General features: G+C 49.3%; 16 protein-coding genes across 39 annotated transcripts; 7 read left to right on the forward strand and 9 right to left on the reverse strand.

Moving 5' to 3' along the window:
* Nucleotides 1-2,852: 2,852 nt before the first annotated feature.
* RNF168 (ring finger protein 168) lies at nucleotides 2,853-14,464 on the forward strand. 2 transcript variants are annotated; one of them, XM_065673757.1, is made up of 7 exons: nucleotides 2,853-3,384; nucleotides 4,347-4,690; nucleotides 5,536-5,612; nucleotides 9,608-9,784; nucleotides 10,504-10,628; nucleotides 10,934-11,015; nucleotides 11,723-14,464. In XM_065673757.1, the coding sequence occupies exons 2-7, from the start codon at nucleotides 4,390-4,392 to the stop codon at nucleotides 12,785-12,787; spliced, it is 1,827 nt and encodes a 608-aa protein (XP_065529829.1). In that variant the 5' UTR covers nucleotides 2,853-3,384; nucleotides 4,347-4,389; the 3' UTR covers nucleotides 12,788-14,464. The 2 variants fall into 2 exon arrangements, with proteins under 2 accessions (XP_065529829.1, XP_065529830.1); XM_065673758.1 differs by having other exon boundaries at nucleotides 2,853-3,177.
* Nucleotides 14,465-16,179: 1,715 nt separating this feature from the next.
* Nucleotides 16,180-43,701, forward strand: UBXN7 (UBX domain protein 7). Its single transcript, XM_065673761.1, has 11 exons — nucleotides 16,180-16,338; nucleotides 19,622-19,769; nucleotides 21,031-21,098; nucleotides 23,880-23,945; nucleotides 25,690-25,802; nucleotides 30,998-31,144; nucleotides 31,538-31,628; nucleotides 32,730-32,857; nucleotides 33,277-33,670; nucleotides 34,469-34,548; nucleotides 38,375-43,701. Exons 1-11 carry the CDS (start codon nucleotides 16,266-16,268, stop codon nucleotides 38,534-38,536), a joined length of 1,470 nt encoding a protein of 489 aa, XP_065529833.1. The 5' UTR covers nucleotides 16,180-16,265; the 3' UTR covers nucleotides 38,537-43,701.
* Nucleotides 43,702-43,791: 90 nt separating this feature from the next.
* TM4SF19 (transmembrane 4 L six family member 19) lies at nucleotides 43,792-52,232 on the forward strand. Of its 8 annotated transcripts, none has more exons than XM_065673766.1 (6): nucleotides 47,449-48,542; nucleotides 48,918-49,101; nucleotides 49,211-49,288; nucleotides 49,748-49,932; nucleotides 50,871-50,988; nucleotides 51,635-52,232. In XM_065673766.1, the coding sequence occupies exons 1-6, from the start codon at nucleotides 48,193-48,195 to the stop codon at nucleotides 51,710-51,712; spliced, it is 993 nt and encodes a 330-aa protein (XP_065529838.1). In that variant the 5' UTR covers nucleotides 47,449-48,192; the 3' UTR covers nucleotides 51,713-52,232. The 8 variants fall into 8 exon arrangements, with proteins under 8 accessions (XP_065529843.1, XP_065529842.1, XP_065529840.1 ...); XM_065673765.1 differs by having other exon boundaries at nucleotides 47,451-48,542; nucleotides 50,871-51,095; nucleotides 51,635-51,718; XM_065673771.1 differs by lacking the exon at nucleotides 47,449-48,542 and adding an exon at nucleotides 43,792-44,337 and having other exon boundaries at nucleotides 49,191-49,288; nucleotides 50,871-52,232.
* NEU4 (neuraminidase 4) lies at nucleotides 51,804-55,465 on the reverse strand. 2 transcript variants are annotated; one of them, XM_065673759.1, is made up of 4 exons: nucleotides 54,988-55,465; nucleotides 54,172-54,377; nucleotides 53,759-54,014; nucleotides 51,804-53,413 (listed from the first exon to the last, which is right to left on the reverse strand). In XM_065673759.1, the coding sequence occupies exons 2-4, from the start codon at nucleotides 54,370-54,372 to the stop codon at nucleotides 52,362-52,364; spliced, it is 1,509 nt and encodes a 502-aa protein (XP_065529831.1). In that variant the 5' UTR covers nucleotides 54,373-54,377; nucleotides 54,988-55,465; the 3' UTR covers nucleotides 51,804-52,361. The 2 variants fall into 2 exon arrangements, with proteins under 2 accessions (XP_065529831.1, XP_065529832.1); XM_065673760.1 differs by having other exon boundaries at nucleotides 53,759-53,892; nucleotides 54,172-55,465.
* A 1,882-nt stretch (nucleotides 55,466-57,347) lies between these two features.
* On the reverse strand, nucleotides 57,348-62,927 carry GAL3ST2 (galactose-3-O-sulfotransferase 2). 2 transcript variants are annotated; one of them, XM_065673763.1, is made up of 4 exons: nucleotides 62,808-62,927; nucleotides 59,319-59,378; nucleotides 58,612-58,891; nucleotides 57,348-58,520 (listed from the first exon to the last, which is right to left on the reverse strand). In XM_065673763.1, exons 1-4 carry the CDS (start codon nucleotides 62,831-62,833, stop codon nucleotides 57,660-57,662), a joined length of 1,227 nt encoding a protein of 408 aa, XP_065529835.1. In that variant the 5' UTR covers nucleotides 62,834-62,927; the 3' UTR covers nucleotides 57,348-57,659. The 2 variants fall into 2 exon arrangements, with proteins under 2 accessions (XP_065529835.1, XP_065529834.1); XM_065673762.1 differs by having other exon boundaries at nucleotides 59,319-59,405.
* Nucleotides 62,928-67,892: 4,965 nt separating this feature from the next.
* On the reverse strand, nucleotides 67,893-76,650 carry D2HGDH (D-2-hydroxyglutarate dehydrogenase). 3 transcript variants are annotated; one of them, XM_065673772.1, is made up of 9 exons: nucleotides 76,196-76,650; nucleotides 75,606-75,663; nucleotides 74,029-74,168; nucleotides 73,591-73,784; nucleotides 72,335-72,503; nucleotides 71,617-71,760; nucleotides 71,066-71,208; nucleotides 70,081-70,246; nucleotides 67,893-68,352 (listed from the first exon to the last, which is right to left on the reverse strand). In XM_065673772.1, the coding sequence occupies exons 1-9, from the start codon at nucleotides 76,578-76,580 to the stop codon at nucleotides 68,093-68,095; spliced, it is 1,659 nt and encodes a 552-aa protein (XP_065529844.1). In that variant the 5' UTR covers nucleotides 76,581-76,650; the 3' UTR covers nucleotides 67,893-68,092. The 3 variants fall into 3 exon arrangements, with proteins under 3 accessions (XP_065529844.1, XP_065529845.1, XP_065529846.1); XM_065673773.1 differs by lacking the exon at nucleotides 72,335-72,503 and having other exon boundaries at nucleotides 71,617-71,714; nucleotides 73,586-73,784; XM_065673774.1 differs by lacking the exons at nucleotides 74,029-74,168; nucleotides 76,196-76,650 and having other exon boundaries at nucleotides 75,606-75,662.
* Nucleotides 76,651-77,026: 376 nt separating this feature from the next.
* Nucleotides 77,027-87,374, reverse strand: ING5 (inhibitor of growth family member 5). 6 transcript variants are annotated; one of them, XM_065673781.1, is made up of 9 exons: nucleotides 87,228-87,374; nucleotides 86,164-86,253; nucleotides 85,320-85,486; nucleotides 83,512-83,623; nucleotides 82,222-82,315; nucleotides 81,045-81,180; nucleotides 80,829-80,890; nucleotides 80,252-80,290; nucleotides 77,027-80,145 (listed from the first exon to the last, which is right to left on the reverse strand). In XM_065673781.1, the coding sequence occupies exons 1-9, from the start codon at nucleotides 87,262-87,264 to the stop codon at nucleotides 80,133-80,135; spliced, it is 750 nt and encodes a 249-aa protein (XP_065529853.1). In that variant the 5' UTR covers nucleotides 87,265-87,374; the 3' UTR covers nucleotides 77,027-80,132. The 6 variants fall into 6 exon arrangements, with proteins under 6 accessions (XP_065529853.1, XP_065529856.1, XP_065529859.1 ...); XM_065673784.1 differs by having other exon boundaries at nucleotides 86,182-86,253; nucleotides 87,228-87,372; XM_065673787.1 differs by lacking the exon at nucleotides 87,228-87,374 and adding an exon at nucleotides 86,994-87,175 and having other exon boundaries at nucleotides 86,182-86,253.
* Nucleotides 87,375-87,554: 180 nt separating this feature from the next.
* On the forward strand, nucleotides 87,555-92,307 carry DTYMK (deoxythymidylate kinase). Of its 2 annotated transcripts, XM_065673789.1 has the most exons (6): nucleotides 87,555-87,704; nucleotides 87,967-88,075; nucleotides 89,328-89,418; nucleotides 90,417-90,614; nucleotides 91,708-91,830; nucleotides 91,880-92,307. In XM_065673789.1, the coding sequence occupies exons 1-5, from the start codon at nucleotides 87,575-87,577 to the stop codon at nucleotides 91,816-91,818; spliced, it is 639 nt and encodes a 212-aa protein (XP_065529861.1). In that variant the 5' UTR covers nucleotides 87,555-87,574; the 3' UTR covers nucleotides 91,819-91,830; nucleotides 91,880-92,307. The 2 variants fall into 2 exon arrangements, with proteins under 2 accessions (XP_065529861.1, XP_065529860.1); XM_065673788.1 differs by having other exon boundaries at nucleotides 91,708-92,307.
* A 688-nt stretch (nucleotides 92,308-92,995) lies between these two features.
* ATG4B (autophagy related 4B cysteine peptidase) lies at nucleotides 92,996-113,872 on the reverse strand. 2 transcript variants are annotated; one of them, XM_065673779.1, is made up of 13 exons: nucleotides 113,735-113,871; nucleotides 108,671-108,769; nucleotides 108,069-108,140; nucleotides 105,864-105,962; nucleotides 104,918-105,019; nucleotides 104,025-104,097; nucleotides 102,907-102,986; nucleotides 99,547-99,743; nucleotides 98,457-98,535; nucleotides 97,566-97,711; nucleotides 96,925-96,981; nucleotides 96,553-96,646; nucleotides 92,996-94,762 (listed from the first exon to the last, which is right to left on the reverse strand). In XM_065673779.1, exons 1-13 carry the CDS (start codon nucleotides 113,742-113,744, stop codon nucleotides 94,689-94,691), a joined length of 1,182 nt encoding a protein of 393 aa, XP_065529851.1. In that variant the 5' UTR covers nucleotides 113,745-113,871; the 3' UTR covers nucleotides 92,996-94,688. The 2 variants fall into 2 exon arrangements, with proteins under 2 accessions (XP_065529851.1, XP_065529852.1); XM_065673780.1 differs by lacking the exon at nucleotides 108,671-108,769 and having other exon boundaries at nucleotides 113,735-113,872.
* Nucleotides 113,873-113,947: 75 nt separating this feature from the next.
* Nucleotides 113,948-131,916, forward strand: THAP4 (THAP domain containing 4). Of its 4 annotated transcripts, none has more exons than XM_065673777.1 (6): nucleotides 113,948-114,118; nucleotides 115,499-116,655; nucleotides 126,700-126,859; nucleotides 129,582-129,691; nucleotides 131,014-131,117; nucleotides 131,274-131,798. In XM_065673777.1, the coding sequence occupies exons 1-6, from the start codon at nucleotides 113,979-113,981 to the stop codon at nucleotides 131,325-131,327; spliced, it is 1,725 nt and encodes a 574-aa protein (XP_065529849.1). In that variant the 5' UTR covers nucleotides 113,948-113,978; the 3' UTR covers nucleotides 131,328-131,798. The 4 variants fall into 4 exon arrangements, with proteins under 4 accessions (XP_065529849.1, XP_065529847.1, XP_065529848.1 ...); XM_065673775.1 differs by having other exon boundaries at nucleotides 113,952-114,118; nucleotides 131,710-131,916; XM_065673776.1 differs by lacking the exon at nucleotides 113,948-114,118 and adding an exon at nucleotides 114,468-114,637 and having other exon boundaries at nucleotides 131,710-131,916.
* A 4,401-nt stretch (nucleotides 131,917-136,317) lies between these two features.
* On the forward strand, nucleotides 136,318-155,449 carry TRPM2 (transient receptor potential cation channel subfamily M member 2). The gene is made up of 33 exons (XM_065673790.1): nucleotides 136,318-136,394; nucleotides 137,665-137,931; nucleotides 138,272-138,357; nucleotides 138,835-139,003; nucleotides 139,466-139,646; nucleotides 140,038-140,204; nucleotides 140,615-140,795; nucleotides 141,570-141,631; nucleotides 141,804-142,004; nucleotides 142,368-142,470; nucleotides 142,710-142,831; nucleotides 143,935-144,285; nucleotides 144,750-144,887; nucleotides 145,701-145,830; nucleotides 146,138-146,283; nucleotides 146,440-146,552; nucleotides 146,676-146,889; nucleotides 147,728-147,846; nucleotides 148,215-148,347; nucleotides 148,482-148,653; nucleotides 149,141-149,324; nucleotides 149,598-149,779; nucleotides 149,921-150,053; nucleotides 150,172-150,259; nucleotides 150,820-150,907; nucleotides 151,069-151,220; nucleotides 151,702-151,778; nucleotides 151,870-151,971; nucleotides 152,299-152,385; nucleotides 152,571-152,676; nucleotides 153,221-153,322; nucleotides 153,739-153,855; nucleotides 154,105-155,449. Exons 2-33 carry the CDS (start codon nucleotides 137,737-137,739, stop codon nucleotides 154,228-154,230), a joined length of 4,527 nt encoding a protein of 1,508 aa, XP_065529862.1. The 5' UTR covers nucleotides 136,318-136,394; nucleotides 137,665-137,736; the 3' UTR covers nucleotides 154,231-155,449.
* A 557-nt stretch (nucleotides 155,450-156,006) lies between these two features.
* LRRC3 (leucine rich repeat containing 3) lies at nucleotides 156,007-163,510 on the forward strand. The gene is made up of 2 exons (XM_065673792.1): nucleotides 156,007-156,158; nucleotides 157,716-163,510. The coding sequence occupies exon 2, from the start codon at nucleotides 157,718-157,720 to the stop codon at nucleotides 158,579-158,581; it is 864 nt and encodes a 287-aa protein (XP_065529864.1). The 5' UTR covers nucleotides 156,007-156,158; nucleotides 157,716-157,717; the 3' UTR covers nucleotides 158,582-163,510.
* Nucleotides 159,843-173,826, reverse strand: TSPEAR (thrombospondin type laminin G domain and EAR repeats). Its single transcript, XM_065673791.1, has 12 exons — nucleotides 173,045-173,826; nucleotides 169,693-169,913; nucleotides 169,368-169,606; nucleotides 169,150-169,240; nucleotides 168,441-168,597; nucleotides 167,970-168,101; nucleotides 167,107-167,339; nucleotides 164,304-164,490; nucleotides 162,031-162,260; nucleotides 161,571-161,758; nucleotides 161,117-161,218; nucleotides 159,843-160,795 (listed from the first exon to the last, which is right to left on the reverse strand). The coding sequence occupies exons 1-12, from the start codon at nucleotides 173,136-173,138 to the stop codon at nucleotides 160,642-160,644; spliced, it is 2,028 nt and encodes a 675-aa protein (XP_065529863.1). The 5' UTR covers nucleotides 173,139-173,826; the 3' UTR covers nucleotides 159,843-160,641.
* Nucleotides 173,827-184,324: 10,498 nt separating this feature from the next.
* UBE2G2 (ubiquitin conjugating enzyme E2 G2) lies at nucleotides 184,325-201,635 on the reverse strand. 2 transcript variants are annotated; one of them, XM_065673793.1, is made up of 6 exons: nucleotides 201,365-201,628; nucleotides 196,169-196,204; nucleotides 196,036-196,081; nucleotides 190,473-190,591; nucleotides 187,893-188,033; nucleotides 184,325-186,244 (listed from the first exon to the last, which is right to left on the reverse strand). In XM_065673793.1, the coding sequence occupies exons 1-6, from the start codon at nucleotides 201,405-201,407 to the stop codon at nucleotides 186,132-186,134; spliced, it is 498 nt and encodes a 165-aa protein (XP_065529865.1). In that variant the 5' UTR covers nucleotides 201,408-201,628; the 3' UTR covers nucleotides 184,325-186,131. The 2 variants fall into 2 exon arrangements, with proteins under 2 accessions (XP_065529865.1, XP_065529866.1); XM_065673794.1 differs by lacking the exon at nucleotides 196,169-196,204 and having other exon boundaries at nucleotides 201,365-201,635.
* A 276-nt stretch (nucleotides 201,636-201,911) lies between these two features.
* LOC136011652 (small ubiquitin-related modifier 3) lies at nucleotides 201,912-206,482 on the reverse strand. The gene is made up of 4 exons (XM_065673796.1): nucleotides 206,310-206,482; nucleotides 205,791-205,919; nucleotides 203,562-203,633; nucleotides 201,912-203,389 (listed from the first exon to the last, which is right to left on the reverse strand). Exons 1-4 carry the CDS (start codon nucleotides 206,328-206,330, stop codon nucleotides 203,327-203,329), a joined length of 285 nt encoding a protein of 94 aa, XP_065529868.1. The 5' UTR covers nucleotides 206,331-206,482; the 3' UTR covers nucleotides 201,912-203,326.
* Nucleotides 206,483-207,277: 795 nt separating this feature from the next.
* On the reverse strand, nucleotides 207,278-216,822 carry PTTG1IP (PTTG1 interacting protein). The gene is made up of 7 exons (XM_065673799.1): nucleotides 216,563-216,822; nucleotides 214,085-214,137; nucleotides 213,038-213,146; nucleotides 210,096-210,201; nucleotides 209,927-209,992; nucleotides 209,500-209,546; nucleotides 207,278-208,151 (listed from the first exon to the last, which is right to left on the reverse strand). Exons 1-7 carry the CDS (start codon nucleotides 216,639-216,641, stop codon nucleotides 208,108-208,110), a joined length of 504 nt encoding a protein of 167 aa, XP_065529871.1. The 5' UTR covers nucleotides 216,642-216,822; the 3' UTR covers nucleotides 207,278-208,107.
* Between the last annotated feature and the right edge of the window lie 12,361 nt (nucleotides 216,823-229,183).

Here is a 229,183-nt window from a genome sequence, read left to right on the forward strand (position 1 = left end):
TCAGCTATAGCTGTGAAGTGGAGCTGAAACTTATTCGCAGCAAATACCGACCCACCTCACCTCAGCTTATTCACTTGCTCTCTCTGTGTTGACAGACTTGATCCCATTATTACCCTATGAGCTCTTCCCGTTCTTCTGAACTACCTGCATTTCTACAACACACAAGCTCCATTTCCCAATTAAAGTTCTGTTTCAGTCCTAAAATTCTCTTGGCCAACATGCACACATAAATACATGTAAATGGGAGAACCCCCTACCCAAAAGTTAGTTCAGGAACGCATCAGGACAGACAATAATTGATTGAAATCCAACACCCTGTCAGAAACATGCCCAGTTCCAAAATACCTGTTGTGACCCAGCAGGAGATGGGAGGCTCTGAGCAATAAACATCTTGCAGAAGCAAGAGAAGTTCTCCCAAAGGAAGATCAAGATGTAAGCAGCTTTCCCAAGACTGTCAAAGAAGTCTCCTAGCCTCAGGAAACAACCAGAAAGAGTTAGACAAGATCTGTACAAGCTGCCACTCAGACAATGGATTAAGGTCAGGGAGACTTAGGAAAATATGCCCCTGTTGATGCCTCTTCATTTTCTCCTCATTCAGGTCAACTGCAGACAGAATCTAAAGCAGAACAGAAAGGCAGGTAGACAGGGGAGCCACTGACAGTGCAGCAATGGTGTTCTTGATCTTTCTCATAAATCAGCTGGCTAAAAAATACTGAGAGTGTGCATGAAAGAAGGGAAAACTATTTTATATAATCTGCTGCTCATGCTATCCAAAGTTAGCCTCTATTTGTTATTTTTTTTAACATCGTTACCTGAAAGCTACTGTGTATTTTGTCCCTACAAAAAAGTTCAGCCAAAGATAAAGGAAACAGGACCACAACAAACAAGGTAAAGACCAAGACCTTAATACAGTATTTAACATGGGTAATCAAAATTCAGAATCCAGTTCTGTAAACATTAGCATGATACAATCATAATAGTAGCAGAAGCAGTGCAGTAAACTGGGGGTGAAGAGAGAGATGCTACAGAAAAAAAATGTAGGGCCCTGCTGGTACTCAAATTTAGCCAATGACATAGTTTTTGTTTAACTGATACAGCCTGAAGTTCTGCCAGTAAAATGCAAAGAAAAATAGCAGAAGTCTAGAAGAAATAGCTGATGCTCTGCCAGTACTTGTCAAGTACGTAGTACTGAGGAGTTTGTTCAGTTTTTAGGAAGGAACTTTGAATGATTCGTATGTTGATAGCTTTGAGATCCTCAGGATTCTCCAGAACACACCTCGATGTAAATCGCCTCAGAGCCTAACATAAAGAAAATGGTCTTCACAAAAACCACCCCTGGAAGGACAGAAGCCCAACACACCCTACTCCGCGAGGAAAGAGCAGCAAATCCCAGCTACGAAGCAGTTTTCTTATTGCTGGTTTACTAAGGTGGTCTTTCTTATTACACTGTTCTGTTGTGGAAGGACAGTCCTACAAAATAGAAAACCAGAGCAGGATGAGCTGATGGGAGAAGAGAAATACTATGGGTGGCTTGTTTATTATTGGTGTCATTTTTAATCTGAGGAAGAATGAGAAGCTCTGCTCAATGTCAGATGGAAATGGTTCAAAAGATCCTGACACGACAAGTTAAAGCATAAATCACCTCAAAATGTAATTTGATAAAAAACCCTGCACAACTAATATTAATGCAAATGGTTGAGGCCTGCAGACATATCTACATACAAATCTTGCATCTGGATTTACAAATTATAAGACCTCTTTGCATCTGGATTTACAAATTATAAGACCTCTTTGCCCTGTGGGAAGGGCAAAAAAAAAACCTTTGGGCTGTGTCAAAAGCCCCTTAATTTCTAGTGGTGCATGTTCTCACATAGCTTGAGAGAAGCCTCAGAGTGGCATCTGGATCTGTTCACAGTGCAACATAGGTGTCACCCACCATCACAGCAGAAAGCACCACCTGTTGATGCTCAAGTACCTATGAAACACGCTTGTTTTCCATTCCTCAGAATAGAAACCAAGCTGCAAACCTTGGAGACTCTCTTCACAGACCTGGACTCAAGCTTGCAGACACTGGCACAGAAGTTCGATCTGCAGGCCGAGGTGATGGAGAAGGAGCTGAGCCAGGATGCCCTGTGGATACCAGAGGGGAGGTGAGCACTGGGAGGGTCAGGTTGGTCCTGGTCCTGCACATGCAGGTGGTGCTGGTGTGGCTCCAACATGGGGCTGTACAGCCTGTACTGAGGTATTTATCTCTCAAGGCCCTGGAGAGACCTTAGAGCAGCTTCCAGTGTCTAAAGGGGCTGACAACAAATCTGGAGAGGGCCTTTTTACAAGGACTTCTGAGAGCGACAGAGACAAGGGGGAATGGCTTTAAACTGTGATTCTATGTTTCTTTCGCAGCTGAAATTGCTATCTATTGCAGAACCGGGTAATCTGAGGAAAAACTGAGGTTCCTTTGATAGCTGTTTCTTTACAAACCAAAACTAACGATACAGCCTGTGAAATATTTACGTGGTTTAAAACCCATGCCACTTCCAGGACAGTGGGGACATCAAAGCCTGCCTAACTTTGCGTAACTTTGTCCCACAGTAAGCGCAGGAAAAAGCCCCAAACCACCTCATTAACACTGATTACTTTCTCTGGGGCCAGAAGAAGTAAGGCCAGAAGACTCCCGTTTTCAGCTACTTAGTCTTCCCATCTCTGGCTCCTGGGGCAGCTCTTGCTTTCCGCACACGGGGGAAGCCGGCTCTCGTCAGGCTGCCCTCCAGCGAGACCCGCGGGTAACGCTTTACGGCCAGACACCAGACCCGCAACCCCGCGGTGCCGCGCAGGCCCGCAGTGCGCCGCGGGGCTGGGTGCGGCAGAGGACGGCCGCCGCCCCGGTTCGGGCCGTCGCGCCGGTGCGCCCCTGCCCCCGCCGGTTGCTCAGCCCGAGCGCCCTCGGTGTCTGTCTCCCGGCAGGCCTGGCTCGGAGGAGGAGCGAACGGCAGCGCGGCGGGAGAGGCCTGGCAGCGCGGGACTGGAGGGGACGGGACGGGACGGGGCGGAGCGGCCGGCGGGTTGGCGGGCAGCGCTGCGGCGGCGGCCATTGCAGGAGGCCGCGGCCCTGCCTGCCGCCGCGCCCGCGCCGCGGGGCCGCAGCTCGATGGGTGCTGACTCCTTGCCGTGACCGCTCAGGTGACCGGGGTGTGCGGGGGATGAGAGGCGGCCGCCGGCGGGGGGCCCGGCCTCGCCCTTAGCTGTGCAGCAGCGTTCCTGTGTGCCGGGCCGCGGCTGTGGTGTGTGGGGCTGCCCCGCCGCCCTGCCTCCGTCGCTGGGTATCCAGGGCCTTCGCCAAGCGTCCAGTGATATGTCTGCGTGCTAATCGAGCTCAGCCCAGAGCAGGTACGCATGGACTTAATGGGCCTTTTTACCGAACTGCCTGGAAAAATGTTATTTAAAAAAATAAGAGTTTGTTTTATCGACAAAGGGAAAGCAGAAACAATAAAACTCAACTTAAAATGTATTTGTCTCCATGTCGAGTTCCTGCGTGACTGAAATTGCAGCCTTTCTCTCAGAAAGACCTCAGCTCTTTTTGAAGGTGGCTGTTTCTGAGAAGCTTATAAAAACTGATCGAGTTCCTATAACTTAAAAAAAAAAAAAGGCAAACCAAAAACCAGGGGTGTTTTTTCATCCTTTTTTGCTCTAGATGTTTCTTATTTTCTGTATCACCTGTTTCTGGGCCAAGTGGAAAAGTCCTGTGGGGAGAAGTGATAGGAAGGCTGGATGATCCCCACCATTTTAACTCATAAAAGAAGATGCTGAAGTGTTGAATGCATTGGTTAATTTCTTGGTTATTTTAACAACAAGTATTTTGACTTTTTAGTCTCAGCTTAAGCAAATGATTGAGGAGGAGCACTCTCTCCTCTGATGCACAGGGATGTTGTAGTTCACCTTCAGAACGTGCTGGAACCAAGTCTGTACTAGAGCAGCTTTTGAAGGACGAGCATGTACTGAAAAACTGAGCAGAAGGCCAAGGTGACTGTGATAACAGATCCACCAAACGTGATAATAGTGTGTCACTAGTAGAGAGTAAATGCTGAAAGAAATCTCACCACCCTTCCTCTTCTTACCACCTCTTTGCTATCCCCAAAGCATCTGTTACAACTCATAGGACACTGGTAGGAAAATCTGCTACAGTTTCTCCATGTCTTCTGGAAAGATTTCTTTCTCTCAGAGTCTGATCATGAGCAAAAGTAACCACATAAGCAGACTTCTTTAATGTTTTCATAAAGTAGCTGTAAAACTGAGCATTTTCTGTTATAGTCATGATGGGAAGTAAAATACATGTTTCTTTCTGCTTTCAGGTACTGATGTTGTACTAGTCTTGTTCCTCTACTTCAAGCCAGTATGTCGAAGAAATCGGGAGCTCCGCTTTCCTTGTCTGACTGCCTCTGCCCAATCTGCATGGAGATCTTTGTAGAGCCCGTGACGCTGCCATGCAACCATACCCTCTGTAACTCCTGTTTCCAGCTCACAGTTGAAAAAGCCAGTCTTTGTTGCCCTTTTTGTCGGCGTCGAGTCTCTTCTTGGGCCCGATATAATGCCCGCAGAAATACTCTTGTCAATTGGGAGCTCTGGGAAAAGATCCAGAAGCATTACCCAAAGGAGTGTGAGCGTAGGATTAATGGACAGGATTTGGAAGAGGAGAGTAAGTAAATTGTTGCTTGTCCTGGGATGTCTCTGTGTTACCAAATTAATTACTGTTGGTGGACTTTGGATGTTGTGAAACAAGATGCTGTGTAGATGTTAGTGCTAGCAAATGCAGTGTCAGAGCTCTCCTGTGAAAGGTGCTTGCGAGGCAGAGAAATGGGCACCTGTGCTATTTTCATGTGTAGGTCAGAGAGGGAGTTATATTTGGTCATTTAAGTGCAATTTTTTTTGTGTGTTCTGCACAAAGTGTTGGTATATGGCTGCCTAGCCTTGCAAAGGCTATAAATCATCACAGATACAACTTTGGCTGTAAAATCTCTAAGTGGAGTATTTGCCTGTGTGTGTTTATCACTGGAGAATAAATGTAGTGGTTCAAAGTTGTTCACTCTTAGATGCTGTTAATTACTGTGATAAGAAATTGTAGGGCTTTAGTCTGTGCAAGAATCTCTGATCCTAAAATTGCACTGTCAGAGGAAGTGAAATCTGATTGTTTGAAGAAGGATTTTTGGGGGCTGTTACGTTGTAAGCTCCCTTGGGGGAGGCTAATTGGTAAGTTGGCTTTATGACAAGTTGCGCCACTTGCTATATTGAGAAGTTCTTTCAGCAGCAAAAATCAGAAGACTTAAGTTATGGTCAGCATATGTATTTGCTTCATATGCAGTGCTTGGAAAACTGCACTGGCCGTTCTGTAACACAGTGCTTTCTCCCACACCACTTGATGTAAGTCACATCATTCCTCTGACAGGGTATGGAAATAATCTTTTGTTAAAATCTTTTCTTGTTGACTGTTGTGATCTTGTTTAGTTCCTCGCTTAGTTTTTTCCTCTCTTTCCTCTCAATTAGTCTGTGTCCCCCATCCGCAGCACCAGCTGAGCAAGCCTGGGGAACTGAGGCAGGAATATGAAGCAGAGATTGTCAAGGTAAGTCTAAAAATATGTTTAAAAGCATAAATGCTTTGTATCTAGTTGTTTTAATTGTTCCCACAAACAGCTGTAATGTTATTTAATGAAAAAGAAAGCTATTTAAAAGGACACTGCTGCTGCAAGAACACACTGGTCATCCCTGAAGTATAAATTAGATTTCTGTCCTTTATGGAAGAGGAAAGACTTCCTTGTGTGCAGAAGGGTTCTTTCAGGGTTAGAGTGCTACCTTTCACTATCTTCAATCCTGGCAACAGATACTAAATGTCTTTTATAGGTCCTCAGATGCACATAGCTTATTTTGTACTAGCAAACGTAAAAATTTTGGATTATTTGGGCTTTGGTCTTGCACTGCTTCATTTTCCTCCTTAAGTAACAGACCACAATTAGGTGAGCTTTAGTAATATCTAGCATTTTCTTTTTTACTTGCTCACTCCTTGTTTTATCGGTGTTCATTTTAAAATCAGAATAGATTATTAAAGAAATCTTAATGGTTGCCTATTTAAGGATCCTTCTTCCAATTCAGACATGGTAGTAGTAAGAATTTGTCATGGTTTAAGCCCAGCCGGCAACCCAGAACCACGCAGCTGCTTGCTCACTCCCCCCAGCTTTCTCTCCCTCCTCCCGGAGGGATGGGGAGGAGAATCAAAAGAATGTGATTCCCACGGGTTGAGGTAAGAACAGTCCAATAACTAAGGTATAACACAAATCACTGCTGCTACCACCAATGATAGTAATGATAAGGGAAATAACAAGGGAAGAGAATACAACTGCTCACCACCCTACTGACTGATACCCAGCCCAAACTGAGCAGTGATCTAGCCCTTCCAGGTAACTTCCTCCAGTTTATATACCGGGCATGACGTGTTGTGCTCTTTGGCTAGTTTGGGTCAGGTGTCCTGTCTCTGTTTCCTCCTGGCTTCCCCTCTTCCCTGGCAGAGCATGAGACTCAGAAAATCCTTGGTCAGAGTAAACATTACTGAGAAACAACTAAAAACATAGGTGTTATCAGCATTGTTCTCAGGCTGAAAGTCAAAACCACAGCACTGCACCAGCTACTAAAAAGGAGAAAAATTACTGCTGCTGCTGAACCCAGGACAGAATTACAGCTGGAAATAGTATCAAAATGCGCCTTTTCCTGACAGCCCTGTTGGTTGTTACAAGAGCAGAAGTTATGAGCAGAGGACTGTGGTATTCTCTTTCATGGTAGTTAGGGGATAAGATTGATTGGTAGCAATATACTGATGGTTAATGGAGATGGGGCCCAAAAGCAGTGAAATAAATAACAGTGTCTCATGGGAAAGTGTACTAGGCGGTAAAGGGGCTCAAGATAGTTGGTTAGCATTCAAGGACCGCTTCTTCCAAGCTCAGGATCGGAGCGTCCCAATGAGTAGGAAATCAAGTAAGGGATCTAGGAGACCGGCATGGTTAAACAAGGAGCTGCTGGGCAAACTCAAGTGGAAAAGGAGAATCTATGGATTATGGAAGGAGGGGCTGGCCGCTTGGGAGGAATATAGGACAGTTGTTAGAGGATGTAGGGAGGCAATTAGGACAGCTAAGGCCTCCTTGGAACTCAATCTTGCTAGTCGGGTTAAAGACAATAGAAAGCGCTTCTTCAAATACATAGCAAATAAAACTAACACAAGAGGCAATATAGGCCCACTGCTGAACGAAGTGGGTGCCCTGGAGACAGAGGATATAAAGAAGGCAGAGGTGCTGAATGCCTTCTTTGCCTCTGTCTTTACTCCTGCAGACTCTCCCCAAGGGCCCTGGATTTCTATAGCCCCAGAAGGAGTCAGGACAGAGGAGGAGTTTGCTTTGGTAGATGAGGATTGGGTTAGGGATCAGCTATGCCATCTGGACATCTGTAAATCGATGGGTCCGGATGGAATGCACCCACGGGTGCTGAGGGAGCTGGCGGAGGTCATTGCTAGGCCACTCTCCATCATCTTTGGTAAGTCGTGGGAAACGGGCGAGGTGCCTGAGGATTGGCGGATGGCAAAGGTCACACCAGTCTATAAGAAGGGCAAGAAGGAGGACCTGGGTAGTTATAGACCGGTCAGCCTTACCTCCATCCCTGGAAAGATGATGGAACAACTTATTCTTGACACCATCACTAGGCATATCAAGGATGAGGGGGTCATTAAGAACAGCCAACATGGTTTTATGAGGGGGAAGTCGTGTATGACCAACCTTATAGCCTTCTATGAGGAAGTGACTAGGTGGAGGGATGATGGTAGAGCGGTAGATGTAGTTTTTCTTGATTTCAGTAAGGCATTTGATACTGTCTCCCACAGCATCCTCGTAGATAAGCTAAGGAAGTGTGGGCTTGACAGTCAAGTAGTGAGGTGGATCGAGAACTGGTTGAAAGGAAGAAGGCAGAGAGTTGTGGTCAATGGCGCAGAATCTAGCTGGAGGTCTGTGACTAGTGGAGTTCCTCAGGGGTCGGTGCTGGGACCGGTGCTGTTTAATATTTTCATCAATGACCTGGATGAGGGAACTGAGTGCACCATCAGCAAGTTCGCTGATGACACAAAACTGGGAGGAGTGGCTGACACACCAGAGGACTGTGCTGCCATTCAGCGAGACCTGAACAGGCTGGAGAGTTGGGCGGGGAGAAACTTGATGAAATTTAACAAGGGCAAGTGTAGAGTCTTGCATCTGGGGAAGAACAACCCCATGTACCAGTACAGGTTGGGGGTTGACCTGCTGGAAAGTAGCGAAGGGGAAAGGGACCTGGGGGTCCTGGTGGATAGGAGGATGACCATGAGCCAGCAATGTGCTCTTGTGGCCAAGAAGGCAAATGGCATCTTAGGGTGCATTAGAAAGGGTGTGGTTAGTAGGTCAGGAGAGGTTCTCCTCCCCCTCTACTCAGCCTTGGTGAGGCCGCATCTGGAATATTGCGTCCAGTTCTGGGCCCCTCTGTTCAAGAAGGACAGGGAATTGCTTGAAGGAGTCCAGCGCAGAGCCACAAAGATGATTAAGGGAGTGGAACATCTCCCTTATGAGGAGAGGCTGAGGGAGCTGGGTCTCTTTAGCTTGGAGAAGAGGAGACTGAGGGGTGACCTCATCAATGTTTACAAATATGTAAAGGGTAGGTGTCAGGATGATGGAGCTAGGCTTTTTTCAGTGATATCCAGTGATAGGACAAGGGGCAATGGGTGTAAACTGGAGCATAGGAAGTTCCACGTTAACATCAGGAAGAACTTCTTTACTGTAAGAGTGACGGAGCACTGGAACAGGTTGCCCAGGGGGGTTGTGGAGTCTCCTACACTGGAGATATTCAAGGCCCGTCTGGACAAGTTCCTGTGTGATGTACTGTAGGTTACCCTGCTCTTGCGGGGGGGTTGGACTAGATGATCTTTTGAGGTCCCTTCCAACCCTTGGGATTCTGTGATTCTGTGTCTGCTGCCAATCGTAAGACATCAATACATGATTTCTAACAAACTCACACTTAACATAGCTTTTGTAGTATTACAGTTCGATGCTCTTCTCTAAAGCAAATCTCCAAATTCCATTGCCCAGCTAAGAAATCTTTATTCATTCTGGAAGTGTCCTTGTGGAGTTCCTCATAACTGATTTATCAAGAGAGGATGTCTGCCTTAAGGAAGGTAGATTTAATGTTCTTGGTCTGCTGCTGCTGCAGACCAAGAAGCACGTTTCATCTCTAGACCCATGTATTTGGAGATCTTAGATTTTGTTACTAACATTTTGAAAAGGTAATGGAATTTAACCTTGCAGACGAGCAAGTTTAATGGTATAGTCTTACAGGAATCAAAAGGTAGGTCACTGTTATCAAACTGAAGACCTTACACACAGTATTAGTTTCATTCTTTTATCTTTGGAGACTTGTAATTAAATACTGGTTTTGAAGTGTGCTGTGGCTTTGTGAAGAGTGCATTGTTCATATTTAAGGAGCATTGGCGGAAGGGTTCTGCCGTAAAGTGTGGTCCTACAGTAGTAACCAGATGCATTTAAAAAAAAACCTTTTATAGGTGGAGGCAGAAAGGCGAGCACATGAGCAAGAGGAGAACAAGGCAAGTGAGGAATACATTCAGCGCCTTCTGGCAGAGGAAGAGGAGGAACAGAGATTGGCAGAAGAGAGGCGAAGGGAGATGGAGAAACAGCTGAAGCAAGATGAAGAGTTGGCCTGGCGGCTGAGTAACAGTCTGGTGAGTTAGGATCAAGGGGGACAGTAGAAAACATTGATGCAGTGCAAGCAACTTAAGACTTTTCATAGCAAAAATTAAAACTTTGAATGAAATAATTTTATCGTAGTTGCAGTTGGAAGTTGTTGTTGGCCCCTGGCACTGTAGATCATTGATTGATTGTTAATTTTTGAAGAACCAGCAGGAGTGTAAAATACCCCAAACATACCTACCTGCCTGTGTAATATGCTCTTGGAACACGTGCTCTGGATGTTTTTGTTGTAAAAAATTTTGCAACATTGGTTTTCCTCTGAATACTTCCTTTTCCCCATGATTTTAAAAATACCTGTTTGGAAGAAATTGATGTCTGTAACCTGTACTGAAAAAAACAAAATGTACAGTGAAAGATGAAAGTTTACCTTGTGTTTTTGGGCTTTTTTGTTGTTTCTTTATTTTGTTAATTTGTTTCGGGATTTTGGTTGGTTGGTTTTTGCTACCTGAAAATATGATGAAACCTGTGTATTTACTTGAGGAAAACCTCCTCCCGTAATGCTAGATACAGGAAAGTGTACAGAACATGTAGCATTTCTTATTCCATAATGACACATTACTTACAGTTGTAAAATTCTTTGGACAAAAGTAACTAATTCTGCAGGAGAAAGAAAGTAATTTTCTGGTTTTTTTCCAGTTTGCATTGTGTTTTGTTTTATATAACACTATCTTGTCTGTCTTTGTCATTGAAGAATGATGATTCCAAAGGACATGGGCTCAGCGGTCCTGCACGAGCAGGCAGTGTCTCACTTGAAACATCCCCAGCTAATATGTGCAAGGGGAAGAGCAAACCAAGCAACTCTGAAGACATTCAGAAGTAAGTAATTAAAGTTTTTTCTCTTTAATTATTAGTCTTTTTCTTGGTATAATGCCCCTTATCTCCATCTGCTTATTTGGAATCCTGTAGTCCAACTTTCCTGGATAATCTGGGGTAAATGTAAACCACTGCATGTTAAAACATCTCCTCAGAGGGTAAAATGGAGGAGAATGAAAGCACTTGTCCTTCTGTTCTTGTTTGTGTTTGTCATCATGAACCGGAAGATCTCAACTAATGCAAAGTGCTGACACTTCAAGTGGGAAAAAAAAAAAGTTTTAAAAGGTGTTTTCTTTTTACTTTTAAAGGTACCTGTCTCCAAAGCTTCATCATACATTGGGATCAGCATCATTCTCTAGAACAAGAGGCAGAAGTGGCTCTGGCTCTGCGGTAACGAGAATAATTTTGTTAGAAATCTCAGTGTTAATAATTACAGGTTAACTTTCCCCTTGCCTGTAGGATTGGCAATCCTGTATTCCCCTGGCACATCAGCACTAGCCAGTTTATCTTGCTGTCTTTGAACTGCCTTTAGTATTCAAGATTTCTCAACGTGGAAAGGGAAGAAACCATGCTTAACAGTCTGCAGATGTGCACCTACGGCTTACTTTGATGGTTACCTTGTATAGCCTTATGGGCACCTTACCTGAACGTCTTCAGCAAGCTCTGGTTCCAACCAGTGATGTCTAAAACTAGAATGATGGTTCTGGAGCTCACTGGAGGAGGTTGCGCTCTGATTTTTCATCATTCCATATGTCTGTCTTAGCTGTCCTGTTTGGCTTCAAAAGATGATGAGCAGGCATGAATAGTTGATTTGAGTCATTGATGAGAGGAGAATGCAGCAGTTGTGTTTTCAGTCCTTTAGCTGGACTTCTGTAGCTTTTCTTCAAGATTTTATTATTTATAATAATATACATTAATTATGTATTTTTTATAATAATACATTAATTATGGTTGGGTTTTTTTAAGAGAAGAATCCAAGTTAATACCCCAGAGTAGTTATGAACAACACAGCTGTGAGAAGTGAGAGTTGCATTTTATTCATACCCATTGGCTTTTCCTAAATTTACTTTATTAGTGGTCTCCCCCTTTTTTTTCAGGAGACCAATGGCAATGAAGGCAGCAGTTCAGCGTGGCAAGATGAGCGAGAGGAAATGCCAACATTGTCTCCACAGCTGACTGGTGTCAATAAAGATTCCAGTGCTATGGATTCATTTTTGGAATCGTGCATGAACTATTTCAGTACCTCGGCTTCGGGGGAAACTACTGCTGTCAAGCAGGAAGAAACACCAGGAACAAATTGTGTAGGAGAAGAAGTTCCAGATGCGTTGCATGGAATCACAAAAAGGGAAGGCTCTGGAACAGTTCTTAGATCTAAAGGAGAAGACGATGGAGGTGAGTCAGACAGTGGCAGTTTAACACACGTAGAAAGCATAAACCTTAAAAATTCTGCTGGAGCTGATACCTGTATTCAATCAGCAGCAAATTCTGTGGTGTCTGACAGCACAAGTGTGGTATGTGACCTTATGAAGGTGGCTAGACACTCAGGTGAAGAGAAGCCAGAGAGCCTGCAGAACACTAAGAAGACTCCAAAAAGAAAGTTGTTGGAGCCACCAGCTGAAGAAGTGGTTGACTTTTGTGTGCTTGATAAGAGGAGAAGAACTTTTCCGGAAAGTTTAGAGGAGCAAGGGAAGCAGATAAAAGATTTTAACTTGCAAATGCAGAAAGCCTTTGAGCAGGAGATCTATGAAAGACGTATGCAAGAGGAGCAGGACAGGCTTCTGGCTCTGCAGCTGCAAAAACAGATCAACAAGGAGGAAAGGACACTTAATCGACAAAAGGGCTCTCCAGATCAGTATCTGCTTCGCACCAAACCACCTCAGTTGGTGAAAGACTCTCCTGCTAGAAAGGGAAGTTCTAAGGTGGCAAAAGACTCAAAGGTATCAAAAAAACAGGCTGAAACAAATCACCGCAAAACTCGCAGAGGTTCTTGCAATGAAAATTGGCAGTCACCTGCCAGAGTCCGGATGAAATCACCCAGCATCAAGGGAGGAAAGGTGTTGAATTGTGTGGTTAATACCAGTGATGCAAATGATATTTGTTCACTACCTAAGAATAAGCAAAAGACGATCCTTCAGATGTTTAAAAGCCCTGTTGCAGAGTAGATCAGGAGAACCACAGACACCTGGTGGAATGAGAATTAAAGCTGTGGTAATGCTATCTCCTGTGTTGGGCAAAGCTTCCTGTGAACAGTTGTAAAATTGTTGGTTTTGGGGGGGATCACTTTAGACCACAGAGAGTTCTGTATTTTGAGGAGTTTTAACAATTTACACCCCCAGTCTTTAAAAAAATGTAATTGTTCTTTTCTTGACTGCAGCTTATTTTCTAGCGGTTACATTTACATAATTTTGAATGTGAATACTGTTAGTGTTTAAAAACAAAAATAACTGATGGTCTGATCTTAAAATGAGAGTTTGGAGCCTTTTGTGGAAAGGACGTATGTTCCACAGAGGTTAAGCTAAAGCTAAAACATGAGTCTCTATTTCCAGTTGTCTGCCAGCTGCAAGGTCGAATCTTCACTCAGCACAGCCACTGGTCTGTTTAATTGAAGCATGTTACTGGAATTTAGGCTATTTGTTGAATGGCATTGTTCACACAACAGGTAACAAGAGTATAACTGGACAGCCAGTCTTGCAGGTACAGTTTTCATACACTTTCTTAGAGAAAGTTCTCGTTCCTCTTTCTTAGAGAAAGAGGAAAAAAACAGGTCACTCCCCCACTGCCAAAGCCAAGGATTTTTCATAAATGCCAACAGTATAAGTGGTTGTGGGCTTATACTTGCCTCTGTTCATAAAGGTCATTTACGCAAATCTGGCACTTACTGTCATTAGGAAAAGATACTTTTGTTGTCTTACTGCTAGTGTTCTGCAGCTTTATTCTTGTACAGTAGTATTACCTATATTTAGTGCTATTTAATTTTTATACTCAAACTGGTTTGAGTTTGATTAAAAATGCATAATATTACAAAAATGTAGTTCAGAAGACAGTTATAATGCAGAAAGTTAAACCAAAAGGGGGAGCAGCAGCTGAAGTTGTCAGAAATGACATAACTGTAATTAAAGATTCACATAATTGCCATGCCTGGCTGGAACTGACGCAATTCAAATGAATTGCCACTTAGAGTTGTGGGGAAGCTGAGGCCTGCAGGAGGTTGAGGCTGGTGAAGAGCTGACCAGCTGCTACTCAGCAGAAGTATTCTTGCTAGATTGTTTTATCTGTTGCTATTATAAAGACATCTTTTGACCTTTCTTTGCTTGTAATGAGATACTTTTCCCTGTTTAAAAGACAGCAAACCACAGCTCTGTGTTGCTGATGTGTTTGTGCTAGTCACCAATGTTAGCAAATATTTTAAATGTTTTCTTTTTTTGAACCTCTCTAGAGGTGATGATTTTTAACTTGGTTCTGGGAAATCAGTAACAAAATCCTTGACAGCAGTATCTTCTGATGTTTTCAGTTTCAAAAACCAACAAATCCTGAAATTTCATTGAAAGCACGAGCAGCACATCAAGCAAAATTGTGAATTGTGCTGTTTCTTTGCCTGCGTCTCTCTAGTAATGGGAGGGTTTCTCATAAAGGAATTATGTGTTCTGGGATGGTTTTTGAGAAAGGTACAACTGGAGACCAGATGCAAGTCATTCAGTTTGCCTCTTGCTGCCTCAACTATTGTGCTGGAAGCAGTATAGATCTGTTTCTGTTTAATCTTTACCTTTGTTTGGGTTGTTTGCTGTCTTACCCATGTAGTAAAATACAATCCTTCATTAATTAAAATATTCTTTAAGGCAGAGGTAGTGACTGTTTTAATGATAGTGACACTTGGTCTTTCCAGTCATGATAAGCACTTAAGAAGTAAACTCTCCATTTTCAAAATATATGAGGAGAAAGCATTTTTTAAGTCTGTTCAGCTTTGGTTTACAATCAGTTTCTGAAGTCTGATCACTAGCTTTAACTTGTTCAGAAGCTGGTACCTGCTCTGGCACTGCTTCTCTGAGTTACTGCTGATGGGAGTAATGGGTTCAGGATTTCAGAGCAGTTCAGTTCCTGGCTTCTTCCTACATACGTCGCCCCTGCAGTGACCTGATGATGAGCATGCCTGATGCAGCTGTCTCTGCAGCTTTAAGCACTTTGTTTCTATGGTTCTGGCAGTCCTGCTGTACCCCTCCAAGGGTTTGGAATGCTGGTCCTGTTAGGCTTTTTGCAATTTACTCTTTGGTCTTGCACAGACTTAAGGCCTTGCCATTGATAGCAAATCCTGCTGCTGTGATTCCATTGACAATAAATACAAAAATTACATAAATTAATCACTTCAAATGTCTAAATAGTACAGGAGTGTACTTTGGTGTGTGTATATATATCCAAAGGTGTATTTTTCCATCTTACTGGATTTTGTCCTCAGTGTAAGAATGATGTCTTATGTAAGAATCGTTGTTTTATTAAGTAGAATAGAAGAAAAGCAAAGTTAGAGTTGAACATTAACTAAAACCCAACTATAACGTCAAAGTTTACAAAACCTATGATCTATACCAGCAGCCTCATCCGAGGTGGGTTGCTGCAAGCTCATGGCTCGCAAAGATAACCGCATTCGTCACCGTGTGTGCGACATAGTAATCCTCACCAAGTACCTTTTTGTTTTGTCCTTTTAGATGTCTCCTCATGGAGCGTTTCAGTATTGCTGTTTGGTTTGGGTTGGAAGAAACCTTAAAGCTCATCCAGTTCCAAACCTGTGCCATGGGCAGGGACACCTTCCACCAGACTAGGTTCAACCCTTGAACATGGGCAGGGATGGGGCCGCCACAGCTTCTCTGGGCAGCCTGTGCCAGGGCCTCAGCACCCTCACAGGGAAGAATTTCTTCCTAATGGCTAATCTAAATTTTTGCTCTTTGAGCGCAAAGCCTTTCCCCTTGTCCTGTCACTACATGTCGTTGTAAAAAGTCCCTCCCCAGGTTTCTTGTCAACCCCTTCAGGCACTGAAAGGTGCCCCAAGTTGTTTCTGGAGCCGTCTGTTGTCCAGGCTGAACAAGCCCAGCTCTCCCAGCCGGTCTCCATGGCAGAGGTGCTCCAGCCCCTGGAGCAGCTTTGTGGCGTCCTCTGGACTCGAGCAGCTCCACGTCCCCCTTGTGTTGCTGCCCCCAGCGCTGGGCACAGGACTGCAGGGGGGTCTCCTCTCCCTCAGCCTGCTGCTCACGCTCCTTTTGACGCGGCCCGGGACACGGTTGGTTTCTGGGTGCGAGCGCACACTGGTGGGTCATGGTGAGCTCCTCCTGACCCAGCACCAAGTGAAGGAAGCCCGTGTGCGGTGAGCTCGCCGTGTTTAACGGGGCGGAAGCTCCCGCCGAGCCGCGGCAGCGTTCGAACGGCCGCTGAGGCGGCGGGGCGGGCCGCGTTGCCGGGGCAACTGCCTCCTCCCCGCGCCGTTCCGGCAACAGGGCGGGGCTGGCCGCGTTGCCATGGTAACTCCCGCCCCTCCCGCAGCGGCCCAGAGAGGCGCCTCCGCGGCGGCGGGCGGAGGAAGGGTGCGGGCGGGTGTCGCGCCTGCGCAGAGGGTGCGGGCTGGCGGCGTGCGTGTTGTTGTGCGGCGGCGGCAAGATGGCGGCGCACGGGGGCTCTGCGGCCTCCTCGGCGCTGAAGGGGTTAATCCAGCAGTTCACCGCCATCACGGGTGAGGCACACGGAAGCCGGGGCCCGCTGATCCTCGGCCGCGGCTACCACGGCTGCTGCGTGCTTAACGGGCGGCTTCCGTCCGGCCCCCGTTGCCGCGTCAAGGGGGCGGCAGTCCCGGCGGGCCGGGGGCGGGAGGCCGGACGGGAGGAGCGGGCCATGGCGTGAGGCGCTGCGTTGGGCGAGGCGGAGCAGCGCGGGCGGGCGGCCCCGGGCACGCTCCCGCCCGTCTCCTGGGGGTCCGCCCGCTACCGCCGCGGCCTCCCTCGGGGCGAGGGGGCTGGTGACGCCCGGGCCTGTCAGCGGGCTCGCTCCGGGGCCCGGCTCGCCGCGGCGGTAGGTGCCCGAGCCGGGCACCCTTGGTCCCTCCGCCCTGTGTGTCATCGTGTCCCCCTCGCTTTTAGCGGCGGCTTGGGGGTGCTCGGTATGCCGAGCTACTCGGTGGTGAGGGTGCGGGTGCACATCCTCCTTCCCTCCCGGCGATGCGGTCCGTTGCGCCCCGGGAATCGCGTCCCGCCTCTGCAAATAAAGCTGACGGCCGGGAGGGAGCCTGTAGCTGACCGCTGAGTCCGCGTTAAAAACGAGAAAAATAAATCGATCTTAAAATACGGTCAGGTTACTGAGAAGTTTATGTTAGTTTTCTGAGGAAAACACCTAGTCGCTTTTAAATTGAAGTTTGCGTCAGGTGATCATTGCTGCTTTGGCTTGCGTACTATGAGCGTTTGACCCACTTTGTGTTTAACCCGCTTCACTATAGTTTCACCCCTTGCTTATGGCACTGCATATCAAATACTAAAGGAGTGTTTAATAAAACGTCTTCGGCTTTTTGTGTTTTTTGGGGGTGTTTTTTGTTGTGTTTTTTTATTGTTTTGGGGTTTTTTTTTCCTTGATTTACATGAAACTGTTTTTAAATTGTTTACTCTAACCAGCTTAATTTAGGGTTGTGTCCTTGTACTGGGGCTTGGATGCACTTAAATCCTGAACAGGGATGTTGAGGATGTTTAGTATGCTGTGAAGATCCTGTGTCAACTGGAAATTATTGATCACTCAGCTGTCCTTAAAGAAGCCCTTTTGGATAAACCCTTTGAACAAAAAGAACCTACGGCAAATACCTTTTCATTGTAGTGCCCCTGTGTGCCTTGTGGTTTCTTTTTGGTAGTGCCTGAGATATTTGCTAAAAACTGATCCGGAACTGGCAGATTAATGATAGTTTACCCTTCCTGATGGCTTTCTGTGCTTATATAGATAGTTCATGCCAAACATAAGAGGACCCCACCTTTCTGCTTTCACAAAAGAAAAAAAAAAAAAAAACTTGCTGGGCTTCACCCATCCACTGTTAAAGTAGAGTTTTTGAGTTTTGTTTTTCCATTTTAACAGAATGAAGGATATATCTGAAAGTGTGTTGTGTGGAGCTTGTTTTGCTGGTAGTGGCATGATTTGACAGGTGCTCAAAAGCTCAGTGGTTTGTGTTAGCAGCTTTCAACTTTGAGGTGTAAGTATATGAATTCACTCCTGTCTGGGGGGAAAAAGGCTGAATATATACAGCAGTTTGAACCTTGTGTAGGTGATAGTGAGTTATAAATAGAAATAGTTCTTGATATGTTTATCTTAACTAGATGGCAGAATTGTGTTTCTTTGGTGCTCTTATCCAGAAAAGTATTGCTAAGAGAATGTAGCTCCTGTGTATCTTTTCTGGTGGAATGATGGGATGTTTTTGAAGTTTGATTTGAGACTTAAGAAATATTTAGTATTTCCTGTTTGCTGGCACAAGCACTGAAAACATGCATATGATGGCAGTTTCCTTAGGAGTTAGGAGGAACAAGCACTTTCTGTGCTGGTATCTCTTTAAACAGCAGAGGGCTGAGTGTAATTTTTCTTCTAGCTCTTCTAAATGAATGTCTTTGCATTACTGACTGTATATTGAGGGTGTAGGGTGCTGTGCATATAATAACTATATGCTGGTTTTGTTTAATTGCTACAGTTGACATTGAAATGAGCTGAAAATAGTTTCTTGAGATGTTACTAGTTTTTATTTTGTGCTTTCGTCATCTCCATTAAGATCTTCAAATGCAGCTGACTGTCACCCGAGCCATGGCATGGCAGATTAGGTTTTCTGGAAACCAGTTTGCTCAATCAGTTTGGCTTTCTCTGTGGTTTAAAGTAATTGAATAATTTAGAACTGATTTATCTCAACAGTTTCCAAGGGTATTTTCTGTTCAAACTAGAGCTTCTTGAGTGTTTCTAAGAAAAATCATAGAAACATCCAAATATGTTTTGCTAAGAGTGATGTTATCTGTGACTCTAATGCTGGGGAAAGTGTTTTCTTCATTTTGGTGATTTGCAGTGAGCCTAGTAAGAACTTCTACAGGTCTAAAAGCTGCTCCCAAACTGGTTCAGTTGCATTTTGCCACTCTTTCTCTCTACCAGCCTTCCCATATGAAAATAAACTATTTGGCAGCCCCGTTGCCTATAGAGGCAGATGCTGTAGTAAGTAGATATTTAAGGGGTTGGGTGCAGGAAAGCTTCCACTGATGAGAGTGCTTCTGTTGATGGTACGGTTTTTGAGAAGTTGGGAGGTAGAGGCTGTAACTCCTTCTCGGGAAGGAGTTACAAATGATGTTAAGAACTGCATTCTGAGCAGCAAGAATGAGATTGATTTAGGTGTACTTAGGAGAGATTTAAATAAATGTTAGTCATTATATGAATAATTGTGTAGACAAGTACTACTTTCTCCCTCTTGGCTCCCCTCTGTTCCTACCCTCAGCCCTCTCTGGACTGAGCTTTAGCTTGTTTGTTTTTGTCTTTCAGTGCAATCAGTAAAACAGGGTATCTTTTCTTCCATCTCAAAATATCTGTTATAAGTGGGTAAAAAACACTTTAGTAGCAGGTATTCACCCTGTTAAAATGTGAAGTCAGGTTTTCATAGGTTTTGTGTGTTTGCCTGTTAGTGTTTGGAAAATTGAACCAGGTCCGATTCAACTGAAAAAGGTCTGATCTAGAAAAAAAGGAAACCAATGCAAAACCCCCTCAAATGGCTTTCAATCAGTTTTCTCTTGATGGCAGGAAAAAGTCTGCCTGTCCTATGTGCAGGCATTCCCGTCTCCTGTGAGATAAGTTCGTCTCATGGCATAGTAGTACTTCAGAGATAAATAGCAACTAATAAGCTGTTCTTTCTTTCTAATTATTAATGCTTTGAAAGAGAAAGCTTGCTGCTCAGCTGCTCCTAGCAATTCCAATCAAAATGTTTTCCAAAGAATGCTCAATTTTTACTTCCATCATTACAGGTGCCAGTGAAAGTGTGGGAAAGCATATGCTTGAAGCATGCAACAATAATCTGGAGATGGCTGTCACCATGTTTCTGGATGGTGGAGGCATAGCGGAGGAGCCTAGCACCAGTTCTGCAGGGGTGTCTGCTGTTCGACCACACACTGAGTATGTACCTGCTGAACCTGTCTGTAAAAATGATTTTTCTGTCTTAAGAACTTAATAGTGTAAAGCAGAAAAAAATAAGGCAGTTGCCATTTCTAACCTTCTGTCAACTCATGTAATATGCGCTGCTTTGATATCTTGTTACATTTAATTGCTCCAATATTGTTCTGGGTAAACAGATTCTTACTAACAAGTTAAGTTGGTATGTAGACTAACATAAGTTAGTCTCCCTTTCATTACTTCAGAAGTTTTCTGTGGTTTCTACATACTCTTTTTTTGCAGACAGAGCTCAAGACATGGAAGTTGGAGATCCAGTAGCAAGATATTCTTACTTTTGAATTGCTCCAACGATCTTGCTTTACATTAATTTGTCAGTTAAAGAGTTCTGTTTTTTTTCTTATTAAAGTAATGACCTTAGTCCCACTTGTAACGGTTTTATGGTGTTGGTTTAAGCGTAACCAGATTTGGCCCTGGAAAGGCTAGATTGTGTACACTGCTATGCAGAGAAATAAGCAACTACAAAATCTGCATCAGTGTCTTAACATCAGTCTGAGCTACTTTTCAAAGCCTAGATGGTCAGGAGCCACAAACTGCACACTTTACAACTTCAAAGAATCTGAGGGAAGAGGGCGCTTCAAGAGTTAGCTCATAGACAGGATAAAGCAAATGGATTTCTTTGGGTGATCCATGCCCTCCTTTGCATAATTCCATGGGCTGAGTGACCACCCTGAGTAAGTGAAACTGTTTTGGAGCCCTTGTGATTTTCTTTCTTCTCCTATTCTTAATTTCAGATCACCTAGCAGTCTCTGCAGGCATAACTAAGCTGTTGATATATGAGGCACCCCAGCTGTGTAAGCAAAAATTGCTACAGAAATGTGAGGAAATGTCTGTTTTGACCATCCTGTTTTCCTTCCTCTGGAAAAGAGAGGGCTGTGAGTTTCAAGTGGAAGCAAAAAGTTTTAGAAGGAAGCTAGTAATAAGGAAGATATATTTTTTTTTTCTCCATGTAGATAATCAGGGAAGAAGGTGGCAAGTGGATCAATTAGCAGCCTTTGCTAAGTTATTAAAGATGTTTAAATAATAAATTGACAAAGCCTGGTCTCTTCTGACTTCAGAACTTTTGATTCTGTGCAGTGGTACAGCAGCATCCTTAGCTGGTTCAAGTTGCAGGACCCTTTTGAGTACAATGGGATGTGGTTTATGTGCTTGGAGTATTATAATCTTTCTGATATTTTGAATTTGTTTTTTTCTTCCCACTTCACAGGGATGAAGTACGAGCTCCAATTCCTCAAAAACAGGAAATTTTAGTAGAGCCTGAGCCCTTGTTTGGAGGTAGGCTTATGCTCTTGTTTGTTTGTTTCTTCTCTTTGCCTTGAGATGAGCTAAGTGACAGAAGAAAAACAGAACTTGCTGAATATGAAGAAAGCATTGATGTCTTTTTATTCTTGTTGTTTTCCTTGCTGCAACTCTGCAGCCATGTAACATGATTGCCTTCTTGGAAGTAACACCAGTGTTATTGAAAACCTCACACATCAGAGATGCTGCATTCCCCGTGGTACAAATTTGCGAACTCCTGTTTCATGGGACTTTATGAGGCTACAGCTGTGCAAGTCTACATCTGTGTTCTGTGGTTCAGAACCATGTGGTACTGCTGTGAAAGTGTAGTTTTCAAGCTGATGGGATAAACAATTGAGCCTTGACTGACAGGTGAAAATGAAGAGGACAAATCCATGCTTCTCAGGGAGATGATAATTCAGGAAAAAGGGCTGAACTGTATGATTAGTCATAATTTTCTTCGTTCCTCATTTAGGAATTTAATTTGCTCTTCAAAGTGCATCATGCAGCTACTTTTCTTGTTTGTTTTCTGGAACTGTTTATCATTTCTGCTTTTGAAAGTTGGTTTTTTTTCCTTCCCCTCTAAGGGAACAGGTGATAGAAATGCTGTTTTCTTTTTGGGTACTTATCTGAAACACTGTTTAGTGCTCGTGGTAATACACTAATGTCCTGAATCTCAAAACCTCAATCTCAGACCTGTGCTGTAGTGGTTCTTTTACAGAAGCATGGGGGTGGAGCTTCTGTAGCAGGACTGGATTACCTGGTACATTATCCTCTCCTTTTGTATAATGTCTGTATGGATATCTAAGGGGCTCTCTTTCTATGCTTTCTTCCTCTAGCCTTGTCCTTCTCATGTCCATTTCTGCTTGTCTGTGTGGCTTTTGCCATGCCAGGTGAATTTAGAGCCTTGCCCTTTTTATCGAGGAAAGGCATGCAAGCACTCCTATTTAAAGTGGTCTCATAACTGTAGGAAATGTTCTTTTCTATTGTTCAGTTCCTGTGCTAGAAGGAGGAGGCCAAGCTTCAGGTTTACCCTGGAACTGGTTTTCTCTTATCTTTTTTTTTCCAACATGAGATGGGTCTTTACCCAAGATGCACAAGCTGAGAGGTGGTTTCAGAGGAAAGTGCCCTGCTGAGGGCTCTCTGAAGACAGCGCACTTGTTCCTGTGGCCCAACAGACCTTTTAACAAAGGTCTTTATGCTCCTATGGGTTCAGGAATCTAGGAAGCACAGGATTAAGATCTGATGACCCTAATGCTTGGTCCTGTTCTACCCACCTGTCACAGTGATCTCTGACACACTCACCACCCAGCTGAAGTGATCTTTAGATAAGTGAGAGCCTCCTGGCACCGTCTGGTCTATCAGTACTAATATGCTCAGTAATGGCACTTGTGTTTATAACAAGCTAGCTGAAACTGGAAAGGCAGTTCACTTTGTCTTTTCAGCTCTAAGCACAGGGGATATGCCAGTTTCTGTGTCACGTTGAGGTGGTTGTCTGAGCTGCCTGAATTGCTGTGAACATCTTCAGCAGCACTGCCATGCTGTAGCTAAGCCTGGCAATGGAAATGCTGCTTTTGCTGAAGTGGTCCTTCAGTTGCTATTCTTAGCTGCTGTTTAAGTTGCTCCGAAGTTGAATTTAATGAGTTGTGCTTGTGCCTAAGCATTTAGAGGTGAAAGAGATGTTACTAACAGGAGTTAGGCATTATTCACAAGCATGTTTCTCATTCAGGCTTACTTTCTTTTTCCATGTTAGTCTGTATGGGATACAATGATTCTTTCCTTTGTAAAGGAAGAATGCAAGCAGCAAGAACTGAGCACCATTCTTTATGCCCTTGGAGTGGCACAAGCTGAAAGATGCTGCACACACTATGGGTGCAAAACCGGAAGGGTCTCTAAAATCAAGTTTTGGAGGTACTTGCTTTGTAACCCATGTGTAGGTCATGCTTTCTCACTGTAAATGGATTTTTCTTACTACAGGTTTCTGGTGGGCACAAATTGTATTTCTCTTAAACTTGTTATTGTGTCTTATTTATTATGTCTTTGAAAGTTCTACCTTAAAATTCTTCTCCTTTCAGTTGATAGTGATGCAGATGAATAGTTGGAATAAGCCCTGGCAGGCAGTTCTGTTTGCATTCCAAGTGCAATGGTTGTGTTGTACGGAAGGACTTCAGTGGTACATTTAGGTACTATTCCATTTATCTTCCTAGGCCACTCTCTCTGTCCAGCTGCAGTTGTGAAGGTTTTTTTGCAGATAGTGATGCAGGATTCAGTGTGGTGTGGCTGTTGCCAGTCCAGCCAAGAAGTTGGGACAGGATCCAGATAAGAGTTTTGTTAAGAGTAGAAGCATGCTGTGGAAAAAAAAAACCAAACATATTTCCTCATGAAGAAAATATTATCCTACAGGGTTTAATCTTTCAAAGTTTTTTTTTTCATCTACTTGAAGGTCTTTGCTAAAAAATCTTGACAGGAGTTGTGACATGTTGATGCTGTGATTCCGATGGGCCTTGGTGAGCCCATCTGAAAAGGCTGAATTTAAACTTGGGTGTATTGTTGATACACATTTTGTTTCTGGGGTACGGTTTGTTGGAGGGAGGGTATGTTAGGAAATGGGTATTATAAACCCATTTCCATCCTCCTCCCACCCTTCTTAATGACCCTGCTCCCTCATAATTCATGCTTTTTTCTTTTCCATTTGTCCACATGTGATGGAAAGTACTAATGTGCAGTTATTTTGATAATATATGTCTGAAATAACTCTTGCAATATGTTTTTTTTAAGCTCCTAAAAGACGCAGACCTGCGCGTTCAATATTTGATGGCTTTCGGGATTTTCAGACAGAAACCAGTAAGTGTCTACAGATCAGTAAGCTACAGTTTGTTTGGGTTTTTTAAATGCAAATAAGAGTGGAAAATCCTTTCCATTTTAAGTTAGGACAGCTTTCAGTTGTTGAACGTTTTTTTAAATTGCCTACTGTATAGCAAAAGTGTGGGGTCTTCTAGTAACTGTGTTAGGCTGTTCATTGTTGTCATGTCAGTGCTGTTTGCTGACGTGCCTCTTCCGCATTTGTGGTACAGTTAAGGTTGTTGGATTTTTGTTCTGGGGTGTCTGAGAGTAGTGAGTAATGGACACATGAAGCAGGTAGTAAGGGTGCTGGTCCAAACACTTTCCTGTGTTACATAAGTAAAGCCTACAGACAGTATATTCTGTCTGCTTTGGTATAGCACATATTTTCTTGACAACTCTGAGCACATTTATTTTTTCTGCTCTAGAGAACTGAAAAGGGGGAATAATCTTAACACCCATGTAGACATTAAGTTCATTCACTAAATTTTTCTTGGCTAGCCAGTGGTCATTCTGGCATTTGAATTAGATTTGAGTAGCCCTGAGGCAGCTACCTTGGCCACACACAAGGTTCTCATGAATTTAATTGCTGTTTACCACCGTCTGTTCATATGTAGAATCTTCAAATGACAAAGCACTGAGCTGTTACTTAAGCCATTAAGCTTCACAGAGTATGATTCTTTGACAGCAGAGCAGACATTTCACAGATGAGTTAGAGCTGTTGTGCAGTTGCTGTCACTGATGTTGGTGGAGTGTTCAAGAGGTCTAACCATGGACCAGGTTCCCATGTAGTTAGGTGCTGTTGAATGCTGAACTGAAAATAAGTGTTCATAATTACTTTCTTTCCCCTGACAGGTTTGCCTAGGGTTTTCTGGTAATAATAAACTCAACAAATGCTAAAGCCACTGGCAGCTGTGTTAATGAAAATACACCATTTACAGAATCATCATACCCTTAGATTTTTTTCTCATCATCTCCACTCATTTAGAGATGCACGATAAGTCATTGTGAGGGCTTGTGATAAAACTTTATCACGCCTTTTGGTAAAGCTTCATAGATAAATATCACTGGCAAGCTCTGAAAAAGTGACCCTGGCCTTGAAAGTCCAGATTATTTCCTGGCCCTAGGCCTCCTTCACAGAGATGCTTTTTTCCTTGTGGAATCCAGAGTCTGCTCAAAAATGGGTTGTATGTTACAGCCTGTTGACAGCTCCTTTCACTACTGTAAAGCTTGTGGTTGTGGGATAGTTATTGCACATTTCAGCTGTCTTGATTCCATATAAGATACATCATCATATCCATGCATTTTTAGATGAACAATTACTGTGATTTTCTTTTATTGTATATGGTCATGTCTATGTAGGAAATATGTTCTGTATTATTTTGAATGGAATCGATAGCACTAAAAGAAACATGGCCAAAGTGTGGTACTTGGGGGTAAACAAGGCTGAAAATCTGTTCACCTGAAAGAGACAGTAGTATAAGTCATGGCTGCTCATTTGTTTTCAAATACTGGCATATGACCTTTGCTGATACATTCATTAAGATGATTTTTAAAAGCAAAATAAATGCCCAGTGCTTGAGAAAGTTAGGGCAGGCAGGGTTCTTCCCTTACATAGCAGCTAATCTTGTTCAATGGGATCTGACCTTGTGATTTCAGTGCCAATATGTATGACATACAGCAAATAATATACCCATCTTGTGAGTATTTTGTCTAATTTAGCTTCCTTTCCTCTGGGGCTGTGCAGTTCGACAGGAGCAGGAGCTACGAAACGGAGGGGCAGTAGATAAGAAACTCACTACTCTAGCAGATCTCTTCAGACCTCCCATTGATCTGATGCACAAAGGCAGCTTTGAAACGGTAAGTTCTGAAATTTTGGTGCACTTTCTTCCGTGATGACCATGTGCAGTGTGGAAGCCTTGTGTTCGACTGTATAGTGATAAATATTTGATGGGCTGCATATGGGAATGCTAATGACTTATTGAAGGACTTAATGTGGTCTGTCATCATTAGTTATGCTTAAATGTCAGTGTGGCAAATCACACTTGATGAAAGACTTTAGTGCATGAGGGAGGCTGGTTGAAACAGAGAAATTGCATTCCTCAAAGTCTCTTTATAGAGCATGATACAGAAAAAGCTGAAGTAATTGCTTTTGGTAGGTGAGCAAGTACTTTGCAAGGGGCAATATAGTTTTCAGCACAGCCCTGCTAAGAAGCTCAGGTGGAGTTCTGTTAACACAGCTAAGTGTTTTTTGATACCTGAGCTAGTAAAAGTATTTTGAATGTGGCTTTGTCATGAAGACACAACTTTTATCTTCAGTAGAGGCCTTGCTCTTGTATAAAATCATAGTGGTTGTCTTTTCCATCTGGTTGTGATGGAAAAGTATCCAAGAGATTGTCTTCTCAGGGGACCGTTAGCTTTAATAATTTCAAGTGTCACCTTTCCTTTCTGTGTAGGCATGTATGGATCTAGTAGTGAGTTATAATACGGATCAGTGACTTACGTAATGATTAGAGATGTGCAAACTGGTATATATTTTTATTTTTTAAGTCCGTAATTTCTAGGTATTTTTCAGAAATTGCAGTTACTACTGAACTTCCACCTGGTCATCTTTTAAGTAGCTGAGATTGAGGAGGGTGGTGGTGATTATTGTATGATGACTTCATGAAAATGCAAATTGATCATCGAATGGTGCAATACAGATACTGCAAACAGTGCCAAAGATCTGACTCAAATTTAAAAACGTGTACACTTTCTGGTATTGGCATTCACCTTTTTTCTGTACTTGTACAGTTCCTTGTCCAATGAGATACTCTTCATTTCAAACTGATGTTCCTAAACTTCACCACGATAAAAATCTTCAGCTTCTCAATTTGATGACCCTTACAACTTCCATTTTGCCTTTTACCTGTAGACTGCTGTACTGCTTTTAGCCTGGGACAGTGTCAGGCCTGTGAATCCAGTGATCAGTCTCTCAGAACTCATCTTTAGCAAGCTACTGTTAGCTTCTTCCTTTTCTGTACACTTAGAGAAACATTTGTAAACTATAATAAATCAGATGTATATGACACTCAAAAGTACCAAAGACTAAATACTGTCATTTTGATGCTTTTGTAGTTTAGTGTTAACCTAAATGGGGTTTATTATTATTGGTACGTGATGTATTCTGACCTCTGGAGGATGTACAAGAACATTGTCAGTGTTTTCCCACGTACGCTTGTCATAGAATCATTTAGGATTTCTGACTTTATTCAAACTTAGCAAGAGTGGTGGCATCTGGTCTTACTAAGGCATTCATGTATCTTTGTTACTCATCTTTTGTTGCTCCTCTTGTGTGTACCCAAGGGTTGATTTTGATAGGAAATATAGTTATTTTTGGTTTTCCAGAAGAAACCTATTTTTCTTCAATTACAAAGAAACTTACCAGTAAGGTGCAAAAAGTTGCCGTTTCATTTTAACTCAGTAATACTAGCTTTTAAGAGTAGCTGAGATTTAACTTCTGTTGAAGAAAACTTTCCAAGTGTTGAATGGCATTAATTTATTTGGTTTTTAACTTGATATCTCTGAAAAAGGACTGTGCTTCACATATAGAACAGCTTATGATCGTTATATTTGTAAAGTTAAGTATGTGATTAACTAAATTACACCATAGAAATGTCGTGAAAAATATTTGATACAGAAAATCTATGAAAGACCTTCTTTTAATCCTGCAGGCTTTTTGACCATGAGCCACTAGATATTAGTTACGTAGCGACTGATGGAATGGGCTATACAAACCAGGAGTAAACAACTGATAGGTCAATATCTTGCTGGCCCTAACTGCCTTTTTTTTCCTACTAGAAAATGTCAGAGAAACTTTTAGAGCTTAAATACCCAACATCACTAAAATAGTCTGTATTTGAGTAGTATTGCGTGGTTATATTATTGGGCCGTTGTCAGTTAAGATTGCACAAGGGATTTGTAACTGTCATTTCTTGACTGTAATACCAAGCTTTAATGTGTATTAAGTTTCATAGTTACCTCTTTAATGAAGATTTTTGCACACCAAACACGGTTTGTATGGAACAGCATGGTGATCTTTTAATCTCAAAGACTGCTCTCAAGAATTGCAGGTGTTCCATCCCTTTGTGCATATGATATGAAATACGATTTAATTTGTGGCGGTACACTCTGGATTGACTTAGTTTACACTTCTTGTTTAGGGAAGAGGTAGTTCTGGTGCTTGCAATTTTGTGCTTGATGCTCTTTAGGATTTCACTACTTCTCTGAAGTGACTGTAATGTTACAGAGTTTCAGTTCTGTCTATATGAAGTGTCCTCTTTCTGTAAGTTGAGCCTCTCTTAGCTGCTCTCTGCTTCAGGGCTGATTTTCCTTGTATGTAGCAAGCACCAGTAAGTTTGGAAGCTAATCTAGTTCTTGTACTCAAGTAGTGCAATTATCTTTGCATAAGGTGCTTCTAGACTAGCTGTTTGCCAAAACATAGCCCTAGGAATGTCTGGTTGATGAAAGGATGTATGCCTTGTCCCATGCAAGAAGTATAAATGCAGCACAGATAGGCTATTTCGTGTTAGACAATTTCATTCTCTGACTTGGTCATCTGTTGTCTTGCAACCTAAACCATGCTTGATTAGCAGATGTCCAGAAGGCCATAAGATGCTGGTTCCACTTACTTGTTTCTCCCTGCTGACTTAAAGGAGTAATGCATTTCAACAGAGCTGAGCAAGGGAGAACCACTACAACATTTATAAACCATACATGGTTCAGAAAAGACAAATGAAAGGAAAACATTATTTTGAGTAGTGTGAAAGCTCGAGGTTATCCAGTACTGAGTGTAAAATAAGATGACTTCCACATATTGCCTAACAAGTTTGCTGGCTTCTTGATAAAAGTTGTCACAGTGATGAAAAATGTGGCTGAGTAGAAAAAGGTAAACTCGGGACAAACGGGTTTTGGTTTGGTTTTGTGTTTGTCCCCTTGTGTATGAGATCTGCCTCTGTCTTTGAAAGTTCCTACTCTGCTGATAGCTGAAAGCTTGAACAGAGATGTTTGCAAGGAGTGATTGTTCTGTATTTACCCAATGTGTGTGCTCTTTAAATGCCTGGTAATGGCCTTTATACCTTGAAAGAGGAAGAGAAATGGGGGCGTTGATATTCCAAACAGCAGATCTAAAGCCCTGAGACTTTGGGGATACACAAGCCAGATCTTAAGCCTTCCATTGTTCTTTTGTCACTTACCAAAATAACCCACCAATATAATCTCCAAACACACAGCATTTCTTCACCCCACACTCTTTCCACCACCTTAGAAGAAAAGCAGTAGCTGTGTAAGAGCAGAGCTCTGTGTGTGTGAGATGATGGCATCTTTTTAAATGTTGTATGTAAAGCCTCTTTTGTTTTTCTTCTAGAAGGAAGTTACAAGTAGTTTAAAAAGCTACACCAGCTCTACAGGTGAAAACTCATCTTTGCAAATGTTCTGGGTGGAATTTCCTGCTTGCAAACTTGTGAGGGCCTTAGGTGGGTGGAGGAGAGGTAGAGGTAGGTTTTCACTGATACTGAAAAATACACAAAGTAGGTATAGAAGAGCAAGATGCACTTTCCAGCTTTCTAGTTTTTGAGTTCCTTTAATCTAGTATGGATTACTTTAGAACACAGGACTAAGGCAATCCAGTTGACTCAAACAACATAAGGATTTTTGTTCCTTTTAAACTTGGGCAGTACCTCTAGGCCTCATCTTAAACTGATTTCATAGAGTTAGTTCTCAAAATCCACAGTTAGCTCAAAAGAAATCTTTGAAGCCTAATGACTATATTTAAGACCCTTACTGGTTACTTGGGTATCACCTGCCCCACTTTTCTCTCCTGGTGACCAAATGCTGGATTCTGACACTATAATATTAGTGGTAAGTAGTTAGCATAAGGCCCCTGGTGAGAACAGGAGGACTGTTCTGTGCTTCTTCATTAATTTTTTTTTTTTTTTTTCAATAAAATAAAACTTGGCTCTGCAGGTCACCTGGCCATGCAGATTAATTTTGTAGACTGACATTTCATGAAGCTAGGTGTGTGGGGTTCATGTGTCTGCCTGTCACATCATGGATGGGCTGACTATTCAGAAGTGCACTGGCTGAAATTCGTTTTAAAAGTAAAAACTTTGGTTTGGGGAACAAAATATTGCCCAAAACAGCAAAATCTTGAGTAACATCCCAATTCCTTGAATTTGCTGTTCAGTACCTTACCAGCAGGATGGTGAACACACTTACACTTTTTAAATTTTTTAAAAAGAAAGGCACTTCATATGCTAGTTCCAGTCTTTCTAGGTGGTAAGAGCATTCCTGCTGTTGATATAGCCCTCTTTTTTTCAACAGGTATGACAGTTCAGCGATCAGAATTACATTCTTGATCAAACTCCTACCATTAACTTGCAACCAAGCAATCAGACAATGCCAGCTTTGTGACTCAAACCAGTAAGATTTCTTTCCTGCGCCTTCCTGTCTCCCTCCCCACTTGCAGTCTGGATAATGAGCATCAAAAAAGGATGCCTAGTTTGGCAGTGACACAGTAATACAGTGGCTCAAAACTTGGAGAGAAGAAAAAAACATGCAGAGAGGGGGTTCTGTTGAATTTATGCAAGTCCTCTGTCAATTACGCAACCTACTTATAGAAGATGATCTACAGGTTTATCTTTAGAATGAGCAGGTCTTTCGTCTGTTTTCAGATCAGTGTGATTGACTGCACTCTTTCCCAAACAAATACTTTATTTGGTGTCCCTGTGTCCCACCCACCCAAGTTGCTTTTTCCACTCTGTGCTTGGTTTGTTGAAATCCAGCAGCTCGCTTCATCAGTGTGGTTCTGTAATTCAAGCAGTCTCATCTTAAGCAGGCCTTTCAGACCTGCCTTCAGTTTTGTGGATGCCTTTTCACTAGCACTGTCCATCTTTCTCACTGTGAAGGGGTTTTGGTGAAAAATTTTACAGTGTTAGAAGCCATCACTGATCATTGCTGGCATTGGTTGGATCTGGCTCTTCAGTTTTATCTAATAAAGCTTTTCTCTCTGCTTACAGGCCAAAGAGTGTGGTCAAATGCAGAACAAATGGCTCATGATAAACATTCAGAATGTGCAAGATTTTGCCTGTCAGTGTCTCAACCGTGATGTTTGGAGCAATGAGGCTGTGAAGAACATAATCCGGGAGCATTTCATTTTTTGGCAGGTGAGAAGTTTAATAGGGCTGGGTAGGTAACACGGTGTCCTGGTAGGTGGGGTAGTGGAAAGAACAGACAACTTTGAATAAAATGTCACTGTTGCAGTTCTCTTGGTGAACTTGTAGAAAAGATGCAGTACTTAATGGAAGTGTAGTTCATGGATGTAGATTTAGTTGGTGGGTATGCATTTGAGTGCATAAACTGCCTTTCACTTGTGCATTCAAGATGTTACTACTTAGCTTCTAATATATGGAGTGTTAGAGGTATATTTTCAGCCTGTCAGTTACTAAGAAATGTATGTACCATTTGTACTGTGAAAGGAAAAGCTGTCTATTGTCAAGGTACAGTTTGTGTTCCCTCTCCACCCAGTAATTTGCTTACAATGTGGTGGTTTTTTTTAGGTATACCATGACAGTGAGGAAGGACAGAGGTACATACAGTTTTATAAATTAGCAGACTTCCCTTATGTTTCCATCCTGGATCCCAGGACAGGTAAGATAAGTGACAGTTGGACCTGCAGTTTCTGTATTCCATACAACTTCACTGTTATATTCAGTGAAGAATCTTAGTTATGTTGTTTTGCTCTATGAGGGACTCATTGTTCCTGAAGATGTATGTTTTGGAGGAACTGAGGGAATAAAACTCCCAAGAGTTGCTGAAATTTTGTGTACGTGGTTATTGCACCCGATAGTTTACCGGGTATTTTGCTTAGCAAGTGAAAATAGTACCACCTGGTGGTAAAACCCAGAAATGACTTTTTTTTTTTAGTGTTCTCTTAAAAACTACTTGAAATCATGTGCTGAATAAACTACGATATTTGTAAGCTTTACATGAATCTGCGTCCAGCTCCTTGCTCAGGAGCTTTGTGACTCTCAGCAATGACTTAGTAAATTGCATCTTAGTTTTCCAATGCGATTTTGGCTTTGGGTTTGTTGTTTGGTTTGGTTTTTGTTTTTTTACCTGAACAGTCAAACTTCTACTTACCCATCCAGCTCTTTTGAAATTGTTACTTTTCTTTTGTATCCCAACACCCTGTCTTCTTTCATCATGATATAGTGCAACAATATTAATGCTCTGATTTCCTGCTTCTCAGGACTGAAGTAATAGTGTCTGTAATCAGAGCTGAGATTTCTTGCTATTTGACTTAATCCACCCAAAGCTACTTACTATTTTTAATGTTGATACTGAACTTAGGATATTCTTCTTAGCTCTTTACATACAGAAGCAAATGAGGCTTGCCACGGTGTAGAATCAAAGCAGGCAAGAATATAGAAATGCTTCTTCATAAACATCTTTGTCTTTGTTTTGTTTTGTTTCATTTTGAAACTTAATTCACTATTCTGTGCGCACATTCCCATAGGTAAAAAGAAAAGAACAGAAATAAACAGGGTCTGTACTTACGTCTGGCTGTAACTGAAACCTTTTCAAGGGAGAGGAGGGAAGAAGCTTCATAATATCAGATGGTATCCTGTAGGAAGCTGCAGTTCCACAAGACTCTTGCAGAATGCACACACAGTAGTGAATTGGTGTGTTTCACCTGTAAGCTGCAAACTTTTGCTGAAATTCCACTTCATGACAACTTTCGTTCCCTAGGTCAGAAACTAGTGGAGTGGCACCAGCTAGATGTGACTTCTTTCTTGGACCAAGTGACTGGGTTCCTGAGTGAGCATGGGCAGCTGGATGGCCATTCTACCAGCCCTCCTGAAAAATGTTCTCGTTCAGTAAGTATAAGACCCTCTAGTAAAACTGGAGAAACCTGAAAGAACATGCTAACCTGTCTTGCCCAGCTGTACTGTTGTCCCATTCTGTAGTATAAACAGACTTAACGAATTAGCGCAAGAGCAGGCAAGGATCTGGTGCACCAGAGAATGCCTTCTCCCATTATAGTTGTTTTTGTTGTGCACTTTGTGCTTTCAGCATTTGTTTTGGATTTAACAGTCACAGAATTGTGCATGTGTGGAAGGAAAATGTACTAACTCCATGTGAAACTCCAAGAAATCATTAAGTCATCATAGCATGACTAGCTTTTCACGGTTTGTTCCTGACAGTAGCTTCTCTTTGGAAGACTGATGTTGTCTACTTTTAAATACATACTGAAAATCCATTTTTTATATATTTGTGTTATGTCTGCTTTCAACAGGAGAGTCTCATTGATGCCAGTGAGGACAGCCAGTTGGAAGCTGCTATCAGAGCCTCATTACAGGAGACGCATTTTGATTCCACACAGGCCAAGCAGGAGAGTCGGTCAGATGAAGAATCAGAGTCAGAGATTTTCTCTGGAAGTGAGGAGTTTATTTCAGTTTGTGGATCTGAGGAGGAGGAGGAATCGGAGAATCCTGCCAAGTTGAGGAAGTCTCCACACAAGGACTTGGGGTATAAAAAAGAGGAGAGCCGAAGGCCTCAGCCCGACCCCCCTGCAAGGACTGAGCCTGGGACAACATCAAATCACAGAGTACTGCCCTGCATTGATGCAGGGGTACTGGAGGAGTCAACTGACAAGCCTGAAAGTACGTTCCAGGGCCTAGACGTAAATGGTAAGTTGCCATGTTATGGGTTTTGTTAGTTTTGGGGCTTTTTTTTAGTGACCTGTGTTTTGTTTATGTTTGGCTTTTTTTTTTCTTTTGTTTTGTTTTCCCTAAATTCTTTATATGCTGACAAGGATGGTTTCATCCCTTATTTTGAAAAGCTAAATCTTTTCTTCTGTCTTATTCCCTCCTTGACACCAAATGTTTGAGCAATTCACCTTGGCAGTAGTACCTCTTTGGCATAGTGATGCCTCACACTGCAGAACTCTATTAGTCACTGAGCTCAAATTTCTTGCTTTGAGACCCTATCCAGAAATAAAGTACGCATGTGTGTAATGCAGGTGCGTATAACAGGGCTTCTACCACTGTGGTAGAGAGAAGTAGAACGACATCAGCCCCACCTCATGCTCATTTAGCTTGGCTGCCTTGACAGTCTGGACTGAGTTTCAGTAATGCAACTTTGGCTGATACAAACAAGTCACTGGAGTGTCTCTTTCTCCCTGTGCTCCCTGAGCTGGACACCAAAGTGAGGTGGTCTCAGAGGCAGAGGTAGCACAGTGTGCTTTTCTCTGAGAACACTGTCCAGTTTTGGTGACTACTGTTAACTCTGGACAGAATCCTGAGTTTGTGTGTTGTATTTTAAACACATGTGGTAGAAGTGTATCTTCAGAGACTGGAACCTTGTATTTGTCTGCAGTCTGTAACCGTCCTATGCTGCACAGTAAAGTGTGCCACCTAAAATCTACAAAAAATCTCAGTTCAGCTGCCTTGTTGTTTGTTAACTTATATCAACTTCCTTTATGGCAGGACCAAAGGCACAGCTGATGCTAAGGTATCCAGATGGAAAGAGGGAACAGATTTCACTGCCTGAACAAGCTAAACTTCTGGTGAGTGGAGTTAATGGGAATACTTGTTTGAATACAGGAGAGCTGAAACTGGAGGATTTATTTTCCTGTGGTGGCACTATGGAATTTGGATGTCGTGGAAGTGTTATATGCAGGGAGTGCTTGCAGTGTCATTTTGTTGTGTTTCTTTGTGGTGTTCCTCTTCTGATCAACAGGGTCTGCTGGCTCTGTATGTTTCCATTGCTGCTTGGTTTGCATGTACTCTCCAGTGTCTTCTTTAGTCCCCAGACTGAGAGTTCCCTTTCTAAAATTTCTCTAAATGGCTTTTGCATTAATCTTTAAATTACCATAAAATACTCTCAGCTTACTCATTCGTGTTTTGGTTTGTTTTCCTAAATGCAAAAGTTCAGTCATTGCTTATGGTTAGAGAATGGTAAAATCAAAAGCAAAATTCTTCATTCTTGTTCTCAGTCCCTTTCATTGTACTTCCAAACTCCTTTCTGGATATGGATGGCAGAGCAGAATTCGGAGGAACTTCTCCCCCGAAAATTTTATTACAATATTATTCAATTACTGTTCTTGAGGTGTGTGTCTCAGCTGTGCTTTGGGCTTGCTTACCTTGGGAAAGCTTATGTGAAAGGCATTTCCATTAAAATTTTGCAGGTGCTTCCCTGGAAGTAGTGCGTAGAGGTCACTGTGGTCCTGTTAGCTGTGGGTCTTCATGATGCAGTGGCCAGTAAAGCGCATTTTTATGTAATCAACCTAAAACCTGTGCATTGAAGTCTTAGGGAATGCAAAAGCATACCTGTTCAGAAGGATCTTGTGCAGATTGAGATGTCTTGCATCTCTTACAGAAAATGAGACTGTAAGATAGTCTGCAGCACTGTAGAAATGTATAGTGTCTCAAACTCATGTTCTCATCCTTGACTCTTATGCTTGAAAATAAAAGGAAGAAGAAAAGTTGCTTTTGTTATACCATCAGCTCTCAAATTCAAGTGTAAGTGATAGGATGTAGGCTGGCTGCAGTGCTACACTTGGAGTCCTGGGTCTGAAATACAAAGCCTAAGGGACACTAGCAGAGCATCACTCTTACTGTAAAACCAGCTTTACTGGTTGGCAGACCTTCATTCTTCTTTTATCATAGCAGTCACTGGTGTATAATCTTTCTCCAGGTACATAACTGCTTTTTTGAAAGCAGTCTGTTAAACAAATTTGCATTCATTATTAAACATGTAGCACTTAGCTAATTTATTTAGGTGATACATAAGTGTATTGATATAATCCTGATAATCTTGACTTCTGGTTTGACTCCTTTTATGGACTATGGTAGTTAAAGGAAGTTAATCTCAGCATGTGATTTCCTTTGCTGCCACCCGCTCTACAGTCAGCAGAGGAATTTAGGTGAGTCAAGGTTTGTGGGTGAAGATATATTTTTATTGCAGAGCTGAACAGGCAGCTTTTTATGCTCATGTTATGTGATCTTTTAAAGCCATTTCAGTCAGATCAGAATTGAGTCTCAGATGTTTCTTTTTGAGCATCTTTTCCATGCTGTTTTTTCAGCCCTTAACTGCTTCCATTTTTAGAGCTATCCAGAACAATAAAAATCAATTGTTTAAGGAGACAGTTGCACTTCAGAAATTTTAGCTGATGGTACAATGTGGGTCTCACACCAACACCAGCGGTTTTTACTTGTCCCTCTTGAACGTGTAGTCTGAACACACTATTCCAAGTGTGGCCCAGATGCAGAGTGGCACAGTTGCATCCCTTGATGCTGGCAATACTCTTGTTGATGCAGCTCAGGTTTCCTTTCACTGCTGCCAGGGTGCACTGTAGACATGTGTTGAGCTTTCTTGATGAGTTTTGACAATGTCTCCTGGATGACATCCTGGATCTTAACTCTAGGCAAGCAGCAGGCTTCCAAGACTTGGAATGACATTGGCAGTTGGGTGCTTCTGTGCCCTGCAGAAGAAGTCTTCACCAGCATGCACTGTTTCTCCATGCTGGTTTTGACTTGCTGAATAGGATCAGTGGGTCCAGTAGTGCCTTCCAGTGAAACTTGTTTATCCTCCCCGCATGTCTTTCTACAATTTTTTTCTACTGTTTGGTTTGGGGGGTTTTTTGTTGTTTTTTTGTGGGGTTTTTTTTCCCAAATGAGATGGGAGCTGCTGTTCTGCTGCTGTAGGTCTTCAGGATGCCTCATCTTGCAAGTTACTGTTCTCCCTGTGTGTGTGTGTCTTGCTTCTGGTCATCCCATTCTGTCTGCACCACAAGGCCTCAGTTCTTGCCCTTGCAGTGTTGCTACCAGCATCATGCTGCTTTCCTGCTTATCTGACCTGATGCAGCAGAACAAGCTGACCTCTTCCTGCAGCTCTTATACCTCATGCTGCAGCTGCGTTGATACCCCTGAAACACTGGAAGGAGTATTGCAGGCTGTTGTGGGAGACATCCTGTGTCACATCTATACCATATGACTGACAGCTTCCCTTCCAGAACACACACACTCAAGCAGCCACGCAGTTAATCTCCTGAGCCCCTTGCCTGTGAGCTGCAGAACTAAGTGCCAGGTGCTTGTTAACAACCATTCTTTTCTGTGTGCTGGGGCACTGTGGTCTGGAAGTGGCAGCTAAATAGCGAGGGAAAGCTAGCAGAATAATTAGTACTAGTAGAAGCATAATACTGCTGGCTTATCTTACACTTAATTTGCTGCCATAAATTGCCCTCCAAAACTAAGTCAGCAGTATTGCTGGAGCCCCTTTATTTTTTAACACTTTTCTGTTACATACTTATTGTCTTTTTTCCCCCGCTTTAAAGAGCTACGACTTTTCATTCCACCCAAGTCTTGCTGTGCTTCTGTATCCTCTGCTGTTCTGCCAGTCTCCATTTCTGTCCTTGGCTATTTATACTTTACGCTGTCATCTGCTGTGTTTCCTGATGAACTTGGCAAATCTCTTGGATTGTGACATGGGCATTAGCCCTTTCTGATATGTGTGCTTGTTGCATTTTGAGGCTGATCCCCCCTTCATCCTAATGCCCTCTGCATTCTGCTTCAATTGCTGTTGTAGGTGGAGAAGTCCATGAAGTGAAAAGAGCTTTTAAAAAACAGACAAAAAAACCCCACCCCCCAAACCCTTGTGCTTCTTGAGGGAAGGAAAAAAACTAATAGTAAAAATATTGCATTTATTCTTGTCATTACTGCCCCACAAAAATGCTTCTTTGGTGGCTTTTAAATCTAGTGTAAGGGTAATGTCTGATGAGCAAGTGATGGGGGCTTCTATTTCGGGGCACTTAAGGATTTTTTGCAAATCGTATTTTCATGTGACTTGAAGGTGTGATGTGGAATTCAGCTTTCTTGAATGAGTGTATTTCCATCATAGAATAGAATCATAGTATAGTTTGGGTTGGGAGGGAACCTTGAAGTGAACAGGGACATCTTCAACTAGATCAGGTTGCCCAGATCCACATCTAGCCTGGCCTTGAATGTCTTCAGGGGTGGCACATCCACCACCTCTCTGGGCAATCTGTGCCAATATTTTACCATCCTCATTGTAAAGAATTTCTTCCTCAAATCCATCCTGAATCTCACCTCCTTTAGTTTAAAGCCATTACCCCTCATCCTATCACAATGTACATCTTCCTTCTGTTTAAAGAATTGGTGAGAGAGGGGATCACTTGATAATTAGTTTTTACGATTATTCATACCAGATGTGGGCCAAATTAGGTAGTAAAGTAAAAGAGAGTCTATACTATATACAAAATTTCAGAATCTGTGATTAAAAACTTTCTTTTTTAAAGGAAAACAGGATATCTTTTGCGTTCTTTTGTGTTGTGTTGAATTATATGACACTTCTCTACCTTTCTGTCTCTCCAGGCTCTTGTGAAACATGTCCAGTCAAAAGGATACCCCAATGAACGCTTTGAACTTCTCACCAACTTCCCTCGAAGGAAACTTTCCCACCTGGACTATGAGATCACATTACAGGAAGCAGGCCTGTGTCCTCAAGAGACTGTCTTTGTGCAGGAAAGGAATTAGCACCATGGCCTGATTTCTCCCAGCCTTCCTTCCCTCTCCTCTTTGCCTGGGACACCAACTCATTAAATATGCAGTCATGGGATTGCAGTGCTGAAATCAGGCAGGCAGCTGGCTGGCTTTTCTCTCTCTTCTTCCCTTCTCTGCTCTAGTGACCAAATGAGAGTGTTCAGAGTTTTATTTTCTTCCTTCAGCTTAGGCCCTGCAGAGAGCATTGGAAAGAACATCTTTCCTTTGCTTTCATGGAATTAAGTAAAGCTATGATCTGTGTGTCTGGTATGTTGGGGCTTGGAGAGGCCACAGTACACATGCCCTTCTCGCTGCTATTTTAAAATCTGTTTTGTTTAATTTATTTTTTTCAAATAGTGTGTGATAAGGCACTGAGTTATCTCTCCGTAAGGAGAGTGTGATCTTCAGTACAATCTTTACTTTGTTTTGATGCTCTACACAAAACTTCTCCATTAACCTCACAGCCTTCTCAAGGATTAACGTACGTCATGCTCTGTGAAAACTTGCTTTTAGGGGAAGGAGCTGGTTTGAGTTGTGGTGAGATACTCTGCACCTCTCTGATTTAAAGGCTTCTAGATTGCATGCATGTTTTCCTCATGCTTTAAATGTTGCCAGTGGACATAGCAAAAAAACCAACCAACCCCCAAAAACACAACTGTACTTAATATGGGATTGACTGCTTAACCCAGAAGGAAAGCTTCCTGTCCACTGTTGCAGCAGAACTGACTCCTTGGTAGAAGTCATTGGAGTTTCCATTTGTTCTTTTCCCAGCATCCCCTTAGTGTCTCCTTTTTACTTGCTCTCAGGATTTTCCAAATGACAATAGAAGATGGCAAAATACTGTAAAGATCTTGGAGTCTCTGGAAAACACCTGACCTAAAAACTTGGCAGTTAGTTGGCTTTTTTGATGTCATGGTGTTTTGTTTTCCCCGGGAGTGACTGGCGTTGCAGGGCTTTTAGAGCACTGGTGGCAGCTGAGCGGGACAGCAAGTCCTAGGCAGGTTTCCTTCATTAATTTGGCAGCTTTGTCAAACTGTGGAAGGAATTAATGCTTTGTAAAAGACTTGCAACCTGGTGGCCTGAATGCTCTGGGCTGCTTTTTATTCTGTTTCGTGTTCATCTACCATCTAAATCCAGAAGGCTGTATGGAAAGCTACTCCTTTAGGCATTCTTTTCAGCTCTGGAAGCTGGCACCACAAGTCATGCAGGTGTACCACTGAGCCAAGCAGAGTGTTTTTCTGGGGTCTTCTCTAGACCTAGAGCTGTTGATCAATTGATGTTATAGTAGGTGTTACAGTGGGATAAAAGTTAACTAACACAGTCACCCTCAAGGTGGATGTCAAATTACTGTATTTATAACTAAAATCTCAGTTTATTGTCCCCTTAATCAACGAGGGGGAAAAGTAATGTGAGCCCTACCAGAACTGCTAACTTTTTCTGCAACTGTCAGATGATTATACTTACTTTGAAAAACCTGAAACTTTAGTGATCAGGAGCTTACCATAGACTCAAAACTTTTCAAGATACTTTGCCTTTAATTTCATTTGCTAGTTTTAGTCTTTTAAGTGTAGGAAATCACAGAAAATGTCTTGCTTTCCCATGATATATTAGCTCACAACTGTCTTTTGCTCACAACTGATGCGTTACATATAATTGTACAATTGTATAAATTTATTCACTTCCTATGCAAAAAATTATTTTGCATTCTCTGCAAAATGCAGTGTGAGGAAAGCAAACTGTGATTGCAGTTTCCCAATCAACGGTTGATGTGGTGTCAGAGCTCACTTCTGATTTGTAAAGAGCCCCTGTCATGATGGCTGCTTCCCAGCATTGGCAAGTGAATTGCAAGGCCAACAGAGGAGATGGGGTTGTTGGCATTTGGCCTGTGAAACAGCAGTGACACCTCTAGACTGAAAGATATTTCATGGTTCTAGGATACCCAGATTCATAACTTGGAGAGGAGGAAACACTTTCCATGTAGGTCTGATGCTACCCTAAGCAAGATCAGCTAATTGAAAGAACTCGCTTTGATATTGGTTGCCTTGGAACTTATTACTTCTTCTATGGCTAACCACAGGAAAATTAAGGCAGGCTGCCAACAGGACATAGTACCCAACACATGTATAGTCCCTTCGTGTCCCTCAGGCAGGCTGGGATGGGGAGTAGATTGGCCTTTCCTGCTCTCCTTCCTGTGCCTGCCAGTGTAAGGCAGGGCACCTTTGTGGTTCCACTCATTCTTTTTGGAGTTGTCGCTGTTTGGCTGTGTTTGCTGGTGGAGGGCCAACTCATTTTGGACAGGCTTGGCTTTGTATCCACTCTGGAAACTTTGTTCCACATCAGCTTTTTTAGCGGTTAAACCTGCAAAACTGACTCTCTTTGCAGTCCTAGACCTGTTCTATTGGTAGCTTCTCATCTTCCATCCTGCCCTTCCATTTTTGTAGGTGGGGCTAGGTTGTGGTTGAACCAATCCAATACAAAATATGTAATGTGGCTGAAAATATTAACCCAGTTCTGCCTGTAACAGCTTGTAGCATTGAAGCTGCAAGCTACTTGGGCTCCATTTATGAAGAGCCTTTGTTACATTTGCTTCTAGACGTTAAATCTCAAAGTCAAATTGCTTTTGACAAGGCTGGAAAAAATGTCTTAATATCTTGATTGCAGAATTAGATGCTGAAATATAAAGGATGAAGGAAAAAGATTCTTCAAAGACTGTGGTTAATGGCTTCCTGTGGGTGTTGCTCGGCCATAATTTGTGTGTTGTGTTGTAAGGACTGCCATAAGTTTTGGAGGAGCAGAAGTGCATCTAAAAAGTGTAATTCTTTCTGGGTAGAGAACTAAATGTGTTTCAAGCTGTAGCTTCTCGGTGCTTACAAAGTTTTCTTTGCACGTGCTCTTCATCAGGCAATGCTGTGTTTTGACATTTACTGTCTCACTGCAGCTAAGAGTCACAGTCACAACCAGTATTTGGAAACAGAAGGCACATTGAATGCTGCCAGGTGCTGTTGACACATTTACAATTGGCTTCCCACTGGTGATCCTTCAGAGGCCCAAGAAGGATTTCAGGTCTTCCTGGTGATACATGCTCTAAGTCAAGCTGATTGACCAGCTTCAACCTCACAGCATTCCTTACTGACATAAAGGGCAGATAAAGGCCATGCCAAACATTTCTGGGCATACTTGTGTTATTTTCATTAGGCTTTTTTCTTCAGGTCTGCAATTTTTACACTTCTGACATTCATGGACTGAAGTAAGTTACCCTTCCTCATAAATCAAGTCAGTTGACAACACCAATATTAAAGGAATATCCATGTATGTGCATAATAGCCTTGTAAAATGTAGTTTCTATAAAAAGACATCCAAAGGTACCATTGTTCCAAAGGAGACTTAAACAACAGTTTTACATCAGCCTATTTTCTGGACCCCACTAGATCTCCTGCCTTGCTTTTACAGAAGAATAACATGTCTCATCTGCAGAAGACATCCATTGTTCGCTGCTGCAAACTCCTTGCATTTCTCATGGTCCACTACTTTCAAAGCTGAGTTTTTCAAGGGCTACCAAGTTCATACATGTGTTTACACCAGCTTATACCAGTTTCCACTTCCGCTGGTACTCTGGGCTGTCCCCTGGAAAAAGCTGGTTTGAGTACATGTTTTAATAATAACCTCACTGCTGAAAGGCCTAATTTCTCTCATTGCTGTTCTTGCTGGGGCACCGAGCTGCTTCGCAGGGACTCAGAAGCAGCAAAGGCCAAAGTAAAGGCAAGGCTTCACTTGGGCTGCGTTTTGCCAGGTACCAAACACATAAAATGTGGTGCTTGTGGCTGTTATTCTAAACCACATAGAAGCACATAGCAGAGACCTGTGTGGAAATGTCCATGTGAACGGGAGGACACATGTAATTTCAGGAGCTTATCGGTTAATTTTTGTCCTTTCTTAGTTTTTAGTAAATGACACTACTTTCTTCTTGTTTTAAACCCATTTTTAGTCACATTAGTAAAAAATAGGTGGTGCTATATTCCAAGAGGAGAAGGGATAGCAGAGATGTGCTTTAGATGGGTGAAATGCAAGGTCTCAGCCCCTTGAAGACTGAGTGTGCCTTTTCTAGGTGTTCTAATAGATCTGAAGATGCAGCCCTTCCTTTTATTTATTTTAGCAAACTATTTTCTATAAATGGAAAAACAGCTACTGTTCTAAAGGCAAACCAAAACTGTTTTGAGCCCTGTATTGGCTGTCTACATTGTTGGAAATAGCCGCAGGCACACATTTGGAGATAACCTGACCATGCTTGTGGAGGTCTGTTAGTTGACATCCTGCAGAGACAGTCTTGTTGAGGTTTTCTCTGTCCGAGCCCAAGATCTTGCCTCTGTTTGGTGATACTCTGTCCGCCCCTGAACTGGTGAGGTTAATGGATACCCTTTCTGTGATGTACAGGATGACTTTTTTTCCCTGTCTCCTCTTGTCCATGAGATGCTTAGTGTCTATCCACTCCCAATAAATATAGCCATATGTATATACATATATATACACACACGTGTTTTTATTTGGAGAATGTGGCACTTAACATCAATGCCTCAACCTGACTCAGTCTTACCTTCTGTTGTTTTACATGGGTATATTATGAGTGATCGCGGAAGTTTTGGATTTGGTCACTGTCTTTAATTACTGTGAGTGTCTGCAGTACAGAGATAAGTAACTTTGTATCTGCTTGTTAAATGGTGCTGAGACTTTAAGGTGTAGAAGGATAGCAGTAAAAGTACATGGAGCAGGGGGATGAGGTGCTATTTTATAGAACAGATTTATATGAAGAACATCTGGGTAAAACACAACTCGGATGTGGTGTCTCATCAGACACACTGACCAGAGGACAGGTGATTTTTTTAAATGAGGCTTTCCTCTCATTGGTGACCATAGAGTTTGATAATTCTGACTTGGCCTGTCAGTTTTTACAGTAGGCACTTTTCTTCTTCAGTGATGGCAACTTCATATGGGAGAAGGGAGAGGATTAATTCAGAAGATTTCAGCTCACTGTGCTGGGAGGGACCAAACTCAAGGAAACCTCTGATCTATATACACAACTGCTGCATTTTTTATAAATATATGTAAATGTCCTATTGTAATATTTGATCCTGGAAATAAACTGTTTTAAGTAGCTTTCGTAATCTTTTGGGTTTTGGATGCCATAGCCTCTGTTGAGGCTCTGGGAAGCTTATGATTTTCCTATCCTGGCTGTAGCAACTTCTGTTGGCATTGACTCTTTTTACAAAGTAAGTAGCAGAAGCTGCAGCTCAGCTGAAGAGGTCCAAATGTGTTTTGTATAGGTAGTAGCTCCAGGTTTGCCCAGCCAGCAAGGACAGGGCTTGCCTGAATTTGAAGTCTGTTCGCAGTATGATGTCTGATAATAAATACAGCCCAGTAAGTGACTTCAACATAAAGCATCTGGTTGCTGCTGCAAATGGATTGTTGATTACAGCAAGCTGCTTGCTTAGCCAAGAAAGCTTCAGCCCATTCTAGAGTGAGACAATGTTGAAGTGAGACAAACTTTGGTACTTTGATGAGACAATTACCTTTATGAAAATTAATTGTAAGAGGCAGGGCTATAATTTTCTGTCCTTACCAATGAAAGAGCAGAGAAAATGTGGATTTCTATTCTTAACTGATGATGTCCTCTTGGTACAGGTGTTGTCAACATGGAGCTTCTTACTTATGCCATTGTCTTGGTCTCCTCGGGATGTTCCTGTAATGACTTCAAGTGAAATGCCAATGAGCAGAGTCCCTTCTGGACAAGTACTTAGCAGGTACAGTGGGAATACGAAAGCTTATGAAACTGATGTCAGCCACCGCAAACAGTCTTGCGGTGTTCGAACTCTCCAAGAAGTTATGGAATAGGCTGACTGACTGTGCCAGCAGTCATGGTAAAAAATTCAACCAGTGCTCCTCATGACTCACTTCCAGCGTGCCTTGGAGAGGAGGGCAAATATGCTTGGCTTGGCTGCTGACCACAAATCTTTGAACACAGCTATTCAGACAGTTCCTCATCCACTGTGTGATCCATCTGCCAAGTCCATGCCTCTAGTTTGGAGACAAGGATGTCATGCAGGACAGTGTCAAATGCCTTGCACAAGTCCAGGTAGATGATGTCAATCACTCTTCCCTTACCCACCAAATATCTTTCATCTGAAGTATTAAATCAGGTGAAATTTGTAAGGAAGGTAAAGCAAGTGCCATATTGTCTAGCAGCATCATGTTGGTATTTCATCAGTCTTGAGTTCTGGCCACAGACTGTGCCGGGCTTGTCTAAGGGGGTCAACTGTTGGCAGCAAAAGTGCCCACATCTGAGTTTGAAGAAGTTTTGGCTAGCTAGTGACGGAAATAGATTTGCAGCTGCTTCTGAGAGGAGGGGGAGAGACCACTGCATCAGGGTGAGCATCCTCTGGACAGGACTGAGGTGGAGGTTGGTTTGGCACAGAACGGTTTGATTTTTGCTGATTCGGACTCAACTCAGCTTCTTTGATTCTCCTTGAAGCCAAATTACTCTTGAAACCCGACCTGCTGTGTTATTTCCACCTCCCCAGAAGGAGTTCAGGGAAGCAAAGAGCAGCGGTTACAAAAATCTCACTTGACTTCGAAGTCCAGAAAGAGCTACTGCCAAGTGTGACCTGCAAACCATGGGCCAGAGAGATGTAGTCCTTGATGTGTGATGGGGTAAAGCAACATGAAACAACTAGAATGAAAGCAGCCAGTGTCTCTTCAGCTGCAGTCCAGTGTCAGAAAAGGAGTAACAGAAGGACCTTGCCAAGCCAGAACTGTTTTGTATGAGACCATGTTTGGCAGCACTGTGGCTGGGTGACTTGGCATTACATTACTTGCCCATAATTACTGTGCTGACATAATTAAGTTCTCCTGCAAGAGAGGCACGCAGCTGCTCACAGCGCTTGGGAAGCTGCGCAGGGCTAAAAGTAGCCTTTTATGACCATTATTGCTCTTACAGACTTGGGCTGGAGTGGGTGTAAGGGGAAGATCATTAGCTTGGGGAAAAGATTGACTCTGATGGTTCATGCTGAATGGCACGGGGTTTCCTGTGGGAGATGATTGACCAGATCATGTGTGTAGCAATGTAGGAAGCTCAGATTGGTGTGACGTAGAAAAGGGGCACAAGATGAGGTTGCAACACATCTTCCAGCAGAGTGAAAAATGCTTCCTTTCTAAATACAAAAAGAGAAGAAGGAAAAATGGATTATTCTCGGCAGTCTGCTGCCCTGCATGTTTCGCCTTTGCTGCTGCCTGCGTTTTTGAGACCACTTAGTCTTATCTAAGAATAAAACAGGGATTTACATGCTTGTGCAAGTTCTGATTTTCCTTTCAGAGGAACTATCATTATTCAGATAATCCCCTCCTCTCATCTTATTTTTCCTAGAAAAAAGGAACTGGCTAATGTAACCCAGCCTCACCATTCATTCATCTTTTCCCACACGGCTCTCGGCTCCAACTGCATTTCTCCATTCTTTCCAACCAAGAGTGGCCTGCTGTGCGTGGAGCAGGTTTTGTGTTCTCGACAGAGCTGTACTCATTGAACTGAAATCAGGAAAAGCCACTTTGAAATGTGCTGGCAAATGCTACTCGCGTGCGTTACTCTGGATAGAGCAAGTTGGGCTCTACACCAAAAGGTAGCACTCTGGTGGCTTTTTTTATTTGCTATATTGGAGCAAGATTGTATCAGGGCTGTAAAATAGCTGCCCTTATTCTTCATCTGTGGCTGTTGTGCCTCAGGTCCTCATGAACGCACAAGGAATATGAACCTTCTCCAAATGCTTCTTTAAGAAGATTCTTCCTTTTGCCTGCACAGCCCTGAGCAATTCTCCTTTTGCTTGTGCTGCCTGCAGCTCCTCTGCCAGAAAAACTGCCCCATTTTGGCCATTTTTGTGCTACAGCTTCCCTGACTCCTGTTCTCAGACATGGCAAACGCATTCTCCCAGTCCTGTTCCCATCTTCGAGCTGCTACTCTCAGACGTTATCTACGTGGGAAGATGAGGAGCTTCCCCATTGCACACTGAGTGCCAGCCATGGGCACCCCAGACAGGACTTTGAAATGCTGTTGTCTGATGACTTGCAGTAATTAGGATCCCGAAATAACCTTTCCCTCAATGTTATCACCAAGGGCATGAGACACATATGTAATGGGGATATGCTCAACACCTGTAGGAAAAGCTGGGCCATCTGCAAGGAAGCAAAGGGCAGGAGATAGGAACCAGCTGAGAGAAAGAAATATTTATTTAGAAATTTTAGTTAAAATACTAGTGTGTAAAAACAAGAGAAAACCCAAAGTTGTTAAACATCCATGCACAAAGCTCTTGCACAACAAGAGAAATAAGGTGAAATGTGATGGAAGAGGTGCTTTGTGGAGGATATGGACTCATGGTGACAAAATGATAGCATTTGGAGTGGGCTGCAGAGAGGAAAATGATCTCCCACCGTAGTCCTTGCAGGTCATTCCAGGAGAAACAGTGTTTGATACTCGGGCAGTGGTCAAGGCATTTGGGGCAGACATGGTAGAAGCCTTCAAGGTTGAAGTTGTGCAAGTTTTGTTTGGCTTCTGGCAGTGGAAGGGGGCAAAACTGAATGGATGGGTCAGCTGCAACGCCGGCAGAGGCTGGCTCCCTGGACAGGACAGTCATTCTTTCCTTAGAGCTGCTGCCTGTGTGGGAGATGGGAAGACCGTGACTGGTGTGGTGGGTGGCCCTTGGGGCGGAGGAGGAAGGCGTGGAGCACACACTGTGACATTCATAAATAGTCACCCATGGATGATGCCTCCAGGACAGGGCTCATCCAAGGGGCAGATGCTGCTGGCTCCACCACTTGCAGGTAAGGTCCCCCTTGCTTTGCTTGAATCCCGTTGCTTTTAGCTATGGAGACACGCTGGCAGAAAGGGACTCTTGATTTCAAGTGTCCCAACAGGAGACTGTTCGGCTGCATTTTTGCTTTACTTCCCCTTACAGAGGGGTTTGTCTGCCTGTGTTTGCTGAGGTAGAAAAAAGCGGCTTAATGCAAACTCCCATCTGGTGCAAGGGGTGCCTTATGAGGGATAGCAAGCCATGGAGAGGTTCCTGGGGGAAGACCTCATGTCTTCCCTAGGGAAAAGCCAGTGACGGTGGGCAAGGAGAATCCTTGGGGAGGTTAATGGGAGACTTGCAGAAGACCAAGGGAGCCTCTTGCTGATGAGAGCAGCTCATGCTGTGAGCTCAAGAGCTATTCCGGAACCTTCTATACTGGAAGGTTCTCCAACGTAGGGAGGTGGGACTCAATACTGGATGCTCATGGGGCTGCAGGTTGGACCATAGTGAGGGCAAGAGGCCCAATATTCATTATAACCAAGGCAGGGAGGAGGTGAAGCTCCAGGATGAGTGGAGCTGGTGGTCCACCTTGGGCTTCTTGGCTTGTGTTCTTTCTATGGAGCAGGGTCTTGCAGCCCTGTTCCTCCATGATCAGCTCTCCCCGGACCCCAGCAGCCAGCTGGGGCTGCTGTGGCAGGTCTCTGGCAGGTTGCAGCAAGGCAAAGCCCCGCAGTGCTGGTGTCCCACAGTGCTGGTGTCCCCCAGCCTCTCAGGCCATGCAGGGGCTGGACTTGCAGCCTGAACTGCTCCCTCCTGCCACTGATGCTGCTCTGCAGGAGGGGGGCTGAGGCAGCTCTTCCGTGTGGTGCCTGTTCACTTCTGCTTCTGCAAAGCCAGAGCAAGCCTGGAATAGCTGCGTTAGCCAGCTCGGCTGAGAGCTTGTGCAAGACAAGCTGCAAGCCGCTGGGAAAGGGGAAAATGCATGAAACCAATGTGAAGCAAAAATGCACACGGGGCAGAAGAAACCTGGGGAGTCAGGAAAAAGCAAACCAGGTTGTTTTCAGTGGTCCCAGAGCAGCTGATGGACATGCCCCAGGTGGTGGTGCAGGTACAGGAGAGAGAGAGCTGATTTTTGACAAGGTATCACCAGGAGATGGATGGGCACTTTCCAGGTGAACTAATAAATTAATAACAGGGGAGCTGGGAGGCTGCCTGAGGACAGGTGATACCCTTTGCTTAATTAACTTTAGTTGGTGTCAGCATGTTCATGTCTAGGGTAGGACTAGTGTGGGATGGAGCTGCTGTTGGATTTGATTGCAGGCTGATGTGCTTTCACAAGTCCTTGCCCAAGGGTTTTGTCCCTTGCCTGGCTCCCTCCTGCTTGTTGTAAGCTCTCTAAGTCAAACCAAGCTGTGGTGGTTGGTTTCTGTGGAGCCTTCTCTTCTCCAGGCTGAAAAACCCCAGTCCTGTCAGCCTATCTCCATAGCACAGGTGCTCCAGCCCTCTGAATACAACCACTTCCTCTCCTCCTCCCTATCCCCATGCAGGGTGGCCATGTGCGTAGGGACATGCAGCCGGATCGTGGGTCCCTGCCTGCTGGTGCTGGGCACGCTCTCCGTGGCAGCCAACATGCTCCTGCTCTTCCCTGGAGGGGCATCGAAGTACCTGGTGGAGGGGCACATCAGCAAACATGCCAAGGCCGTGCCGGGCATCTGGGGAGGCGGCATCATCGTGAGTACTGCAGCTTGCACCGAGTCCTTCCTCATGTCTGTGGAGCAGGGACAAAGGCATGGAGCTGGTGGCTCCCCTTTATCCCCCAGCCACGTTTTCCTTCCTGCAGGTGCTGCTGGCAGCGACCCACATCACGGCGGTGGGGTGGCGATGTGCTGGCTGCTCCGACTGCGGCACCCGTCGCAATGTAAGGCAGCACTGGGACCCCCAGAGCGTGGTGGGGTATGGTGGCTGGCCCCAGTGTGGGTGGCAGCTCTGCCACAGTGGGACATGGCATGGATCCTCCTCTCCCATGGCCCCGTGGTGGGATGTGGTAGATGGCCCCTCTCCAAAGGGAGTTTGTGGCAGGGTGCCCCTCTCCCATGGACCTGGGGTGGGATGCTGCATGGTGCTGCCTCCTCAGAGGACCGAGCTTCCTGTTCATGCTGTCATAGGCTCCACGTGGCAGCTCCCTGCCTTGTTCCCTGCCTGCTTCTGCCCAGCTTAAACAGCTCAGTGACTGCTTCATCCTCAGCCTCAGATCCTCAGGGCTGGAGCCCTTGGGGTGAAGGGAAGGAGAGTTGTGCCCCCTTGCCAAACTCCACCGATAATGTGAAGCTGCATTTGGAGCCCACCTGACTTTCGGTGTGCTGGTTGCTGTCTACAGGCTTTCATCTCCGCTGTGCTCTCCAAGCTGGCGCTGTTGGGCGCTGCTGCCTGCTTCATCTTCTCTGGGGTGGGTTTGACCAATGGACCCCTCTGCTTCTACAACGCCTTCGAGCACGGCCACAGGCATGGCACCGTCTGGGGTTACCCCTTCCTGGACACTGGCGGCCAGGAGCCTGATACCAGGTGAGGCAGTGGAGTTGAGTGGAGGTGGTGCCTCGTCAGCTCATTGCTAATGAGGCTGGTGTGACTTTGGGTGGGTGGGTTTGCTGGAGGTGATTGCAGCCCTGACGGGAAGGACTTGGGGTGCTGGTTGATACGATTTTATGAGAAAAAACCGTGCCCTGGGCTGCATCACAAGGAGCGTGGCCAGCAGGTGGGGGAGAGGATGCTCCACCTCTACTCTGCTCTTGTGAGACCCCCCTGCAGTCCTGTGTCCAGAGCTGGGGCCCCAACAAAAGGGGGACGTGGAGCTGCTCAGCTGAGTCCAGAGGGGGCCACAAAGATGCTCTGAGGGCTGGAGCAGCTCTGCTATGGAGACAGGCTGGGAGAGCTGGGCTGGTTCAGCCTGGGGAAGAGAAGGCTCCACAGAGACCTTAGAGCAGCTTCCAGTGCCTAAAGGGGATGACAAGAAATCTGGAGAGGGGCTTTGGACAAGGGTCTGCAGTGGCAGGACAAGGGGGAATGGCTTTGGGCTGACAGAGGGGAGATTGAGATTAGACACTAGGAAGAAATTCTTCCCTGTGAGGGTGCTGAGGCCCTGGCACAGGTTGCCCAGAGAAGCTGTGGCTGCCCCATCCCTGGCAGTGTTCAAGGCCAGGCTGGACGGGGCTTGGAGCAACCTGGTCTGGTGGAAGGTGTCCCTGCCTGTGGCAGGGGGTTGGAACTGGGTGAGCTTTAAGGTCCTTTCCAACTCAAACAATTCTATGATTGCAAGACCCCTGTATCTCAAGAGGTCCTCCCTGTTCATGGCTTTCTACATTGTGCTTCCCATCCCCATCACCCTGCTGACCCTGCTCATCCCTGGGATGAAGGATGGAACATACCTCCACAGCAGAAAGTGATGTAATTCCTGACCTGCCGCAGGGCAGATTCTTACATCTCCTCCTCTCCCTGTCACGCAGGACAGAGAACTACCTATATGATCGTCGCACCTGGAGCACCTGCCTGGAGCCAGAGGGCATCGTGGCCTGGAATGTTGTCTTCTTCTCCCTCCTGCTGCTCATCAGTGCTGCTGAGATGGTACTGGCCTCCTTCCAGATCCTCAATGGCTGCCTTGGCTGCCTCTGTGGCTTTTGTGATGGGAAGAAGAGTCCCCCATGAGGGATGGACACCCCAGCCTGCACAAGGTTGGCATGGAAAGGGCTGCCTCTGTGCAGAGCCCTCTGCCTGCACAATACCTCTTCCTCCTCCCTGGGGGTGCTGATGGGGCTGGCAGCCATGTGGGGGTGTAAACCAGCCCAGTGAGCGATGGAGGTGAGGACCTGGCCCCTGGCATCCTTGCAGGAGCCCAGTGGCTTCCCCAGCCGCTCGTCATCAGCCTCCACTCACCTCTGCAAAATGGGACAGGGTAGTGTTTGTAGCGGTAAGAGCTGGACCATTTACCTCATTTTCATTATCAGTTTGTATTTAGGTGAAGGGGACACAAATAGCTGAGCCAGGCTCCGACTGGGGCTGGGGGACTTGGATGGAGTTGTGCTGTGGGAGGCAGTGGTGGAATTGAGGTGTAGCCCAAAGTTCACCCATACACACACACACATGTGCATGCAGCAAATGAAAGGAGCAGCTTTTTATCCCCACTGGCTCAGGACCCATCACTGCACCTCCCAGGGGAGTCACCAGCTTCAGCATCGCCCTCCGTTCACCCTTGTCCGCTAAACCTTTACAGGGACACAGACCTGAACCTGCCTGTGCTGGAACGATGTTTGCCCCAAAACTGGTGAGGTTCAGAGGAAAGAAGCAATGATCAACCTAGCTTAAAAGAGTCAAGCAGCGAGCCAGGTGAAACAGTAAATGGGGGATTGTCGTGGCTTATCGGAAGGTAAAAGTCAGAGAACTTGTTGGTGGAGATAAGGACAATTTAATAACTGAAATAAAATGATAATAATGCCAAGTAATAATTAATTGTAGTGAAAAGGAAAATATCAAAGAGAAAGAAATAAAACCCAAGAAAGACAAGGAACGCAAATGAAAACAGTTGTTCACCACCAGCCATATGGAATGGGATATCCCTTGGGTCAGTTACGGTCAGGTGTCCTGCTTGTGTCCCCTCCTAACATCTTGTGCACCCCCAGACTGCTCACTGGTGGGGTGAGCTGGGGAGCAGGTCTGTGTAAGCACTGCTCAGCAATAACAACATCCCTGTGTTATCAATGGAAAGGAACCCAGGACTGGGCTGGTGGCAGGAGCCTCCATGCCCAACCAACTACAGTAATTGAAACCAGCAATAAAACCCGGCTAAACCCCAGTTTGGGGGTGGTAACGCATGCCTTCTGTGTGATGTGGCCATGATGGCTGAAGGCAGGAACCCTGTGAGCATCCCAGTGTGCAGGTCTCTGGGTTGGTGCCCTGGGGACTGGTGCTGAGGGACTGGGGGGAGCCGATCTTGGGGGGCACTAAGAGACGAGACAGCTCCTTCTCCCCTGCTTCCTGCAGTGTGGGGAGCTGCTGTCCCTCCGGGATCCAGTGGCTGTCAGGGGGATGTTCTGGAGCACATCGTGCAGTGTGAACATGCTGAAGGAGATCTGCTCGTAGGGTGACCGTGTCCCATTTTCATAGAGGCAGGCGAAAGCAATGGCCGGGCCACCAGCAATAGGGGCCTCGTTGTAGGGCAGCTCCATGTAAGCCAGGTCTGAGTAAGCACTTGGGCCCTCATAGATGACCCATGGCTCAGTCCAGCTCTCCACATCCCTGGGGAAGGTGCTCAGGTGAACCCCCATGTTGACCCGCGACATGGAGCTGGTGGGGTGGGAGTAGAGGATCCATGTGGGTGCTTGGAAGAAGCCAGCGGGCCTGGGGGTCACCACGGGGTCCCTTTGGACCAAGGTGTTGCCAGGGGCATGGCTGTGATGCCCTGGGGTAGCACAGCCCTCCTTGGGCTCAGCTGGCTCGTGGTGGCTGCTGCTGGCCACTGCAGGCAGCTCATCACCTGCTGCCCGCCCAGCAGGCAGGTACCGAAACCCTGCGAGTGCCCCAAGGAGCATCTGGGAAGCTGAGCCCCGGATGGGCATCACAGGGTCCCGGGGGGTGGCAGGGACATAGACAAAAGGTGCGGGGAAGCCGACAACGCTGCCGTGACAGCCATGGGGGGGCTCCACCAGCCGCTGCACCAGCTGCCCCCCATGGAAGACGGCCCCATCGTCCGTGCTGAGCGCCTGGACCCTGAAGCCCAGGGGGCTGCGGGCATTGCAGTAGAGGACGTTGGAGCCATCCTCCTCGTCCACCGAGACCAGCTGGCACTCGCCTGTCTGCAGGTTGGGGATGAACTCCCCGAAGCGCCAGCCTCGGCCGTGGTCGTCGCTGTAGAAGGCGAAGGAGTGAGGGGTGGTCTTGCAGAGCTGTCCGAAGCACTCCTTGCAGTCGATGTGGTAGCTGTAGGCAGGCACCAGCAGCCGGCCCGACCGCAGCTGGATCCCGTGCCCAGGGCCCAGTGCGAACGTTGCCCAGTCTAGGGAGAGGAGATGGATGGGGTTGAAGGGTGCTCCTGCCATGCCCAATGTGGAAAGGTCACCGTAGCATCCCTCCCAGCCTAGCTAAGCAAGGTGAAGGGGCCTCTTTGCCCTACTCGTAGCTACCGGGCCTCTCCATCTTTTCCTCCATGCAAATGATACAGGTGCTCCCTCCGTCCCACCTCCCCTCTGCCTGAGATCCTTTTCCACCTCACCTCTTTTATGCCTGTAGGCTTCCTACTCTGAGGCCACCTCCAGCCACACAATGGATGCATCCAGGAGACCAAAACCCCCATGATCACCCTTATGTTCTGCCCTCTTCTTGCCCCACTCCAGTGTGCTACCTTTGATGGCCCCACCAATGACCTGCTGCGTCAGGTCCATGGCTTTGCTCCAGCTCAGGCCCTGGTCAGTGCTGGTGATGCAGCAGAGGCGGGTGACGTTTTGGCCGGTGACAATCTGGTAGGCTTCGGGTGTCCTGCCCAGCACCGTGATGAAGAAAAGGAAGAGGGTGCCGGTGAACTCATCGTAGAGCGGGCAGGGGTTCATTGAGCGGTGGTGCTGCAGCGTTGCCGTCTCCAGCACGCGCATGTCTTCCCACTGCCCGGGGAGGAGGAGAGCATGGAGAGGGATGAGGACCACCCCACTTCAGCCAACCCGGTCTCCCCTCGCCATTGTGGCTGCCTCCAGGAGCTCAGCGCAACGGAGGACAGCCACCCCTGTGCCCCCTGCAGCCCCAGGGCATCCCTCATCCCACCTCCACGTAGCTGCCGTAGATGGAGCCGCGGCGCAGCACCAGCAGGTTGGCGTGGGCATCGTCCGCGCTCAGCCGCTCCTCCGCGAACGCCAGCAGCTTGGCCACGCAGGGCAGGTAGAGCAGGGCGGGCACGCGGTACGTGACACCGTTGGACTCCTTCTCAAAGAGCACGGTGCGGGCGGGGAAGTGCCGGGAGCCCATGGCATCTGCAGCACAAAGATGTGGCCCGACCCCAGTGGGTCGATGAAGGGGGGACACTGGCTGTTGGGCACAGCTATGGGTGCTGGCTGGGACTGGGTTGCCCTTGGAGGGGTTTAGGGTTTTAACTTGGTGAGCTTGGGTTCGGGGAACCCCCTGAGAGCATGGGCTGGAGGGCTGGTGGCTACAGGCAAGGCTGGGGTTGAGAGAGCTGAACGTGTGCTGCTGCGGTGGCAAATCACCGCTGCTCAAAGGGACACAGGCTTTTGGGCAGCACTGAAGAGGCTGACCTGGGCTACCCCAAAATAAAACAAAATAGATCCTCAAGGTCATCCTTCCCTGGCGATGTTCAAGGTGTTCCTGGAATCGGATGAGCTTTAAGGTCCCTTCCAACCCAAACCAGTCTGGGGTTCTATGCTGACAGCAGGAGTGCCACCACAGTCGGCTGTCCCAAAGTTACACGGCCCTGCGTGCCCCAGGTTACCATCAGGGGAGGAGATAGATGGGCATCCCCCCCCCCCAGGGCACAGCCGGAGCAGCTGAGGGTGACATTCACCTGTGATTTAATTAGGAGCTACTGCCGATCAAACACCCCACGTTAAAAGCGAAGGCACTCACCGGGTCCTGCTCAGCTGCGGATCCCCTCTGTCCTGGGCGCACCACAGGGTAACAGCGGCTCCGGCGGCAGGCGGCTTTCTGCAGAGCCTGTTGCCTGGCTGCCTCGCTCCCCCCTTCCCACCCCGCGGGGTCCCCCCAGCGATGGGTCACAGGGCTCCCACAGCGGCTGCGGAAAACCCCTGAGTCAGCAGTGGCAGCCGCTCATGCAGCGCCCGCCGCACAAAGGCACCGTTATGGACCCTGGGCAGAGCTGGGGCCCCGCAGCTGCCAAACCGCCTTGGCTGGAGCCCCCAGCGGGATGCAGGGGGAGCCATGGGGGGTGTTTGCGTCTCCTGCCGCAGCTCCCAGCAGCTCAGCAGCGTGCGCTCCCAGCCCAGAAACCAGCCGTGCCCCGGGCTGCATCACCAGGAGCGTGGCCAGCGGGTGGAGGGAGGGGATCCTGCCCCTCTGCTCTGCTCTGGTGAGAGCCCCCTGCAGTCCTGCAGTCCTGCATCCAGCTCCGGGACCCCAACACAAGAGGGACGTGGAGCTGCTCGCGTGAGTCCAGAGGAGGCCACAAAGATGCTCCAAGGGCTGGAGCAGCTCTGCTATGGAGACAGGCTGGGAGAGCTGGGCTGGTTCAGCCTGGGGAAGAGAAGGCTCCACAGAGACCTTAGAGCAGCTTCCAGTGCCTAAAGGGGATGACAAGAAATCTGGAGAGGGACTTTGGACAAGGGCCTGCAGTGACAGGACAAGGGGGAACGGCTTTGGGCTGACAGAGGAGAGATTTAGATTAGATTAAGGAAGAAATTCTGTGTGAGGGTGCTGAGGCCCTGGCACAGGCTGCCCAGAGAAGCTGTGGCTGCCCCATCCCTGGCAGTGTTCAAGGCCAGGCTGGATGGGGCTTGGAGCAACCTGGTCTGGTGGAAGGTGTCCCTGCCCGTGGCAGGGGGCTGGAACTGGGTGAGCTTTAAGGACCCTTCCAACCCAAACCATTCCATGATTCAATGATTTCCCTCCTCCCACAGGCCGGGAGAGGCTGGAGCTTCCTGCCCAGGTCCTGCAACCCATGTTCACCATGGGCCACCATAGCTGTGAGCTCCCCAGCCTGCGGGCTGTGGTCTGGAGGGTCCCAGCCTTCCCAGGACCCCCATCACAGCTCAGCTGTTCAGCAATTATGTCTATGCTTATATTCCACCCTGGGCATCGGCTCAGCCAAAGGAGCTTAACAACATTCACATGGCAGTCATGGATCAGAGACTTCAAGGTAAAACTCAGGCTCAGGCTGCAGCATTGGCCAGGACAGGCCCCCAGGGGTTGCCCAGGCTGAACACATGCAGCGGCCGTCTCCTCCACCCCAGGTAGCTATAAATGCCTGGTTAATTTCATCTCGGGTTGCCGGAGCAGAAAACCATGCAAGTGCTGTTGCTGCTCCCCTTGTGCACATGGGTAGCACTGCAGGCGGTTAACCCTTGCCTCGGCTGGCTCTCTCGACTACCTCTGGGTTTAAACACAGCCAAGGAACATCCCTGCTCTGCTTCTCACACCACTCCCTCCGACAGCACATCTCTCCCTGCGGCAAAGCTGCAAGCCAGGGGATCCTGGATCAACATCCCAGTCTTGCCATCCGGGTCCCAGTACTGCAACAGCGCTGGGAAGGTCTGTCAGAAGGGCAGCACCAAGCCCGGTGGCTTTGGCGCCAAGGCCGTTAATGATTGCCCAATGGATTGCCCATGGTGCTGTATTTCAAAGCTCAGCCAGCATCTCCTCCTGCTCGCACTGGTCAGGGCAGCTGCAGGACCTGGATGGTGTGACTGGTGTGCCCACAGCTATGTCTCCCTCCACCCCTCTCCTCATCAGCGCTGGAGAGTGGTGGGGGCAAGGGGGAGTCCCTTTGTCAGCAACGAAGCCTCTGCTGACAAAGGGCTTCAGGGATGCTGAGCCCAAGGGACCTTCCATGCCCAGGGACTGGGACCCTTGTCCAAGGGAGTGGGGTGAAACCCGAAATGTTGCTCCCAGGGCAGCACCAAGCTGTCTCAGGTGGTGCAGAGACCCCACACACCCCATGACACACAAGAAAAACGACATCTCACCTGCTGGTGGGGAAAGGCTGCCAGGCAGCACACCCACCTTTGGGCATGATGCTTGCGACTCTCATCCAAAGAGCAGCACTGGCATCGCACGGTGGTTTGATGTCACTGAGCATGGATGCTGGACAGGACACCCAACATCTCCTCTACTCCTCTGAGCACTGCATCCCCTCATCACTCTTTCCTCCTAGTTTCCCTCCCCCTCCCCTTTTTTCCCCTAAATGCCCCAAAACGGGTCTTGCTCTAGTGAGCTGTGACCAGTCTGCACAAAATGACAGATACTAAACAAAGTCAAATCCAAACAAGATGATTAAGCCCGTGATTAATGATTAAGAGGCAGGAATGTCTAAGCCAGCTGAAAGCCTGCCCAGCACGCAGCAGCAGCGGGCTGTCCCCCTGCCTGGCAACAGGCATCACACAGGATCTGGACAATGCAGAGCCTTTGGCTCAAGGTCCCCAAAAAGGGACCCACCACCAGTATGGTGGCCCTGAACAAAGCCCTCCCCTGCCTCTCCCCCATGTGCAAGAGCCTTGTGGACCAGTCATGTGCCAGACATGGGGTGATGGGAAGGGGTGGGAAACTGCACGGGGTTGTCACATGCCCTAGTTGGGAGTTGGGGGCTGCACCTTCTCCTGGAAAGTGGTCCACAGCAAGGGCAAGCCTAACTGCTTCCTCTTCTTGTGCGGGTGCTGGGCAGCGTAAAGGTAGGATGTGTACTGGAGCTCTGGCATTACCATTTTCTGGCAGGTTCTCAGCGTCCTGTTGTCTAAGTCTTGTTTGAGGTTATACCCAAGGATATTTGCATCCCCTGACTGGAAAGGCAGGAGAGCTTTGTTCTTGATGTGATCCTTCCCCACCGCCTCCTGGTCCGAGAGACAGGTCTCCATGAGCTCCTTCTGTCTCATTCGCAGGCGACTCACCTCCTTCTCCAGCTCCTCAAGGCCTATAGTCTCCTCAATTCTCCTCCAGAAGCTCTGGTTGAAGTGCAGGTAGAGCTTCCAGTCTAGTGAGCACCATGCTTTTATCTGCTCCTCGCTTTCTGGAGTCAAGGTCTGGACAGTGTCCTGGCTTCTGGAGTTGAGCTTAAAGTAAACCACATCATCCAGATCCCAGCACAAAGTGTGCTTCAAGAGGATCATGGACTCATCAAAGTATTCTGCTATCAGGATCAGGTGGAAGTTCTGTTCAATCTCCTTCAAGACTGCCTGAATGTACTTCTTGTTGTCCTCTGCATTGTTGTCATAGCCAAAGTCAAACCACATGATATTCCTGGCATAGATGTTTTGCTTGTAATCCGCTGGATGGTAATACTTCATGGGTGATGCCAGGTATTCATTCACGTCCTTGGAGATCCTGAAGGCAGGGACAGTGTCCTTGTAGTAGATGTAGGAAGACTCCAGCAGAGGAATGGGGTTCCTCAGGATGGAGAAGTAGAAAGTGTTTGCTGCCATCACCTTTTGTACCTATTTGCCGGGAGGAAGAAGAGAGGCTGTTAGTCTGGAGGCCCTGCTTGTTGAACCCGGTTTCTCCGCAGGTTTTGTGGCCCTTCCTCACCTCGGAGGGGTTAAACCGCAGGTGGTTGCACATGATGTTATAGTTTTGTCCTATGGCTTGGAATTCCTCCACAAAGTGGGCCAGGAAGGTGTCCGGGTAGCCCAGGTGGACAAGCTGGTCAGCTGGCAGGGCGACGGTGAGGTTGTACCTCTCTGCGAACCTGAACATGATGTTCAGGACGGTGCTGCTGGCTGTCTTGTGGGTTTTGAGGAACATGACGTTAGTCTTGGCATGGCAAGGCATGAAAGGTATCAGCAGCTCCTCGTGGACCTTTGAGATTCTGCAGGAAGGCAACGGGTAGGGAAAACAGTCCCTGCAGCGCCATACCCCATCTCTGGGACCTGACAAAGCCAAGCCTGAGCAGGTTCTCCTTCTGACACCACACCTGCAGCTGGGGCAAGGCGCCCACCTAAATAAGCCCCATCCCTCAGGCACAGATGTCGGTCTGTTTTCTGCTTCTCCAGGTTCCCACCCAAAAGCTTCAGCTTGATCCCCTTTTCTTTTTCCATGCGGCTGATTTTGCCCCAGAGAGCTGCACTCTGGCTAATTCCATCCCTTGCCACCCAAATGTGGATCTAGGACACAACTCTGGGGCACTGCCCTTCCAATATGAGCCTAAACCCCATGCGTTACATCAAGTGCCACAGGTCAGACCCTTTCTGCCCTGCGCAGATGAAGTCACACAACCTTGCTTCCACTTCACTTACGCGTAGTCTTTGTTCTTCATGCGGAAGAATCCCGACAGGAAGATCAGTCCCAGGCAAAGGCTGAAAACGACAAGACATTTGGTATGCCTGGAGAGAAAGGAGAGTTTCAGTGGAGTTTTATGTCAGAGTGCCTCCTGAATGCGAGCCACCCAACACTGCTGATTGAGCTTGGGAACGTTCATCACAGGGAGCACAGTTTTATGCCTCCTTTTGCTCCCTCAGCTGTGTGAGCAGCTCTGCATTAGAGGCAGGACAGTGAGAAGTTGCTCTTTCACCATCACTCTCCAAATTTTGGCCTTTGGCAAGACGCAGCCTACTACAGGCAGAGCCTGAGCGCTGCCAACAGCCTCCGGCTCTGCTGCCTTTTATTTTGCCTTTCTTTTAGCTCTCTGTGGCTCCAGATCTCATTCACTGTTGAAACTTCTCGCTTATTCGCTAGAAAATGCCAAAAGGCAGCAGATCTGGCTGGGGCTTTCAGTTGTTTTGAGAAGATGTACTCCCATTTATAGCACGGCATGGTCAAACTCATGGCTCCCACTCTCCCAAGGAAGTGAGGAAGGCTCCAAGCCTGCCCAGTCCAAGGGTCAATGGGGGCACACGGCCTGCTGCAGGCTGGACCTGCTGGTCCTTTCTACTGTCCTGCTGGCCAAGGCTCCTCACACGTGGTCCTGCTGCACGGAGCAGTGGCTTTCATATCCCACAGCTTGTACCATGTGAAAGACACTGAATCGCTCCTCGCGGCTGGCCTGACATGGATGCAACCACCAGCTTCCCGGGACATGGTCTACAGCCTCTCATGGACTTGCCATGGTATCTGGCCGTGGAAAATCAGAGAGAGGACTGGAGCAAAGCCCATCAGAACAAAGAGCTGCATGTAAACCCACAGCCATCGTAACCAGCTGCACCAGCCGCACCAGCTGCAGCTGGGGCCACAAGCCAAAGATGTACACAGTGGAAGCGTGGAGCCAGGCGGCGATGCTGTAACGCTATGATGGCACTGCAGAAAAGTATTCCTGCATTCTTCCCAAGCGTGCTGTCCCTTCCAGAGCCCTGACCCATGGGATTCCTCCAAGTAGGTCCTTGAAGAGGTCAAAGTTTGCCCTCCTGAAGTCCAGGGTCGCAAACCTACTTATTACCCTGCTTCTTCCATGCAATCTCCTGAACACCACCATCTCCCAAACTCTCAACTTGTTCTGATGGAATCATAGAATCACAGAATCAGCGAGGCTGGAAAAGATCATCGAGTCCAGCCATTATCCCAGGGCTGCCAAAGGCCACCACTAAACCATGGCACTGAGGCCTCACCTACACGTTTTCTGAACACTTCCAGGGACGGCGACTCCACCGTTCCCTGGGCAGCCTGTTCCAATGCCTGAGCACCCTTGTGCTAAAGAAGTTTTTCCTAATATCCAATCTAAACCTCCCCTGATGCAGCCCGAGGCCGTTTCCCCTTGTCCTATCGCTTGTCACCCGGCAGAAGAGACCGACCCCACCTCACTACAACCTCCTTTCAGGTGGTTACAGAGTGATCAGGTCCCCCCGAGCCCTCCCTTCTCCAGGCTGACCCCCCCAGGCCCTCAGCCGTTCCCATCGCACTTGTGCTCCAGGCCCCGCTCCAGCTCCGTTGCCCTTCTCTGGAGCTGCTCCAGCCCTAGGCAGAGCTCGACACATTCCGGCTGCTCGCTCTCCTAAAGAGCAATTCCACCACCTCACCTTGCTGGCCTGCCTTTCCTAAGAGGTTCCTATCCACCCCTGGCTGCACTCCAGGCATGCGAGCTCCCCCACCGTGCCTCTGTCACTGCAAAGAGAGCATGGCCCTGTGACCGCACGCAGGTCTCTAATTCTCCCCGTTTATATCCCACACTGCATGCGCTGGTGACAGGCACTTCGGAGAGGCAATCACAAACGCAGCTTCCCCAGAGCGGTGCGGGAGGACCCACTCTAGCCACGCACCCCCTGAGGCGGCTGCCCTCCTGCTTCTCACCTCGGGAGGCAGCTAAGGAACATCTGTCACTGACGGGAGGGCTTCTTGTCCCAGGGTGCCCAGCAACACTACCCTGGGGCATTGTGCTGGCTCCCCCAGCTCGGGATACATGGGTGGATACCTGCCTTCCAGTGCTCAGGGAATGGGGAAAGGGAGGGGACGGCAGCCACCTTCACCCCACTGCCCCCCCGCCCAGCAAAGACCAGTGGAGGTGCTCAGGAGAACGACCAAGGGCCGGGATCAAGGTGATCCCCAGGAAGGAGTGCAGGACAGTGGGGCTGGAGGGAGATGAGCGGAGGGAGCTGCAGGTACCCAGGTGCTGGTTGGTGCACCCGTGCAGCCAGTCCTGTCCCCATCACCCCTGGCACTCAGCCGCCCACTGCTGCACCCACAGAGCCTGTTGCTGGTTTCAGGGTGTCCTGCAAACCTGCACAAGGGGTTCCACCACCCACTCTGCACCCACTGCCCTGGCACAGCTCTGCGAGAGCCAGCGCCGCTCTTAAACACCGTTCTGTTAGTGCCACACACACACGCTTTGTCACAACACTGCAAGTCTCTGACCAAGCCGCTTCTACACCTTTTGTTGGGCAGACAGACACCCTATTCAGGATGGCTGAAACACCCCCCATCCTTCCATGCCCTCCGGAAAGGACACGTCCCACTTCTCCGAGAGCTGTTTTGCTGCTTTCACAGCACAAACTGAAGGAGAACCAGAGAAGTACCTGGCGTTACAGAGGACAGAACCGATCTTTCACAGTTACAGCCACAAGCAGAGGGATTTCACAACCACCAGCCTGCCGATGGGCGCACGGAGGACATGATGCATGGGATCACGGCTGCAGTGATTTCTTCCTTCCCCACACAACAGCGAGGTAGCGTTTCACCACGGGAGCATGAAGTCCGGCACAGCCCGGAGTCGCAGGCTACAGTCAGAGCCAGCATCTACTTTTTTGGCACATTCATACAGTCTTTTGCAAAGCAAAGGCGAAGAGAGAAAGCCACAACTCGAACACTGCACAAAAGTCACCCAGGCACGGAAGACATGCAACAGCCTGGGAGCCCTTTGGGGAAGCGCTTGGGAGCCAATTGCCAACACACAGGATTTTTCCTAGAAGCCAAAATCCCTGGGGAGCTGTCAGCAGGGCTGGCCAGAGGTTCAATTGCCCTTCCCAACCCGTGCCATCTCCCAGCCAGGAAGAAAACATGGAAACCCACCCCACAGGTCACACTTGGAGGTGCTGCGACGGATGTTTTAAGGCTTGGGACAACCCTCTGGTGCGTTTGGCTTAAGCTGAAGATAACAGTTCTGCGTGTTGACCTAATGAGGTTCTTTCAGATTAAAGGACTTGGAATAACGGAGGGAAACAATCACAGCAAAATTAACCTCCACCCTGGAGCAAGCTGTAACTAACTCTATAGGTTATTAATAACTCCCGGGGATTACCCGGACCAGACCTTTCTACCTTAATTCTGCACCCACAGCGTTCCCGTCCCCCTCCCCTTACCTTGAAGTGCACCCAGGGCTTTTCATGCTGCCTCAGTGCAGCGAGCTAGAGAATACCTCCTTTGTGAATCGACTGCACTACTCCTTTTGTCTACAGGCTCCTGGGCTCTTAGTGGACACGGCTCTATTTCTAGCATCCCATAGCTGCTATAAATGGCTGGCATAGGTGAGGACAAAGGGAGTGGCTAGGTGCTCCCGGGGGTGGGAGGAAGTTAATTAGTAAGCCATGGAAAGCTCTGCTAAGGCATGACATTAACACAGGTAGAAAGAGCTGCCTGGGAGATGGGGTGTGCAATGGTTTTGCAGGGAAGTAAGGATTTAGCAGGAACACCTCAGTGGGGACCCCCTTCTCTCCCGGCTATGGGGAGAAGGCATGGGGGACTCGATCCTGGCATGCTGCTGCTGGCAGGGGGCAGGAGGAGGCCATCATCAGCCCCTTTGCACCCCACACACCATCACGTCTCTCATTCAGTGCTCCTTCCCTGCCCACGGCCACACTGCTTGGTGCCTTGGTCAGGGCTGCTGCTCCTTTCCTCCACTTCTTGCCCGGTGGTTTAGGACTGTAACGCTCTGCCAGACACATTTGGCAACAAGAAATAGGAGCAGCAGAGCAGGAGCCGTGTTCACCTACTGGGAATTCCCCTCAGAACATTTAGGCTTCAAATTCTTTCCCAGTAAAAATGTAATTACTGTAGCTGGAGGTTACGAGCTTAAAGACTGCTGAATCTAGGCCATGGGAGAGAGAGCTCCTGCCCCTAAAGATGTGTTGTTTTAGTTTGCTCAGAAAGTGACTGTGTGGTGCTACTAACATCACAACCTGCATTACACAGGAATCTGAGATTCCACCAAGGCTCCTGCAGGTCTCAAGATGGGGTAATCTCCCTACTCCACATGCCAGGAATGACGTTCGATGCTCTCCTCATTTGGTGAACAAACAGTTCACCCACATCTCCCAGCCTGGAGCAGGGGGTTAAGCTGTTCTTTTGGTCTTTTATGGCCATGCCACTTCCCATGCACCTCCTGACATGGCCCCCTTTCCCTCCCCACCCGTGGTGCTCCCCTTTCTAAACCTTGTATGCTGATGCCCCAACCTGCCACACCAAGAGCCAAGCCCTCAGCGGTCTGGTACCTTTCACCTATGGTGCTGCCTCTTCAGCGTGCCCACACATACAGCATTTCTGTTGAACTCACAGCTTCCTCAGGCCTGCTCCAACTGCAGCGCTTATCAAGATTCACAGATTAACAAAGGATAGGGTTGCTGGCCTTGAGTTTCCTCATAGAATGAGACCCAGTGTGCTGCTTTACAAAGAATTTCCAGGCTTACTCCTGGCACAGTGTCAGCTGCCGCTGGCAGGGGGTCACGTTTAATAGACTTCTGTCTCCTGTTACATTATACACGTCAGCAGTGTGATTTCTTGCTCAGAACCTGGTAGAGGCCACAAATCACAGCAGGCCGTTTTTCACACTGTTACAGTTGATTCATTGCTCTCTCCTGGTGTGCTGTACATGAATCATCAGGTATGGTTACGCAGGAATATATGGTGCCATGCAGGAATATTTGGCTCCATGTGGGGCCAGGCTGCTTTGAGACTGTAAGTGAAGGTCAGCCCGCTGACGCAGAGCTACTTAGCTGGGGCAGGATGCTGAATTAATAGCTCCATGCTGCTTCTGCTTCAGGCACCCGCTTCCTCCTTCTTCCCGCAGCCTTTGCTGCTGAGCACAGCATCATACGGTGGGGCGGTTGTCCCAGCTGTGATCCCTCCCAGCCTTTTGCACCACCCCAGCCTGTTTGCTGGTGGGGCTGGTTAAGAAGCAGAACAGAGCTTGCTGCTGTGCAAGCACTGCTCAGCTACAGCTACATCCCTGTGCCACCAACACTGGTCACAAATGCAGAGCACAGTGCCAGACCGGCTACTGTGAAGAAATCAACTATCCCGGTCAAAACGAGTACAGTCAAGTTCTTCCTCACTGCGCCAGAAGACCACTGCCTCAAAGTGCTGAGCATTGTTCTAATATTTAAGTCTGTCCCAGCAAAATCCTCCAGAATTTTGGACAAGAAATTCCTACCATTATGATTCTTTATAAAAATACCCCCCCCACCCCCCATATGTACCCACCCTGTCTCTCTCTCCTATATACAACAGTGAACCAATATTCAAAAGCATCATTGAGAATGTGGAAGAGTATTATCATACTGACATTTCAAGTCTAGGAAAGATACTATGAAATAACATTGTGATAACTCCTCCCTTCCATTCCCTCACAGTAAGTGCTCTATTGTCTAGCTGAAACAATAAACTTACATTGAGCTTAAGGATCTTCATGTGTTAAGATGGCTAAATGTAGCTGTGCCAGGATTTCCCCAGCCACAGCACTAGGTTGTCTGGCAGCTCTGATGCCCTCCCCAGCACTCTCTCCATATGTAGCTGAAAAAAAGCAGTATGGAAAGTTCTGCTTCCCCAAAAGAATAGTTCACGTGTATTTTAAACAATTATGGTCAGTGGTTTGAGGGGGGAGGCGGGGGACAGAAAGAATGGCATAGGAAAAAGGCAGAAATATAAACAGCCTGATCCAGAAAGAACGAGCTGCATCAGCTTAACCTGGCAGAAAACAAATCCTGTACATTTCTTCTCTGGACTTTCCGTAGTTTTGCACCACCTGATGCACAACAGCAGCACAGGCTGACTGCATTTCACACTGTCCTCTAGCGACAGCATCATTCACCCTGCTTAACCCCTGGAGAAAACGATCAGCTCCTCTCTGAGTGGTACTGAGGAATGGAGAGGTGGGAAGTGCACTGATAGTGGAGGGAAACAGGGAATTGAAGGGAAGAGACCAGAGGGCAGGCCTAGATACTGGCACTGCAGGTCGAGTAACAGACGAAGGTATTGATGTTAAAAGCATCCATGCAGTCAAGTTGAAAGAGTTGTGACCTTAGAATTATATTGTGAAGGGTGCTGTAACACAGCGCTGAGTGTGAGCCACCATCCTTAACGCAATTTAAATGCTTGCAGCCTTGTAGAGATGATGTTCTGGTTAGAAACAGAATTAAAAAAAACACTCTCCAGGATTATCTTCCTCCAAGAAAAAGGCTGCGGGTGGAACATCTATTTCATGGCACTGAGGAAAAGCAGAAAACACTGAAAAGCAGCTAATGGACAAGGCAGTTACTGGGTAAGACAACAACCACCCTTCCTAGTCTCACGGAGCCCAGTGAGGCCTCCCATACCAGTAGACCTGAGTAGAAACCATAGATTACCACCCTCTGAGCACAGCCTGGGGGCTGGTTTCCTGTCCATCCTGCAGATACCCCTCTGGTGTGTGCCGTGCCAGCCTGTCCAGGAGAAAGCTGTGGGAAACAGTGGCGACAGCACTGACACTGTACTGACATCCAGGCAAACACCCCCCACTGCTCACCCCATGTGGACAGAAAATGTTATTTTATTGTAGAAGGTGGTTGTGTTATCAACACAATTTACCTTCGGTAAATCCCTGGGCTTTTCCAACCATCTGCTTCATTTGGATACAACGGTCTGGGTTAAGAGTGACATGGATTGGTAAATACAGATGTGACTAGTAAACACTGATTAGACCCAAAGATGACTCACTAGCAGAAGGCTTGGCCTGTCCTCTGACAGGGTGACCGTGTGGTTTTGTACACCAAGCTGTAAATGACAATCACTCCTGTCATCTCAAAACCAGAGACAGACTGCAGAGGAAAAATAAAAGCCAGCAAAAAACCCCATCACAGAATAAAATAGAAGGAAACAGTTGGAAAAGACCTACATCTAGTCCAACTGACGACCTGTCCACTTCAGGGCTGACCGAAATTTAAAGCATGTTGTTAAAGGCATTGCCCAACTGCCTCTTAAAACACTGACAGGCTTGGGGCACCAACGACCTCTCCAGGAAGCCTGTTGCAGTGTTTGACCACCCTCTCGGTGCAGAAATGTTTCCTAATGTCCAGTCTAAACCTCCCCTGGCACAGCTTTGAGCCATTCCCATGCATCCTATCACTGGATCCCAGGGAGAAGACATTAGCAGATCCCTCTCCAGGTCCCCTTCTCAGGAAGCTGTAGAGAGCAATGAGGTTGCTCTCCTCAGCCTCCTTTATTCCAAAGGAGACAAACCCAGAGTCCTCAGCTGCTCCTCCCAGGATATGGCTTCCAGCCCTGCCACCAGCTTTGTTGCCCTCCTCTGGACACATTCAAGTACCTTCACATCCTCCTTGAACAGTGGGGCCCAGAACTGCTCACAGTACTTGAGCTGAGGCCACACCGAGTACAGTGAACAATCACCTCTTTTGGCTTTCTGGTTTTGCTGCGTTTTATGCACCCCAGATCCTTCCCTGCAGGACTGCTCCCCAGCCACTTCTCTCCCAGTTTATACTTGTGCCTGGTGCTACTCTATCCCAGGTGCGGAATCTGGCACTTGGACATGTTAGATTTCACACCACTGATTACTGCCTGATCCTCCAGTCTACCTAGATCCTTCTGCAAGGTCTCTTGTCCTTCCAGTGACTCAAGAGCACTCCCAGCATAGAATCACAGAATAGACCAAAGACCACCTAAGTTCCAACTCCTCTGCCACTAGACCAGGTTGCTCCAAGCCCTGTCCAACCCAGCCTTGAACACTGCCAGGGATGGCGCAGCCACAATCCTGGGCAACCTGTGCCAGTGTCTCAGCACCCTCAGAGATTGTACTGTCAGCAAAATTGCTAATGGTGCATTAACCTCCTGCATCCAGATGAGTGATGAAGTATTGAACAGCGCTGGCCCTAGGACTGAGCCCTGAGGAACACCACTGGTGACCAGTCACCAACCAGATGCAGCCCCATTCACTCCAACCCTTTCAAGTTCTGCCCTTCCGTAAGATGTGGTATAGCATCCCCATGTTTTTGTCCTGTGTCTCTGATACCTGCACACCCCAAGTGTTTGACACCAGCCTCCTCTGGCTGGTATCACTTCACTACTAAATCAGAGCAAACTAAGGGGAAAGAGAGCTAGAATATCCACACACAACAGCTGCATGCTTGGCTTCAGTGCTCAGGTTAAACAGGAAACTCACACAGTCAAACGCAGTAACATGTTCTTCAGAAAGAGCAGGCACCCCTAAAAAAAGGAACCATGTTTCTTTACTTGTTCCATCACATTAAAGAATTAAAACAAGGAGCATTCCAAGTGCTTGCTTGATCCATGAGTATGTTTATGGTTAAAGTGCAGTTACTGAGCTACAGGTGCCATCCTTGCGTGTTGGTATCTGCTCACTTCTCAGTGTGTGTTGCTCTCAGGAACTGGAGGGCAGCATCTTGTATGGGTTGAGGATCCCTTTGGGGTCTAACATGGCTTTGAAATGCTGCATTAGATGGATTGCCTCCTTGGGTTTGCTGTACTGAATGAACTGCTTTTTCTTGAAGCCCAGTCCGTGCTCTGCACTGATGCTGCCGTTGTATCTTGCAGTCCACTCATACACAAAGGGCTCAATGGCATCCAACAGGGAATGGCTATATGACTCTGCTGTGACATTCAAGTGCAAGTTTCCATCTCCTGTAAGAAAACATTGACAGAGGTGGGTCTGTAAGAAACACCCAGTGGTCCCACAATGGAGACTCATTACTGACTCCTCCATGTACCCAAAGAACAGTGCCTTTGTTAGTCTCCAGACTGTGTGAAGGACAATTTGCTCCCCTACAAACACCAGTGTCTCCATTCACAGATAATTCAAGCAGGATCTTTGTTTTTCCATGCTTCCAGTGCAACATTTGAGGAAGGGTTCTGAGTTAAGCTACTTTAAAATTGCAGTTATTGTGATTTGAAAATTCAAACTGAGGTGCCTCAGTTATTGTCCTGCTACGGAGGTGGCACGCCAAAGACTGCCCCAGTGGCATTTCATAATGATCATTAGATTTTAATATGGCCCTTCATCACTTTCTCTCTCTCCATTATGTTTGTGCAATGTTCTAAATGCACTTTGGCACGTGTCAACAGACACAAAGCAAGCAGAACATTTTCTCCCTTTGCCACTTGTGCGTGACGTATTTAATTAAGCACATAGTTGTTGGGTATTCAGGAGACAAAACACACAAAGATAAACAAAACTTGCTCATTCCCACTCTGGAACCTCTTCCTGCATCCCAGCAAACCCTCACAGTAAACAGCTTAATGCCCACTACCAGGAGCTACCAGAGGCAGCCTTCGTTATGCAGGCATGTCTCTTTTTGTGTTTCCATGTCTTTCAAATCATCTCAAATCAAGTGCGCTTGTGTGTTCTGTTGTTTTTGTTTTCTTTTGAACAGAACAGCTCTGCTAAGCTACCAATTCACCTGCTCGTAAAATCAAACTAGTTTCAAAGCATCCTGACAAAGGTACCAGCCTTTCTTTGTGTTACCTTTATCACCCTCTTTTGGAAGGTTAATTACTCAGACAAAATATTTTTCCAGTATGACTGATAATTTTGGACAAAAAAGTGTTTACCAGAGGTGTCCAAGTTGATGGTCCAATTAAACGACCTATATATTTCAACAGAAAGTAGAGAGCAAGAATCCATGTCCCTCTTACGTTCAGCTCTGGGGCCCACAACATTAGAGGGATAGGACCTGCTTGACTGTGTCCACAGGAGACCATAAAGATGCTCTGAGGAGACAGGCTGAGAGAGCTGGGCTTGTTCAGCCTGGGGAAGAGACGGCTCCACAGAGACCTTAGAGCAGCTTCCAGTGCCTAAAGGGGTTACAAGAAATCTGGAGAGGGGCTTTGGACAAGGGCCTGTAGTGACAGGACAAGGGGGAATGGCTTTGGGCTGACAGAGGGGAGATTTAGACTAGATGTGAGGGAAAAAATTCTTCCCTGTGAGGGCGGTGAGGCTCTGGCACAGGTTGCCTGTGGCTGCCCTGTCCCTGGCAGTGTTCAAGGCCAGGTTGGACGGGGCTTGGAGCAGCCTGGTCTAGTGGAAGGTGACCCTGCCCGTGGCAGGGGTTGGAACTGGATGATCTTCAGGTCCCTTCCAACCCAAACTAGTCTGTGGTTCCATGAATACACAAATGACCAGTTCAGTGGCCATCTGTCTAGCAACCTGCCATTTATATATGGAATAAAGTCTGAAAGCAATGAAATTGGAACACAAAGATCCTCATGCATCCTCCTCTTCTGGCAGCTCTTGGCTATTTAGTCTATGCCTCTCACTAATCTAAAAAACAACCTTTAAACCTACTAGGAAGTTGCCCAGCAAAACCCGGAGCACAAAAGAGCAATTGCTCATTTCCCAGCACCCACACTTACCCAAGTGGCCATAGCCCACCACGCTTTTGGCACTTGGGCCCAGCCGAGCCCTGGTGTCAGTCACAAGATCATACAGCTTTCCCACAGGGAGGGAGATGTCGTATTTGTAGACACAGCCATCGTGAGTGAGGGCCTCTGTGATCCTCTCCCGCAGGCTCCACAGTGTCTGGTCAATCAAAGATCAAAGATATCCACATAAACCAAGTACCTCTTGGATTCCATGCACTGGGGCATGGAGGGAAAAAGAGTCTTGATTCTTTGCATATAACATCGACATCTGATTTCCCTTGATATCCTCCACCTCTTGAAAGCTAGTAATAATGCTTTCTTGGCAGCACTGTACAGTAAAGTGATACACCAATTCTTCAAGCTTCCAGTACCCCAGAGAGAACAAACACAGGCATGGGCATTCTCTCCAAAGCTGTTTTGAGTTTCCCAAGACCTGGGGATGTGCCTCCTCTACTGAACTGCAAGGGCTGGTTTGGGAACTGGGGCTGGAAGAAACATGTGTCAGTGTAAAAGACTTACATTCACAGGACACGAAACACTGTCCTTCTCACCAAAACGCTACGTGTCCATCCTGCTCCCAGGGACCACAATCTCGGCCTCTAGCACACCCCTGTCCTGCTGGCCTACAGGACTTTGCTCACTCCTGGCCTTGCTGGCAACTCAACTTCTGGTTTCAATAGCTTTCAGGCAGTTTGGGTCCTACCCCAGCAACTACTGAAAGATGCAGTACATTATTCTCTTTTTTAATAAAAAAGAGGAAATTGAAACCCCAAATACTCAGGCCTTCTCTTCTGGGAAGAGTCAGCAGTGGCAAGGATTCTCTCTTAGCATTCTTACTCAATATGCACATAAGATAACAGGTCACTTGGGGACATTTATACCAAGTATCAAGTCTGCACATTTCCCTATTAAAAAACACAAACCCAAGCAGAGAACCGTGTCAAAGAGATTTGTGCAAGAGGAAATGACGACTTGCCTTTATTTTCTTCTCATCTGTTGCCACAGTTCCATCAGTGACCAAACCAGAAGTCATAGCTTGCTCTAGGAAGTTGTTCAATTTTTCTTCATCATGGGTTGAGTTGGAGCCCGAAGTTTCAATTAAAACATAAAAAGGGCTGTCTGAAAGTGAGGCAGAACAGAATAACCAGATGTTCTGGGGCAAAAGCACAGGAATGTAGTGCAGGTTCTGGAGCTTTTCCCAAGCTTGGCACATTTCCTGAGGCTGCTCTATGCCCAGATTCTCTGGTGCCAGTGGAAGGGCAGCTCAAGGGTCAATCTTTCATCTCTAGGACACTTCACTTACATGCTATATCCTTTACCTAGCCACTACTTTTCAGAAAACTAGCAGTTCTGTGGGAACAAGTAGAAATAACAAATCTTATCCTTAAAGGCTTCCATCAAATGTCTTTGGAATTGAATACCGAGTACAAAAATTATGACGGATGCCCACACATCCACTGTGTATATAAACGATATAAAAACTAGGCAGTACAATGCCTCTTTCTACAGCATGAATGACACTGATACCTCTCACTGGGCTGGTCAGCTTCAGATGTCTCTCAACCAATTCCATGCACTTCTCATCCATGAACTCATAGGCAGACAGGATCTCTCCCAGCATGGCTCTGCAGGTTGTAAATGTTTCCAGAACTTTAGCAAAACTCTGACACCCTTCAAACAGAACACAGAGGAATCAGGAACAAACACCAGGCCCCCGAAACCATTTCACAATGATTTAAAAAGTCTATCAGGCTTCAAGTGAGGCAGGGACATCTTTGCTGAGGCTCACTCAGAAGTAGCTGTGCCTACCCATGTACAATGCTGAGTCAGACCCTGACCTGCAGACTTGACTTCCCAGCCTTGCCTTGTCACTATGGCCTCACCTGGTGACCACTGGATTGGACAGACTGCCTACTGTCACCACACTTGCCCTACTCACCTCACTTGGTTACTATCAGACCGGGCCCTCATCAGTGATAGCAGTGTCTTGTCTGCCTCTTCATCCTGCTAAGCTCCTGTATCCCCTTCCCTTTCAGAACAACCTGCCCTTGCAGGTATTTTACACGTTTATACCACTGATGCAAAAGATCCACACAGATATTTTAACACCCAGCACCACATTACTTCTCAGAAACAAGCTGATGCTGGTACTTTAGCTCAGCAGGCTGACCAGCGCTTTCTTCGCTCCATCCCTATTCTCTTCCCAGACTCTGAATTCAGGTGTGAACTTAGCACCAGCTCCTACCTAGGAATGCCAGGTTCACAGCCTTTGGTTTCTGAGGACAGAGTATGGAGACAGCAGTAATAACTCCCAAGGTCCCCTCAGATCCAATAAAAAGCTGCTTCAAATCATAGCCAGTGTTATCTTTGCGCAGAGAGGCCAAACAGTCCAGAGCTGAGCCATCAGCCAGCACCTGTGGGAATACAGAGACCCAGTCAAAGCGCCTATATATAAATCTGTTGGCATAAGCTTGCCTACTACCAAGCTAATTACCAGTGGACTCCAGATGCAGCCCACTCCCAGAGTCTGATCCTTCACTCTCAGCTCTTCCTTCCCTCTATATCCTACCAGAGTCTTCCCCAACTTTTCTGTTTCTTTTTTTACAGTGCTGTTTGCACACATTCCAACAGGACAAGTAATAATAGAAGACTGAATTTCTCCGCTTTTCTTACCAGTGGTGAAGATCAGCCATTCTTTGCAGCCCTAGCTCCCATAACTCAACAGAAAGAAGGAACACTATTTAAACCAGTGAACATAGTTAACCAGAATGAAGTAAGCCTTCGACCACCTGAGCCTTAAATCAAGGCTGAATGTCCACAAGACATGTTATTAAAGGCTGTTTTGACACTAGAGAGACTAACCTGAGAAGCAAAAGCTCTCCTTTCTGGCCATACACAATAAAACCAAACAAGGCTTTTGCTACTTACCTAATTTATTTCCTATTAACTTTTTGCCCCCAAGCCCCAGAATCTTTTAGAACCAATCCCAGCTTCTACACACAGAGGCACAGGCCTGCAGGGCAGAAACAGGCTGAGGTACAGCAAAGACTCTAGGAGAAAGCCAGCAGCCAAACAAACCCAAAGTGGACAGCTCTATTAGAAATTGAGTGAGCAGCCACTAGAAGACAGTGCTATAGGATGGGATTAGTGGAATGTTCCAGAGCCCCACCACTTCACAGAGGAACCAAACTCATGCAGGTGACCTGGGATCACGAAATCTCTCCCTGTCCTCTTTTCACTTTTCTGGATTAGAAAACCATCTCATATCACTTCTGTCAGCAAAGACAGAGGTGGAAGCTGGGCACTGTGGTAGCAATAAGAGATGCTACATGCACGAAGACATTTGTTGACTCCTTCTCAAAAGAGCCATACAAGGAAGAGTTAAGTGGAAGCCTGGACAGGAACTTGTCTGCATAATGGATAGCTAAGGGCTAGAACAGCAGGAAATGGTAGGAAGTAGAGGTTTAAACACAGAAGGGAACTGCCAGGTACTCGCCTTACCACTTCCAGTCCTAGCACTGTCCCTCGGAGAGAGCCGTATCTCAAGAGCCTCAAGCCTCCAGCATTAGTGGCCACATTGCCACCGATGTGGCAGCTACCCTTTGCTCCCAAGTCCAGCGGCATGATAAACCCCTGCTCCTCCAAGTACTCGTTGAGCTTCTCTAAGATGCAGCCAGCTTGGCAGACAAGGATTCCTGAAACATAAACAACCTGCTACAAGCCAATACTCCAGAAAAAAGTAAATACCACATGTATGATTTGTCTGCTGCTGTTATAACCTAAGGATTACAGCAGGAGCCTGCATGAAACAGGCCTCTGACATCCCTTACAATCCTGCTGGGCTGAACCTTGCTGATTCTGCAGCTACTGGCTCCCAGGAAAATGGCTTGCTTAGGGCCTGGGGCACCTTTCTGTGCCATATGCCTCTACAATATTTACCAGACACCTTGTCAAAGCTGGTGATGCGGTTCATGAGAACAGTGGAGAGAATGATCTCATCAAAGACAGGAACGCTGCCCCCAACAAGGCCTGTGTTACCCCCCTGTGGGTTCACTGCCAGGTTCCTCTCGTAACAGTACCTGGAAGGAAAAAGGTTTCTGAAGTCTTGCATGTTTTAAGGCCCTAATCCAGTCTATTAGAAGCGTTTCACCTTCGCATAAATGTCTACTGTTGCGACAGTGCTTAATGCTCCTTATAATTTAAGCTGCGTTTAGCCTAAAGATTAAACTGACACAGAGGTATAGTGTCACTGCAAAAGTGAGAAAGCACAACTCCTTACTGAACTCACCCAGCACTGAGCAGAGCAACAAACACTTCAGGTTATCTCTGTGCATATCTACAGATCTGCCACAAAACATCTGCCTGGAACTCACTGCTCATGCATGCATTTACAGCAAGCTATTTATGTAGCAGTTTCTGTTAACAACTTGGCTTCCTCAGTGGGCTCTGACAACATTACTGCTATATACCTGCCTTTAAGAAATAAATGCCCTGTAGGTGATGAAGCATGTGCATCTATGCCTCAGATGTATCACCCCACAGCCTGCAACATCCCTGCAAAGCACCCCCATCACATCCTCTCTGAACTCAGAGAGGATCCTGCACAACGGATGGCACAAAGCTGCATGGCACCAATGGCTACTTCAGGAGTGGGTTCCTGCAGCTCTGTATCTCAGCCAAACAGCAATCCCACATCCTGATGCTCACAACAATGAACCACGGAAGTGTTCTTACTGATTTAGTGGTCAAAACATTAGCTCCTCAACCTGCCTGATTCTGGCCTAACCTTTACCTGTTCAGACACACCCTTCTGAATCCTTCAACACAACTGCTCCTCTTGAGCACTGGCACGGTGTCTGATTTCGATAACCCAGAAAAGTAATCAATACTAAATCCACTTGCTTACCTCTTCCCCCCCACCTCTCCTCCACACTAAGCACTCTAAAGACCCTTCTACTCAAAGCCATCAACGTTGATTTGAGAAGCCTGCTGGTGCCCACAGCCTTTGCAAGCACACCTGGCCAGGACAGGTGAGTTTTATTTTGTAAAACAAACAAAAGTTTGGCCTTTGTGTCTGACTGATACTGGCATGACACCATCAGTCCAGAAAAGCCGAGTGACAGGGAGAGCACCGGCCCTGAGAAATACAAGTCACAGGTGAAAGTCCCTTTCTGCCTTGAAAAATTTCAACTCCCTAAGCGAAAACATTCCTGCTTGGGAACCTGTACCCATCACTTCCATACCCCCAGGCTAGCAACAGCATGTAGTGCCCCTGGTCCTGGGAGCAGCTGGAACAAAAGGTACATCAGGAAACAGCGGGCAGCTGGGACATGAAGAGCAGAAAAGGGAACTGGAGTCAGAGCTCAACTACAAGACACTACAGTCGAGAAGAAAACAGCTTCAGCATTTCCAGTGCTTGAGTAGCGCCTGAACATCCAGAAGCCCCCTTCAAGTGACATACCCTCCCTCACCTCAGCTTCCTCACCACAAAGCCCAGCAGAAAAGGTGCACATTACCTGAGAACTTGAGACACCTCTGCTGTTGTCTGTGGCTTCAACATCAGCTTGCTACAGCCTGCAATGAAAGCAAGGGACTCTCAAGGCGAGTTGTGGGTTCTACAGGGGTCAGACAGAAAAGGTGGTAAAGCATGAGGTCTGAGATAACAACGCTCCCTCCACCGTGAGGCAGAGGCACTTTTAAGCGAAACATACTCAACAGCAGGCTTTCCCTTAAAGCACTGCAAAAGCTTTGCATGTACAGGTAGGCTGCTGGCAGCAGGGGCAACGGGAAAGGTTTTATATTATGAAATCTTTGACAAGAGCAACTGAAAATGTCACATTTGCTCTCTGAATGCCAGCCAAAAGCGTTAACTGTCAACGCGCTTCAGGAAAAAATAAATAGTAAGTTAATGGGCCTTAGGTCTATTTTTTTGTAATGAAGCCTGAAAGATTACCAAATATTAGGCAATTCTCAAAGGAGAACTTTGGTCTGCGAAGATGTGGTCTGCTATAAATAAAGATGAGATTTTCTTTGCCTTCTCACTCTGGTCTGGTAACAGAGGCAGAGAGGTTTACACAAAACCAGAAACCCAAGCAAGCTCACTTACCTCGGACCGATTTAAGCCAGTCCACGTTAAATGGTTTCAGTTCCTCCGCATTTGTGATGACTCTGCCCGGCATTATCTGCTCGAAGAACGCCACGTCGCCATCAGACACACGGGAGAAGGGCAGCCTCCGCACTCCGTACCGCTCGCTGGTCAGCATGACCTCCCGGAGGCCGGAGGAGCGGGCATGCAGCGCCCGCCTGCCCCGAGACCTCGAGTCCCACGGCCCGCGAACCGCACCCGGGGGCTCTTCGCTCTGCTGAAGCAACCGCGGGGCATTAGCGCTGCTCTGCCGTGCCGAGGCGCTCCTCTGGCCGCCCGTCAGCCACCTCAGCGGAGCCCAGCGGCTCCGCACGGCGCAGCGGGGCACCCCGGGGAACACCCCCATGGCCGCCCTGAACAGAGGGGCCCAGCCAAGGGGCGAGCTCTGCTCCGCTCCGCTCCCCGCCTGTGAGGAGCCGGACACAATACACCTCTACGGGTGACAGCCGCTCTGCCCTGCGGCACCCCGGCGGTGGGTGAGGGCGCCCATTCCGTCGCAGCTCCTCAGGACAGAAACTCTCCCTTCCACTGCGACCAGTGCCCCGCCAGCCCGCAGCCGGGCCGCGGCCGCCCCGCACACTGCTCAGAGCCCCGGGCCGCCTCCGGTGCGGGCGGCAATGGCGGCCCCGGCGAGAATAGGCCACGGGGAGCCCACCACGCATGCGCCCAGCAACGCCCTCCCTTCCGCGGGACCGCCGCCGGTCCTAGCGCCCGTTCGGGACAGCCCGCCCCCTGCTGGCCGACCCCATGCACCACCCCCTGCCCACCGCAACAGCACAACGCACTCCCACATCGTTGTTCCCAAAAATACTTTATTTATAACAATATATCCATTATCTATTACATGATCCAAAAATACAGATATACATTTTTTACTTTACATTCTTTCTTTTTAATAAAAAGATTTATATTCTCTTCCATTTACAAAGGGAACAAAGATCTAATTACTTTAAAAAATAGAACAATTGGGTTAAAGTTGTTTCATCTCCAGTTTGGACAAGCTGCAATAAAGCTGAACCCCACAAGGTATTCGGGTATTTCGACAATCTTTAGTGGAACATTCCTTTGTGGATCCTGTTCACCTTTCTCCGTGAAAGTATATTTAACACTGTACATTCAAAATTCAGGAGAAAGATTTAAATCCCTTAGTAAGAAAAAATGAAGGCTACCGGTATTTCTGTCTATAAGGTGTCTTAAAAATTGGCCAAGAGACACTCCTGAGCCTGTCAGAGCCCCCACATTGGTGTGTTATGAGTGGGACAGTTTATTGCTGGTATCGGATCATTTGAGACCTTACGTTGTAAAGAACAGCAGTACGTTGTACCTCACACTATTCATGAACCCTAGCAAACTCTTCCCTTTTGAGGGCTGACGCTAACTTCCAGAGCTTATTTTTGCTTTGCTGGTTAAAGTGGAAAGCATCTGCTCTTCCAAGCCCAAAAAAGCACTTGTTAACAAAATGTATTTTGCTGTCCTACCTGACCGAGTTCTCAGAGCTGAGGGTGGTTAGCTTTGCAGCGACTAAGCCACAGCTGCACAATTCTGTATGGATATACTTTCAGCAAGACTTCCAGAGAGGTGCAGTGGGATTTTTCAGATTGTTTTAAATCAAATGTTTGATCTATGGTGACACCACTACTCATAAACCCTTGGGGGGAAATAGGGCAAAGAGTAATATATAATACCATTGGGTGGAAGGGGAAAATAAAACCTGTAAGAGCATCATCACTACTCTTCAGAACACAGTCAACACTCCTCCATCAATCCAGTGTAGCAGGTCAACGAGGTACAGGTCACACTCATGGGCTACTGAATTACAGGCTGGCTCATGAGCTATCACGATTAAATTTGCTCTCCCCCAAAACAAGAGGCAGAAAAACAAAGAGGGCTGACTGCATGTCTAAAGTCAGGTTTGTGTGACTGCTCTTCCTCCTCCTCCCCTCCAGCAATCTGCTTTTCATTTGCCTGCCTGCCTGCCTTCTGGGTGCTATTACAACAGCGATAATGACAAATGCACATTATCTTGTAAATACAACTGTGGAAACTCCATATACAACATGCAGAGTGATGCAACGTGGTGAACACATGTGCAGCATCACACTTTAAATGACATGACTCTGGAGACAGGCTTTTTTTTCCCGTAGCAGATGCAATATGCAGATCAAAATGTTCACAGAAAAGCTGTCCCAGGATTAAGAGGTTTCTTCTACGTAACTGTTGATACACCTGCAGCATCTACAAATCCTAACAGAGCACAGCAGGGAAGGAAAATTGGCAAGAGCTGTGGTCTGCTAAAACACAAGTAAGAGGGTCAGTATAAAACAGGGAAACAACTTTTCTCTTTTGGGAACAGGTGCCAAAGTCTGACTGCAGTGGTTTTTCCTCTATACTGTTTATTCAGATTGTTTTTATAGCAGAAGAAAAGCTCATCTGGAAGTTTCTTGATGTCTTTTCCAGCAGTCTATACCAAGACACAATGGTATGCAAAGTAGTACACAGCTCTGCAAAGAGCTGCCAGCAGCACCCATTAGGGATCACAGACAGCAAGTTCATGAACCTTGGTGCCTACAGATGCAGGGCTTCGTGTAGGTATATTTTTTTCCCCTCCCCCTCTGTGAGCAAGACAATCTTCCTCCACATCATTTATTGCAGGCAGATAAGCCTCATAATGCAAGGGGTTTATACGCAGACAACACTTATCTCTGCCCTTCCCTCAACTTTTACATCCACTACTGACTCAGGAAGGAAGGAAGAAAAAACAAAGACTTTTGTTTTCCTACTCCTAATGTCCTTCTCTTCTGCTGCAGCAACTGACACTGTAGTGACAGCAAGGATTCACATTCATAACCTGAAAGGCAGCTTAAAGAAGTCAAGAACATGCAAATGTGCAACACCCCACCCCCTCCCCCCAAAAAGACAAGTCACATTAAAACATTCCAGCTGAATGGTCTTCAACAGCAGTGCTTCACAGCAAATGCTATTCACACCCCAGCCCCCAGGTTACAAGGCTGCCTTTCAGCTTTGCCAGGAGCTCCTGGGAATATGCACATTGTCCTTAGGGAGCCTTCCCCTAAAGACTGTTTTCCTGATTAACCCAGGTGCAACACATGCAAACACAAGTTACAAAAGTCAGGCCTTCATCTTATTTTATGAATAAATCTGACCTTCTATCTCTATTAGAATACTTAAGATTTAATCTTCACAGTAATGTACTTAAAGGATCTTCAGAGAAATGGAAACAGCCAGGAAAGGTAACACCCTCTCTCAGTACTACTGTCACTAAGAAACTGCAGGACAAATCCTTTGCTTTTTAAAGGTTTTCTCCCCCAAAAGACAAACGTTTTCTAGGAGGAGGTGAAAAGTCAAATGGTTTGCTTAAGGTTCATGTGAATGGGGGCAAGATTAAGCAAAATAAAGGCAGTGCAAAGGCAGACAGAAGAAATTTCCCAAAAGAGAAGACTTAATCTCACCTCTCTCCCAACCCTATGCCAGCAAAACTTTGAGGAAACAGACACTGGAAACAGTGAACGAGCTTTCCTGTTCCTTTCTGTACTACAAAACTGCAAACCAGATGGACTTCACACCTAAACAATGACATCTATTTTCTTTCATGCAGGCTACATCAGAGAAAATTCCTTCTCTGCACATCAAGCCCCAGGCCTAAATTGTTTCAATGATGATGATGCACCACACTGGATTGAGGCATTTCATTCTCCTGCAGTGCCTTACATGGTTTCACAGACTCCAGTAAACTAGCAGAGACTACAGCTACTGGCTGCCCTAGCACTTCATAGCAACACCAATTTCAGTGCTGTGCAAGTATAACGTAAATAAAATACCTGTGGCAAAGGGATTTGGGGCTCCCTCTGAAAGCCATTTTCACTTGAAAGGACTGGAATTACAACTGGCCACTGGACAATTAAATATCATATCAGAAAAAGAAGGAAGGTAGATTAAAAAAACAATCAAAGATAATATTGCAACATGAAGGAAGGAATATTAAATGTATTCCCCTACTTCTTTTTCTTTTTTTCCTGAACACAACGAGGACAAAACCTAGAGGGAAAGAAGGAGAGGCAGTAATCAGTTCCTGCAGTTAATAACACATAGTCTAAAAGCTTTTTTATCATTTGGGAATGAATGGGTGGGAGGGTAGTTCAAAAGCAGCCAATTTATGTAAAGGCAAAACCTAGAGCAGTCTTCAAATTTTGCTTCTAGAAGTGAAACAATACATATACACTTCTCAATTTCAATCACAGCCACAACTACATGACAATACAGCAAGCCTAAGATGGAACACGTATACATTTACACAGCCTCAGTTCAAAACCTCTGCACGTGCCTGGGTCCCTGTTTTGCTCCAGCCAGAATCCAAGACTCACCTGGAAGTAGACTTTAGGAAGAAAGTTCCCTTTGTACCTTCTACCATTGAACAAACATGATTCCAAACCATAGAAGATGCAAACCCTCTGATGACAAGAGCAAAGCTCTTCTGTCAGGAAGGGTAACAATGGGGTTTTAATTCTTACTGTGATTCTTATGAGGCAAATTGTAGACTGATGAAAATCAAAAAGTTGTGTCTTGTCACACTCACCATTTCCCTTTTGGTTTGGTGGTGAGGTCCACACAAGCGAAGTGGAACCATTCAATTGGGCACTGCAAAACAGAAAGGAAAAACCCACTGGAGATGTTTAGTGTTTCACAAAATGAAAGTAACAGCTGAATGATCTAACTGAGCAAGTAAGACCCTCAGATTTCACACTGATGTGATGTAGCAAACATCTGGAAATAAACAATCTCAAATGCTTACATCAGGATTGTCACAGCCAATCATTTCTCCATAGGACACCTGGTGACATAAGCAGTAGGTAGGTTCATTGGGGTCCACTGGCATGTCTAGGACATCTGAAGGATGCACTGACAGGATGGTATCAGCAAACTCAGATCTGTGAACAAGGACAGACTGAGGAAAAACACATTTCATTGCAGGTAACACCATGTTCCCAAGATCTAAATCATACTTGGGAACATTATTTTTTAACAGTATCTTCTCTAAAACACACTGATTGTACGTTAAGAGTTTAGCTTACATTATCACAGATTATCCAATGACAAAAATTATAAGGTAGGCTTAATTTTGTAACATGAAGGAAAGAACGTATTAAATTCTTATCACAAACACAAAACATGAGTTTGACTATAAAGGATTAAGAGAATGATTTGTAGATGCCATGACTACAGTAACAAAATTAATGTACAGATCACTTCTGCTTGTGGACAGAAGAATCTGATTCATCGCCCAATCTGTTTTAATAGACATTCTTTCACTGCCAGGTATGAGTGAACCCTCTTGCTTTAACAGGAATGCATTAATTTGACATGTCAGTAACGGTCAATGGGAACAATTTTTAGTTTTCTGTCCATTTAGCCACATGAGAACATCATAATTAACAGAGCCCCTTTAATATAAATCTAATCATGGAGAGGGGATATGCTTTTTTCCTTGCGTCACAAAACCAAGTTAGATTATTTAAGATTATCTGGGACAATTCTTTGAGAACAGTCCTCAAAGTTCTCCACGATTTCTAGAACAACAATACATTATCAGTGTTTGTCCTGATGGGCAAGTGTTTCTTTTTACAATTAAGACCACAAACAACTGTTAAAAATAGCTGCAGGACAAAAAAAACCAAAAACAAAACTCAAAGCTATTTTCTCCCAGCTTGCCAACAGCAACAGAAAAGCTGATCTTATCCTTCCAGTCAAGAGGGCATTTTGAGCACGCTGAGCTTCCACATGCCAACCAAGGAGTTAATTAATAAAGCTGACTTGTCCTAAGCAGGACACTGATGAGTTGGAGTAAGACCAGAACACACTAACACCACCCACCATCCAGACCTGAGTCATAAATAGGGTAACATGAGCTTGTGGAAAATTCATGAAGAGTCAAGCCAAAGTCACCAGAGCTGTGACAGGCGACGCCTTACCCTCCTTTGAGCTTCTTTTTCTTTGGTGTATCTTCTTCAGATGTTCGTCTGCCTCGACCACGAGAGCCTCTTTTGTCTTTCTGACTTCGTCCCTCTATAAAGAAAAAGAACCATCGTTTCAACCTACTGGAATCCCAGAAACATCCCCAGACGTTCTTATTTTTATGCCATTTGTTTTGAAAGCCTTATTTCATATGTAACTTTACACGAATGCTGACTCTGAAATACATTTGTATGCCACAAATATGCCAAACTGGCATGTAGTATGACTAAGCAGCAAATTCTTGTGTTCACAGTTGTGGCAATTAGGTCACTGCAGTATATAGAATCAGAGTTGTTTATGTTGAAAAAGACCTTTAAGAACATGAAGTCCAACCATTAAACTAGCATTGCCAAGCCCACCACAATAGAAGCCAATACATTAACTGCAAAAGGTACTTAGAAACTAAATCTGCAAATTAAGATTACATACAATGAAACTACTATGCACCCCTGGCAGTTCAGAGATAACGTATCTTACAGAAGTCTAACACTTAATCATGGAAAATGAAATAAGCAGCATGAAATGTTAACCCCATATCATTGCACAAGATATAAATAGCATCATATTTGATGAGACACGCTGTAATATTTTTTAAATCTCAGTATATTTTTAAATATTCAGCCACTTAATCAGTTACTCAATTATCTTTTATGTCCACATCTGATATCTTTCCCCATATTTCATAGTTTAAAGGCATAAAGCTGTGCTGCAGTTAACCATGCTCAGATTTCACAGTAATCACACGAGATTTCCAGTATACATTAGAGAAACGGGTACCTTCCTTTAACTTCTATTTTTTCCTGTCATTCTCAGCTTGATTAGTATGCAAATTCTGGTAAAAGGAGGCAGGCAAATCTACTTTCCCCCCAGAACAGCTTAGAACTTACTGAGTAACAGATCAAGCCTGAAACCAAGACTGTTACACTCAAAAGCTGTAAGAATATCACTTCAGTTTTGTCACAGTTGTCCCTTGGCCAGCACCCTCCTTACAACTGTGGGCCACCTCATGGTGATCTGGCAAGCAGAGACAGTAAGTTAGATCCCAGCACTATGTTTTTCTTCACCTGTTTATTGCCCACCAGAACACTGTAAATATTTGAAGAGTATTAAAAACAAGTAGAGAAGTACACTGTGGTGTACGAGCATTCTTCCTCCAGAAAGAACAGCCTACTTTCTATCTTAGCCTTTCTGGTCAGATATACTCAGTGCTGGAAAAGGCTGTCAACCAACGTGTAAGATGTACGCACTTTTCAGGCTTCGAGATCCAGGGTTTTCAAAGTCACTGCCTTCCAGTTTATCTTTCAGATCTGCTTCAAACCGGGCCAAGTCCGCATCCAGCCGGCGGATATGCTTATCCACCTGCACAGGAGAGGAAACCACAAACTGAATTTTAAAAGAAATAAATTAAAATCCCCAAAAGAAAACAGGAAGGTCTAATAACATGGCTGTTACCAGCACAGACAGGGGTATACTACTTCAGAGCAGGGCATGAAAGGGCTGCCAAACTGGAAGAGGGGAACCAAGGCAGAAAAAAAGAAAACAGGCAAAAGCAAGAGGACCCAATCCCTCTGCAGACAAAGAGAAAGGAAGGAAGGTGCTGAAATATTAAAATAAGTTGTTTTCAAAACAGATTATTCAACTGTTGTGATTAGCACATGTTCATGGACATCAGCCTATTTTTCTGGTGCTCCACTGGCACGCTATATGAAGAAATTAAGTGATAAATACAGACTTCTGACAAGTATCTCCAATGTCAAGCCAATACACACTAAGTAACTTGTACTCCCCTGGTTGCAATGACATGGGCTACAAAACAGACATATAGCAAAGCATTTTAAGCCACGAAACAGTGTTGCTTAATACTTAGCTCTCAATTTAGGTATCTAGGATACTTTTCAGTTCCTATGAAGCAATTTCCTTTTCTGTGGTATTTATGGCAATAAAATGTACTGCAGCTGCAGATGTAGCAGAACCCAAAGCATCCCTAGAACCTAGACAAAACATGCCGAGTACAGTCAGAAGGATTGCCTTTGCTCAAGTTTTGTCTAAGGGATAAAATATAAAGATAAGAATTACTCAAGGGACAGCTAAACAGGAGTAGGGGCAGAAGAAGAAAAAAGTGGAAAGCTAAATCTTAAGAAACGTCCACTGAGGAAAGCTTAGTGTCCAATATACAACCAGAGAAGTGGAGCTGACAGGTTTGTTTTCTTTTGCCATTTGGAAACAAAGGTAACTGAGCATATTTTTTCCACTCCTCCACAACACAGAATTGAAGTTGACTTCAAAAAACGTTGCTTACAACTAAGACCAGCCTTAAATAAATTATTGGGTGACAGGAAAGCTCCTGGGGAGGAGAGAGTGGGGTCAATTTGGTGGTATTGCTGCACAGCAGATGGGTACTACTAGATCAAGGGATGTCCAACTGGGATAAATTCATTTAACTCTTCACCAGAGGAGAAGCCTACTTGACTTGCATAGCCTGGAGAAAAGGCAGCTCCAGGGAGACCTTATTGTGGCCTTTCAACAGCTAAAAAGGGCCTACAGAAAATCTGGAGACAGACTTTTTATGAGGACACGTACTGACAGAACAAGGGGAAATGGCTTTAAGCTGACAGAAGAGAGATTTAGGTTAGATATTAGGAAGAAATTCTTCCCTATGAGGGTGGTGAGGTGCTGGCACAGGTTGCCCAGAGAAGTGGCTGCCTCTGCAGTGTTCCAAGGCCAGGTTGGATGGGGCTTGAAGCAACCTGGTCTAGTGGAAGGTGTCCCTGCCCATGGCAGGGGGTTGGAACTGGATGAGCTTCAAGATCGCTTCCAACCCAAACCAATCTGTGGTTCTGTGGCTATAATTCTATGACTAAACCTGGTAACAAAACAGGGATTGAGGAAGGCAACAGAAAAATAAGCTTGAGGATTAATAATTTGTTTCAGTAAGATATTTAAGTAAAAACACATCAGAGAAAATCGACACTGTGCAAGCATCTTCCATGTGCACCAGCAGCCCCATTCCGCGGTATGATCATTTCTACAAACTCTCACTGGTTGTGACGCTCACCATCTCATAGGTCTGCATGGCCAGCTGGACTTTATCATCACTGTACTCTTTACATTTGCTGTAGGCACTCTGGATTTTCTTCAGGTGTTCCATTCTCTCCGTGGGTAACATGTTCTTCACTGATTCAATGTATTCTGCTGCAAGACTGTCAATTTCTGCTTTCTTATCTGAAAAGCAAAGCGTGTGAGAAGGCTGTGTGTCAAAGCAAGTATTTTTTTCTTCCACCTCTTTACGGTATTTAGAAGACCTCTCCTGACAGTTTTTGGACTTCCCCTGACTCAATGTACTCACCTTTAAAAAACAAACAACCCAAAATAAGAGTTAAAGGTATTCACTCTTCAACACTCATGGTGAGATTCTGATTTCTCAACTGTTTTACAGTTAATTCAGAGGAGAGTCTCACAGTTTGGATCAGAAACTTAACCCACAGGTTCACAAACTTCAACCTCTCTTCTCATACGCAGAACATTGCATTTGCTGCACAGTCATTAACCATTCTAACTGTTCTAATTGAAAACTGTTAATGTGCAACCAAACACCAACACAAACCTCAAAAAATGGAAAAAAAATCCCTGGTCTTGCAAGAAACACAGCAACCTGCAACTGTCCATGTGGAAATATATGCAAGCAGGGCCATGGGGTATGGCAATCACCCAGCTACAAATTAATGTGCAACTGCTGAAAAGAAATCTAGTCCTGTGAGGTGCAGCCCTCGCAGAAAAGAGGCAAGTGCTGCACAGCACTGAGGCTGAGAAAAGGAAAAGGAGACACATCCTCTAAAGCCAAGTCTCCACAAGACTGTTCCTGTCCTTCAGGTCGACGCTCGCTGTCAGACTTTGCTTACCGGAACACCTGAACACACCTTCTGTTCTCTGATCCAACTCCCGCATCAGCTGGAAGTTCCTCTGCAGCTCGCAGGGCAGGTTTTCGATACCTGAAACACAAAGACCAAACAATCCTACATCCTGTTCTCCCTCCATAGCCATGTAACTCTGAACAGAGCTACAGGTCCTGATGCTTTACGGAGCCAGTGGCTGGATCGCCCACTGCTGTGCTATATGTACACACACAGGCAGACACAGAGGCAGCACGTGGCCCTTGTTCATGACTGGAAGCCTTCCAAGGACAAAGCCTGCACCACAGGAGACCTGCACTCAAATGTACATTTAGTTCTGCATACTGCAAACCGCAGCATCAACTAGGTTGCAAAAGGCCTTTAAGACCATGAAGTCCGTCACCCCAGGACTGCAAAGGCCATCACATGGCACTGAGGCCTCATCTACACGTTTTCTGAACACTTCCAGGGACGGCGATTCCACCGTTCCCTGGGCAGCCTGTTCCAATGCCTGAGCACCCTTTTGCTAAAGAAGCTTTTCCTAATATCCAATCTAAACCTCCCCTGATGCAGCCCGAGGCCGTTTCCCCTTGTCCTATCGCGTGTCACCCGGCAGAAGAGACCGACCCCACCTCACTACAACCTCCTTTCAGGTGGTTACAGAGTGATCAGGTCCCCCCGAGCCCTCCCTTCTCCAGGCTGACCCCCCCAGGCCCTCAGCCGTTCCCATCGCACTTGTGCTCCAGGCACCGCCCCAGCTCCGTTGCCCTTCTGGCCGCGCTGCAGCAGCTGCCCGCTCACACCACGCGAGCTCCGGCGCCCGCGGGACCGGCACTCACCCGGCTGCCGCGGCTCTCCCGCTGCCTGGCAGCGAGCCGGCGGCCGCCATGCCTCGCAGCCCCGCCGCACAGCGCACAGCGATGACGCGTCGCCGCGGCGGGTGACGACACCCCGCGGCCCCGCCCGCGCAGCCCGTGGCGCAGCTCTAATTCCCGTGCCTCCGCCGCCCCGGGCACCCCCCTCAGCCCTCCCGGTGCTGCCCCCGCCTCGGCCGCGCCGCGCCCGTCCCTCACTGTCCAGGTAGTGCTCCAGGTACATGGCGGTCGCCATCTTGCGACTCGCACCCCACCGCTTCCCGCCGCCTCCCGGGCCCGCATGACAAAGGCCGCGGCCACGGCCTCATCCCGTATTCATCGCCCGCCGGCTGCCCATTGGCCGCTGGGGACGCTCCTGCTGCATATTCATGAGGGGCGTGCCCCGGAGGGGGCGGGGCTTCTTCCCCCGCCTCACCGCCCCCTCGGCGGTGTTCGGCGCTTTCGTGCCCTTCCGCTGCCAGGGGCGGCCCGGGAGGGCGCGCGCCGGGATTGGCCGGGCGCGGGAGGAAGGGGCGGGGCGGGGCGGGGCGAGCGGAGCGCGCGCGATGGCGGGCCGGCGCGGGGCGCTGATCGTGCTGGAGGGGGTGGACCGCGCCGGGAAGACCACGCAGTGCCGGCGGCTGGTGGAGGCCCTGCGCGCCGCAGGCCTTCCCGCAGACCTGCTCCGCTTCCCGGGTACGGGCCGGCAGCCGCCCGCAGGCAGCCGGGAGGGGCGGGGGGAGTCCCGCGAGGCCGTGCTGCGGCCTCTGTAGCGTGTTCAGCGCCGGCCGCCTCCTGTCCGTAACGCACGTAGCCCCAGGCGCGGGCGGACCAGCTGTGTCCCACCTGTGACCAGCAGATAGGCCGCAGACTGACGTGTCTCCCCGGACAGAGGGACAGCCCTGTGGCAAGAGCAGCTTGGGGCAGCGTTTGATCCTTCTCCCTCTTTTTCCTACAGAGAGAACGACGGAGATTGGGCAGCTGATCAGCTCCTACCTAGTGAAGGATAAGAACCTGGAGGACCACACCATTCACCTGCTCTTCTCTGCTAACCGCTGGGAACATGTGTAAAGATAATGTTTAAGATGTAAAAGAAAATTGCATGGTGTTGAATCCTCCCGGGGTTGTAGCTTGCAGTAGGTATGAGTATGAGCCAGTTTAGCAAGGGAAGCATGTCAGGAAATAATGCCTCATAGAATCACAGAATAGGTAGGGTTGGTAAAGACCTTAAGATCACCCAGTTCCAATCCCCCTGCCATGGGCAGGGACACCTCACACTAAACCACACACCCAAGACTCCAAGTTTCAAGAACTCTCACAGCTTTGGATTTAATCTTAGGTCAAATCCCACAGTTTGGTTTTGGAATCATTAGATGCAGATATTTCCAGTGCTGTACCAGCATCACAATGGGGCAGCTGAGACTGTACCTGCCTGGAATATGAATATGCGTCTTTTCCTGATTGAAGAGACCTTGCTTTGCAAAGAAGTCCGTGTGAGTGACAGAATGGTTAAGGAATCATGTCCAAACTTAACTTTAGCTGAAGGCTGCATTCAGCTGTGAGCAGCTGTCCGTCCTTTTGGCTCCTGAGTCTGTGTGGAGCTAGGGAAGTCAGTGTTGGCTGTTGTTTTTACCTGGAAACCTACACTGGAAAGGGTTTTAATTAAGAAAAAAATAATAAATCTTTTGTAGTGGTGGTGACAAGCAAACTGAGAAGCATAGGGCAGATGAGTGAGCTGTGAGAAGTCGTTGTGAATAAAGGATGCTTTTCTCTGACTGAGGCAGAGTGTATCACAAATCTACTGAACCGCATAAAAAAGGAACTGACTCATAGAATAGTTTGGGCTGGAAGGGACATTAAAACTCACCCAGTTCCAACCCCCTGCCACGGGCAGGGACACCTTCCACCAGACCAGGTTGTTCCAAGCCCCGTCCAACCTGGCCTTGAACACTGTCAGGGATGGGGCAGCCACAGCTTCTCTGGGCACCTTGTGCCAGGGCCTCGGCACCCTCACAGGGAAGAATTTCTTCCTAACATCTAATCTCAATCTCCCCTCTCAGCTCAAAGCCATTCCCCCTTGTCCTGTCACTACAGGCACTTGCAAAAAGCCCCTCTCCAGATTTCCTGTAAGGCCCTCTTTAGGCTCTGGAAGCTGATATTTAAATGCGATCAGCATCACAGATAACCCTGACACTACTGATGTTTGCCATTAATGATGACACATATTAATAGGGAATCCGCAGCCTCATGAGCTTCCTTTCATTTGTATTGCTATGAAGGAGTGTAACTGTTTTGTTTTCTCTACCACATGGTTTTCAGACCACTGATGAAAGAGAAACTGCATAAGGGGATCACACTTGTAGTTGACAGATACGCCTTTTCTGGAGTGGCCTTCACAAGTGCCAAACAGGTGAGTGAGATCTGCAATAGCCCCTGCTTCTCTCTGTATTTCATAGAACCACAGAATGGTTTGGGCTGGAAGGGACCTTTTAAAGCTCACCCAGTTCCAACCCCCTGCCACGGGCAGGGACACCTTTCACTAGACCAGGCTGCTCCAAGCCCTGTCCAACCTGGCCTTGAACACTGCCAGGGATGGGGCAGCCACAGCTCCTCTGGGCAACCTGTGCCAGGGCCTCAGCACCCTCACAGGGAAGAATTTCTTCCTCGTATCTAATCTAAATCTCCCCTGTGACAGCATAAAGCCATTCCCCATTCAGTTCCCCGATGCTTAGAGCAGCAATGGAAGCTGCTCTGAGGTGTCCCCGGACCCTTGTCTTCCCCAGGCTGAACAAGCCCAGCTCTCCCAGCCTGCCTCCACAGCAGAGCTGCTCCAGCCCTTGGAGCATCTTTGTGGTCTCCTCTGGACTCACTCGAGCAGCTCCACATCCCTCTTGTGTTGTCGCCTCCAGAGCTGGATACAGGACTGCAGGAGGTGTCTCACAAGAGCAGAGTAGCGGGGGAGAATCCTCTCCCTTAACCTCACACTGGGCTCAGAAAGATCTACACTGAAGCTGTGCAGTATATTTGGGAGCAGCTTTCTTTTGCACTGATCACAAGTTGTGGACTGGTGACAGCTGTGTGGAGACTCAGAATATGACTTGGTATTTTGCTCTGTTAGGCTCTGCAGAAGAGATGTTAAAATCTTTAGTGCTGTCCGACTTAAATGATCATGAGAGGTGCACAGCACCTTGCAAAACCTGGCCCCCCAAAATTACCAGAACTGAATTCTCACATGGTAAGCTGGGATATCACCTTTTCCGTTTGTAGCCTGTGCTTAGTGTTTCAGGCTGCATCTCCTCTCTTTTCTGCCTATGCCCTTCCCACCCCACTCTTTAGCTAACCTGCTGCTTTACCTTCTTTGGATTTCTTTCTTTCACCTAAAACTTGGTTATCTTCTGTTTGGGACAGAACTTCTGCCTGGAGTGGTGCAAACAGCCTGACGTTGGACTGCCAAAGCCAGATCTGATTCTATTTCTTCAGTTACACCCAGAAGAAGCAGCAAAACGAGGGAACTTTGGAAGTGAACGTTATGAGAACAGCTCCTTCCAAGAGAAAGTTCTACAGTCCTTCTATCATCTGATGAAAGACAAGACATTAAACTGGAAGGTGAGGAAATAGCCCTAACACCCTGTTGGGGTGGGGGAAGACTTTGGTTGATTTATTTTCTGAAAGAGCTTTATGGAAATAGTTCTCTTAAAGGGAAACTGACTATCCATCTCTTGAGAGGAATTTTCACTTAAAGCAACACATCTGTGTACAATATCCCAAAGTGCACAACTGTCAAACAGATAAATAGCAGAATAGATGGTGAAGAGGTGTCCCTGAAATAAGCGTGGAAATCCAGTTTCAGTACACATTAAAGGTATAGTTAGCATTCCTGTCTCTGCCCCTCAGTTAGAATAACAGACAGACATTGCCAAAGAACCCTCTGAAACACAGCATGAAACCTAGCTTGGTTACACAAATAACTGGAGGATATTGTGTGAGCACAAAGGTGCGATGCTGGCTGTGCTACCATTTAATCACAAAGTCTACTTATCGCGTATCCCCACAGCTGCTGTTCCTCATCAGTGTTGTGTGGGCCAGCATTGCAGAGGTCACTGCGATGAATCTGCACAGCTCTACATCTCCTCACCAAATCCTTTGTACACTTCAGTCACTCCCTCAACTGCATGGGAGTGATGCTTGCTGGTCTTCAAATGTCTGCCTGGAAGCACCAGCATCATGTTCTCAGGCTGACAGCTTTCTCAGCTCTACCACCTTTACTGCCCTTAGCTTGCAGTAGTTAAAAACCAGCAAATCTGAAACTCGGACATCACATGAAGGAGTTTTAGAGGTTTCTACTATCATGGGTGGATGTTTCTCAGGGACTACAGTACAGGATGAAGAATGTTTACCTGCTTTTATGTCCCATGTCTCAAAGACTGTCAGCAAACAACACGCAGCAGCAGCAGTTTCTTCTGTTTCCCTTCATGCAGCCCCACATCTATTTCTTACATGCTTATTCCTAAATAAAATAGATTTTTCCAATTCCATTCCAGAAACCATGTAAAACAGGCTATGCAGTTAACTCCTTTTGTTGCTGATGAATAGTATCAGCGTTGAGTAATGGAGGGAGCAGACAGTAGCAAGGTGAGTTTTTCTTACTTGGTATCATTAACTGAAGAACATGTTTCTGTATTTTTCGTCCTGGAAACAGGTAATGGATGCTTCAAAGAGCATAGAAGACTTGCACAGAGAAATCAAGTCCATTGCAGAGAAAACCTTGCAGGAGGTTCAGAATAAACCTTTGGAAGAACTCTGGAAATAAAACTTTATGCAGGTTATTCTTTTAGACCCAAGGAAAAACTCTTAGATAAAACTTTATACAGGTTATTCTTTTACACCTAAGGGAAAGCTCTTAGATCCTCCTGTCTTGGTTCGCTCCCCTCATCACCTTCCAGTAACTACTTTGATCTCATGTATTCTGAGTCCAGCATGGTGCTGATGTCCTTGTGATTGTGTCTACTCCTCCCTTTCATCCTGCATAGTCCCTTCTATATTTTATACATGAACATGCAATAAGCATGTAGCAAATTCCTTGTAAAACCCTCCCTACTTCAAGCAGGAGCTCTTGTTCTAGCTCCAGTCATGTCATGCAGATGTGGGCACAGAGCCCAGGGCTGCCCCTGGACAGACAGCAGCAATCTCAGTTATGGGCAACTGCCATGTTTCAGATTCTTCTGCCTCTCTAGTACATGCATCCCCAGTGCGCAAACGAGTTTGTAGAGGACTTCCTAATAAATTACTCTTTAAAACATCTTGCACAGGGCATTTTTTTTCCCCCCAGAATGATAATTTATCTTCTAGAAGGATATAGAGGAAGTGAGAGTGCTGCGTTTCAGACACAGGGAGAGTAGTTTGCTAAGGCTGTGGAATGGAGAGATGAATTCAGGTCTGCTCCCCAGCTTTTCAGTGAGAACAATACAAAAACTGAACTGCTATGAGCAGGTAGGATATATAGGATATAATTGATATACTAGCTCATAGCAAGGCCAGTTTGAAGGGCAAGTGGCCTATAATTTATTTTAAACTGGTCAAGTTACTCCTGGGGCCAAGATCAGAAAAACAGTCACTTGTGACTCCTACACAGTGTAATTTAAACAGCCTGGAACAGCTGTGAATTCATCTAAGTTATCAGTAATGACTAGCAAACTACAGTAACTGGAATGTTAAATCATTTGAAAGGTGCACAGATATGGTGGTGGAATTACTATGGAAATGTGTTTTTCCATTTCTGCTAGCATGTCTGCAGGTGCTTACCCACTGGAGTAGGAATACGAACTTGACAGTCCCAATAGATAATGTCACCACTTCACAGTTTCCCTTTCGTTGCCCTAACAGGGTAAACCCAAGTAATTTTGACAGCATTCCCAAACCCAGTGCAAGGTTACTAGATACCACCTGCCACCACCTTAATGGCATCTGCTAAAACATTAGGACAGGCAAAGAGTTTAGATCTGTTTATTCAGATACAAATTGAAAGCAGATGAATGGAGCACAGCCCCATTTCCACTGCTGCCTCTTCCCCTAACTACAAGAGAGAAGCAGGCAGAAAGCAGCAAATAATAATTTAGTGACAGAAGCATTGTGGTTCCCAGTTCAAACCTCTGCATTTGGATAACACAGGGACAGTTAGAGAGCATCAGTATATCAGTGACAGGAGAAACAGGTCATTTCTAGCCAGCTGGCACCAGCCTTGGGTACAAAAGCATCAACTGACAGGTTCCATCCTAAATGTAGAAAACAAAGCCTTGTAAACAGGTCTGCAATCTGCAGCGTGCATGAAGGAAACTACTTCAGCAACCTCTGTTGCAGTTTGCATTATGACAGCTCTCCTCCACTCTTTAAACTTTCTCCAAATTCTGCGAAGGGCCCCAGGCAGAGCTATCATCTTAAAAGTAGCTAAAATTTCCAGTATAATTTGACCTTCTCAAGGCATTGTCTTTACTGCCCTCTTTGGGATGATGACTTGAAATGCGTTTCTCTGGGTTAGCTCCTACAGTATCTTTGTGCATACTCTGCAGGGAGGTGAAGCTGGCAGAAAACAAAAAGAAAGGTACCCACCCAGCTAGGAAGCCTGCTTGACCTTCAGGCCCCTCTTCTGATTTGGAAAGGGAATGTCTAACAGGAGCAGCTGGAGGACCTGCAACCCACCGAGGACACCTTGAGGAATTCTATAGCTCACATTTTTGGTACCAACAGGATTAGTTCCCTTGGGGTGCTGGCACAAGCAGGCACATGACTGGCAGATCTCAGCTGTCCTGTTTTGCCTCTCCCAGCTGTGGACTGTTGTTTTTCCAGGACTATGGAATCCAATTCTCCGCTTGAAGCAGCTTTCCTGAAGATACTTGCTGTAGACATTAATCCATTGTAGAAGCACAATGTTTTATTGACTCACGGAGCAGGAACACACACATTTTCTATTCTTCCATTCTTTCTGCTGTTATTTAAACTGAGATAGAGATGTTCCTCCCCAGCAGCATGGGTCTGCTCCATACTTTCCCAGACAGCCTTTTGCTTATTGAATTACCAGTTACTTGTAAATTCCCTCAACTTCCTTTTGATAGCATGTGAGGAGGGACACTAAATCTAGGAGGAAGTGCTGCATACTGCAAAGCATGGACAGGAGTTGTACTGTAGGAAGCCTGGCCACCTGCACTCCAGGGGCTTCACAGCTGTGTCTGTTGTTCACTTGCGTTGCGAGCTGCAGTCCAAGTTGGCCAGTGAGAAGAGAAGCTGCTAAAGGAATTAACTCTACATTTCACCTGCTAAATGACGGGTAGCTCTACTTAAGCTTCAGAGTCCCCATGTAAGGATTAATGATTTCTATGCCTCCCCCAGAAGGCCATCTGACCTGCTGATGTAACAGATAAGTCTTTGAACTCCTAAGCACCACTGCATCCACTTCCAGCAACTGTTTTCTACTGAGAAATTCTGACTCCAGACAGTAAGGCTGTGTCACTTGATTCTTCATCCGCGCTCCACTCAGAGGCTGCACAGAATGCCAGGATGGACAAGAGGTGGGGATGGCAGCAAGCACCTATGAAAACCGGTAGCCCCAGGCTCTCGAAGGAGCTTCCCTCCCCCCCTTCTCCCCACACATAACACAAATTTGCAGAGTCAGTTTCCCGTTTGTTTTCAAAGGGATAGAATTTCAAAGTCTTCATCTTCCGAGTCAAAAAACCTTTCCAATCTGTCAGCATCAGAAGAGTCTGCAAGAGAAAAAGGAAGCACTAGCTCCATGGGATGCACTGACTGTTCAGCACCAGTGAGATCAGCTGAAGAGCAGCAGAATTCGAGTGTTAAATGCCTGCAAGTTCCAAAACACTTGACATACCCTAATGAAGGCCCTGAGAGGGATGAGAACATGTCACTAGCACAGAAAAATGCACTGGAGAGAATTTAATGGTGCACAGAAGGTGCACCACATTTCACAGATCCCAAAAGCAGCCCTGATGCAGCACAACACTGCTGTGACTGTTTTGTATAACCTTCCTGTACAGCAGCTCTGTACTAGCAGGAGACTGTTCTTCCTCAAGAGGACCAAAACAGAAGAGCTTGCCTAAGGTCTGTACTAACGGCCATGAAAATTTCTGGCCCAATTAAGTGATATGGGAACATTCCCCATCCCCCATGTATCAGAGACTTCTTTTATGCCACAGATGCCTCTGATCCAATTACTGGGGAATGTAATTACACAACATGCACTCTCAGAAGTAAGTAGTACAGTCCATTTTGTGAGGAAAGATAACGTATTTAATCCCTCCTGTTCACCCTTCCAACTCTATGGTGAGGAGACAGCACATACCTATAGGGGAAGTAACTTTACCATAAGGTAAATGCAGGTGAGAATGTATGTGCAAGCTGTGGAAGTAAAGGAGAAACCTACTCAGGCTTCATGAAAGCACTCACTGGCAGAACAGCTAGCCAAAAGCTAAACTGCAGTAACTGATGGCTGGGGACAGAGACCTGCAAAGCTGTACACTCCCCCCAAACATGTAACAAGCTTTAATCCCACAGTAGAGTGATCAAAAACAGCGATACAAGGTTATTTGCATAGATCGCAATGCCGACAAGTGGCAGGGAAAATAAGGACAAGGGCTGGATAATCATGAAAGTACAATTATTCCTTCTAGTGAGGGATAGTACTGTTGAGAAACAGAATGGCCATACCAGATGTGAAAGGCTCTAAAGGGTAGGGAAGGGAGAGAAGGACAAGTAGCCCATTACAAAAACATTTTTAAGAGTAAGAAAGGCAGCAATTAGGGAGAATTTAGTAGAGGTAAGGATGAATTGACAGTTGGAGGCAATCAAGCATTCTGACAGAAAAGGACAGTGAGATAAGGCAGGCTTTTCAAGTTCATGCTAAGGAGAGATAGCAAGTAAGCACAGGGTGCAGGATGCAAGTAACAGGACACAGTCCAATGCCTGGTGACAGGGTAGGTTTGTCTATGCATACTTACTGCAGAAGTAACATACTTCTTGGCAGAAGCTGTCAATGGCTTTTTATCTCCTACAATGTTTGTGCGCATTAACACGATAAACAGAGCCTGACAGCCAAGGTGCTGCCCAGCGCTTGTTCCGTTTTGCGTTGGTAGTAGTACATTCACAGGGAATGAGTGACTTACACTGGAACTAAGTTTGACCAGCCCTGTCTGACCATTTTCATTACCTAGAAACTAATTTTTCAGCCTTTTCAATGGACCCTTTTGATTCCTCCAAGCATCCCTTTATAAATCATAAATTCATATTGTTGTGATAGCTTATGAACTTGTTTTCAATTTCCCTCAGTCACCATCCTCATTCACAGGCTCATCCTAAAAATCATCCTGAGACACTGTGGGATCTGTGAGACACCAGCTGAAAGTGTTTCACAAAGAAACAAGATCAATTGACACAAGAGCTCCAGGTGTAACAGGAACATACTAGAAGTCACCACACAATTTCCAGCAAAACAAAGGGACCACCTCACCCTTCACTCTGCCCCCCTGCAGGGCCTTACCTGGTGTGAGATTGAGGACATCAGGGTTGGAGAAATGCGAGGGTTGGCGTTCAACCAGTTCAAACATTGGCAGCGCTCCTCTTACAAGGGACAGCTGTGGAGCAAGAGCAGAGCCATGAGAACCAACAGCTCTGTACTCACAGTGCTCTGGGTCTTTAAGGGGTAACTGTTGGCATTTCATTGCAGCTGAAAAAACATTTCTCAGGTCTTTGGCTCACATCATCAATAGCATTTCATGAGCTATGCTCTTCTTGGTAGTTTAATAAACTAAATGGGATGATGCTACAGAGAACATGGCCTCTGTGCAGCAGTTTGGAAACAAGACAATAACCTATATCCCTTTGTTCCTTTCTTGGTGATATAAACACAAACCTTTCTGATTTGCTGGCACCAATTGTTAAAGTCCTCCTCTGTGTTGCAGAAAAAGCCCTGGAAAAAAAAAGAAAGGAGAATTTATTGTTACACCACTCAATGCCTTACTTTTAAACTGTGGCTTACACTGCCCCATTAAACTGAATGCTCCCCATATGCTTGATGTGACCGAACTGTCCAAGTGCTGAAATCATCTGTGTAATGGACTGCTCTACTGCAGAAAGAAAACTGGGCAGAAACAACACACATGGAAACAAAGGTCAGTGTGAGGCACTGCAGGTTCAACAGAAAACAAGCCACACTGAACCATAATATGGATTCAGGAATGGATTTGGATCTGCTCAAAGGCAGGAATCAAAGCCCAAACTAAACTTGAGAGAAAGATACCGCCCCATGAAGAATGGCATTTAATTGCCATGTAAGGGGAACTTCCCTGGACCAAAGTGCTTCCTTCTTGAGGAGCTTCTTTACCACTGTTACCAAAACCCACAGCAGCACTTGCTGAGAGCACAGCATGCCCATAGAATACCCAACCCACCACCACTGCCTTTGCCAGTTCCCTGGGTAAAGGGATGGCTATGGAACAGAGGGACCACAACACCGCTCCTTTGGGTGACCAGAACCAAAGAGTAGGAACGCACCACTGCGATGGAGGGGTCAAGCTCAGCAATGCTCATTCTGCAGGGAGGGTGCTGGCAGTGGAAGCTTTCATCAGGGAGACAGCCACTGTCATTGGGCTCCACTGCAGGCTGTGTAGTGTGGGGATCCAGGTAAATGAGTTCCTCACCTGGACAGACAGGCAAGGAGACATCAATAGGAAGAACCACGTAGGAGCTGCTCTTCTGAGAGGCAAATGGTGAGATAGAAAGGGGAGGAAGAGCAATGACAGAGCCAGCTCTCATAACACCACAACAGAACCCATGTTCTAGGGACAACTTGTTTTCACACACTTTCCCAAATGACTCTCATACAGGCAAAGAGCCCGTTGCCAGCAGAACCACAGTGGTTACTCCACAGCAACACCCTGGGATCAAGGTGCAGGCACTATCTGGATACTGGTCCTTCACATGCTTTCCAGGGTCCTGTGTGAGCTCAAGTAGGCCCCAGAAATCCAAAGCACAACCAGCTTGAGGTTTTGGGCAGAGACAGAAAATCAGAGGGAAGGAGGAGAGTGAAACAGTAACAGTTTGTAGAGCTTCAGGAAGTGGACAACTAAAGGACAGTTAAATCCAGCCAAGCCCCTAAAGGGAGGTCAGCACTGCACATAGGAAGAAATGTCTATGCACACTTCTTTACAGACAGGATTTAGCATTACACAGTGGAACTTTGTGGCTTATACTATAGCTGCTGTTCAAAGCTGCATCACTTGGGTCCTCACAAAGAGGTTCAGTCCACAGCAGCCTTCCACACAGGAAAAGAACTACCCTGCAGCATGCACAACAGACCAAGCAGGGGAGCTGTACCACTCCACAAGCATTTTTTCAGCTGGGGGGAGATGCTTGGAAAGTCTTTGCAGTACTCTGGGCACTCACCTACATAGCCAATGAAGTAGTGAGCACTGTTTGGTTTCCCTCCGATCACTCCCAGCGACTGGGGCATCATGAAGCAGTGCTGGAAAAGCAATACAGAAAACACACAGCTGACAGACAGTGAGACAGTAGGTGGCAACAAAGGCAAACATCCAAAAATGCAGTGGGAAAGAAAGATGGGAACACTGAAAATCAGCAACGCTAGCAGCAGGAACAGCTATTTCCAGAGAGAAGCTCCATGAGGAAGGCTACAACACAGGACCTTCAAGGAATACAGAAGCAGCTTAAAACCACTTGTAACTGCTGACAGGAACACACAGGCGCAGCAGATGGAAGAAGCAGCACTACTCCAGGACTGGGTCTGGGCAAGTCTTGGCTCTGCTGCAGTCAGTAGTAAGATCCCCTGGAGCTCTAATAAGGCAGCAATAGTGCCCATGGGATGGAACGATCACTCAGGAAACAGTTTAAGTTCCTTATCCAGCTGTAGTATCCAGGCACCTTAATTACTGAGTTAAGGACAGGTAACCTCAACATGAATTTGGAGCTCTCTTACCGGTGCACTCAGAGCTTGCTAGCATTTGGACAGCAAGACAATGTGCACCCTATCCTGTCTCGTGCATGTACTCTGCACACCCTAAATCCTGCAGCTTCCTGATACTCCAACCTACAACCATCTGCCAGCTTCTAGCCTCAGTCTGCAGGACAAGTTCCAGCATCAGAGCTACAGGGAGTCTGAAACACCACATTCATTAATGCTTCGATTGCCACCAAGCACAGTACAGTTGTGCAGAACTCATGCTCCACAAAAAAGGTCTGTGATTAAGTTGTGAAGTAAGATCCTCAAACCCAAACCAACTCAAAACAAAGAAAACCCCCAACCCCTCATCCCACCCCACAATTTTTCTAACTATAGCCTGCAAGAACCCACACCATGACCTCTGACAAGGATTGTCTCTAAGCACATTTTTCTTCTGCAAATAGAAAAATTACTTCTGAGTATTTTTTGCCCCAAAACCAAATTCTAGAAATTACTTAATGCACAACAGGGTCCTTAAGCACCAGAACACCAGGAATTGAGCTCCAAATCCCCTACCTTCAGTGTTTCAATATAGGCTTCATTGATCTCTGTGAGCCCAAGGCGAAGAGGTATCAGCAGCACCAATGGTTTCCACAGTGAAAGCCTATCTCTAACCCCCGCTTCCTCTGGGTACCCGTTGTAGAGTACGTCTGACTCCACAGCAGGGCATGCTGCAGCTCCAGCACACGGGAAGTTGGACTGGCACAACCGCCCTATAGAAAGGGAACATGAGCAGAAAGCATCAGAAATAACCTCTGTTTCTGGACCTTGAGTAATTCTGTTCAAGCTGTTATCAATAATTGCTATTTACTAAAAGCCTACTGCACTTAAAAAAAAAAGCTTAAAGCGGTGCAGTGCTGGGATCAGGTGATGTATGTGCTCCCTGCAGGGCTTCTGGTAGGGCTCAGCATCAAGATTATGCCAAAGCATGTTGTACTCACAGCCACCATCTGGTGGGCTGTTAAAAAGCAAATTCTTCCAGCAGGTGAGCAGCTAAGCAACAACCTGTGGCAAGAAGGCTGAATGAGCTGATCAGGTCAGGCCAGAGTCCTGAATGCAGAAAGTGTGTAGGCAGGAAGAGAAAATCTGAAGTGCTCAACCCCAGAGGAGTTTGTGGAGGGTATGAAGACAGCTGAACCGCCTGAGCAAAGCATTATGGCTGAACACAGGAAATAGTGAGTGCTGTCACAGGACACACACACAGTGTCTGTCCAGAGTAGTTGTGATTTTCCTAAAGTTCACTAAAGCCTTCATGAATTTTACTGGGGAACATTCAGAAGCTACTTTAGAGACCTAAAGCAGGATGATCATTAAGCTCTGCAATTTCAACACAAGCTTTGCAGTAAGATATGGGGCAGCAGAACTCCTCAGGGCATACACATAACATCAGTGCTATGCATCCTCATTCTACAGGCTTGACAAACACACAGCCAGGCTGTAATGCAACCGGATTATGTAAATTGTGGTACAGAAACAGCTCCAAGCCTACCTGTCTCACTGGCCAATTTCATTACTTGCTGGGTGTGTGAAGAAAAAACCCAGACCCCAAAGAAACCCACAGCACTTTTAATCATGTAGCCAAGGCAATTAGACAGAATGCCAGAGGCTCGTTTAATTTATTCCTGGGCTAAGCTGAATGCCAGGACACTAGCAGGTAGGACACGATGTAAACACCTTGATCACCAGCTATCTCAGCAGGGTGTTTGCTCATATGAAGAGCTTCAAACCCAGCTGAACAAGGAGAATGTTACACCCAGGGTTAGAAGGAAGAGGATTTTGATCTAAAACCTCAGTATGAGAGAGAACCTGCACTGAAGAGTTTGCAGTTGCTCTCCATTTTGTCCCTCACGGAGGGAGAAGGTGTACATATCCATTTCTCACGCACATAGTTACCAAAGGTCCTGAGAAAACTGAAAGTCATTATTTGTAGTTATTTACCCTGTTAAAGCAGTAAAGGTCATGGGATTTTCTGTTGCAGTAGCCTGCCTGTTCTGATGATCTGAAACCAACTGCCAAGCCAAAGCTGTTGCTGAATGGGGTGTCACTGCAGGTCCCTTCATCAGGAAAAGCAACTGTCAGTTCTGCACTGTGATATGAACACATTTCACCCAAGTTTAAGCAGTAGAGAGCTCAGCACAGACTAAATTCACCTCGCTTCTTTGGTAGGCCTTGCAGTGCTATGGTGCCACAGCACAGCAGAACCTGCCTAAAGCTTCCCAGCTGGATCCAAACCATTTACTGCAAACATATTACAACAGATATGACACATCTCTTCTGCTGCAGCTGCTGGCAGGTACTGGCTTTAGTGCCTTGGTTTCTCACCACTTTGTGATACACAAAATCTTCCAATGCCCAACACTAAGAGCCCCTTTCTGATACAACAGACTTGACTCAGAAGGAATAAAGATGGATGTGGCAAAAGGCATTTCCTGTGAACTTTAGGGTGGACAGTATTAGTGACCCAATTGAGCAGAGATATGAAACAGCATTAACTTCTGAATGCTTCAATGTCAACAGATGTTTGGGCACAAGATATCTACAGACATAGAACATATCAAAACCACTTATACAGTAACTTTCAGGCCCTGAACGGGTACATTATGATTCACGAGCAAGGAAAATGAACAAACACCCCCTGCACGTTACAATCTGTATTGACACATTACTTGAAGCGGTATCAGTGCTGAACAGTTGGTATCACACAGACAAGAGCTTGCAGCGTACCCAAGGCTAGAACTGAAGCAAGCTGGCTGCAAGAAGTAATGTTTTCAGGCTTAAGATGAAGATAAATCCAGTTTCTGTTTTCATGCTGGCCTTTTTTAAGCCAAGGTCATTAGCACATAACTGCAGAGGACTGTATGTACCTAAGGCTAGACAGGCACTTCTCAGTCAGATCCTGTGTCAGTTGAGACTACCTGATAAGAGATGTGACACTCCTGCACTCTAAAGACAAATTGCCTGTTAATTTATTTTGGCTCCATAGCAGCTGAAGCCAGCCTAAACAATGCCTGCCCTGATCTTGCCTATAACCTTGCACCAGCTCCAGTGCTCACTGGACTGTTCTAGACGCCTCTTCAGAACACTAGCCCAGCAGAAAACACTGTCTGGGTTTGTGCTGTGTAAGTGCACTGTCACACAAGTTAGCCCACAGCAAGCAAGGAGAAGGCTTGTGTGGCCAGCACCATGCAGGACTGCAGCAGCGAGCAATGCAGGTGTTCAGCTTCCATTACTGTGGCACTGCAACCTAGCAAGCATGCTAGGGATGAACACACTGTACGGTTGTTCAGCCATCAGAGCCTTCCTACTGTCAGGATGTGATGAAAAAAAAAAGGGGCAGGGGGGAAAGGGAGCAGGAAAGGAAACAACCAGTGATCACTCCTTAGAAGATGATGAGAGATGCACTACAGGGATAGACGCTCTTCTCTTTCCCTCCCCTGCCTCCCCAATGTTTTTCACTTTTGTCTTCAGCGATCTGTTCCAGTTTTCTTACTCTGCCCAATAGCAAAAACATTCCTACCCCATAATATGGCACTGCTTGCCACCTGCGGCCACAAACAAGTTTGATATCACCTTCCAAGCAGCTCCCACTTAGCTGATTTGAAGGTCAGAAGACCTTCTCTCCAGATCCAGAGACCACAGTGCTAAGGTAGAGGCTTTATCAGATGAAGCAAAGGTCAAACAAGGGACTTCCTTGCCCTAGAACAGCAATTCTTGGATTGTTTTGGTATGCTTGGCTACAGATTTAAGACAGAACATGTACTTCATGCTTCTTCTGTTGTACTATCTGCTCTCCATTTTTATTTCTGCTTATTGCAGCTATTTTCAGCTTCTTGCTGCCAGAGAATATACCATATTCCACCTCCATATGATACTTACGGATTTCTTCCATCACTACTGTGTTGTCCATGGCTATATGTACTGCCAGTGAACTCCATGTATCAAAAGCTGCAAGTTTTCTATAAGGAAATTGAAACAAAAAGTTTGCAGGGATTAGTTACAAGACAAAGATGATGGTGTATCAGAGAGGGGAAACTGGATTAGGAGAGATTGGCTTTTATCAATTATGCTGTAAAGTATGCTTTTATACATGTATCAGAGTTATAGGCTTCACTGTCACTAGTTATTACGGCTAGAAGAATAAATAAGATTGCAAATGGGACCGCAAATGGGACCACACCTGGGAATTTCTCCCTCAACAGTGTATGAGTACAGGAGCACGCATACAACCTCCAGCTTGAATCCCATAACTTCCGGCTGCCAGAAAGTGAAAGAGCATAAAAGTAAATAATAATAATTGAAAAAGAGAAGTAACTTTGACTTTCCATACATATCTCCTGATCACCTATACCAGATCCTGAGCTAATTGGGCATACGGTCTGATCTGGGAAAGCTGCTTTCAGGCAATCCTAAACCTATTCCAGAGAATAGGTTAGGATTGCTCATCTAATCAATGTGAAGGAAGAACAGTGACAGAAGGGAAAATGTTACTAAAGGCAGACCACGCTCTAGCACTACTATGATCCTCTGCCCATCACCATGGAACCCAGGTAGCAAATACTAATGCTTTCTTCTCCTAATGCATTAGTGACTTGACAGCTCACTGAAGCTTTATGATAATGATGACACTGTTGTCAGGTCATCAGAAATCCAACCAACAGCAAGATCATCTACTCTGAAACTTGCTTTTGGTCTGCTGCAGAGTACTGTACTCCGTTCTAGCATTACTTGTGGGATGTGGAGAGACATTTTTGGGGGTTGTTCTCAACTTGAAATCTGTTTCCTCTCATATCCTGCCAGCATATGAATGGCAAGAACTTGGAAAGAGCCCTTCTGTCCAAGCAGGTCAATCAGGTCAAGCAGGTTGCTGGCTTAACATCATTAAAACATATAGTTGCACTTCAGTCCATGGGCAGAAACCTGTAAGCTAGGAGGTTACAAACCAAATGACCCCACTGCATGCTTCAAAAGATATAAAGGAAAAACGCAGCACTTACTTGAGCACTTGTGCGACTGTGTTTGGTCCATACCACTGACCTATGGATTTTCCCTCTCCAACTCCCATCTGGGCTGCATCACAAGAAAAAAAAATAATTAGCAAATGATGTCATCTATACTGCTTCCCTTCCTAATCACTTTGTATTTAACAGGGAAGAAATCTCACTTAGAAACACTGTTGAGTCAGCAGAATCTAGCCTTTCCTCTACCCTTTCATAGCATCACAGAATGGTTAGGGTTGCAAAGAGCTTCTCATGGGGTATCTTAATGTAGATGAAAGAAAAAAGCATGTCCTGAAGGGCTAAAAGCAAATCTTTTCCCCAAAATGCAGTAACGCAGAAGTTCATAAAGGGCAATATTACCTCAGAAGAAACATCAGACTGTTTGATTACCAGACCACCCCTGTAATCTGAAGTTCTGTTCGCTGAAGCTATACCTTAATAGTGCCTTAACAGCCTACAGGCTCTTAAGAAAAACTGGAACAGGCCACTTCTATATGCCAGGTAAGTTTATATGAAAGTGTGATCCTTCCTTAAGCCATTTGCTGTTTCTGAGAGTTTCTTTGATCAGCAATCTTCTCATATGATAAGGTCCTAGTAAGAACAGCAGGCACATGCATTCCTCTCACCTTAGCTAGCTACAATACAGAAAGTGATGCTGAATATAACCTAAAGCATTCGGCAAACCTGATGGCCTTAATGGAGTCAAGAAGAAAAGTGCATCATAATCCATAATAAAGAGTGGTAGCTTGACAGCATGTCAGAAAACAAGCAGCAGAGTGCCACATACTACCTGACCCACTCACCAAGCCAGTAAAAGAAACAGCTATGTTCTAAACTCATGGGAAACCCAGACTGAGCATCTCCACATTCTTCAGCACCCAGGCTCTTACCTATCTGGTGAATGGAGTAGTAGCTGTCTTTTTTGTCAATGAAGGCATTAAGAACATTGAAGTAATTAGCCATCTGCTTCTTCCCTTTTATCCACCTCCAATCTAAGACACACAAGGGGATACATGAAACAAAACATGATATTTATTAGCAATGAGAGACTGCAAGCTACAATTCCCTGTGCATTAATCAACTGACCCAATTTTCATGTCACTATCTTATTACTTGGCATCTGAGTCATTTTCAACACTAAAAAATTAATTTAAAAGAAAAGTAAGCATTCTCACAGCTGGGATAAAGAAATATCACCCACAGAAATGCAAATAAGCAAAAATCAGACAACAAAATTGTATCTCTACCCTACAAATGGGGAATAGGATTACAATTTCTCACTGACAGACATGAGCTATGTATTCTGTGAAAAAACAAGTGACCTCAATACAAAAATCATCCCCCTCACATTCAAAAGCCATCACCACCTGTCAAAAGTAAGCTCTTGCAGAGCTTCTTACAGACCAAACATGGGTCAAGCACAAGAAAAGAAGCATTCAGAAGAAGACGCTACACTCCGTAAGTGAGGGCAATGTGAAAACCCTGAACTATAAAAAAAACAATCAATCTACGAAGTTGTTTTAAACTTCAGTTATATAAAAAAACTTTCAAGAAAAGTCTATTATGCTCTTGTCTTCAGTACATTTAACTAGCATGTGACAGGGCTCTGCTTTAAGGCTTGGACAACTATGTCTACCTATGTCATTGCAGACAGCAGGGAAAAAGCTGTTTCAGGGTTTCCACTAGACTGTTCTCTCAACAGCCCTGAACTTGAAAAAACTGAAGAAAAAGTTATAGAGCCTTCAGCAGTTCCCAGCTGTACCCTTGTTTCTGCTGTCCTTACAAGGACTTCACTGGTGGGAGCACGTGGCCCTGGAAGTCAGTACAGGGGTTTACCTCTTCCCAAATGCCTGCAGACCAAGGCCTGAGCAAAGATCATCTGGCCACACCGCAACATACAGCCCCAGCCAGTATCAGATGTGGGACCAGTTCCTCCTGCAGACAAGGAGAGAAAATAAGTATGTAATGAACAGTAAAACAAAGTGCAAAGAGGGAGAAGAAATGAAAGCACAGAGGGAAAAGAAATTAAAGCACTGGAAGTCTGCACCTGGGTAGCAGGTTCATGCAGGAAATCAGGCAGAATAATGACTATCTTAGCTCACATACCCAAGGCTGAAGACAAAAATGTAGCTATCATTGAGTAACTTACTGGCATCTCTTAAAACCAACCAACCAAAATCCTCTAACATCAACTGAAAGGGGAAAAAAACTTCAAAGGGAAATCAAAACAACTCAACTAGAGAGATGAATTCCTCTGGAGCACAACAGTCCTTGAACATAGCTGCAGACTCCTAGTTCAATTCAGAGAACATTTCTACCCCAAAGCACTTGTTACAGGCAACTTCTTGTAATCCTTATCTTGAGAAGGCAATTCATCATGCAAAACAAATCAGTCCCAAGAGTTTACACATCATAAGCAGCTATGGCTGGATGAGATTCCAAAGGGAACAACTTAGGCCAAAGAAAAACACCTCCAAAACAACTCACCAACCAGAAATCCCACCCCAGCAATAACTAAACTCCCATATCCTACATAATTCTGGAGAATAAGCTGGATATTAGCTAGAAAGCCTTAGACAAAGACCTCGAGGCTGGAAGCGCCTCCCTGACACAACTTCAAAAGCAAACTGCTGCTCCTTCACTGAAGCTTTGGCTTATTATTACAGGCTTCACACATAAAATGTTTATAGTGTGACCACAGCAAGTGAGCTGTCTTACAAGCACACAGTGAGCTATGCCTTAGCATAGCTGGTAGAAGTAGCTTCTTTGTAATACTGCTTTCTTCTTTCAGTCCTTATGCAACTACTCTGCATGAAAAGCATATGGAGAAAAATCACTCAAGAGAAATATTTAATTAACTTCTGGATGGTCAGAAGCTATCTTCTATAGTTTTGCCAGCAATTTATAACATACACAACGTCCAAAATTGATAATGCTTTACAAAATTAGCATTAGACATTCCCCTTCCCTCTGTGCTTGCCCACTTCAATATTGTGAACTCTTCAGAGAATAAGTGGGGAACAGTAAAAGGGATGACTGGGAGGAGAAAGACTGGAAAAGTTCTGCTGTATGACATGCACATCATATGTATACCGTAAACGGGAAATGACTCAGAAAATGGGATCTCTGTTTTGCCCCCCACCCCTTTAATAACTCACACAGAAACCCCAATCATGTTTGTGAGCCATAGTTAAAGACATAGTAACCCTTCAATTTTGAACACATTTAACTATGGCTTACAAACGTGAATTTAGAGGGACTAAAATGCATTAAAGATGCCTCATAACTTGTTAGGCAAAGGGTTTCCCAGTAGGGAAACAACAGAACCAACCAGAAGGACTAGCTACCAAGAAGTCTCTTTTCCAAATCTGAGCAATTTTCCCCACTGACAGTGGCGACAGATGAGACTTCTAAACCCATTTACCTGTTCTTAGATCTCTTCTGATACACCTTCCACCTAGTACACAAAACCAAACCACAGAAGAGACCATGCAGAATATCTTAGGGAATGAAGACTTCCACCTTCCATTTCACTGGGAAATGTTCCTCGTATCATTAAATTCCTATATATAACAGCCACTTCAGCCATTTAACCTCCCACAACAACAACAAAAAATCCACACATAGTCTAGAGCAGATGCACAAAGGCAGTAATTTCAGTATTTCATCTTGAGCTTTCATTACTTTAATCCACTTCAACCCCAAGACTTTCATTATATAATGTTACATGATAAATTTATGTAGGACCTAATGAATATGAAGTACAAAAAACTTCCCATGTTGCTCAAAGAAAGGATGTTTTTAGGTAGGCTTCCTAAGCTCATTCTTGTACCCGTTTTAAAATTTCTGCCATCCCTCATACCCAAGGACATGAGGAATTCTCATTCTCAGGTAAGCAAAAAGTCAATTTAAGGAAGTGCATATCAGATCCTTATAAAAGGAAGTGCATTAATGTTATACTTGTAGGGACTGTTTTATTAGATAGAGATACTGAATTATCACCATTTCCAGGGTGTTCTTAGACTTGTCCACAGTACATACCAATAGCAGGGAAGTTCTTTCTGTAGGTGAACCAAAGCCGAGAGGTCACATCCAACAGGATCTCTTCTTTCTCTGAAAAGATTTTCAGCATTGGAAGGCATGCATGTGAAGGAAGCACCAAACACAGCTAAATCCGTCTCCCACTCACCTTCCCCAACAACAGCAGCATTCTGCTTCTCACACAGTCTGCATGCCCAGAGACAAAAACTGGTTGAGGAACAGCGCTGCTGTGCAGAAGAAACTTTATTTTTTCCCCCAAAATAGCTGCAAGCAACCCAAAGACATTATGGTCATAGGCAAATTATGGAGCAGTAAACCACCTTCTTGCCTTTTCCCTGAGCTATCACCTTGCCTCAACCATTCTGGCCTCATGACACAAGGCTCAGTAACTGGTAACTTCCTAGACAAAAATATTCCAGGGTCCATGGAGATGGCCAGACAGACAGAAACTGGGCAGTTACAGTCTGCATGCTTTGCCAGCAAACAGACAGACTTTGTAGTGTGCTTATAGGTTTGCAGTCACCTTGCTGTTCAGAAAGCAAAGCATGGTACTAAGAGTCCTCTGGAGCATTAGAGCACATTGCATTGTGCAGGCAAACTACCTGTAAAAACACTGTATTTCCGGCCAAGGATCCAAACAGGTTCTTTGGTCTCAGGGAAGTCTTCATATTCGAACCTGAGAGTGTCGTAAGTAAGAGTAGCTAGAAAGAGAAAGGAGAAATTACATACTTTTCAGGGCTTTTCCTTGTGTTTTAACAGCCATACAAAACCAGAGAATCAGAACTGCTATGGCCCAGCAACATACACACCCAGAGCACCTGGCTCTAGCTGGCAAGGAATGGTACAGCTCCACCTGCAACCACCACCCCTTGGAAGGTACAGAGAGCTGACACAAGCAGAAAAGAAGAGGAATTTCCAGGTTAGATCAGCTCCAAGCTCTACCCAGTGCAGGAAACATCTAGGACTTCAGCTGGCAGCTGCGCTGTATCCCCCAGAACACGCACCATCGTGTATGCCATCAACAACAATATCGAGGCCCTCAAGTAAGCAAAGTGATAAAAAAATCTTCTAGAGAACGTAATAAAAATCACACAACAAAATGGGAACCAACCTCCACTCTGCCCATCAGTTCCTCCTGAAGCAGAAATATATCCAGCAGAAGTCATCATCTGCCCTGAAAACAGCCTGCAGCTTGTGGAACACCACTACCTTTACAGATGTCACACTAAAATCTGAGGAATGCAGAGCTGTACTTGTTCACAGGTGATAGGCAAACCTTAGGTCTATTTTACTGGCTCTCTTCACAGCATGGCATCCATCAGTGCCTATGCATATACTCTCTTACACGACAATTACAGAACAACTCAGCAGCACAGGCTGCCCTTGGACCAGGGCAGCCTAAGCTTCCATGCAAAAGGCACAGGAAAAATAAATTAAAATGGAGAGTTGGATGATCTGTGCTTTGCTAAATCCGCATTTGAAAATAAGGCCTGGGAATCCTGGAAAAGAACTATCTCATTTTGTAGGTGTCAATTCTTTAACAAAGCACCTATAAAATTTAAACCAGAATAAAGCCAGACTGTTCTGTAACTGTTAAAGTGGCTATTGAAAACATCTCTTACAGCAAATGCAATAAAACCTGTGGTAACGTGACACGAGTTTAAAACAGTACAACAGACTAAACAACCATAAGCTCCTCTCAGTCCCATTTCCTGTGAAAGCCACCACATGGTGCACACTTTGCCTTTTGCTTCTCAGGAGAGTCACCTGCTGATGTTCTCTGATCTGCCTACGCAGCTGACCTCACCCTTATCACAAGTAGAAGCTGTTCATAGACAAGCTTTCCTCCCCGCCATTCCCTTAGCTTTCCAAAGCATCACCTGGTGCACCACTAAATAACTTGGCTGATTTGCATCAATGATAGCTCCAGGAAGTCACCACTCAGTTCTGCTCCGCCTTACAGACATCTAGGATACTCCACATTGTGCTCGGGCAAACAAGCTCCACAAGACATTTTGTCCTCCTGGAGGTGCCTCATCAGCCTCCTGCCCCTGGGGTACCTAACCTGAAATTCCAACTCCAAACATCAAAGAAAATATTTGGGTAGCAGCAGCAAGACACCATTACTAAGACCAACTACTGTTTAAACAGGAACCCTGGCAACAGAGATTCAAATAGGCTCCTAAATCGTATTTTGAATTAGACTCTGGCCCTGACCCTAGCCCAAAAGATTTAAAGCAGGTTTCTAATAAAATGAGTGAAACAAGGGTGCTACACAGAAACTATCAAGCTCCCTACCACCCCTCTTTCTCCTTCCTAGCAACACTTCCTCATCTTCTCAAATGTCACACCCTCTGTGCTCCACATCACGCAGGTCCTTAGCAAGCACAGGATTTGCCAACTGGCAGCTTCACTACAAGGATCTGCTGGAATGTTTCCTCTTCAATCAAAGCTAGGAGAGGAAGGGGGCAGCAGGCACGAGGGATTCCCAGGCTGCCCACTGGACCAGCTGCCTATTCAGGGAATGCAGCACATGCAAACTACAAGTGCTATGATGCTGTGCATTCAGCAGGAAGGTCCCAGACTTGCTGAAGGACTTCCAGCTGAATGTCCAACATCTGGGCTCTGCACAAACGTCCTGAGGTTGAGCTGCACATCTGAAAGATGTGGTCAGGTATCAGTTGTTTTCTGCCAACATCTGAAAAGGCACAAGTACTATACGTAGGAGTTAAGGTTCCTTTACAGGGAGAAAATCCAGGTGATTGCTCTCAGTTAGTATCAACAACATTATAATGGGAGCAGTAAGCTCCCCACAAGGCTTGAAGCCACCACTTCCTTTACAAGCACTTACTTTCATACACTGGCACTCTTTCAAAACTATCCATTGTGCTACTGCACAGATGAGCTAAACATGAGCCAGTGGGACCCAAACAATTCAGGCAGGGATACAAAGATGTCACAGCTTGCACGGGAGCCCTTCTCTCCCACTTAGAGGCAAAGGGCCTGAAAATAAAGCTGGAAAAACAACCAGCAGAAATCCTGCTTGAACATGGTCCTTCAGAGCTGCAAAAGTTGGGTGAGATCAGCAAATTTCTCAGGCAGTACTCCAAAACGTCACCTTCAAGAAGCTCTCCGTCTATTTTAAATACTGACCTCTAAGCATCCAGGACAGTGGAGCAGCAGCCTCTGCAGAAAATCCAAGTGCATATCCAATACAATAGCTCAACTTCTTTCTGTGCACAATGGATTTATTGTTAAAAAGCCAAGAATCCTAGCCTTGCAAAGCGCACCCTCAGAAAGCTGCCCTTGCTCTCCAGGAGCCTTGGACACGCTGCGAATGACGCTTGGTTGACTGGATCTCTGCCCCATGGCACACCTGCCACGGGGTCTGATGAAGTGTCCCAGAACACCTTTTCATCCCACACCCTCACTAGAAAGCCCCAACAGAAAAGGCAAAGCTTTGTACATGCCTTTACAGAAAACAACTATACTAAACAACCAAGGTAAAGGTATTCAAACTAAAACTGTATTAAAGACCATTAAAAACTGTTTTGATACACAGAACTAGGGTAGAAGGTGAAGTTTTGCCTCCCTTCTCATATTCTTAAGCTGCACAACAAAAAAGGTGAGCTTAAAACACTACTCCAGCTTGTAATAAGCTCCCACATAAGCAAACATTGAAGCGCAGCACTGGGCAGCAGACCCTGACTGGTGATGTCAGTCTGCAAATGTGCTGAAGGCAAATTACGTCCTTGACAGCCAGTAACTTTATCTGCTTTACCAAAACTGTCACTCCGGGAAACCAGTAACAAGTCAAAACTTCGATGACTCAGATAGAAACATGGCAAGTGATTTTCCCTGTGGTTTACACAGCAAACAGCTGATGTTCGCTCCAGCATCATCTTGGTTACAGTTTGCCTGCACAGCAGAGATGTTTTGTTGAAAAACTTCCTATACAAAATACTGAAGCAGAGATTTGGAGCACCACACTAAAGGAAAAAACAAGCTTTGCAAGACCTCCCTTCCCAAAATGCTTCCTGGGCTTCCCCAGTCTCTGGGGAGGTACTCCTGTGGGACACTGAAATGGTCCTCAGGCAGAGCCTGCAATGGCTTAGACATTTTCCCTACAGCCTTCAATTAACACTGCCACAAAAGAATCAGAAACAGGGGGGATGATCATCTCCCTCAGCTAATAAAGGTGCATCAGCCAAGGCAGTGTGGGGAGGAGGAATGCTAGTGGATGTAGAGTATTTCAAAAGAGAGGCGAGAAGGTAAATTCATTGTTAGTGAAGCTCACTGCTATAAGACACCTAGAAAACAGGTAACTGAAAAACAGCCCGAACCCCCGTTTCTGGCCTTTGCAGAAATAAAATTCTTTCCTTTCCCCTTAGACCTTTCAAACAAGACAAATCCCAACTATCTACCCAACTATGAGTTATTAAGAAACAGCCAAGGAGGAATGTTATTCAACTGGAGAGTGGCACTTTCTTGGAGACCCAGAGCGAACAGCTGAAAGTCTGCCCATCAGGCCCCTGACAGTCTCAGAGGCCTGGCTGGACACAAAGGGCCTTGAGCTCTCATTGCTCCAAAGCTCAGAGACCCACCTCCTCTGTGCACACTGGAAATTCAGCCCTATTATCTATTACAGCAAGGTTTTCCTTCTCTTGGTAATCCTTGCAATGCTTGCACAAAGGGAAACCAAACACATCTCCCAGCTCAGGCTGTGCAAGTTCACTTGCTGGAACGCGTTTCTGTTCCCAGGTATGTGAGACAGGATACATCAGCGCACAAGGACACACCAAGCAAAGTCAGGATATTATCGGCTGGAATACACTGACAACAGCAGCACCTGCACCAGGGCCAAAACCAAGTCAAGACAGCAGTCTGGAGCAATGAGAGCTACCGGCTCCCTGTTGCATACACATGCTCCCCCAACATGGAGGTGGAGCCCAGGCAGCACAGAACGCTTGTTATTATGGAACATCACTTATCTCTCAGAGGATGGATGAAAGCTAGGAAATATGCGAGCCCTAACACACTTCTTTTTCTTCTCCCCCATATGAGCAAAACCTGTAGCAGGAAAGGCTTTGCTGGCGTTCCCAGTGGAGGGGAGGAGGGGCTCAGTCTCTTAACCCCTCGGCGCAGCAGGCGGCCGCAGCCACCGCTTTCACCCTCCGGTTCGCTTCCCGGGCAGCCTTGTCCAGGCCATGCCGCCAAACGACGTGGAGGAGCTCAGCAGCTTCAGGCACGACGGTAAAAGCCAAGCTGGTGGCGGCAGGAGGGATTCGCCTCTCTGCTGACAGACCTCCCTCTCAGCCCTGGCCCGCAGCGGCAGGACGGCAGCCATGGCTGGGCTGACCCCAACACCCGGCTGCCACCGCGCCCCGCAGGGAAGCGGCCAGGCCTCGCCGGGTCCTACAGGGCCGAGGACGCCGCTGCCAGGACCGCACCGCAGGGAAGCGGTGACTCTGCCCGCCACCAGCCGGGCAGGAGACGCGCCTCCGAGCACCGGGAGAGGCCGGGCCGCCCCGGGCCGCCTGGGCCTAGGCCGCCCCGGGAAGCCGCAGGCCCCAACCGGCCGCTCGGCCGGGCCGCGGGCTCCCGGGTGAGAAGCAGAAGAGCTGCCGGCACCGCAGACACGGGAAGCGGCCGCCCCCCACACCCACCTGCGTCCATGGCGGCGGCCCCGGCGAGGGCTGCAGCCGCCGCCGTCCTCGCCGACACATACGCCCCGGCGCCCCAGCCTTGCGCGGCTGCTGGCGCGAGCACGGCGCTACCCAATGGGAGCGCCGCTAGCCGCCGGCGTCAGCGGCGGTTGGCTGCTGCTGCGCTCGTCACGGCTCAGTGCGCCGGGCGGCTTCCTAGGAGACCTGGAGGCCGCCATTTTGCCGTACGGAGAGGCGGCGCGGCATGGGGAGAGGCGCCGTGTGGGCAGCGGAGCTGGGGCTAGGCGAAGGCGGCGTGACGCCGCGTAAGGGCGCTGTTTGTTCCGCACGACGCCGGCGGGAGCGGCCCCTGACACGTACGCCCGGGAAAGCTCCGGTGTACGGGTGCGAGCATCGTGTTGTAGTGAGCCGGCCGAGCCCTGCCCCTCGTCCCCCGGGAGGGTAGACCTCCCCTGCCCGGTCCCTCTCGGAGACGTCTTTGACGGCTCGGCTGCCGCAGACCGAGCGGCTCGTCGGGAGGCGGACGCCCTGCAGCGCCGAGGAGGCAAGCGAGTGGCGCCGGGAGCGATCCCCCATATCCCACTCATCCCCCTCCCCTTCCCCACGCGCCTTACAGCATCGGCGCTGTACGGCAGCGCCTCAGCCAAAATGGCGGCGGCCGTGTGGCGGCTGCCATCTTGGTTGACGGTAGTGCCGTACAGAAACCCCTTCCCCAAAGGCGGAGGGGCGGCCGGGGTGACCTGAATCCGCCATCTTGCTGTACGGCAGGCGGCGGCCCGGGCCGGCGGGCGGGGGCCGGGGCGGGCCCGGCCGGCGGCGGCCGGAGATGGTGATCTGCTGCGCCGCCGCCAACTGCTCCAACCGGCAGGGGAAGGCGCACCGGGGCGCCGTCTCCTTCCACAGGTAAGGGCGGCCGCCCGGCCCGCTTCAGCCCCGACGCGCCCGGCCCTCCGCAGGTGCCGTGCCAGCTTCTCCTTCACTTCTCGGCTTCGCTCCGGCCCGGCGGCCGGGCTCGGGGCGGCTGTGTGCCCTCGCGGTGCTTCTGCCGCCGTGCCTGCCCGGCCCTCCCGACACCTCCGGGCCCCGAGCGGCAGCGGCCGCCCTTTGTTTCCTGCAGCGCCGGGGACCGGTTTTGGGCTCCTTAACGGCTCTTGGCAGCTGCGAGCTCCCCTTGCTGCCGCAGGGCCTGGGCCCAGGCTCACACCAAGGCCTCTCTGTCCCCACAGCGGCTGCCCGCACCAGGGGCCTCGCTGGGGATGCTGCCGCTGGTGAGTCCCTAAGGGAAGGTCTTTATCTCAGGCAAGTGGTGCGACTCTGTCAGGAAAAGGCACCTCATTCAACTGCTCTGGGTCTTTTTTATCGGTCCAGGTGTTTTTACGTTATTAAATGGACCCGGCATAAACATGAACGGGGTTACTGAGGCAGCGAGTGGACAGTGTGCTGCCCGAGCTGGAGCATTTGAGTGTTCAATCGCATCCTCGTTCCTTGTGGACAGGCTGTTGTATTTGTCGTAGGGCAGATGGGACAGCTGAGTAATGGGTCAGTTGCTGATGAAAAGGAAAACAACACTTGTTCTGTGCTGTTTGTGGAGCTGTTAATGGAGGGAAACCAATATCGTGTGTTTCGGCCTGACGTGAACTAAAGAGCGTAACCTGTTAACGTACAGCTTTCACAAAAACTTCCTAAACCTAAGAGTACCAACCCTTCTGATTTCTAAAATGCAGTTTATTTTTACACGGGTTTTGTCTGCTTGGATTTTTTTAGATTCCCTCTGAAGGATTCGAAGCGTCTGATTCAGTGGCTGAAAGCTGTTCAAAGGGACAACTGGACTCCCACTAAATACTCATTTCTCTGCAGCGAGCATTTCACCAAAGACAGCTTTTCTAAGCGGCTGGAAGACCAGCACCGGTTGCTGAAGCCCACTGCTGTTCCTACAATCTTCCAGCTTGCGGAGAAAAAGCACGACAACCTGGATTATGTCAGGAGCAGAAGAAAAATAGCGAGCCAGGTGCCGCTGCAGGATGGAGAAAACCCAAGGGAAGGAGGCTGTGAGGTAGTGCAAAGGACCTCATCTTCTGGCAAGGACTTCATGGTGATGCAAGGGACAAAGGAGATGGAGGAGGCATCGCTGCAAGCGAAATGCGAATCGATGTCTGAGGAGGAAGAGAACCTCCACAGCCAGCTGGACAGCCCTCGGAGAAGGACGTTAGGTGATAATTTGATTGCAAAGCCTGGCCCTCAGAAAAAGCCTGAGAGATCTTCTGCGGAGGACTGCCGGAAAGCCACTTGGACGGGGAGCTGGGTAGCAGACAGAAGTGGTGTGTCGGTCGACGACTTCACCCCTCCCGCCTCTGGTGCTTGCAAGTTCATCGGCTCCCTTCATTCATACAGCTTTTCCTCTAAGCATGCCAGAGAGAGGCCGTCTTTCCCTAAAGAGCAGCTAGAAAGGAAAAGGCCAAAGAGAGACGTGGAACCAAGCTGCAGCAGCCATCTGATGGGGCACAATAAGGCTATAGTGGAAGGCTCCCCTACTTCATCCCTCACCGCCACCCCTCAGAAACCTTTGCAGGGTTTGTCGGCATCCCCAGCAGACCTCACCCCTCAGCCTGCTGCTGAGGCTGTGGTGGGGCGGAAGGGTGACACAGATGCCAACCCCATGTCAATCAATGAGGTTATCATGTCAGCCTCGGGAGCTTGCAAACTCATCGACTCCCTCCACTCGTACTGTTTCTCCTCCAGGCAGAGCAAAAGTCAGGTGTGCTGCTTGCGGGAGCAGGTAGAAAAGAAGAACGGAGAGTTGAGACTTTTGAGGCAGAGGGTCAGTCGCTCTGACAGTCAAGTCAGGAAGCTGAAGGAGAAGCTAGATGAGCTGAAGAGGATCAGTTTCCCTTACTTGAACAGCCTGCTATCCCAGGACTGTGGTCAGTATGCCCAGTGGCTTTGTGTTGAGGCATCATTTTCTTAGCAATAAGAGGCTGTTTAAGTTAGAGGTTGTAAAGACATGATGGGCAGAAGGTAGGAGAAAGGTACATTTTTGGAAGGAGTAATAGCAGCTTGTGTTCGGCCAACAGATACTGGTGAAAGAATTAGGGTTTTGGGCAGATGAGCTGTCTCTTACATCCCAAAAGTTTCTGAGGGCGATTTCTTGTTTGGAGTGGTATTTTGGGTCATGATGTTGCAGACAACTCCTGTGATGACTTTTTCCTTCCTGGGTTTTAACTTGTTTGTGACTCAATAGCACCTGTTGGGATTTGCCTTCCTTTGGAGTATGTCTGTGGATTTTTGTGGTGTGTAAATGAGCTGTCTTGGGCAGCAGTTATCTGAGAAAGCTGCTGGAGCCTTTTCCAGTGATGTAAGAAGTGCTTCTGATCTTAGATTTCATATGCTGTGCTCAGTGCTTGGGAGATAGGAAATCTTGGTGAGGTGGTAGGTATCAAATATGACAGGGGTGTGATAACACAATAAGGTCACTTTTTCTGACTGAATGTCTATGTTTGGTTTGATCATTTCCTTCTTCGGAAGGCAGAAGCCATCAGGAAACGGATAATAAAGTGGGAAGAGATGGTGAATCTCTAAAAATGAAAACCAAGAGACACCTGAAAATGTTGGGGAACTCGGTGAGGGTTAAAGTCCTGTAAAAAGGTTGTTACGGAGAGGTCAAGTCAGGCCATAACCCTTTTTCTTGCAAAAAAAAGTGCTGTAATATACAGCTGAGGAAACTTCTGTACAATGACTCTAGTTGCAAGATACAATTTTGGGGAAGAGTTTAGGACCATGTGATGATGTGTTGATGCTTGTGTGGCTGCTGGGAAGATGTTGGGTTGCCTTCTGAAGGGGGCATGAGTCTGGCTTTCTTGGAAAAGTTGTCACCCATGGATGATTAGCTATTCCCTGATGGTAATGCTCATTCTTTTCTTTAGGAGAAGAAACCTCATGGCTTCTTCTAAACAAAGAAAAGAACTAAATACAGTTTTAGTATTCCATAATTGTCATTCTCATATACACACACACACACACACATTCATATGAAAAAGGGTGTCTAGCTTTGTTGGAATACCTTCAGTGAAACACTCATTGCAAAAATAGTGTCCTGAAGGATGTTCTTCTTTATTCTAGAAAGCATTATGATTTTTCTTCTCTTTCGTGAGATGGAGGTTTTTATACATATGTCTTAGAGAACATGAGAATTACGTATTAAGAATATCTTCTAAAGAACATAAGAATGACATATCAGTTTTCTAAGGGAAAATTATATTTCTTAAAGTGAATCGATCAACTCATTACCTGATAATGTCCTGTCAGCGATGGGCAGTTCTTATGGAACACTTTGGCTGGTGACCTTTTTAAATGGTTTGTTGGTGGTGGCTCACTTCTTGCTTTTTTATTCTTTTAAGCTTAATCTGGGTGCTCTTCTGCGTTGCAATGCTTTTTGTGTGCTCATAGTAAGAGTTTATGGCAGTCAAAATCATAGAATAGTTAGGGTTGGAAAGGACCTTAAGATCATCTAGTTCAAACCCCGCTCGCATGGGTAAGGACACCTGAATAAGTGTAGCTGACTGCTGCTGGGCAGAGTCTTGTTTATGCCTAGACACTAAGTTTTGCTCAAATACAAAGCTGAATTGAAGAAAGGCTTTTTGGTATTCATGCAAATACAGTCAACTGGCATACTAGGTTAATAATAATTATAGTCTTTGGTAGCTCCATTTCAGTTGTCCTTAATCATCTGATGTGTAGTTGAGGTGATGCTATTAGCTGTGAACCTGAGCCTGCGTATTTTTTTCTTCTATGCAAAGGTGCCTTGGGGATGGGGAATGTAAGTGCAGTAACTGGAGTGGCTGTGCAGGTTGTTACGTGTTTGCATCCCAGCTCTATGCACTGTGGAACCTCTCTTTGCTGATATTCAACCTCTTCCACAAAATCCTGAGCAGAAAAGTGAGCTTGAGCCTGCACCCATTAAGCAGATCTTCATTTTGGTACTAGTTCTCAGCTGGTGTTTTCCTCCAGTGAGACAAGTTAATTTCTGCTGGCTGTACCCAAACTACAGACGGCTGGAAAGAGCAGCTTTCAGTAGAAGTACTGTATGTGCAGTCCCTGCCAGCCACACTTGAGGATTGGTGACTCAGTCTGGGTGAGTTTGGCTCGCAGTGTGTTCTGTCACAATGGGTATTTTCCAACCTAAATGATCCTATGAAGCACCCAAGCATTGTTGCCCAACATGTCTTAACAGGGAATAGTCTGACAGGTTTTAGAAGTCCTGGGTAATTTTGTCCACAGCTGCTACAGTGATCTTTTCCATCTAAACTTTGAATTTGCTCACTTGTTTGGTAGGAAAATGTTTCCTGCTGTTTTGTGAGCCACTTCTGAGGTCCATGGATGACAGGTTGAGGAATACTTCCAGCAGAGGAGTGCAGTTAGGCACAGTGTACCAGACAGAACAAGGTTAGATGTGTCTTCTGGAGAACAATAGGATGCACTGGGAGAAATGAGGGAGAGCCAGGGAGCAAATATGGATCCAGTGTCCTGAGGTAGGGGAGACTGCTCTAACAGCCCTGTCCCACGATACACAAGTACTAACTGACCATCTTGTTCTGCTTGGAAGTTTTTGTAGCTCTGCTGTGTCATACTCCCCCAGTGCTAGCAGATACAGAAGATCAGAGATGCTCCTTCCACAAGATCACCTTGTCTTAATGTGTTCAAGTTTGGGCATTTTGTAAAACTACATCTCCCAGCAGGCACTGGGATAACTTGTTCTACCTAATCATGAGATCACTTCCCTCATAGCCATCTTAGGAACCCTGCGCAAAGCACTTGCTGGTGGGCAAAGGTGGTTAGAAAGCTAGACTAAGCAATAGGAAAATAACCCTGTGAACTATGGCTGGCAGTGGAACGAACACAGGTATGATTCAACGGGATTGAAGTGTCTGTATTTATCAGAGGTAAAGCTGTTAGAATTCGGCTGTTTGAGCATATGTGGACTTTAGCACTGTGTGTCTGCTTTCGTGAAGGTCATATTAAAGGCAGGAGAGTTTGCAAAATTAGCCCATGTGAAAAATGGTTAGAATTTTGCTAGGAATGTGTAGGAAATCATATTTTCTTCCAGCTTAGATTTATCTTTAAATATTTGTAGAAAGCCAGCATAGAAATTGGGTTATTTCTGCTTTTTACATATGAATGAATCATAGCTGAACTTTGGGGACAAGCAGAAAGACTTGGAACATTAAATGACTGGTGGTGTGCCAAGATGGATTTCTCATGCCTGGTCTGTGGGGCCTGAGGTGGTGTTTCCCATCAAGGTGGCAATAGGTTTTCATTTGTGTTGCAGAAAATAACCAGCGAAATCCTGTTCCTCAGTGGCACTGAGAAGTGGGGTTGTACAAGGATGCAAGATGCTTTACTTTCATTTGTCTGAGCAGGACTTGAACAGCAGTGTGTCCCTGTCCAGTTACAATGGATTGCAGAGATGTGCTGTCAGAAAGATTGCTTCTACCAGGGCAGGCACTGCTAACCTGGCAGCTGGGTAGTAACTTGGAGCTTGATTTTGGAAGAAAAGTGATTTTGTTCTGAGATGGTTGGTGCTGCTTGTGACTTCTTTTTTCTGCCTTCTCTGGGATAGGAACAGCTGAGGTTCCACCATCCAGTGGTGGCTTTCACCGTCGTAAGCATATAGCACTTCACCACCAGGTTCTGTACCTGGGCAATGGTACCTTGCTACAGTGCAGCAGCCCAGATGGTTTTACCTCTGCGTTGCCAGTTGCTCTGCTTCCATTGCTACAACCACCCCCACAGGACATTTGCCACAATCCGTGAGTCAGTATAGAGATAAAGTACTGGCTGTTCTTGTTAAGCACTGTCCAAGGCCAGCTGGATGGCTTTCACGTAGGCAAACTGACTTGACCCACCTTCTCCTTCAGCAGTTTCTGCAACTTGTCGTGGGGGACTTCTTCCATCTCCAGTGCTTTCCCACAATACAGCAGGACCCATCAGTAAACAAGGAATATTGCTTCTCACTTTCTGGTAGTTTGTTGTACAGTAGGGCCTCCTCTGCATGTGTCACCTCCTCCTCTGATTTTGGTAGTGGCCACTATAGTCTACTGTTAGTCTCCACTCTCCATTGAACTTTCCCACTGGCCATATGGGGCTATTAAATGGTGAGTGGGTTCTGCTGATCACTCCTTGGCTCTCCAGTCAATGGATCAGCTTATGGATGGGAATCAGCGAGTCCCGGTTGGTGTGATATTGCTGCTGGTGCACTGTTGTGGTCGCGATTGGCACTTGTTGTTCTTTGACCTTCAGCAGCCCCACAACAGAAGGATCCTCTGCGAGACCAGGCAAGGTGGACAGCTGCTTAATTTGCTCAATCTTCAAGACAGCAATACCAAAAGCCCATCAGTACCCTTTTGGGCCCCTTAAATACCTGTTCCTGGGACAGTCTATTCCAAGAATGCATGGAGCCTGGGGATCAGTCACAGTGGGGTGCTTTTTTGCTCCTTCCCAGTCAGGCTGATTTCAGCCTCCAGTACAATCACCTCTTGGGATCCTTCTGTCACACCAGAAATACAGACGGGTTCTACTCCTTGACAGCTTGATGTCATCAGGTTACGCTGTGCACCAGTGTCTACTAGAGCCGTATACTCCTGTGGGACTGACGTGTCAGGCCATCTGATCCACACATTCTAGTAAACCTGATTGTCTCTATTGCATTCCACTTGCCTGGATAGCATATAACATCTTCCTTGAAGTCTTGCCTTCTTGGCTGACAGGAGTCAGCTGACAGGCTGAGTCCCTCTCTCAATTGCCTTGTCAATTCTCTCTTCCCTAGCAAGTGTTCCCAGCTGCTTGGCTTCCCTACTAGTTCAGCTCCGTTATCGCAGCATTGGAGTAGCCACCTGGCTATTCCAGCTCACCTAAGTATCGCAGCTCACCTGGCTGATGCTGAAATCTTTCTGCATATCCTGTAGCTCTCTTGGGGACAGGGATCCAGAGGTTATCGCTTGTTCTGCCTGTTGCTCCTGTTCTTGTGATGGCCTTGCTTCCATTCTCCTTTAGTAACTGTGATGATTTTCATATCCATTTCTTCTCGGACCAGGCCCCAGCATGTTGCAGTGATTTGTGTCTCTGGAATTGCACGATGACAGCATACTCTTTCCAAATATTGTACTAGTTTTTCTGGATTCTACACTTGCTCAGGGGTGAACTCCTGAAGCAGTGGAGCTGTCCACTGCCCTAGGTCCTTGTCCATACTATCCCCCACACCCTGTCACTCATAACTCTCCAGCCCTGGGGAAGATCTCTGAGTGGTATTCTTAAATAGTTGTTACCTGAAGTTAGGAACCTTAAACAGGACCCAAACTATGTTCAGCAACATGCAGGTTCCCAGCAAAAGGCCCAGGCTGGTTTTAAGGGTATTCAAAGGCTGTTCAAAATCTTTAAAATTCTCTAAAGCTGTTGTAGTCAGACTAGAGAAGAATAAAGACATCTGGAGGAAGGAGGAAAGGAAAGAAGGAATAAAGCTGTCTCCCACATAGGTTGGCTCTCCAAGGAGAAAAAGTAAAAGGTCTAATTATTAATAGTTCCCAGCAGATGACTTCCAAAGTACAGAGCTGATGACCATGCCAGGTACACATTCCAGATTAGTTTCATGTCCAGTGTTTCTATTGTATCATAACTGGCTTATCACAGAGATTAGAAACAGAGGCAATAACACATTAGTGCTTGGTCATGAAATTACTTACTAAGACGGGCAAGAAGGTGAAAATTTGTAAATATAATCACATTCCCAGTTTTTAGAGAAGAGATGGAGCTAGTGCATGTCACTGCTAGGAGTGCTGTACTGGTTTACCGTGGGGAACATCAGCAGAGTGCATAAATGGGTGCAACACTCAGGCCAGCAGGGCACAAAGCCACCTTTTGTGCTTAAATATAGCAAAGGTGCACTGAACAGTGCTGTTCCTTAATTGCCAGAACCTTAATGATGATTTAAATCCAGTAAGTGACACTGCAGAAAGGACTGCAGGAGGCTGCCCAGCTGTGGCTTTAGACCCAGTACTTTGAAGACTGAGAAGAGGCTGTGTGAATTTGGTTTTTTGCTTGGGGGTTGTTTTTGTTTGAGTTGCTTTGTTTTGGGTTTTTTTGGTTTTTTTTGCTTAAGATTCCTGCAGCTTAGAGGAAAGCGTGGAATGGTTTGGGTAGGAAAGGACCTTAAAGCTCATCCAGTTCCCATCCTCCTGCCACAGGCAGGGACACCTTCCACTAGACCAGGTTGCTCCAAGCCCCGTCCAACCTGGCCTTGAACACTGCCAGGGATGGGGCAACCACAGCTTCTCAGGGCACCCTGTGCCAGGGCCTCAGCACCCTCACGGGGAAGGATTTCTTCCTAAATCTAATCTAAATCTCCCCTCTGTCAGCTCAGAGCCATCCCCCCTTGTCCTGCCACCACATGTCCTTGTCAGTAGTCCCCCCGTATTTCTTGTAGCCCCTTTAGGCACTGGAAGCTGCTCTAAGATCTCTCTGGAACCTTCTCCAGGCTGAGCAAGCCCCGCTCTCTCAGCCTGCCTCCATAGCAGAGGTGCGCCAGCCCTTGAAGCATCTTCGTGGCCTCCTCTGGACTACTCGGGCAGCTCCATGTCCCCTCTTGTAGTGGGAGCCCCAGATCTGGACACAGGACTGCAGGAGGAGCCTCATGAGAACAGAATAGGGAGGGAGAATGCCATAGCCTTGTTACCAACCAGCTGGCTACTCATTCCACAGTTTTGCTGATAAAGCTGTGTAGGAATTTGTACCAGTGTGGATAAAAATCCACCAGAGATCTTATTTGAGAGCCATGCTGGCTAAAGCCTGTGCAGACATGGCCCGAGAGGGTTGTCCAGACAGCTTTGTCTGGTTTGTCTCATGGCAGGAAGAGTGCCCTGTCTCCTGCTGCAAAGTGTGGGAGCTGGTCACAGTCCGAGTTTGTTAGTGACTAGAGCAGGGAGGGACTTGACTTCTAACCCCTCTGTGAATGAGAAAGATGAGGAAACAGTTCATCTGTGAGTTCAGAGGGATGAAGTAGGGTCAGATGGTGAAACAGAGCTGATTGTTGGGCATGGCAGTTTTTGGCAGGAGTGGCTTCCTGAACGAAAGAGATGTAGGTGATCAGGTCACTTGTGTACCTTATGCGGTTTTTGTCTCGCAGGCTGTTGGAACTTGTGTTGTGGCTGATTTCAGTTGGATTTCATAGAGAAATGGAGGTCTGAATATGCTAGGTCCAGATTTAGTATTAGATTATAAAGGAATTCTCTGCATGTGGATACAAGATAACCAGCATTAAGAGCACCCCATCTGAGTCTGAAGCTTGAAACATACAGAAAATATCTCTTGCACTGAAAATTCTCGGGTGTGGTTTGTATTCTTGCTATTGTAGCACTCTCTTTAAGCCATAGTAGCAAGTTGTTTGTAAAAGTGATGTGCCAGGAGTTTAGGTCTTTAAAAAAGGGAAGTACATGCTCCTTCGTCAGTAAAATTCCTCTTGACAGTGACTGCATCTATAAACCTGTTGCTTGAAACAAAGCAGCTCTGCAAAGATATATTCTTCTTTAAACTCTGCTTCTTATTGCTTCAGTAGTCTTGTGTTTACCTACCCAAGCCATGACATAAGAAACAAATACCTTTTCAAATCACTTCTTTCCTAATGGACTCAACTAGCCTCTCTCCTGTCTGCCTCCCCACTCTTGCTTTCCCATTCTCAGCTCAGCCCTCTGGAACAGGAGGCTGCCAGGGGGAAAACGTGATTTAGTCTGTGAGTCAGAGACCAATACTGAAGGTAAGAAGAGCACTGCATAGGATGTGATCAGGATGTGTCTTCTCTTCCGCACTTCATTGAGTCTCTGGTCCTTTTTCCCACCAGTGTTTGTTACTCTTAGCATTTCCAGGTGACTTAAGATCTAAAAATCTCATGTTGGCTTCACTGCTATCAGGTAATAATGGTTGCTTGGCCATGTTGTTTGCCCACATGCCATAGACTTCAGGATATACAGTTACACTTTACCTTTCAGCTGTCTAGAAGTCCAGCTTTTTAGAAGTGAGACGAGGCTGCCCCTCTAGCCAGGCTGCACAGCAGGGCAATGGGGTCAAGCTGTGGGTGCTGGAAACAATCAGTTGACTTCTCTTGGTTTATAACCAGGTATAAAGAGTGGAAATAGCTAAAGCTGTTTCCTTCACCTGTCATTTTTGACGCTTTCTCCTGTAATGCTGGAAGGTTGGTAAGCAGAAGAAAATTAAGTGCCGTATTACAAACACTCTGGTAGCAGAAAGCATCCTGCTTGTAGGATTTATTGCCACCTCCTGACCCAGGAGAGGGCAGCAGCAGCCCAGGGTGCAGTGTCTTCTGGCTTTTCCAGAGCTTTGCTCTTCCCTTCCACAGTGGGAGTGTGAGCCTGAAAAAAACTTGGGAAGAAACGCAGTGTGTGCAGTAGCAAGTGAAAGGCAAATACCAGTTGGATGGGGTAGTGGTACTCTACTTACTTGCAAAACTACGTGCTCTCAACATGACAGTAGAAAGGGAAGTTGGTTCTTAACAAGCGGTGTAGGAGTATGGGGTATTATGTAGCAATAATTTTTGGGCTTTTGTTATCAGTCATCACTGTGTTGAGGCCTTTGCTACACCAGAACATAATGTTCTGTTGCTTTGATTGCTCACAGTACAGGTGGAAGGTAAGTACATCAAAATACTGTCCTGTACATTAGCACTGCTGTGTGGATTATAGGCACCCCTTCTGCACACCTCTGCGCTGGTGGTGAACACACAGGCTGTCAGGACAGCCTTTGCAAAGGCTGACTGATGCCATAGATTTTTATCATTGATTTCATAGGGAGCTGTCATGTTTTCTCATGTTGCTTCAGTTGCAAAATACTTCAGGGTAAAGAAGATTAATTGGTTGCATCCTGCTGACATGCCAGCTGCTTTCCGAAACCTGCTGTCTGTGGGAGGATGAATAACAAAAGTGTCTCTCTTATCTGGGAGACCTTCCCGCTTGCCCTGTCTTTGGCATTTGAGGTGCATACTGTTCCTCCTCACTCAAACTTTTTAGCTCGACATTTGGGAGTGAGCACAGTGAAACTCAGACTGAGCAAGCAAATTTTTACCCACAGTATCACCTCTTGAGGTGAATTTGTGCCTTTTAGACCAGCTGGGCGGGTAGCTTGTTCTCATATTAAATGATATTACTAGGTGTGAAAACAACGCCCTTCAACTCCCCTCTTCTAAAGTGATTTGTTGAAGAAGTTTTAACGTTGTGAAACAGACCTTGGTTGCTTTTAATAAAAGCAATGACAAAGGGAAGTAGCTTTCTCTTCTATTTATGCTTTAACTTGCAAGTTCCATAGTCTTTTTAAAACATTTCACTTAACCTTAGTTCGGAGCCTAAGGAGAACAAATCCTGAATGATCCCTGTGTCTCTGTACAAGTGCAGGTCATTGTTAACCTCTTCAGAAAAACTGCAGCCAAACTTTGATCTTAAATATGTTTGCAGCCTTTTTTTCCTCTGAGGACTTATTTCCTTAGCCTCTGAAACAAACAGGAGCAGTACGTACTTGGTGCTTGGGAAGAATCAGGCCAGAGCATTAGAGATTTAATTATCCTTTAGTGATTTATTTTATGTTGAGATTTCAGTTGTCTTCCTTGTGTATAGATGGGAGGGGGCTTTCCTTCAGATCAAGCTAACAGAGAGGAGGCAGAAATGGGCCACCTGAAAAAGTGCTCTATGTAAGGCCAAGAGCAGGTTTGAAAACACACCTATTTTCTGTGACTGTTCCCCATCTCCCTTTGCACCTTGAAGCTGACACTGCCCTAGAGAAAAGTGTTGCTGCTGCATTGGACCATTCCTGAGGTGTTTTGTGCTCACCTCCGCCCAGCTGTATGCAGCTCTCGGCAACCTGCAGAGCACAGATCCCTCAATTTCTTTCTTCATTCTTTCTTCTCCTTCCCTCAGAGACTCCGCAGCTGAATCCTGTGATGGAACCTCTGTCCTGGATGCTGGGTACATGGCTCTCAGACCCACCAGGAGATGGCACCTTCCCTACAATGAAGCCCTTCCAGTACCTTGAAGAAGTGCACATCTCTCATGTGGGGCAGCCCATGCTCAACTTCTCGTAAGTCATGGGGTCTTGTCTCTGTTGGCAGCAGCTTTTGGACTGGAGCAGGCATGGCTCCAGAGAGATTTGCTGGTTATGTTTCTCTTCTGGTGGCAAAGTAAACAGATTTTCACTTACCAAATGAGATGATGTAATAATACATAACTGTATGGTCTGACTTCTGTTTTCCTTTAAAACCTGTGATTAATTGGCATGCTATTACAACATGCCCAGAGCTGCACACCTGCAGTCACTGAAAAATCACTCACCCGAGAGTACAAGTGCACTTCCACAGAGGCTTTCAGAAGTGAGTTCACACCTGTGAACTTGTGCAGGACACGTGGACAGGATGAGGGCTATGAGCATGGTGCAACGTACAGTTCTTGAGTTACATAGTGAGAAGTATACCTCAGGGTGCTGCGACTGTGACCATAACTTAGAATAGTGAGAGTAACTTAAGGTACCGGGACTGGCCCCAGCATGGGCATGGCTATTGTTTATGCAAATTCCATACCTGCCTTTTGAAAGAACAGTGATTCTTCCACTTCAACGTGATGTGCACTGGGTGCATATGTTAGCCAAAAGATGTATGGTCTTCATGGCCAGAAAAAAAACTCATTGTTTTTGCTGGCAGCAGCTGTCTAATTAGAAATGGGTCTTTGGGTAATAACATGACAACTGCTGTCGTTGTGTTTTGTGAAACTCCCACTTAGAGATAAAATAAATGAAGGAGCTGTTGCATGGCTGTCAAGTTTGTCCATTTTATGGTCCTCAGTCTTGACCACTGTGAAAATTGAAAAGAAATAGTGTTTGACAGACTCCATGGGATAGGAGGCAGATAGCTTAACATCTTTGGTTGCAAGTAATTGTTCTAAATAAAAAGAAATCTAGAGGAAGTGAAGTGACATGTTAGCTAAATGTTCAGGGCTGCTCCAATACTTATTTGAGAGGGTAAGTTAGAAAGTTTATTGCTTTGAAAACCAGAGAAAGGAACAATTACACAATGCCAGTGCTGTGTTGAAAGATGCTTTGTGTTTCTGGTGTGTACTGTTCACTGGAGCAGAGCTCAGTATGTGACATTTTTAATCCAGCTTCCAAAAGAAGCAAAGCTCTGACAGTCATGCTCTGTCTGCATCTCCCTCTCCAATTTCTGAACATTTGCTGATTTAAGTCAATTTTTTTTTTTACTGTTGTAAGACAGTCCATATGTCTCCTGAATACTTCAGGCACTGTAAGGAGACTGATTTTTGTTCTTCCTGTGATGCTAGATAATCCCACAATGAGGCACGACTCCATAGGGTTTGTGGCTTCAGTAGCTGCAGAGCACAGGGGCTGAGGTGCTAGGACAGTCCCTTAGCGCAGATGCATCCCTGCACCACTGGCAGAAGTCATTCCTGGTTCTTCCTGTAACATACAGTTTAAAAGGAGGAGACCTCCTTTATATACAGACAAAACCAAACAGGAGGAGCAAGAAGTAGCTGTGAGGCACCTACACTACTCAACTGCATGCCTTAGCTGAGCTTCTACTTCCTGATCTCCAGGAAACCCACAGGTTTCTTGTACCAAGTGTAGGGGTACCATGTGCTGTGCCTGTGCTGCTGGTGGTCTAGGAAATGTTGACTCAACGTGATTCATTATATTTTACTTCACAAAGGAGATACTTGCTTTGGGCTTTTCAGCTCTCAGAGCTGCTTTAATAAATAAATGCTCCAGCTTCTGACATGCCAGCACCTGGACAAGCTCCTTGGTCAAGCTCTTCTTGCACACTTGCCACCATGGGACTGGCAGCTGACAGTACAATCTACAGTCCCAGGATGGGTCACAGTGCCCAAGGTGACTTGTGTTGGCCATTTCCAGTAGGCACATCCCAGTTGCACAGCAGAGGCATGTGTGGAAACTGCTGTCACATGAGGGAGTTCTTGTGCAGATTTAGCAGCTCTGAGGTTACCTCCGTCTCCTTTCCTACAGAAGGATGCAGAGTGGGAAACTGTGAAAAGTGGTATGAAAAGAAAGAGATTAGTCTAGAAACACCAACAGGATCGTCTGCTACATTATATAGATACCTAGCTTGCTGTTGTGTTCAAGCTGCTGTTTAATTTGGTTACCTGTGTAGACTCAGGAGTGGTGTAGCACTAATGTAATATATGAACATTGTATGATATATATAAAATCATCCACATTGCATGTGACTAAATGGCTAAACATGCAACTGTAAAGCCTCATGAAGGACAAATAAGAATCTGAGATAATTTTTTTTTCTTTTTGAAGGGGGTGATGAGAGAAATAAGTCTGCTCTGTTACTGCCTGCAGCAAGTAATACACAAAAAAACCCCAAGCAACTTGCCAGGTTTAAAAGCTAAATAAAGATGATATTGTAATTCCAGATATTTATTTGAGAAAAGGAAGTATTTGAGACAGAGTATGGCTTCAGCATCTGTGAAATGTCTGACTTCCTGAGGGACTTTCTCAGCTAGCTCTTAAAGACCCAGGAGCTGTGAAAAATCTGAAGCTTGAACTTAAATAACTCCAGCCACTGAGGAATAGCTGTGCCTGTAAAGGAACCATATTTTTATATGTTAACATTTTCCAAGCATGAAGCATTGTCAGTCATTTACTCTTCAGATAATCCTGGAGGCAATCATGTGGGTAAATACAATACCATTGCTTCTGAGATGAAATTAGGCCAAACGCTATTTTCAGTGCAACAAACAGCAGCTTTTGTATTCCGGTTTCCCCTCAGGTTCAATGCCTTCCATCCAGACACCAGGAAGCCCATGCACCGAGAATGTGGATTCATTCGCCTCAAACCCGACACGAATAAGGTGGCCTTCATCAGTGCTCAGAACACAGGTACACACCTAATAACCACACTGGGGGGAAGAATAGGTCCTTGCCCTGTCATCACTTGTCCAGAAAATTACTGCATCTCTCCCAGTTTCATTTTTAATCTTTTTCATTGTTTTTCAAGCTGAACCCACAGTGAAAACAAATTAATAAATGAGCTTGTGTCAAAAGCACTTTGTTCCTAGGGCTGGCCGTGTGGCTTTGTCTAGACACTGTAGCTTTCGAGCTTTCTGTGGCAGGAAGGGCCAAGGCAAGGACAGGCAAACTGAAATACCATGCATGCAGGAGACTTGAGAAGTATCCTTTTATCAAATTATATGTTGGTATTTGCAGACATAGCTTTGTAAATCAACAGAACATCTGCCTCTAACAAGAATTGCAGACTAAGCCTTAATGATGACAGGTGACAAGTGGCCCGTGACGTTCCTGATGCCTGCATAGCATCCTAGTCTTATTTTTGTGGGGGGGCAGGGGAATGCATACAGATAAGATGCTTCATTGCCGCTGCTTCTGTGACTTGGCCACAGTGGACCCTGTGGTAGGTATAGAAGTGCATGCTTTGGTGTGTGTCCTTCTTTTATCGTGTCATATTTGGCCAGCTGCTCGTACAAAGTAGGGAGAGATTGAAGATCCCACTTAGACTGTTGTTACCAATGTCAACACTTGCCATACTGGATTGTACAGTGCAGGGTCGAGACTGTGACCCTGGCAGGGTGAGGCTGTGGTGGTTTTAAACCCCCTTTGCAGCCTCTCCATTCAGGACTATTTGGTATGACCAGTATGGCAGCTTCCCTGTTGGACACCCTGCTTAGACTGTGGCACTGCCAAGAGCCTCTGCAGCACTGTAGCAGGGAAGCTTCTTTCCTATTGTTCCCTAAACAGTCTTTGAGAGTGATCTCGGTACAGTCTTCTTGGTTCCTAAACCAGGAGAATCTCCCACCATGTGGATGTAGTAGTGCCTTGGTACTTTTTACATGCCTTACAGGTACTGAATAAGATCTATGTCTAAATTACTGTAAGTGAAACAGTGTTAAAACCCAGTTGACATTTAAATTTGCGTCTAGAACTCTGGAGCAGGTTCTGAAGGGAAAGCTGCCAGTTGCAATGCAATATTTTTCACATATGTTATGAGTAAGTCTGTCTGACTAGGTTTTTCTAAGCAGCGTTACATGTCTGAGGTTGCATGGATTTGCAGTTGTCAGTATGTGTCAGTATGCGGTCAAAACTGTTCTTCAGGGAGAGTGGTGGTCTGTTGCATAGCCTAATAACTGTGACATTGTTGAGTAAACTTTGTAACCTAGTAGTGTATATGACCTTGTTTTCACTAGGTCTGGTGGAGGTGGAGGAAGGGGAGGTGAATGGACAAGAGCTGTCTATAGCATCTCACTCTATAGCCAGGATCTCCTTTGCCAAGAAGCCCCATGTAGAACAGGTGAGTGTACATGTGGTGAAAAATTCACCTAATACTGCTAGCCCTGGAAAGTGTTTAGTTGAGAGGGCAGGTCGATGAGCATGCTTTGATTACAGATTGCCATCAGGAGTTCTTGGTGGTATTGCAAGGCATCCTGGCTTATCCTTTCTGTTACAGCCTTCAGAAGATGTTTCATACATTACAAGACACAGAGGGATCATTAAGAACTGATGTGCTGAATCAGACCAGCCAGCCCAGAATCCTGCCTCCAGAAGTGGCCAGTAGCAGCTCCTTAGGAAAGAGAATAGTAAAATCGTGTCTAAATACCCTTGTACGGTAGTGGTGTTACTTCTTAATGCTGGTCTTCTGGATTAATTACAGTATCAGGGTGCACATGTAGGTATGTCCAGTATTTGGCCTCATCAGGGTATTTTAGGAATGCCTGCCTTTCACTGGAGCTTGTGTGCCTGTACTGAGCATATCCTTCCATCTGTGGTGCGTTAACAGCAAACACAAGGATGGCAAAGGGAAGGTGGAAAGCACTGGTGAGAAATCTATCCTGTGGAAGCTGTTTGCTTGATTTTATTCTTCATTTTCCTACTCCTTTTTTTAGATTACCAGAAAATTCAGGCTCAATTCCGATGGGAAACTCGAACAAACTGTCTCAATGGCAACCACTACGCAGCCCATGACTCAGCACCTCCACATTACCTACAAAAAGGTGACACCCTGATGCCAGGAGGGCCACGTCTCCCTGCAAGGGTGAGGAGCGGAGTGTCGTGCACCGGGAGCACTGGCAGCTTGGGAGCACAGCATGGCACATCCCGGAGCTGCCTGCGCTCACCCTGGGGATGCGGAGCTGCCTGTCCTGTTGAGAGTGTTACTCAGATGTTTCTGTAATGGTATATTAAAAAATAATAATAAAAAAGCTTTTATTTTTATAGCTGTGTCTTCGGGCATGATTGCACAGTGGTCTGTGTGTCCCTCCTCTGCTCTGGCAATGGTTGTGGAGGGGCTTTTTGATTCCTGTTCATTAGGCATTGGGGTGCAATTCCAACCTCTGGGACCTTTCTCATGAACCTGAATAAAGCTGCAGAAGCAGCAGGATCAGGAATGGATTCATACTGCAGTGACAGAACCTGAGAACTCCAGCTCCTGCCTGATGAAATTTGGCTTAAATATTCAGAGTGAGCACCTGTGACTTACTGTGAGACAGAGAACTGTTGTAGGACCCAATCCTGATGATGCTGTCCAGCTGACTTGAAAGGACTTGGGGCAGTCCTGGAGCACAGAGCCAGGCTTCACCTAACTTCAGGAAGAATGTGCTGCCGTCAGAAACTGGATGATCCTGTAAGGTCCCTTCCAACCTGACATGGTACCAATATTCTTGAATGTGGCTCAAGAACTGGTAGAGAGGGAAGAATGTCAATTGCAACAGGAGGAGAGGGGCCATTACTTGTTTCTTCTATGCTGCTTTGCTCATCCCTGTTGAGGATGCACCCCCCGGAAGGTGCACTCTGGAGCTGTGGCTGTATTGCAGGGTGGCATCAGCTCATGTCCCCACAAGAGCTGTCTTGTGCTGGGCATCAGCCTGTGCCAGGGCTGGGGAGGGATTGAGAGGCTGAATCTGTAATGGATCCTCACCAGGTGATTGGTGTTCAAGGCTTTGATCTGCTGCTTCTTGATTGTATTCCAGCCCCTTGATGGAAGTTCTCAAGTGTAACTGAGCCCCAGTAATCTATCCTGGCCATATATAGTGGATGGCAGTGGAGTGAAGGAAAACAAATGTGGTTGAATATTGGTAATAGATGGCCATCAGGCAAGAGGCACTGCTGCAGGAAAAGCCCTTGCAATGGGAGGAGACATCTTTTCTGGCAATTCATTGGAGAAACAGGACCCAACAATGCCTTTGGGGTACTGGGGGTAAGATGCAAGAGAGAGCCCCTAACCCTGGCAGACCAGAGCATGTGTTCTCCCTTGCCAAGTCATTTGAATGCTTTTTCACCAAGGATGGAGACATTTTCCTTGCTCTGCAGCAAGGTTCCTCATCCAGCACCCACAGCAGCAGCAGCCACACCAGGACAGCACCATGGTGGCTTCTGGGAGGATGGAGTTGAGCCCCAGCAGGAACAGGGACTCCCAAAGAGCCAGGGGCACTGCTGGGAGAGACCCGGAGCAAGGGAGTGATCCAGCGTGGCTCCGTGGTGCTGGCAGGTTTGGCAGCGTAAAGCATTCCCAAACATCGATTGGCTTGAATTTGACCTCTATTATGGGTTGTGTGTGTTTGAGCACAGTCCCTGGAGAGCAGTGGAGTCCTTCATACTCTTACCTTGCTCTTCCTGCTGTCGCAAATAGATGTTAACTTGCCAGGATTCACTTTCAGCCTTGCTGGGTGTCGTGGTTTAAACCCAACCGTGCAGCTAGTTCTCTCACTGCCCCCCCTTCTTTCCCTCCCTCTACTCCTGGAGGGACGGAGAGGAGAATCGAAAAGAATGCAACTCCCATGGGTTGAGATAAGAACAGTTTAGTAACTAAGGTATAACACAAATCACTGCTGCTACCACCAATAATGATAAGGGAAATAACAAGAGGAAAGAGTGTAACACCTCAACACCAGCCGACCAATAACTCACCCCACTCTCCCCCAGCCGAGCACCAGCTGATACCTCGTCCAACCCTGCAGTCCCCAGCCTTTCCGGGTAACTCCCAGTTACCTCCCTGGGCATGACGTGCTGTGGTATGGAATACCTCTTTGGCTAGTTTGGGTCAGGTGTCCTGTCTCTGCTTCCTCCTGGCTTTCCCTCCTCCCTGGCAGAGCGTGAGGCTCAGAAAGTCCTTGGTCAGACTAAAACATTCGTGTTATCAGCGCTGTTCCCAGGCCAAAAGTCAAAACACAGTGCTGCTCCAGCTACTAAGAAGGAGAAAAATGACTGCTCCTGCTGAACCCAGGACACTGGGCTTTTAGGAGGAGCAGCAGGAACTGCCCCAGTGTTCTGGCTCCACCCAGGTCCCACTGGGCCACGGTGGTTTTGGCGTATGCAAAAGTGAAATAAAAGCCATGGTCTCCAGAGAGCTAGCCAGCTGAGAGAGGATGAATGCTCACATTAATGTGTAATTAATGTGCAGTTACGGCTTTAGTTCTTTTGGCAGTGCAGAGTTAATTACAACTGAACTGTAAAGCACTGCACATGGATTTTATTTACTGCCTTATTAGTGGCGTCTGTTCTCCTAGGGAAGTGTCTCAGCTGTTTGCTCTTGTTCAAGGAAACCAGAATCATTGAATCATGGAATGGTTTGGGTTGGAAGGGACCTTAAAGCTCACCCAGTTCCAACCCCCTGCCACGGGCAGGGACACCTTCCACTAGACCAGGTTGCTCCAAGGCCTGTCCAACCCGGCCTTGAGCACCGCCAGGGATGGGGCAGCCACAGCTTCTCTGGGCAACCTGTGCCAGGGCCTCAGCACCCTCACAGGGAAGGATTTCTTCCTAGTGTCTAAACTAAATCTCCCCTCTGTCAGCCCAAAGCCATTCCCCCTTGTCCTGTCACTGCAGGCCCTTGTAAAGAGTCCCTCTTCATATTTCTTGTCAGCCCCTTTAGGCACTGGAAGCTGCTCTAAGGTCTCCCTGGAGCCTTCTCTTCTCCAGGCTGAACAAGCCCAGCTCTCCCAGCCTGTCTCCATAGCAGAGGTGCTCCAGCCCTCAGAGCATCTTTGTGGCCTCCTCTGGACTCACTCGAGCAGCTCCACATCCCCCTTGTGTTAGGGTCCCCAGAGCTGGATGCAGGACTACAGAACTCATTGCACAGAGGGTCCCTGCTAACTCATATGCCTTGGCTGGAAAGCAACGTAAAGGACATGATCACACCACTGACTTTTCCTTTGGACCCTATTTATTTGTTGAATGCATTGCCCCAGTACCTGACCCTGTCGCAAACTGAAAAAGAGAACCTGAGATGGGGAGGTGGGATGCACAAGCTGGAAGTCATTTGATGCCTGTGTGTGACAGTGGGGGTCCTCACCCAGGGCTTGTGTTACACAAAGTCCTGCCTGGCCCATGCTGACAGAGGTGAGAGACTGGATTCAAAGCATACAATTATAAGGGTAAGTATTTATTCATGGAAGTGCCCCAGCCAAACTGGGGCACCCAAATGGGGCTTTAAACAGGGTTTTTATATCCTTCAAGCATTCAGGTACAGCACAATTAATCTCTAACAGCCACACTACCAATTACTAATCACAGTAAAACCTGGCAAAGCCATTCTGTTTCTGCAGCATTCTTGCTGCTTGTCTATTTGATCAGGAGTCCCTGGAGTCAGTCTTGTTCTGATTACCTGGTCTAGTGTAAGGTGTCCCTGCCCCTGGCAGGGGGTTGGAACTGGGTGAGCTTTAAAGTCTGTTCCAACACAAACTGTTCTGTGACTCTATGATTACTCAGTTACTGATCTGTGACACTGGTGATGCCAGTAGGGTTTCAAGGATGTGTCAGAGCAGCTGGAATCCTGGTGTTACCATCATTGTCGTTATGCTTTATGCTATGCTTTATGTTATGCTTTATGGAGAAACAGTCTGTGCTTATCATGGTCTGCTCAAAGCTTCCTAGAAGCAAAGTCCTTTCCAGGGCCAGGCTATCCTTTCGTTTATTTTACTTAAGCGTGAACAATACCAAAATTCTCCAGTAAAATTCCACTACCTCATCACATCATAGTGTATAACTAATACATTTATATATATATTAGTTTATATATATATATATATCACAGAATCACACCTTCCACTGTACCAGGCTGTATACTTTCCCACTATAGCCTGATCAGAATTGACAGTTAAGGAAGGGATTTCTCATCACACTTGCCAAGCCCGTGACGCACCCAAACCTCCATCAGAGCTGCTGCTCCTGTTCAACAGCACCGGAGTGCTGGAGCCCCTTCATCCCCGGAGCACCCCCGAAGGTGGAATCTGCCCCAGGGGCTCGGTTGCAGGCATCTGCCCCATGTGGGGCTGGTGGCAGTGGGGTGCTGCGGGAGGAAATCAGTGCTGCAGGCAGCGGGAGCGTGACTCAGCCGCTCCGGCACACTCGGGCCGCAGCAGCTCAGCAGGGACTGCTGCTGCAGCCTGATTCGCTGGGAAGCTGCCAGCCTCCTGCCATCTCCTCCTCTCTGCAGGCAGCTCTGCCCTGCTCTCCGCTCGCTGCCTCTGCCTCCAGTGACAACATGACCCGCCGGAGGAGAGGGACACGGGGCTGAATCCCTAGGACAGGAGCGGAGAAGCTGGTGATGCGGCGGGAGGATGCTGTGGGCAAGGTACAGGCAGCCTGGCTGACGGTCACGCAGGGGGGCGGGCATGGTTCGTGCGCTCAGTGCTGCGGCCAGGGCTGTCCTGGTCGGTTCTGTGACCACCCTGTGCAGCTGAGAGGTGACCCCTGGGATGAGGGCCCCTGTGGTGCCTGCAGTGGGGCAGGCCCTGGTCCCTCGGGAATGCAGCCCCCTCCCAAGGCGGGGAGATGGAGGAAGGCAGTGGGTGCTTCTGGAGATGCTCTGCCCTTGACCAGAAGCCTTAAGAACAGGTATTCAGCCTGGAGAAGGGAAGGCTCCAGGGAGACCTTAGAGCAGCTGCAGTGCCTAAAGGGACTGACAGGAAATCTGGAGAGGAGCTTTTTACAAGGGCCTGCAGTGACAGGACAAGGGGGAATGGCTCTGGGCTGACAGAGGGGAGATTTACATTAGACGTTAAGAAGAAATCCTTCCCCGTGAGGGTGCTGAGGCCCTGGCACAGGTTGCCCAGAGAAGCTGTGGCTGCCCCATCCCTGGCAGTGTTCAAGGCCAGGTTGGATGGGGCTTGGAACAGCCTGGTCTAGGGGAAGGTGTCCCTGCCCGTGGCAGGGGGTTGGAACTGGGTGAGCTTTAAGGACCCTTCCAACACAGACCAGTCTGGGATTCTGTGATTCTGGGGTTTTGTCAGCACAGTTGTTCACCCTGGGGATGCCCATGGAGGACCTGGTGTGAGAGCCCTCCTGCATGGGTTTATGAGCTGCCTGTGGCCATGTCCCAAACCCCACCAGCCTCCTTGCCCTGGAGGACCAGGAACAAGAACTAAGGGTGTGTTTGACCTTGTTTTGACAGCTCTTTCTCCAGCAATCAGATCTGTGGTGGGTTGTGCTGATGCAGAAAGCCAGTCTGCCAAATTCTGGCTCCTAAGGTAACTGAGGCTGTGTACTTGTGTTGGGACCTGGTTGCTGCTGTCTCTGCTGCCAGAAATGTCCCAGCTGCCTGCAATGGGGATGAAGTGAGAAGAGCTGTGGACTGATGGACAGCCAGGCAGTGGAGCAGCCCGATGGCCAGGCAGTGGAGCTGGTGGGCAGTGTGATGGGGTTAACGTGCAGAGGCTGATGGGCTTCCCTGGGGCAGCATGATCCACACTGAGCCTGGTTCACCACCCATGTGGCCCCTGTGTCAGGCCCATGGCAGCGGTCCGGCAGGTGTCCCATGGACTCCTCTCCTACCAGGAATGATGGACAGGGTGCCTCAGTGCTTTATGTTCACGGGTAACCTTTTTCTTTTCTGCTGCACTCAGGATGGAGATGTTCAGAACCTCCCATCCTAGGAACAGGAGAGAGGAGGCTGAGTGGTTCAGGACACAGCAGCCATGGCCATGCGTGGCCGGTGCACCAAGGTGCTCCCCTCGGAACTGAACAAGGTGTGCTCTGAGAGAGGAGATGACCCTGCCACCCACCCCAGGAAGATGAGTGACTTTGAGGTGGTCCCCAACCTCCAGCAGAGCAGTAGCAGTGTCTCAAAAAGCAGGCGGAAGGCCCATTTCCCCAGCGGCAGCAATGAAAAGGCAAGTTCAGGAGGTGCTGAAAGAGGGGATGGTTGGCCACACATGATGGAAAAATGTTAACGAGTTATCGAGGGACTCATTAATGGGAGCATTAATAACAGATCGCTTTAGTTTTAGGGGCAGGCAGAAAACCCCCAGACATCTGGGTTAAATGTTCAGCCCTCATCTCTTGTCCTGTGCCTAGACCTGGCTTTGTCCTTGCACGTAGTGATGGAGCTTTCTTCTTTCACATTGAAAGAAGCATCCAGATCTGCTCTGAGCACCACAGTGTGTAGCCCCTGGTGTAACCTCTGCCCTTTGCAGGAATCCTGACCTCTTGCTGCTCTTCCTGCTCCCTCAGGAAAACCTCATCTCATGGATTCCTGAGAACATCCGGAAGAAAGAGTGCACCTACTTTGTTGAAAGCTCCCAGACGTCAGATTCTGGGTAAGTCAGACAGTCCAGGAAAGCAGGAGGGGTGTTTGTGATGAAGCTACAGCACCAGAAAATCCCACTTTTCTGTCAAGAGAGCTGGTGCCAAGGGGGGGGCACAAATTCCTTTTGCACTGGTTCTTCACCCTACTGTGTGTCAGCACACGGCTGATATCCCATGTCCCATGAGCAGCCTTTCTGATACTTTCACACTCAGTCATTTCCATTCAAACCTCATCCAGAGCAACCCTAATATTTCTCCCCTAAATCCCTACAGGTGGAAATACCTTTTTTTGCTAAGTTTCCCCCCAAACAGCTTTGTTTCTGCACAAGCTTTGAACTGGATGATGGGCTGGGTGGGCGATGCTGGTGCCTCTGGTGTTCTTAAGGAGAACACCAGCACCTCCTGCCTGGGCTGAGGCGGGTGGCCCAGCTGGGCTTAGCCTCCCAGCTTTAGCTGGTTTCCATCAAAGCTGGTGGTGTGTGTTCCAGGAGGATTGTGTGTGAGTGTGGCTACCTGAGAGAACAGCACCTGGAAGATGCTGCCAAACCTCCCATCTTCCTGGGAAAGGAATGGGACCCCAGAACGCATATCCGGGAAATGCCAACAGATGCCTTCGGTGATATCCACTTCAGAGGCCTGGGGCAGAAGATGGGAAAGGTGATCTGGTTTTCCTGTCTGTGGTGCATGGGGAGACAGTGTCCAGGTCTTGCCATGGCAGATGACATGCAAATATTCCCCTCCTGGATAGGAGGAGGATAGGGAATTGTGGAAATGCTCCAAGAGCAACACTGACCCAAGCAGAAGAATGGGGTTGGGACAGGATCCCTCCTCTCTCCCAGCCCTGTACCTAATGCATTTCTGAAACCATGAGCCTGACCTTCATGCTGTAAGGAGTGCTATTCCTTGTCCTTAGGTTTCTCTTTGGAATGCACAGTCCCAGGGAAGCGATTTGGAACAGGGTCATGCACAAAGACTTGGGGCAACAGCACAGGATTCTGCTGGGAAACGGCATGGGAAGCCCCTGGTTCTTCCCTGGGACAGCAGACTTGTGGTGGAGGTGCTTTGTTACTCTGACCCTGTTGTTTTTACCCAAAACCCTTTTATGCTTCCTTTTTGCAGTATGTACGCGTCTCCTCAGATACCCCTCCATGGGTCATCTACCACCTCATGACACATCACTGGGGCCTCGATGCACCCAACCTGCTCATCTCAGTCACCGGGGGAGCCAAAAACTTCATTATGAAACCAAGGCTGAAGAACATCTTCCGGCAAGGGCTAGTCAAAGTGGCCCAGACCACTGGTAAGAGATGCAGAGGCTCTCCCCGCCATTGAAGTGGGAGAGGGGCCCATCATCTGGCTATGGCTAACTCACTGTGTTCAGTGAGTTGGGCTACTCTGGGGATACTGAGTTGGTTCAGAAAGCCTGTAGGTCCCCATCTGGTCTGCCACCACCAGAAATGGACTCTTCTTACTCAATCACTGCAAACAAGCTCACAGGGAGCTGCGCTTCAGATGCAACACTGTGCTAAAGAAGGCATCTCCTCTGCTGCCTGGGCTTGATGTAGTGGGCAGGCAGGACACCTCCTGGGAGACGCAGCGTCTCCGAGGTGTTCCTGCAGCCGTACAGGGGGATGCCAGGAGATTGCTGTGGGCAGAGCTTCTCCCTTCCCAAGCCCCTCTCTGACCCCCAGGGGCCTGGATCATCACAGGGGGGTCCCACGCTGGTGTGATGAAACAGGTGGGAGAGGCGGTGCGAGACTTCACCCTGAGCTGCGGCCACAAGGACAGCGAGATTGTCACCATCGGCATAGCCACCTGGGGGACCGTGTACAACCGGGAGAGCCTCATCTGCCCCATGGTGAGCCAGGCAGAGCCAGAGCTGCATTTGCTTTGCCTGTGCTCGGTCTGCTGGGGAAGCCCTGCCAGCTGTTGTGGGAATGGGTGCTTCGAGATGCGCCTGTGGCTGGCAGCCCTGGTGAAACCCAGCTGCGCCAGGAGTGATGGTCCCAGGCCGGTGTTTGCTGAGAAGCCCCTCTACCCTACCCAGTGTCTTCTATAGGTGCTGCCCTTCTCCTGAGAGGACCCTTGTGGGTGTGAGGGCAGGTGGAGCAGAGACAGAGAAGAATGGGGCAAGGCTGACATGAGGACTGCAGGGGGGACACGAATGGCTGTTTGGCCAGAGTGTTCCTGTCCCACAGGCTGGTTGCTCTGGGCACCTGGTGCACCTCTGCAGGCTTCTTCCAGAGTCTCTCCTTCTACATCTTACAGGGTGGCTTTCCAGCAGAGTATGTACTGGATGAGGAGAACCAAGGCAGCCTGTCATGCCTGGACAGCAACCACTCCCACTTCATCCTGGTGGATGATGGGACTCACGGGAGGTATGGGGTGGAAATCCCCCTGAGGACCAGACTGGAGAAGTTCATTTCGGAGCAGACCAAGGTGAAAGGAGGTAACAATGACACATAGCCAGGTCTGAGGCAGGGAAGGGCACAGGGTGGGAGGGGTCATCCATCGGTAAAATCATAGAATGGTTTGGGCTGGAAGGGACATTAAAGCTCACCCAGTTCCAACCCCCTGCCACGGGCAGGGACACCTTCCACCAGACCAGGGTGCTCCAAGCCCCATCCAGCCTGGCCTTGAACACTGCCAGGGATGGGGTAGCCACAGCTTCTCTGGGCACCCTGTGCCAGGGCCTCAGCACCTTCACAGGGAAGAATGTTTCCCTTGTGTCTAACCTAAATCTCCCCTGTCAGCCCAAAGCCATTCCCCCTTGTCCTGTCACTGAAGGCCCTTGTAAAAAGCCCCCCTCCAGATTTCTTGTCTGCCCCTTTAGGCACTGCAAGGCTGGTAATGGGTGCCCATCCTGGCCTCTGTTGAGAGAGGAGGCTGTGGCTTCCCTGAAGGATCCAGGCAAGGAGTTTGAGAGGATTGTCATGATAAATGCGGAACCTGTTTCCTCAGTGATACAAACCAAAGAGCCAACTGATTGACTTATCAGGTCACCAAAGGGTCCCCACACCTTGTGATGCTGGGCTGATCAGGCAGAGTTCTTTATCCCAATGAGCCAGACCGCCGTAAATGATCTTCTGTTCTAATACACATGCACACGCTCCTTTCACATTCACACCTTGCCTTTCACATCCCACTGCTCAGAGGGGACCGCATTCAGGTCCATGGCAGTGTGCCCCACAGGGAAGTGATCCCGGGCTCTGCTTCCCTGCAGGTGTTGCCATCAGGATCCCCATTGTGTGCGTGGTGCTGGAAGGAGGCCCAGGGACGCTCGACGTAAGGAACTACTCCTGCGCAGGGTGCTGCTTTTAGGTGTTGGTGCAAGCATGGTGCCACACCATGGTGCCACACCAGCCGCAGGAGTGCTGCAGAGCAGCAGGGTGGCTCTCAGAGAGGGTCTGCTGGTCTCTGGGCAGAACCAAGGACCAGCCTCCCCCCTCTGTTGCAGACCATCTACAATGCCATCACCAATGGGACCCCCTGTGTGATTGTGGAAGGGTCTGGGCGTGTGGCCGATGTCATTGCACAAGTGGCCAGCCTGCCTGTGCCCAAGATAACCATTGCCTTGATCCGGAAGAAGCTGAGCCTGTTCTTCCGGGACACCTATGAGCAGTTCACTGAGGGCAAAGTGGTGGAGTGGACCAAGAAGGTGAGCCTCGTGCAGGCAGGCAGCTCCTCTCACTGAGCTTGTGGAGATTGAAGGGGACCCCAGGGCTCCTTGCCTGTGAACAGGAAGGCTCCCAGTGTGAAGTTTAGGCTCATCTCTGCCAACCCCCAGCCATGCTCAGCATTGTCCTGGTGGGCACCCGAAGGGCTCAAACTCTGCCCCTCCACGACTGCTCCCTTTGGGCAGAGGTACCATTTGGGATCAACCCCAGCCAGGCTGGGAGATACAGGGGGTCTGCAGGCAACCCAAGAGGAGCAAGGAATTGCCCCACACAGGACAGAGGCTGTGGGAAGCGTCAGGGAGGAGATGCAGCTGCTGATGGCTTGCCCATGGCTCTCCTTGTAGATCCAAGACATAGTGCGGAGCCGGCAGCTCCTGACTGTTTTCAGAGAGGGCAAATATGGCCAGCAGGACGTGGATGTGGCCATCCTTCAGGCCCTGTTCAAAGGTGAGGGGTGGGGAGCTGCCTGGGAGGATGGGGTGAGGTGAATGAGATGGAGGTCACAAGTCACCTCCTGCAGCTGCTTGACTTGTGGGGTCACCAGGGAGGACCCCGAAACTCGTGATGCTGAGCTGACTGGGGAGGGATACTTACCACAGAAGGCCAGGCCTCCAAGGGGGCTTTCAGGTGGTATCTTCTCACCATGTAAACGATCCTCTGTTCTGACACATGCTCTTTGCATGCAGCATCCCGAAACCAGGACAATTTCGGTCGTGAGAACTGGGACTACCAGCTGAGGTTAGCTGTGGCCTGGAACAGGGTGGACATTGCTCGCAGTGAGATCTTCACGGATGACCACGAGTGGAAGGTAAGGCAGTACCTGTGCTACTGCTCCGGTCAGGCTTACAGCTTGTCAGGTCCCATTTGCGGACTGTGGATACTGAGGGTAGCTCAGCTGTGCCTAAGGACAGTGTGTGAGGGCGTTGCTTTCGGACCCTAAACTCCCACTACATTGCCGGGGGTCCTAATCTGTTTTGTTTTCAGATGTGCCCTCAAACATCCAAAGCAGAGGTGAGCACACCCTGCAAATCATTACTTGCAAAGGTCCTATTTGGCCTGTTGTTGTTAACAAAGATAACTGCTATTTTAGACAAAACCGCTGCCTTTTTAAAGACGATCCACCAACCCAGAGCCAAAAATACCTCTTGCTGCTCACAACACATTGTCAAGCTCATCTCATCCAACCTGGTGCTCCGCTGCTTAAACCTCACTAGAGTGGGGCAGTGAGCAGCACAAGCCAGTCTGCCAGCCCACACCGGATCCTGCTGTTGGGAAGTCAAAGCTGAGCAGGGATGTCTGTCCTTTCTGATGGGGCTGTGGGACTTGGAAGGGATTTTCCTGTTTCATTCAACAAGTGAGGCTGTGGCAGCCCCCATACCTTCTGTGGGACTGGGAAGGGCTGGCGGGAACTAGGAACTGTGTAAAGCTACACAGATCGAGAGAGATCCACAGCTTTGTTAGGAAGGGAGGACAAGGCAGGCTCTCAGATTAGCTGGTGCAGGCCAGGGCTGTTACATACACTGCAGTCCTGGACCACTGTGGCTGGTATGAAAAGCTGAAGCTGAAGCCAAGCTGTGTCAGAAGGTCAGCAGGTACCTTCCTGCCAGGACAAACGTGTGCCCCCTTACCCACGGGGCTTGCTTTCACTTCTGGACACACACAGAGGTTGCCTTGGAAAGAAAAACCCCACAAAGGCTGAACTGGGTGACCATCAGGGGCAGGCGGCTGAGAGGAGAGGGCATACTAACCCTATCTCTCAGATGCCCCACAAGCCCCAGTACCTCCCATCTGCACCCTCACACCCAGAAGCACCTTGTGTGCTCAGGGATAAAATCTTCCCCCTGCGTGAGGAGCGGGGTGAAATCCTGCTCTGAGGCCATGGAGACCCTCACCTCTCCTCTGGCCTGCCAGCCCGCAGATCTCCACCCCGTGATGGCGGCTGCCCTGATCTCCAACAAGCCAGAGTTTGTGAAGCTGTTCCTGGAGCAGGGAGTGCGCCTCAAGGAGTTTGTCACCTGGGACACCCTGGTTTACCTCTACGACAACATGGCATCATCCTGCCTGTTCCACAGCAAGCTGCAGAAGGTCCTGCTGGAGGAGAGAGAGCACACGGCCAGCTCCAAGATGCCAAGAATCCAACTGCACCATGTCTCCCAGGTGCTGCGGGAGCTGCTGGGCTGCTCCACACAGCCTCTCTACCCCAAGCCCAAGCACACAGAGCGGCCCCGGCTCTCCATCCCTGTCCCACACGTCAACCTGAATGTACGTATCTCCCGGTGATGTGGTGGCAGGGTTGCATTTGGGAGGGGACTGTGGGCTCAAGAAGCCATCCTGGGGGTTGCAGCTGGGTGTCTGCCTTCTTGCCTGCTCAAGAATCACACTCAAAGTCCCTTAAAGCCCTACCCAAGTCATTTGCCCCCTATTCCAGGTGTGACTCCCACCTTCCTACACCGGCAGCACCGTGTGTCCTTGTGATGCTGGTGGACAGGACCCAGTGGGGTGGGTGCACTGGACAGGCTGGGCACACCCCCACATGATCCTGGCCCTAGAAAAGGTGGCATTTCCAGGCAGCCACCCTGCTTGGCCACCCTGCGATGTGCAGCGAAGGCCCTTCCATGCATGGAGGAAGCAGGCACTCAGGGGTCGGGAGTGGCTTTGTGCTGAGGGGCTGCCTGCTCTCTGCAGCCCCTCGGTGGGTAGCAGCTCTGACCTCGCGTGCCTTGCAGGTCCAGGGCTCAAGTCTCCGGTCCCTCTACAAGCGCTCTGCTGGCCGAGTCACCTTCACCATGGACCCAGTCCGTGACCTGCTCATCTGGGCTGTGGTCCAGAACCACAGGGAGCTGGCAGAAATCATCTGGGCCCAGGTATCACAGCTGTTGGTCCGAGCTGAAAGGCTCAGGTGGAGCCAAACCTCTCAGGCCCAAAAGGAAAGATTGCATCTGCTGGGATTTGTGACAGCAGGCGAGCCGGCCCATGGCAGTGCCCAGGCCCGACCCACAGCCAAATGTTGAGCCTGGTGTTCATCCCCAGCCACACCATGAGGCAGGATCCCCCCCTTCCCAGCCAAGGATGCCCCGTCCCTGGCAGTGTTCAAGGCCAGGAAGTTGGACGAGCTTTGATAAACCTGGTCTGGTCAGAAGTGTCCCTGCCCATTGCATGGGGTTGAGCCTGCATGATCTTTAAGGTCCTTTCCATCCCAAACGATTCCGTGATTCTATGATGCTATGAAAATACATGCTGTAGGCAGAGGTGATGGGTTGGGCCAGAAGTGTGCTCTTCCTTCCGAAACCTGAGAGAGGGTTCAGTACACTGCAGGCAGGACACAGGGGTACAGTAGCTGGAGAAGGCTTCCCCCCATAAACAGCACCCCAGTTCAAACACAGAAGCAGTGTGGCTGGCGGCATAGTGACCGTGCCGTGCAGTCACACTGTCCCATCACCCAAGGCTTTCCACGAGGAGAGCATGCTTAACCCCAGATTCCCCATGGCAGTGGGTTTCCTACTGCCCCTGCACCCAGAGAGGAGCACAGCTCACAGCAAGCTGTCCACGCTGAGCGGCAGTCTGCCTGGGACATCCTGCTTCCTTCCCTGTGGGCGCTGCGGAGGGCTTGGCAGGACTACTGGGACCTGCAGGACAGGGCGCAGATCCCCATGCTCTCTCTGGCCCCTCTGCTCCAGAGCCAGGACTGCACGGCGGCCGCGCTGGCCTGCAGCAAAATCCTGAAGGAGCTGGCCAAGGAGGAGGAAGACACGGACACCACGGAGGACATGATGGCTCTGGCTGAGGAGTATGAGCAGAAGGCAATCGGTGAGCAGGAGGGGACCAGCAACGCGGAGCTGCTCTCGCACCCTGCGGGGAGGGCTGGCTGGCTTTGTGCAGGAGGTGTCTGGGTGAGCGGTGTCTGTGGTCAGTGATGCCAAATGGGGATCCCCTCATCAGGGTTGGGGTGGTGGAGCTGCGAGCACTGTGCCTGGGTGGTGGTGGGAGCACAGAGGGTGCCACTGAGTGGTGTAATGTCCAGATCCTGCTGGAAAGGGTGGCTCTGTGGGCACCTTGCTGAGCACCAAGATGGTCCAGCAGCTCAGTCGTGTCTCCCTGGTACCTGCCTGGCCAGGCGTGTTCACAGACTGCTACCGCAAGGATGAAGAGAGAGCCCAGAAGCTTCTCACCCGTGTCTCTGAGGCGTGGGGGAAGACAACCTGCCTGCAGCTGGCGTTGGAGGCCAAGAACATGAATTTTGTGTCCCATGGGGGGGTCCAGGTGGGTTCGCAGCAGTGGTGCATGGAGGGGAAGTGCCTAAGTGTCCCCTGCCGCTGATCCAGGGCTCCTTGTTGGCAGAAGTGGGGCTCTGTCCTTCAGCCCCTCTCTGACAGGCAGGCAGGCTTGCTCCTGTAACCAGATCCTCCCTCCTCACAGGCCTTTCTAACCAAAGTCTGGTGGGGGAAGATGTGTGTGGACAACGGGCTTTGGCGGGTTATTGCGTGCATGTTGTTCTTCCCACTCCTCTGCACCGGCCTCATCGCCTTCAGGTACTTCTCGCTGCTGGGGCATGCGTGCACCAAGGCATGGATTTCCTCCAGCCTCGCCCTGCAGCTGGCTGGGAGAAACTGCTGTGGCATCTCCCTGGGCAGCTGAGCCCCTCTTCCTCACAGGGAGAAGAGGCTGCAGCCAATGGGCTGCCTGACACGGCTCCGAGCCTTCTTCACAGCGCCTGTCGTCATCTTCCACATGAACATCCTCTCTTACTTCACCTTCCTCCTGCTCTTTGCCTATGTCCTGATGGTTGACTTCCAGCCGGTGCCATCCTGGTGGGAGTACCTCCTCTACTTCTGGCTCTTCTCCCTGGTGTGCGAGGAGACCCGACAGGTACGGGGCAGGCAGAAGGAGGGGCTGAGAGGAGGTGAGGTGAGGGAGAGAGACACCCTCTGTGTGCTTACGGAAGGTCCTGTGTAGCTCATGCTCCTAAGTTGCTTCTTATGTCACCATCCCTTCACAGAGGTCCCAGCACAGGGGACTGCCAGATCCCCCCATCTCTGAGGCCAGAGAACCTTCTTGGCTGTGTCTGGCCTGGCCAGGTACCTGTAGAAAGACATGCTGTTTTGAGCTGAAAGCGTTAGGAGCTGGAAGGACCACCTCTTTCCTTGGGCATTTATTCTCAGGCTTTGCTTGATATTCAGTTTGCTTCGACATCTCAGTGCCTTTCTTCATCTGACTAAAGGGACTGTAGTGACAGGACAAGGGGTAACGGGTTAAAACTTAACGGGTTAAAACTTAAGCAGGGGAAGTTTAAATTGGATATAAGGAGGAAATTCTTTCCTGTTAGGGTGGTGAGGCACTGGAATTGGTTGCCCAGGGAGGCTGTGAGTGCTCCACCCCTGGCAGTGTTCAAGGCCAGGTTGGACAGAGCCTTGTGTGGGATGGTTTAGTGTGAGGTGTCCCTGCCCATGGCAGGGGGGTTGGAACTAGATGATCTTGAGGTCCTTTTCAACCCTAACTATTCCATGATTCTATGATTCTATAAAAAGCCCCTTATCTTTGCCTATCCCCATGCTCCTGCTATATCCCTGTAGAAAAGGTTAACTTTGGGTAAGCAAGAGGGTCCAGTGATGGCCAGCACATCTGTGCGGTCCCTCCCCACTACAAGGCACGTGAGTATCTAACAAGGCTTTCACTGAAATACCAATTCCTCTTCTCTTCCCAACAGCTATTGTATGATCCAGACGGGTTTGGGGTTGTGAAAATGGCTTCCCTGTACTTCAAGGACTTCTGGAATAGGTTGGATATCTGCGCCATCCTAGTCTTTATCACAGGGCTGACTTGCAGGTGAGTTGCAGAGCCGCTTGTGGCTCAAGCCACAGCTGCGGGCTACAAAACCAATGTGAGATTTGTGAACATTTTTTAATTGCAATATCTTCAAAGGCCAATGAGGATGGCTGCCCAGGGAAGTGAACAGGCTGCCCAGAGCCACTGTCCATGGAAGTGTTCAAAAACGTGTAGATGAGGCCCTCGGTGATATGCTTTATTGGTGGTCTTGGCAGTGCTGGGGGAATGGTTGGACTTGATGATCTCAAAGGTCTTTTCCAAACTGGTTGGGAAGCTCACTGGTACTGCAGAAATGTGATGCTGTGAGATCAGAGAAACCCCAACACTGGTGGCACTGAGATGTTCGCTTTCCTCTCTTCCGTGCCCAGGCTGATCCCGTCAACTTTATATCCTGGGCGCATCATTCTGTCACTGGCTTTTACCATTTTCTGCCTGCGTCTGATGCACATTTTCACTGTCAGTAAAACGCTGGGGCCCAAGATCATCATTGTGAAGCGCATGGTGAGAGCCGTCCTCCATCCGGCAGGGATGATCAGCTACAGCAGCTGGATGCCTGCCACCAGTGTCACCCTAATCTGATCCTGGAGTGGGGCTTGCTCCAAGACACAGTTTTGCTTCCCCTTTGTTTTTTGCAGATGAAGGATGTCTTCTTCTTCCTCTTCCTGCTGGCAGTGTGGGTTGTGTCCTTTGGGGTTGCCAAGCAGGCCATCCTTATTCACAACGAGGAGCGTGTGGAGTGGCTTTTCCGCGGCGTGGTCTACCACTCCTACCTGACCATCTTTGGGCAGATTCCCTCCTACATCGATGGTAAGGAACACTGGCCTGTGACTGCATGTGGCACGACCGGAGTGGCTGTGACAAAGCTTAGGAGTACCAAGCTCATGCTGCAGCATGCCCAGCTCCTGCCTTGTTGGCCCATGGAAGTCATGCACAGGGCTCCTCTCCAGGAACAACATCAGGCCAGGAGGGAGCGATGACAGGGCATGGGGATGGAGCCCTGCTCCACCACACATTGGTGGTATTGTTGCCACCAATGCAAACCCAGGAAACGCACCTGCACAAGCAGTCAAGAGAGCACACTAGCAAAGGCACAGGACCACAGGTCTATCCAGCTCAGTGCCACGGCTGCAAAGCTGGTGGCAGTGAGTGGAGGACCTGGCATGATGCAGATCTGAGGTCAGATCTGTGTCTGGTGCTAAGCTCCCTTGATGCTGGCCTCTTTCAGAGAGCACAGGGTGCTCCCTGAGACACCACAGGGGTTGACTGCCATGAGTCATGCTGTGCTCCTTTGCAGGCGTCAACTTCAATATCGACCAGTGCAGCCCCAATGGGACTGATCCCTACAAGCCCAAGTGCCCAGAGACAAATGAGGACAACAAGAAACCCATCTTCCCAGACTGGCTGACAGTCATCTTGTTGTGCCTGTACTTGCTCTTCACCAACATCCTCCTTCTCAACCTCCTCATCGCCATGTTCAAGTGAGTCTGACCTGGCCCCATGGGCCTGACAGTGAAGCCTTGTTTGCAGGTGTGGCCATGGCCAGGGCACTGCACACTGAGAAAGCACAATGAGGGTCCTGGGGCACATGCTGACCAGAGCATAGGAGTGCTCTGAGGGGGGCTATAGATATGGTGGAAGCAGCAGGTGCAGGCCAGGGCTGAACAGGGAGCCTGGTATGAGCTGGGGCACTATACAGACAGTATATGCCCTCTCAATCCCATGGCATGGCTGACACCGGGGCTCTGCCCCAGCTACACCTTCCAGCAGGTCCAGCAGCACACGGACCAGATCTGGAAGTTCCAGCGGCACGACCTGATTGAGGAGTACCACGGCCGCCCGCCTGCGCCTCCACCCTTCATCCTCCTCAACCACCTGCAGATCCTGGTCCAGCGAGGCTTGCTCCGCCGGCCAGCCACGTGCCACAGGCAGCTCAGTGAGGACCAGCATCTCCCCTCCTGCCCTTCGCCCCTTTCCTGGTGCATGGCACTATGCACCAAAGCACACGGCTTGGTGTCTGGGCTGTGTTACTGGGGTTTGGGGTGCCCAAGGGTCTGACAACTCCTTCCCGGGGCAGAAGAGAAGCTGGAGAAGAACGAAGAAGCTGCCCTCCTCTCCTGGGAGATGTACCTGAAGGAGAATTACCTGCAGAACCAGCAGTGCCAGGAGAAGCAGAACACAGAGCAAAAGATCCGAGATATTGCACAGAGGTACCAGCATTCCTGAGATAGGGACATACTTCGGTCCTCCAGCGTCCCAGGCAGGGAGGAGATGGGATCAGAGCCAGGGTGGCTGCTGAGGGGGTTCCTGTCTGCACTGTCCCTCCAGGGTTGACATACTGGCAGAGCTGCTGCACTTGGACCGGGTGAAGAGGACGGGGCTGGTGGAGCAGAGGCTGACCTCTCTGGAAGACCAGGTGAGGCAAAAGCTGAGCAACTCCGTAAGGAAAGTGGGGTTTTCTAGGGGCTCAGTCAACGGACCCGGAGCGCAAGAGAGAGCTCCTTTGAATCAATGCCCCTTCAGACAGGAACAGGGTGCCCGGAGAAGCTGTGGCTGCCCCATCCCTGGCAGTGTTCAAGGCCAGGTTGGACAGGGCTTGGAGCAACCTGGTCTAGTGGGAGGTGTCCCTGCCTGTGGCAGGGGGCTGGAACGGGGTGAGCTTTAAGGTCCCTTCCAACACAAACTGTTCTGTTGTTCTGTAAAGACAATAACATCTGAGAGAAAAAGGGTTATGGGAAATGTTCTGTTTGATTCCAAAATGAACAGGATGAAGGTGCAAAGTGCTGGGATAAGCCTCTTGCTCCCACGGTCACCTAAGCAGTTAGATCTGACGCAGCCCTTCTTATCCCAGGAGGACCCTCCAGACCTCTGGACATGGGGCACTCTCTGTCCCCTCCCTGTGGAGCTGTTCCACACGAGCAGGGAGCCTGGTGTGCGGGGAGGGTCTGGGGGGTGACCGTCTGCTCTCACACACAGGTGCATCAGAGCGCACAGGCCCTCAGGTGGATAATGCAGGCGCTGCAGGACCACGGATTCAGCGCGGGCGAGGATGTGCCCTTTGCAGGTAAGCGGAGACCATCTCCATCCCAGCAGCACCGGGGGAGCCCAGGGGTCAGCAGCATCCCCATGGGGAGCCCAGCCAGCCCCCTCAGCAGAGCCACAGTTCACAGCACCAGGCTCAGCACCCTGCTTTGCTGGCCCTCACTGTCTGTGTCTGCCTCACAGGCTCAGGAAAAGCCTTGGAGACGAAGGAGTTTGACCTGGAGAGGAAACCCGAGGAGAGCCAGTCCCCGTACCATGTGCTTGCCCGAAACCTGCTGTACCCAGGGTCCCACACCCGCCGCTTCCCTGTGCCGGATGAGAAGGTGCCCTGGGAGGTAGGAGCTGTGGTCCTGGGCAGCAGGGCTGGTACGGGGCACCATGGGGCAGATCCTTACGGTGGTGGGAAGAACAGACCCCGTGTCACACCTGAGCTCCTGTTGTTCCCAGCCCTCGGACAAGGGGCTTCCTGGAGCAGCTGCTGAGACTGCCAGGGAGAAGGGGAGGTGAACAGGCATAGTTCCTTCTGGGATCTGGGGCGCTAGGGATACCTGATGGTGCTTGGTTAGGAAGCAGAGGGTACAGCCACCTCTGCATTTCCTGAGTCAGGTCTGGCTCATGGTCAGGGACAGATCTGACACTGGCTTCCACAGGGGCATGAGTGAGAGGCACCAACCCCCCAGCCAGGACCCTGAGCTCAGTCCCCAGGCAGGGCCTGGAGCCCTACATGCCTCAGGAGGTGATGCCACAAGCTGGGCAGAGGATGGGACTGGGGCAGAAAGTGTCTCCAGGGGCCCTGATATGCCATATGCTCTGCAGGTGGACTTTGCACTATACGACCCTCCCACTTACTCTGCTGAGCACAAGGACATGGCTGTGCAGGACCCGTTCAGCCTGTGAGTGTTCCCCTGTGGCTCCCTCCTCCTCTGCCCCTTCCCCCGGATGGCACAGCCAGCCCTGCCTGCCGGGCTGCCTCCTGTCCCCCAGCTCCTTGGAATCTCTCCTGAAGATCAACTACAACACCATGGACGGGCTGATCGACCGGCAGAGCTTCCATGGCCTCTACACTGTGCAGGATGGGCTGCCTTTGTGAGTGCATCCATCATGGGGGCAGGTGGGCTTAGTGGGAGATGGGGTGCCAGGTTGTAGGCAAAGCACCAGGGAGACAGAGGATTCAGTATGGCCTAGATGCACTCATCCCTTTCCCACTTCCCTACAGGTAATGGTGGGGCAGGGATAGTGGCATGCGTCATCCTCATGACTGTTCCCACCTTGCCCCTCAAAAAACTCCAGTGTCCAGAAGAGGTGCAGTGCACTGGTGGGAAATCTGGGGAGCAGTACAGGGCTTTTATCAGCATGATGGGTGCACACATGGTCCCCGTCACCATCGCAGCATACTCGCTCTCTTCCTGTCAGGAACCCCATGGGCAGGACGGGCCTGCGAGGCCGAGGGAGGCTGCACTGCTTTGGTCCCAACCATGCCCTGCACCCCATCGTGACCCGGTGAGTGTATGAGGGCAGAGAGGTGTCCTGCTCCAGGACAGAGCTGGGGAGGCGGCGTGGAAAAGGGGGCACAAAGCCATTGGAGAGAGACCAGGACCTGGCAAAACCCACCCCTGCCCTTTCAACCACTGCTGAGCAGGGGGGAGCTGAGTCCAGCTGCAGCACAACAGGGGCCTCTCTCACAGGTGGAGGAGGAATTTGGATGGGTCCATTATAAGGAAGAGCCTGAAGAAGATGCTGGAAGTCCTTGTAGCGCAGTACCCGCTGTCGGATGTCTGGGCTCTGCCTGGGGTAAGAGCTGGTAGAAACTAGCTGATTTGGAAGGGTCTGGGGAGATGGGGCCAGCTGAGAGCTGGATGTCCTGCAGAAAAGGGAGGAACACAGGCAGGAGATACAGCCTTGTCCAAGGAGGTACCTCTGCCCTTCCTGCAGAGCATCTGCCAGCAGGGCTGTGCTGCCAGTGGTGCTGGGTGAGCGGCGGTCCTGTTACAGACCCCCACCCTGACCCACTGCCTCCTGCTTCTGCCCCATGGCTTCAGTTCTCACATGTCATTCATGTGGGCATGTGAAGCCATTGGCATAGAGTCCTCCAAGAGAAAATTCCAGGGGCTGAATCAGGCAAACTCAGATATCTGCCTGGGCACAGCTGAGGACTTCTGGTGGGTGAGGGAGGGGAAAAGGGAAGGAAAGAGGAATCACTGCTGCTTGCTCCCCCCACCAGAGCTTGTGGCATCTTCTGCAGTGGTGGCAACTGCCTGATGGCCAGGCTGGTGCCAGTGAGGAGGTTGGGCTGGGCTAATGGCAGGTTGCACGTCTGACACCTGCTTTGGCACAGGGCTCACTGGAGCCGGGTGAGACGTTGCCACTGAAGCTGAAGTGGATCCTGCGCCGGGAATTCTGGCCCCAGTTCCAGAACTTGCTGAAACAAGGCACTGAGGTGGGAGCATGTGTGTGTCCCAGTGGTACAGAGACATGTGGGCATCACAACAGTAAAGGGACATGTGGGCATCATGGTGCTACAGGGGCACATGGGTGTCCCCAGGGTACAGGGGCAGGATGCATCACCCCTTGGCCAGTGCTCCCACTGGGGAGGGATGACTCGGGGAGGTGGAAACACACTATAATAGTCTCACACCATGCACGCAGGCAGCTCAGGGATCATGGGGATGGGCCGCACACACCAGTGTCTGTGCCTGCTGTGACTGCTCTCCACAGCTCCAGCTGCAGTGGTAACAGGGTGCTGATCTCTAGAAGAGCAAACGATCTGTGGCACAATGCCCCACCACTGCCTGTGGGTTCACCTAGATAGGTACTAAGGCCTCTGCTCATGTTGCACTCCTTCACTGTGCGCAGGTACACAAGGGGTATCTCGACGACCCCCGTAACACAGATAACGCCTGGGTTGAGACAGTCGCTGTCAGTGTGCACTTCAACAGCCAGAACGATGTGGAGATGAAGCGGCTGAACTCGGTATGGGTCTTTCTGCAACTCCCTGACCCAGCTCTCTGGGGAGCCACATCTCCAGACCCACATCTCAGCCTCATCAGGACTGGGGTTCTCCAGCTGCATGCAGTGGAAGAAGCACGTGGGGATGAATATGGGGTGACACTGCAACAGGGGCCCCAAAAAGAGAGGGCTGGGGACTGGAGGTGCAGTTGGGCATGTCTGGCATGGCTCCTCACTGGCAGTGCATACATCGTGCCTCTGGTCCCCTTCTAGTTCCTTCAGGGCTGTGATCCGGAGCTGTGCATCCGCTGGCAGGTGCTGGACAAGAGGATCCCCCTGCACGCAAACCACAAGAAGCTCCTGCACAAGGTCTCAACTCTCCTTGATGCCTACTATTGAGTTCTCAGACACAGGCCAGGGCTCCTGCTGCCCCAGACCAGGGTTTGGTTGGGACCTGCAGCCCTACCCCAGCTCACCTGTGAGACTGGAGACCAGGTACTTTGGTTGCCTCCATGAATGTACATTGCAGGTCTCTGGGACAAAAACTGTCCTCTCCCCACTAGCCGGGGACAGGGGCTGTCTGGGCAGTGCCTACACAGCATCCCAGTCACCTGAGCCACCAGGATCAGCCCCAGCCTGTGTCTTGGTGCTTCCACATCAACCACAGCACTAGCCCAGGGCTTGGGCCAAGCAGAGCCACAGGGCTGTTCCTGCAAGGTGTTCCTTCTCTCAGTTCCCACGTGTGCTTTGCTCCAGTGTGGGCACTGGGGACTTGTCAATCCCAACCACACCTCTATACAGGACATCCATAGGGCACCTCTGCTCCCTTGCTCCTGCTCTGCACCCTGGAAGCCCTATCACCACAGCTCCTGGAGGACTGCCCTGGAGAAGGATTGGGAACTTTCACACCTAAAGGTCCTAGCTGTCATGCAAGTCAGTCCTGTGGCAGCTGTCCCCATATCTCTGGTTGCTCAGACATAACAACATGGTTGTGATGTGTGATCCAGCACTTGTGAAGGTGTGAGCTGCTCTTGGCTTATGTACCCGTGGCTTCATAGCTTCACAGAGGTCCAGTCCCCATGTCCCATACTGTTATGTGATCCTGCATGTGTATGCTGAGCACCATGTTGTAGCTGAACTTCCTGCTGTCTGAGCCAAGGCACCAGCTAAATGTCACCTGCCTGCCCCATCCCCTTGTGCACATGGATGGAAAGGGACAGCTTGCTGGGACCCAGGTGATCCATACCCTGCAGTCCCTTGGGCAGCTAAAAACAGGAGAGAGGACATCATTTTGTCCATCCCAGACATCTCTGCTCTCAAGGGGTCTTTCACTCACTTGTTTTGTGCCTGCCATGGGAGAACAAGGCACAGTGGAGACATCTCTCGACAGCCAAGACCAGCCCCATGGTGGCATATTATACCTGGGACTGCTTGGGGTGGGATCGCAGTTCCCCCACCCTCTCCCAATGGATCAGATACTGGCCAGCCAGGGCTATTCTTCCGCACTGGTGTCCACCACAGCACAACTGTGGTTTCACTGGTGACGCACTGGGGCTTGGTGAGGGAGGGGTGGGTGTCAGACTGGCAATTTATTCAACCCAGCTCAATAAACCACGTATTAAACAACTAAAGGCTTGCGGTCCGTTATGGTGTTTGATCAGGGAGCATTCCTGGGGGCCGTATTCGGAGCACACTTCCAAAATGAGCCCAGTTGGAGTGCTCCTGTTGCACAGACTCACTCTGCTTGCAGAATCATACTCCCAGTACTCGCTGCAGAGGTGACAGGACACATTTTGAGTCAATTTGAGGAGCTGCTGGAAAACAAGCTGTGTGCCAAAGCAGTGGCACCGTGCCTTCTCCCATTGCTCTTGGCCTGCTCAATGTCTGCTCATGGTCGCCCACCACCATGCTGCGCGGAGGGCCAGGGGAATGGCTGGGCAGGGAAGAGGCAATCGCTCCTTACAGCAGCTGATAGAGCTTCCAGCCCTGCAGCCCTGAACCGGAGCCCTGCTGCAGCCGAACGAGCACCACCCAGTCACGGCGCCGAAGGGCTCCGCGCTGCCACTCGCGCGGAGCCCCCGCGGCTGTGCTGCCCGTGTCCCCGCCGCCCCTCCGCCACCTCCCGCTCCTCCCGCTTCCCCGCGCCGCCCCGGTCCTCCCCCCGCGCCGCCCCTGCGCCGCCCGGTGCCGTCCCGCGGCCCCGGCGGGAGCAGCCGCAGCAACAAGTGGGGCCGGTGCTTGGCCCGCTGCCGGAGCCGGGGCCGCGGCCGAGCCGCCGTGCACCGCAGCCGCAGCCGCAGCGGAGCGGAGGTGCCCCGGCCGAGCCGGTAAGGGACCCCGGGACTGCCGGGGCGGCGCGGAGGGGCGGAGGGGTCGGTTCTGCTGCGCGGAGCTCGGCGGGGCCCCGGATTCGCAAGCCCGTGGCTCGGGAAGGTCCGGCTGCGAGCCCCCGGGCAGGGCATGAGCGCGGGTCGGGGCTCTCTATCGCCCTGCACAGGCTGGGGTCGGGCTGGGCGGCCGCGGTCCCCCGGAGCCCTTCCAGGGACGGGAGCAGGCTCTGGTGGGCGGGGGGAGTCAGCATGGCAAAGTGCATCCCTGCTTCCTCCTCCAAGAGACGGGGCTGGCAGACCCCGGCACCGTTTGCAGGGCCAGTGAGATTCCCAGGCAGTGTGACTTAATGTCCCCTGGAAGAGTCCACTGCACAGTCCCACACCCCTGGGCAGGTACACAGGCAGGTTCACTGGCAGCATCCCTCAGGTATGAGCATCCCCTGAGTGGTACCCTGAGGGTGCTCATACCCGAGGGATATTGGTGCCTGAAGCATGCTCTTAGCAGAAGAATGCCGTTAATCGGGAGGATGCTGTTACCAGGGGGATGCCTATATAAGAAGGATGCTGGCACTAGGGGAATAGGGGTATAATAACTTGGTGCCCAGCTAGTTTTCATAAGATAATAAGAAGATAATAATCCATCAGATTTCCTGATGAAATCACCATGGACAATTTCACTCCAGGGTGAAAGGCTCCCTGAGCTGGCCAGGGTCCCGTTCCCCATTCCCGGCCCCCCCCCCCCCCCCCAACTTTCCCCTCCGTGGGGCTCTCTTCCCCCCAGCCTGGCCAAGAAAGCAGGAGAGGTGCAAGTAGCACATAAAGGCAGAGGAAAGAAAGCCCATGTACTTCACCTCCCTGTCTCATTCCCAGCAGCCCTATGGTGGCCATGGGGCTCCCAGATCACCCCCTTTATTGTGATAGTCAGTGGCTCCTCTCTTAAGCTCCAGCTTCCTAAGTAAGGCTGTTAAACCATACTCTTTGTTTACTTTAAAAACCAAAACCACCTCCAACCCCCTGCTTCAGCAAAACCCTTGGAAATGTGGCGTGAACGAGCTCATGGACCAGATGGGGAAAGCAGAACTCCACATCTTGTTATTTAAACCCTGGTGGTGATTAAGCCAGCCTGATAACACAGGGAATCTGACTCATCTCTTTTTTTTAACATTCGGGGTTGGAGAGGTAGGAATTCACTGCTGCTGTTCTCCAGCAGCAAAATCACTGCATCCCACGTGGAAACTGGCAGCAGGCTGGGGCACAGGTACCTAGGCCATGCCCACCTCGACACCCACATCCTGCAGCACTCACTGCCTGCCTGGGTGGCCTCTGCTGAAACGGGGCAAGAGGGGAGGGGTTTTTAACCTGTGCAGCTCTATGTCTTAAGCCAAATTAAGATGTCCTGGAAAAGATGGTGGAGGATATCATTCCACCCTTGTTTTCTGGGCTCCTGAGCCCAGCCTCTCACCGCTTTGCCAGGACGCATTACACATGAGACATAAGTGGCATTCCAGGAAATAATGCCGTGTCATATCCCCTCCGCCCTCTGCTTCCCTCCAGCAATGGGAGAGGCGTTGCAGGAGCACAAAGGAGCCGCCTTGCTGCCCAGGAGCTGCTGCAGCCGCCGGGGAATCGCCAGCAGCCATGTCGAGCTGCCTGGGTGCAAGATGACCCTCACGACTACGCCGGCAGCCAGCGTGGCCCAGGCTTTCTTTTACCTGCTGCTGTGTGTCCCCTGGGGCAGCTCCTGCCCCCCAAGCTGCCAATGCACAGAGCGGGCAGGGGCGAAGGCCGTCCTCTGCAGCTCCCGGCACTTGGAGGAGATCCCAAAGGACATCCCCAAAGACGCAGTGTTCCTCAAGCTGGATGCCAACAGCATCACCAGGATCCCCAGCAATGCCTTCAGGCACCTCTCCCACCTGGAGGAACTCGATCTCTCCAGGAATGCCATTGAGAAGATCGACAGGGCGGCTTTCAAAGGGGTGGCTGCCGGGCTGCGTACCCTCGACCTCTCCAGCAACCGCATCCGCAGCATCCCCAAGGAGGCCTTGCTGGCACTCAATGCCAAGCTCCGGCTGGCCAACAACCCCTGGCACTGCGAGTGTGCCTTGCAGGAGGTGCTGTGGGAAGCACGGCTGGACCCCGACTCCGTCCAGGACATCACCTGCCACACGGCCCCAAGGGAGGAATACGTGGGCAAGCCGCTGCTCCAGGTCCTGGATGCCGGCGTCAACTTCTGCAGCGTGCGCCAGAGGACCACGGATGTGGCCATGTTCATCACCATGTTTGGCTGGTTCGCCATGGTCATTGTCTATGTGATCTGCTATGTCCGGCACAACCGCGAGGACACCTGCAAGCATGTGGACTACCTGAAGTCACTGCCAAGCACCCAGGGCCATGCCGAGACCACCAGTACTGCCCTGTAGCGCAGGACTGGGGCATCCCTTTCCCAGCTTCTTTGCAGAGAGCCAGCAGCAACCTGGTGGTCCTCAAAGCTTCTCGATGGGATTTTGCAGTGTTTGCTCCAGTCCTGCAAATGAGTGCCACTGACTTTGCCCCTCCCAGTGGTGGTGGACTGAGTGTGAGCAAATGGCATGGGGAGGGATGCTGGAGACACTCCATGCAGACCTGTCGATGGAGCCCAGGCTCCTGGGGAAGACTCTCCTACACACAGATCACTTCTCCCCTGCCAGGGCTGGGCTCACAGGGAAAGCAGTCCCAGCCACATGCTTGTGGTCCATATGGTTCGGAGAGAACAAGACCCTGGGAGAGACAGATGAAGGCAGGGGCTCTTGTGGACCTCCAGGAAGACCCTGGGGCCTGGGATGCAGAGGGAGGGTAGCTTTGTGTGGCAGGATCACCCTGTCCTGGCTCCAGTGAGGGACCAGCCTTGCAGAGAGCATGACATCAGGCCCAGCCACCATACAGCATCTCAGCAGCCTCTGCCTGCCAGCAGCAACCTGGGGGTGATGACCCAAACCTTTGATTTCTCAATAAAACCCTACAGGTAGGAAAAGCCTTGGGGTTTGCACTGCACTGGGAGCTGGGCATCCAGGAAGTGCGGTGGTGCTTGAGGGGTTTGCACTTGTCCTAATTCAATCTGTCCCAGACCAGACCAGCCTAAATCCAATGTACCAGTGTGACTGCCGTTAAGCTACATCCCCTCTACCCTCACCCCAGTCTGCTTTGAGCAGGGGCCAGCTGGCCATATCCTGCCTCTGCATCTCGCCTGGTGCATCTTGCCTTATCCCATCCTTGCTCAGGGCCACATCAGAGACACAGACACTGCTCATGGCTCAGCGCAGCGGAAGCAAATGAAGTTCTGCCTTGATTTACAAGCAAGAAATGGACCTTCCCATCAGAGCCAACGGCAGCCACAGCTGAGCTGGGGAAACAGGGAGCTCTGCAGGGTCTGCCTGTGGAGGCTCTTCCAAGCTTGCACCCCGGGGCAGCTCAGGCCGTCACCCACCCAGCCCTTTCCTGGGGGGCTGGAACCTTCTTCCAGCAGGGCCAGGGAAGGCTGAGCAATGCCTGAGCCAGCCGGGAAAGGCAGAGGGTCCTCGGGGGAGAAGCAGAGGGGCACCCTCACCCCAGCACGCTACTGTGCTCAGGACCACCTCATCTTCATGGCGCATGGGCATGGCCCCGTCTTGCTCAGGGATGGCTTGTTGAATGGAGGGAAGCCTCTGCAGAGCAGCTCAGACACCTGCAGCTTGCCTGTGGGATGAAGGCTGGGTGCACAGAATTTATTAGAGCTCTGGTTAAGCAGAAGAGTCCCCCAGAAAAGCTGCGGGAACAAAAAGAGGCCAAGATTTCACCTGGAGCAGTTTTGGGACTTTCCCATGCCCATGGTAGCTGGGCTTGTCCCAGTGCACAGCAGGCCTGCTCGGGAGTCACTAACCTCATACAAAGGGTGCAGTGTCAAACCCGACGGGTCCTCAGCAGCATCGCAGCCCCAGGCGCTGGGCAGCCAGAGCCAAGCCCACAGCCACCGTTTCCCCCCCATTTCTCACGTGCCATTTCCTCCCCTCGCCATGCACCCACCCTGGCAGCACAGGCGTCTGCTCAATGCTCAGCACACAGGTGGGCAGCACAGCATTCTGCTCAGCCTCTTCCCCGCGAGCTCTGGACACAACCAATGGCACTTGGGTCCCTCCTGGCTGGGGTGTGCCAAGCACTGGGTCCCAGCGAGCCCCAGGAAGCACCTGGGCACCAGGACCCCTGTGTAGGATGTAGCTCTGGAGCACGGCAGGAAAGCTTGCCCAGGACAAACAGCACCAAAGCAGGGTCGCAGCCGCTTTGCCAGCCCTGGACAAGGCTGCAGGGAGCCCTGGAGCTCCCGTCCTCCTCCTTCGCGTCCTGTGGAGCACACAACCAGCCAGCCGCAGGGCTGATCCCACGCCGTTCCCGGGCTCCGTGGTCCATCTTCACCTCGATGCACAGCTCACCCCAAACCTGGCAATGAGCTGAGCATATCTCCGCCACCTCAGGTGGTTTTCAGCTTGAGCACCTTGGAAAGGGGCTCCTTGGCACTGGTGTAGAGGAGGTAGGAGCCCTCAGCAGTGTGAAATGCCTCCCAGTCTCTACAGCCGACAGTGGGGAGGTGGTGAGCCGCTACGAAGCCTTCATAGCCTTGCCACCTGCACAGGGAGGGCAGTTAGCGCTTGGGGCACAAGCTGGGCACTGGAAAGGGGGCAGGAAGGCTGAGCCATGGGGTTGGCATCTCCCACCTCCCTGCTGTGGTTCAGGGTGGGAAGTCCTTCACTGGGACTTCTCATTCTACAATTCTATGATTCCTGCCCAGAAACCTCCCCAGAAACAGGGAGCAGACCTACCTGTCCACCTCTGTCAGATGCAGCAGCATCTGCAGAGGTTGCCCCTGTGCTGGGCTCCCGGCAGGTCTGTTCCTGCTGGGAACAACCACCCAACCACCCAGCCCTGCCCTCCTCCCGCAGCAGTACCTGTATATAATGCTGTTAACGGAGAAGGTGAAGCCATCAAAGGAATTTGCTACCACCAGAAAAGAGTCGTCTCCCACCGAGAAGAACTCCCAGTCCAGGGCACTGGGGACGAAGCAAGCAGAGGGGCAGGTGAGGTGGCCGCTCCATGGCCAGCTGAGGAAGGGACTGCGTGTTGCAGAGCTGAGCCCATCCCACACCAACCTCTGCCACTCTGGTGGTACACAGAAGACTCTGCCCTTCCCAAGCTGCTGCTGAAAGGAAGTGCACCCTTGCTCCCAAACTCAGGGCCTTCTCTCACTTCCCACTGGGATTTTGTGCCAAGGACCTGTCACCTATTCCTCTTCCCACCAGCCTTAGTCCCTGGCAACATCCAAGCATGAATCCTTCAGGAGGCCTCCAGGTTGCTCAGGGGAAGGATGTGACTGAGGAACACCCTGATTCTTTGCACAGGTACCTGTAGGTGAGGAGGTCCTGGAACTTGACAAACATCTGGGCAGTGACGTTCAGCTCATAGATGGAGGAGTTGATGGCATAGAAGTTGGAGGGTGCTGGCATCCCGCTGTCATAGCTGTGGCTGTTTGCAACAGCCAAGAAAACTCTGTCCCCGATACGAAACACCTCCCAGTCAGCAGCACCAAAAGTCTGGGGAAGGAAAACACATGAGAAGCTGGATATGGACAAGCCTTTGAAAGCCAAGGATGCTGCAAGGTGTGGGGAGCTCTGCTGGAGGAAGTTACCCACCCCTAAAGGGAAAATATAAGCCTTGCTCTGTCAATCCTTAAGGGAGAATCAGTAGGAAAGTACCACTGCCTTTCCAGAAGTCTGAAGAGCATCTGTCTTTGTAATTATCCCCTAGCTAGTCCGAACACAAAGAGGGGCTGAGGAATAGTGGTTGATCAGGGGCCAAGGCTTACCAGGATAGACTGGAAGAGCTGGAAGGAGCCACTGAGCCAGATGTAGATGTGTGAGTAGATCTTCGTGGATGTGCCATTGAATGTGTTAGCCACAGCCAGGAAGGAATACGGCCCAATGGTGAAAAATTCCCAGTCATACGCTCCGGAAGTAGGGATGGTCTGGTTGGTTTCAAACAACCCTGTCCTGGGGTTCCACCTGTATATTACGCTGTCTATGTTGTGGTTATTCCCTGGGGCAGACAGACAGATGGATGTGTACCATGAGAGAAAGGAATATGTGGTTTGCATAAGAAAAAAGACCCCAGAAACAGGTTCAGCTACAGAAATATTTGCCAGCAGGTTTCAAGGCTGCTCCCTCCCCAAGAACTAGCCAAAGAGACTCTAGAGCCTCCATCCCTACCTAAAGCCTCCATCCCTGCTACCTCCTCGCACAGAGGCACTGTGCTAGCATCCTGGGGTGGCCAAGCTCTGCTGGCTGCCCCATGTGTAGTGGGGCCAGTTGCAGATGAGTCCCTAAGGCTACTGAACTCATTGGCTGCTGTCATCCTTCACATGTGAGCTCGCACATCTGGGAGAGGGCCACAGCTGGAATGGTGCTGCACTGACGTTTCTTCAGCACTTCTTTGCTAAGTCCCCATGCTAAGCTCCTGAGCCCTGGAGATGGCCAGAGACCTCCATGTGTGGATCCCTGATGACGGCACAAACTCCAGGAAGAGGGAGGGGATGCCACAGTTTGCAACCTACCCTGTGCTGAGCACTTGGGCTGAACCCACAAGCACTAAAGGCTGTTCTCCATCCAGCTCCTGGGCTCTGCTCAAGGATCTTGACCTTGTGTCTCTGTGGGACTCAGCTGGCTTGAAAACTAAAAACCTTTCTGCACCTTCAGCCTGGCACGACCCCTCCAGCCAGAGACATTCTTCTAATGAAGAGCTGGGTTCACTGGGATGGGAGGAGGGTACCACCAGCCCCTTTCAGCCCACACTCACTAAGCACTGCTGTACCCTGTTAATGGGTTTACGGGCAACCTGCATTGCAACAGAAGAGATTTTGGCAAGAAGGGCTGCAGGAAGAATGGGGTATGTGGGAAATGGCCACATGGGTAAGTGGCAGCTCCTCAGGGACTGACCCTTCACTGGGTCAAGCCCCAGTTTGGCTTGACCATGATGGTCTTAACCCCTACATGATGTGTATGGCTGCCAAAGGGACTTTTCTGCTGCCACTGGCGCAGGAGTAAGTCATGGAATAATAGAATCACAGAATGGTTTGGGTTGGAAAAGACCTTAGAGCTCATCCAGTTCCAACCCCCTGCCATGGGAGGGACACCTTCCACTAGAACAGGCTGCTCAGAGACCTGTCCAAAATGTAGAAATGCAGAACTTGGTCTAATTTAGGTCCTGCAGTGGTTATAATAATCTGTTTCTGCTTCTAATGCTATGTCTACCTGTTACACGTTTCTTCCATAAAGAACTATGATGTACTTCTTTACGCACTTAAGACTTGTGGTGGGGTCCGACAAATGTCATGGGGAGTTTCTAGCCCAGCTTACAGGCAGCCGGTGTCCAAGCAACCTGCCAACAGCTCTGAGCCCAGTGCCAGAGGAGCTGATGTCCCAGGAGCCACTCCTGGTGGCAGGGAAGGAGCCCACTGGCCCAGTATGTGAACCCACCCTGGAGTGCCAGGGTTGTGGTATTGACCCATTCATCCCCTGTGCTGTGGGGTGCATGCCCCACCCCAGAACAGTTCATGGCCTGGGAGGGGGAAAAGGCTGGATCTTGTCTGCAGGGTGTCCAGGGAGGGAGGGGCATCAGCAGGCTCTCACTTGGCTTCCCTTGGTTTCTTGTGTGTCCACAAGGCCTATCAAAAGGCTCAGCCCCTGCAAATCCATGCAGCTGCTCTCACCACCCCACCATGTCATGTAGCATTGGGGAAACAAAAGAAAAGAAGCAGAGAGATTCAGCAAAGATGCAGTCCCCACTCCCGTCCTGCCAGAAACCCAGAGGGGACCACATCATCCACTTCCCCAAGTGCTTTTCTTTCCTAGAAGGAGAGGGTCTGCAAGGGTTCAAGTTTCCTGAGGGACATGGCACTGAGCTGCATGCACTGACTCCCAGGCTTTGCCCTGCACTCTAGCAGAGGATGCTCAGGGAGCTGCAGTGTTTCCACAGCAACAGGAGGATGCTCTTGAGCAGGGTGCCTGCAGCGGGGAGCTGTGGTCCCCAAGGGCTGTCTGCCCCAGCTGAGCCAGGCCCATAGGAAATACAAGGTCTGGGTACCTTCTCTGTGGTTGACCACTGCGAGGAAAGCCTCTCCCTCAATGACAAATGCCTCCCAGTCCCTAGCGCTGTGCGTGGTGATCCTCTGGTACGGGACGAATTTCTCTTTCCTGCGGCTCCACTTGTATATTACAGAGAGCTCCTGACCCCTGTCATTCTGCTCAAAATTAGCCACTGCTAGGAAGATCTGAAAAATAACAAGCCAGGACACCTTGGTTTTCTCCTCTCAAAGGAGTGTGGACAAAGAGGGGCAGGGTGAAGACGGGACAGGTGAGGGCAGGCACCCATGGGATGTGTGGCCAGGGACCGAGGTGGCTGCTGAGGGGCACTACGGCTGGTAGGTGTCCCCGAGCAGCCCTCAGTGCACCCAAACAGGTGACAGGGACCCAGTGACCTGTGGGGTGATAACAATAAGGATGAGATCAATTCCCGACACAAAACATTCTCCAGACCTTGAACCCCCCTCTGTGAGCCCTGGGGATAAGCATGCATCAGCAGAGAGGGCTTTGCACAGTGCAGGGAGTGCATCCGAGCTCATGGAGTGCTGGCTTTGCCACTCCAGCACATTTTGTATGGAGTGGCAGAGGTTATGCCCCAGTTTGGACCAAGCACAGCCCACAAGCTGAAAACAGCAGGGAGGCTCCTGCCGGCTCCTGCCAGCTCCTGCCAGCACCAGCCTGGGGTTTTGTCCAGCCGAGGCTCAGCCACCTGGAAGGACAGAGACCTTGCACACTGAGCGCAGGTCTGTGACGGGTTTACATGACCCTCCGGGGAAGGTGCATCTCCAGTGGTGGGCGGATGTCCCTGCAAGCTCCAGTCCAGGGGGTCCCTTCAGGGCATCTCCAGAAACACAACTTCAGAGGGAATAGAAATGTTTGGATGCAACCCTGCAACTCAGGACATGTGGTCCCTTGCCCTCCATGGACAGGAGCCACCAGGAGACCCTGACACTGCCCTCTGGGGCTCTTGACCCCATCCTGGAAGAGCACCAGCAGGTCCTGGTGCAGTAACAAGGTGCTGACACATGCAGAGGTTCTATCCCCCTGCAGTGTGTTGAGGAACCTATGCTATCTGCAGGGCTCTGTGCCACTGCTGGTACAACACCTATCTGGTCACCATCTCCATGCAGAAATGTGCCCAGCACAGGCAGCTGCACACAAGGGAGCCTGCCTGTGTCCCCAGCCCTTCTGGAGCTCCAAGGCTAGCCCCAGCTGTGCAGGACAGAGGCCATCCTGCCTTGGAAGTCTGAGTAAGTTTCTCCCCGTGAAGTCCTGAAGGCAAACCCAGAACAAGTCAGCCTCGGTGAGCACCAATACAGCTGCTTTGCTGTATAGGAACCACGGGCAGATGGGTCCCTTCAGCTTGGTGGTCTTTACACCTGCAGCTGTGACTGCAAGGGGGTGTTGTGGGTCAAGACTGACACTGGGGAGCCTGAAGGTGGTTTCCATCAGCCAATAGACTCAGCTGAGGATGCTCCTGTCTCCTGCCCATGTGGGTGCAGCTGGAGCTTTGCAGAGCAGGCGCAGCACTGGCAATGGCAGCATGGTCTCAACTCAAAGCCAGCTTTGCAACACAGCTGCATCGTCAGGGCTTGACAAGATTCTTTGCAGGATTCCATCGTCAGGCAGGTATCATGGCCCATTTGTATCCAAACACGGGGGGTGTCGGTGCCACCAAGCCTGGAGGCAGAACTTCTGCCCATCCCTCTGTACCCTGCACATGTAGCTCTCAGTGGGGAGCCCTGCAGCCACCCTCCATGGCATCTGGTGACAAAGCCAGAACGGGTCATGCTGGAGAGGGAATGATCCCCACTCCCCTGGGAGCTCTGCTCAGAGCTGGCTCTCAGCAGATGTTTCTTTGGCTTGCCCGTGGATCCTTGTAAAGTGGTAAGTAGCTCCCTGGGGAGAGGAAGCAGGCAGATAGTGTGCACACATCCCATAGCCCAGGGGAGGAGGGATGGCCCCAAAGTCCTAGAATGATTTAAAAGCAAGGGAGCTTAAAAGGTTGGACTTGGTGGGTGCTGGGGTGGGTGCTGGGAGGGAGCTACAGGCTCTGATGGCTCTCTAAGACCACAGGCAGATCTCTGAGACCTGAGAGTACTTTATGACAGTACATGAAGAACACCCGCCACAATGAGTGCTCAGGGAGGGCTCTGCTGTCTGTTCTCCAGTGTCAGGAGCTGTGTGTCTCCTACAGCAATGCCACAGCCACTGCCTGGGGTAGCCCTGCTTCACTTCATGCCGACAGATGGGACTGCAGCAAAACCCACTTCCAAGGAGGGTCAGCCTTTGTGCCAGGCTGGAGGCTGCGCTGTGAGCAGAGCCCAGGCTGTACCACAGCTCTGCACATCTTCGCACTGGCACTCACAGAGGCAGAACAGGCAGGAGCTGCTAGAAATGAAGCCCAGCACAGGGAGGGGATCCAGCTCCAACAGCTGGCTCTGTAGTCTAACCTTGCATACATCATGGGGATCCTGAGGGAGGAGATCTGAGTACTCCAGGCATGCTATTACCCACGCTGCCAGAACCATGTGCTGAAAATGGCCCGGGTGGATGTAGCTGTATCTCAGCAAAAGCAGTAAAACACAGAGGGCGGCCCACAGATTGGCAGCAGTCCCTAGGACAGACCCTCACTGGCTGCACACATGTATCAACATGACCCCATCAAAGACAGAAGACAGAAAGATTCACCCCCTAAACCATTCCTGAGACGGAGGGCTTCAGAGGAGAAGGCAGTGTTGGGCAATTGCAGTTTAATACACTGAAATATGAAGGCACTGAATCAACCTTCCAGGCTGACTTACCTTCTTTCCTATGGTGAAATACTTCCAGGACTGCGCTTGGTCGGTGGGGATGTTCTGGTAGGGCACAAACTTCCCATCAGTCCACTTATAGATGGCCGACCCCGGCGGGGTGTACCGGTTGGCCATGGCTGCAAACAGTCCCACTTTGGGGATGGTGAAGACCTCCACACCCATCGTCTCGGAGTTGGTCACCAGGTTCTGGTATTCCTCCACATAGTCCAGCCTCTGCTTGACTGGGAGACCACAAAAACAGAGGGGTGAGGTTAAAACCGGATGATCTTGCCTGGAGATGTGCCCCACATTGCATAGCAGAGCTGCACTGGTGGTGCTTGCTGCTCTATGGAGCTCTATGGGAGCCAAATGAAAGTCCTGGTGTTGCTGGTGCTGACAGGCCAAAACCCAAGGGGGTGGTGAAAGGCCTGACTCCATCTTGCTGGGCAGCACATCCAGCCCCATCCACCCCTGCCTGTTCTATGCTGGGAATTCTCCTCTGGGACAGGGGAATTAAAACATGCCATGGATATTTATTGCTTCTTACCAAGTGGATTTATACATTTATCCTAAAGAGAATGAGGAGGAGAGGAAGAGACCTACAGTAAAGCGCCTGGGCTGCTGAGGCCAGCTCTGTTAACCTGTACCCACCAGCAGCAGCCCTTGAATCCAGAGCTGCACTGAGAGTGATGATGTGGGCACCAATAGTAAAGCCCAGCCAAGCAGGGGAGAGCAGGGGGACACTCCAGCTCCCTTATTCTGCTTTTATTTGACTCAGTTACCACCCAAAAGTGTTGTCAAGGGCAAATTTCAGTTCCTCCTTTGCTGCAATAGCCTCCCTCCGTCCCTGAGAGCTCACTGCACACCAGTACCTTCCAGCATGGAAATCCAGGCGCTGCCGTTGCAGAGGTATAGCCCTCTCCGGGAGGCGTTGAACCAGAACTGTGCCTTCTCCTGCGTGGTGCAGGGCGGACGGGACCCTAGCGTCACCTTCGTGTCGGTCTCTGGGCATGGAGAGGAGCAAGGCAGGTGCCTCTTAGTGCACAGGATGGAGCAGCAAGGAGGCCTGTCCCTGTGCACACAGAGAGGGTTGCATGTCCTTATCCCGTCCTAGTGACAAGCACCCAGGAACAGGGGAAATAGCATCCCATGTGGCTACCAGCATAAGCCCAGCACTGCCAAGGGACCTGGATAGGCTTTCCAGGGGGATTTTGGACAGGGATCCCATCACACACGCACAGAAAACAGAGGGTGCTGGGGATACCCTCTCACCCTGTGCTCCTGCTCTGTGGCCAGCCCCATGCAAAGATCCTTCCTCAACAAAGGCAAAAGGATTTACTGACCATAGGGGTATTTTAGCACCTCGTTGCTCGCTGGCTTTGCAGGATGATCCTGGAGAACACTGGGGACAGAGAGTGTCACTACTTTAAAGTTCATGGGCGTGCATATCCGAGGGGTGGCATCGGCTCCTGGCAGCAGGACAAGCTGTCGCAGCAAGCCCTGGGAAAGCAGGAGCAGCAGGATGAAGAGCAAGTCCAGCAAGACCAAGAAATGGAAACTGCAGGTGATTCATGCCCTGGATTTCCCTCCCAGCTCTGGCTCGCTGCTCTCCCTCCCAGGCTGTGGAAGCCTCTGTGGATTCATGCACATTTATCAGATCCTCATTACATGCCCAGCCTGCCAAGACCTCATCCTGGGCAATTTAACAGCTGGTGCAAGGGGAGCACTGGCTCATTAACTGCAGCAGCTTTCACTGCCTCCACTTTTCACTACCAATACCAGGCACTGCCCTAACTTTTATATCAGTAAGACTGTGCCATCAGCTGCTTTTCTGTCACCACACCACTGGCAGTGTCCCCATCTAAAGCCACATCTGACCCACAAAGTACCAGCAGCCAGCTCTGCCCCTTGCATGCCCGCAGGAAGATGGGGCTGAGCCTGGCAGCAGGACCCATGGCCACCTCTGCAGTGTAGAGGGCTACAGGGGGCTGCAGCTCACCCCATGGCCAGCCACCAGCACCCCTGGGCAGCCCTGCGCCATGGGGCACGTACCGTGAACACGCCTTTCCTCCTCCTCCTGTTGCCCAGGTAGAAGTTGGCTCTTTTCACCGACAGAGAGGCTGGAAACGGTGTCTCCACCAACCTGCAGACGGGCAGAGAAGAGGCAGGGGACAGTTTAACAACACGTGCTGGTGGCTGGAGGAGATGCTGGCGGAGGCACGTTGCCCTGCCAGCCCTCCTGGGCCCCCCCCGCTACTGCCCCGACCTACACATCCTTGGGGACGCTGCAGTCCACCGTCAGGGAGAAGGACTGGCCGGAGACAGCCAGGACGAGCGTGTGCCACTGGCTGTCGGAGAGCGAGACGTTGGGGAAGGTGACGCGGGTCTGCCAGCCGCCGGCACGCTCCTGGCTCCAGAAGAGGAAGTGGAGCTTGTCGGGGGCATAGCGCAGCCCCACCAGCACGCTGGGGCTCTCCTCCGCCATCAGCGTGAAGACGTACTCGTTCCTCTGCAGGAGGGCACGGACTCAGTGCCCACGGGCAAAGCTGCGGGGCTGCGCTGGGCCCGCTCCGTGCCCGGCTGGCGGTCACTTACCTTGGCAGGGACGCTGAGGACCCTCAGCGTGACGATGATGGAGAACTCCTCGGGGAAGCGGTCGCAGTGGATGAAGAGCCGGGAGGCCGGGAAGCACAGGGCTCGGGGCCGCGAGGCGGCCAGCTGGAAGCCGCGCACCCCCTGCGCTTGGAACACCCTCATGCCATGGGCCGGCCGGCCGGCGGGCACCACCTCTGAGAGGATGTCCAGCGGGCGCAGGTCTGTGCCAAGAGACAGCAGAGCACGTCACGACCGTGGCAGCCCTCCCTCCCGCACCGTCTGTCGATGCGGCCCCCACCTCACAGTGCGGTGCTCTGCCCAAGGCAGCCAGCACAGCCACAGTGCTCCGCAGCAGCGGGGGGGGGCTGGCATGCCCCAATAGCCTGCTCTCCCCTGCCTAGGGTCTGTGCCGAGCCCCTGCTTCGGGCACACAGGGAAGGTCTGTCCTCCAGGCAGCAAGGCTGGCATCTCCATCCCCACAGCAGCAACACCGTGTGCAGGCTCACTCGCACAAACCACCCCACTGATGCAGCTCTGGATGCTGACCCCAGGCCCTGCTTGCCAGGGGGCCCCCAGGCCGCCACCTGCTCCTAAGGGTCCCCCGGCACCAGCAACTGCACAAGAGCCAGAGAGAGGCAGGAATCTGACACGCTCACGGGGAAGCCAGTCCCCAGCGTGGTGGGGCGGGGTGCTCCCTGCTCCAGCCCCAGTCCAGGCCCTTCCAACCCAGCCCTAATTGCACACACACACGTAGTCCCCTGGCAGGCACCAAAACCACTCATTAAATGATTATCCTCTCCCCAGAGGAGAAACCAACACGCTCAGTCCCAGAGCATCACCCAAGTGAAGCACCGGCACTGCAAAGCCATCCCCAGGTCACCGTCAGCCAGGTGTCTTGGCAATGCCCACGGCAGCAGCCACGGGAAGGGCTGGACCTACTCTGGGAGCTTCTCCCCAATTCCTCGCTTTGGCAGCCTCCTTACAGCTTTTACTTTGAATGCTCTCCTGGCAGGACTGTGGCATCTGTAGCGCACGGCAGAGCGGTGCAGTGATGATGGCCAGAGGATGAAGCAGCACTTAGCTAGACTAAAAATTCCCTCACTCTGTCCCGTTCCCAGTGAGACCAGGCTTTTAGCTCCTATTTGTACTAATAAATCTCGGCTGCTGGGGCGCAGCAGGAGAGCGAGGAGGGAGGGAGCTGTGAGAAAGGCTGGACCAGCGTGTGTCTGAATCTAAACCAGCTGGAGAAAGAGGGGAAGCATTCCCCCCCAGGCAGCCCCAGGCAGCCCAGAACCAGATGGGCAGAGCAAGAAGGAATCTGCTCCTGTGGCTGCTCCATCTAGCCCAGAGCAGGGAGATCGGCAAGGTCCTTCCCATACTGCCACTTCTGCACCCCCCTGCCCACATCCCTGCTGCTTTAAACTACCCCTAAATCAAAGCCTCAGTGGGGGGGGGGTTAACTGAAACAACTTGTTTCACAGAATCACAGAATCCCAGACTGGTTTGGTTTGGAAGGGACCTTAAAGCTCACCCAGTTCCAACCCCCTGCCATGGGCAGGGACACCTTCCACTAGACCAGGTTGCTCCAAGCCCCATCCAACCTGGCCTTGAACACTGCCAGGGATGGGGCAGCCTCAGCTTCTCTGGGCAGCCTGTGCCAGGGCCTCAGCACCCTCACAGGGAAGGATTTCTTCCTAAATCTAATCTAAATGTCCCCTCTGTCAGCCCAAAGCCATTCCCCCTTGTCCTGTCACTGCAGGCCCTTGTAAAAAGCCCCTCTCCAGATTTCCTGTAGGGCCCTTTAGGCACTGGAAGCTGCTCTAAGGTCTCTGTGGAGCCTTCTCTTCTCCAGGCTGAACCAGCCCAGCTCTCTCAGCCTGTCTCCATAGCAGAGGTGCTCCAGCCCTCAGAGCATATTCATGGCCTCCTCTGGACGCACTCGGGCAGCTCCACGTTCCCCTTGTGTTTGGGCCCCAGAGCTGGATGCAGGACTGCAGGGGGGGGTCTCATGAGAGAGGACTGAAGCGGGAGAATGCCCTACCTCGACCTGCTGGAATGAACCAGCTCTTTTTTCTCTCTGCAAAAAGCTCATGCTGAATTCAGGCTTGGAATTGCTGAAGGGTTTAGGAGCTTGTGTTGCCCTGGGGTCAGTGGAATGAGCTGGGGACAGAAGCTGTGGGCCAGGAAGGGGCCATGTTCTAAATCCAAAGCCAAATCCCTACAATCAAAGACGCCCCCACACCAGTCCCTGCTAACAACTGGAGTGGAGCTGGCAGCTAACGGCTGGAAGAGCAGCCAGGGTGTTTCAGCCCAGGTCGGGCAGCGCACAAGCCTGGCAGCTGCCTGCTCTGCAGGATGGCTGCCCACAGCCTGACAGCATCAGAGCTACACTGGGAACCAGGGCCAGGCACCACAGGAGGGGCGTGGAGGTGGTTAAATGTGATTTATGGGGCCTTAACACCCCCAGGACCACTCCAGTTGAGTGGGACAGTGGGGACATCCCCAATAGACCAGAGTGCCTGGCGGAGCAGGCGGTGGGCAGAAGCTCTCTGGTCTCTCCCAGCTTTCCTTCTCACCACCAGCCAGGCTGTCATAGTGCAAAACAGAGGTGCCACCAAACCGAGACAGACACAGAGCCTGGGAGCCAAGCAACCAAACCCGGGCTGAAGTTCCTCTGCCCGCACCAGGACTGCGCGGCACCAGGGCGGGAAGGCAGAGCCGGGGACCCGCTTTGGGCTGGGCTCTCGGCACTTCCCTGCAGGAAATGCCTTTGGAGCTGCCCGCTCCTCGGCTGGGGGTGGCAGGGCGGAAACGCTGCAGGGGGGTTTGCTGCCGGGAGAGCGTAGGTTGTGTCTGGCAGAGCACCGGGAGGGAGGGACTCTATGGGGGGACTCGAGGGCTCTTCTCTACTTCTCTTTCCAGCCCTTCCCCACCGTAAGCATTGGTCCCCAGGGCCAGCAGACCTTGGAACAACGCTTGTGCCACAGGGACGGGCACACGGCTCCCTCCGCAGCACCGGGAAGGGCTGTTTGCCCCCTGGTTGCCATTGCAGGGGGCTGCAGGCACAGGGGTGACCTCGCCACCCACTGCCACGGGTGCAGGCAGGTGCAGCAGCATCACGGCATGCTGTCACGCCGAGACTTGGTCCACTGGCACCAAAGCCATGCACCCATGCGGGGCACCCCGCAGCGGCCACATGTGCCGCAAACGGAGCGCAGTATCTGGGGTCTGCCCTGGCACCACGGCGAGCGTCCTGCCCATGGAAGGGACCTGGCACACTTCCCAGCACAGACAGCGCCTGTCTTGATGCCTCGGTCCCAGCACAAGCCCGCCCGCCGGCCTTCCGTCTTACCTGTGCAGTGCTGCCACGTCCTGCTGCCCCTGATGAAGCCCCCGCCGGCGGCCCACTGAAGGAGGATGACCCAGAGCAGCAGCGGAGCCGACATTGGGGAGCTGGCCTCGGGGGGTCCATGCACCGGGACCCCCTCGTCACCCACTCCTCCACAGCCGGGCAGGCACCGTGCGGCTCGGCCCCCCCCGGGGGCTCTCGCATAGTCTGCCCGCGGGACCAGGCGGGGCTGCTCCTGGCTGCTAAGCCCGGTCTGTGCCGTGCCCCGGCATGGGCACTGCCCCGCGGGGCACAGCAGGGGTGGCGGGCAGGGGGCCGCCGAGGCAGTGCTGGCTGCAGCCTGCGCACAGACATTTAAATGAGGAGTCGGTGGTGGGAGAGGAGGAGTCCCGGCTCCTTGGAGAGCTTTTATCTTTTGCCCAACCCTCTGGAAGGCGGCTTTGGGGAGGGATTTTTTAATTATTATTATTATTTATTTTTCCCTTTTGTCCTTCGCTTCCGTTCATTTTTGGTGATTCATTTTCCTGAGGTCATGTGGGAGTAGGTGGGAGATTCACCCCTGCATGGAGAGACCAAGTTGGGAACCTTCCTGCCTCTAAAAGGGCTTTCAGCAGAACAATCCCAGCCTGTAAATGGGGTAAGATCCTCCCTCGGCCCATTTCACCCTGCCCTAAAGGAAGCCAGATCCCACAGGGTGCATATTTCTCCCCCCAGACGACCCCAGGCAGGTGATGCCAGTGCCCCCATGCAAGACTCCAGCCCAAAGGCTGCCCGCCAGACCTGGCCCTGCCACGAGGACGGCGGCAGCAGCACGCAGAGCATCGGTTTGGAAACGCTCGAGGTTATGCTGTTCAAACGGGAGAGAGCAGTGGAAAAACTCCCTGCACACAGCGAGCTCCGCTGGGTTCCTCCAGCCGCAAAATGAGTTACTTCCATTCCCTGAACAATTGAATTGGGCTCCCACCCCCCCTGTTCCCAAAATCTTCCCGCAAGGCGCGCGCTAGAATAGAAAGCGGATGGCCAGGATGAAACGCCAAAAGAATGTGTCGCAAATCGGAGGTTTTGTCAGCAAGGAACAGCCGGAGCCAGACCCACGGACGTGCCTCGCTGCCTGTACCCCTCACTGGCCCAGAACCTGTTGTGCCAGGACCAGGAGGATGCAGCCCATGGGCTGTGGGCACATGGCGGAGTGCAGCACCCTGCACCTCGGTCCCGGCTCCTGAGAGGAACTGCTACTGGACCCTGGAGACACCCCAACACTGTCAGGGCCTCAGTCTTTGAGCCAAACAGCCCCTGAAGCATGGAGGGTGGCTGTGTGCATGGTTGGGGATGATCTGCACCAAAGTAGGGATGTAAGGAGCTCCCACTTCCCACAGAATCCCTCTTTGGCCATCCACCAAATTAGGTCTCTCCAAGGATCATGCTCAGGCAGAGCTTAAGCAGAACTTAACCTCTCTGCAGAGCTGAAGAGGTGAGGCACCACTGGCTCCCAAACCATCTTCATTCCTGTGCTAGGGATGGTGTCCAGTGGCACAGGCACTTCCCAGACCCAGGGGGCCCAAATGGCAGCTGCAGGTGGCCGCTGCAAGGGATGCGGGAGGTACAAAGCAGTCCATCTGCCCTGACAGGCTCGGCCCCTCGTGCTGCTGCCCGTGGCCTTGGGGACACCCGCCGGGGCTGGGAGCAGCCTTCCTGCCAGGACCCATCCTATCTCTGCCACATGGATTTCAGTTCTGCCACACGGATTTCGGTTCGGCCTCTGCTGAGGCCAGCCATGGCTCTGCGAGGGTCTGGGCAGCCTGTGCAACTCCTGGGGAGAGAGGAAAAGTCCTGCTGGGAATGCCGGGGAGGCTGTTTTCCAAAGGGCATGCAGCTGCCTCTGAGCACTTCCTTGGCCAAAAGAGACAGCTGGTGGGGACACCTCAGATCCAAGGACGTAGGTGTGGGTGTCCCCTCTAGAAGCAGGAGGATCCAGGAACTTCCAGGCAGGAGGTGGAGGAATCGAAGTCCCCATTGATGGGCATGGAGGACACGCCAGAGAGTACTCAGCCCAGCACCGTGGACTCAGGCTGCTCCTCAGCTATGTGCTATTAATGGTCTCCTGCTGAGGACAGGGACATTGATGGTCCCCAAGGACACTCTTCATCCTTGGGCCGGGACCCTGGCACGGCAGAAGATGCTGGAGCACCTTGGGCTGTGCCCAGCACTTTTCCCCTCCCCCAGGAGGACCAGCCCCAGGAACCAAACTGTGATGTGAGATAAGGACAGGGCCCCCGCCCGCTGGGGTCCAGGGGTGTCCAGGACCTGCTCTGTGGCACAACACCAGTCAGAAGCAGTCAGCAAAACTTCCTAAGCACACGCGCACATTCCTATGTGCACAAGAAAGCACAAGAGGGTGAAATAAAAGAGACAAACAGGGAGATGTTTGCCTAATTTGCATGGGCCGTAAATAAAACCATGTGGCAGCTCTGAACAAAATGATCCTTGGATTTCCACCAAAAAGGTTTGGCCATCGCCAGGTTAGAAAAGGTTGAGAAACCCATCTGCAGACAATCCGTGCCAAACAGAGCTCCCATGCAGAGGACAGCGTGAGGAGGACACCTAATCAACGCCAGGGACAGGCAGGACCCTGCGCACAGGGTGATGTTCCTGCTCTTCCAAGACTGTAACTCACTCCTTATTATTTGCAGACACAAAGTCATGTTTAAGGGCTTGTTATGTCCTATTCATTTCAGACTTAATTCCTGACATCTGCAAGAGCTTTCTGCCTTGAAATGCAGTGTGCATACAGGCACCGGAGGTGGCAAAGATTGAGGGGCCATACACAACTTACAGACAAATGCAGCACTGCCCATCTGCAGTTGGGTGTCCCCAGCCTGGCCTCTGGCTGGCAGCGGGCAGTGCTGTGTCCATCCTCCTGCCTGGGCTGGTGTGGCCACACACAAAACCACAGGGATGGAGCTGGAGGTCAGTGATGAGCACACAGAGCCAGCCTTGCCTGTGTGAGCAGCAGGGTCAGGATCAGCCCTTTGGGGCCAGTTAAGAAGAGGAGGGAGAAAACTGTTCTCAGAGCAACAGCCCGTGCTGCAGTTCCCCAGATCCCAGTTCAGGCTGGACACTAGGGACACCTTCTCTGGGATGGCGGGATGGGGATGGGGTCTCCATGCCTCATCACCTCTGCCCTTTCTCCTAGGCTGAAAACCTTCCCCCTGTTTCCTGGAGCAACTTCAGCTCCCTGAGCCCAACCCACGGCCATAAACTGGAGTTGCTGCAAGAACTCTCTGCACCACGAAACCTGTCAGTGTTGTACAAGAAGTGTAAATGCCTTTAACCCCATCGCATCTCAGAAACTCAATTCCCAGAAAGTTTGGAGACGCTCTGCCAGGAAAAGTTTTGTCGAAGGGCTGGGAGGATTGCAAAAGACACCCTTTTTAGGAAAGCCACCAAAAAAGAAAGCACAAAGCCACCCCAATGCTGCAAGTCCTGCTGCCAGTTTCCCAGGCGCGCAGCTGCCTTCGGGAGCAATCCCTGCCTGGTGGCGGCAAACCACCAGCATCGCTCGCATCCCAGAGCCCGCCGTGTCCACAGCCCCGCAGCATCCCTGGCACTGCCTGCCCCGCAGCCCCAGGGAACGCGGGAGCCCGGAGCAGCCGTCCTGGCGCAGCTCCCCAGCTCTGGCCACGGGCAGCAGGCAGGGCTGGCGACCTGGTAGCTTCCCAGGCAGGTCTGCCAGGAGCGAGAGGAGCATCCTGCCCCGCATTTGGAGCGCACATGCAGCTGAGCTGGCAGGCTTTGAAAAGGGCTCCAACAAGCAGTCACTTAACTTTCGCCAGCACAAGCCAAAAGACAGGCTTTAAGACCGTGCTCCTGCGCCAGAGCTGCTCGGGATGGGGCTAGGCAGGACCCAGCAGCCACATCTGCCCCTGATCCCCCCTGCACGTGGCAAGCAGCCCTCTACCGCTGCCTGGGACAATGCTCTGGCCTTTTTGCCACTTCCCCCCAGTTCGGCCTTGTGAGAGGCTGAGCCACTGCCCTACAGCTGCGGGACACCCAGCCCCTCTCTGCAGTCACCACTGCCCAGCAAGGTGGCTCCACATGGATGGAGGGCATTAAACCCAAGCAACTGTGAACAGGCACACTATGGAAATGGTGCTCCAGCTGTTTTCATAGAATCCCAGAACAGTTTGGGTTGGAAAGGACCTTAAGCCTCATCCAGTTCCAACCCCCTGCCATGGGCAGGGACACCTTCCACCAGACCAGGTTGCTCCAAGCCCCATCCAACCTGGCCTTGAACACTGCCAGGGATGGGGCAGCCACAGCTTCTCTGGGCACCCTGTGCCAGGGCCTCAGCACCCTCACAGAGAAGGATTTCTTCCTAATGTCAAATCTCAATCTCCCCTCTGTCAGTTTGCAGCAGGGAGATGGTGGTAAATGGCAGAAAAAGCCACAGCAGGGAAGCTCGAGAACGTGCCCTCACATTCCTGACCCCATCAAGGACCAGCAGGGATATAAAAGGGGATGCACAGTGCTGATTGTACCAGAAATGATCCCATAGCTCCCCAGTTAGGGCCTGGCCAACATCTTCTCTCCCAGCTGAAGCCCACCTCTGACCAAGTGGGGCATTAGGAAAAGGTGTGGGTATTGCAACTTCCTCCTTCCAGCCAGGGAGGAAATACACTGCCTGCACCGGGGGACACTTTTTAGGGTATAATGCTAGGATAATTATTATCAGTTGGATTCAATGACCTTAAAGGCCTTTTCCAACCTGAACGATTCTATGGTTATTGTATGGGTGATGACTCAGGCTCTGCAGGAGCTGGGGACACCGGGCGGGCAGCAGAGCGGGCAGTGCATGCAGTGGGCTCCCCGGGTGCTGAGGTGGCAGCGCAGGCAGCCACGCTTGCTCTGCCCACCCGCCGGCAGCCGAGCGCGGCTCCAACATCCGGAGAGGAAGGGAACAAAGAGAACAATTGCTATTGTTCTCCAGGACTTTCTTCGGGCCAGTTCCTCCAGCGCGGTGCTGCTGCCCTGTCACTGCGACCACAGCCCCACTGCGCTCGGAGCTGTGCGGGCACCAGTGGGGACGTGGCTCCTGCCCCTTTGTGCCTGCCACCCAGCCCAGGGAGCCTGGTCCCCATAGCAGAGATGGAGCCCGCATCCTTCACAGAACCCTTCCCTGTGAGGGTGCTGAGGCCCTGGCACAGGGTGCCCAGAGAAGCTGGGGCTGCCCCATCCCTGGCAGCGTTCAAGGACAGGTTGGACAGGGCTTGGAGCAACCTGGTCTAGGGGAAGGTGTCCCTGCCTGTGGCAGGGGGTTGGAACTGGATGAGCTTTAAGGTCCCTTCCAACCCAAACCGTTCTAGGATTCTGTGATTCTATGACACTTGGCCGGGTTACCCCACACACCACAGCTCCTGTCCCACTCCTCAGTGCCATTGGGAATCCCCAAGATGCTCAAGGTATGGTGACATCCAGCTTCCCAAGCTGTCATTACCTGCCAAGGCACAATACCTGCTGCAGGGAAGGGGCTAGCCCAGCCCATTGCTCAAAGTGGTAGGGAAGGGAAGAACAGAGCGAGCTGTCCTGGGGCCCCCGGCTCCTCATCCCCTTCAGTGGTCCCACACAGGTGCCGCAGCAAGGAGAGCAGCCTTTGCCGGCAGCAGGGCCTCATGCAGCAGGACTACACATGAGCAGGATGAGCTCCCCCATGACTGCCCCCTGAGCGGGGCTCTAATTACAGCCCATGCTCTCCCAGCCCAGCCCAGCAGCACCCAGCCAGCGCTGCCTTTGAAGTCTGGGCTTTCAGAAACCACCACCAGGCTGCTCCTAATTGCCCTTTGTGAGAGCGGGGAGGGATTGGAGCCAGGAGGGGGCAGGCGAGGGGGGCAGCAGGGCTGCTGCAGGGGGGGAAGCTGGGGTACCACTGATCGGGTGCTCAGCGCGTGGCATCACCCTGGGCTGATTGGTCTCCGTGGGTCTGCAGACGGAGGTGGAATCTAATGCATGAGAAAGAATTCAACCTGAGTCTTGTTTGAAGGGACTGTAATTCATTGGCAAAATAAACCAGATGCGCCCCAGTTACTGGGTGGGTGTTAAAAGGATGGATGCTGAAGAACATCAAATGCTAAAAGTGAGGCTGCATGGGCACAGTTTGGACAAGTGGCTTCAGCAACAACGCTGATGCTTTCATAAAATCAAGTTTCGTGTAGAGCCCTAAGACCTTAATATGACCATCAAATACAAGTGTTCCCACCAAGGCCATGCCTCGGCTCCGAGGTGGAAGAGCTTGTGTCAAAGCGGGATCTGGCCAAGGACAAAACTCAACTTCTCGTCATCTCTCCAGGCAACGCTCCTTTGAAAACCCTTTCCCTCCAGCCTGCGCATCTGGCGTCCCTCCTTCATCACAAGAACTGGTGAGCAAAGCCGAGCTCCAGCTGAGCAAGGCCCCTCCTGAGCCCCCCTTGCAGCATGCCCACATACACCAACCAGAAGGCTTTCCCAACCCCAGAGGCTTCCAACATTGCAATAAAGCAAACTTCCCCACTTTGGTCACTGCTCCATGCTCCAGCATTCCCTAGCTCCCAGCAGGATAAGTGGCCAGGGGAAGCTGTGCACGGCACAAAGCTCTGGGGATCGGTTCAGTCATCTCAGAGCCGTGGGCAGCTCTCTTGCTCTTCAGACACAGAATGAGATTCCCCTCCCTACTGGCTGCCATTGACCAAGCCTGCAGGGAGCGATGCGCTGACCACAGCAGTGGAGGAAGACGGGGATGCTGGTGAAGCAGCACACCCTGAGAGGAGCCTGTGCGAACGTGTCCCAGGGCAGGCTCGGCGAGGGAACCACATTCTCCTCACGCTGTCCTGCCAGCCCCGCGTTGGGTTCAATCTGCTGAATTGCTCTGGCCTGGTAAAAACTGGTTTTGGGCAAAACACCCAACCGGGCTGTGGGCGAGAGCCTCGGCGGGCCGGGCCCTGCACTCAGGCGCGTGGGTGCCCCCCGGCATGCTGCATCCTGCATCGCCGCGCTTTGAACCCGCCTCCCGCACCACTGCACAGCCACACAGGCGTGGCTGCGCTCGCCTTCACCCCACTGCCCTGGCAGCAATGAACCCACCCCCATGGGCAACCCCTGCAGCTCCCCTGGACAGAGAGACCCGGCCCCTTTAGAGCTGTGACAGCAGCACGGAGCCTCTTCCCCCACTGCCTGGCTCCTGCATCCCTGCACCACAGAATCCCAGAACGGTTGGGGTTGGAAGGGACCTTAAAGCTCACCCAGTTCCAGCCCCCTGCCACGGGCAGGGACACCTGCCACTAGACCAGGTTGCTCCAAGCCCCGTCCAGCCTGGCCTTGAACACTGCCAGGGATGGGGCAGCCACAGCTTCTCTGGGCAACCTGTGCCAGGGCCTCAGCACCCTCACGGGGAAGGATTTCTTCCTAGTGTCTAAACTAAATCTCCCCTCTGTCAGCCCAAAGCCATTCCCCCTTGTCCTGTCACTGCAGGCCCTTGTAAAAAGCCCCTCTCCAGATTTCCTGTAGGGCCCTTTAGGCACTGGAAGCTGCTCTAAGGTCTCTGTGGAGCCTTCTCTTCCCCAGGCTGAACCAGCCCAGCTCTCCCAGCCTGTCCCCATAGCAGAGGTGTTCCAGCCCTTGCAGCATCTTCATGGCCTCCTCTGGACTCACTCGGGCAGCTCCACGTCCCTCTTGTGCTGGGGGCCCCACAGCTGAACACAGGATTGCAGGGGGGCTCACACAAGAGTGGATTAAAGGGGGAGAATCCCCTCCCTTGACCTCCTGCTCACGTTTCCTGCACTTGGCCTTGCTGAGCTACAAGAGGTTCGACCTCTCCAGCCTGTCCAGGTCCCCCTGGACGGCATCCCTGCCCTGCAGCGTGTCAACCACACCGCACAGCTCAGTGCTGTTGGCAAAACTTGCTGACGCTGAATGCACTGAAGCGCCCCCAGAGAACCCTGCCCTGGCAAGGCACTGCTGGCTGGTGCCCCACACATGGAAGGGGACTTGGCCCAGGACTTGGCTCTTCTCCCCTCACACCCTTCAGCAATGACATGACTAGACAGACCCACTGGCAAATCGCTCCCTGAGAGCTCACGCACGCACTGCTAACACTGGCAGCTACCCTGTAATAACCCGCTGTCCCTATCATTACCATTAATTATATATTAACATACCCCATAATCTTAACAGCTGCTCAGTTGCATCTCGGGGGCTGTGAGCTGCTTTCAGAAGCCACCTGGCTCCTTCTCCTCTGGCTTTTACAGCCACTCATCCTGGAGAGGGGCTTGCAGCTGGGGCAGGACTCGGATCCAGCAGGCAGCCATGAGATCAGGCCTGGGACGGGCAGGAAGGTCACCAGGGCTGGAGTCATAGGGAAGGCACCGATGTCCTGGCTGCCCCGTGCTCCCAAGGGACAGCACCGAGCACATTATGCAGGATCACCAAGCGTTAAGCTTGAGCAATTCCCCACCAGTGCTGAGTTTCATCCCCACAGCACTAGGGAGCCTTGCACCACTGATCTGTGACCCCATGTCCTGGGTTTACCAGGAGCCGTTTTGCTCCTTCTTAGTAACTGGTGCAAGCTCTGTGTTTTGACTTCCAGCCTGGGCAGAGAGCTGATAATACCGATTGTTTTTAATTGTTGTTAAGTAATGTTTATTCTGGCCAAGGACTTTCTGAGCCTCATGCTCTGCCGAGGACGAGGGGAGGCCAGGAGGAAGCAGAGACAGGACACCTGACCCAAACTGACCGAAGAGGTATTCCATACCACAGCACGGCATGCCCAGGATGTAATGGGGAGTTACCTGGAAGGGCACTCTCTCTCTTCGGGGGGGTCGAACTCGTTCGGCGGTGGTATCGTGTTCTCGTTATTTTCTCTTATCAATATTATCATTGGTGGTAGCAGCAGTGATCTGTGTTATACCTTAGTTACTGGGCTGTTCTTATCTCAACCCGTGGGAGTTACGCTCTCTTGATTCTCCTCCCCATCCCTCCAGGAGCGGGGAGGGTCGGGGTGGAGGTGAGTGGATGACCTGTGTGGATTGGTTTAAACCATGACAGTTCGGCTTTCGATGCATGTGGCACTGGGTGGGACCTGCCTGCACGAGAAGAGACACCCCACTGGGGCTGGTGCAGGGGCTCAGCCACTGTTCAGACAGCACATCCCAACCAGATGCTACAGGAGTTCTCCGGACTCATGTACCACCCCAAGCATCCCCCCAGCAGGCAGCAAGACCTTCAGCATCCCTCACCTCGCACTACTCCTCCCAGCTTGCTGAAGGGAAAAGTGATTTTCTTCTTCCACCAAGCCAGGGAAAGTTGAGGAAGCAACACAGGGGAGGCAACCACAAAGCTGCTGCCCCTTTCTGGAGCTACCTCCTAGAAGCTGCGCCAATCCCACATCCGAGACTATCCCAGGATCAGTAGCACAGCTGGCACTGGGGACAGACACACAGGTCTGTGCTGGCAGAGGTGGCGCTTCTCTTTTTGATTCTCACAGGGGCAAAACACACACAGCATCCTCACAAAGACACAACCTCAGGGAGAAAAGCAAGGATCTTCTTGACAGAGCTTTCACCATTTCATCTCAAAGGCAACACATTGCCTTCCATTCATGATACAGCTCCATCCAAAAAGCAAGCTGGAAAGCAGCCTGGGGCTGGCTCTGCCCCTAAGCTGCAGCTGTTTCATGTGGCTCCAACGCCTCTCGCCCTGCAGCTCGCTCTTTCAAAGAGCCGCCTGCATGCACACAGGCACACCAAACACAGTTAATGAATGTCTCGCGTCCCGCTGTGTGTGTTCTGACACAGCCCCGCTTGCCAAGGGAAAGAACTGTGTGGATGTATGTGCATACAAAGGCTTTAAAGAGGACGTTCCTGGCATTTCTCAGCTTTGTTGCAGGGGTTTGGGTTTTTTAATACAAAAGCCTAAAGCAAATATAATCCAGAAGAAGGGATTTTTAGAAATCTTGAATACTTTACCTGCATGTGCAACACCTGAGAGCCATGACACTCCCCAAGGAACCTGTTTTATAGCAACTGTTTCAGACTGAAGAAAAGGCATTGCTCAGGAGAACATTGCTACTGGCTGGTATTACCACACTGCCAATGTCAGTGCTCTTTCACAAGGCAAGAGGATTAAGCCTTTCAGGGATCACAGCTCAACACGGCAGCTTTACATGCTGTAACTGCTCTCAGATGTTTCACAGTTGTAGTAAGCTGCCTGCACAGTGAAAGCCTCTTGGTGCACAGCACAGGCATGGAGTCGGGGAGGATGAACCCCTGTGTTGTGCACGAGGATTCAGGTTATTATGGAATAATGAGGATGAAGCTTTATTTCTGTCCTGTGGGTCAAACAAACCGGGAATCTAACACACTGACCATGGTGTCATATTTAAGCCTTTCAGTGAACACAAACACCCACTCCCGGTTCCAGCTATGCAAACAGCCATCACTCAGGACAGTTGTCACCTCAACAAGGCAACTTTTACCTCTCCGAGGTGGACATCTGCTTACCTTTTGTCACCTGCAAGACTGCCCATATGTATGTTCCCTGGGTGGCTTAAAACACCCAAGTTACCAAGCCCACTGCATGCCAGTCACTGAAAAATAAACTACTTTATTTCTAAGCAGCAGAGGTTTGGGACTATGGAAATTCTCAGCAGGAACTGACATTCATTCTCAAACGGGAGAGCTAATACCAGCAAATTTTGAATGATATATTAAATTTCATGGTTCACCTCTTGCCATAACCAGACCTTCCTAGGCCAGATATGTGGATCACAGCAAGTTCTTTGTAAGAAGCAAACTGCATCACATCTGCCAGCTGTCAGGATTTTATAGTTTTCTTTAAATTGGATATAAGGAGGAAATTCTTTCCTGTTAGGGTGGTGAGGCACTGGAATGGGTTGCCCAGGGAGGTTGTGAGTGCTCCATCCCTGGCGGTGTTCAAGGCCAGGTTGGATGAAGCCTTGTGTGGGATGGTTTAGTGTGGGGTGTGCCTGCTCATGGCAGGGGGGTTGGAACTAGATGATCTTGAGGTCCTTTCCAACCCTAACTATTCTATGATTCTATGATTCTATGATCAAGTCATTGCCATCATTGGAGAAGAGACATTTGCCTGGAAAGCCCGAGCCACTGTGTCAACTCTTCCACTCCTCTAAACCATCCCCTGTGTTTTTAACTGTGTTAGAATAAACTCTCCACTCCTTTGAACCAAGTCAGAATTCGTTAGCCATAAAAACACCCACTGCAATATATTTGCATACATCTATGAAAGGAGAAAATATAATCACTTTATTTTCAGTATACAGACTAAATCCCACCATAAAATAATGAGAGAGCACATGTGAATAGAATACTCTGCACTTACGAAAGCCCACGTCTGCCATGTCTGTGGGACCCATCGTTTGCTGTGGTGCTCACAGCTCTCCAGCACCACTTCCAAAAGCAGCTGCAGTACTCCCAGGAGCAACACTCCATCCACTACAATTCAAACAACGCTCCCAGGTTGCATAGAAGCACTACATTTTCCTGTATACCTTGAAATACTAATTAGATACAACACTATTTCTTCACTTCTGCTCCCAAACTATGTCAAGTCCCCCTCCTACCCTTACACCAAAGCAAGAATTACTTCTACAAGGAGGTAAAATCAGCAAGTTGTGGCAATACAAACTTCAGAGGTGCAGAACGATGGCATACTGTGATCTGCAGCATGTGAACATGCAGCACAGACTGCAAGGCATAAATACTGATGAGTTGCACACAGGTGCAAGCGCACAATCGCCTCTGTAAAGGTCTCTCTATGATGCGACTCTTTCCATGTCACACACAGCAGTGGGTGTGTTATTGCTTGTAGTAAATTGAAGAAGAATTGGACCTATGTAAGAAATTCACTTGCAAAGCACAAAAGTCACCAGTGGCCTCTAAGCAGCTCTACAAACTGACCCTTGCAGCTGGATTTTTGCCGCATGCTCCACACCAGTGGTTGGCTACAATATTCTGCAGTTCAAAACCTGCATCTCCCATCCTCTAGCAAACACTGTCAGTGTCTTCTCTGACTCATATTTAAATGCACAACTGCAGGCAGCATAAAGTAGTATTACAGTTAATTTTTATAAAATTCATCACGTTCATCTCCATTGAACTTAAGAACAGGAGACCTGGGCTGTAATGGCAAAGGCCAGTAGTGCCTTATCCTCTCAACACCCAAATGTCAGCAGAAGAGGAGCTGACATTATTGCAGATATTATATGTCCAGTGGAGCAGACACATTCTCACTGGATTTTCAGGCTGCCAACGACCTACCTTGCCCATGGTGACCAAAAGTGTTTAAGAATCCAGACTTTATATCCTGCACCTCTAATTGAATGTAAAGTTTACAACTGAGTGTCCTTAAGGAGTTATAAAGCAGCTCTTGGGATTTCTTTCCAAGCAGACACTGACTCAAAGGCTCAATACAAACTCACAGTGTTACAGCGGACTCCCAGCCAGTCACTGACAACTCCCTAAATCTTTTCTTACAGTTACATGCTGCACAATTACTTTCTTTCCAAGTGCATCCTGACTATAACCTTGTTTTATAGCCTCTCTTGCTAACTCTACTCTTCATATAAGTTCTGACTGCAAATGCTGTCCTTAATAAGTATTGTAAAATTGACTGATTACTTCCTGTCTACTGGTGCTCCAGATGCAATGCTACCTATAAATACATACAACTAATTCTTCCAGCAAGTGATTGAAACCAGCACTGTCCTCAAACAGCAGGTTGGCAAAGGTGGGCTGCAGATTGCAAAGTCTCCAAGCTTTCCATATCAAAGTGAGGTAGCAACAAGCAGCCTCTGAAATAGCATTGTCTCTGTATTTTCCCCTAGTACTAAATTCCTCTTGCAAACAATGTAGTGAGCGAACCAGAGGCTTCTCTGGAGCAGTGGAAGAAAACAGATGGTAAATAAATAACAAATGATAAGAAGAATTAGGCCAATAGCTTTGCAAAGCTTTCCTTTTTGGTACCAGCACTGAGCACTGCTCGTTTTCAGGTGGAGAGGAATACAAAACACTTCAGTCTCTTTGTGAGCTTAAAGTCCAAGTGACTTCTGCACAATCTGCTTGGCAATTTTGTTAAACTGTTCTCTGTCTTCCCGCCACATCTTGGAGGCATCTACATTGGCTCCACTTTCATCGTTTGGCTCTGAAACGAGAAAAACTGAAAGGTCGGTGGACAGGCAGGCAAGGGAGCAAGACCCTCTCGCTTCTTCAATAATGCCTCTGTACTGCCACTTCCCTGTGGCTCTGACATGCTTTTCCTGCTTGGGACTAAAGAAACATCACTAGAAAGAAAATCCAGTGACAGCCACTGCATTCCCAAATGGTTCTGACTGAACTGATCACAAGAGAATATCACAGCAAGGTTGAGTTTAGGTAGAGACAAGTGGCACAGGAGCAATACTTTCTTTCGTTTATGCTCTCGGCAGCTGAGCCCCAGCATGTACATGGAACACCACAATGAGGCACCACCAGTGCTGTCAAGGGGGTGCAAAACTGCATGCTGCTCCCTGCAAAATGTCTCTTTCTGGTTTTGCAGCTTCACAGACACAAAGCCCTCCCGACCAGGCCACCCAAACAGGCTCCGTCACGCTTTGGAATAGCTTGTTCTATTAAAAAACAACAGAACAGACCAAGAATACCCATAAAATGCTTTCATTTCTGTAACATCTTTCATTCTAGGATTTCAGGGCATTTTACAAAATACATTAAACCCCCATGACTCCAACACTTAATTTTGTACAGAGGTAAGCTGCAACATGGGATTCATTAGGCTCATGGTCAGCATACAGTGGGACAACTGTCGACAGGATTACACGAATCACTAGGATGGAACATGCTCTACCCACTTTGCTTCACACACTAGTCCAAATCCACTCCAGCCTAGTTAATAGCAGACATCTTGGGCTCTTATCTTTCTTGATTCAATCACAGAATCCCAGACTGGTTTTGGTCAGAAGGGACCTTAAAGCTCACCCAGTTCCAACCCCCTGCCATGGCCAGGGACAGCTTCCATTAGACCAGGTTGCTCCAAGCTCCGTCCAACCTGGCCCCAAACACTGCCAGGGATGGGGCAGCCACAGCTTCTCTGGGCAGCCTGTGCCAGTGCCTCAGCACCTCCATAGTTAAGAGACACAGGGGACAATGTTGATGGCCTGCCCTTAAAAGACAGTAGATGTCTAAAATCTTTTATCTTTCAAAACTGATTATGAGGGACACAGCTCTGTTCTTTTCAGGCAGTTCAGTGGCTCTGTCCACCATGTGGAAACAGATGCATCTTTCAGGGAGCTCTACATAACAGAGCTGAACCACAGCCCTTGCTGGATTTAGGGAAAGCAATTTAAAAGGCTGTACAAGAAGTTTTTTCACCCCACTCTTCTGAAGAAGCCTTCCTCTGAACCACAGATGGTAGAATGGGGTACATGAGAAATAACAAACAGAAATGGAGGGTGCTGGCTTGTTAATCCCCCATGGACTCCAGTTCGCCCTACTGGTTAGAGCTGTCTCAACCAGCTTCTAAAGCCAAATCCAACATGAGCTGTAATCAATACCCTGACAACCTGCAAGAGTTGAATGGGCATCATAGACAAATACAAAGACGAAGCACAGGTTTTGTGCAGGAGGAGGCAACCTGGGAGCCTCTGGACCCAAGTGACCATCACCATCTGCTCCTCTGCTGCTGAGCAGCTTTAAATGCCCTTTGCTCACTTAAAAAACATCAAACAGCAAGAAGCAGCTCTAGCTAACTCAGTAACTGCTATCTGAGCTACTGCTAATAAAACAGCAGTCCTTACCTGCCAGCATGCTAACAACTGACAAGAGGATCTTTTCCACACTCTGCACAGGACTCCACCGCTCAGCACTGCTTTCATATCCCATGGGATCATCCCCAGGAGCATGAAGAATAGAGATGCAAACTCTCCCATCTGGGTAAACTGCACAAGAAGTAAAGGGGATTGATTGTTACTCAGTGGAAATACTTGACCTCTCCAGATCTTTAGCAGAGATTAATATTCGGACTTGGCCTTCCTATGACTGAAGCTAAGCCTCTTCCAAAGGCAAGAGGATGCAAAATCTGAAAGAAAGCTAGCAAAAATCTCCTTTAAGCAAATCTGACAAACTTGAGTCGTCCTTCCCCAGCAGAAGCCTGCTGGGAGCACTTTTGTCATTTAATAACCAGTGACAGGATCCATGGATAAAATAAGAGATGCAGCCTGGTGGAACAAGGCAAGTATTTATGCATACACACAGTTTCAAGTAGGTAACCAGTCCTCTTTAAATCAAACGACAACAGTCACAGAGCACTGAATGCATGCTGGAGTCCTTCACGAGATTGAGACTGGAAAAAGAATTAAGCAAACCCGCTCTGCTGCAGCAAGGAGGAAAATTGGTATGTTATGAGCAACATAATTGATCCTATTTTGAACACCATGGAGGTGCAACCAGAATAGTTCAGACTACTGCTTTTAATTTTGCTTAAAGCTCAGAAGGATTAAATTGCCTGGAAACAAGGCAACCTATCAATTAAGGATACAGCCATCTTCCCCTCCCACCTTTGGTGCAAGCAAAGCATCTGCAACAACTCATCTTCAGAGACACTGGGCTCCATTGACTTGATAATGAGGGCAAAGAAAGCTTGAAGAGGCAACACAGAGAGAATGGAGTTTGAAACACTGTTTTAGCAACTCGGCCTAAAGCTGCAGCCTCCCAAGGAAGGACAACTTCAGCTCAGTACTTTCAGTGCTTCCATTCCTTGGGTGACCAACCTGTGCCACTGCCAGGAACACAAGACAAAACAAAAAGAGGGAATAACCGCTGGAAGCAGTTGTGCTCGTTTTCAGTTCTTTCCATTCACTCAGCTAATGTCTGCACAAGCCTGCAACATGTAAGCACTTTGGAAGGCTTTTATTTACATCCCCTCCTGCAGCCCCAGGCTGGCGACTGGAGCTGGTCTAGCCATAGCTGGAAGAGGTGAAAACAGCATGTGCTGAATCATCACTTCTCCTTGGAAGTTAAAAACACACTGGTAGAAGGTATTTCACTTGTAAGTTACTCTAATGTTTTTATGCAGAACCTCATTTAAAATAGCTGGACCATAGCAGCACAGTCAAGACAGCAAAAGTTGATGCCTCTGATGTACTCGTCTTCCCACTTTGTCACTAAATGCTCATGCAAGACTTGCTATTAATTACTACTTGAAGTTATCTTCACCAGAGCATCCATGAACATCATTTTAAGAGAAGATAGTTCTGTGGTGTCTTCAGTTCCCCATGTACATAACACAAACTGCAAAGATAAGGGAACACAGCAGACTTCTTAAACATTCTCCTTGCAATTCCTTAGAGGTGGAGGATTAAGCACTTAAGCCACCCAATTTCTACAGCCTGTTTGGGTAGAAACAGACCATCACAACCCCACCTGAGAAGCACAAGTCTAGAGTCTACTTTTGGTGATCTCAATTTTAGGTTAACATCACCCAGAATCACAAGACTTTAAAAAACTATGCTGACCATCCAGTATTATTCCAGTAAACCCCAATAAGGAAGCACTCACACGTAACACATGAGAGTCAGGCAGTTTGTGCCTCTCCATACCCCACTCCTCCCTCCTATGCTGCGCACAAAGCAGCTGTCAGCAGCAAACCTCAAGCCAAGGCCAAAACTGGAGCTGCAGAGTATTGTGTGGACATGGATTTTCTCATGGAGACCAGTCCTGCCAAGAAGTCTGGGTGAATGAGTCCAGCTGGAGCAAGGTGCCAAACTTTGCACTGCTGCAGACATCAGAGCTTCAGAGGTGATGCTATACTGCCTTGGGCACGTCCACACAGTTCTATACTCTGATATGAGGTGTGCCTTTCATAGGAGAATAGAAAGACGTGGACTAAATGGGCAAGGATCTGCATCAGTGGTACTCTGAGGAGGGAAGATCAGAACTTCAAGAAATTGCAAAATTCCTTGGAATAGGATGGAATAAATTGATTTCCAGCTGAGATTAAGATTTGTGTTATGCAAGTGCAGGAATGTCAGCTGGGAAGGAAACATTAGGCAGGAAGGCAGCATTTTTGTTTTATTGCTCTCAAGTGGCAGAGGCCTAATAGCCTATAGATTCAGCCCCTTCAATTACTTCCACTGAAAAGTCTTAAGATAATCTTGTCACCGTAAGAATTGCAGAGAAAAGGCCAGCAAAGCCTTAATATTAAATACCTGCAAACATGTCATCTGCTTGAAAAGAGTACTCTGGGTGTATCATCAGAAATATTGCTAAACCTGAGACAGAATCACCCTTGCTAAGGATGCCGGCCCTCCTGCTGCAAAAGTTAGGTTTTAAGGTGCACAAGCAACCCACTTCCCCACGTCCTGCTGCATCAGACTTACTGTTCGGATGGAACATCTCACACGTGAACCTCATCTTCGGAGGACTTAACGGGTAGTCGAGTGGGAAGCTCAGAACAGCAGGGAACACCCCATACTCGAAACAGGTGTCTTCTGGACCCCTAGAGACAGGTAAAAGGCTATTCACCAGAGTTGTAAATACTTCTTTCACCCAAGTTCTTGTCTAATGAGACATGTGAGGTTTGGGCCATATCAATGTCCCTCAGAAAACAAAGAGTTAACGCACTCTTACCCCTACCTCATAAACTTAAATCCAAATGTGGGGCTTGGGAGGGAAGGGGGAAATCAAAGCTTGCACACTAAATTACTAGGAAGGTCACAACACTGCTTAATTAGCAGGGTGTGTCTGGATAAAACTGGAGTATCTGGCTCCAAGGCATGTTCCAGGATTTGAGCATCTGCACGTCAAGAGAACGCAGAGGCAGGTGTGGGACTCCCGCGCCTTTGAAGATACTGTTATGCTGCACAAGACAGAGATGGCAAATGCTATAGCTCAAAAATAATTTATAAAACCCACGGAGATTCAAGCTGCCAGTTTCGAGCACAACCACCCATCAACACTTATCACTGACTGAGGAACACACCCCACAACAATGCGTTATGAAAATACAAACAAAGCTCAGGGACCATAATTGCTCGATGCAGGACAACAATGTCTCTTTGCAGACTTAAGGTACTCAGTCTGCACACCCTTAAGTGCACACAGAGAACAAATGGCTTCATCAGGGTTCCTGCAGAAACATTTCCTTGTGTTCACCATCTAGTTCAAAGTGCAATGAAGTTGAGAATATAAAGACAAGTATTTCACCCTCCCTACGCAAAACGCTTTTGGACAGTGAGCAAAAAATTTTCTTCGCCATGATTTATTAAAACTTGATGCACCATGTGGAAGTTATAACACAAACATGATCTCCCTTGATTGGAAAGTACGAAACAAGCTTCGCCACTTGAAAACCTTAGCCAAGAAGACCTTATGTATTCAGTAAAAAGCTTTTCAAATGAGGGTTATACTGTCTGGGAAATAAGGTTTAGGAATATATTAATGCTTCTTCCTCTTCACAATGCACACTCTCCATGCCAGAAAGAACATGAAAGTTCAAGGAGTCCTAGCAGCTAAGACTGCAAGTGGTAACCTACAGAAAAAGAAAACTGAGCCCAGCAAAACCTAAAGCCCTAGAAGGCTCACTCTCCTGAACTCTGGGATTCAAAAGACTTGGCTGATAGATAAACACAAGAACGCAGTGATTTAACCCTGAGCATTGACACTGGCAGGCAAGATTAGAGGAATGCATCAACATACAGCAAGAATGAAAGCTTAACCAGCTCAACCATTTTGATCCCCTTCTGGCCTTTTCCCTAATTTGGTCAGGATTCAGTTCGCATCTGAATGCATTTTTTCATGAACATTTTAATTCCAGCTGCATTTTAAAGGCTTATTGTTGAACTTCTAAGAGTATGTACATATACCCATTGAAAGCTGGTGGGTGTCTCATGTTCTGTTTTGAGAGCAAACACACAGCCTTAAGGGCTCTTCTGTCAAACATATTAACCCAACATGCTCCATTTTAGGACCTGTATTCTGTGAGCAAAATGTTTTTGTTTTAGCCATTCAGTGCTGCCAGGATCAACTTCAAAGAAATGATTAAGGCTGATCCAAGACAGCATTTGCAACTACAAAACACTTAGGCCACAACATTCAAACTTGACAGCTTCACTTTCAGTTCAAAAAGGACATTGGCAGGGTCAGAGAAGTAAAGAGCAAAGCGCCTTTTGCAATCACACCACCTGCTCTGCGAAGATTTCAAAGCACATGGACATGGACAGTGGGATTGAGTGCACCCCCAGCAAATTTGCCAGCAATAAGCTGTGTCATGTTGTTGACACGCTGCAGGGCAGGGACGCCATCCAGAGGAAACTGAACAGGCTGGAGAGGTGGGCCTGGGCAAACCTCATGAAGCTCAATAAGGCCAAGTGCAAGGTCTTGCACCTCGATCAGGGCAACCCTAAGCACAAATACGGTATGACTTGCCAGACAACCAAGCTGCTTAGTTGTGTGAGAGATATGACAAACAACTCTGCTGACATAAGACATAGCATGAAAATAAGAAACTCTGAACTCCACAAGCTGGCTGACTTAGGCAAGGGGAAGAAAAGGATGGTGGGTATATCTGCCAAAATACAAGGGAAAAGCGCATTGACAAGGACAATTAATTCTGTAATCACAGCTTCATGTACATTGTAAATGGTTTCTTATTTGTAAAAAGATGCTGGAAAAAGACCAAAACCCACAGTCACCAGATGCTGAAAAGGGGAATTCCACACTAAACAAATTCATAAGCCTAATTATATATCTAATTACCTTTTCTAGACAGGTTTTTGGTAAGTTGACTTTGATTTATCCTGTTCAGTTTTCAAACAGTCTTTAGGCTAATAAAGCTCTTAACAATTATGTGAGGTTTGTGTCTTTTGGGGATAAACTTTAATAGCATACCCCTGTATATGCCAACCAAAGAGAGCAAAACTTGGTCTTGAAATGCTGAAGTCACAAACTTGCACAACACGGTGCAGCGCTACAGTAATGACTGTTATGATGGTAAACTCTCTTGACACGCTGGGGCTATTTCTCATCACAAGTCACCCTGCTGCAAAGATCTGGCTTTCACATACTCTAATTCAGCATCTGTGTGATGTCTTATCAAAAGGGTGTATTTCATGCCAGGCTCCAAACCTCCACTGTTCAGGAAGTTCACATTGTATTTTCAGTTCTGGATCCACTACACTCACTTTGGGAGCATAAGAACTGTTCCATCATTCAGACATGTCAATCAGCCTTAACATGTATATGTTTAGTATTTCTCCAGCACTGCTACTACAGGTAAGAACACCAGAAAAACAAATTATTATTACTATTATTTTAAACAGCATTATTCTACCCCTGAGCCAAACTCTTCCAATAATCCGTGTAACATCACCTAACTGATAAATGGGTAATGCCTTTTTCCTCTTAGGTCTCTTTCTTATTTAGTTGCCATTACATGTGCTCTAGGCTTACATAAATTGGGTGAAAGAAGAAAAATAGAAGTATTCTCTTCATTACTACATCACTTGCCTTTTGCACTTCATCTGTCTAAAAGTTTAAAGCCAGCTTTACTTCATTTCCTCACCCTTACTTCTTTCATTCCCCAAATCTCACACAGCACATTTGAGATTACAAAACATCAGAGAAGATAATCACAGACAAACACAAACAAGTCATTTAGCCTGCTTTCCAAATGTATGCAAACATTTCTACTATTAGAGTTGTGTAAAAAGATGAAAGTAACCAAACATGCTTAGGGTAAACATGTTTCTATTGTACCACAGCTTCAGAATTTAGCAGATCTTAAAATATAATTTAATATGACACACACAATACAGAAACCAAAATGAAAGTGCCTCCGCCTCTCACTTTGCGCTGACAAAGGCTTGAAGCTCAACACTCAGCACTTTAAAGGGCTTTCAAGTCTGCAAGCAGCTCCTCTGTTGTTTAAGAATTTGTTATGGGAAACATAAGAAAAAGTATTTTCTAGGTAATGAAACAAATGCAAAAGTACTTCTGTGTGTCCCCCATGAAAGCTCTACTTAACCACATAGTCTCTGCTAAGAGAAGGTACCAATAGGCAGGAATTTCCTTCCATATTCCAAGAAGTTCATTAAATCCTCTGGGATTTCTAAACTCTTAAGCAATGCACAACTGTCTGAACTCAAATTTGGTACCTTACAAAACGCGTACCTCAGAAGAGACATCCCACTTGCAGAAAGAAAAAGCATAAGACCCTGCAGCCAAACTCTTAGGTAATTTGTTGCCTGACACCAGTTTCCATGCCAGGTGTTTATTTTCAGGGGACTAAGCTCCCAGGAAGTACAATCTGTTTATTACAAAATGAATTGCTGTACATAAGCAGAGGCGTTTGCCAACTCCTCATATCAATCAGCAAACAAGCAGTGGTAATCCAAACCTTCATTTACCAGACTTAAAATAACTCAGAGGCTCTTGCTTGCCATAAAGGAGGATCACCTACGCAGCCAGCTTGTGTGGAATAGGTGATGTGCTACAGCTCAGGAAGCTTTTGTATTGGTTGTGTGCCTGACCCCAAGACACAGAAATCTTGTTTTTCATCCCATGACAACATGCTCCAAGGTAATAGAGAAGATAGGGAAATTCTGCCACCCACACTAGTTGAGAATCTCCTAAGTCAGCACTGGTGGTTGCACTGAAAACCTGCTAAGAGCACAGCAGAGATACTGCAAGCAGGGGCTCCTTAGCACTGGCTGAGGGAAAGGAAATCACCAACTCTTACTAAAGGAGTCATGAAATACAAAGCCTGGATCTACCCTAACAATAGACCACCAGCTTCAATACAGACTTAGCTGTTTAGAGCATCTTCATATTTAATTCTGTAATATTTGTGTAATATGCCAGAGCCAAGTGACAGAGGTCTCTTCTCTGCTCCCCTACTGTTCTTGAACCTTATTGTGTAAAGATCGTGAGTTATTACATGTACTCGAATTTTCCAAAGAAGGGTACAGCATGAGTAAAAGACTATGAGCAATAGAGAAGACAACTTGTAAGATGCTGGGCAAGAAAATTTTGTCTTTTCATGGCAGGTTTTGCTATGAACAACTGTACCCATCAGTTTGGGAGTGGAAGGGGAGAACACAGCTTTGTAAAGAAGTCTTTGTCACCTTCCAAACCACAAAAGGTAATGATCAGAGGTATTCACCAAGAAAAGAGCTTTCTACACAGAACCACAGAACCACAATGTCTTTACATGACCAGACAATTCATGAAGTGTAAAATTCAAGATAATTTTTTTTTTTAGTTGAACTGCTTTCTCAGCTCAATCCCATTCCAATTTTTCTGGAAAAAACAACTGAAGAGCAAGTGAACTCATTTTAGACATTGATTTTTTTTTCCTCCCATCCCTGATAATCTGTGTATTTTGCTCCACTTAAAGCATGATAAAAGCACAGCCTGTATTTGCCGCCCAGTAATGTTCCCAACAGGTTTGTGTCATCTACAAACAATTCATTGTTTCCTACAGTGTTCATATATGCAACATATATTCAAGGGAGCCCAAATGACGATTCCTGTCAAGTTTGCAAGTTACTTATGCTTTAGGTATGGTTACCTCAACCCTTGCAGTGTTCAAGGCCAGGCTGGACGGAGCTTGGAGCAGCTTGGTCTAGTGGAAGGTGTCCCTGCCCATGGCAGGGGGTTGGAACTGGATGAGCTTTAAGGTCTCTTCCAATCCAAACCATTCTGTGATTCTGTGTTGCTTATTATCATGACACCTGTACAACAAATGATCACTTAAGTCCCAATGCTGCCTCTGTCACACTCTTTAAATTCCAAATATAATTCCCTGTTCAGGTCTGAAAAGAAACTGCCAAAGGCCAAGACTGATGTTATGCACAACTGGTATTTTTTTTATATTCTTGCTCTCCTAGAAGCTAATCACAGAGTGCAAGTGCTGATTTTGGATACAAAACTGTATTAACTCACATAATCAGAGCTTCCCATTCAAAGAAGTTCTCTTCATTCACAGGACCTATGAAATAAAAACAAAACAATGCTTAGTGCTACCTCAGTGCAAAGCTACAACTCCACCAAGCACAAACCCTGCTCAGCTCCTCACCTGCTACAATCCCTTCGGGTGGGTTCAGGGTCAGCTCTGCAAAAACAAAACACAAGGAAGGTTAACATGACCTGCAAGACCAAGCATTTTGGCTAGCATTTGGGTGGCCCCAAATGAAGCCCCACCAGCAAACACCCTTGGAGAAAACCTTGAGGACACCACTGGGCAAAACTTCCCTTTAAGAAGGCCCAGAATCTCACTGCTTACAATGTAACTTCTTCATGCAATGGTTTTCCAGGCAAAATTATTTGTCTTCTGATGCTTTTTCAGGCTCCTAAAACTCCTGTCTTCCCAGAGGCAACAATTTTAAACTGAGAAGGAAGAAAAAAATGTCTTTCTACAGAGCACAGGAAACTCTGCTTTTGGACCACTGTAGTATTTGCAGGTACAAACTCAACAGCCTAAAGACAATACAGGTTGTAACCCTGTAACCTCCCTACATCAATTCAGACTTGACAGCATTTCAACACTAGAACCCAAAACGACACAGAAAGTTGGAGAAGCCAAAGCAAGAGAGATTCGACAAGCAGCTCTATTCCTTGAATTCAACCCAACTCTCCCTGCACGGCCTGGAATAGGTGAATCAAAAACAAAGCAGCAATAAAGCAGCCATGGCTGCACACAGCAAGTATGAACCCATCAATCCTCATTTTCTGTAGGAAACTAGTACAATTCCCAATTCATACTATAACCTTCAGCATCAGTACCTCATTTCAAGCCTGCTGAAAACCAGCCCTCTGTGTGCTGATAAAATAATAACCCATTTTTCTACTATCCAATGCAATGACCATCAACTTCTGGTTTCCAAGGTCCTGCAGAGTAGTAACCAGCTGGCAAGGTGAAGTTCAACCATGCATAAGCACCCAGTGGACCTGCAGTCCCTGGTGGGACTCAACACCAGCCTCACAGCTCCAAGCAAGATGCAGGGCAGCTGGCAGGACTGGTGGCAGGAGGTGACACCCCGACGGTGTCAGACTGGAGGAGGTGACAGTAATAAGGCCAAATGTTTTGCTGACCTAGAATGGTGTTTCCTACCCGATGGCCTGTGCACAACTAGTAGCCCGTAACACATAAAACAGCCACAGGAAACACCACACGCATTCCCACGCATGAAAACAAGCAGGAACATGGACCCAGGGAATATGGGAAGTCCCAAAGAGATAAATGAGACACTTGACCTGATTTCCATGAGGCTATATGTCAAACTGTGGGTAGTGCTGCACAAAACAGCACATAGAAGTTTGTCTTAAAATAGCTAAGTTACTGTTGGATTCAAAACCATGCTGAGATACACTGACAGGACAGATAGCAAAACTCTTCTGTTCATTAAGAATTCTATTAACTTTGGCACAGACCTCTCCAATTGAAGTTCAAAAACATCAAGCAGACTGAAACTCAGCGTTACGGTTTCCCATTACATCCTGGTGTTAAGGAGCAGGCTTTTCCCACTTGAGAGTGGGTCTCTAACAGCTTTTCTTGCTGATGCTTTTAGACAGAAAGAGATGGCAAACACAGGAGCTCCTGGAATCATTTTGCTCCATCTTGTGGCTCCCTCTAAGAAGAAAATCCCTCTGATTTCCCATGATTTCCCTTTGCCACTGACCAAAGTGCTAAAGAGGCTTCCATTCTTAAGGATCAGGCAAAGTAACTGGGCAGTGCAGGGGCACATGAGCTTTGATTTTGAGTGACTGCTACTATAACTGTTCACTGAGGAAGGAACAAACTCCTTTTCCACATGGATGGTCACATCCTACTCTGTGATTTCTCTAGAGCTGTTCAAAGGGAAAATGGGAGCACAGTTTACAGGGAAACATGGATCCTCAAACTACACTAGCTACTTGAGAGAGACGGCTTGCACAAAGTGAGAGCCACGAGCCACCTCCCTCAATCCCCTTTCTCTGACGGGCAAGACCAGCAGAAAGACTTTACAGGAGCCCTGGATGCAGCAGCTCCTGAACCATGGCTGACTGGTGACTGTGGGTCTAGGACAAAACCTCCAAGGAGTGGAACCTTGTGATCTGTGGGACAACCGAGGCGGGAGCGGATCTGTCAGACACAGATGGGCCCTCCTGCCACACTGTCACCAAAGCTCCATCACGCTCACCTGGAGCTGTGCGACCCCATGCTTGTTCTTGTGGGGAACTCCTTGCTCAGACACATGTTGGGTGCATGTTGGAGGAGCCCATGATGGTGCAGCACACACCACCTGATTCACAGCAATGTCGCCCTTCGGCACTGGAGAGCATTTGGAGAGGTTTCCACATTCACATCCTACACAAGGCATCCTGTTTGGCTTGCAGGGGAATTTTGCTGCATGCAGTCAGGGAACTTGCTTCCGAATGGGAACACAGTGAAGTCCTAACTCGTAGCACCAGAGCTAAACCTTACTTTGAAGCTTTGCTTGTAAGCTGAGACTGAATGCAACAGAACTGACACTACTGAAGTGCAATGCTTCTACTAGGAACATGGGGCAGATTTAGCGCACACAATCAACACCTCCCTTTTAATTTCACTGCTCATTAGGGAGTCATTAGAAGCAAATTACCCGTAAGCCAAAAAGAGAAGAACTAAAACAAACCCTCTTGTTAAAGCAGTTAATAAAAGATGGATCACATTCTTAACAGAGAAGTTCAGCAGTACGCTGTCTAAAAACTGTATCAATTTAGCATATCCCCAGGGTGACTAAACACACAAGACTTGGGAAATATTAAGGGCACATACTCGCTTCAGTGTCTGACAGCATCTGAACTGAAGATGCTTGAAACCAGAATCTTGTTCTTATAAATCTGCCTCAAATTCCGTTTTATTTTCTCTGTTGTAGCATTCAATTGGCGCAAGGCAGTTTGAGCTCACACAGACACATGGCACTGTGTGTGTCTGAGGTATTTCGTGTTATGTTCAGGAAAGAGCATTTTCAAAGCAGGTTCAACAGGGACAGCTGCAGAGACCTTCTGCAAATGTTCAACCATCTTCCCCCTGGAGAGAGCAGCTCATCACAACCCACACCGGTGCAGCAGCTTTCTTGTAGTCCCACATGAATTCTCTCTCTCCAAGCAATAAGGAAAGGAAGCACCCACTTCAGTGAAGCACTGTCACATTCTGTTCTCTACAATGAAGGTGTATTTTTAATGTGAATTCTGAAATTTCAGAACTAGCATAATTCACAAACAAAATCTCTCAGTTCACTATAAATGCTATCCTGCGAAACTACATGGAGGAGACTCACTTAATGTCTGCCTGCAGCATTACATCAAATTCTTTTTGATGCTGCTTTACATCACTTTTTCCTAAAGAATTCATTCACATGAGACTTTCTAGTAAGATCTCACAGCTCCTCAACAATAAAGAACCAAACCTTGATTTTGGGACTAAGGGGACTTATTTAAGAGAACAGATAAAAGCAGAGCCGAGTATTTTTGCAGCTTTCAGGTCCGTGCTTCAGGATTACAACAGAAAAATGCAGGCTTCAACCAAACACTGTCAGCACCAGCTTCACCTGCATAACTGCATGGCGGGGTTTGCTCCCTACCCCCAGGAGCTACCAGCAGCACCCAGGCAGCAGGGCCCAGGCCAGCCCCAGCCTGACAAACACCTGCATGACAGGTCAGGTTAGAGACCTGCGCTCTGCATCGCTGCTGAGAATAAACACCATACTGGCAGGAAATGTGCCCATAAATCAAAGAATCATAGTACAGCTAGGGTTGGAAAGGACCGTAAGATGAACTAGTTCCACCCCCCCTACCATGGGCAGGGCACCTCACACTAAACCATCTCACCCAAGGCTCTGTCCAACCTGGCCTTGAACACTGCCGGGGTGGAGCATTCACAGCTTCCCTGGGCAACCGATTCCAGTGCCTCACCACCCTAATAGGAAAGAATTGCTTCCTTATATCCAATCTAAACTTCCCCTGTTTAAGTTTTAACCCATTACCCCTTGTCCTATCACTACAGTCCCTACTGAATACTGTGTTTTACACAGGCTGGAGTCTTCCACTAAGTGATGGCAAAATGAGAAACAACTCCTCGTCCCTGGGCAACCTTGGGAGCTCTGAAATGACCTTCACTAGAGCAGGAGGCCAGTTCACAGAATCATCACAGAACAGTTTGGGTTGAAAGGGACCTTAAAGCTCATCCCTGGGCAGGGACACCTTCCACTAGACCAGGTTGCTTCAAGCCCCATCCAACCTGGCCCTGAACACTGCCAGGGATGGGGCAGCCACAGCTTCCCTGGGCAACCTGTGCCAGGGCCTCAGCACCCTCATATGGAAGAACGTTTCCCTAATATCTAATCTAAATCTCCTGTCTGTCAGCTCAAAGCCATTCCCCCTTGTCCTGTCACTGCAGGCCTCTGTAAAAAGTCCCTCTTCACATTTCTTGTAGGTGCTTCCTACAGCCCAATGCCATCCCTCCCCTACCAAACACTTCGTATTTTTTCTCCATTCTACTTTCTTGCCTTAAATAAAAGCTACAACATCACAGGACAAAGGCAACCGGGTAAACAAAAAGGGAAAAAAAATCTCCTGCCAAAAAAGCCACCTCTGGACACCCCACAAGCTCACTGGGGAGCAGATCACCCCCCCAGAAGAAACGGGATGTCCCCAGGGGATCCAGCCACTGCTCACCACCACCTGCAAGTCACATCTCACGCAGCTTTCTAAACAAACAAGTCTGACATTGACCACTAAAGTTTAAAATCTGCTACTAACTGCTGCGCTTCCACTAAGGGCTTGACAAATGCCTCGAGTTAAGGCCACCGAGCTCTGCAACAGAGACTTCCGTGGCTCCTGTTTGCTCCGCCTGGACAATTTCTCCCGGAAGAACCCCAAAAGAACGGGACGGAGGGGAAAGCCGGTGCGAACCACGCACACACAGCGCTCGGGGTCCCAGCAGAGGCAGGCGCCTGCTGCAACGGCGCAAGGACAGCACCCCGGCAGCGGGAAGCGGTGCCGCCCGTGCCCCGCTCTCCCACAGCCGCACTCCAGCCACCCCGGTGCGCCCTAACCTCCCGCCCCGGGTGTCGCTGCGGGCCGAGCGCCGGCTGGAACACCGCGGCGCACTCGGAGGGAGGCCTGCGGCCTACCCCGCCGCGGCCCGTGCGCGGCCGCGGGCTGCGTCCCTGCCAGGCTTGAAGGATCCGGCCAGGAGGGGCAGCGGAAAGCCCAAGGGGTGCCGACCCCCGCCCCCGCCCTCACTTACGCTTGTACTCGGCCATCAACCGCTTCAGCGCCGTCCCCGCCATGGCGCGGCCCCGCCGCTGCCACCGCCGCTTCCGGGGGGCCGGCTAGAGAGGACGGCTTGAGGCTGATCGGCTGCCCGCTCCTCCTCTATGGTACGCACTTAGTCCTCCGAGCGCCAGAGACGCGCATGCGCAGAGCGGCTCCGGGGCGAGCAGTTCAGCTTGGGGCAGGCGGCTCGACAGGGAACTGGGAAACTCCCGGTCCTGGTGGTGATCCCTCAGGAAACAGGCTGCGGACATAGCGAGGAACTGCAGCTGCTTCGTGTGGAAGGGGCGATAGAGTGCACAAAGTTGTATTGTGCAGCAGTTCCCCGGGGAGAGTGGGCTTGCAGCTGATGGAGGGTGCACCAGCAACCCCAGAGGCTTATACCCAGCCATGTGCTTCGGCTACCTTGAGTCTCTGAAGTGGATGTCTGAAGCGCCACTGCCACGTACATGTTCCCCCGGAGAAGAGAAATGAGCAGCCAAGTGAGAGGAGCACAGCCGTATTAAGGGTAAGGCAGGAGACAGAGTACCAAACTATATTTACTGTATACAATAGTAAAGGACAACAAATAAATGTACAAATTGGTGAATAAACAGTGAGGTCTACAGGATGTCCCACCCCAGCCCATATACAAGAAAATGAAAAAGAAAATAAGGGCTTTTCCAGCAAGATTCCCAGCAAGCGGGAGATGATCCAACATGGCCAAACGGGTCAGGTGGATATAAAAGGCAGGTAATGATCCCACGGAGCAGCAGTGGACAACCTACAACCTGGACTTTGCAAAAACTCATCTGGAACTGGCTCCACACTCTGCATAGAGCTCAAACTCATCACACAAATGTATTTAAAATTCATCAAGTTTGGGGAGGCATTATAACAGATGGTTATTTTGAACACCTGTACACACATTTCTCTCTTCTCTTGTTCACCAGGTTCTTGACAGCTCTTCTGCACATACAGCCTGGTGACATTGAAAGATGCTTCCCCCCCCCATTTAACAAGTTAATCTACCAGAAACAAGTATTCCAAAGAAACCTGAGGCCACATGTTTGCAGTACCCACTGAGAAATGAGAGCCATGCTGAAGGGAGCAGGAAGTGACAGGTTCTGCCCCACACTCAGTAAACCACTGACAACGCAGTGATGGGTTTCTTGTTTTTATAAGCTTGCACAACAAAAAGTACTGCTGCTCTATGAGGAGCATTAGTTTTTTGTCCTAGCTGCTCTGCTAACTCAGATTCTGACAATTATTCAGGACAAATCTTCTTGCATTAAAAAAGTGTATTTCAGATGACTTTATCATATGACGACAAAGCACATGTAAATCTGCAGTATTTCAAACTCCAGCTCTATACTAGGCATTGTATCTGCATGTACCAGCCTTATGCTACAGCCTTAAAGCTTCTGAAGGAACGGTGTTTGAACACACACTAAAAACCTTAAAACCAGCATCTCCTTTCCTTCTCTTTAGCATATCTTGAATGGAAACTTTTCCTCTCACCAGCTGTATGAACATATACTGAATTACTTACATGGTTAGAACTAAACAGAGGGGCAAGGCTGACGAGAGCCAGGAATGGACATGCCATGTCCTAACACATAGGTGAATATTTAGGCCACAGGTTTAAAGAAATTAAAAAAGAAAGAAATAACAAAAAGGTAACAGCAGACAGACAATGCATACTCCTTAATCTGGACTGAAATCAAATTGGCCCAATTGAAGGTACAAATTAATCCCTGCAGATACTGTTTTGACTTGCACACGCAGTACGTCAAAGACAACAAGCAATTTTGGTAAATGTCCTCTAAAGTTTCAAAGGATCTTGTGTGATTGGCATGTTCATTTGTTTACTATTCAATAGCAAATCCAAGGACAGATGAGAGAGTGGGGTGCGATGAGGATCCTTAAACTCCTCTTCTCCAAGGGATGGCATGTCTTAACACACTCCACCTGTCTGCTGCTGGAACACATCAATAGTGTCTTCATCTTCCATCTCCAGCTGTTTAGAGTAACACGGAAAATGCAAGGCTTTGAATACACGTGGTTACAAAAGCACTTAGCTCTCCACTCCCAACCAGTACCAATAATAGAGCATTTGAGGTGCAGTTTTAATCTGCATGCAGATATCAAAATATTTGTATAGCAATTTGCAGTAAAAGTATTTTTCATACCTGTGCAGGTGTGTCTGTTTCACTAATTGGCTGTCCATCAAATCTGAATCTAATCTGCCTCATCGACAAGCCCTGCAAGATCAAAATAATTAATACGAATCCAAACAAAACATTTACAGATTTACTGTCAGAACAAATCTTAACAAAATTCAGACTCAAAAGATGTAACCAGAGGGGAAACAGTGTATCTATGCTGCTAAGGAAATCAAGGAAGCAGAGCTGTTAAGAGTGACCTCCTGCTGTGCTGCTGTAACAGCAAGGACTCTATATGGAACCACAGGTGGGGGTTTGGCACTTGGTTGTGATCCTGCTCTGCAAGGCACAAATAGCACAAGTTCATTTGCAAAGATAATTTAAGAACAGGTCAATCAATACACCATTGTGTAAAGCCTCAGAGGACAGGCCAGAAGGAGCAGCAGTTGTTTCTCATGCAGTCAGAGATAATGTTAGACTAAGCCGACTCAAGGAAAACAATTTAAAACAATACGAAAAAATGACATTTTTGTGTAACTAGCTACCAGCACCAACTACCCATAGTTAAGACAAGCTTTCATTCATGCCAAACATCTGCTCCCAGTTCTAGCTCTTTATCTTCTTATGAGAAAAGGAACCATGAAGAAGGCCTACGGAAAAAGAACTTGCAGGACCTGACACAGATTTTTGCTCACAAGGCTTATCAGAAAAACACCGGAGTCTAACATTAGTAAGTTGAAGTTGCCCTTAAAATCCAAGCTGAATTCATGCCTGTTCTGAAAGTGTTTAATCACAAGAGGCAGTCTTTATTCCCTGCCTCAGGGATCCAGGTCTTTGCTTTGCCCTCTAAAATCCTTTGAAAACCCCACTACTCACACTTCCGATCATACACACAGCCACATGAAAGCAAGCACTCCCCAGGCTTCTCTAAAGACCCCGTGTATTCAGTTCTGTCCTGGTTTAAGCTCAGCCAGTAACTAAGAACCATGCAGCCTTTCACTCATTCTTCCCTTTTCCAGAGTCCCCGATCCCAGAGGGATGGGGAGGAGAATCGAAAGAGTGTAACTCCCACGGGCTGAGATAAGAACAGTCCAGTAACTAAGGTATAACACAAATCACTGCTGCTACCACCAATAATAATAATGATAAGGGAAATAACAAAGGAAGAGAATACAACCGCTCACCACCTGCTGACCGATACCCAGCCTGACACAAGCGGCAACCTGGGCCTTCTGGGTAACTGCCCCCAGTTTATACATAGGGCATGACGTGCTGTGGTATGGAATACCTCTTTGGCTAGTTTGGGTCAGGTGTCCTGTCTCTGCTTCCTCCAGGCTTCTTGTACCCCTCCTCACTGGCAGAGCATTAAAGACTCAGAAAGTCCTTTGTCAGAGTAAACATTACTTAGCAACAACTAAAAACATCAGTGTGTTACTAATGTTGTTCCCAGACTAAAGTAAAAAACACAGCACTGCACCAGCTCCTAAGGAGAAAAATCACTGTTACAGCTGAACCCAGGACAAGTTCCCATTCCCAACCCAAGAGGCGTTATGCTACATCAGGCATGGAACAGGGAAGAGTGTAAGGTTCAAGTAAGCAAAGCAAGGACCATGCCAGTAATGGACATGGGCAAGCGCAGCAAACAGAACCGTGTTCTGCTTCCAAAAGGCATCTGCATCCCCTCCCTCTGCTCTGCAGCACTGCTTCCAGTCTGTATCGAGTGCTACAGGCTCAGGAACTGGGCTGCAGGGATAAACCCCTCTCCCGTTTAATAGCTCAGGGTGGCACTGAGGAACAGCCTCCATCTGACACTAAGCACACGGCTGCCACCTGCAGAATACAGGAGTCCAAACTGCAATGAGCAACAGGCCAGACATGTGAGAGGAGAAAACAAAACCACACCAGGGGTCGTGGAACCGGGGAATTTGCTTTGTCCCATTTTCCAAACAGAAAACACACTATATAAAGTTGATCAGGTTTTTGGAGAAGATAGAACTGAGGGCTATAAGGCTGAAGATTCAGAGAACTGGCTTCAGAGCCAGGATCGGAGCTCGCTGGCTAGCACTGCTGTCACAGGGCAGTTTTCACTAAGCAAAGAGGAAAACGTCAACACTGAAGCATTCCAAGCCCTCGCTCTCCCGCACGCCCGGACACATTCACCCTGATGCACCGGTATTTCGGACAAGCAGTGAAGCTTCTGCCGCGCCAAGGGCCGTGCCGCGGGAGGCGGTGGGCCGGGAGCAGCGCCGTGCCTACCTGCCGCTCGCAGTACGCCTTCATCAGCTTGCTCAGCGGGGTGTGCCGCTTGATTTTGAACTGCACGACGGAGCCGTCCTGCCCCGCCACCTTCAGGTTGATGTGATCATTCTCCGTTTTCACGCCCTCCTGGAGGAAAACCGTGAGGGAACAGCCGGGTCAGAGCGCGGCCGTGCTGCGGGCGAGCCCCGCCACGGCCCCAGGCACGCCCCACGCCCGCTGCGGCCCGCAGGGGCCGGGCGGCCTCCCCCACAGCGGCGGGGCTGCGCGGAGCCGCCGCTTACTCCTCCTCCTCCTCTTCCTCCTCCCGCCGCCGCGCCCCGGCAAGACCCGGCCCGGCCCACCCCGCCATCTTGGCCGCCGCACGCCGCCGGGCGGGGCGGGGCGGGGCCCACCGGCAGCCCTGCCCCAAGGCCCGGCGGAGAGGCCTCGCTCTCCCCGTGTGCGTGCCCGCTCGCCGGGCCGCGCCGGGCCGGGCCGGGCCGAGCCGGGTCCGCCCCGCCGCCCGCCGCGCCTCACCTTGGGCTTCTCCTCCGACATGGCGGAAGGGCCGGGGCGAGGAGGGGAGCGGGGAGGGGACGGCACAGCGCGCGCTGAGGGACGCGCCCGCGCGCTCGGCTCCCGCCTCGGCTCCCGCCGCCTCCTGCCGCCCGCGAGAGCGCGCGCCTTGGCCCCGCCCCGCGCCCTGCCGCCCCGCGCGCCCATTGGTCGCCCCGTCCTGGTCACGTGAGGGGGCGGCCCGCAACAGCCGCGCGCACCTCCCCGGGCGGCTCTGGGAAGTGCGTCACGGGCGGAGGGGCGGGGCCACGGGCAAGCTGCGTCCCCGCCGAGCCGCACGGGGGCGCTGTGCGCCGCGCGTCGGTGCGGGGTGGGCGCCGCGCTCCCCCGCAGGGACCCCGGGGGAGGAGCGCGTCCCGCTGCGGCTGGTGCGGTGCTACCCCGGCTGCGCCGGCCGGGAGCGGGGGGGGCCCCGGACCCCCACCTCCGCCGCTGGCCTTCAGCAGAGCGGACACTGGCCGCTTCGGGATCTGCTTGGCACAGGCCCAGGAAACGCTCCCTTTTCTGTTCTCCTCCTGGGGATGCATCCCTGGAGGGATGGGCAAACCAGCAGGGAAGAGAACAGCAGCGGCCCCCCCTCCTCCAGTTCCAGTGCTGGAGCCATAGCCCACCCTCTCCCCAAGTTCCTACAGCCACATCCTCGACTCTTTCTCCGTACCCGAGGCCCTAACCCCTCCAGGCCCACAGTGCTGCAGCAATGAGCAAAGTGGCACAGAGGAAACCAGTAATGGGCCCTCTCAGCACCCCTCTGCTTGTCCCCAGGGCGCAGTTACGCTCCACCCAGGCAGGAAGCTGGCTCCCCAGATGGAACAGGTCCCTCTGCTGCCCTGGTTCAGGAGAACGTTGTGGTCTAAGCCCAGCTGGCAACTAACTACCATGCCCAGTGGGATGGGGAGAAGAGCTGGGAAAAAAGGCAAAAACTCACAGGCTGGGATAAGAAAAGTTTAATAACTGAAATTAAAGTAGAACATAATAGTACAATAATAATAAAAGGAAATAAAGAGGAAAGAATAAACCACACACACCCCCAAAAAGGTAATGCACAATAATCAATCAGTTCAATATATAGTCAACATAGTGTAAAGGCATCCACATCCTACAGTGTTGCTATCAGTGGTGGCCACCAAGCCCAGACCACCTTTCTAGAAAGGCACAGAGAGGTAGGAGTGTTGGGCATCTTCCCAGATTAGTTGCAAGTGAGAATGTGCACATGGGACTGCCCTGCTGGAGGCCTGAGATAACCAGAAACTTGTGCTTTTTGAAAGGAATGCCCATGTACCGGGACAAGTACAGGCACCTGGAGTAATAGACAAGGCCTCCTGCTGACCAGTGAGTCGAGAAACTAGTTTTTGCCTATACTAAAAGAAAAAGGTGAGAAGAGCCTGGCTCTGTGTGTGTGTGAAGAGTATTTGGTGAGGCAGGAGCAAGATACACAAGGTTGCTTTTGCTCTTGTCCAGGGACAAGAGCTGTTAATTGCATTGCTTTGGACTCTGTAACCACCCCAGGAATAAGAGAGAAGAAACATGTCATCCTCCAGTATTGCCACCATGTGTTTCTGCACCAGCAGAGCAAGAACAAAGCTCTGGAGCAGACCAAGCACCTGGAATAGGGACAATGATGTCACCAAGCATTTGGCTCATCTTCTGTGGCATCTGAAGTGATAAGTGGCACCATGGTGGTCTCCTCGTGGCAGGGGAAGCATGAAGTCCTGTGGCTCTGGGAAGGCACCATTCACCAGGGTGGGCAGGTCTGGAGATACTAATTCTCAAACTTTGCATAAGGGTTCTCTTCCTTGAAGAGGCCTAAAAGAGAAGAGAGATTCATTCAGACAGCAGCTGCCAGCAAGAACCCAGCTCTTGTTAACAACTGTCATTCATGTTTCATCCCACCTCCTGTCCTGCTGTCCTTCTGAAAGACCTGCTCTTACTCAAGCTGCACATGCAGTCAGCACTACTTCACTCTCCCCCTCTGCACAAGAGGAGATCCATTAAGAAGCTCTACCTAATGGCAAACGCCTCTCATGCTGGCTGTATGAAGTCCAGCCTTAGCAGAAAGCCTGATCTCCCAGAGCACCCCCTCTGCACACTCCTGTTGGACTGGACTTGGGAGCAGAGAGCTCAGACCCAAATTAAATAAAAACTGATCTTAGACTGGCCCCTCTGCTCCCATATCCACAGACTGGGAGACAGGGGCAGGGTATGGGGCTAACTTCTGAGCCAGTGAGAAGCCCCCGTGCCACTCTCCTGGCTGCTTTCCCAGCCGCATCCCAACACCCAAAGAAGAAAGCCACAAAGGACAGGACTGCAACTCTGCAGTCAGGCTGCAGCAAGACAGCCCTGGAGCACAGGTCTTCCACTTCACCCTGCCCTCCGTCCAAACCCAAAAACACCACCACACTCAGTGTGCATGAACCCAACTGCTCCCTACTCCACAGCCACACTGGGAACACCCTCAGCAGGCAGGCAGGAGGGACCCTTCACCAGCTCCAAGCAACAGACTGCTCTCCACTTCCTTCCAGCCTGCTGTCCCCCTCAGGCAGGTCCTCGCCTGCCCCAGGGCCACAGGATTCACCTGAGGGACTGTCCAGCCCCAAGAAGGCATCCATGTCCTCCCAGCACTCAGGGACTGAGCCAACACCTCCCATGGACCTGCTCCCAGCACACAGGACTGGCTCTGCAGTCAGGCTGGTGCCTGCTCTGTGCTCATCCAGGCTCCTGTCTGGCCCCCAGGCTGCTGGCTCCCCAGCACCACTGACCACAGGGCTGCCAGAGGGCCATGCCTGAAGAGCAGCAGCATGCAGCTCGTGCTGTGTCTACCAGCTTCTGCTTCTCCCCTCCAGCCAAGCCCCAGGAGCTTCTTGTATGTGGTGAGTTTGGAGGACACAAGCCAGGGAGTGTTAAATACTCTCCTGCCTAAGAGGCACAGCACTTGTGTAAGGTCACAATCCATGATCCAAGCATTTCTACACTTGCTCCCTGAGGGCAAGAGAGCAAGTCACTGGAACAGGGGAAGCAGAGACTGTTTTCACTTCTGGACAGGTCTCTGCAGCTTGTAACCATAGCAAGGAACATAGTTACTGAGGCAGCTCAATCTAAAGCTGAGCTTGAATCACATCAGCTGTGATTCAGCTGATGTGATTCAATACTGTACCGTATTTTCTTCGGATTTCATCATGTCGTGATTTCATCTCTGCTCTCCTGCAAGAAGCAAACAGAAACCCCATGAGTCAGTGACAGGCAGTACAAAACCAGGCAAGAGGAGTTACAGCCCCTTGCTTCTTCCCAACCTAGGAAGTTCCAGGCTGCCAGGTTTGCTCAGCATCCCCCCTACTCCCCCACCTCCCAGAGACACTAGGGACTATCAGAGCCCATGCACATTAGCAGCCCTTAGGGAGTTAAATACATAAAGCTGTTGTGATGCTGCATCCATGAGTCACCCAGAAAGACATTGCTCATGAGGTCTGCGCCTGAGCTAGGGCTGAAGCAGCCACTGACTGCGCATTGTTGAGCCCCCACGTGCCTTCTGGCATCACGTTTGACAGTACGGGCAGGAGACTGTGGCTGCAGGGTAACCTCACCTCTCCTCCTGCCGCACCCGCCTCCTCTCCCGCTCCCTGGCCATCCTCTCATCTTCCTTGTCTGGCCTGATAAAAAAGCCTGTTAGCAGTGCTCAGCACTCAGTTCTGCAACAGCAAATGGTTGCATCTGAGCTACTATGGGCAAAGAGGGGACCCTTCCGATACTTGCTTTTTGCTCTTTTTCTTACAACAGCAGCAGCAGCAGCAGACCCCCAACATGATGAGGATTATTCCTCCCACCACAGACATCGCAATGATCAGGGCTTCAAAGTTCACTAAAGGATATGACAAAACACATTTAGTACAAAAATACATGGGTGCCTCGAGATGTAATATTCACAATCATACAGCTACTTCATACAGTCACCAGCAGCTTCAGTCACTGGGCTGGAGGCACATCCAGCAGCCCAGAAAAGCAAGATGGACACAGTTATCTATAGGTGTACTAAGTGTTGGTACTAGCACACACACATACACACACACACACACACCCAGCTGAGTATATGTAGCTGCAAACTACAGCACTCAGTTACTGTGTATGAAGGAATGAACAAACGCACTCAGGCCCATCTCCTCCAGCAGAAACAGGAGCAAAGGTGTCTTAATCACTAATCCAGGTGAACAGTAACCCATCAAGGGAAAACAACCCAGCTTCCAGAGACCACAACTGGAACTGGAGTTACTGCTCACAGGAGCCAGCCTCAGAAGTCATTTCAGAAGAGCTGACAGGGGAGGCACTTCCAGTGTCTACAGTCCTTGGGCAAGAGGCAAAGCAAGACAAGATCCACTGGGATTTATCAGCTTGGGGCCTGCAGTGCTGCTGAAGCAGCTGAAGGCACAGAATTGCTACGTTCACCCCACCACCACATCTCCCCAGGGCTTGGGGGATCTGCTCACCCATACACAACACAAACCCCACTGGGACATGGTGGTGAAGCAGGAGCCTTAAGCAGTGGCCCCAGGGAGGCAGTTATCCTACTCAACTCCTGCAATAGCTGTAGCAATACCAGCCAAAACAGACATATCTAGACATCACCTGAAATCCTTTGCACAAAGAGGGGTTTCTTTCCAAATATGATACAGACTGTTCAGAGACTTGGGCCTGTGGAAATACTTGTTTAGGAGCCACTTGACACACAGCAGCCAAATTACAGGAATCCTAGTGCACTTGAGCCTGCTCAGAGCACTTCTGAGCCCCTCTTCTCCATGCTGCTCAGACCTTGAACCCAGTTGAAAGCTTGAACACTGTACGTGGTGTACTTCAGGGCATTTAGGAAGATGCCTGCCCGTCTCCTTGCTGCAAGGACTCAGCAGTAGCAGGTTTATTGGGATGCTCCAGGCTGAGCTGACTGCACCACTGAACTTGCTTTCAAAGCCTCTGGGCTCCTGCTCCCAGTGGTGAGCTTCATCACTGCCAACCACTGTGCCACCTGACTCTCAAACCATACTGCATCCCTACCTGGACTACCATGGCAAGCACCATGCAAGGTATGTGGATCCAGATACCAATCGCAGACAGCTGTCATAGCCTAGCAGGTCACCAGCAAGACCAGAAGCCAGCAACCTACCTGCTTGCAGACACTTGTGTTTGTCCCCACAGGTGGGCTCACACAGCCTCTCTATTGGTCACCCAGCAGCAGGGAGGCCTGCAGGTCCATGTTCCCAGTAAGGCTTTGGGAAAGATGGTATCTGAAACCTGATTGTCCACAGCACTGCCTTACCTTGGAGCATCATGAAGCTTTTGCTGGCTGCACTGCAACAGACCCACAGTCATGTGGGGGGCAGCCCAAACGCCAAGGATCAGAAGTCAGCCCAGGGGGTAAGACAAATCCAAACAAGCTCTTCAGCTCAAGAGGGAGTTTTTCCACCAGCACATGTCTGTATTGGTGCTTCTGAAACCTCAGATTTTGGGATAAGCCCAGGGTTCTGATCACCCCTTTCCACAAACAGAGGTCAATCCCAGAGCAGCGGGCACTGGTCCACCTGATGATGAGGGTGTAAATCTCCCACACACCCAAAATGCAGACTCATTTAAGAGCTAATTTCTCACAGGACTGATCTCCTCTAGAGCAAGTTTTGCAAGGTCAGGAATGTGTTCTTCTGTAACAAAACCTTTTGTGAAGCTACTGGCGTAAAAACTAGTATTACAAGGTCTTACAGAAGCTCCAGAACGGCATGCTGTAGTGCTCACAAAGAGGAAATTCTTCCTCCGCAAGGTATGGGAGCAGTTAGCCCAGCCTCAAGCACAATAGATGATAGGTGACAACAATTCAAGTTCCCCATCAGAGGGACAGGCAAAAGAAACCAAGCCCCAGCTTGCTTCCTACTTGCCTCAGCCTCTAAAAGCGGGGTCCTGTCTGAGCATGAGCATGCACCAAGCTTGGTCTAAAGACACCAGTTTCTCCAGAAACCCAACAGGAAACAGTGCACCAAGGAGGAAAGTCAGCCAACAGCCAGCTAGAAAAAGCTCCAGGAAGTGACCTGGCTGCAGCACAGTTTATGCAGGGCTGGTTTTGGAAGAGGTTATTTTCTCAGCTGGGTGAAGAGTTGAGCAGGACCACTGAGCAGGTATGCTCAGCTCTAGAAGCCCACGCAGGCCTGCAGAGAATTCACCTCACTTCTGGGTCCAAAAGACCCTGTGGATTTTAAAAGCCTGCCTGAGGCAGCAGCCACAGTGCTAAACATGAAGGGCCAGAAGCAGCACAAGGAACAACGCATGAGGTGCAGAGGAAAGAGCTGAAGAGTCAGACCCTGGTGTGCACACTTTGGCCTCCTGGAAGGATTGCACAGGCAGCTGCCCACAACTGTTTGACTCTTGTTCCCAGGTGCTAGCCACATTTTGAAGCCTCCACACCAAAGCATGAGGAATGTATTTAGAGTGGCTGAAGTCCCACAAGTTCTTCTTGCCAGAAGGCAGAGAACTGCTCACAGTCTGCTTTCTTGCTCATGCTTCAGGAAGTTTGCAGAACTCTGACTTCAGCCTGTCATTGCTACATCAGCAGCGACAAAGAGAAGCAAAGGAAATCTCCCATTCCCACTAGCACAAGTGGCAATCAGTGCCATTTAGCAGCAAGCACTAAAGGCAGCTATAATTAAGCACAATCCACTTACCCCAGCAGACTCCCCAGCGTGCAGAGTGGAGCTCACAGAGGTCAGCTGGGGGCAGGACTCTTCGAACAGGGTACTCCACACACCTCCCGCTGCTGGCACACCACAGGCACTGGGACACAGGCAGCACAACATTACCAGTGTGCATCAGTGATGCCATTAGCCATGCCCTGCTTTGTTAGCTGCAGCAACAGGGCCACTGCTGCCTGCTCCTGAGAGCCAGGTACCACCCAGCAGCAACAGGACACTCAGTTGTGCTTGGTCAGCACAGGCTGCATCAGACTTGGCTGCATCAGACTTGCCTGCACCAGCAGAGGCAGGCAAGGGGAGTGCAGATTTCTAGAGCAAGTAAAGATGCTGAGAACCCTCCTGGCTTGCATGATGGTCATAATAATCAAATCCTTAATGCTCACTCCATGCATTTCTGGGACAAGAAGGAAGCCTTTGAGACAAGGCACTTAACAGGGCTGATGAGCAGGGTAGGTTTCCGTGTGCATCCCTAGTCTTTCCCAGAAAGCCCACCTGCAGCAGCTTTGCACCCTCCTCTCCCGAGTGGCTCTGACCCCTAACACCAGTGCTTGGTTGGGTTTGGTCAAACTGGTTTTGGCTGCATCAGCTGCGAGATCTGACTCAAGTTCAAGTTTGCTGATACCAGAGATAAGGTGGGAAACAGGTATACATCCTGCATCCACCCAGTACCACATCACCCACCAGCTGGTGGAGGGTCAGCTTGCCTAGCCAGTCCAGCCCACTTAAGCTCCTTCATGGTGAATGTCCCACCAGCAGCATCTCCCATCCATGAAGAGGATGCTCATTAATCAACCCCAAGCCATACAGCAAGCCCCAGTTTCTAGCAACCTCTTCCTAGAGCACCAAGGCAGAGTTTTCATCTTACCATCATGGGTGGTTGGCTTTTGCAGCATGTTCAGGACAAGGACAGGGGAGCAGCCCACCCTTCCAGGAGGGAAGCTGCTCCATAACAGCCCAGCAAAGCCCATGCTACATTTTCAGGCATTGCAAGAGGATAGGAGCTCTACTGCTGCTACTTACAGTGACATTTTTCAGACACTCCTCGCAGCTCCTGTTCGTATACTGGTTGCAATCTACAGGAAGGAAAAAAGGCACCTCAGTACTTTGAAGAGCTTCTCAGTGCTTCAAAATGCTGGGTCCTCAGAGCCTGCTCCTGCCCACTCTGGAGATGGTTACTCCATCAGAGCAGCAGCAACGCAGCATAGTAGTGCTGCAAGAGACACCAACTTCAAAACACACTCAGTGTCACGGTGATAATCCCAAAAGCCTTGGAATGGAAATCCTCAGCCTTGACTACAATAGCCCAAAGCCCCAAGCTGTGAGTTCCTCTCCCTAAAGGCCTGAGCATCTGCTGTGGCCAGCAGGCAGTGGGGCAGCTCGGGGACACAGCTGGGGTCAGTCCAGAGGGACCCTGCAAAGATAAGGACAAGCACTGGGCAAGCGGTGCAGTCCTGTATCACCAGATGACAGATCAGCTCCAGCAAACAAATGCCAGACAAGGAAGTTCCTACCAGGAAGAGAAGCAGAGGAACACAAGGGGGACATACAGCTATGGTCTCTGTGGGACCCCATACCCTCCCACTGCACATGAGCGAAATTCCAGCCCATTCATCCAAACCCTCCTTCAGCAGGAAACACTCCAGGTGACAAGAGGCACCACAGCCAAAATCTGCACCTGTGTTCAGAACCTGTTTACATCACATTTGGCAGAGGAAGACCACTGCTCTACAGACACAGGCAGCTCCTAGCACATGGATGATAGCTCCCAGCATGGCATCCCAGCACCATGAATGACAGCATTCCCAGGGAATTCAGGTCAGCTGGGTGCGGAAGTGGATCAGGTCTGAACACAGGACAAAGTGGCCTAGTTCAGCTGCCTTCCTGGGCTTGCCTGCAGCTCTGGGCCAGTGCTAGCTCTTCAGGAAAGCCTTCCTTAGGACATTCACCTACCATTTCACTGGTATGCTCCTCCAGATCCTCAGGAAGGGTGGTTTGCCAGCCCTTGAGGATCAGCCATTTAAACCTCATCCCTTGCCTAAAGGGTGTAAGCAGCAGCCCATTTGACCAAAGGCCATGAACCAGTTTGCCTGACTACTCAGTAACTGGTAGAAGGACCGCTGCTTTGCAGCACCTTAATCAGGAAAAAATACCAGCCCGAGGTGCTTGTTTTCCACGGTCACAAGCAGCAAAGCCGCATTTTCTCTCTCCAGCTGGCAGAAGCCCTGAGCTGTGACCCACTGTCAGCAGTCACATGCTCTGCACAGCCCTCCAAACAACTGGGCAATTTATGAACATAGCTCAGATAAGGGTGTTTACACACTGCCACCCCGGGAGGCCGAGAGTGCAGATTTTAGACACTCTAAGGAAGCGGCATCTTCCCTGTTCCTCCAGCCAAGGCCAGGAAAGCATCACAGCAGCCACACTGCCCCGAGACTGCTTGCTTACAGGGAGTCCCAAAACAGCCTTCTTGCATTAGAGGAAAGATTTTAACCTGGCTCCCTATGCTTTTCCTTGGGGAAGGGAATCAGCCTGCTCGCACAGGACAGCATGGGGAACACTGCAGTCCTCAGGGACAGAGGTGGGAGAGCAGGTCTTGTTCTGCTAGAAGTTTCCTTCTGCCACTTGGCTATGAGAGAAGTGAGGAAAGACAGTAAAACACATGTTGGTTCTCACTCTCCTCCCAGCTGGAGCAACCACACAGCCACCAGAAGCCTGGTGATCAGCTGGAGAACAGCTTCCCACTTGGTGAGCAGACTTCTTGGAGCACACCTGAAGGGGGATTGTCCTTTCCCTTTGCTAGGGCTTCTCCTCTACCTGGAGCAGCAGGCACAGGGCTATGCTACCTCCTCCACCCACCAAGGAGGAGCAGTCGGCACCCACTGCTCCTCACCTACATCCACATCTGATGGCCCCCATCTTCTTCCTGGTCTGAAGCTCCTGAGGCTGTCTCTGCCTGTCCTGAAAAAGGATTTCCTCTAAAGGGTCATCACCGGGGGCAGCTGGCTGCCCGGCTGCTAGCACTGCTGAATGCATGGCTACATTGCAAGTGGCAGCTGGGAAAGGAGGAAGTAAAGCCTCTTTTCCAGCACCCCTTCTTCCAGATTTCAGAAGGATGCACCGGTGCCCCACACCGCATAAGGCCGCACTCTGCCCTGGAAAGAAGGGCTTTCTTTCAGGGATGCATAGTGCAGTCCATGAACGATAAAGGATAACCCAGGACAACCACTGTAACACCAGCATCCCGGCTCCTCGACGTGTGTTTGAAGCCTTCCCAGCAAGGATGGGACCTGCCCTCCCGGCTCCCACTGCCCACCCTGGAACAACAGCCTGCGCCAGGCTGCGCCATGCTCTAAGCGTCCCGTAGGAGCGGGTTCAGAGTAACCGCAAAGACTCGACCTCGGGTGCCCCAGCCTCATCCGCTGCGGCGCGGGGAGGGCCGGGACCACAGCGCCGGGACCAGCACCCACCCCGCTGGGGCCGGGATGGGGCCGCGCTTACCTCCCGCCACGTCCTGCGCGGCGGCGGCGGCGGCGGGCAGCAGGGCCAGGGCGGCGCAGAGCCCGAGCACCGCGAGCATGGCGGGACCGGGCCGCAGGCTGAGCTCGGGCCAGCCGGGCCGGGAGCTGCCTCCTATGTAGGGCCGAGCGCGGGGCGGGGCGGGCCGGGGGCGGCCCCTCCCGCCGCGTCCCGTGGCCGGTACCGGGGGTCGGGCAGCACGGAGCCGGCGGAGGGGCGAGCCCGTGCCCGTGCCCGTGCCCGTGCCCTGCCCGAGGGGCGGCCCGCACGGTTTCACCGCTCCGCAAGGCGGTCGGGAAGCCCTTCGAGGCTGGTGGGGGGCGGAACCGGCCGCAGCACCCCTGCAGCCCCGGGCCCGACCGCAGGAGGGGGCCAGGCCCCCGCGGAGCTGCGGCGCAGCGGGTTTGCCCGCTGGGTTCGGGCAGTGCCAGCCTGAAACGGGGACCCGGCAGCCTGGTCTAGTGGAAGGTGGCCCTGCCCGTGGCAGGGGGTTGGAACCGGGTGAGCTTTAAGGCCCCTTCCATCCAAGCCGATCTGTGTTTCTGACAATCTGTGTTCTGTGTTCCTGACCCCTGCATGAACCGGTCCCCAGAAGGTCCCCACAATCCCTTCCCTCGTTGTTACATCAGTCTTTATAGCACGGAAATGCGTTAGCTTTGTTCACATTTATATTAGTTCACATGAGGCACAACGATAGGTTGTGGAATTTTACTGGAGACTTTGGTATTGTTCGTGCTTAAGTAAAACAAACAAAAGGACAGCCTGGTCCTTGTAAAAGGACTGTGCTGCTGGGAAGTGTCATAGAATCACAGAATGGTGATCTCCAGATTTCTTGTCAGCCCCTTTAGGCACTGGAGGCTGCTCTAAGGTCTCTGTGGAGCCTTCTCTTCCCCAGGCTGAACCAGCCCAGCTCTCCCAGCCTGTCTCCATAGCAGAGGTGCTCCAGCCCTTGGAGCATCTTCATGGCCTCCTCTGGACTCACTCGAGCAGCTCCACGTCCCCCTTGTGTTGGGGCCCCAGAGCTGAGTGACACCAGTACCCGCCCAGCCTTGAGAACCAGCTGCTTTGGAGCATCAAACACACAGGTTCCGTGTCTTTCAGCAGCCCCTGAGTCCTCGCTATGTGCCAAGAGCCCCGCGTTTCTCCCAAGGAGCTGCCAAAATCTGAACCACCTGCAAGAGGCAGCTGCTGGCATGAGAGCGCTCACCTGCGGTGGCAGAATCAAGAGTCCCGCTCCCTCCTCCGCGTCACATCTCCCACGGCTCAGCCCCCGCATCCCACTGTTTGCCTGACTTAACACCATGGGCTGTTGACTCTTCCAGCCTGCAGGAGCTCTGTCACCAGTGGCCAGCCCATCTGGCTCTCAAGGACACCAGGAACATGGCAGGGAGAGGGAAGCTTTCAGAGCAGGCAGACAATGAGCTCCTCGGTGACGCGGGCGATGGCAGGGTGGCCGGCAGTGCTGCCTGCTCAAGCTATGGATCACCTCCTTCAGGTGTTTTTCTGTTTTACTGAAAAACATTAGTTGTCTTCTCTAGTTTAGGGCAATCCTCCCTCGTGCCTCCCAGTCCTGCTGCCTGTGCCAGGCTGCCTGCTCCTGCTTGCTGCTGCCAAGAAGCCCACATGCATGTAGTGATACTGCTACCCCATTCCCAAAGGACTGGGGATAAAACCAGGTCCCAAAGCACTCTGCGCAGGCAGCATCACAACCCTCGTCACAATGAAGGTCAAAAACCAATTCTTTTGGGCTGTCTGCATTGCTGGGCATGAATCATAGAACCGGCCCCTTCAGGCACTGTAAGACTGTTAGAAGGTCTCCCCTGAGCCTTCCCTTCTTGAGGCTGAACAAGCCCAGCTCTCTCAGCCTGTCTCCATAGGAGAGGTGCTCCAAGCCTCCTCCAACGGGTGCGGAGCTCCTTGGCTCCAGCACAGGAAAGCACTCTGCTTTCTTGACCTATGGCATGTGAAAAACACCATTTATATTGATGCAGTTCTCATATCGCAAATGTTGAGCATGTGGGCTTGATATCAGTGGGCCTCTTATTTTGCCAGGAGGAAGACCCCAGCACCTGGCCTTTGCTGAATGAGGAGAGAGGCTGGGATGCGAAGCCTTTTTTACAATTAGAAGGGTAAATATTTACTCATGCACACGAGGTATCCCAGACAAATCAGGGCATCAGAATGTGGTTTTACATGGGCTTCTTATACCTTTCAAACAGTCAGGTACAACATGACTAATCACTAACACCCACACTACCAATTGCTAGTCGCAGTAGAACTTTGCAAAGTGACTATTTTTTCAGCATTCTTGCTGCTTGTCTATTAAATGAGGTGGTTCTGGTGTCAGTCTTGCTCAGGTTACTGATTTGCAGCACTAGACGGTGCTGGGCAAGTTTCAAAGATGTCACAGGGGCTGGGATGCTGGTGTTACAGTGGTTGTTCTTGGTTATCCTTATCCTCCACGGACTGCTCTAAGCTGAAGGTTGCTGATGACACAGAGCTGTGTGGTGTGGTTAACACGCTGGAGGGATCTGGACAGGCTGGAAAGGTGGGACAGTGCAAACCTCGTGAAGTTCAACAAGGCCAAGTGCAAGGTCCTGCACCTGGGTCAGGACAATCCCAAGCACAAATACAGGCTGGGCAGGGGCTGGACTGAGAGCAGCCCTGAGGACGATGTGGGGTATTGGGTGATAAGAAGCTCATCATGAGCTGGCTTCAGTGTGCACTCGCAGCAGGAGCCAGCCATGCCCTGGGCTGCATCAAAAGGAGCATGACCAGCAGGTCGAGGGAGGGGATCCTGCCCCTCTGCTCTTGTGAGACCTCCCCCTGCAGTCCTGCATCCAGCTCTGGGGATCCCAACACAAGGGGGATGTGGAGCTGCTCGAGTGAGTTCAGGGGAGGCCACAAAGATGCTCCGAGGGCTGGAGCACCTCTGCTATGGAGACAGGCTGGGAGAGCTGGGCTTCCCTGGGAGAAGGGAAGGCTCTGGGGAGACCTTAGAGCAGCTTCCAGTGCCTAAAGGGGCTGACAGGAAATCTGGAGAGGGACTTTTTACAAGGGCCTGCAGTGACAGGACAAGGGGGAATGGCTTTGGTCTGACAGAGGGGACATTTAGATTAGATATGAGGATATGAGGGTGCTAAGGCACTGGCACAGGTTGCCCAGAGAAGCTGTGGCTGCCCCATCCCTGGCAGTGTTCAAGGCCGGGTTGGACGGGGCTTGGAGCAACCTGGTCTAGTGGAAGGTGTCCCTGCCCATGGCAGGGCGTTTGAATTAGATATCTGAGGTGTCTTCCAACCCAAACCAGTCCATGGTTCTATGATCACTCCAGAATTAGCAGGCCCATGGAAGTCTTGCTGAAGCTGCCTTCTGTGCTGGGGACAGCTCTTTCACACTTGCTGAGCAATGCCCTGACACCAGAGGCACTGCCAGCCAGCTTGGGCAGCAGGAGGAAGCATCTACTGAACCATGTATGTGTGCAAAGTGCCTCATTTATTTGTCCTGGCTTCATCTGTACAGCAACACTCGGGCTGCAGAGCATCCTAGTGACACAAGGCAGGGACCCAGGCAGGCACCCGGGCAGCAGGACCGGGCAAGGTGCCATTGGGCAAGCCAGGGGAGACTGAAAGGCCACTCTAATCCCGCCAGCCTTTCCACTCCCTCTCCTTATTTGTCTCTGAAGGGTATTTTCAAACCCTTCAAGATGGCCTCAAGTGGTTTCCAAGGCGACAGTGCTAAAGTCATTACTGCCATGGAAACCCTCTCTTTGGCATAATATAAATATTTCCCTTGAAGGAAGCTGGATGAGTGGGCGATGTGCTATTTTCTAGCACTCCCTGGCTGTAACAGGACAATCTCCAGGAGATGGGAGGGGGGCGGAGCAGGAGAGGATAAAATTAGCTTGCCACACTGGCTGGCGATGGAAAAGGTGATTACCAGCAGTTCAGTGCAAAACCCAGGCTTGTTTGTGTCGGCAGGGTCCAAATGAGAGAAGATTTACTCTGTGGGGAGAAAAAGGGAATAAAAAAAGAGGGGGAGGGAGAAGTAAGTTTGAAAACAGTCAGGTTTGTCCCTATCCTTCTTTGAAGTTTTCCCTTTAGTCCCAGCCCTGCATCCCTTCTGATCAGCGCAGGCAGACGGGGCTTCTGGAGCATCCTCAGTGCTGGGCCAGAGACAGCTGAGCCTGAGCCAGAATGGGAGCGTGTGCATGGTTGAGATGCTTCTTTTGTTTTGCTTTTAATTGCCTCCTTTCTGTCTCAACAACTCACAAATACCTTCACTTGAGCCCTGCGGAGAGGTGTTGCCTGCAACCCCTAGCACTGATGGTGGAGCAGCAACACTTGGAACACTCTTTGTGATGCAGCATCCCGCAAACCTGGGGACTGCTCTGCCGTGGTCCCCAGCCCACTGATCCCTCCAGTCCCTGCCCCTGCCCGCACCGTGCTCAGCACTGGGGCATATCTCCAGAGAGGGGCTACTGGTGTGCCCCACACAGCATGGACACCTGGGCAGACCCCTGTGTGATGGCAGGGATTGTCCCTGCTGCCACTCCACCACACCAGCTCTTGTCAGCCTCCGGGGGAAATCCCTGCGGATTTCCGAGCTGCTATGGGGGATCCCGATGTGGCACAATGGTGTTTTCCTAAATGGAAACAGCTGCATCATCATCACCAGGGCTGTGCAGGGCGGAGGTGCTGGCTGTGTGATGGGAGCTGGGGACCAGGCATCTGCAGAGCCCGTCTCTGCTCGTGTTGGCACAGAGGTGTAAATACCGCCTGGCCGGGAGCAGATGGCTCCTCTCACATCCGTGCTCCAAGCAGATACCAGAGGGCTTTCCTAACAAATAAACTCCCCACTGAACACACATTCCCAGCCTGGAGTGCTTCTCACTCTCCTGGAAGAAGGGGATGCTCTCACTTCACTGGACTGCCCAGGCTATTTTTAAATCACTGCAGCAACTGAAGGATGGGGAGACACCGTGTGTCCTCCAGCTGGGGGTGACACCCCCCCCTCCATGCTCTTGCCTGCTGATCTTGCCTTTGGCAGGGGCTGGGGATGAATGTGTGCTCCCAGCAGCTGGCCAGGCTGGGGGACAGGGGCTTGCCCTGTGACCCCCCACCACCACCCCAGAAAACCTGCTGTGCGGCAGAGAGCTGCCCTGAGGCCCTTTTGCCCTCGGAGGTGCTGCTGACAGTGTCAGGAGGCCAGTGCAGTCAGACCCTGGAATCTCCTTTCCTTTTTCTCCCTTTGGGAAAAAAAACCCCACACAGAACAAAACCCAAACCCAGAGCAAACAATGAAAATGTTCCAGCTGCTGGCTCAAAGCAGCCATCCCGGATAAAACCCCAAGGATCTGCTGGCTAAATATAGCCTGAGCCCCATAAATTAAACAAAAGCTTTTCACTGGGCTCTCAGAAAGCTGGTTCCAGCAGCAGTTTTAGCTATGTAAGGTATAACTCTGGCAGTATTTGTTATTATTATTAGCCATACCTCCCCCATGTCAGTGACCTCCCCAGCGCTGTTGTTTAGGAGCATGAGTTTTGCAGAGCCAGGCTTCTCCCTTCCAGCAGCTCCTCTGCTGTGGAGGGATCCCACCTCAGGCTGCTTTCCTGCCTTTTGCATTCTAAATAGGAATTTGCAAACCCTTTTTTTCCCCTCCTTTGTTCAACTTGCTATTACTTGATGCTTGCTCATCTCAGATGTCCCGTGTTTTCTAGGGCCACCCTCATTTAAGACCTGTCTCAGGTATCTCCTTAAGTTTTGTCCCTATCAGCTGTCTTGTGAGCCCTAAAATAAAACACCGCCAGCCATGCAAAGGTGTTGGAAAGCTCTTCCTGAAACTTTGCAAGCCAATGCATATGTGGGTTCTTGTCTGACTTCCTTTTTCTCATCCAGGTTATAAACAATATATTACATATGTTATATATATCTGTTATTGGATAGCAAATGACTTAATGGCTTTCTGGGAGTTTTCTTCTCCAACCCTTTAAGGAAGTTTCATCATTCTGCTGCTCTGAGCAGGAGCGATGCTGCTTGTGCTGATGAGGATGAGTCCGCTCCACTTTCTCTCCAACGCTTCCTCCCAACACTCTGCTCAGTGTGATGAGTGCATTCCTCGCCTGCTTTTCCATCCCAGATATTCACTTTCTTGCTTTTTCTATGGGCTTTTTGCCAAAGTATTTTACTTCTTGCACCCAGAGCTCCTCCATCCCAAAGCTGAGGGCTGGCTCAGCTGGCAGCATCACTGCAATCCTGGCCCCTTGCTCCGTCCTGCTGCTGAGCTTTCATTTTGTTTCTGCATTTGCTGGTGCGCTTATGGCTGTGTAACGCAGCCAACATCTCAGAAAGGTGTGAGCAGGGCTGGCAGCTTAGAGGATCCAAATAGCCTTTTCCAACTGAAAACACCATCTCCTCGCCGAGTTTTGCTCAGCCTCCCATGGCTCCCGGCTCCCAGCTCTGCCAAAACCACCGGGCAACGTTCCTTCTTGTTGAGCTAAGTGCGACTGAGCCCCCGCAGGCACCAGTCTTTCTCCAAGGCCACCTGCTTGTCTTGTCCCCCATGTCGTCGTGGCCCCTCCCAGCGTTTTGGTTCCCTGCAATGGTTTCTATGGAGATAGCCCTTTCCTTGGGCAGGACATGAGGAAGAGGAGGCCACAGCTGCCTCCCCTGATTCCTACTCAGAGGCTGGATGCAACCTGGGGCTCTGTCTATGCATCCCCTCCATCCCTCAGAGCATCCCAGGGCAGGCAAGAGGATGGTCCACCCGCCACCTGCTTGGGCTTGTACCTCTGTTTGTAAACATGCCTCTGCCTGCTCCCTTAGCAGGGCACAAAAGAAAACACAACACAAAAACCGGGTTATTATAAAAGAACTCGACCTCCCCCCCGCCCCAAGAAAGAAGTCAACTCTGAGGCTGTCATGTCTATATTTAGTTGGAACTTTTCTGTCCAGGATTCAGACTCTATTTGGAAACCCTGTGCCTTGGCATGTGGCCAAGCATCTTGGTTTTATACAGTAATCCCTCAGCATATGGCAAATGTTTCTCATCTCCCAGCGGCTGCGGCACTGGCCCCGGCAGCCCGGCAGCGCAGGGTTTTAAGCTGACACGGAGACAAGCTGGCTGGCTGTGGCTGCGGATTCACGTCTTAGACCCAGAAGGGTTTTTAATAGAAACATCTTCTGACGTGGCTTTTAAAAACAAAAAACAAACCAGGAGCACCAGAGCTGCCCCTGCCTGGCCCCAGTGCCTTTGTGGTGCAGAGCTCAGGGCATCTCTACCAGCTGCTGGGCTGGGGTGATGCCTGCACCTGTGGTGATGGCGAGGAAGACGTGGGGCTGCCCAAACTGTGCCCCCAGGCCTCCCCAGCTGGTTCAGCTGTTGAGGTAAGAAACAGCTTCTGGCTTATTTTGCCCCTCTCTCCACTGAAAATGTCATGAAAATTCCCATTTCACAGGCTGGGGGTTCTGGTATTGACACAACAATTGGTGTAGTTCCCAGTAGTGTGACGGAGTTTGGGTGCCAGCAATTTAGTCCTGACAGTCTACAGGTGGCTGAGTGATGCTCAGGGAAGCAGCACCTTCGCACACCCTGTTCCTCTCCTCTCCTGTCCTGTCCTCTCCTCTCCACACCTCTCCATTTCAGATAAAACAAGGCTTGTAACATGGAAACTCAGAAATTAAACGAAAGTAAAACTGCAGGTTCCCAAGTGCCACACATATGTCCATGCTCTGTGGCAGCTGTGAGATAGAGGGAAGCAGGAGCCAGATGAGAAAAGGTGATCAAACAGCTATTTATACACCCCTTCCAAATATTTTAGACTTGTGACATGCATGATGATGTATAACAAAAATATCTGCTTCAGAACCTTCCAAGTGAAATCCCACATCCTTATTTTAATTCAGGAGTTCAAGGGATTTAAGGAAGTATACACTTCAAGTGATTCTTCTTATCTCTCACAGTGAGGAATGCTCCTCAGGGACAACGGGGCAGGCTTTGGGGAGAGACCAACAGTCCAGCACCATCACCTGGGGAAGAGGAGACACCGTGGGGACACAAGTCTGGACCCACTGCAGGAATTATGTGAAGGGCATGTCCAGGGATGTGTGGGATCAGTGCCTTTGGGGCAGTTTGATTTGGGAACTCCCTGTCCCTGCTAGTGGCCCCATGAAGCCTGCTATGGGGAGACTTGGTGTATTCCATCATCCTCAAATGAGGCATTTCCCCTGCTTCCCCTTCACAGCAGGTTTGACCCCTGCAATTCCTCTTCCCAGAGGACAGGGGTTTCTACAGCGTGGTTACTGCCCCACGCAGACACCCATGTTCCTTGTGGGGCAGCAATACAGGGTGAGATAAAGATCCAGTGGCTTTTTGTGGATGAAGGTTTGAAAACGTGGGCATCCCAGCCAGGCCTTTGGTTAAGCTGTGTGGTGCAGCTGACACGCTGCAGGGCAGGGATGCCGTCCAGAGAGACCTGAACAGGCTGGAAAGGCGGGACAGTGCAAACCTCATGAAGTTCAACAAGGCCAAGTGCAAGGTCCTGCACCTGGGTCAGGACAATCCCAAGCACAAATACAGGCTGGGAGAGGCTGGATTGAGAGCAGCCCTGAGGAGAAGGACGTGGGGGCCTTGGGTGATAAGAAGCTCAACATGAGCCGGCTTCAATGTGTGCTCGCAGCAGGAGCCAGCCATGCCCTGGGCTGCATCAAAAAGACCATGGCCAGCAGGTCGAGGGAGGGGATCCTGCCCCTCTGCTCTGCTCTGCTCTTGTGAGACCTGCCCCCCCTCTGCAGTCCTGCATCCAGCTCTGGGGATCCCAACACAAGGGGGACATGGAGCTGCTTGAGAGTCCAGAGGAGGCCATGAAGATGCTCCGAGGGCTGGAGCAGCTCTGCTATGGAGACAGGCTGGGAGAGCTGGGCTTGTTCAGCCTGGGGAAGAGAAGGCTCCAGGGAAACCTTCAGTGCCTAAAGGGGCTGACAAGAAATCTGGAGAGGGGCTTCTTATGTGGACATACAGTGACAGGACAAGGAGGAATGCCTTTGAGCTGACAGAAGGGAGATTTACATTAGATATGAGGATACGAGAGTGGTGAGGCCCTGGCACAGGTGATAGGAAAAGGTCATTCTGCCCAAGGGAGCTCCTCAGCCAGCTGCTGAAAGAGACTCAGGAGATACGGAGTGTCTTGAGCCTGAACATTAATAACTAAGCCTGGTTACAAGCACCAGCTGTGCAAAAAGGGGACTTCTTTTTTGCACATTTATGTCTTTCAACCTTGAAATATTCTTCTGCTGCTGCCTAAAGCACTGGTGTATGCAGACATGGAGGTTTTTCTTTTAATCCTGCATTGATTATCTAAGCACTATGAATGATCACGTGTTTAAATAAACCAGCATTTCCTCTGAGACAAGACTAGGCTAAGCACCGTGTGTTTTTTTGCAGTGTTACAGCATATTTTCTAACCCAATTCCATGCATCCAGGCAGACACCACCAAAGCAATGCACCAAAAGTGAAGATTCCTCTACCTCAAACCTGACACAAGTCAGATGGCCACCACCAGAGCCCAGGGAGCATCCCGGTGTCCTCCTGACCTATCAGAGCAGTGGTAAAAGAAATGCTTTGGCATGAGACACTAGAGGTAAGTACAGCAGCCCAGTCTGGAGAAGAGAACGCTCCAGCCAGACGCTAGAGCAGCTTCCAGTGCCTAAAGGGGCTGACAAGAAATCTGGAGAGGGACTTTTTACAAGGGCCTGCAGTGACAGGACAAGGGGGAATGGCTTTGGGCTGACAGAGGGGAGATTTAGATTAGATGTAGGAAGAAATTCTGTGTGAGGGTGCTGAGGCCCTGGCACAGGTTGCCCAGAGAAGCTGTGGCTGCCCCATCTCTGGCAGTGTTCAAGGCCGGGTTGGACGGGGCTTGGAGCAGCCTGGTCTAGTGGAAGGTGTCCCTGCCCGTGGCAGGGGTTGGAGTTGGATGAGCTTTAGGGTCCCTTCCAACGCAAACCACTGTATCATTCTCTGATCCGTGCATGCACTCCCAGAGAGATGGAGCATCCATGGGGAACAGCTACACCACCAGAAGTGACCTTCAGCTGGGAGGCTGTTTGCAGGCTGTGTGGAACCCGCACACCACAGGAGATGAAGTGAGTTGTCTGGGAGCTGTGCTGCACAGCAAGGATTTTTGCTGTAATTATGGGTTTTGTCAGTCTCAGCCTGGGAAGTTGGAGCTCACGGTGCCAAACGCCACCCCGGCATGTTTATTAATGATGATTGTAAAACCTTGGCAAAAGCATTCACCATCAGGTCTGCAGAAATCCTGCCGGATCCACTGCCTTCCAACCAGATGGGCCTTATTAAGAGATGTCACACCACTAACAACACCTGACAGCTCTTTGACTCTCTTCCCTGTGCTGTTCCACGTGCTCCAAGCAAGGCAGCAGCCTGAGCTGAGGGCCAAGGGGAGACAGGAGCCTGCTGTTCCCATGCCTGCCCCAAGGGCATAAAGCCAGGGCTCTGCCTTGCCGTGAGCTCCTGCACCCTTGATTTCCTTCTTGCTCCTCATCTGCCTTCCTTCTCCTCCCATCTCCCTTCCTTCTCCTCCCATCTCCCTTTTCCTGCTGGAGGCACCTAGTTGCACCCACGTGTGTGCAATGAATGACCGACAGCATCGGTCACTTGAGGTTGCAGAGGATGCTTTGAATCTTCTGTACAAGAGGAGTTTTCCCTGTATTTTTTTGAATGTGTGATTTTTTCACCATGCAATTGGCACAGGGTGCCCAGAGAAGCTGTGGCTGCCCCATCCCTGGCAGTGTTCAAGGCCAGGTTGGACGGGGCTTGGAGCAACCTGGTCTAGTGGAAGGTGTCCCTGCCCGTGGCAGGGGTTGGAACTGGATGAGCTTCAAGGTCCTTCCCAATCCAAACCATTCTGGGATTCTGTGATTCCATTTACTGGAGTTAAAATAACTGCTGGGAGCACAGAGATGACAGTCGACAGCACAGTTTTCTCTGTGTTTAATAACACTCTATCACACCAGCATTAGCACAGGCAGAACACCTCCTGCACGGCTGGGCTAAAGCATCTCTCATGTCTTTGCTCTGTGTTTACACTGCCAAGATGTAATTTTGGGAGCAATGTGCTTGGGACAGCTACAAGAAGTTACGACACCACACCCTGAATTTCGGGTGGGTGGCCATCCCTGGTGCTCTCTGCTGATGTCTCCTGGTGCTTCATGCTCCTGACGGGGTCCTCCTCCAGCCTCAGGGAGAAGGTCGCTTTGCCCAAATCCGTGACTCACTTGCACCATCTCTCCCTGACAGCAGGCTGGCTCCGTGCAGGAGCTGGGCTTGGGCAGGAGCTGTGCAAGCTTTGGAGAGCTGCTGCTGGCGCTTGCTGCACACATTCCCTCTGACTGCATCACTGCAGCTCTCGCTTGCTGCCTGCCAGCCCTCCCCCGTGTGATACACCAACCCCATGGATTCCAAAATCAGAACTGTTTCACCCCCCAGAATGTTATCCTGCCTAAAAGCCATGCTCCGGGAGAGACTTTGGTCTCCAGGCACACAGGGGTACCCGCGTCACCATGACCGGCAGACGGGAAGGGGCCAGTTTGGCCGTGCTGGCACCTCCCAGCTCTGTGGCTGTGTCCCTCTCAAGGGACATCCCATCCACAACACAATTTCTAATTTCCAGCCTAATCTGCAGCTCTCCAGGCTCACCGTGACTTAACACAAACGCCGGTGACCGCCCGCGGGCAGAACGAGAGCTGTTCATTAAAGACCAGCCTGGAAATTTCTCAAGAGTTTTGTTTTTTGGGTTTCAGGCTGGGTTTTTTTGTTTGTTTTCCCTCTGGAATTTGCTGTCTTTCCCCTGGTCACTAAGAACTGATTTGCGGGGGGTGAATGGCTTTTTGAGCTGTTGTCTTCAGAGCAAAAGCTGGGGCCAGGGGAGCTGGGCTCTTTTTAATTGTATCCTGACTGCAGTGCTCATTACTCAGAGCCCTAACAGGCTCTGCGGTTCCCATTTGTAATCACACATTCAGTAAAATAATCAAGTTATAATTTCTAGGAATCTCTTCTCCCCTACATAGCAGAGCCTGGGCAGGGGAGGTGGCACTATGACTGAGACAGCAGCAAACACCGGCATTGCCTTGGTCAACATTTCAAGAGCAAATTAAGCAGAGTTAAAGCAAGATGTGAGCTGGTAAAAATACCCTAAATCTGCCTAGATGATGACAGCAATGATGAAAGGACACTTTTAATCTCTCCTTTGCTTGTTGCACTGAGAAAAGCATCCTCTTCCCATCAGGTGGACCCCAAATGGCCCCAAATTGAATGGGGTTTTGAGCACCCTGGTCTAGTGGAAGGTGTCCCTGCCCATGGCAGGGCATTGGAACTGAATGAGCTTTAAGGCTCCTTCCAACACAAACCAGTCTGGGATTCCATGAAGACGAGGCTTGCTGTGCTCCTGTGCCTCTGCCCATGGCTCCTCATCAGTGCCCACCCTGCAGAGCAACCATCTCCTTGGGAGCCCAGCCACCTGAATCCCATGGGTGCTGGGCAGTGGTCTGGGAAGGGATTTCAGCCCCAAACCACAGATACCTGTGTT

The sequence above is a fragment of the Lathamus discolor genome, chromosome 3, assembly GCF_037157495.1.
Source record: "Lathamus discolor isolate bLatDis1 chromosome 3, bLatDis1.hap1, whole genome shotgun sequence".
Lineage (NCBI taxonomy): Eukaryota > Metazoa > Chordata > Aves > Psittaciformes > Psittacidae > Lathamus > Lathamus discolor.

Bases quoted from the DNA above. Each gene is read 5' to 3' on its own strand.
- RNF168 (XM_065673757.1), top strand. From the start codon at position 4,390: ATGTCGAAGAAATCGGGAGCTCCGCTTTCCTTGTCTGACTGCCTCTGC. The intron at 5,613-9,607 runs GTAAGTCTAAAA...AACCTTTTATAG, and splicing joins ATGAAGCAGAGATTGTCAAG to GTGGAGGCAGAAAGGCGAGC. The intron at 9,785-10,503 runs GTGAGTTAGGAT...TTGTCATTGAAG, and splicing joins GGCGGCTGAGTAACAGTCTG to AATGATGATTCCAAAGGACA.
- UBXN7 (XM_065673761.1), top strand. From the start codon at position 16,266: ATGGCGGCGCACGGGGGCTCTGCGGCCTCCTCGGCGCTGAAGGGGTTA. The intron at 21,099-23,879 runs GTAGGCTTATGC...GTTTTTTTTAAG, and splicing joins GCCTGAGCCCTTGTTTGGAG to CTCCTAAAAGACGCAGACCT. The intron at 33,671-34,468 runs GTAAGTTGCCAT...CCTTTATGGCAG, and splicing joins CCAGGGCCTAGACGTAAATG to GACCAAAGGCACAGCTGATG.
- TM4SF19 (XM_065673764.1), top strand. From the start codon at position 48,193: ATGCTGCTCTGCAGGAGGGGGGCTGAGGCAGCTCTTCCGTGTGGTGCC. The intron at 49,102-49,210 runs GTGAGTACTGCA...TCCTTCCTGCAG, and splicing joins TCTGGGGAGGCGGCATCATC to GTGCTGCTGGCAGCGACCCA. The intron at 49,289-49,747 runs GTAAGGCAGCAC...TGCTGTCTACAG, and splicing joins ACTGCGGCACCCGTCGCAAT to GCTTTCATCTCCGCTGTGCT.
- NEU4 (XM_065673759.1), bottom strand. From the start codon at position 54,372: ATGGGCTCCCGGCACTTCCCCGCCCGCACCGTGCTCTTTGAGAAGGAG. The intron at 54,015-54,171 runs GTGGGATGAGGG...CTCCCCGGGCAG, and splicing joins TCTACGGCAGCTACGTGGAG to TGGGAAGACATGCGCGTGCT. The intron at 53,414-53,758 runs GTAGCACACTGG...TCCTCTCCCTAG, and splicing joins CATTGGTGGGGCCATCAAAG to ACTGGGCAACGTTCGCACTG.
- GAL3ST2 (XM_065673762.1), bottom strand. From the start codon at position 62,833: ATGAAAAGCCCTGGGTGCACTTCAAG. The intron at 59,406-62,807 runs GTAAGGGGAGGG...CTTTCTCTCCAG, and splicing joins AGCCCTGGGTGCACTTCAAG to GCATACCAAATGTCTTGTCG. The intron at 58,892-59,318 runs GTAAGTGAAGTG...GCCTTCCTGCAG, and splicing joins ATGAAGAACAAAGACTACGC to AATCTCAAAGGTCCACGAGG.
- D2HGDH (XM_065673772.1), bottom strand. From the start codon at position 76,580: ATGGGGGTGTTCCCCGGGGTGCCCCGCTGCGCCGTGCGGAGCCGCTGG. The intron at 71,209-71,616 runs GTATCAGTGTCA...CCTCACTTTCAG, and splicing joins GCTGACCAGCCCAGTGAGAG to ACAGCCCTTTTTATGTTTTA. The intron at 70,247-71,065 runs GCAAGTCGTCAT...TTGATTGACCAG, and splicing joins CAGATGAGAAGAAAATAAAG to ACACTGTGGAGCCTGCGGGA.
- ING5 (XM_065673781.1), bottom strand. From the start codon at position 87,264: ATGGCGACCGCCATGTACCTGGAGCACTACCTGGACA. The intron at 82,316-83,511 runs GTGCGTACATCT...TTTTCTTTATAG, and splicing joins TGGATCTCGAAGCCTGAAAA to AGGGACGAAGTCAGAAAGAC. The intron at 80,291-80,828 runs GTGAGTGTGACA...CTTTCCCTCTAG, and splicing joins ACCAAACCAAAAGGGAAATG to GTTTTGTCCTCGTTGTGTTC.
- DTYMK (XM_065673788.1), top strand. From the start codon at position 87,575: ATGGCGGGCCGGCGCGGGGCGCTGATCGTGCTGGAGGGGGTGGACCGC. The intron at 87,705-87,966 runs GTACGGGCCGGC...TTTTTCCTACAG, and splicing joins AGACCTGCTCCGCTTCCCGG to AGAGAACGACGGAGATTGGG. The intron at 90,615-91,707 runs GTGAGGAAATAG...TCCTGGAAACAG, and splicing joins ACAAGACATTAAACTGGAAG to GTAATGGATGCTTCAAAGAG.
- ATG4B (XM_065673779.1), bottom strand. The intron at 96,982-97,565 runs GTGCGTTCCTAC...TTTTTTTTCCAG, and splicing joins TTGACCCCTCCATCGCAGTG to GGCTTTTTCTGCAACACAGA. The intron at 94,763-96,552 runs GTAAGGCCCTGC...TTTCTCTTGCAG, and splicing joins TGTCCTCAATCTCACACCAG to ACTCTTCTGATGCTGACAGA.
- THAP4 (XM_065673775.1), top strand. From the start codon at position 113,979: ATGGGGAGAGGCGCCGTGTGGGCAGCGGAGCTGGGGCTAGGCGAAGGC. The intron at 129,692-131,013 runs GTACACACCTAA...TGTTTTCACTAG, and splicing joins CATCAGTGCTCAGAACACAG to GTCTGGTGGAGGTGGAGGAA. The intron at 131,118-131,709 runs GTGAGTGTACAT...TCCTTTTTTTAG, and splicing joins AGAAGCCCCATGTAGAACAG to ATTACCAGAAAATTCAGGCT.
- TRPM2 (XM_065673790.1), top strand. From the start codon at position 137,737: ATGGCCATGCGTGGCCGGTGCACCAAGGTGCTCCCCTCGGAACTGAAC. The intron at 151,972-152,298 runs GTGAGTGCATCC...TCTTCCTGTCAG, and splicing joins GTGCAGGATGGGCTGCCTTT to GAACCCCATGGGCAGGACGG. The intron at 152,386-152,570 runs GTGAGTGTATGA...CCTCTCTCACAG, and splicing joins CTGCACCCCATCGTGACCCG to GTGGAGGAGGAATTTGGATG.
- LRRC3 (XM_065673792.1), top strand. From the start codon at position 157,718: ATGGGAGAGGCGTTGCAGGAGCACAAAGGAGCCGCCTTGCTGCCCAGG.
- TSPEAR (XM_065673791.1), bottom strand. From the start codon at position 173,138: ATGTCGGCTCCGCTGCTGCTCTGGGTCATCCTCCTTCAGTGGGCCGCC. The intron at 162,261-164,303 runs GTACCCAGACCT...TGTCTGCCCCAG, and splicing joins AGTGGTCAACCACAGAGAAG to GGAATAACCACAACATAGAC. The intron at 161,759-162,030 runs GTAAGCCTTGGC...TTCCTTCCCCAG, and splicing joins AGCTCTTCCAGTCTATCCTG to ACTTTTGGTGCTGCTGACTG.
- UBE2G2 (XM_065673793.1), bottom strand. From the start codon at position 201,407: ATGGCGGGGACGGCGCTGAAGCGGTTGATGGCCGAGTACAAGC. The intron at 188,034-190,472 runs GTAAGTCTGATG...CTTCTTGTGCAG, and splicing joins TGAGATGTTCCATCCGAACA to TTTACCCAGATGGGAGAGTT. The intron at 186,245-187,892 runs GTAAGGACTGCT...TTCTCGTTTCAG, and splicing joins AGTTGTTAGCATGCTGGCAG to AGCCAAACGATGAAAGTGGA.
- LOC136011652 (XM_065673796.1), bottom strand. From the start codon at position 206,330: ATGTCGGAGGAGAAGCCCAAG. The intron at 205,920-206,309 runs GTGAGGCGCGGC...GTTTTCCTCCAG, and splicing joins TGTCGGAGGAGAAGCCCAAG to GAGGGCGTGAAAACGGAGAA. The intron at 203,390-203,561 runs GTATGAAAAATA...TACTCTAAACAG, and splicing joins AAACAGACACACCTGCACAG to CTGGAGATGGAAGATGAAGA.
- PTTG1IP (XM_065673799.1), bottom strand. From the start codon at position 216,641: ATGCTCGCGGTGCTCGGGCTCTGCGCCGCCCTGGCCCTGCTGCCCGCC. The intron at 213,147-214,084 runs GTAAGTAGCAGC...CCTGTGTCCCAG, and splicing joins AGTGTCTGAAAAATGTCACT to TGCCTGTGGTGTGCCAGCAG. The intron at 209,993-210,095 runs GCAAGTATCGGA...CTTTTTTATCAG, and splicing joins TGTAAGAAAAAGAGCAAAAA to GCCAGACAAGGAAGATGAGA.